Source organism: Gigantopelta aegis, chromosome 6 (genome assembly GCF_016097555.1).
Source record: "Gigantopelta aegis isolate Gae_Host chromosome 6, Gae_host_genome, whole genome shotgun sequence".
NCBI lineage: Eukaryota > Metazoa > Mollusca > Gastropoda > Neomphalida > Peltospiridae > Gigantopelta > Gigantopelta aegis.
The window spans coordinates 54034564-54283837 of NC_054704.1; the positions used below are offsets into that span (position 1 = coordinate 54034564).

Genomic DNA, 249274 nt, shown 5'->3' on the forward strand with positions numbered 1-249274 from the left:
TGTTTACAAAAATACGTTATATTAAGTTTGAGATTATATGATAAAGAGATTAAAAATAAATAAATAAAAATAAGATAAATAAAGAATTTCTTTAAAAGTTCGTAAATACCAGATATTTGAAATGAATTCTTTGTGTCTGATATAAATGATAGTGAAAAGTAAATAAAATACATAAATAAATAAATAAATAAATTGAAGATAAGACATGTAGCTTTGATTAGTAGTTATATGACTATTTTTTTAATGAAACAATAAGGTGAAAATATACATGTAGCTGTGATAAAGGTCTATTAGGTCTATTGTGATAAAGGTCTATATGTGAGGTAGGGATTTTGTTGGGTCTTTTAGGCGAAAGGGGAGGCATATGTTTATTAAATTTTAAATACTGATATGTGTGGATAATTAAACATCACTGTCTGTGTATGGGCGAGTATAATTTTGTGCAAAATTAGTAGAACCAATGGCGCACAATATAATATTGATATATATATATATATTTAGTTTTAATAATTTCGCAATTTATTGTCTAAGTCTTATTTTCGTTGTGGTTCTACGCGGGGTTTTTTTTTTTTCTTCTTACTTTCCTTCTTGAAATAAAGTATATTATGTCAGAAACAAATATGGTGGTGTCTGGATTTTGGCTCTGCTATCATTACAACTATGTCATAGACAAATGATTATACACAACGATAATAGTATGGATAAATATAGTATATTAAACAGTAATAATCAGAATGCATAAAAACAGTTATAATATAATATGGGGATAACAGGAAAGCTGGAAGTAAAAACAGAAACAAGTTAGGGAAGGAAAGAAAGAAAGAATGAATTTAATATAAGATATCCAAATGAAAAAAAAAGAAGTAACTTTTGAATTTAATAAATAGAACAACATATTGACTTATCTTGTTTCTACGAATCTTGACCAAGCTGACCAACATTCATCATATTCTTTGAATCTTTCAGAATATTTAAAAGAACATTTTAGTTTTTTGAAGCACAATTCGTGTGGTCCCCATTTCACATTAAACCAATATTTTTGGCTGTGTATTGAAAATCTCAGATATTTTATTTTTAAAAAAAGAAATATTTTTCTATGTAGGATTCTATACTGAAATCAGTCGAGTGTTTTAAAACAGAAATCTTCAGTTATTGGCATATCTCCACCCAAGTAACACAATAAGTAAATTAAATGTGAATATTTTCATTGGGTAGTTGGCACTATTGTTGACTTGTTAAAATAAGACTGGTAGTCAAATAAGCTTTAATTGTTGCGAGGTCCAAATGGCTCGAGGTAGTTGAGGTGTAGAGGGACCCTACTTGACCCCAGAAACTGATTCTTGAGGGAATCAAGGAAGTATGTGACGTTAATTGATTGAACTCATATTTTATTGTATATAAGGATTGGGCATACGATGTCCAACTTACGAGGCCCTCCCCCAATTAAAAATATATTAAAACTGACAATAACGGCGACTGCAAGTTTATAATATATAAATAAAGTAAACGTTTGTCAGAAACGATTGATTAAACGGAAAGAACAGATAAGGAAAAGAAAAACATAATGAATGTTTTAATAGTATTAATTATTAACATTTTATCTTCTCAGTCTAACTGGAAAATAAAAATAATAATAGTAACAACAAATAATTGATTCCGCACCACGAGATAAAGTTGTCTTAGTGAAATCGATGTGTCCGTTTGATGTATTTGTGAACATGATCAAATAGGTGTTCATTGGTATCGTCATTTAACATGTGTCTACCGCTTAATATCAGCTGCAGATTAATTGGTTCAAAACTGTTTAGAGTTGTGAGAACAATTTGTCTTTGCTGGTTTATATAATTGACATTCGAAGAAATAATGATGTGATCCATAGTAAGTCTACAACGATACAAGTCTGCATTTAAAGCACGTCTTATTCCAGTATGTAAAACATTTTCTTATCGAGTTTCGCAAGTGTTACGAGGGCACACTGTAAACATCCAATGCTACTTTTATAAAAGATCAAATTCGCTTACAATGTTGTATTTCCGCTTTGTAAAGATCAAATGTCGGATGTATAACCGACAGTTTTAACAAATTTGTTCTTTCAAAATGTATAGATATAGGTTTTAGTTCCTCAGACTACAGTGGACACGTTACGCTGTTGAACACTAGAAGTCAGGTGCTATTCCATTCATTATTTTAAACATAGTTGGATAAGGAGGAACCATCAATAAACCTTTTTGGGTTCAATTTGATATATAATTTCTTATTCATTCAAGTAGTTGTCAGGTAATACCGTAACGTGCTACTTTATAAACCAGGCATTTGTGTCATACTCAAGTTTTAAGAACTAAATTAAATTTAAACGTAGACAAGGATTGATGGCTATTACATATTGATCGTTGATAAACGTTTGGAGTCTTTAAAGGATGCAAATTCTAAAAATATCGTATGCTTTCATGATGTACGTTTTTGGTTAATGGTTATTTTACCGTTATACCAAATATTGATTTTGACTACTAGTATTTCATTTTTAAACTCAATAATTTGTTTTTGTTGAATTAGTCATAAACTATGTAAAACTCTTTCAAGAAACTTGTTTGTTTGATATTATTATTATTATTATTATTATTATTATTATAAAATAATCTCATGTAATGGATTTTTGCAGTTAATTTTATTAACTTTAAAAAATAAAAATAAATTCATGTTTAGTTTATTTTGGAGACAATTAAATTTAAAACCAACGATTTTACCTAAGAGAAAAGCTCATTTCAGTCCAGATCTTTATTAAACATTTTACTGAATTATTTCAAAATTGACTTTATGATGCTTATCCAAAATAGCTTGCAACGTTCAGTTATTAACAGGAATTGTTATGTATATTAATGTTCACTCTCCTATAAACCAGGATCAAAACAATCTCTGCCCATCATGGTCATACATGAAAATTAAACAGTTCTCTTAACACAACAGTGTTATTCACATTTATTAAAATGTAATTGCAAACCAAATACAAAAAAACACACCAAACTTCTAACAAACTGGGTTATTTTCCGTTCTAGCCAGTGCATGACAACTGGTATATTAAAGGCTGTGGTATGTATTATCCTGTCTGTGAGATGGTGCAATTAAAAGATCATTTGCTACTAATGGAACAAAAAAATGTAATGGGTTTCCTCTTTATGGCGGGATGTAGTCCAGTGGTTTCCTCTCCGACTACATTTCAAAATTATCAAATGTTTGACATCCAATTATACCCGATGATTTAATAAATCAATGTGCTCTAGTGGTGTCGTAAACAAAACAAACTTTAACTGTCAAAAAAGGAAATGAATATTAACAGTACATTTTAAATTGATTATTTGGCTCAAAACCACAAGGATATTTCAACACATGGTATAGAGAATGCACAAAAACTTGCTGGCGCTGCTCCCACTAAATAACACCAAGGGATTTTTTCAATTTTTTTCATAAACAGGACATAACACACCCTTTGATGTATTAGTTGTGCAGCACTGCCTGGGATAAAAAAAAAAAAAAAAAACTCACAGGTTCAACGAAACTTGTTGATGAACGGTGTATCAAGGTCAGAGATGTAGACAAAATTTAAGAATGTTGAATTTCTGCATTCAGAAAATGCCTAGATAAGCCCAGTATGCCTATCTATTTACAATTGTAATCTCAAAGAACAGAAATTCAGGAAGAATACTAAAGTCAACCATTTGGTAATTCTGACATATGTAGTCTTAGAGAGGAAACCCGCTACATTTTCCCCATTGGTAGCAAGGGATCTTTTATGTGCACCATCCCACAGAAAGGACAACACATACCACGGCCTTTGATATACCAGTTGTGGTGCACTGGCTGGAACGAGAAATCACCCAATGGACCCACCAACGTGGTTTGATCCAAGACATACTGAGCATCAAGTGAGTGCTTTATCACTAGGCTACATCCCACCCCAGAAGAATACTAGAAACATTTTTTTTAAATCTCGAGTGATTAACAAAACTGTGGTATGGTAGATAATGCATAATGAGAAACAATGGTTGCTAAGACGGAGATAAACACAAAATCAAAATAGAAAATTTTACATCTTTATTTTTTCCAGTGTTATCAATATTGACTAACAAAAGACAGCACGGAGTAGAAACCTTTGTGTTTATATTACTCAATAAATATTTATTTACATTAAAATACAGGAAACCATTCATAATGAAACAAATGGATCTAAGTAGTCCAACAAATGGGAGGGAAATAACTCTCAACCAGTGTATGGATCCAAGTAACAAACGATGTAAGGGAAGTAACTCTCTTATACGCTAAATGGATCGAAGTTGTCCAATAATGGAAGGAATGTAACTCATCCAGTCAAATATTTTCTGCCAAAAAACTGAGCTTTCTTCTCAAACGCTTGTGACTTGATTGGTGTGTTAATTTCGTAAAATGGATTCATGGCAAACTGAAAGAAAAAAAATATATATATATATAATAAGATACTGTAGCCACATTTTTTTTTAGTTATAACAAGAAATGATTGCTATTGTTTTTTCATAAAAATATTTTTTTTTTTTTTTTTTTTTTTTTTTTTACCAGGAATGATAAAAAGAAGATTTGACATTCAGATCATGTTTGTTTTTATGCACAACTACCTGTACATGTATAGTGTTTGAACAAAATATAAATATTTGTTAAAAAGGAAACAAATATTTGTTTAATGATACAAAAGATTGGTTATTTCGTGTCTAACATACCATGATGCTTAGTTCAACATTTGGTTAAGAGAGGAATTCTGCTTCCATCACACAGGCTACTCTTGTCCCAAAAAAAAACCCAGGAAGGCATCTTCAGGATGCATTTTCCCATAGTCAGGACAGTACATACTGTGACCTTTGATGTACCAGTTGTGGGGCACTGGTTGGGATGGGGAAGAAAATCCTACCAGAAAGTCCATTCAAGGGTGAACTATTCTACAACCCACTGAACCTCAATTGACCCTCCACCGGGTTACAGTCTTCCTCTATTTACAACATGTTATATGGCAATCAACATCAGAGAAAGGTTATCCTGGCTATTTGGAGCTCTTAAATAGTTTTTGACAAAATATTTTGAATTCCAAACTCCCCTGGAGTGGTCTACCACAGAATTACAACCTGGGAGACAGAGGCAACTATTTGTTGTTGCCCACTCCTGTATTATCAAGCCATACCTTGACATACGTGTCGTACATCTCCGTGAAGAAATTCTTTATTCCATCCTCGTTCTTTACATCGTGAAGCATCAGAAATCTCATCCCTTGTCGGTGTTAAGGAACAAGCAAGTTAATGTTACTGCAAAGTCAGGTCAGATCATAGGGTTTTACGTGTACATTCAGGACAAGCTGTTGTAGTGCAGGTGCCGGTACTCTGCCTGCTCCTCCATCCAGGACAGGAAAAGGGTTGGGGTGGGTACTAGAGGGGACCACCTGCGCTGGCAAGTGCAAGAGAGAATCAGCAGCCCGACCGAGATCGGTAGCGGGCAATTTTGGTGCTATTGAATTCTGAATGTCCCGTAGGATTAAGACAAAAAGGAAAGTATTGTGTAAATTCTTGTAGGAATTTTGGCGCATTTTGGAACGGTTCATCTGAAGATAAAAGGGTAGCTACATGTACATGTTATTTTTTAAAACTTAAGTTTGCCGAAAGCAGCTCCTATTGAAACCATTACTGCAAGGGGAAGGAAGGAAGGAAATGATTTATTTAACGACACACTCAGCACATTTACAGTTATATGGCGTTGGACCACAGAGATATTGAGGGAGGAAACCTGCTGTCGCCACTTCATGGGCTACTCTTTTCGATTAGCAGCAAGGGATCTTTTATATGCATCATCTCATAGACACGATAGCACATACCACGGCCTTTGATGTACCAGTCGTAGTGCACTGGCTGGAGCGAGAAATAGCCTAATGGGCCCACTGACGGCGATCGATCCCAAACCGACAGCACATCAAGCGAGCGCTTTACCACTGGGCTACGTCTCGCCCTACTGCAAAGGGATTTTCTTTTTTAACTGACTCTATAACAAATAACACACAATGATTACATCACAGTTTCATATGTATGACCAATTAAGGTTCAAGCACGCTCTCCTGGACATACAGCTCTACCTCGCATACATGTATACTCAGGGCTCGAACTTAAGAATTTGTCACACACGGCTATTCATTTTTTAAATTGCCTGGGGTGAAACAACCCACTGACAACAATTTAGCACCTGCCTACAGTAAAAAAAAGTTAAAAGTTACTTTTGCAGCAAATAAACATGCTGCATGTAGACAAATTTCAAATGTACTAATGTTAAATACTGGCAGATAATGTACACACGGTGTATACATTTTGCTGTCACTGAGGAGCTTTACAGACGGCAGTCATTTCTATCAAGCAGCACAAAAGTCATGGCTTCTAGAATTTTTATAAAATCCACTAGCCCTGGGATCAGTGATTAATTTTTTTTTACTATCGATGATTAAAAATTCACTAGCCCTACTTTACTTCAAGTTAATACAATTTTACTAAATAATAGTAATTATCGGATATGTCACCTAAAGAGTGAGATAGACCTTAAAAACACAAACACTGGGGGGTTGGGGTTGGGGCAGGATGTTCATATTTACAAAATAGACCAAACTGCAACATTTGACCCAAAACATTTCAATAGCCGTCGGGCATGGCAATAGTAATTATTTACTAGCCCAACATGGAATATCACTAGCCATGGGAGTGGGGCTACCATAATCTAGAAACCCTGCAAAACTGCATCGGTGATGCTCTCGACATACAGCAATTTATACCTCAACGATGGCAATTGCCACTGGTGTTATTATTAAGTTTGAGATCTGTATACTACTACATTTTTTAAAAGTGTTTTACATAAATTAGCAAAAAGATTCCAAATTTCTTAATGTTAATAAATTTTTAATACATGTACATCACTTATTCAAGGCTCACCCTGTTCATTGCCAAATTAGCAAATTGCTAATTTTTATTAAAAGTGGCCACAACATTTAGTTTTGGGCTAATAAAATATTCCTTAAATTAACCACATTTTAATGATTTTGAAGGAAATACTCTACATACATGTACGTATCTGAAAATTGGCTAAACCAAAATTTGTTCCAACGTGAGCCCTGCTTATTGGTTGGAGCAAATCCATTGATTCCTAACACTGTGTTCTATACCCTGAAGGATACGTCCTGCAGTGATGAATGCCGACACAAACCACTCGTTGAACTTGTCGACAACCTTGAGGTACATGTTGCTTGTTGTCCATGCCTGTTCGTCAACCAGGTCGAGCGCTGCGTGAGCAATGAACTGGTTCAGATGTCGGTGATCGTCAATCTGAAGCACAAAACTCACTCGTAATGATACAACAACATTATCAATATACAGGGTACATACAAGCATCACAAAAGTTGAAAACAATTGTTCAGGTAACCAAGAGGTTATCATGACAATGAAAGTCGAGAAGTGTACTTTCTTCTTGATAACTAATTATAAACAAAACACACCACCACATACAAATTGTTCAATTGTGTGCTGTTAAAACAGTCTTCTCCTATACCGAAATATAAATTTATACACAAATATTAAAAGTATGAATACATTGAATGATTGAGAACAGCAATATGACAAAGTATTAGTGTGCATGAATCTGTGATGATTTTAACTGTAAACTAATAGCAACTGTGAATTAGGTAAATGTGACAGCATGTACATTGGTTAGCAGAAAACCAGACACTATTGTTATTTTGATGCCTGATATGCAGTATTTGGATTAAGCACTTGTCTATTTGTCCTGCTTGGGAACATGTAATTCAGTGATGACCTACTGGTAAAGTAATTTACAAAATTGTCTCATAATTTGAGTGGTGAAGGAAGGAAGGAAGGAAATGTTTTATTTAACGACGCACTCAACACATTTTATGTATGGTTATATGGATTCGGACATATGGTTAAGGATCACACAGATATTGGGAGAGGAAACCCACTTCATGGGCTACTCTTTTTCGAGCAAGCAGGCATCGAAATAAGTCGAGCACGGTCGTTCAGGTTACCGAGAGGTTACCACATGTAAGAAAAGTTCAACGAACTGTAGTTTCGTTTCCGAACGTAAGCCAGGCAATTCATTCCAGACTTCGGCGTTTCATTTTCTCGTAAGGAATTGCATGATATTCTCGCGTACTTGTGCAATTGCAAGCAAATATAGTCATTCATCATTTAAGCAGCGTCCACTAGATGAATTTACTTCCGCATTTTGTTTTCTCGTACAAAATTGTACCGATTTTCGTGCACACTTGTGCAATTGCAAAGCAATTCCGGCAATCCGCGTTTTCATTTACTTCCGGATTTCGTTTCTCGTACCGATGTTCGCGTGCACCGATACAATTTCAGAACGTCCGCGTTAAAAGTAGTAGTAACAGGAATTAAATTCTAACTTTCATATAGTTGTGGTAACCTATAGGTTACCAGGCTATATTTTGTGGTAACCTGTAAATGGGTTACCAGACACAATGCTTATTTCAATGCCTGGCAAGGGATCTTTTATATGCACCATTCCACAGATAGGTTAGCACATACCACGGCCTTTGATATACCAGTCATGGTGCACTGGATGGAACGAGAAACAGCCCAATGGGCCCATTGACGGGGATCGATCAGACCGACCGTGCATCAAGTGAGCGCTTTACCACTGGGCTATGTCCCGCCCTCGAGTGGTGAAAACATCACAACTGCCAGTTGGGTACATAAAACTTTGATGACAAAAACCTGTCCATTTTAAACAGTTTGGTATGCATCAATCTCTATGCAATTCCAACTGTTCATCCTTACATCCTACAGCTACAAGAGCTGAACACCTGAACTGACACCAAATCATGTAACATGCCACTGTAAGTACAATTAGGATAAAATTAAATCACAAGATAAAATTTTAACACATTAAAAAAAACAATAATAATAATCACAAGATTTGAAATTGTTGATAACAGGTTCATCTGGCTTGATGATCATGAATTACACAACAAAGAAAACAAATCAGTGAAAATCAGTTAACTTTACACAATACCAATTTAACAAGATCCAAATAAAATGTGACTGAAAAAAAAGAAACCAGTGGACTATTGAATAAGCAGTTTGGTATGAATAACAACATGAATAAACTTGAAATAGAAACCAATAGCAACAAACCAACCAGATGCAAAGAACGCTAGCACCAAACAGTATCAACTAATAAGTTAACTTAATGGAACATCAAAATATCAACTGACAACATACATAATACTTACAATTACTAAATCATGAGTTGTTATTTTAAAGCTTCTCGGTGTTCAAAAATGTATATTTTAAGATCTACAAAACTTCCTATATGAAATTGATTTTTTTTTTTAAATGTAGACTTGAATAATGACATACACCATGCACCATGGTTGTTCAATGCCTGAGCAAATTTAACCACTAGTCAGTGATGTCATCAAGACTAAAAATAGGAGGTGAAAATAAAATAATAGCTGGCTATTATTAAGTCTGCACAGTGGAAATAAAAATTAAATAATAGCTGGCTATTATTAAGTCTGCAACGTGGAAATAATGTCATGCTGCATAATCAGGTTCATATCTGAGCCTAAAAAAGACAACCAGTTACTATTAACCCACCAGGGGCAAGCTTTCAAATGCATGTGACAGAGTTATCAACATGCATACATTAAGGGGCGTACTTATTATGCAATTAATCACACCGACTTGTTGCATGCAATCGAATCATACTGTCAGAACACCTCAATCAGAACGACTTTAGTCTTATAACAAGTTATATGTTCCGATATGTGCCAACAAATCGTATTGAGAACACTGCTTTAGATTGTAAAAATATCAACATTTAGTCAGGAAACATTTATTTTTATTTCTGTTTCTGGCGAACATCAATTAACAGGCAGCCAAAAATTTATGAGTACCTTCCATTAATGACATCACTGCTAGTTAGCAATATTTGGTGCGTTGACTTCGTTAACCATAGATTTGGTAACCAGTGGTCAAACTGTAACACAAAGAGTCGGCAAACCCAGGTTTAAACAATCAGTGAGAAGCAAACAACATCCCATGATCCTCTAGTTTATTTACTTCATAGAATGTGAATTGATTTTCCAAGGTCCATTTCTGCAAGATTATTGAGAGGTTTATATATTTTGACATAATATATGTATCATTTTCAAATAGAGAACACTGCGTCAAAATGTTTCAACATAAAACATGGCACATGTTAACATTATCAGGTAGCTTTTTATTTAATTGTATTTTTGTAGTGGGGTGTCGTTAAACATTGATTCATTTTATTTGCTGACTACTACAATCTTTCCTTTCTCTCTCAAACATGTGTCAATATAAATTACAAAAACACCAAATGGCCTTTGTTTCAAAATTAATGCACTGTAGGGACATTAAGTGACATGATGGAAATATTATTCTTACATAACAGCAAGCACATAAGCAATAAAAAAGTATTTAAAAACAAAAAACCTAAAACAAATACAATGTACATATTTTGTACATGTATCAAATGGACATCCCTAAAATAAAACCAAATTGGACACTAAAAAATTCTCAATTCCCCACCCAGTCTCATATGTACATGTATGTACATGTGTATGTACTTACAGGTTCAAATATATATTATAATAAAATATAAAAAAATCTGCATTTTAGTGTAGGCACCTGTGTGATCATCTGCTTTGATTACAAATTATTGCTAATGTTACATACATTTTCCAAAATGCATAGCATAATAAAACAACCCAAAACAGTTTGTGTCCCACAAATGTCACTAACTAAAATATTGATAGCAAATTATTCTGCAAGACTTTATTCAACCAGAATTTCTCGATCCTGCTATCTTATTATACATTGTACATATAGTTACCTTTGGCTCGTTGATCTTGTTTGGAGGATTAAACTCTGCCTCAAAGATCGGATTGTCATAATGGCCGACAATTATGAAATAATACATTCCCGACATGTCTGTGAAAAGAAAGAAACTACATATGTAGCATTAAATCAAAATAACATGATGAAAAACTGGAAAAAAGTACATGTACCTGTATATTTCTCTAAGACTCCGTCACTGATTATATTACTGATGTTCCATAAAGAAATTCACTCTCTCAACACTAGTAGTACATGTACGTTTACTTGTAGTTCACCAAGGTAAAGGTCTACAGTTGATTGTTTTTAGGTGTGGGGGGGGAAGGGGGGTTTGGGGGGGAGAGTTTACATCTATTGGGACTCGCATCACAATAATAAATAACAGGTAAAACATTTATTTTGATGGACTAAATGTACATGCAGGGGTGCAGAAAGTGCTCGCCTGCTCCCCAAATGAGAGTAAAAATTCTGACGAATGAGTTACAAAATGCAAATTCTACAAGTCTGACGGGCGATCTGTCTTTTTTTGTTTCTTTTCAATCTTTTTTTTTTTTTTTTTTGCATTGAATCCATGACTTTGCATCAGCCATGCCAGAACCAAACCATTCAAACAAACAGTTCAGAATTATGACAAAATACACAACAATATTGGTTGCCAATAGACAACTTTGGAGTTCCGAACTGTGTTCATGCAACATCCCAAAAACGGGTTAAATAGAGAAAACAGAACTGTTCCAAAATGGTCCCAAACAAAAACGGAACCAAACTGGACAAAATGGAACCTAGTATTGGCTGAAAGTGCACCACAATCTATATTTGGCTAAAACGGAAACAAAATTTTTAAAATGTATAGCTAAAACGATACCAAAACCATTACAAGTTGTTAACGGTGATATCTTCAATAAAACAATTGTTGAACAACTACATGTATAGTAATCATTTATTACTTTGTTTTATTTTTATGTCTATACAGGGAAGATAGAAGTATTAGCAGCTAGCTGGAAGTCGGTGAAAATCAGACAATCGTAACCAAGCTGCCACTGCAACAAACATTTGTTTTGTTATCTTCGAAATGCAGTCCACAGGTGTTTATAGAAAACCTGCATTGTTGACATTATTCAACATTTAATAGTGGATGTTCTGACCAGCATTTTCACCCCAAGACCATTTTTGCAAATATACTGCAATGCTGTTATAGCTAAAAAAAGAAAGAAAAAAGAGAGAGGTACATGATAGATTATGTGGATTTTTTGCAATGCGATGGATGAACAGTTTGTTTTGGACCAACCACCATCCCAAGTTGTTCCTACATGTGGTTTGATGGTCCTGTATGCATCTGTATGCAAGATATGATCTGGACAAGGATTTACTGTTATGTGCAGCAGACCATGAAAAATAGATCACAGTGACCTAGTAATAGTATGCGACACATAGCCATCCCAAGTTGTTCCTACATGTAAGGGTTGATGGTCCTGTATGCATCTGCAGGGTTGAAAATTAGTAGTAGCCCGGTCGCCCATAGCGTCCTTTATTGGCTAAGGGCGACTACGAATTTTTAAAAAGGTAGTACGTTGGGCGACCATAGATTTTAGAGACTGGCAAATTAATCCTATTTAATTAGCTTACTAGTATTTTATTCTGGGACAAAATCAAAATTTATCTTGTAGTTTTAATTAACACTAACAATGAAATTTTCCATGACTACAGGGATTATTCCAAAATTCAGTTAATTGGCATGTAAAGATAAAATTCATATAAAAACATATTAATTTATTAAATTGTAAACCCATACCATCTGAAATAACTTCTTTTTTTGGGAAGTTCAGTGTTAATAATAAAAATATATATAAAACTGCATAGGTTAAATATTTTCTGTTACAGGTTTTTAGGTAATTGATGGAAAATCCAAGGTAATCTGAACGACAAAACCATAATACAAGATCAGGGCCGTATCTATGCACAATGCAGTCGAATGGGTACTTGGCAAAATAGTGGATGATTCCATCTATCTTTATCTAGTGTCTTGTCTATAGGAAGACAGTCACTCCTTTACTTGAGAGTTCATCCCTCTTGATTTGCCATAAAGAGGACTGCCACCCCCACTTAATTTACTAAAACACGCAGTTCTACCTTTAGTCTCTTTGTACTGCATTATCGATTACTTCAGAGACAATGCAAGTAAAGCTGAATACCTTGGCTGTTGTAGTATTTTTCTTTACCCCTGTATTAAAAATTATATTTAATCTGTATTATTTAATAACTTGCAAAATTAACCTTTTTATTTATACTGGATTATTTTGTTCTTTAAATTGGGTTGGTATGAGTTTAAAACTTAATAATATGTATTTTTAATATGAATTTTAACTTTATTTGTTATGAAGATACATGCCAATTCATCGGACTATATACATGGTTATTATTATACATGATTATTACTCAACAAAGAAAATTCTAGCTGTGCAGTTCATTTGGTGGGCTAGTTAACTTTGAGGAGGGCCAGTAAGATTTTTCGTCAACTGGCCCTGCTGACGACCATGGTTTTCATGTTAATTTTCAACCCTGCATCTGTATACAAGATATGGTCCGGACAAGGATTTACTGTTATGTGCAGTAGACCGTGAAAAGCAGGTCACAGTGACCTAGTAATAGAATATGACACACCGCCATCCCAAGTTGTTTCTACATGTGACGTTTGATGGTCTTGTATGCAAGATATGGTCTGGACAAGGATTTACAGTTATGTGCAGTAGACCATGAAAAGTAGGTCACAGTGACCTAGTAATAGTACATGAAACACTGCCATCCCAGGTTGTTCCTACATGTGAGGTTTGATGGTCCTGTATGCATCTGTATGCAAGATATGGTCAGGACCAGGATTTACTGTTATAACCATGAAAAATAAGTCACAGTGACCTAGTAATAGTACGCAACCACCACCATCCCATGTTGTTCCTACATGTCAGGTTTGATGGTCCTGTATGCAAGATATGGTCCGGACAAGAAAAAGTTAACAGACTGAAGAAAGGAAATATTTTATTTAACGATGCACTCAACATATTTTTTTATTTACGGTTATATGGTGTCAGACGTATGGTTAAGGACCACACAAATATTGAGAGGAAACCCGCTGTCACTTCATGGGCTACTCTTTTCGATTAGCAGCAAGGGATCTTTTATATGCACCATCCCACAGACAGGATAGTACATACCACAGCCTTTGTTACACCAGTTGTGGAGCACTGGCTGGAACGAGAAATAGCCCAATGGTCCACTGACGAGGATCGATCCCAGATCGACCGCGCATCAAGCGAACATTTTACCAGTGGGATACGTCCCGCCCCCTAAAAGGGAGAATGCCATCTGTGAACAAAAATTATCGGAAACATAAGGACCACGATAACACAATACGCAAAACTATAATTTGAATCTCTTTCGAAGAGTCTTCGGTCGTGACGATGTTTTGAATTTATTATACAATACCTGTTTGTGGTGGAATGTCTTCTAAATTATTGCACAATTCCACATCACTACTGTTATCAAAGAAATGAAGCTAATATTTTTCATGCAAAAACACCCAAAACCTATACCGGTGTTATTTCATTAATGTCCCGTTATATTTGTACCGGAAGTACTGGCCTCAATAGGTTAGTGGGTAAGCTATCGCACCCAACAGTGATAGGTGCTGGGGTTACACTCCCACCCAGTGCGAGTTTAACGACTCAGTGAGTAGATGTAAAGGCCGTCCCACATTACCACAGCGCGTCGACAGCAAAAAATAACTTCCAATGAATTACCATATACATACCCCCACTAGCGTCGGTTTTTTTTCGATCGTTCCAAAAGCGATTTTTGCTGCTTGCTGCTCTGACGCGCACTGAAACCCCCAATTTATGATGTCATAATGTTGTAATATTTTAGGTCTTCCACCAAAAAAAACAAAAACACACACCATTGACGAATATCTTTATTTTACTGAAAAACAATGCCAAAACTAAATATTAACGAAGAAAGGTTGATCATAGAGGTGCAGAAACACCCATGCGTATACGACATCCTATCGGTTAGTTACAAAAACACGGAAATGGCAGCCAATGATGTCGTGTACCCAAAACTTCCTCTTGCGTTTTTATCAAGTAATCTTCTATATAAATACATTAAAACCAATTTACTTGAAATTATCTTCCTGGGAGCCATGTTTTAAAATCAAATCCGTTTTTCTTTTCCTCTTTTCAGCTTTTTTCCTCTCTTTTATTTCTGTTTGACACGCTGCGTATATTATGTGGGCATTATTGACGCTTCACTGCTGACGCGCTGCGCTAGTGTGGGACGGCTGGCCACTACATCGACTTCTCTCTCACTAACCATAAACAACTAACAGCTGACTGTCTGTCCAGAACAGACAGCCCATAACAGGCCCGAAGGGGCCGGGAGGGGGGGGGGGATAGCACGTGCACCCCCACTTGTGAGTTTGGTTTTTTTTACACATTAATATTTGCCATTGTAACCAAAATCTGATATAGAGTATGTACCCGATCCGTCAGTACCCCCCCCCCCCCCCCCCCCCCCCCACCCCACACACACACCCAAAGTCGTTCCTACGGGCATGCATAATGCCATATAGCTGGTGTGGGCCCAGGACAGCGTGCCTGAAAAGCATGTTTCTATTAATTTTTTGTTTGTTATATTTTAAACATAATTTATTGATTTAGAAAAGGAATCTGTGTATATGAACAGGTCATGAATTTAAAATATTTATGTCTCTGTTTTATTTTATTTTATTTATTTTGTATTACTATTAATTGTCTATTTTATAGCATGCCCCCCGCCCCCGCCCCTATAAAATCCTGGCTACGCCAATGCTAATCAGGGCAATGACCCAGCTCATTTCTCGTAGGCCTTAAGTTGCAGTTGGCGTTGCATCTTCTACACTGCTTTCTTCCTGATGCAAGATCTGGTACCTGTTGAACATGTAGCATGGTTACCTGGGATTAACACTGCTGGAGAAACGCAGGACAAAAAGGGAGATTAGGGCCTATGTAATTTTGAAAATAAAAAGTCCTGGCATAAAACAGGCTTTTAATGGCGCGCACTGGCTTTGAAAATCAGGCCGAAAACCCTGTAGACGCACCTCGATCGTTCGATCGAACGAACGTCAGTAATAGTTTATGATCTATCAGTAACAGTTCCTGACCTGTTTCACACCCGTATGAGTGTTGGCCTATATATCTTTAAATATAAATAAATATTACATACTTTCGGGGTCATTTTCACTTCTAGAAAGAACAAGGGACCTCAACCTCCGCTGTGACGTCATGGTTGTCATCTAAGGCCCAAAACACACCGAAGCGCTGGGTTTGGGTCTGGCAAGTATGGTACCAGTCAAAAATGAAACGCACTGAATCGAATGTGACAAAACACTCGGAGTCTGTGCTGGCGCGAACTACAAAACTGGCACCAGACGACATTGAACATGCGTTATATTTTCACACTGTCAGACTGGCAACCGGAGCCTGTGCAAGCAGTATTTTAACTTTGTGTCTTAATAAACAACAGGAAAGATATATATATATATTAATCCAAGTAAGATTCTCATAATTATTGTTGGTGTTTACAGAAGAAAATATATCTAAAAATATGAACGCACTTAACATACATGTATATTGAAAAGTTGAAAACTAGTAACAGTTACAGACCCAGACGTCAAAATACACCTCGCCAGACCCAACTTTGGTATGTTTGGGGTCTTACGCTCACGTGCAAATGTGTTTTTAAGGTCGACGACAGGACATTGTGGTATCGTCGTTTTGGCTTCGTACACAACAACTAAAACATATTCAACTATAACATTAATTTTAAGACATTATTTTTGTAGCTGTAATTTAATGAGGCTAATTGGTATTATTCACCGAGTTTCTTTGTAACAAACATGGAGCGCGATCAATTTGTGTAATTTTCAAACAAGTTGATTTTGTGAAAATTTATTCAAATGAGGATGTTTGTACCAGGCACGACGGAGCAGGGGAGACTGAGGGGTTCTGAGTAAACAATATTATTGGTAGTAAATCTTAAGGCAGAGATGAATTTTACTTGTAGAATGCAGGAAATTGCATTTCAGAACATCCAGTTTTCAAAATTTTACGGGGAACATACCCTCGAACCCCCTAGAAACTTTGTTTTGCGCCCTCGATCTCAGTCAGGCCCCCCCCCCTCCCCCCAATGTCTACTTGCTTTCGCCGTGCATGTGTAGGCCTAATGTTTGATGAGCAGTTTCCATAAATACATGCCTCATATCCGCAAATTCCCGCTTGGGTGTGGTTTATATGGGTGTGAACATTGTCAAAATTTATGTTTAGTTTTTTGGGTGTTTTTTTGTTTTTGTTTAACGACACCACTAGAGCACATTGATTTATTAATCATCGGCTATTGGACGTCAAACATATGGTCATTTTGACAGTCATAGACAGGAAACCCGCTACATTTCTTTTAGTAGTAGCAAGGGATCTATTATATGCACCATCCCACAAACAGGATAGTACATACCATGGCCTTTGATATACCAGTCGTGGTGCACTGGCTGAACGAGAAATAACCCAATGATCCCACCGCCGGGTATCGATCCCAAACCGACCGCGCCAAGCGAGCGTTTCACCACTGGGCTACGTCCCGCCCCTATTGTCAAAAATGCGACACATTTTGGAATTTTGTGTATATTATGATGGAAGTAACACAAAGATTTAACTCAAAATATTTATAATTATGACCCTATTTATAATTTCCCGATATATTTAATTTCCTGTAGGGCCTATATATGCTGATCTGAAACGGTTTGGGGAGCACTGACATTTTATTATAATGTATATGTTCTATATATAATTTGCTGCACTGTTTATCACTGAGTAAAATTAATTTTAATATGTATATATTTCTCATGGACCTATAAAACACAAATTAAATTTAGACTTGATTGATATCAGCATTTATCTACATGTAATTACATGTATGCTCCTTTGATTATTTTGAATAGTATTGCTGTTTAACCAATTTCGATTTCTATCACTGTCATATTATTTAGTTTGTTCAAGTATTAATAGACCACAATACGTGGCACAACTCACTTATACTGTTCATGTATTTATGAATAAACATTTGATTTGATTTGATTTGTAATATCCTTGAGTCTAAAATACTTTATGATTTTATTGTATTTTTAAACCATAGGTGGGCATTTAGGCTGTCAGGAACTGGCATGCATAAATTTCGACTAAAGATTCATAAATAATTGTTATGTGGTCTTCTACCTATAAAATAGAGGGTGTCCACCCTCGTGGTGTGATACATACATATTATATATGTAGTCAGGGATGCTGTGACGTCATCACAAAGATTAAAGCTTGCTTCAATTTTGTCACAAAGATCGATCTTGCTGCTCCTGCTCTTTTAAAAGAAGACAGAAAGTATTGCCACTACAGGGCTGTACTTGGAAGATGGGGGTAGCTGTACCACCACTCTCGGGAAAAAAATATTGTTTATTTAATTTGACAGTGCCCTTTTTGTCTACTTAAAGCAGACCCTGTATTACTGATCTTTCGGGCGCATGTGCAAGGGTGGGTTTTGGGGTTCGAACCTCCCTCCCTCGCTCAAGCAAATTTTCTTTCAGTTTTCAATACATTTCCCTGGGGAGCATGTCTCGACACCCCCTATAAATTTTTATCTCCATAGGGTAGACTACACACATATACACACACACACACACACACACACACCACCACCACCACCACCACCACCACCACCAATGCTTTAATTCCTGCTAACGCGCAGGCCTGTCTTTTTACCCAGCGACCCTGTTATATTTAGGCTAGACATGGTCCTGCATTGTGGCAGTAATGTTTGCGGATTTGTGACGAGTATACAGTAGCGGATCCAGGGGGTACAGGGGTCCGCCCCCCACCCCTCCCTTTTTGAAAACTGACCATAACCTTTAAGGGGAAATGTGATTATATTAACTGTTCTGTATAAAAGAAGAGATCAGTCATCATATTTGGACCCCTCTCTCGCCCCCCCCCCCCCCCTTCAGAAATCCTGCATCCGCGCCTGAGTATATGAAAAGGCAGATCTAGAATTGTAAGAAGCTGGGAAGGGGGAATCGTTCGTCAATATGACGTTTTCATTTCAAATTTTTTCGACAGTCGATAATTGATTTCATAAATGCAACAATCACATTACAAATAAAGGCTTTAAAATTGTTTTCAGTAGGCCTACGACGGAGCACTATATTATACATGCAGGTTACATGCTACCAAAATGATAGGCTTGCGAGAAATGGTTTTACCTGCAGAATTGTCCATTATTAGTCCTATTCGTGGACAAAAGCAAATTCAACAGCTCTAGTGAACCGAACAGTCGTATTGTCACCAACGTGAAATTGGTATGAAGTACGTCACGTTGGCAACGAAAGTACAGTTGAAGCTGCAATCTCTTTTATATATTATATTGTTTATTTGACCATTTAGAATACACCATCTAAATTAAAGAAGTATGTTTTGTTTAACATCATCAGCTATTGGATGTCAACCAAATTAAAGCTGCCAAAGTTGATTGTGTTTATGCGTACATTTGTTAAAACTGGATTTTACCCCACAACCCCAAGAATTTTGTAGCCTACATACGAAAAAATTTTGCCGTTACAATAACGTTCGACCCCAAAACACTCCCTCTACTCGACTAAATATTCTTTTTTTTAAATATATTTTCTGGGGTCGCATGAATCAAAAGAAAAGGCTGGCTTTTGCCCAAATTGGAAAAAAAAAAGCCCGAATCTGGATAATAAAATTTATTCATATTAGTATTACTATCAGCTATATATAGGTTGCGCATTTTTACATGGATTATAACTAACTTTGAGGGTAGAATGATGGAAATACATGGTAAAAAGGTCTCAGGTTAGTACAGTTTGCCAGAATATTTGCTTCACCACTAAGGGGACAGTCCCCTTCCCCCCGCCCCCTGTAGCGTACGCTTATGTGTATATATGTATTTATTTTTATAAAGTCTCGGGGGGGGGGGGGGGGGATGGGGCGTAGCCCAGTGGTAATGCGCTCACCTGATGCGCAGTCGGTCTAGGATCAAAAGCCGAAGTATGTGTCATTCTGTCTAGGGGATGGTGCATACAAAAGATCCCTAGCTACTAAAGGAAAAATGTAACGGGCTCCCTCTCAAAGACTATATGTTAAAATTACCAACTGTTTGACACCCAATATCCGATGATTAATCAATCAACGTGCTCTAGTAGTGTTGTTAAACAAAACAAACTTTAACAAACTCTTAATAAAGCTCGAAAACATACTAAAAATGGAAGAAAACTCAGGACAGTCCTTCTAAAACGTGCACCCATCTTGACGTAGCTCGTTTTCAGCTTTTTCAGAATTGATCAAATATGGGGTTTGTGGTGGAGGTGAGGGTGGGGTCGGGTGGAGTGGGGTGAGGTGGGGGTATGGTTAATTAATAGTGTATGTCTGGTAAGTCTGTGGTGAATAAAATGTGTTCAATAATACATATTAACATTGTCTTTCGCTTCACACACGCACGCACGCACGCGTGCGTACGGCCTCCCAGTTTTGTAGGGGGGTAGGCTGATTTTTGCCTGAATTAAACGAAAATGCCCAAATCTGGATAACATTTATTTATATTAGCATTACTACCAAACAACTAAATAGGGTTACAAACGAATCACTACGCATTTTTACATGGATTACAATTAATTTTGAGGGTAGAATGATAGAAATATATGTACATCCATGGCCGTACCCTAGGATTTCTATATAATTTTTGCCCGAATTTCAGGTTTTACTCCAGCACCAGCGATTAATTTGTAAACCTATATAGCTTATTTGTAGAGCTGGGCGGTATTGAAATTTGAGGTTCGGTATCGATATCGGTATTTTTGAGTATCGGTATTGGTACGGTCTTCGGTATTGACACGATACCGATATTGAGCGCTATTTTCGGTATACTCGGCTTTAAATGCATGCCTGTGTTATGGCTCACCCGCTAATTTCTTCTAAATACAATTAAATTAAATACACAAGGCTCTTGTCTGATTTATACCAACTCATTTTGCGTTCGTCAGATATATTATTAGTGCTTTCCGGGAAATATATTTTAATACCGAAATTTCGGTATTTTGAAATTTGCTCGGTACGGTAAATCGGTATTGACATAATACCGATACTGAACGGTATATACGGTATACCGCCCAGCTCTACTTGTTTGGTAGTAATGCTAATATGAATACATGTTGTTATCGGACATTTTCGTTTAATTCGTGCAAAAGCCAGCCTTCCCTCCTCTCCTCTCCAAAAAAAATTGGGAGCCCGTACGCCTATGTCGGTACGCAGACACACACACGCACGCGCGTACGCGTACACGCACACACGCGCACGCACACACACACACACACACACACACGGTCTAAATGTCAATGGTCAAAATGTCAACGGTCAAAATGTAAGTGGAAAAAAATTTCAACAGTCAAAATGTCAGCTATCAAAGTGGTACCCAGGTCAAAATGTCAACTTTCAGATTATACATAATTTGTAACCCCCCCCCCCAAAAAAAAACCCACAAAAAAAATAACAACACAAAAACTCCCCACAAAAAACTTACTATTATATAACCTTTCATTTGACCAATCAAAACACTGTTTGCATACATATGACAGCACTAAACGTGTGTATGATTTTCACAACAGACCATGGGTAATGGAATTTTCTTTTTAAACTCATTATTTTATCAAAATGGCTGATCAGCAATACAACCTACAATGAAACATTCTCTAATTATTCCAAATTCTCTCTCTCTCTCTCTCTCTCTCTCTCTCTCTCTCTCTCTCTCTCTCTCTCTCTCTCTCTCTCTCTCTCTCTCTCTCTCTCTCTCTGTCTGTTGACATTTTGACCTAGATACCACATTAATGGTTGACATTTTGACCATTGACATTTTTACCGCTGACATTTTGTTCGTTGACATTCTGTCTGCACACCCTACAGAACATAACCTATCTAAATTGGAGAAATTTTACTTGGTCCCGTGGGTCTCTAGTTTAGAGGGATTTCACTGCTTCGCACCGTCGGTAAAACTCAACATTTTAGACTCATATAGACTGCGGCGCGTGCGTGCGGTCCGACTGTTGTGTCTGATTCATATATATGTGGCTTGCAATTATTTCATTGCTGCTGGCCGCATGCGTTTTCAGACGCACGCATCGCACACATTTAGTTTAAACGCTCTCGCTAAAACATGTATATCGAAGCCGAACCGCACGCACGCGCCGCATCCAGTCGATATGAGCCTTAAAACTAGCACCGAGGACCACAGATGGTCAAATACTTGACTTGACTTGAAGATCTTTACATGCTTATATACCACGAAGGTTTCGAGCATGTCTGGGTGCTTCTGGGATAAAACACCCAATTAGCAATTGGAAATGGTAAAAAAATAACAGTGATATTTTGGAAAGATTTTATTATTTTCTGACTCGGTTATTACTCTTCTTACATACTCTTGTGTCAGCAGTGCACGTTTTTGCGCAGTCCACGACATATGCAGTCATTTTTATATGGGTCCTGATTCCTATTTACCTAGCATGTCACCGCCGTAACGCATAGTTTCAGGCATGAATAATCATCAAAGCTGCAGTACATCTAGACGTGGTGCGGACCATATTCGAAATTGGTGAATTTTCTAACATATTAGAGATATGTTTTCTTATTTATTACCAAGAAATCAAAATAATTTCCTAAAAACCACAATCTGTGACTATAATTTGTACAGGTTGATCCATAGCTAAGGCAGCATTTATGAATTTTGGAATACTGGCAACATTTATACAGGATACACAATCTTTTGCGATTAGATTGCATGACAAAGAATGGCATATCGGAGAAATCGGACACTTAAATATAGGATTTCAGCCGAAATAAAATGTAAATTCGTGCTGACTACTAAACGTTACGACAGTGACATGCGTTACGGTATTGACCACATTGATCCTGTCCTTGGAGACTGAATATCATGGCTGAATTTCCATTGATTCAAAGGACTATCGAATGCCGACACCTCGGACAATTAATAATATTCTAGACTCCGGGACTCAGCTGAGTTGCGCACGATCTGGAGGCATAGCTTCAAAACAGTGGCCTTTTAGAGGAAAGACAGTTCTAAGGAATAACAACTTAAATACATGTATACAAAAATAACATTTATTACGCAAAATGCAAGACTAGCATTGTAGCCTACATAGTCTAGTATATGATAATGGATTTTACTATTTTATGACCTTTTATTCGGCCTACTGAAGATTCTGTTTTTGACGCAAGTTCCATGTTTCTATCAGAGATCTTTGACAGACGGTCTTACCAGTATCTAAGAGCTATGGTTATCATGGTTAGGCATAGAACGTGGAAATCAGTGTGCGGCATGAAGCCGAATCCTCAGTAGGTAATGCAGAATAAAGACTTTGAATGTATAAAACTCGAACATGAAAAAAAAATCATTTAACACTAAATCGATGAACTGGAACAATAACGAACATCAACCAGAATAAAATTTCTGCCACGATCAAAGGAAACCATATCATAACCCACCGGCGGCAAAAAAGCTATCCGCGAAGTCAACCCATGTGAACACTGGGTCAACTATACACTTAGTAGGCTATACTTATACCACTTTCGCATTCGAAACTACACTGAAGTTATGCCTCATAAGATGTCGCACGCGTGCATGCATGTCAGTCCAGATTAGCCTATCTGACCCATTCATCTAATGCCTTGGTCACTGCTTCCCATACGACCCCGTCAACCTTGAAATGTTCTTCCGATCCTTCAATTCGTGTTGGTTCAGGAATTACAGTTACTATGTCAGACTCCTCGTACCACACATAGTCATCTTTTATTTTCGGCCAAAAAAATCGATTTGTTCCGTGCCTTCCAACGTGGCTCATGGCATCTATCCTCAGAGAATCGTCATCAACGTCTTCTATGACGCCTGGATAGGGTTTTCCATCATACTGTATGACGCAGAATTTACCAACTAAGTCATTGGAAAATTCATGAATTGCTTGTAAGGAGGAAACAACTTTTGCATCAGCTGCATGTTTCGAGTGTAGGGGACCAACCTGAGCTGGTGTGGGCTCCTGGTTGATTCGTTCAGTCGACGGAATGGACTCACCACCAGTAGTAGGCCTAGTTTGCAGATTTCTGTTTTCACCTTGCAAAAATACATGCTTCACTAGCTTAAAACACCCACAGTGTAGCCCCTGACAAAAACAACTCAATCGACGGGAAAGAAGCTGCCCTCTCTGCAAAGAAATCAGCTGATGAAAGGTCATTGTTCCAGGCAGTGTGCGGAGCGGCAGTGCGGCATTAAGGAAGTCATCCACTTTGATGACGTCGTCGTCAGTTTATGTGATGTATGTAAATACTTGTATTCTCAGACATCAGCACTTCCACGAGGGTGATAACGTCGGGAATGTCCTTCCCCTGTGCTACTATGCGATCGGCCTTTCGTTTAATGGCACCCCCAATCCCGTCCGCGGCCCCCTTCCCGTGTCCCGCCTCCAAGAAAGACCAATTGACACCCCTAGTCATCCCCCAGTCGTGTGGTAATGTACTCAACAGGTAGAAATTTGCTTTGCAACGGTATTGGGTTGTGGGGCCATCTGAGAGGAAGTATGCAGTATCAACATGTGGGTGTTCCTGCAACACTTTGTTCAGTATTGGTTTCAAATGAGCCCATATGGCGGCTGGGTCGTGCCTCCTACAACCCGATACCGTTGCAAAGCCGAATTCTTCACCCTTGAGATAGCACATTCCAGTGTGTAAGGTGGCTTGTTGATTCGAACCCCCAAAATGGCAACTCTGTATCTCTTCTGCGTATTTAAGGGTGTAGTTTTCGCTGAAATCACAGTGCACCAATATTTCATTTTCGGCCAGACAGAGTTTTTTCATCCGGATTTCGCGGTACTGGTGTCGTATATTATAAGTGTGCCTGGCCAATTTTCGCGTTAGCGCTGTCTCAAACCTGTCCGTCAGTTCACCAATATTGCCGTCAATTTTGACCTTACCCGTCCTCCGCGTTGTTTCAACATCCCCAGTGGTTTTGTTTTTAAACTCATGCTCAATGACCCTCCACTCTTCCCACTGAACAGATTGGGTTTGTTCAAACGGTTGGAAGATTACCCGCTTCTCATTGCACTCGTTGCATTCCCGATACATGCATTCATTGTTTCGAGTCGAGCAACAAAGAGATTCCAGAATCAACTCTGGGTCTCTGACTGTGATGACATTGTTACGGAATAGGACGTCGCTCATTAGCTGCAGATTTTGGTGTGTTTTGCATAAGCAAGATTCGCGATCGCGTATTTGGGGCGGACATACCCATCCAGGCCTCTGGCGGCAAAAGAATCATAACCGACTTTTTTTGTTGGATTTTCGCACAAGTATTTCAAGTGCAGATTTGTCATGCTATCGTTTAGTATGCGCTTCTGATGATCCACATGTCGCACTGTCACAGAATCTTTTTTGCCGGGGCGCATAGTGCTGACATCATCGCGAAGGTAAAACGCTCTAACGCTTTCAATGATTTCATCATTGTGACGATCGCGTCTCCGTTTTCTCACTAACATAGTCGACTTTAGAACGCTACGTTCGATGCGCAAAGCAGTCGCTGCGTGTTTCAAGAGGCGATATTTAATGAGAAAATTAGTACCGGCAATGCGCTTCACGACGCGTTTTTCTTTTTGCGAGTTTAAAGCATGATATTTTTGTTTCAGTGCATCAGAAATGGTAAAATAGAATGTCAAATGTTTTCTTAATGTCTTTTCGTCCCTCAGTTTTAATAGTCTGTTTGCCTTGCTTCTTGGGGAACCTGTAAACTTCTCTAGTTGTACGGTTTCCCTCGCTCTCTCAAGCCGTTTCTGTACCATTGTTACTCGTTTGTTAGCATGGTGCAGCTTCACCTTAAGTTTCGTTATTGTCTTGTAGGCTTTGGCCCTATCACGGCGCACCTTTTCCCGACCCTGATTCGCCGACCCCTGCTGCTGGTTTCCTATTTGAACCGGTGGGGGCTGCTCTACTGCGACAGTGGGACTCGTGGGAGGGGTTAAACGCTCCAATTCAGCATCAGCGTCGGCGCTCCTGTGTTTTTTCTGGCTTCCCCGCCATTTCTTTCTCTGCGCCTCCTTTTCTTTTCTGGTCATATCTTTTATAGTTTTTATCTTTCCTAGAGCTTTTCTTTCCGCGTGGTGTTCCCTCTCTGCTTCTAGATAGCTCGCATGGGTCTGCACGGTTGCCCTTTTGCGAGCCCGCCATAGCCTCTGCCTCTCTTTGTTACTGAGGGGCTCTTTCTTCTTAGATGGCATTGCCTGCAAATAAAATGCATAGCACTATATAGGACTAACGCATCCACAATAGACCGATGGGGTCTGAACATCAGAAAATAGGTAAATAAAATCAAAGTTGCTGTTTGAAATGAGCATAGGCCCACTCTAAATGCATGTCACTGCCGTAACACATCCTCAGTACACGGCATACGTTACGGTATTGACGTTACGGCATTGACAACATGTACAAGAAGTGTTCATTGTATTACATATATTGGCGTAATGCATATTTTGGTGACACCTCGACCACTTGTTCAACGCTCTGAATCTGTTGATAAAACAAATATTTGAAAAACAACGTGTGTCTTAGGATAATGTACGTTACGTTATTGACTATGAATAAGCATAACCTTCTATCAAATCAAAGAAATCGGTCAAAAACCGTAGAAACTTACCTCTGCGAGTCTCAGCAAACATTCACAAATGGCGCCAGTATGAAGAGGCTTGATGACGTCACTGACTTTCTTCATTTACCCTGCTACTCCGGGAGATGTTGGATCGATATGTATTCGTTACGGCATTGACATAAACTTGGCGACACTAAAAATTTTGACCCTTCCCGACACGTTTTTTTCGTGAGTTTTACATTTATTGACTTTTTGTCACTTGCATATTAAATTCCGAACTGAATATAAACTACTTAATCAAAGAAACCTTAGATTATTACAATATTTATTCGAAAAATATTAAGAAACATTTCGCAATAGGCCTTTGGCGACATGCTGATTTGGAGGGGTACCGCATATTCAAGATCCCTGTTAGTGAGCTTTTCTTTTCCAAAACGTGGAATATAGCATTGACCCATAAAGTGGTAACATGTCCTTCATAAATAATTTTTGTCCCAACTGAAAACCGCCGTTATTGTGGCACATATCGGTGTTTAAATGTTGGCGAATTGGGTTTGCGTCTTTTATCACAGAAGCACCCGTCTATGTCGAGTCCCGTCTCTGGATGCCAGTGACCTGACGACTCGGGCCAGAAAACTTTAAGGGACAATTTTGATTTTCTAAAATTAAGAAACATGGGACTTTAAAATAATTAATTAACAGGGGTTTTTTTTAAAGATTTTCCAAAAAGTGTCACTATTAAATACAGATCTCAAAATTTTATTTTAATTTAAATTTTGTCGCATTTGATTATATATATATTTTTTTATTATGGTCAAATACAACATAGCTGGAAATACAACAACCTAATAATAGAGTCAGTTACCTGTAAGTTTATTTTATTGTATTTTACAGTAAAAAAAATGAAGTAAAGTTTGTTTTATTTAACGACGCCACTAGAGCACATTGATTTTTTTATCTTATCATCAGCTATTGGACGTCAAATATATGGTCATTCTGACACTGGTTATTTTTCAGAGGAAACCCGCTGTCGCCACATATGCTACTCTTTTACGACAGGCAGCAAGGGATCTTTTATTTGCGCTTCCCACAGGCAGGATAGCACAAACCATGGCCTTTGTTGAACCAGTTATGGATCACTGGTCGGTACAAGTGGTTTACACCTACCCATTGAGCCTTGCAGAGCAGTATTTTACAGAGGCGGGTCCAAGGGTGAACCAGGGGACAAATCACCCTAAACAATTTCAAGTGCCCCCCCCCCCCCCTTTTTTCCCCCTTCATTAGGATATGCCCTTTTGACGACGTGGTCAATATGCCCTTTTCCAGTTAGTTCCCCTCACCTCCCTCGCAAAATATTCCCAGGTTCCTGAACTGTTTTAATGTGTATTATTGAAAAAAAGAAAAAAAGAAAGAAAGAAAGAAGACTGCGCTTTCTGTGTGCCAACTCCATTTTCGTGTACTATACCTCACTCATTGGGCGGTGAATTGAAATTGACGTGTTGCTACCCATTGGTTGTCTAAGTCAGTTTATTCAACTTTGTTTTATGTAAATTACTGGTGTCGCCAGAATATATAATGATTCTTGCATATTTCTAAAATTCACACACTGGTAACAAGGGCACTGAAGTTGCAATTGCGGTTTATTTGAGATGGGTAAATTTGTTATTCATTTATAAATTAGAGTTTTAAATAATTACAGTATACGTGTATATATATATTATTACATTCTTTGCTTTCTTTTGTCACGTTTCACTTTGTATAACAAACCAATAGCCTTTTCCTAACGATCTACAATGTATATCTTTTGAACATTTTGTTTTCTGGTTAACTTTATAGTTAACAATGTTTAACACCACGCTCAGCGCCATTTTGTTTCCATTTGAAAGCACCTGTAGATACATTGTGTCATCTATGTTCTATATTGAATTAATGAAACGTATTAAATTGTTTATTTGCAATTTCTAAACTATGATTGTCGTTTTGAGATGTAGATTGTTTTTACCAAATTAATTTAAAGGTTATATTTGGGTGCTTTTGTTTGTACGTAGGACTATCCAAAAGCAACGTGGGGGTAGGGTGGGGGTTTATAGTCCTTCTCACGTGAAATGTTCACTTATTTGCAACCCCCACCCCCCGAATTGTTACCTATAATATTTTTTTGTATTATTATTATTATTATCCATATGTGCTATCCTGTCTGTGGAATAGTGCATATATAGGCCTAAAAGAGGTTTCAGAATTACAAAATATTTCACATTCGATAGTCGATGATTAACTCATCAATGTGCTCTAGTGGTGTCGTTAAACAAAACAAAGAAGCAAAAATTTCACCTTTGGCATTTTGGTGAAATGTGTCCCGTGTTCAGCGACAGCGAGCGACGCTAACGTTCGCTAAGTTTGACTGGTCTCAGAGACGCTAACGTTCGCGAACAGTTTGACTGGTCTAAGACATACATGGTCATTTGGTTTAACAAGAAACGCATACACTAGTCTAGTGAACGTTTTTCTTCCCAATCTTTCAGCTAGCTTAGTGTTCTCTAGATATGTTTAGATATAAATAGACCAACACTAAACATTAGGGTCTCCTGTCTTGGACAGAGAGGCCGGCACCTGTGCCCACGACAGGCGTGCGCTACAACAGCTTGCTCTGAACGTGCACGTAAAACCCTTTGACCTTGACCTTGACCATTAGGGTCCTACCAGAATCGGTATTGTAGTGGTTATACTTCGGACATACGGCTAATAGGTATTGGGTTCACCTCCGGGTACCGGCTTCCACTCAGAGCGAGTTTTAACGACTCAGTAAGTAGGTGTAAGACCACTACACCCTCTTCTCTCTCACTAACCACGTTGTCACTAACAACTAACCCACTGTCCTGGTCAGACAGCCCAAATAGCTGAGGTGTGTGCCCAGGACAGCGTGCTTGGACCTAATGGGATATAAGCACGAAAATAACAGGAAATGAAATGGAAGAGGACACTCGAGATAGCTGTTTTATATCGAAAATATCTATAGTCCGTCCAACAGGGATCGCTTTTTTCCCATACTATGAAATTTACTAAGCTTAGGCCTACTAGTTGTTTATATCTAAGCAGATTGTTTTCCAAATTACACACAAAATAATAATAATTTGTTATTATTTCCAAAACACTTTTACTTTTCTTCTTACGTCAAACCAAATTGAAATTATTTACAAAAAACAACAAAACATCAACAACATTTTTGTAGAAGGGTGAGACAGTCCGACTACAAAATTTAAACAGACCAGTTGGAGGAGCCTTTAGCTAGCTTTCAACATGTTTTTCTTTCTGGTTTTTTGTTTTCTTTCTTCTTCTTTTGTTTTTCCTTTCTTTTTCAGTCAGTATAGTAGTCTAGATTTCTATTTCAGCTATGAACCTTTGATGAACTCTAGCTGGCGTTAAGCATGCACACGCGTTGTCGATTGCTTGGCTCGTGGTTTTGTGTTGATTTCAGTTGGACGTTTTCAATGATTTTTTTTTAAATTTAATACAATATTTAGTAAGCATGTATATTTTATCGGAACTGTACAATTATTATACCTTTTCACTTGTATTTGTATAATGTGTGTGATTGGGGTCGTTAAACAAAACACACTTTTAACTTTAGTGATAGGCCTATTCTCTTGACAGTGTTGTGCACTAAATACATTTTGAGCTACTACCAAATCAGACTTTGTATTTTAAGGTGCGCGAGTGCGATCGCGCTTGTACAGCGCACGTAATTTCAATCTGGCGAGTGTGAAAAAGAACGCACCTCACACTTAATAAACAGCACATGTAAAATAATTTTGAAGAAAACATTATTGGTTTATGGGTTCATTTTTGCAACATATGTCTCTACATTTACATGTATTAATTACTTCATCAATTAATAATGCTTGGTTTTCACTCGCCTTAGCATTTTGATGAGTGCAATTTTTCACTCGCCTAAGCATTTTGAGGTGTGCGATTTTTCACTTGCCATGGTTTTTCAAAAACCAAGGACTGCCAAATTGAACCACCCCCACCCCAAAAAAAAACCAGTTCTGTTTAACGACACCACTAGAGCACATTGATTTATTAATTAGTATTGGATGTCAAACATTTGGTATTTTTTATATTGTCTTAGAGAGGAAACTTCATCTTTCGATTAGTAGTAATTAAGGAATCTTTTACTGGTATATATCCACCAACAAGATGAAGTAGAAGCACCAAAACAACTGGAAACACACTGGACATTCTAAATTGCAAAGGTCATGGCATGTGCTGTCCTGTCTGTGGCAAAGTGCATTAAAAAAAAAATCATTTATGGCTAATGGAAAAATGCAGTGGGTCTTGTCTATGACCAATCTAATTAAAATTAGCTCCACTATTACATGTGGATCTAAAGACAGCCAGTTGGAGCTCATGTCCACCAATCAAAACCTTACTTGCCGAATCCTGCCAGTGATTCTTTAGATCCACATGTAATAGTGGAGCTAATTTTAATTAGATTGGTCTATGACTACAAGTAAACGGAATTACCAAATGTTTGACATCCAACAGCCAATGATTATCTTGGAACAGCTGTAATAGCTGGATATATTTTACACTTCCTAATAACTACTATCCAGCCAATGCACCATGACTGGCATATCAAAGGTCGTCGTATGTACTGTCTGTGGGATGGTGCATATAAAAGATCCCTTGCTGCTAGTCAAAAAGATTAGCCCATGAAGTGGCGACAACGGGATTTCTTTCTCACTATCTGTGGTCCTTAACCATATGTCTGATGCCATATAACCATAAATAAAATGTTTTGAGTGCGTTGTCAAATAAAACATTTCTTTCTATCTTTTCCTAATAACTAGGGCCATTGCATTTTTGTTTGTACATGTATTATCATATTTGTAAGATTTAATTATTTTTTTTTGTAGCAACTGATGTTAAAGTGATAAAAACATCTCGAAAACCTCCAACGTGTGCCGTTTGTCGCAACCATGGGCTGAAAATTCCAGTGAGAGGCCACAAGGCTTATTGCCAGTATATCAACTGCCATTGCAAAAACTGCAGTATTATTATCGACTCACGGCGGGCAAGTTGCCAGAAAATAAAATTAAGACGACGACAAGCTCTAGAGGAAGAGAGAAAAAGTAAAACGTTATATTTTCATCTGAATTTATCACCCTGTTCACACACACACACACACACTCTATGAGCTACTTTCGGCAAACTAAGTTAAAAAATGACATGTAGCTCCCCGTTATCTTTCGATGAACCATTCCAAAATGTGCCAAAATATCTTCAAGAAATTGCGTAATACTTTCGTTTTTGACTTAGTCCTACTGGACATTCAAAATTCATTTGTACCATAATTGCCCCTGCTCATTACTATCTCGGTCGGGTTGCTGGTGATCTCTTGAACTTGCCAGCGCGGGCGGTCCGAGTCTAACAAGACTGGAGTCCGTTCACAGAACTCGAGTACCCATGCAATGAAGAGCACTCTCATTTAATTAATTTTTACGTCATTTTTCCATATGCTTACATTATAGGGCTATGAGACATGGAGAAAAAACAAAAGCCATCCATGTTCAGCGCTGGAATTAAGATGCATAATGCTATTTTACTTTATTACTTAGTCTCGTTATCATTTAGTATCAGATAAGTGTCGGGTACTCTGGTCTGGGTCGAATTTGACCCTCGAGTACCCAGGTCCAATATTTTAGACTCGTGGAGGTCCTACATGTGAACGGGGCTTTAGGATTTGTCTAGGTGATCTGTGGTTAAGAACATATGCCCTGTCCTAAAAGCATGTGGCACTGACAGAGTGTTAAGTTAGTATTCTGATAGCCACCAAACACGGCAATTCCGTTGACTTTTTCAATTATTGGACATACAACCCATTTTCAAAGTGCTGCCATTTCTTTTCAATCACGTTATAAGCAGATGAGAAGCAGATGGCTGTTACTCCGAAGAAGGACACACCCGAGATGAAACCCGTACCTGAGAACCAGACCATACAGCAGTACCATCCAAACCATCCCACCATGTTCACGGTAAACAGTTACACACATCTTTCAATAAATCTCTTGTAAACCCTTGTCACAGAAGTTGCTCTAAAGTCCGAACCAAAATGTTAACAACTACAATAAATTACTCTCTTACCTTTAATCACCATCAGCAGTAGATTTTCTCCAAATGTTGTCCAGACAGAAATCGTGAAAAAACCATCACAGTGACACACATTACACATACATGTCAGGGCTAGTTCAGGGTAAGAAAATGTGTTCGCCAAATTATCAATTAAATAGCAGAAATGCTGATATATTCTGTAACCAAATGTCAATTATTACATGTAATTTTTGCGTCAAATTAAAATAGCTAGCCAAGCATGTACATGTACAAGACTAATGATGTCACCGATATTGACTTTGCTGAGATTGCATAGGGAAAAAAATACATGTAGTTTTCTTGCCGTCTGCCATTTTGCTTGTTTATGGAATTTGGTTTAGACTTTAGTGTGTGGAAAAAAGTACAGTACTTTAAATTAACATGTATTGTCAGGTTCGGATCGAGGAAATATTATTGATGGGGGGGGGGGGGGGGTGTGTGTCAGGGCAGGGTTTCTGCCGGAGGGTAAAATGGGTATGGTGCCATACCCAAATGTTTCTGCAGATTTTATTTTTAAGTTAATCTTTTGACAAAATTAATTACTTTATCATTACTGTACGATTTTCTTAACCTTAACGTAACCAATTTTCTTTCTGGGGGAGGCCCCCCCCCATACCCCCCGTTGACTGTGGTTGCATTCAATTCCATAGTGCTATCCCTCCAAAGTTCTTTCTGGCAGAAACACTGCAAGGGAAGAAGGGAACATGAACAGACTCGTAAAACGGGTATCCCAATAAAAGTTTGGTTTTCATAAACTCATATTATCTACAAGTATTGCTGATATAGTATAGTATTTGTAAAATTAAAACAGTTTTTTTGTAAATAATTTCAGTTTGGTTTCACGTAAGAAGAAAAGTAAAAGTGTTTTGGAAATAATAAAAAAAAACCCTGTTTTTGTTTGCAATTTACAAATCAATCTGCTCAGAAATAAATAATTGTAGTAAATTTCATAGTATGAGTTCCCTGTGGGACGGACTATATATTAATTCAATAATTTTTTTTTTTTTTAGTCCTGTACCGATCCAACTGCAATGCCTGTTCGTTTTGTCTATCTGTCTACATGTCCGTCCATCTATCTGTCCATCTGTCCTACATATAGTTTTCCAGATTAAAAAAAAAAAATTTGCAATGCATCGAGATGTTGAGCTATTTGTTGGGCCCAGTATTGGACTTGTATTACGTTACTTATTTCAATGTTATTTTAAAAAATCACAAGCATATCAAAGATGTTAAATAGTTTATAAATGAATGCATGTTAAAATATTGTTATTACGAAGGACAGAAATGTTTTATTTAATGATGCACTCAACACATTTTATTTATGGTTATATGGCATCAGACATATGGTAAAGAACCATACAGATATTGAGGGAGGAAACCCGCCATCGCCACTTCATGGGCTACTCTTTTCGATTAACAGCGAGGGATCTTTTATATGCACCATCCCATAGACAGGATAGCACTTACCATGGCTTTTGATGTACCAGTCGTGGTGCACTGACTGGAGCGAGAAATAGCCCAATGGGGCCACTGACGGGGATTGATCCCAAACTGACCACGCATCAAGCTAGCGCTTTACCACTGGGCTACATCTCGCCCCTTTCTGTTGTTAAGTGCCCGACTGTGCCCCATTATTTGAAAACACCAGTAGGTTTGTGAGTCTGCTTCTCAACATTGGATTGAAGTGTTTTCAAATACTACAGCATTCCTTGAAATAAGTTTAACATAAAGATAATGGGGATTTTTTGGGGGGTTGGGGGAGGAAGAGGTGTTTTGATTTTTTCAACTAATTGTTTTAAAATATTGCTTATAAGCTTTTATTAGTCCTCTACCGGTCCAACCAGAGGGGACTATAGGTTTCATCACTGTTCTGTCTGTCTGTCTATCTGTCCGTCTGTTCCACTTAAGTTTTCCGGACTAATTTTTGGCTTTGCCTCAAGATATTGCTCAGCTGAATTTATGTGCATAGTGTTTATCACATTCTATTACAGAATAAGTTTGAGTTGTTTCGTGGCGATTCACCCATTTGTGACAAGAGTTATGGCCCTTGAGCTTAGGACATATGAAAATGTGTTTTCCAAACTTGTTGTTTTTTGTAATGTCTCAAGATACGGAACTAAAATTTTGTGGAATGAGGAGTGGGACATAGACCAGTGGTAAGGTACTCGCTCGATGCCCATCGGTATGGGATTGATCCCCCGTCTATCGGCCAATTGGGCTATTTTTTGTTCCAGTCAGTGCACCACGACTTGTATATCAAAGGCTGTGGTATGTGCCATCCTGTCTGTTGGAGGGTGCATATAAAAGATCCCTTGCTGCATTAAAAAAAATGTTGTGGGTTTCCTCTGATGACTGTGTCATGTCAGAATTACCAAATGTTTGACATCCAATGAATTAATCAATGTGTTCTAGTGGTATCGTTAAAAAAACCCCAGACTTTTTGGAATGATAGTTTATCTTTTATTGTAGCCTGCTCCCACGTACTACCAGCCGCCATTTCAGAGTTTTGACTACCTCGGCTACAATCCACAACTTCAGAATTATGTGCAGAACAGTCAGCGATTCCTCTACAAACGGACAATGGATGATCAGGTTTTGATATTTGTTCAGTGATTTCTGTGATTGAGACATTTTTAAGAGTCTCAACCTGAAGACACAGGTTCAAATCCCATCAAAGGATGGTTGAATCATACACTACTCATCTTTCATGTCTCAAAGATTGCATTCTACATATTGTTTATAGCAATTTTCATCATATTAATATTCGTTTTAATGTGTCTTGATTTTTATTTTTCTTCTGTAATTTTAATCTATTTCGACTTTTAGCTAGAATATTTTCATTTCCATTTCAGTTTATTTATATCCAATTAAGGTTCAAGCATGCTGTCCTGGGCACATGTCAGCTATCTGGACTGTCTGTCTAGTACAGTGGGTTAGTTGTTAGTGGTTAATGAGAAAGAAGAGGGTGTAGTGATCTTACACCTACCCATTGAGTCATTAAAACTCGCTCTGGTTGGGAGCTGGTACCGGGCTGAGAACCCTGTACCTACCAGCCTTATGTCTGATGGTTTAACCATGACACCACCGAGGCCATAGTTTAGCTAGTCATCATTTGTGACTCGGTGGTAAAGTGTTCATCTTAGGCGTGGTGGGTCGCAGGAGCAGTCAACCTTAATGGACTTGGTGTTGGTTTAATTTCTGCAAAAGGTGGAACAAAGTAGTAATAAAGGTGGAGGGTCGGGCTTCTGTTTTTTAATATTTAATATACATGTATTAGATATTTGATTGATCGATTCATTTATAACAGTAATAATTAACAGGGTTGAGGTGATACATCTGGGCCCATATTTTCAAAGCTATGTTTAGCACTGATATTGTAAAACTGTCGGAGACTATCGCATGTGTCATAGTCACGTCATAGTTTAGGATGGTTTTACAATATTGTAACACTGAGATAGCTTTGAAAATCTTAGCCCAGTTTTTAATATTTATTAAGATATTTCATTAAGATATTTCATTCATTCATTCATTCGTTCATTCATTCATTGTGTTTCCAGACATTCATCCCACCACTGATTGACTTCAGCTATAACAATCCATTGGTCGATCACAATGAAGCAACAGCAAAAATGGATGACTAGTTGCAAGAATTGCCGACTGTTTTCTTCATGGTTGAAATATTTTATGCCAGTATTACTTTGTTTATCATACTATGTTCAGTTTTAAAAACATTTTACTTTTATTGTTATATTTTATATTTTTGTTTTCTAGTCCTAGGAATGTAGTTTGTTTGATACTATTTTGAATATATTATATTGCCAGTTCATTTGTATTATCGGGAATGATATTTTTGACATTCACTATAGAATAGATTATATTAAAAAAAATTTTTTTAGACAAATAAAATCATGTTTATTATTATTAATTAGCATCCGTTGTACTTGCTCATTTTCAGTTTTAGTGAAATAATGTTTTACTTTTACCGATTCTGAATAGGATTCATTTTGTTCTTGGGATTTTTAAAAGTTGTTTTCTTCTTTGTTTTTAGTTGGGGGGTTTTCAGATATATTTACAAACATCTTGGATGAAGGCCAATTTGTAAAATAGTTTAATTGCTTATTTGGTATAGATTTTATTAAAGTGTTTTCTTTTATTTTACTAGTTCAAGGAATGAACATATTAAGTTTTTAACAGTTGCATAATTAATTATTAGTAGCCTAGATTCATGTAGTGTTCTTCATAATGAAAAAACCCTTCAATTCTTTGCCTGAAGAAATCAGTCTTCATTTTTCTTCTGGCAAAACATCTTAATGACAATTGCTCATTCTTTGTAAACAGTAATCTCCCTTCGTCAATCATGTTAAAAACTGTTTGTGCAATTTGTTTGCAACTTCACATGAATCAAAATTCTGAAAGCATCGTCTCCTTTCGACATATTTGTAAGTTAAAAAAACTTGCCAGCAGTTAAAATAATTTGTTATGTGATTTTTCATCATTGTTGGGTTTTTAAAAAACATTTTAATGAACATGAATGAAATTACTTTATTTTCATGTTTAAAATATGATTTGTATTGTTTTGTTTGGAAAATTGTTATTTGGTTTTAAGAAATAAAAGTACATTTGATAAATCTGTATTTGTTTAATGTATTCATATATTCATACTGTGTAATAAACCAAGCCTCAGAATGTTTTAGTTTTGTTAGGGGCAGGATGTAGTCCACTGGTTTCCTCTCTGTTCACTGGTTTCCTCTCTGTCCACTGGTTTCCTCTCTGTTCACTGGTTTCCTTTCCGACTATATATAATAATTACCAAATGTTTGACATCTAATGGCCAATGATTAATAAATCAATGTGCTCTAGTGGTGTCATTAAACAAAACTAAAGTTTAAACTTTTTGGTTTTGTTGTTGACATCTGTAGTAATGTCCATGAGTAGCCTGGAGGGGTGTGATTTAATTCCGTTGGTAGAGCACCTACCTGAGATGCTCGAGTCGTGGGATCAAACCTCAGCAGACCCATTGGGTTTTTCCCCCATCCCAATCAGTGCCCCGTGACATGTATCAAAAGTCATGGTATTTGCTATCTGGTCTATAAAAGTACATATAAAAGAGCTCTTGCTGATAATGGAAAAATGTAGCAGCTTTCCTGTGAATTAAGACCGTTAAAATTACCAAATGTTTGACATCCAGTGTGGAGATCAATTGTACATGAGATGAATGCTCTACCACTGGGCTATGTTGTGCCACACCTAGTAGCAGGAGGCACCACAATTAATGTTTTATTCCTGGACACCACTGAGGCCTTCTTTCCCTTTCCTCAAATTGGTTAATTCTGGAACGGTCGTTTCCATTAAAAAAAACACCATGATTTGCAAAATACTTACAGCATTGTTGTCAACTGTGAATATCGGTTTGATCGACACCACATTACTTTGTGGTAGTAATGTCGTTATGTGAGTATACTTTTTGAGCATGTTTAGTCAGTTATAACTTGGTATCCTTGGTAACATTATAACTGGAATGTGACTTTGTATGTATTAGGGCCGTTTGTTTTCCATGTGTGCATTTTTTTATGCTGTGCACATGAAACCGCTGCTATTAATAACCAAAGATTTTTTTTTTTTTATGCATCCATTTTGCACATTCCATACCTAAAAAAGCCCACAAGGAAAATGGCCCTTACTGAGCTAGTACTCTGGTTATGCACTAGCCACAGACAGGACAGCACATACCACGGCCTTTGATATACCAGTTACAGATTCTAACTACATGTAGGTTATAACAAAATTGTATTCTTGTACTCTGAACATGCCCAGGCCCTACAGTGAATCCAAATATAACCGATACATCTACCTCCACTGAAGGGATTTGAACCTGGGATTCTTAATGTAAGATTCCAGTGGTCTACTGAGTTAATAGGGAAATTTCCACAAGCTACTGTCAGAGATGTTTACCAGTGTAAACATGGAAAATAATCTGTCTGTACCTCGTACCAGCTGCCTCTATATTCAAGTCAGGTTATTTCAATTTGGATTGACTTGAAAAGAAATGGAAAAGTGCTTTGGAAATAACAAAAATGTTCTATTTTCATGTGCAATGTGTAAAAATATTAATCAGTATTTAAATAAAATAATGTCTTCTGCTCATGAAGTTTGAAATTCTATTTTCTTGATTAGTTTTTATCTTAATAAACAATATTTGATTATTTTTCCATTTTTCATATATGTACAATTAATTTTTTGGGGGAAAATATAATTTTAAACCCTGTAAGCAGACGACATTCTTCACTGTGGGTGATATATTGATATTTTATGTATATCTTAACATCTTTCAAATTGTGCCCCAAAAATAGAACATTTCTATTATTTCCAAAATAGTTCCTTTTTTTCTTTTTTCTTTTACATTATGTCAAACTAGAATAATTGACAAAAACACACTGAAAATGGATGCATATAGAAAACCCCCACAAAAGCCCCAACAACACCAAATAAATGTCACCTATTTAATATACACTATTAACAAATAATTACATATGCATGATTAAATAAAAGAATAAATTAAAACATAATTGATATATTTGTAAAAATAGTGGACACATGTATAACAAACGAGACAAGTTGTAACAATTTTCACCATGATCACAAATGAATAAATTAGCACTTAAATGTAAAACGGGTGAGAGTTTTCACTATCAAAAATAATATATTAAAAAAAACGTATTATATCCGAAAGACAAAGTAAAAAACGGAATGCTTCATCAGTAGGATTCATCTTGAGAATGGATCAACTAATAGCAAAATTTAATTGCCATTTTATCTGTTGTGCTTTTGATTAAAGGATATGGCAATCTGTCTGAACAGTTCACCACATGGTTGTATAATATCACAGGTCCATCACATTAAGATCAAAAAATAAAAAGATCTCGGTCTCTGGTCAGACCAAAATTCCAGAATTAGGTCAGGTCAGGTCATAGGGTTTTATGTGCACATTCAGAACAAGCTGTTGTAGCACACACCTGTCATGGTCACAAGAGCCGGCCAAGGCCGGCTCTTCCATCCATGATAGGAAAGGTGGGGGGAGAGGAGAGGAGGGACCACCTGCACTGGCGGGTGCAAGGGAGCACCAGCAGCCCGATCGAATCGGTAGCAGGCGGGTGTCCAGAATTGATGTGGGTTTTTTTTATAAGTATGGAATGCAAAGAAAAGGCGAGTATATTTAGCTTTTTTTATATCCTCCTCATCTGCCTTGGTCCATCCTCAGTGGCCATGGTGCCCCTTCAGGACACTGACTTGGTACTCTAAATATTTTCCTTTACATTTTCCATATAGCCAAGGTAATTTTTATTACTTCGACTTTGGCCGCAAATGTTTTTAAAACAAGCCATGCTACTCATTCAGAACAATAGGACCCCTGTTTTAGAGAGAAAATAAAGACAGCTAATGGTCCAAGCATGTCCTAGTTCATACACGATGACATTTTGGCTCCAGATATGGTTTGACGTCCTAGTAAGAAAAGTCCGGCAAAAATCCACGTCATACCGCAGGAAATAATAAAAAAATGTATTTAAAAATTGACGTGCGAGGGTCAAAATCGACGCGTGTGCTGACCAGAGACCAGAAATTTATTTTGTTTGGCCTTATACTGAAATGGAATTGAAGTTCTATTTGAACAATAGATTTTAGTTAAAAAGGATAACAACACCCAGTTATCTACAAATAAAAGTAGTGGCTAGCCCTATATAAAAAGCTATGGCTACAGCACTGCCATATACGGACAACATAAATATTCCTTGTACACAGGGCAACTGCTCTCCCTACCTACCCACCCAGTGGACAATAACTCACAACCGTGGTATAACAAAAAACTCATGTGTATTGTTGTTAACAGAACATGTTTGAGTAATAAGGCAGATTTTGTTTGATATTCTATGATATTCAACACTGGATGATTTTTGTTTAATGATTGAAGGCTATGCAGGAATATTTTTGTGAGACTGTAAGTACCACTATCCAGCCACCCCAAACAACCCTGCTATGGCATTGATACAAGAAACCTGCTATATGTAACACAGCACATTTTAACCTATGGCCGTTTGTCTCTAACTGAGCTACCTTTCGATCAACTACTAGTAAGTCAAATCAACCAATTGGCTCCATTTTCAATTTTTATGAACCATTCTAAATTATGCATCAAAATTACCGTCAAGAAATTATGCAACATTTTCTACTTGGCTTTAATCCTACGTGACATTTAAAATTCAATAGCACTGAAACCAACCCTGACCCGCTACCGACTCTGGTCGGGCTGCTTGTGCTCCGTTGCACATGCCAGTGTGGGAGCCCTCCCCTCCCACCCACCCCAAACCTTTTCCTGTCCTGGACAGCGAAGCCAGTGAAAATCGACACCTGGGCCAATGACAGGAGTGTGCTACAACGGCTTGTTCTGAATGTGCATGTTAAAACTTTTGACCTGACGTACCTGACCTGACCTGACCTGACCTGACCTGATCTGTCTCTAACTTACAGCTATATCTAGGGAATGAGAAAAAACTAGCTTATTCCACATGGCTACTGCTACCAAAAAGCAGCAAGGGTTTGTTTCATATGCACTTTCCCACAGACAGGACAGCATATACCACAGCCAGTTGTGGAACACTGAATGGGACAGAAAAGAAAAAATGTCATGGATCTTATTTACATCAACTGCACATCAGAAATATACATGTATATCAAACACACAATCGCTTTCCTTCCACTCTAAGATTACATAATGTTTGTTTTGGTCATATAATATGGAATGTAAAGATTACTCAATTCCATCATTATTACCAGTATAAGGAAATGTATTGACGTACTTTTTCTTTTGTTTATTACAGAGGGAATATAAAAAAAAAAACAATTGTGCCCAAAACAATACCCACACCTGACTACAACTGCTTCTTCAATATCGGTACATAGTTTGTGAACATTCATAATTCCATGACTAATGCCCAATTTTAAAACCCATTTGTGAATGCTCAGTGGTTTGTAAAGATTCATACCTCCATTACATCAATCCTCCTAGATTTCACCTATTATCAATTTACAAAACTTACAAGAATCGCAGTACACTTCGGTCATTTGCTGAAGAAGATTACAAGTATTTTAAAGTAAGGTATTTCATAATTTCTATGGAATGCAACTGTTACAAATGATTCATGTCAATGACTGTATAAATAAAAAACACACCAAACTCTCACTCATCCATTGGTTTGGAATCCTCTCATACAAAACACCTACTTTGTCTTCTGATTTCCCAATATAGATTGGTGCTTTAACTGTCGCAAATTTAGTTTTATAAAACAAATTTTTAACGGTAAATTCACATTAGGGCTATCCATATTCTAATACACCTGTTAGTGATTTTTCAGTAGAAAATTGCCTGACTTTTAGTAATAATAACCATTTTAAATGTCATCAGCTGATGTCATTAGGTAACCCAGTGACTTGAGATGTTCAATCAATGTTAATTAAAAAACATGTTCATTGCTGACTTTACAATGATTCAGTATTTAACAATTAAGTAATATGTAAGATAGTAAAATGGTCTTCATGTCGTCCTTACAACACACCCTTGTTCTTTGGTCAAGTTATAAGTTATATAACATAGTTTAATTTTAAAAATGCGAGGTCTGTAAAACGCAGGTTTTACCACCCTAAAATTTTGGGAGAGATCCAGTAAGATTTGTTCTCCCAACTGAGTGGAATTAGAATAATAATTTAAGTTGAAGTTTGTGCAGGGCTCAAATGACTGCCCATCAGGTGTATGAATTGCTGTAGGTATGGGGTTTTACTCAGGGTTTCTAGATTATGGTATCCCCACTCCCATGGCTAGTGATATTCAATATTAGGCTAGTAAGTAACTAATATTACCAAGCCCAATGGCTAGTGAAAACAAAAGTTGTCAAATGCTGAATTTTAGTCTATTTTTTAAATATGAATATCCTGTAACCGACTCTCACCCCCACCCCCCAATCTTAGTATTTTTAAGCTCCATCTCCCTCTTTAGGTGACGTATCCAATTATTACTATTAATTAGTAAAATTGTATTTACTTAAAGTAAAGTAGAGCTAGTGGATTTTTAATCATGGCTAGTAAATTTCTTAAATTACTGATCCCATGGCTAGTGAATTTTATAAAAATTCTAGAAGGCCTATTTTACTGCTGTCGGCTAAAGGGTTAATTCTGTGGGATTTAATTTTGTGTGTATTTGTTGCAAATGTTAACAATTAAATTTCTGTTACATTCATTACAACATAACATCATCTCATTGGTCCAGATATAACAAAATAGGAGTTTGTTCGTTTCTCGATGAACGTCGTATCTGATGACGTCATTCTATATGGGTAAGTTGTCTTATTGAGCATTATTGTTTATGGACTAAAAATAAATCAAAATAAAGTATGAAGTTTTAGTGTTATTATTAGCAAGTATGATTCACATTTAATTATAAGTACCGGTATAGTCTATTATTTCTTTTACGTTCATATGGGTATGAAAAAAACAAAAAACATCCGCAAACTTATGTGAGAACAGCTTCATCGATTAACACATTTTGTGGATGATTTTTTTTTATTCATACCCCGATGAACATAAAAGAAATAACAGACAATCCTTATTTGATAAAAAAATTGCCTTATAGACAGGCTCAAAATCTGCACAGGTGAGCATTTTGAGTATGGCAAAAACATTTCAAAACCCTTTAGAAATATATGTCTGGTGGAAATAACAAGCTATTTAATTTTTTCAGAAAGTGTGAAATTCATGTATATATGTATGTATGTATGTGTGTATGTATGTATATACAACAACACCTTCAGTGGCAACTTTAGTTTCAGAACTAAAGTTTTGAATGGGTCCGATCGGCACCGACCACATTAGCAGAACTCTGCATAAACACAGAATGCAACTGGAATACAACCGTTCACACGTTTATCTTGGAATGTTGACAGAACTTTTTCGCATACAGAATGGAGCTGGAATACAACAACCATTCACTCATTTATTTTGGCATTGGTTTGATTAGCACACCCATCAGTTTGGACTCCTCGTTGGTTGGGAGGTTGACATTCATGCTCAGGTGGTTCCCACGGGAGCAGTAGAAGATTGGCGAGGATTCCACCTGAACCACCTTGTCCTCGTCGTCGTAGATTATCAGACTGGCCTGAATCCGAGCCTCACCGTTCACCATCGCAGACTCGTGACAGTAAATCTGAAGCGTCCAGCACTCATTTGTCTTTCGGTACGTGATTTTCCACTCTCCATCCTTAGACTCTGAAGGAACAGGACCCACATACGTCCGGACATCCACCTGAATCCCGAATCTCAGCGTGTTCTGCATGCGCACTGTGTCGACCGTGAGGTCAGTGTAATTGCGAGGAATGTAGAAGGGCTCGAGGAAGGAAACATCCAGCTCCACCTGTGATGGACATAGTGATCGGAACCTGTACGCTTGTCCGACGAGGTCCAGTATCTGATCCTTGATTTCTTCCCGCTGCGCGAAAGGGTCCGATTCAATTCGGTACAGCTGTGAGACAAGCATCTGCGGAAAGCGAATCATGGGAAGCAGGCGTTTTGCATTGTCAGTGAAACTGGCCACGTGGTTTTCGTCCAGCAGCCATTCCTTTAAGCATTCATAAATCATCCACTCACTGGTGACGACCAGGTCGGAGTTGCTGAGAATGTCACTTACGAAGTCAATGTCCATACTGACCCATTCAGTGAGGTGCAGGAGAGACTGTGCATTCCAGGCGATTGTCTTGGAACACGACTCAATGAGACCCTCCAGATTCAAAGCTTTCGCCCAGGAGTACCAGTTGAGAGCGTTCTTCACTTTGGGCGACTGCGTGTGCTCCACCATATACTGGGTGCAGAGATGCTTCAGAGATCCCACGCTATACTTGTCCGCCAGACACAGGATACCAACTGCAGCGTCCACACTGATGTTCACTTTGGCAGTGTACAGGAATTTCAAGAACCGGTCGAAATACAACTCACACTCTGTGCTCTCATTGAGCTGGACTTCAGTCATCCCAGCCTGGGTCCACTCCTTATTGTATAGCATGGTACGAAATACTTCGCTCGATTTGGCCAGAACAAACTTGTGGGCAAAGAAGGTGGTACTGCCCACCTTGAGTTTGACATCACTTATCTCCTCCTGGTTGAAAAACTGCGAAACATTGTCAATGAAGTCCGACTCGTCGCGTAGAATGTGGTCTTGGTCCTGCATGGGTGCAGGGGAAGCTGGATCTGTTTCCATTTTCTGAAATAACAAAAACATATTTTAGTTATTCAATCTTGATTTCAGTACATGCAAGACTTATTGCCATGATAACGCAGGCAAGAAATCAAAATCTTATTAGCATAATTACTGTTACAGTCAATGCAGTCCATTAGCCAACTTTATTAAGAAACTTGCTGTCTTAAAAATCCACTATATTATTCTTTAAATCATCCAATAAACTAAACTGTATTAAGGCAGTCATTTGTCGGAAGAGGTCAGTTCATGATATCCTCAGGTGGCTGCTTAAGGCAGGTTTGACTATAGATGTAAACAAACATGACTGTAGATAATAAATACTTTTACATTTACCTGTATACAAGCTAAAACCCTGAACCAGCAAATGCAGCTGAGAAAGGGAAGGAAAATAAATTTGCCCGACACCACAGCTGAATATCCATTACCCACAAAGGGACAACACAAACCACAACATTTCATAGATGAGTCACAAATCAGAAATCCCAGCAGAGGCAAAAACAGATGGGTTCATTGAAATGGAACTGATCCCATGACCTTTCGCACCTCAGATTACCACTGAACTAAATCCTGCTCCATCCCAGCCCAAACAGAAAGAAGACTCCACCATGTAGAACTTAGTCCTGTCCTAGAATATATTGTAGATCATGTTAAGATGTTACTCCAAAAATGTCCACTCTGGCTGATTACCCATGTATCAACTTCTATTTTTCTCATGTGCCTGAAGCCAATACTGACTCACTTAACTTAGTCAGGTCAAAAATCAGACCAGCATTTCTGCTGGATCACCATTATAATTAATAACTGAAGATTAATATAATTATGGATATTCCTGACCCTACTAATATACATCTACTGGTATATGAAAGACCATGGTACTGGTATGTGCCGTCCTGCATGTGAAAAAAGGCCATACAAAAATAAGTAATGCTGCATCTCAGGAACTGCCTACATGTGGCAGAATCAGTTTCTTTATCTTATTTTCTAAATCTACATGTAATTCTGCTAATACATTTTAAAATCATAGAAACTAATTTCAACTGTTGGAAGTGAACACCAAGTTTGGTTGATCTACACACCTGTAACAAATTTGGATAAAGTTACAATAGAGTGAAACAAGAGCCTGTGACACTGAAATGGGGAAATATTCTTTAAAAGTAGACTAGATCAATAACAGTTACTTTTCTCAGGTACCTGCATTTTTAAACATTCCGTGGTATTAGAAACACCAGAATGACCAAAAACACATCAGATGTCTGGAAATGGATAATCTAGACAATAAAATCTAAGCCAACTGGCATTACAAAGGCTGTGGTATGTGCTATCCTGTCTATGGGATTGTGCATATAAAAGATCCCTTGCTGCTAATCGAAAAGAGTAGCCCATGAAGTGGTGACAGCGGGTTTCCTCTCTCAATATCTGTGTGGTCCTTAACCATATGTCTGACATTATATAACCGTAAATACAATGTGTTGAGTGTGTCGTTAAATACAACATTTCCTTTCTTTAATAGTTACTGATGAAATAATGTCTTGGGGTGTCATTAAAGATATATTCCTTTCTTTTGAACCTCTTTTACAACTTCTACTCCAAATGTGTTGGCCAGTAATAAAATAAGTCATATGTTATCTATAAAGTCTAAGCAGTAAACAGCAATATTTCATTTTTGTGATCAGAGCAAAATCTTCCATTGACCCCATATATCAATTGAAGCTTCTTTCAGCAGAATTAGCTGTTAATGACAAACACTACAGTATCTGTCAATTTTTAATCCTTAGGCTACATAAGATGTTTATTTAGGCATTTTCTAAGCACAAAAACAATCAGTCAAGTTATTAATAGTTCTGGCTGTCCTGAGTTTTTTTTAGTAATAGCTCACAATACAGAAACAGATACCTAGCTATAATCACTATCAGGATTATATGTTTTCAATAACCTTAAGAAGATGGCAATGCTGATGGTGAAGCCAGATTTCTGACACTCGGATCACTTTGTTTTCTATAAACCACTTAAGTCACTCACTTATTCCGAGATGGTCATTAGTGATGAACACAGCTTTATCACACTCTGACCGACATTTCCGTTTTCCTTGTCATTAAGTGTGTGTCCAAAACAGGAAATAGCTCTATACGATTACAAGTTGGTAGCTAGCTACTTGAAAATCTGGATTTACAATCTCTGAAGTCATTCATTTAACTTTAGCTTGGGTATAAAAGATTTACAAATTGTTACCTTCTATTCTTGAAAGTGGAACACTGTTTTGTCATGGCCCATACAATAACAATCTAATCATCAAAACTCTGCTGTGATCAGTTAATAAAATCCTTAAAAGTCACAGGGTTGTACTTACTTAGTTTCGCATAAAACACATTACCAAGAATTTATCATACTAGCAAGAAGTTCATGAGGCAGGGGCGTAGGCTGGGGGTGGGGGGTTCGAGGGGTGTGGATGAACCCCCCACTCCGCTGAAGCAAATGGTCCGCTTTCAGAACTAAAACATACCGGTTTATACATATGGACTTTCTGGTGGTGCAAAAACAAAATAGAAAAAGGGTCCACTTGGTTCATATTCGAACCCCCCAACATCTCAGGGCTAGATCTGGCACTCGCCATATTTGCCAATTGTGAATTTCTAAAACAACTGGCAAATTTTATTTTAATCTGGTGAAATAATTTCATGTACTAAGTGATATTTTGTTTAAAAAATAACCAACTTTCTGCAATTTTTGAAGTTTAATACATAATTTGGAGAAATTTTCTGATTACCCAGAGCTAGCCCTGACACTGGACCAATGAAGTAGCTCATTAGTAAAGAACTTGCCTAAGATATGATGAGTCACGAGTCATAAGATTGATACCCTTGTGTGAGCCCATTAAATTTCCCCACCCATTGCTCCTTGAATGGTATGAGAAAGTGCATATGAAAGAAAGAAATGTTTTATTTAACGACGCACTCAACACATTTTAATTACGGTTATATGGCATCAGACATATGGTTAAGGACCACACAGATATTGAGAGAGGAAACTCGCTGTCGCCACTTCATGGGCTACTCTTTCCGATTAGCAGCAAGGGATCTTTTATATGCACCATCCCACAGACAGGATAGCACATACCACGGCCTTTGATATACCAGTCGTGGTGCACTGGCTGTGACGGCATATAAAAGATCCATTATTGTTAATAAGAGGGAGTATCCTATGAAATTTTCTCTTGAACTCTTTAAACCCATTGTGACAATCATTGATAGATTGATAGATATTAGTCAATAGGGGTCATGATTTAACCCAGTCATTAGAGTCCTCACTTGAGATGAGTGGGTCATAGGATATAACATTCTCAGCAGGCCCATTGGGTGTGTTTCCTGTACACAAGTATATCAAAGGCCTTGGTATGTGCTGTCCTGTATGTGTGAAAGTGTATATAACAGATCTCTTGCTGCTAATGGAAAAAATGTAGCAAGTTTCTTCTAAAGACTATTGTTTGTGTTAATTATTATTATTATTATTATAATTAGTATTATAAGGCCTCACGGAAAAATAGTATAGAATTAATTGAGCTACCTTCTATAAATAAAGATTTTATTATTATTATTATTATTGTGTCAGAATGATCAAATGTTTGACATCCAATAGCTGATGATTAATTAATCAATGTGCTCTGGTGGTGTCATTAAATAAAAACAAATTTTATAACAAGCTTGATACCTACCACCATTTTTGTTTGTCTGCTGCCCCATAACACAACTACCTATATGTTAGTAATTTTACTGGGGCTATTCACTGAATGGTTTTTTCCCCAATCCAGCCAGTGCACCGTGACTGGTATATCAAAGGTCACAGTATGCGCTGTCCTTTCTGTGGTAAAGTGCATTTAACAGATCCCTTTCAAAAACGGGAAAAGAATTTATGTTTGACATCCAATAGGTGATGATGAATAAATCAAAGTGCTCTAGTGGTGTCTTTAAACAAAACAAACTTTACAATGATGTGGAACAAGCTGAATGATCAATTGCCCTCGGTGGACCCATTGGGTCTTTTCTCATTTCAACCACTGCCCCACAACTGGTATATCAAAATCCTTGGTATGTGCTATCATGGGAATGATATGGATTGGGAATGTTCACCTCTAGACTGGTTATTAGTACTCCAGTACATGAATTACATTACATCTAGATATGGATAAACATCAGCAACTGGATACCTGTGTTTTAACTTCTAAGTACAACATGATTAAAAGACCGGTGTTAAAAGACCACCTTAGTATTGTCCAAAATCATCTAATACACCAGTGCTTGTTAACTGGTTTAGAAGACCACCTTAGTATTGTCTTAAATTCTCTAATACAGCTCAGAGCTCATCAATTAGTCCTATTTTTGGTCGCCAAACAATTTGCCAATCTTCAATTTCTTTTGCCAATTTAAATATGTATTTGCCAGATACACCTTATTAGTATTGTCTCAAAACATCTAATATAATATATACAGCAGTGTTTGCTATCTGGCATGTAACTACATTTTAAAGGTAACATTTGTTTTGTTTAACGGCACCACTAGAGTACATTGATTTATTAATCATCGGCTATTAGATGTCAAACATTTTGAAAACCTGCTACATTTTTCCATTAGTAGCAAGGGATGTTTTATAGGCACATTCCCACAGACAGGACAGCACATACCACAGCCTTTGATGTACCAGTTATGATGCACTAGATGTTCCCATTTTAAAACACATTGAGCTGTACTACAGTTGGTACTTGTGTAATTATTAATTCAAGAAGTGAAACCCTTAGTGTGTTTTAGTAATACAATATTTAAAGTACTGAATATTTTACAATATTCTCATCAGCGAAGAAAACGATTTGAATTCTTTTTTCCAGTGACTGAGAAATGACAACAGAAAACACACTGACATGGTAATTATGTCACTTGCATGTAACACACTGAGCACAGAATGAATGAATAAATATTTAATGCCACCCCAGCAATAAAATCACATCTGCTATAAGCCAATTGACATTCAAAACAGGTATATGTATACCAGGATCAACATCAATACAAGACTTTTGAAATTATCAATAAAACACAACATAAACAACTGAGAAAATGTTATGTTCATGAAAAACACAATGATGCAACATAGAGCAAAAATTGTGTATACTTTAAAAAGCAAAAAAAAACCCAACAAACCCATCCCAAAATTCTACAATGGATAATGGTCAAACCATAGAAACAGTGTATGGTGTTGTGGTAAACAAAACAATGCACCGAACTATAAACACACACATAAAAAACCAAAAAACCCCCAAAGCAAACATATTTGAAAACATTATCACAGATATTTACGGAACTCACTCACTGAAAAGAATTATAGGAGACACTGAAGATTGTGCTGACTATTTGCCACTCTAAGGAAAATTTTCTGAAACCTTTAAATGTTGCCACTCCTGCACCTAACTGATGAACAGCACAAACATTGAGCACAGTTAAAAAAAGAAGTAAAGTTTGTTTTATTTAACGACGCCACTAGAGCACAGATTTTTTATCTTATCATCGGCTATTGGACGTCAAACATATGGTCATTCTGACACTGTTTTTTAGAGGAAACCCGCTGTTGCCACATAGGCTACTCTTTTACGACAGGCAGCAAGGGATCTTTTATTTGCGCTTCCCACAGGCAGGATAACACAAACCATGGCCTTTGTTGAACCAGTTATGGATCACTGGTCGGTGCAAGTGGTTTACACCTACCCATTGAGCCTTGCAGAGCAATCACTCAGGGTTTGGAGTCGGTATCTGGATTAAAAATCCCATGCTTTGACTGGGATCCGAACCCAATACCTACCAGCCTGTAGACCGATGGCCCAACCACGAGGCCAGGTGCCGAGACTGGTAAACACAGTTAAGAAAGACTGGGATGCTCTCCCAGCCCCAAACTTCAGGGTTGTGTGAAATCACGTGATATAATGCATGTAAGTGTACATTTGAATACTGTAGATGCCTTTTTTTGACAATGCATGCACACCCTCCCTAGAACACTCCTACAGCTGCTCATGAAATCGACAAATGTTGAGTGGCCACTTTGTTAAAGGGATCTTCCTGACTTTGTAACCATAGTAGTACATGTATGTTTCCCATGGATTGAGATTTTTCAATAATTAAAATTATATATTAATTAAATTTTCTTAGAATATCAGTATTTATATATTCAGTGTGTTTCTTGTAAAATGTCTCCTAGTGTTTTGTATCGATCCTGTCGGTGGTCCCATTGGCCTATTTCTCGTTCCAGCCAGTGCTCCACAACTGGTGTAACAAAGGCTGTAGTATGTACTGTCCTGTCTGTAGGATGGTGCATATAAAAGATCCCTTGCTACTAATCGAAAAGAGTAGCCCATGAAGTGGGGACAGCAGCTTTCCTCTTTATATCTGTGTGGTCTTTAACCATATGTCTAACGCAATATAACCGGAAATAAAAAGTGTTGAGTGCGTCACTAACTAAAACATTTCCTTGCTTCCTTCCTAGTGTTTTGTTCTAGCTCAAACTGAAATTTACCTCCCAATATATTTAAATTTAAAAATTGTTTTATAATTATGAGTTAAAATCCAGTTTGAACTTCTACAAACATTATGACAATCAGAAATACATTGAATAATACAGACATTTAATAAGATAAGCAAAACCTTTTAATAAATATGTAATTTTAATCATTAAAAATGCTTGAATAACCTGAAATATGTTACAGTTATGACCAGGAAGTCAAGAATGTCCCTTTAAAAGACCATATTATTGAAACATTATTACAATTTTCTAGAAAAGAAAAATGTCTGACCTCTATTAACCAGCCACCTGTTGTAAGAGGCCACCTTCAATTATAATCTCATGGATGTCCGTTTGAAACAGGTCTCACGGTAATCCAGTACTATTATATTGATCGTTGGCACATAGATGCTGATCAATGACAGTTATCTCCACACAAACACTACAGCCTGTGACGTAATCAACATCATGTATCTATGGTAACAGGACAAAAGTACTGTTCAGAGATGTGCACTGAGAATAATTCTCTGTGCCATGATTTTGATGCACATGCCACAGCGATTACGGTGATTCTTGTGTAACAACTTGACAACAAGGTGTACTTTCACCCAAACAGTAAACGGCTATATGACTCATGGTGTACACAGTGAATGCTGCACAAAAAGACCCCCAATTCAAAGGAACATATCATTTATTCTGCTGGATGTGGATTTAATAATAAAATGCACCTGAATGACACACCTTCAGTAAATCTGTTGACAATGAAGTGGAGTTGGTGTCGGCCAATATGGTTATTGGGCCTGACACGTAGCACCATGCGACCGAGCTGGTACCTTTATCATGTATATTAATAGTACCTTTATCATGTGTGTTAATATCCAGTGTTCAAAATCCTTTTAAGTGTTATTTGTAAAAAAATAAATAAACATACCTGCCTAAGTTGGTGAAATTATACCGACAGCCAGAAAGATGTCAATTAAATTATAATAAACTTGCAGTTTCTCCTCCCCACTTAAAATCTACAACATTAATTTCCCAATGCAAAATACAAACACAACACTTACAGTCTGTTTTCACTGTTAGCATATGATCAGCTGACTTAAACTGACACAACAAACACGTTTTCTGACATGTTTTGTTATATATTGTTAAACAGGTTTTTTAAAAGTTTGATGATACATCTAGAGCATATTGACTCACTAATCATTGGGTGTAAACCATTTGACATTTTTTTTCATTAGCAGAAAGGGATCTTTTACATGCACTTTCCTAAACAGGATAGCACATATCAAACCTTTAACGTACCAGACAGAAGGCGGGTGTGTGTGTGTGTGTGTGTGTGTGTGTGTGTGAGAAACCCAGTGGGTCCATCTACATATCTACATGTATGTGGTTCGGTCCTGTGACCCAAGCACCTCAGGTGAATGCTCTTCCCATTGAGCCAGATCCTGTCCTTAAAAGCACAGAGAAGTCTGTTTTGTTTAACAACACCACTGGAGCACATTGATTAATTAATCATCGGCTATTGGATGTCAAATTTGGACTCGTAGTCATCAGAGGAAACCCGCTACATTTTTCCAAATGCAGAAAGGGATCTTTTATATGCACTTTCCCACAGACAGAAAAGCACATACCACAGCCTTTGTCCAGTTGTGGTGCACTGGTTGGAACGAGAAAAGCCTTGTCCGACTTTTTTAAGACTCCTAGCCACAATTATAAAATTTAGCAGTCTCTAAATTTGAGCTTGAGGCCCAGGCCAATTGATCCTGCCACACTTTGAGACTGGCAAATTGCTATTTCATTTTATTTTGGCTTAACTTTTACCCCTGCCTGTAAATCCGATTAAGGTTCTAGTACGGCGTTAATGGAGATAGTTATCAGTGTGAAAGTAACCTTTTACACATGTATATCCTAAAAGGGTAATTAAAACTATAGGTAGCAACTGGTACTGCATATTTGAGTAATTTTTGGCATGCTTCCATCAGAAATCTGTTAAAGCACACCTGTCATGGACACACGGTCTTGCTTCATCAGAGAGTTTTTGTCTAACACAGATACTGGTACTGGTGTGCAAATTTATTTCATTTTAATTTTTGACTAATTTACATGCTTACATGTACATGTAAATCCAATTAAGTCAGTGTAATGACCATATCCCTACCCAAAGTGTTGTTAAAAATCCACTCTGGTTGGGAAAAAAAGAGTAAAGTTTGTTTTATTTAATGACGCCACTAGAGCACATTGATTTTTTTATCTTATCATCGGCTTTTATTTGTGCTTCCCACAGGCAGGATAGCACAAACCATGGCCTTTGTTGAACCAGTTATGGATCACTGGTCGGTGCAAGTGGTTTACACCAACCCAATGAGTCTTGTGGAGCACTCACTCAGGGTTTGGAGTTGGTATCTGGATTAAAAATCCCATGCCTTGACTGGGATCCGAACCTAGTACCTACCAGCCTGTAGACTGATGGCCTAACTACGACGCCACCGAGGCCGGTACTCTGGTTGGGAGGCAGTATGCCAGGGTAAGAACCCAATAACCTAGCAGCCTTTAGTCTGATAGATTAACCACACCACTGAGGCCGGTAAGTGCAAATCTTTCATTCATTCATTTATATTTATTTATATCTGTTTCAAGCATGCTGTCCTAGGCACATACCTCATCTATGTGGGCTGTCTGTCCAGGGCATGGTGTTAGTGGTTAGTTGTTAGTCGCTAGTGAGAGATAAGTAGGTGTAGGGGCCTTACACTTACCCATTGAGTTGGGTGGGAGCCAATACTGGGATACAAACCTGGTTCCTACCAGTCGTACGTCTGATGGCTTATATATAGCCACTACACCACTGAGTTGGATGGGAGCCAGTACTGGGATACAAACCAGGTTCCTACCAGTCGTACGTCTGATGGCTTATATATAGCCACTACACCACTGAGTTGGATGGGAGCCAGTACTGGGATACAAACCAGGTTCCTACCAGTCGTACGTCTGATGGCTTATATATAGCCACTACACCACTGAGTTGGATGGGAGCCAGTACTGGGATACAAACCCGGTTCCTACCAGTCGTACGTCTGATGGCTTATATATAGCCACTACACCACTGAGTTGGATGGGAGCCAGTACTGGGATACAAACCCGGTTCCTACCAGTCGTACGTCTGATGGCTTATATATAGCCACTACACCACTGAGTTGGATGGGAGCCAGTACTGTGATACAAACCAGGTTCCTACCAGTCGTACGTCTGATGGCTTATATATAGCCACTACACCACTGAGTTGGATGGGAGCCAGTACTGGGATACAAACCAGGTTCCTACCAGTCGTACGTCTGATGGCTTATATATAGCCACTACACCACTGAGTTGGATGGGAGCCAGTACTGGGATACAAACCCGGTTCCTACCAGTCGTACGTCTGATGGCTTATATATAGCCACTACACCACTGAGTTGGATGGGAGCCAGTACTGTGATACAAACCAGGTTCCTACCAGTCGTACGTCTGATGGCTTATATATAGCCACTACACCACTGAGTTGGATGGGAGCCAGTACTGGGATACAAACCAGGTTCCTACCAGTCGTACGTCTGATGGCTTATATATAGCCACTACACCACTGAGTTGGATGGGAGCCAGTACTGGGATACAAACCCGGTTCCTACCAGTCGTACGTCTGATGGCTTATATATAGCCACTACACCACTGAGTTGGATGGGAGCCAGTACTGTGATACAAACCAGGTTCCTACCAGTCGTACGTCTGATGGCTTATATATAGCCACTACACCACTGAGTTGGATGGGAGCCAGTACTGGGATACAAACCCGGTTCCTACCAGTCGTACGTCTGTTGGCTTATATATAGCCACTACACCACTGAGTTGGATGGGAGCCAGTACTGGGATACAAACCAGGTTCCTACCAGTCGTACGTCTGATGGCTTATATATAGCCACTACACCACTGAGTTAGGTGGGAGCCAGTACTGGGATACAAACCAGGTTCCTACCAGTCGTACGTCTGATGGCTTATATATAGCCACTACACCACTGAGACTGGTAATAGCAAATCCTGAACCTAGTAGCCTTATAAGGCTAATGGCTTAAATTCCATGACCCCAAAAAGCCAGTACTAAATCGCTAGTACAAATAAAGCATTTAATATAAGTATTACAAGACTCGGTCTTGCTTTAATGTTAAAAGTTAAAACAAAAATTTCAATGACACCACTGGAGCACATTGATTAATTCGGCTATTAGATGTCAAACATTTGGTAATTCTGCAACGTAGTCATCAGAGGAAACCCGCTACATTTTTCTTAATGCAGCAAGGGATCTTTTATGTGCACTTTGCCACAGACAGCAAAGCACTAACAACGGCTTTTGACCAGTTGCGGTGCACTGGTTGGAAGAAGGAAAATCAGCTGAATCGGTGGATCACCGAAGTTGTCCGATCCTGTGACGCAAGCACCTCAACCAACTGAGCTAAATCCAGCCCTTACTTTAATGAGCCAAGGGATATTATGCATGGTATTCTCATGTGCTCTAATGGAAATAATCTGATAAAATATCTACTGACATAGAGTCACATTAAGTTGGATGACCCACGCCTGCTTTGCATTTGTAAACAACTGATAAGACGCAGGCTACCAAAATGCATGTAACTCACGCACACTTGCCTCAACCCTATGGAAGTATTGCTCTGGAAGTAATGCAATAAAATATTTACACTAACTGTGTTTGATAGCCTGTTAAGAGTTTTAAATGAGCGAAGTACAGTGAAACCAGTTCAAGCACAGTCTCTATTATGTATACTAGTACACATTACAGCTAGTAACCACAATTCTGCAGAACTAAATTAAATATCTCGCCTACCATAAATCTGAGTGGTGAAAATAAAACAAATAAATAAACAAATTGAGGAGATTTCATGTTTTTTGTCAAATATGATTTATATCTCATCTCGTGAAGTTTGCAATCATATCTCACGAGTCGCGCTTGCACGACAAGTGCAATATGATTGCAAACTTCACGAGATGAGATATAAATCATATTGGACAAAAAGCATAACATTTTCTATTTATTATATAACTTTTGGCAATTTACCTTTATTTTTAAAATGCCACCAGCAAAATAGTTTCGGCTTTCTCACAGTGAAGATAACACTTTCTACAGTGAAGATAACACATTTTTAGAGTGAAATTTTCACTCTAAAATGTGTTATTATCACTGAATGACTGATAACACTTTTATTTCATTGATATTTTAAGATATTGCACTAAATATTATATAATAAATAATAAAATAAACAAAACAAAACTAAAAGCAACAATCTATTCATGTCGTAAAGCCAAGTTCTGTTTTTAAAAATAAAAAATAAAAAAAATAAAAATAAAAAATTTATTTTATCCTGCTACCACCATTTCTATATACGATGACGAATAAAGCAAAGTCATATCCTGCTACTAGCAGGTTATGACTTTAGACATCACTTATGTGACGTCACACGCACAGCTACATAATAAAATCACTCATTTGACCTCTATAGGTCATCGTACAATGTGGCTGAAATAACAGAAATAATAGCTTTTCCCATTAATTTTTATGGTTTGCAGGCTAAAGATAATAACTAGTTAATGATGTCAGATATCTGCTTTATCCTGTGAAAGTAAGAATGGGAAATTTCACGAGGCCATCATGATCAGCCGAGCAAAATTTCTCATTCGGCCTGAACAGGATAAAGCAGATATCCAACGTCATTAACTAGTTATTCTCTACATAAACAAACAAAACTTTAAAAAAATATTTTTAACATGCCACAAAGACTTATGTTTGTGAAAAAATTAATCAAATACATGTATATATGCAAAATTATAATGATTGTAGAGCTAAATGCAAAAGTTGCCAAAAGTGCCAGAAAAGTAACACCTCTATCTAGCCTTGTGAGTTACCAATGAGATGAGATAAAAACCTAACCTAGTACAGTACATGTTAACAGATCTCTTAATTACAGGGGCCTAATTCACCAAGCTCTCTTGGGCTCTGCTAGACAACAAAGCATCGTCTTTGCAAGTCGTTTAGCATTGCATTGCGAGATCGCAAAGTTGTGAGAGTTTAGTGAATTAGGCACCAGGTCCACTTTGTATCTTCTACAGGGTGGCTGCTTCACACAGGTTTAACTGTATTGATAATTTGTTACCTACATAGTTCAGGCATCCATTAATGAACATTGATTATTTAACATGGCTTATTTAAAGTTGACAAGCAAATAAATAACAACATATCTCTATCTTTATTTTTTTGTTTCAGAACACCACTATAGAGCACATTGAGTTATTAATCATCAGGCTATTGAATGTCAAACACATGGTCATTTTGACACAGTTATAGAGATGAAATCCGCTACATTTATCCCTTGGCAACAAGGGATCTTTTATATGCACTATCCCACAGACATACCACGGCCTTTGATATACCAGTCATTGTGCACTGGCTGGACTACCACAGTTGGAAATGAACCTATACACACACATAGTATGCAAGGCTAAAAAAATTGCTTTAAAAATTTTTCTTTTTAACAACCATTCAACAGACTGTATAATCAATGTCATAGGAATGTATAGCATGGTGATTATGTCACGTCGTCTAGAATGTTAAAATTTAAAGCAAATATCTGTATTCTTCTGGAAATAATCTCATAGAATACCAACCTGTGTTATGTTTGATGAGCTGTGTGTGGCTTATATTTGTAAACAATATGGCTGTAGGGCGAGGTGATCACAAACAAACAAATGACCAAAATCATGTTAATGTATCCCATTTTAAGGTCAAAGGTATGCAATCTCCATCTTCAAACTGCACCCAAGTGTGAAATAAACCCTAATCCTACAAACATATAGAACTTACATAAGGGGCCAAAGATGACCTTACATAGTGGGGGGAAAAGGAAATGTTTTATTTAACGACGCACTCAACATTTTTATTTACAGTTATATGGCGTTGGACGTATGGTCAAGGACCACACAGATATTGAGAGTGGAAACTGCTGTCGACACTTCATGGGCTACTCGTTTCGATTAGCAGCTAGGGATCTTTTATATGCACCATTCCACAGACAGGATAATATATATCATAGCGTTTGTTACACCAGTTGTGGAGCACTGGCTGGAGCGAGAAATAGCCCAATGGGCCCAGTGACAGGGATCGATCCCAGACCGACCACGCATCAAGTGAACACTTTACCACTATGTCCTGCCCCCAAACAAGAGAGTGAATAAGACCATCAGGAACAGAGGGTGTGTCTACCCTATGCTCTTCAGATATGTCATTGTCAAATAAATTGCATATTAATAACTGAAAACCAGTCTGATTATACATTACATAACATCAAATGAACTGGCCACTTAGACAGGCCTGGCTGGAGTACATAACACAGACACACAACAAAATATTATGTTATTACACACACACACACAGTATTAAACTTAATATTTATACACAAATCTACCTAACATTGATACACGTAAGCTGTGACAATTAATCAGTAATACATTAAATAATGATAACACCTTTAATCTGAACCCTTTGATCAAGACATAACACATACACACACATACACAGACACATAAAAATCAACCAGCGACATGAAAATCAATAATACGTGTGTATTATGCACTACATGGTCATTATGCAAACCTGCATAGCAGCCGAAGCCTTCTTTGATTCTGTTCTGGCCGCAATGCGACTGAAAACCCCTACACCATGCCGACCCACAGCACCGGACGACGGTGCAGTTGCTGCATTTGTTGGTGTATCACCACTGTCAGCTGAGCGATCAGCCACTGTTCGCTCTTCCCTCTGGTAATCGGCCAAAGCAGCAGGCTCTTCTATTGGTCTTTCGGGCTGGGCCGCCATTTTGACTAAGTCTAATTGCTCAGATCACGATTTGACCTGAATAGCTCAATTCTTTAGCTTGCCTTGTTGTGGCTGACCTAGAATAACCCAGTTTGTCTGTAAAGCCAAGCAGGTACAGAGGGCCAAGTACAGCTAGATGTAAACACCAATGGGGTTGTCACCAAGCGGTGTTCAGGTGAAAGTAAATGGATCAACGGAGAAGACAAAGTGTCACCCCGAAATGATTCATTGTTAACTGGTGCATAGAACAAGGAATTGGTTTACATGCTTGACTACATATAATGATATAATGTAGTGATAGGGGAAGTTTCCCGGGTATTTTTCTTTTGTAGAAGGTGGAGGGTTATGTGTGTAGTTTTCTTGTTGTTACTGTGGGGTTTTTATGTTTTGTTGTTGTTTCTCTTCTCTTTTTTTACAAATACATTGTGTATTAGTAATACTATTAGGTGCATGTACAGACATTTCTGCAGGGGGTGTCTAGAATGGTGAGTGAAAGTTCTAGGGTGAGGGGTTGAATCCTGCTCCCCCGGAAAATATATTAAAAAAATTTAAATATGCTTTTGGCAGTGGGGTGATCCCGGAAACCCACCCACCCACCCTGCACACGCACATTTGTTTATCTTGTTGTTGTTGTTTTTTTTTGGGGGGGGGGGCGGGTTGGGGGGGGGGGCTGATTAACAAGACATCTCTTTCAAAAAAATTAAATGTTTTGTTTAACACCACCACTAGAACCACACTGATTTATTAATGGCTATCGGATGTCAAACATTTGGTCATTTTGACATATAGTCTTAAAGAGGAAACCTGCTATATTTTTCCATTAGTAGCACCATCCGACAGACAGAATAGCACATACCATGGGCTTAGATAGGGCAGTTGTGATGCACTGGCTGGAACAAGAAATTGACCAACAGACTGACCATGCATCAGGCGAGTGCTTTACCACTGGGCTACATCCTGCCTCTCTGACCTCTACAAAGGGAAAATAATGACTTGACCAAAAATAGGTGTGATATGGGCTCCTTGGGGCCCTGCCTACCGGTAAATCTGTGCCGGCAGAAAACCCCAAAATAGGTGTGATATGGGCTCCTTGGGGCCCTGCCTACCGGTAAATCTGTACCGGCAGAAAACCCCAAAAATAGGTGTGATATGGGCTCCTTGGGGCCCTGCCTACCGGTAAATCTGTGCCGGCAGAAAACCCCAAAAATAGGTGTGATATGGGCTCCTTGGGGCCCTGCCTACCGGTAAATCTGTGCCGGCAGAAAACCCCAAAAATAGGTGTGATATGGGCTCCTTGGGGCCCTGCCTACCGGTAAATCTGTACCGGCAGAAAACCCCAAAAATAGGTGTGATATGGGCTCCTTGGGGCCCTGCCTACCGGTAAATCTGTGCCGGCAGAAAACCCCAAAAATAGGTGTGATATGGGCTCCTTGGGGCCCTGCCTACCGGTAAATCTGTGCCGGCAGAAAACCCCAAAAATAGGTGTGATATGGGCTCCTTTGGGCCCTGCCTACCGGTAAATCTGTGCCGGCAGAAAACCCCAAAATAGGTGTGATATGGGCTCCTTGGGGGCCCTGCCTACCGGTAAATCTGTGATGGCAGAAAACCCCAAAAATAGGTGTGATATGGGCTCCTTGGGGCCCTGCCTACCGGTAAATCTGTGCCGGCAGAAAACCCAAACAAAGGCTATTATGTGTCTATGGTGATAACTGTGATACTTGGTTGAGAGAAGAAACTCACTACTGCCAGTGGTGACTATACTCCAAAATTAGCAGCAAGGGATTCTTTTAGATGCACTTCTCCACTAGCAGGATGGCACTTCTCCACTAGCAGGATGGCACATATCATATACACAGTGGTTTATATCATGGGGTTTTTTTTCCCCCTCATGTCAACCAGTGCCATTTCCCATCTCAATATTTAATTAATATTTGATTTGTACGGTATATTGTATAGGAATTGTATGTGCGCGGATGTTGTTTTTAGCACTATATATCTTCACGCTGGTTTAAACAAAAGCAATAAAGATGCATACACCTCAGATTTTTTTATATTATATTTTATAGTACATGTTTAGCAGCAGGGTATCTGTTAACTGCATTACATTCATGTAGAAAAGCAGGTGAAGAGACACATAACATTTTACTGTCTTTGTTGGCTATTTGTGTTAATAACTTTTACATTTACTTTTACAACTTTAACTGTTACATTATCAAACTGTCAGAAGATGAAACAAAAACCACCTGATGCTATTTTTTTTAACAGAGTCACAGTCACACCACAAGAAAGAATGAATAATGTAAGCAAATGGGGTGGGGGTGGGAGGACCTAAAATAATAATAAAATGGACAAATCTGATGACAATAAATATTCACACATTTTCATCATTCTCAGTAGGCTCGCTTGATTTGTGATTGATCTAGGTTTGATCCATGTTGGTTGGCCAACTGGTGTAACAAAGGCCATGGTATGTACTATCCTGTCTGGGATGCTGCACATAAAAGATCCCTTACTGGTCATCCGAAAGTGTAGCCTACTGAGTGGCGGCAACGGGTTTCCTCTCTCATTATTTGTGTGGTCCTTAACAGTGACAGAAATAAGCATAAAATGTTACTAGTCCACCAGACAAATACATGTAGAAATCTATTTGTCTGCCAATATTTTCACATGTCCAAATAAACAGATCGTTTTATTTAAGTACCAAGGTGTTTACTGGCCTCGGTGGCATCATGGTTAGGCCATCGGTCTACAGGCTGGTAGGTACTGGGTTCGGATCCCAGTCGAGGCATGGGATTTTTAATCCAGATACCGACTCCAAACCCTGAGTGAGTGCTCCGCAAGGCTCAATGGGTAGGTGTAAACCACTTGCACCGACCAGTGATCCATAAATGGTTCAACAAAGGCCATGGTTTGTGCTATCCTGCCTGTGGGAACCACAAATAAAAGATCCCTTGCTGCTAATCGGAAAGAGTAGCCCATGTAGTGGTGACAGCGGGTTTCCTCTCAAATCTGTGTGGTCCGTAACCATATGTCTGACGCCATATAACCGTAAATAAAATGTGTTGAGTGCGTCGTTAAATAAAACATTTCTTTCTTTGTTTGTTAAGTACCAAGATGATGTATGTGATTGCTCAAAATGAAATTGTCAAACTGCACTGAAATTTTTTACTTGTCCACTGGACAACCGCCGAGGCACATTTTGCTTGAATAGATTTTTCACTTGTCGGAACAAACGGACAAGTGCTTATTTCGAACACTGCTTAACCATAATTAAAATGTGTTAAACTTGTCACTGAATAGAACATTCCTTCCATTTTTCATTCTCAGTGCTTGTACAGATTGCAGCCCTATGTTTTATTATTATAACCAGGCATATGTACAGGAAATTGTGCAGGGTGGGGGGGATGTTATAGAGACTGGCAAGCAAACTTTTATAGGCGGTTCGTGTCATGCTCCTATGGAAAATCCATTGAAAGAAACATAATTTTCGTGAAGCAGGAGGGGTTTTGACCACCCCCAACGCCTACCCCCCTTTCATCTGCCCATGCTACTATGAACATTATGTTCACAAAGGTCAGTGGTTCTGGAAACCATACATATGAAATGAATGAATACTAACCCGGTGTTTACACCGACACAGGCACTGGGTATCAAACACAGGTGTATATGTATAAAATAACAGAAGTACCAGTATAAGGAAGGAAATGGTTTTATTTAACAATGCACTCAACACATTTTATTTACGGTTATATGGCGTCAGACATATGGTTAAGGACCACACAGATATTGAGGGAGGAAACCCACTGTTGCCATTTTATGGGCTACTCTTTTTGATTAGCAGCAAGGGATCTTTTATATGCACCCTCCCATAGACAGGATAGCACATACCACAGCCTTTGGTGTACCAGTCGTGTTGCACTGGCAGGGAGCAAGAAATAGCCCAATGGGCCCACTAACGGGGATCGATCCCAAACTAACTGCACATCAAATGAGTGCTTTAACAATGGGCTGCGTCTCACCTCTACCAGTATAAAGAATCTTTACCAGGTAGAGGTGCGATCAAGCTGTGTCAAGTTTCATAGTGCTTGCAGAACTGTTAGGGTTTGTAGAACTGAACCCCCTTGGTGGACACATTTCCCCCCCACCAGCCTCGGTGGCATCGTGGTAGGCCATCGGTCTACAGGCTGGTAGGTACTGGGTTCGGATCCCAGTCGAGGCATGGGATTTTTAATCCAGATACCGACTTCAAACCCTGAGTGAGTGCTCCGCAAGGCGCAATGGGTGGGCGTAAACCACTTGCACCGACCAGTGATCCATAACTGGTTCAACAAAGGCCATGGTTTGTGCTATCCTGCCTGTGGGAAGCGCAAATAAAAGATCCCTTGCTGCTAATCGGAAGAGTAGCCCATGTAGTGGCGACAGCGGGTTTCCTCTCAAAATCTGTGTGGTCCTTAACCATATGTCTGACACCATATAACCGTGAATAAAATGTGTTGAGTGCGTCGTTAAATAAAACATTTCTTTCTTTCTTTTTCCATTCCCCCCCCCCCCCCCATCCCAACCAGTGTTCCATAACTGGTATATCAAAGCCTGTGATAAAAGATCACTTGCAGCTAATGGAAAAAATGTAGGTTTCCTCTGAAAACTATATATCAGAATTACTAAATATTTGACCTCCAAAAGCCAATGATTTATTTAACCAATGTGCTCTTGTGGTGTCAATAAACAAAGCAAACTTTTAACAGTACCAGTTGTATCAGTCAGTCACATGTCTTAAAAGGTCACCTTGATTTTAAGGTTCTTCCATACACTATATATACTGACCGCCTTTAAGTAGCATACAGTTCGATACTCCATCAAGTGGATGATTAAAAAATAATAATTTCCCAAGAAACACCCACAAAACAGGATCATTACCAGCAGGTGTCCATTATACTGAGGTTAAATATATGCACAATTATTCACTTATATTGATGTTTATAATATATGAGTTGCCCTCTGTATAAACAGATGCTCATTATATATAAAGGTCAACGACAGGACATGGCCAACCTATGCTGGATGGAAGAGTTGGCAGTCAACACTTGTGTCCATGACAGGCATACACTACAACGGCTAGTTCAGAATGTGCACGTTAAATCTCTTGACCGTGACATGGCTATTACTGGGTTTAAAGCTGGATAATACTAGGTTCCTATTCAGAATAAGCTTTACAGACTCAATGGAGAGGCTCCAAAATCACTTTGCTGACCCCACACTCACTCTCTCTCTCTCTCACACTCTCTCTCTCTCTCTCTCTCTCTCTCTCTCTCTCTCTCTCTCTCTCTCTCTCTCTCTCTCTCTCTCTCACTCTCTCTCTATGTCTCTGTCACACTCTTTCTCTTTCAGACTATCTCTCTCTGATTCTCTCTCTCTCCTTCTGACACTCACACTCTCACTATCTCTCTCTCTCTCTCTCTCCTTCTGACACTCACACTCTCACTCTCTCTCTCTCTCTCTCTCTCTCTCTCTCTCTCTCTCTCTCTCTCTCTCTCTCTCTCTGCTTGGATACAAAAAATTATTTAAAATGAATTAAAAAGAAACATGTCCATTATCTGCAGGCGGTTGTTATATAGAGGCAAAATAAATGCAGTTACAACTCATTCCACATTACGTGTGTTACATTTGAGATTAATTTTGGGTGAACATTAGTGTAAATTAGAAATTTATGAAAGGGCTCCTGTTATAACCTACTGATTAGTAATAATCCTACTTTAGTACTTCACAAAATAAAACAAGATTCACTGGCTAAATTTCAAACATATTTGTAATGGCTTATAGATTTGATTGCGTTACGTGTGTTACATTCGCATGACAGATATTTTTCTATCAGATTTGAAAGTTGCCAAAGTTCTGTGAGTTTACAAGTGATAATAAAAAAAATTATGTTGCTTTTAATCACCAAACTGTAAGTTAACATTTATCAGAAAAGAATAGTCTCACTACTCAGACATTTGTTTTTCAAATCATAAAAATGTAGTGTTACGTGTGTTACATAAATTTGTTACGTGTGTTACACGTCTAATTTGAGAAACTGAACATCACAAACAAATTGTATTTGTTTTACTTCATTTTGCTTTTAGTGACTGTTGATATGTTTTTAGCAGAAAAGTTAAGTATTCTGTTCTCAGGGGTGGATTTAGAGGGGGTTAACACCACCCACCTTTTTTCAGTGACAAATATCACTCAAATAATACTGCCTGTTTATGCTCACTCATACTTTTAGTACTAATATTCCAGTCAATGCGTTCTGAACCTCCTTTAACAAAATCTTACATCAGACTTGTCAAAATAAGAAGAAAACTGGTAAATTTCATTGGCTATTGCAGCCTTTGCACAAAATGTTATGTTTTACATTTTTAATAGTAATCTGATCATTATATTAGAGATAAATTACATTGTTTAGGAAGACACTAAAGAAGATATATTTATAGAGCTGCTACTTACATGCATATTGAAAAATTAGTTGCTGGTAGGATAGGGGCAGTGTTTCTGCCAGAAATAAATGTTTGGGTATGGCACTATGAAGTTGAATGCAACCACTGTCAATGGGGTATGGGGGCCTCACCCAGAAAGAAAATGGGTTATGTTTAGGGTCAGGGTTAAGAAAAGCATACAGTAATGATAAAAGTAATTAATTTTGTCAAAAAGTTGCCAAAACATTTGGGTATGCATGGCATCATACCCGTTTTACCCTCTGGTAGAAACCCTGAGGATGGAGGGGGGTTACGGAAAAGACACTTGTAAGAATTTAAAGGAAGAGATCAATATATCATATATGGATGTTGAACTGCCACATTATAGAATATCTTGATGAATCTGTGTTCCTTTTGATAAAACACTATTTCTCTGTAGTGATTGGTAATTAAATATAGATGTTGCAGGGCTCACACTGGAAGAAGTTTAGTTTTAGCCAATTTTCAGATATATATGTTGAGAGTTTATTTGAAAATTATTCAAAAGTGACAAATTTAAAGAGCATTTGATTTGCCAAAGACTAAATGTTGTAGCAACTTTGCATGAAAATTAGCAAGTGTGAGTCCTGGTGCTTTGTTCCATACAAAAGGCCAGATTCCTAGAGGGGGTTGGGGGGTTCTCACGTTAGTCAATGCATCAATTACAAAAGGGTAAATGGAAGTGGCCAATACCAGTAGTTACATGTGCCATTAATTCCTGCCCATGTATGCTCTTTGCAAAATTGATCCTCCAGTTCCTGTTGGCATGCTTGGAAGCTAAGACAAGTCAAGATATTATTTTTAATTCCATAACCAAATTCCCAACTCTAAATATTCTAATGTTAAGTGTAAAACCAGTACATCAATATATAAATAAATACTTCAGTACATTTTATACAGACAGTAGCAGAGTTCACATTGACTGTATTTAGATGGTCTTGTACAATTTATTACTTAAAGACATGTTTGTTGGGTAAAACATTCATCCCCTACCCCATGTAACACACATAATGTTACGTGTGTTACACTCAATAAAGGCTGCATTGTATAATAACTTGCAGCTTTTGCAAACCTAAAATGGTCAAATTTGTTTCATATTCGTATTCTAACTTTTAACCTGAAAACAAATTTTAAATGATTCAATATTTTACTAATTATGAAAACCTCTTGGTGCTGTGTTACGTGTGTTACATGCAAAATGGTGTTACTTCTGTGTTGTTTTTCAAATGAACCTTTTATATGAAGAGAAAAGAAAGAGGTGGTAAATCTTAAGACACCCAGCTGCCTTTCAAATGACTATATACTGATTCATTTTGGTATTATAAAACAACTTTTTAAGCAAAGAACAAACTTACCTATTTTTTGGTGTTTTGTTTTGTTTGCAGATGTTGTATTTTCAAATAGCGACACACACAAAATTATCTCACTGTTTATGATTTGTTTGTTATTTAACATAAATATACATATACAAAATATTAAAAAAGCACTGTTTGAATTTATAAGATGAATTTTAATTTTTGCATCCCAGGATGAGTTTTCTTGGAATGAGCCTACAGGTGCACAAAACAAATGTATATATATTTGACTTTATAAACAGATGGTCACCATACATAGCTACAAAGTACAAAGTCCTCAAACATTGAATGCATGTACGCCTAAAGCTGTTAATAGTAATGTCAGAATTATATTGCATTAGTCAGCAGACTGCATGAGTTACAAAGGTTAACCAGACTACTTAAAACATTAAAGGCTCATTATCATAGCAGGCAATGCCAAATTAAACTGCTTATTTGCAATATATGCCCTAAATTATTACAAATTAATCAATTCTATAAATACTATTTGCATAATTAACTCATGAATATTAAAATGCTTGACTCAAAACAGAAATTACACAGGAAAAATTCCTCTTTTTTTTCATGGCAGAGAATATATGGTGTTTTCAGTGTTCTTCTCATATATGTACTTTCAAATCGGTGGGACAGTGCAAGAATGTCATAAATGTATACATGTATGTTCATTTAAAAAAAAATAAAAAATTGCCATCATTTAATCATAATATGGCATTACATAATTACAGAATATAAATTCTGATTTGTTTGGTTTCTACACATGGAAATTCTGAAGATACAACAGGGCAGACTGATTCCAGTCGGTGGGTCCATTGGGCTATTTTCATTCCAGCAAGTGCTCCACAACTGGTATAATAAAGGTCATGGTATGTAGTATTCTGTCAGTAGGATAATGCATATAAAAGATCCCTTGCTGCTAATTAATTGAAAAGAGTAGCCCATGGAGTGGCTGTAGTGGGTTTTCTCTCAAATTATCTTTAACCATATGTCTAATACCATATAATCATAGATTTGTCATAGATTTGGTAATTTTGACATATAGTCTTATAGAGAGGAAACCTACCAAATGTTTCCATTAGTAGCAAGGGATCTTTTATATGCACTATCCCACAGACAGGAAAGCCTCGCCCCACCCTCCAAAACACTTTTTCTTCTTGCACTGTCCCAGGAATGAATGAATGAATGAAATATTTTATTTAACGATGCACTCAACACATTTTATTTAAGGTTATATGGTGTCGGACATATGATTAAGGACCACACAGATATTGAGACAGGAAACCCGCTGTCGCCACTTCATGAGCTACTTTTGATTAGCAACAAGGGATCTTTTACATGCACCATCCCACAGACAGGATAGTACATACCACAGACTTTGTTACACCAGTTGTGGAGCACTGGCTGTAACAAGAAATAGCCCAATGGGCCCACCGATAGGAATCGATCCTAGATCGATCGTGCATCAGGCGAGCGCTGTATCACAGAGCTATGTCTCGCCCCTGTCCCAGAAATGACTGCAAAGATGTAGGAGTAGACTTTGTGTGCCAAATAAGAATACATGCAAGACTGTGACATCATACATCTAACATCTTCGTCAGCCTCTAGATTTTTTTAATGGAAATAACAAATACAGTGAAATCTGCCTAAACTGAATCATGCTTGGGACCTAAAATTTATCCGATTTAGACAGAATCCAGTGTTTAGAGGATCGCGTTGTAGAAGCTAGAAAATTCGAAACCATGAAACTTGGCCAGTCTTGACAGGATTCCAGTTTGATCAGTGTCCAGTTTAGACAGGTTTTACTGTATAGTAAATGAAATTATTTGGTTGTCATTTTTTAAGGCAATATAGTTGAAAGTATAATCTTTATATTTCAGAATAAAAAAATAACAAATACTTTTGGCAGGAAGCCATCATTATGCTACTTTGACAGAACCCCTTTGATGACCTGTCACATGAAGTGAGTAACAGGTGCATTTTTCGCACTTTATTCTCAACCCACATGACACATACACCATACAACAGGCCATAAAAACGTCTTGTTCTGTGGTTACTTTAAATGTACATACATGTACATGTATACATTACAGACACCTTGACAACAATATCACTTTCACATTGAACATGATAATCAATACAGGTACCAGATTCTTGTAATGCTTCACAGTCACACAATGTTTTAACAATATTAACATGTATAAATATATAAAAAAAACATTGCTGCTCCCACAACCTGGTGGGGGCACATGCGCCTTGCCCCTTGCCCCCCCCCCCCACCCCCCCCTCACCTTCATACCCCCCCCCCCCCCCCCCCCCCCCCCCCCCCCCCCCCTCCCCCCCCCCCCCCCCCCCCCCCCCCCCCCCCGGGCACCCCCCCCCCCCCCCCCCCCCCCCCCCCCCCCCCTACCCCCCCCCCCCCCCCCCCCCCCCCCCCACCCCCACCCCCCCCCCCCCCCCCCCCCCCCCCCACCCCCCCCCCCCCCCCCCCCCCCCCCCCCCCCCCCAAAAAGACCCACCCCCTCCCCCCCCCCCCCCCACCCCCCCCCCCCCCCCCCCCCCCCCCCCCCCCTCCCCCCCCCCCCCCCCCGCCCCCCCACCCCCCCCCCCCCCCCCCCCCCCCCCACCCCCCCCCCCCCCCCCCCCCCCCCCCCCCCCCCCCCCCCCCCCCCCCCCCCCACCCCCACCCCCCCCCCCCCCCCCCCCCCCCCCCCCCCCCCCCCCCCCCCCACCCCCCCCCCACTTCCTACACCAGTGATTAATAATGAAAATAGCTCGATTTTTGGTATAAAATAGTTAAATATCTCAGAAAATATCTAATCAAATACGATACAATAAAACAAATATCAATAGAATGGCCAAGTTTGTTTGTGTCTGAACTTCTTGGAATGCAGAACAGACATGCTTTTTTAACAACAACAACAAAACACCCAAGTTTTTTTCAGGGTAAAGACTTAATTGTGTGGTTGAAGTATCCACAAAAAGACATAGGTACACCTGAAATAACAAAATACAGTGACTGAAAAGGCAAGCAGTATTTGTTTAGTGTCATCTCTTGCACATTTTCAAACGACTATTTCGTGTCTAACATATTATAGTTATACATCTGTTTGAATACTCTTTTGAGAGGAAGAGAGAGAGAGAGAGGCCGAAACCCACAGCTGAATGTAGTCTATTCATCTGGATAATTGGAAGTAATTTAATATGCACATTCATTGCAAGCTATTATAACACATGCCTGTCTTGGGTGTAAATCCTGTCATGGGCCACTTCTATCATAAAAGTCATCTTGATAAAGCAGCAAGTGATCTTTTATATGAACGTTTTTCATGGATAGCATATTACATACCACAGCTGTTGATGTATTAGTCATGCGACACTGGTTGGTATGGTAAAAAGCCCAAGTCCACAGAGGACAAAAAAAGTTGGTTTTGTTTAATGACACCACAAGAGCACATTGATTAATTAATCATCGATTATTGGATGTCTGACATTTGGTAATTTTGACTCTTAGTCATCGGAGGAATCCCGCTACATTTCTCCATTAGCAGTCGTGGTGCACTGGTTGAAACAAGCGCTTAATTGACTGAACTAAATTCCTCCCTGTGGAAGACAAATGAACGACGTATCACAACACAGGCGAGCACTCTACCACTCAACCACATCCCACTCCACAGTGATAGGAATGTACATGTAAACTCAAACCATTCAAAACCAAGAGATTTCCATTGTGTCTATACACCCAAAATCTTTGTTAGTATTATTGGTAACAGCTTTTCAGTTGGTATATTCCACAAACAAGTCTATTCAACCACAGGTAAGCAAGTATGTTCATGTCATAGACAATAGTACTTTAATATTGTTAAGGTTCAAAATATAAAGTACTGTACATACATGTATTCTATAATACCGGTTTGTTATAATAATCTCAAACAGCTGTTTGATATTGTAGCTCTACAGAGTGTTCCTACAGGTTGAGAATTGTTTTAAAGCATATACAGCCAAAAGACAGGCCAACAAGGCAAACTTCAACAAGTGTATTACGGTAATAAAACACAACAGCACCCATTCAAAACAAATAAGTGTGAAGTTTCATGTTTTTTTAATAAAACTTTCAAGAATCACATTTGTGTCTGATGACCAGATATTAACATGCAAAATAAGGCAAGACCAGTTTGGCCATAAGATCTGTTTAATTTTCAGGGCATTGCAGCATATGACTATAGGGCACTGCAGCAATTTGCTGCAAGGCCAGCATTAAATTCGAGCCCTGATAATAGCCCATTTAATAAGCTTATTCTCAATTAGTTCATTGAAAAGTACATGTATATTGTGAAATAGATTTGTAAAATTTAACTTCCATAACAAGTTTCTTTTAGAATTTGTCAAAAAACACAGCTTAAACCCTTTTATACTCAAAATTAGTTTATAATACCAATTTTTGTAAGACAATATGATTTAGACATCTTATATATATATATACAAAAAAAAAAATATATATATATATCTATATATATATACTCACCTTTTTATCAAAATCTGAATTTGTATAACAAGGTGTGTATAAGATTTCATAGGTAACAGCTGAACGTGTTGAGCAAGGTAACAGCATGTGATGGCTTACTGATGGCAAATAAAGCTGAAAATACATGCTCTTAATGTGTCCATTAACTCACAGCTCAAACTTTCAAATGCAACGAACAGGCATATAACATATTCTATACACAGCCCATGATAACTAACAGTATTCAAATGGCATCACTTGCCAGTTATCATGGCACTAAATCACAAAGATTATTAAACCACAGTAAATAACCATTATTTGCTCATCTAATAATGTGGCTTAGGCAACAGACACAGGACCAATAGACTGGTGCTAGTCACTTGTAATAGTAATGGAATGGAAATCATTTCAAAAAGCACATACCGTACATACAAAAATATACATTTCAATATAAATACAATTTCATTTTTCCCCCCAAATATTTCCAAATGTTCTTATCATTAATACAGTAAAACCTCTCAAAACCGGACCATCTGTAAACCGGAATTCCCCACATAACCGGACATTTTTCATGGTCTGTTTTTTTGTTAATCAGTACAGAACTTAACCTCTCTAAAGCGAATACCTCTTTAAACTGGACATTTTACTTATTCTAGAGGGTGTCCAGTTTAGAGGGGTTTCACTGTATTTCCTTTTTGTTTTTAGTGACCTCACCATTTAAGGGGAGCTATCATTCCTGCTCCCCATCACTCCCCTAAGACTAATTCAAGGAGAGTAGTGTTCAGCTGTTTAGATGTGAATTTATAATGGTATCAAAATGGTAATATCTTAAATGGATACCCATAATCTTAAGTTAAAACAACAAATGATCACTCAATCCCTCAGTTGTTTTCACATCAAGGTCTGTTTTTAATGAACATAGATTTCTGCTATTTTTAAAAAATTCAAGAAAGAAATGTATAGTTAAAAAGGGTATATCACTCTTTGAAAGTTCACAAACCTACCTATATCAGTCTAGAATTAAATATTTTGGAGCAGCTATGTATTCCATGGTTACTGTTTAAAAACAATGTATAAATATGTAGATAATAAGCGTCAAGCTGTACACAATTAGCTTAAAGAATTAGTCTAATATGGCTGATATTGATATTTCAAAAATGAAAGCATTAAGCAAATAGATATGTTTGCTCACTAGATTATAAACTGTTATAAATTCATGTATACAGTAATCCATAAAAGGAATTTGTCATGGGTTCCTAAACAGATCACATATCTATGTAATAGCAATTGGAACAAAATACCTGCACATTTATCAAACACAATGTATTATAGCTAAGTCTTTATGGAAGGAAGGAAATGTTTTATTTAACAACACACTTAACACATTTTATTTATGGTTATATGGCGTCAGACATATGGTTAAGAACCAAACATATATTGAGAGAGGAAACTTGCTGTCGCCACTTCATAGGCTACTCTTTTCAATTAGCAACTTTTTTTATATGCACCATCCCACAGACAGGAAATAGCCCAATGGGCCCACTGACGGGAATCGATCCTAGATCGGTATCGCATCAGACGAGCATTGTACCACTGAGCTACGTCCTGCCCCAAGTCTTTATGATTAATCTCTATTTTTTAAGTTACATATCTTAGTACTGGCTCCATTTTAATCACTCCCTTGGGAGGTATAAGATCAGCTTCTCTCTCTCACTAATCTCTGATTATTAACCCCTGTCCTGAGCAGAATGCCCAGATAACTAAGGTGTGTGCCCAGGAGAACATGCTTGAACGTTAACTGGATATAACATATAAGCATGAAAATAAATCTTAAGTAAATAAAAAAACAAGTTGAAGACTGGAAAAAGTCCAAGTACTTTTACGAGAAAGAGACAGAGAGAGAAAGAGAGAGAGAGAGTTAGAGTTAGAGTTAGAGTTAGAGTTAGAGTTAGAGTTAGAGTTAGAGTTAGAGAGAGAGAGAGTGAGAGTGAGAGAGAGAGAGAGAGATCAAAAGAGGGAGGAGGTAGAGAGAATGGATTTAAAACATTTAATTGCTATATTTTAAAGTCCAAATGAAAAAAACAAAGAAAGGGAACAAATTGAACAAATTGCTTTCAATAATTAAAAAAAACCCACCCCAAATTTCTCCAATTAACTAAAGTAAAATCATTCCCAGTTCAGTTTTGGTTACTCTGCTACCTCTAGTGTGTGTGTGTCCAAGATACATGTATTATGACTTTTCAAATAAAAGATACATACCTATACTAATGATTACAGTTTTATGGTCATTAAAAAGAATGATGTAAAAGAAGTCATAAATATATACACATAGACAGATAGACAGATAGACAGACAAGCTAAAGAAATGTTATAAATATAAGAAATAAATTTTTTAAACCTAAACTAACAAAATACATACACCATCCATTGTGTATCCTTTTGAAGTGAAGGAAAAACTGCTAAAAATAGCGCCCAACAATTTGTGGCTTGACGGAAGGATATTGATGTCTTATTATATTTCACAGTGGGGTAGTAATTAATCACAAGGCGTTCACAGGGACATGGACCACTAACCACGCATGTCAACCGTATTTTATCATTCACCTTAAACAACTGTCTTTGTTCGCAAAATATCAGTAGTCCATGAACATTTTCATAATGAATAACCCAATTTATTTTGATATCAATAACAGAGCTGGTTTACTTAATAGGCTTTGGGTACAGCTAATATGAAATTTCTTAACAAAATAATGTTTCATTAGATATTGATTAGGCCTACCAGCAGCAGCTTGCATTCAAACACTTTTTTAACAGAAAGAAAGAAAGAAATGTTTTATTTAATGACACACTCAACACATTTTATTTACGGTTATATTGCGTCAGACCACACAGATATTGAGAGAGGAAACCCACTGTCGCCACTTCATGGGATACTCTTTTCGATTAGCAGCAAGGGATCTTTTATATGCACCATCCCACAGACAGGGTGGTACATACCACAGCCTTTGATATACCAGTCATGGTGTACAGGCTTGAACAAGAAATAGCCCAATGGGCCCAATGACGGGGATCGATCCCACACTGACCACGTATCGAGCGAGCACTGTACCACTGGGCTACGTCCCGTCCTTTTTTTTTAACAGATTATAACTGAATAAAAAGAAAGAAATGATTCTTTAATGTATGACAGCTACTAGGTTATAAGTACGGTAACATCTTCCCAAAAAGAACTCAGCGTCTACATTTAACCACCATCATTAATTGCTTTTAGAAAATTCCAGTAATTACATCACCAAAACCCGAACCAAAAACCTCACTCACATTACTGAAATAATAACCCAACTTACATTTTCCAGACATAAAATAAATTCAACCATTATATCATTGAAACCTCTCACGACTGGACCTTCTGTAAACCGGAATTTCCTCAAAACCGGATGTTTTACAGTCCCTTTTTAAAAACTAGTACAGAATGTAACCTCTCTAAACTGGATCCCTCTTAAAACCAGAAATATTTTTTTGGTCCCTATGGTGTCCAGTTTAGAGGGGTTTCACTGTATTAAGAAATGTTTTTGGGGTTTTTTCTTTATTTTTTTATTAAAAACATATTTAGGGAAAAAAACCCACCCCAACACTTGTCCTCATTTTTTTTTTGTCATGATTTTCTTTTCAACATGATAGTCAATCGGATGTTAATTTTGAAAACGAAATACCAGCATCAATGATATATCAGAAACAGAAGCCAGACATGTCCCTGACCCCCACCCCACCAACAGCCCTACTGCAAGATTCTCGTTTTAAAGGCCCCAAAACACTTCATCCTGAAGGTACAGCAAGTTAACAGGATGGAATGTAAGGGATATTTATCTAACGACACCTTAACAGTTTTAAATGATGGCTATGTTTTGTTTTGGACGTGATTATTTCAATGTTTGATCAACAGTGTTTGAAATTGAAAGAAAACAAACTTCCATCACATAAGCATATCCTAAGTAATTACAGCAAGGCTTTTATTTGCACTTTCTCTTATATACATGCAAAACAGCGTATGTCATGGCCTTTGATATATACCAGTCATGGGACACTGGTTTGAGTGGGAAAAATTTAAATAGGTCCACATAAAATGATCAGTCCCATGGCTGATCGTACCTCTGATGAGTTAGTCATCTACTACTGAGCTCCACATTGTTGAATTGGAAAATGGAAGAAAGGAATTTGATCCACAACCCATTGCATGTCATGTAAAATATAAATAGCTGCATGTGGCAGAAATCATTTGAAAGAAGTGAACACTAAGAGGGGGAAAGACATAGACAAAGACATACACAAACAAAAAGAAACAGTGAGAGAGAGAGGGAGAGACAAAGAGGGAGAGAGAGCGAGAGAAAGAGAGAGAGAAAGAGAGAGTGAAAGAGAGAGAATGAGAGAATTAGAGAGGGACAGAGAGGAGAGAGAGAGAAAGACAGACAGAAAGAAAAAGCGAGAGAGAGAGAGTGAGAGTGAGAGAGAAAGACAGAAAAGAGAGAGGGAGGGAGGGAAAGAGAGGGAGAGAGAGAGAGAGAGAGAGAGAGAGAGAGAGAGAGAGAGAGAGAGAGAGAGAGAGAGAGAGAGAGAGAGAGAGAGAGAGAGAGAGAGAGAGAGAGAGAGGGAGGGAGGGAGAGAGAGAGAGAGAGAGAGAGAGAGAGAGAGAGAGAGAGAGCAGAGACAGACAGAAAAAGAGAGAGAGAAGACGGGGGGGGGGGGGGGGGGGGGGGAGAGAACCTGCTGCCACCACAAAGGCTACTCCTACCAAGAAAGCAGGACGGTATCATATACATGTATTTGTACAATACAGACTGATGATCAAAGGATTAAAAAAATGATCAAAAGATTGTATACCAAAAAGATTTAATTTAAATTTTGAAATATTCACAATATACATTCATGGAAGGTTAGATAGGTCCAAGTATGATCATTTGACATATTTGACCAATTAGAAATAATCGCACATTGCTGCATTTGGGTGATGTTACACAAAGACATGTAAATTGAGCTCATGAATCATATTTACTCATGTAAAAATTTAAATCCTTGTTATGTTCATAAACTTCTAACCATTTGTGTAATCAAAAGTTGATCAACTGATGCAAACCGATTATAACCAATGATCAGTGATGGAATTCCAGCTGATTCCCAACACTGTATCAGTGAACAGAAAATTAGCCAAGAACAAGGCAGGGCTAACAGCCAAAGAAAAAGAGAGCAATTGGTATGGTGCAGTTGGGAGCAGGTTATGCCCATGTCGCAAGAATTATGAATTGTACAAAAAAACACTATCACCAGATTGATCCAGCATTACAGGAAGAATGGCAGAACTACAGACAGACCATGCTGTGAAAGGTCCTGCATCACAACAGTCAATGGGGACTGCCATCTCCATATCTTAATAGATTTTTCACAGTGACGTCATCTACAGTGACTGTGCTTGGACAACCGCCATCAGTCATCACACAGTATGTGACCGACTATAAACAGCATGGTATTAGGGCCTATCAACCTTTCACCATAATGATGTGGATGAGGCAACATCAACGTCTGCTTCTAAACTGGACACACCAAGTTCAATACTGGCAATGATGGAACTTCCAACCTGAGTTCTTTTCTGATGAAAGAAGGTTCATGGTGTTCAGAGCCACAGGAAAAACGTATCTACCAACGTGCAGGAATTGGAATGCCTCCGTGTTGTGTTCAGGAGACAGTACCGTTTGGTGGTGGCACTTTTATGGATTGGAGTGGGATCAGTGGCCAACAGAGGACAGATCTAGTTGTCACTGAAAGAAATCTTATCACATAGTGTTATATCAACCAGGTTTTACACCCTGTTCTGTTATCGTTCTTGCAGCACCACCCAGGGATCTTGTTTCAGCAGGATAATGCAAGACCTCATCCAGCACATGTTGTGTAACAGTTATTTGTCCCAAACAATATTCAATGTTTTGCCATGGCCAGCCCATTCACCTGATATGTCACGCATAGAACATCTATGGGATCTATGGGATAATCTGATGCTGTCCAACTCCTTAAATAAAAAGAAATCAAATGGCACTGAATCATACAATCACTGAGAGAGGAATGAAGAGCTATATCGGATGCCATCATTTGATGTTTAATGAGGGGATGGGATGTAAACCAGTGGTAAAGCACTTGCTTGATGCGTGGTTGGTTCGGGATCATCCCCGTCGGTGGGCCCATTGGGCTATTTCTTGTTCCAGCCAGTACACCATGACTGGTATATCAAAGGCTGTGGTATGTGCTATTCTGTCTGTGGGATGGTGCATATAAAAGATCCCTTGCTACTAATGGAAAAATGTAGCAGGTTTCCTCTGTAAGACTATATGTCAAAAATTAACAAGTGTTTGACATCCAAAAGCCGATGATTAATAAACCAATGTGCTCTTGTGGTGTTGTTAAACAAAACAAACTTCTTGATGTTTAATGAACTCTGTTCGACATTGTGCGCAAGCTTGCAGAGGACAGATCTTGCACATGGTGAACTGAAACAATAACATTAATTTTGTTACAGTTATGGTCATGTTTATTCACACATCATCTTGAGTGATATTATCTGAAATCATGCATTATACCCCTAGTGCTGTTTTTCGACTGTGAATTTCACATTTGATGGTAATTAGTGTGTATACCAGTGTTCATATCTCGCCAACTTGTGTTTTTGTGTTGTTTTTACCATTTTGACAATCTGATTGGTATATTGATCATCAGTTTTACATGCCACAGCCATTGATGTACCCTTCATGGAGCAGGGCGGGACGTAGCCCAGTGGTGAAGCACGGTCGATTTAGGATCGATCCCTGTCGGTGGCCCCATTGGGCTATTTCTCGTTTCAGCCAGTGCTCCACAACTGGAGTAACAAAGGTTGTGGTATGTACTATCCTGCCTGTGGGATGGTGCATATAAAAGATTCTTTGCTGCTAATCAGAAAAGAGTAGCCCATGAAGTGGCGACAGTGGGTTTTCTCTCCATACATGTCTGACGCCATATTATAACTGTAAACAAAATATATTGAGTGCATTGTTAAATAAAACATTTTTTTCCTTCCTTCATGGACCACTGAGTGGGATGGGAACAAGTATGATGATGGTGATCAGAAATAAGGTGAATAAAACCTAACTCAGAGATTGTAATAATTACTCTTAACCAGCTAATAAAAATAACACGCCTCAGTGGTGTCGTGGTTAAGGTATCTGACATTAGGCTGGTAAGTACAGGGTTCGCAGCCCGGTACCGGCTCCCACCCAGAGTGAGTTTTAATGACTTTATGGGTCGTTGTAAGACCACTACACCATCTTCTCTCTCACTAACCACTAATCATAACAACTGACCCACTGTCCTGGACAGACAACCCAGATAGCTGAGGTATGTGCCTAGGACAAATAAGCATGAAAATAAGTTGAAATAAAATGTTAACCAGTGAATAAAAATAAAAAGAATCCAGTACTATTGTATGACAAATAGCTTTACAACATTGCTCATTGGAATCAAATTACAAAATTTAATCTGAGCTATGAACAAAAAGGCGTACATCAAAAGACAAAGTTAAGTACAGGGATGTTAACAAGCTGTGTATAGATGTAAACACAGAAGTTAACATGTTATGAAAGGTAATAAAACATTTAGGTTGGTTTAGCCTAGTTTAATGTGAGTTATGGTACAGCATACAAATTGTAGGCCAACATGTATCATGACATGATTTGCTCGATATTGACTAAAATGTATGAGTTGTAGACCTATCAACACAGTTCTAACCTGTTAATTTATGTCTAACTAACTAAGAAAGTATATTGCCATTTTAAAATTATATGGTTTCACATAAACAATACCAGTAGAATAAGAATTACATTTAAAAAATTAAAATTTGGGTATGACATTTTTCTAGTATTGGGAAGCATTTCGAATTTCATCACAGATCTTCAGTAAATAATTCTGAGTTTTATTTCTCAAATTTGACTTGACACCCATGACTTTGACTGGGAATTTTAGCATCGTTTTTATAAATAAAAAAATTTATTTTCAGTTTCATTTAAAAAAAACATCCCATTTTAAGCTAAGTTAAAATTTAAAAGAGTAATTCTATACATGTACTTTTATTTATTCATATTAATATATCTTTAATATATATTTTTAATGAAATACAAGTGCCCCAAAAATGGTGAAAATGCTCCAAAAGTGTTTGGTCTACCATGCTAAATGCCTAATTTCTAGGGAAGTCACTATATATAATAATAAGAAATGGGAATTATTTACATCCAGATTGGAAAATATTTATTCCAAAACTGTTAATAAAAAGCGACATAGGCTTTAGGGAATGGTGGGCAATGGTGGGGATAATCGGAGTCTAGAAACATAGCTAATAAAACCCTGTAACTGGTTAACACAAACTGTTCAACTTTCAACCATACAATCAGTTAGATGTACCGGTATATGATTATAATCTGAGCGTTTGAAGAAGAAGAAGTATATTATGAACTTAAGAAGGATTTCAATTATAAGTATCAATCCACCGACTGTCATGTTTACTGGGATCTCAACCTTACAAATGGCTAATTTTACCTTCATTAACTTTAATATATTTTTCCTTTGTGTATACATGAAAACAAACACTGACCCAACAATTATTTATATCAATTCCATCATCTAAAATGGAGAAACAATTTCTGTTAACAGTTTCCCACACAATGAATTGTGGATTTTTACAATTGATCATGATACTGGTATAGCCAAACTGATTAATTGTTTATTATCATTGATCACTGGATCATAACTATATATTTTTCTCAGTTCATCAGATATTATAATTATGTTAAAGGAGCAGACCCATTACTGCATATTGACAAAAAAAAATTTTTTTTAAATAATGAAATGTAAATATATCTTACATTGTAAATTGCATGCTCACAAAAAATTACATCCAAATAATTTCATAATTTGCTATTTTTTAAATTTACATTATTGCAGAATCCATAAGTGCTGTCATAGTTTAAGTTTTAACTGCATCTTCACATTGACAATGGATGGAGCATTGTCATATTGACAACATCTTAACTACCTGTAGCTACTATTTTCATGGATACACATTGATTATCTTTTATGTACTGTGTGTTATCTAGCCATGGAATTTTCAGTAAACTATAGTTTACATCACGTGACAACATATTACATTTTTTAGTTAATTATAAGATTATATATGGGATCAATTAATTTGCAGTTAATGCATGTAAAATTTGTGAAATATGGAAATTTCAATTTGAGAATGCACTTTTAAACAGAATACCTTTCAGCTTTCATGGACTGTTAAAAAATTACATATTGCAAAACGCGGCATTTTTAATACCACTCCCCATGTAATGTTTTGTACCACACGGATGAGCAAAACATTTTGCCAAATTATTTTTTAAAAAATGCAAAAGCCAGAGTTATTTTCAACCAAATCACCAATTATTCACCAATTGTTCCTAAAATTTGCAATTGGTGAATTTGGCGAGTGACAGAGCTAGCCATTCCCCCATTCCAAAATTACATAATGCTTAAATCAGTACCTTCCGTCCCCAACTTTTCCTGTTTGGGATTCTGCATTTGATCACCATTAAAGTTGGTTTATGTAACACTTATTGTGACATTATGAAATATGGCCCCTTAGCGAAAATCGTCGTTTGCATAATATAAACTAGGAGTGTGTGCTTCTCCAGAAAGAGCAGTAGATTATAACCTGTATTACCCATTTTTAAATCTTTGTATATCAGCAGTGAAATTTACATCATTCAGCATCACAGTAACTGATCTCACTGAATGTTATTAACATCAGTTGTGAAGGATTATAATCACATTTAATATTTATTATAAATCACAGTTTATGGATAATAAATATAATATGTAAATTATAGCATTTGCCACACAAAATTTATGGAAGTCATTTAAGAACTGTTTTCTCTTGTTCCCAAACTCATTTCATAAATGATACCAGCGGAAATTGGTGACGGGGCCTAGCCATCTTGACACCCTTGTTCTGCGGCTTCTACAAGTTGCTTTTTGAGTGGCAGAAGCATATTGAAATCACATTCACAATCTTTTTTTCTTTTCTTCCCCCCCCCCCCCCCCCCCCCCCCCCCCCGTTTTTATTGTCATTGTAGGTAAGAATGAAGAATCAATAATGAATAGGCATCTATACAGATCTCACCTCTAGGTAGCACCTTAAATTCACATTTATCAGGATGATATTAAAGAACTTGCATAATAAATTTAAAAAAGCAAAATTATTTGAAAATTGTTTGTTCAAATATAAATATTACGTAAGTACCTTTAACAAAATCATTAAACGATAATTAAACAAATAAATAATAAATAATAACAAACAAACAAAAACAGAAAGAAATATGGCACTTGCAGTTCATCAAGATAAACCTGAGGTTCATCTTGAACTATGGCACATGCAACTGATAATGCACCTTTAACAAAACATGATCATGTGACTTAGCAGACTACAATTTAATAGTTGGACTATCAATACTTACTATTTTAAATTCTGTCTGGCAAAATAGTAGATACATGAAAGCGTTGTTCCGAAATGTCTCTTTGACAAAGACCAAATTTAACAAATGACGTCTCCGTCTGCGTCATTACTAAATACAACAATGTAAAAACGACAAAAAACGCCACAAGCACCTGTCATATCACGTGATGGTTTGTTTACATATTTTAACAACTTCCGTTTGGCAAAACTCGCGAGATCATGGTCTCAAACGACATCCTTTGTAGAATAATCGCGTTTTAGAAGCGCCCTTTTATGAATATAAAAACAAAGATGTCTGCGCCCATGAGAACGTAGTGGGTAACGCAAAAAGCAAAACTTGTCAAAAGTTAATTATAAATGGCTGATTCTTATTCTTACGTAAAAGGAGGGAAACTTAACTTAAAAGGGCATAAAATTAAGTATGTAAAGAAGAACTGTTTAACTTTAAATTGGTTTTATACTGCATATTAGACTAAGTATCGTCAGTGGACATGTTTTGGTTAGGAACCTATTTGTGGGTGTTTTTTTGGATGCCTCTAATTTGCATATTTATAACCTTGTTCACAGTTGTCGATCTGACCTAACACTCGGGTCGTTTCGCCCATAAAATCGAACTAAAGGTCTGTGACATAAAATTTAGGAAAAATGTGTATTTCAAACACAGTAGACTGAGTATTTCACTATTTGGCAACCACTTGGTTCTCGTTGATTTCTGAAGTATTACATCCAATTTCATACCGAAAATACTTGCATATTAGCAATTATAAATAATGTTTTGTTATTGTTCAGACCATATAAGGCAAGGTCCTGGTATCGAGAATACGTAAATGTAAAAGACAATACGGCAGTCGTAATTATTTTGATTCTATTTGTATTACTTTATATACTTATTTTTGTACTTATATCATGACTGGTATATCAAATGCTGTGGTATGTGCTATCCTGTCTGGGATGGTGCATATAAAAGATTTCTTGCTAGTAATGGAAAAATGTAGCAGGTTTCCTCTCTGACTATGTCAAAATCACCAAATGTTTGACATCCAATATACAATATACTGATTGATGTACATGTATATCCATTTCAGTTGAATAAAAAGCCTCTGCAATGAATTTTATCATCACTGACATTGACAAATGAATACTAAATTGAAGATTAAACAACTCTTTCCATACACCAGTCCATATGTTTTATAATAGTATTTTTTAATATATTGTAAAAGGTATGGTGTTAAGTATAGGCCTATATAACAATCAGAGCAAAATTTTCTAGAATCTGGGCAAAATGACTCGGGGTGAACAGTATTAATGGCTAAACTACTCTTGGTGCCAACTTGTTTTAGCATGAAACAAACTGGATTCTTTTCGTGTCAGTAAAGTGAAAAACCGTCCATACCATCCACATGTCCCTTGAAATTGGAGTATTGAATTTATGTGGTGATATAGGATTATGATATATGATCATTATGTTGGTAAATTATATTCTAGAAAGAAACTTTACCCTAACCTAGTCCTAATGTAACATAAAATATATATATATTTTTTATATAAAAATAAATATTTGTTACGGGGGAATGCCTAGATTCTCCTACTTTACAGAGTTATGGTCCTTGAGATGAAATTTTGCACATAGCATTATCACGTACTGTTAAGATCAAGGGCTCGGTAGAGAACATGTATTTGCTTTAGCAGTACTCTCAGAATGCTTGTTAATACTAATTGATAAAATATCAAAGATACATGTGTATATTGTGTATGTTTTGTTGTTGCAGACATAAGAAAAGCAAGAAAAGAAAGCATGAAGGTGATGTGCCACAGAAGGAAAAAACAACAGACAATGAAGATGTTAAGAGACATGGTCTGTGTATATATATTTTTTATTTGAACTACCAGAATACAAATACCATTTATTACAAGTACTAGTTTATACAAGGAAGGAAGGAAAGGTTTTACTTAACAATGCATTCATCACATTTTATTTACGGTTATATGACGTCAGACATGCATATATGGTTAAGGACCACACAGATATTGAGAGAGGAAACCGGCTGTCGCCACTTCATGGGGTGCTCTTTTCGATTAGCAGCAAGGGATCTTTTGTATGCATCATCCCACAGACAGGATAGCACATACCACAGCCTTTGTTACACCAGTTGTGGAGAACTGGCTGGAACGAGAAATAGCCCAATGGAGCTACCGGCAGGGATCGATCCTAAACCGATTGCACATCAAGTGAGCGCTTTACTACTGGGCTACATCCCTCCCCTAGTTTATACAATGTTTTGTCCCAAAGTTAAATATTCTCGAAACAAAATGTTTAGTTGTTTAAGGATAGGCTACTCAATTACTGATGCTTATATACATTGATATATTATGTATTCAAACCTACAATTTTATGGTTTCAGGTGGATGGTGGATAATTGAAAAAATAGATGACTTCTGTGGTAATGTTGCCATAGAGATTGGTGTTATGACATATATCAATGCCCTTGATAATGGCTTGCTCCAACTTGGCCAGATGCATGACACAGGTATTTATAAGCATATTAAAAGACATGCTATCAAGTAACATCTTTTTACTGTTTACATTGCTATGTGTGTGTAAAGAACCAAAGTCTGGATTTACAGAACATATTGTTTATACAGATTTAATTTAAAAATCCTATTTGCAGGGATAGAATTTTACGGTATTCCGCAAATAGTAAATTTCGAAACGGAATAGTAAAACAATTCTTCCAATATTCCGTCATGAAAGTGAAAATAAAGCACGGAATACCGAACATCGTCTGCGACTATTCTGCTTACGTTTTTCTTCAGCTATATTTTTCTGCAGAACAAATCCTCGCACTACTAAAACCTTTCTCATGCACTTACCGGTACAAAATAAACGTCTTTTTGATCGACGCTAATGTTTGGAGTGAGTTCGTTTGTAATTCCAGCTAGTACGCAGTAATGCATAAACTGGTATATAAATTGTTCGTTACGCAATGTTGTACAGGGCGATGTAGCACAGTCAGGAAAACTAGTGGTACATTAATAATTGAAGGGATAGTACATTTTTAGACGGAATAGTGTTTTTTGAAATTCACTATTCCTTTGGGATAGTGGTAAAAAAAAAATTCATTTCAACCCCTGATTTGATTTAGACATTTCAGAATTGAATCTTTTAACTGTATGGATCATAACAAGTTGTGTAGCACTGTTTTACTGTTAGGCCCAGTTTTTGTTAAATTAATAAAAAGACTGAAATAATTAAATTGAAACTGAAAAGGAATGGTCACAGACAATATATTTCATTTTATGCTATCTTTTAATATTGACTATTAATTGCCCTATGCATTTAACATTTGCTTGTGATGATAATGTACCTGCTTGTTACACAGCCTTGGTTTGCATACTGCTCTGTCATGTCAGGTCAGGTCAGGTCAGGTCATTGGGCTTAATGTGCACATTCAGAGCAAGCTGTTGTAGCGCACATCTGTCATTGGTGGAGGTGTCGGCCCTTATAAGGGATTGTATATAATGGCCCTATCGGGCCAGGAGGTAAAGACCAGTAAGCTTGTGCCATTACTGCTCTTTCTTCATGAATTATAATTTATGGGTATTAAATTATATTAAGAGACAACTATATCATGTGAACTGAGGCTGAGTAAAGCTTTCCAGAGCTGTAATTATCTCCCTTTATTTACCGTTTCATGACTATTCTCCATCCTTGATAGTGTTTCATTAATCAGTTTGACTTTTCTTGTTTCTTTCTGAAATCAGTTTCAAAATTTACATTTAGTTTAATATTTACCTTTGAAAATTCAGACTTTGCGAAAAATTATTGAATTTTGTAACCAAGTTGAAACTACAAAATTACATGAATTCAGACAATTTGTGTTTTCTGTTTACGTAGGAGAGGGGCCCGAGCCGACCGAGATCTTCACAGTGATAAAAATCAATGATACGAAGCTGGCATTTAAATCTGGGTACGGCAAATATCTGAGTGTGAAATCCGATGGACTTGTCGTTGGACGGTCAGATGCTGTGGGAAGTCAAGAACAGTTTGAACCAGTCTTTCAAGATGTAAGACGACAACATAGAGTTGCTATGATGTTTAAACAAATATCGAAGGAAAAAATTATATTTAAACACACCTCGGCACATAATCAGCAGATGTTAGGAGTCCTACCTGTGGTAATTGTTACGTTTGTATCTAGAAAATGTGAGAAGAAATTAGTTGCTGCTTTTGGCTGTTTTATTCAGTCTTTTATATATCACTTTCCCAACAGACTGGATAGCAAATAACATGGCCATTAAAATACGTTTAGAATTTAGCTAGAATATGAAAAAAACCTTCATTGGGGAGATCACATATTTGACCATACCACCTATAATCTGTCCCACAGGGAACGCCGTTTTTCATACTATGAAATTGACTACAAGTTATTTATTTGTGAGCTGATTGATTTGTAAATTGCACACAAAAATAGTAATAAAAAAAAAGTTATTTCCAAAACACTTTTACTTTTTTTTTTACGTTAAACCGAACTGAAATTATTTACAAAAATTTTTTTTTGTAGAATGATGGGACGGACTATAGTGTAAAAGCTTCACTGCTGAACTACATCCTTTTTCCTAAAACCGAAACAGTGGAAACCTTATGCTACATTTGTCATTACTAGTAAGAATTATTCAGTGGTAGAATAATGACCATGGGTATAATGGGTCACAAGATCATTTCCCTTCAGTGGAGGGTGAGACGTAGCCATTGGTAGTGCTCACTTGATGTGTAGTCGGTCTAGGATCGAACCCCATCAGTGGACACATTGGGCTGGTTCTCATTCCAGCTGGTGCTCTGAAACTGGTTAACAAAGATCAGGGTTTCTATCTGTAGGATGATGTGTAGTCTGTCTATGTGATGGCAGTGCTATTCTTCTATAAATCTCTAGGCCATATATCATAACTACTGACTATTCAATGTGCTGAGGTGTCACTAAATACACATTCCCCCCATATTAACATGTTTTTGCATTTTTAGGTCACTAATTGCAGGATTTTATTTTATTCTTATTATATCGGTGGAAAAAAAATCTTTTTGGATTGAAAAAAAACGTTTTGGATTGACATAGTGAAGAAGTTTATAGGTTACTGTTGGGTCATTTATGTTGAACTTTGTCTCATCTTTAAAGGGGAAAATGGCATTAAATGGATGCAATGGGGCTTTTGTATCAGCTGAAGAGGATGGTCAAATCATATGTAGAAATCGCACAGCAGGTGTAGAAGAAATGATCAAGGTATGTTACAAGATCTGACCAAACCAGCCCTAGCAAGACATCTGTTTGTTACCCTAACAAGATAAATTCACATCAGCTTTTTAAAATACTATTCTACCATAACATGTTTCAAATATAAAGCATTATATGAATAAATACATTTCAAAATACATTGGAAGAAACAATAACTTTGTACTTACATAATTATTTTTTGACAAAAATCAGCATTGAGATACTACAAAACATTACGATGTCCAGAAATGCATTGGTTTTAGAGATAATCATATTCTAAGCAAAACATGTAAATAAATTGTAATTTTAATAATTGTGTAAAAAATATTGTTAATTTGCCATGTAAGCTATACATCTAAATCAGACATACAGAAATTACAGATGTTATTTGAACATAATTATGCAAACAATAGGTTTAGGTTTTATTTTATTTTTTAATTACTATTTTTTAAAATCTATTTCTTGTTTTAGAATAGTCTGACGTCTTATTCAGACAGCAAATGAAGCTCCAACTGAACAATATGTTTTCTGATAATCCTTTTCACAAGCAGGTTTTGATTTCCAACTTATTTTTGACAGTATGTCAAATGCATCCAGGATTCCTCATTTTCAGATGCAAAAATATACCTGCAAAATCATAAGCTTTTATCAGTGTTTGTCTTCTGCATTGCTGTTACACTATAAGTTTAATGAGACTAATTTCTAGAACTGTTTCTTGATTTTCTAGAATTTGCTTCCAAATAAAATTTTTAAAAACCATAGATTATTTCCCACTCCTAAAAATAAATTTGAAGCCTTTGGAAATGATACAAATTTTAAAAATTCACTTTGCTCGTCAATCCAGTAGGAGTTACTTCCCCTTACATATATATATATATATATAATCTTTGCATTATATATATTATACTATAGACTTACTGAAAAGGATATTATGCATTTCTAAATCTTTGCATTTATTATTTACTTAATTTAATTATCAGTGTCTTGTGGTGTTTAAACTAGTGCACTATATATGTAGAACACTGTCAATTCTGTAACTTGGCAGTTCAGGTTTGAATTTGTAACAATATGTTGAATATCACATTATTAAAGACTGGAATGTCTCAATACTTTTCATTTATCGCCAATACAGATTAGATCTTGTGCCAATACAGAAGAAGACCCATTAGCCAAAATTCCAACTGAGGAGAGAGGTTCTCTGAAGCAAGCTGAAATAAACTATGTGTAGGTTATGTTGGTACTTAGTACCATGTTTTCGTTACACACACACACACACACACACACACACACGGTAAAGCAAGTTTTTTCTCCTCTTTTTCTCTCTCTGTCAAATTGAATATTTTTTTTATATAATGATTAATTTATCTGAATCTAAAATTTGTAAAAACATTAAAGTAATATAACTAAATACTCTGTACTTTTTCACAGAAGAATTAATTGAAATTTTAAAATTAAAACAGCAAAAAGTTCCAGAGTTTTGAGGACCGGAGGTTGAAAATCTCCAAGGAAGACAAGACCGTTTTGAAGACAGCGAAGATGGATGGATCCCTACACGAGACGTTACTCGACAGGTAGTTTCTGTTTTACTTACGTCACTTTTTTTACAAAGGGTTAGCCAAGTAATATTGATATTAAATGTTTATTACCGAATAAAGAGGAATGTTACAAAATAATTGTAATCTTAAGATGCTTTTCCAAAATGTGGCATACAAATTGTCACAAAAGCAATAAAGTGTTTAGGATGTTTGTATATTGTGTAAAAATTTAGATACAAAATTGTTTTTCTTACAAAGGCTGGACTAATAGAATCTGAAAATTGTGAGGTGTAGATAATGCAATTCCATTTCAAGGGACAAATTGGTTGTTTGTTTTGTGAGAGCCTTTACAAAAACATTTTGTTGGAATGGCTTTCTCCCTCATCCACAGGTATGTGGGATAGAGCTATCCCATAAAAGAAAGTTGGGGAAGAAACTTCTACTTTACATGGGATATTACATGCTTGTGGTTAATATGATGTCATATGGTGATGCGTGGTCATCAGACAACAATTTTAAATCAATATTTTGCTAATTAAAACCTTCATTATAAAATCTATCTTGTTAATTTGTAGTATTAAATTATATTTAACACATGAAACAAACAAGGCAAATATGATAATGTAGTTTATTTATGATAAAATGGTTAAATAAAATGTTTACTTTTTCAGCCATCTTTGTCTGTTCATGTAAAATAATAGTTTATTTACTGAATGGGTAAGAGAAAAAGACTCCTTCGTATACAGTCATGTGGGATAGAACAAGTACACGCTCAGTAGTGAAAATTTCAAGGTCTTCAGGTGTACTATTTCTATCCTCACACCTCACACCTCACAATGGCGATCATTTCTTTTTCTTGCCCATTTAATTACAAAAACAAAACATTAATTTTGCAAGCCAAGGTAGCCTATTCTGGAATGATTCATAAATACTTCACCTACAAACTCATTTAATCATACATGGCAAGAAAACAGTCCACATTATGCAAAGATATAAAATTAACAACTTAAAAGCCATAACTACAAACCTGTATTGGAGCAGTGTGTGGTCAAATTATCAAATACCGGTAGATTGTTTTTAAAATGTCATTATGTTATGTTATTAATTATACTTTTTAGACATTCTAGTGCTGTGTAATCTTTAAATGTAAAATTACATATTCTTTATTGCAAGTTTTTAAATGTTAAAAACTCAAAACAATATTGGCATTTTATCTATCTTATCTTGTTTCACATATTTCAGGAGACAAAAGATGAAAGCCGATAGGTACTGCAAATGAAACTTTAAAGACAACTATACTCCAGCAAAAAACATTTAGCATTACTGCACCTGCACTCAGAAAAGAAGGATTTATTAATTTACATAAAATAAATTTGAACTATCATTTAGATACATAAAATCCAGTGATACAGTTCACAGTTCAAGGTGTGAATGGTACAGAATGCATTCTTTTAGTGGATTCTAAAGTGTAGACGTTAGAAATGATATTCCAAAATGGTTTTGCTGGAGTATAATGAAAGTAGCACAATTTCTGTGGGCAGTGCACTGAATACAGAACCTGCACGTGGTTGAAGATCCATAAAGAAATTACATGGTTGTTATCCTTCACATTGTGATTACAGACCTATGGAAGACGTGCAAAGGTGGTGGTGAAAAATGTCTACATGTACGTAGTATATTTCTTAAAGCACAAAGGTGCAAGAAGTTTTCATGTTGTGAATGAACTAGCTGAGAACTGTGTTCATGTTTGATTTATGTATTGAAAAGATTTTAGTTTGGTAATACAGACCCATTGGCTTACCCAGTATGATCTTTAAAACAAAACCAGTTCCTTGGCTTTCAAGTTTTGCAAGGGTGGATATTCAGACTTGGGCATTAGGTGGGAGGGGGATCTATAGAGCCACATAGAAAAAACCCTGTTTGCATTGGACTAGTTTGTCATGTAAATAAACCTTGATAAATGACATGTGCTCTGTTAGATTCAGATCAAAGAAAGGATTGCATAAATTGACCTTGTAACACTGCCTTCCTTCCAATAAATGAATATTTACACAAACTTTTTTTAATGGGATGAGATTCGTTGAATTAGAATAGGGATAACTATTTTCAGACATTAATGCTTGTTTTATAGTTGCAAACATCTGTTTTACCATCTTCCCTTTGTGTCACCGGTAAAACTGTGCATCAGTAAAACCAACATCAATGTCCGTAAATGGTCAAATACACCAGCCTCGGTGGTGCAGTGGTTAAGCCATCGGACTACAAGCTGGTAGGTACTGGGTTCGCAGTACCAGTACCAGCTCCAACCCAGGGGCCATGTTCCCGAAGCTGTCAGTCGTTATGCCTTAGCGACGTCGTAAAAGTACAATAACGACACCATAACGATACATTGAGCGACAGTTAGTCGAACGTGCAGTTATAGTATCGTTATACTGTCGTAACATGGGAAATCCCTGTGTCGTTTGGTACAGAGGTGTGAAATAGATACCAATCGCATCTCAGAAATTAAATTTTATATGACCTATTATATTATATTCCGTTTTTATCGTACTTCTAGGCTGCTTTTAGTGGCTAGGTTAAGCATGATAAAAGTCATATTGCGTACTATATTATGTAAATGTACATGTTTACAGAACATAACATATATATTTACTTCAGTAGATACTTCGTTAAAACTGCACATAAACTGTATGTCGCAGTGTAGTGTGTACCATAACGTGCATGTACGCCACCGTCCCTTAAATCTAACTGAAGCATAGGTCTACATATTTAGCAAACGACAGAAATGTGTGACAAAAGTGTGATTCCTGTACAAGGCGTGCTTTCTAATAGGCCTAGGTGTTGTTCGTATTTGTGTATTCACATTATCTGTACAAGGCTGACACATTAAGCATGGAAAGTGATGGTGATCGTAAAAGAAGACCAAAATTCACCTCAAATGAATTAGAGGCCTTGGCTGGGAGTGATTCTTAAACAGCTTTGTCTATTGTAATCTTGATTCGTTATCACAATGTACATGCTACTTGTATTTATGATAACTAATTAGCGGACACTATGCACTGAACGTTGATAGCATGGTATCCTTTGTGGCTGAAATACAAATGTTCGTCGCGTGAAGGGCCTTGCATTGGGATGAGAGTTCCATCTAAGGCCCCAAGAACGTTGGGAAAATTTGCCAATTTAAAGAAATCTTCTTTTGTGTTTCCATTTCAGCATCCGTGTAAGGGAATTTTACATGTACGTTCTACAATTTGTTGACAATAGACTTTGAAACTGCGTGTATGCACCTAGAAACTGAGTACCGGTTAATACCATGTATATCATCTGTTACTGCCTGAAAACCTCATAATAATAATAACGCAGGGCTGCTATAATATGTATCGATACCAGTAGCATACCACTTCTGCGTGTCCGTCTCTCGAGATCCACTTGCATTGTATTGCATAGATAAAATATTCCTCTCCTATCCATTCTATATCTGTCTTGTAATTCAATGTCTTCTTCTATTAGGGCCATTCCGTAGAATTACAACCATCATAGTTGTTATTTTGTAGGATGTCGAATGTTGACACCGAATCAACAATATTCTGTGGGTTTTTCATGCTCATCCACGACAAACATTTTACTTTACGACACTCTAACAGCAGGGTAGGAGCTGTTGTTAATATAACGATATCACTAGTAACTGACACCCTCCACGACACTTTCTGGCACGTCAACGGTTCCTCCACGACGTCGTTATGTACAACGATAGCTTCGAGAACATGGCCCCAGAGCGAGTTCTTAAAGGCTCAATTGGTAGATGTAAGGCCACTAAACACCAACCAACCAACAACTCACTGTCCTGGACAGACATCCAGGTGATGAAATGAAATACAACACAGTTATCCTCTAATTAGTGACGAACATTATGATGTAAAATGCAGTTTGAACTACATCATTAGGATGACCAGAGACATGTTGGATATATAGATACTAAATTGTTTTGAGGTTTTTGTTTCACACCACTAGTATACTGATTAATCATCGGCTATTTGATGTCGGTCATTTGGTAATTCTGACAACTATTTTCTATTCTGTAAAATAAATAAATATAACAACACCTCATTATAAATTGTTTATTTGTGTGAACATGTACAATAAAATTATGTAAATAATATAGTTAAAACATGGTTTCATTTATTTTTGCAAACAAACAAAAATTACTCGTAACAAAAAGAAAAGGATTCGTGCCACTGATTGGAGCAAAATCTGGTCGACAGTTCTAATTCGACCTTGGCGTATCCCTATACATTATGTTAGCAAATACAATAAAAACAAAATTAAAGTCTCCAAGGAAGCACACTAAAAACAGACCATAGGCAACTAGAGAAAGAGAGAGGGTGAGGAAACTTTAATAAAAAAAAAAACGCACACAAAAAACAACAACCTAACAACTTATGCGTGCTTCAGGCATACAACCAAGTAGTCCGCATCAACATTTTCACCATCATCATCTGTAATACATTCACACCAGTACTGGCACTTGTGAAATATTGCTCCATCACCGAAACCCAGAGACCACATTATTGGGTTTGCAAAAATGTCCATGTATACAATTTAAAGCACTATACATTATATATTGTCCACACTGGAGAAGCCAGTTGAAGTCTCCACTTTCTGACTGAACACCACAAATGGATAAGGTAGATGATGTTGAATGCAAAACAACCATAAAAATAAAAACACATTGGTGATGCGATGCAATATGATATGATTTGTTTTGTTTTTTAAAAAAACAAAAAAATCATAGCAACCCAACTCTTTTTTTTTTTCCCGCGAGGCTTCCTGAAAATGCAACACCTCAAAATGTGTGTGAACACTGACAAAACTAGACTGCATTCCTAGTAAATTGTGAACTGAAAGACATATTAAGTCTCAAAAACACATTCTAGGAGTCCAGAAATAACAGTGTTTTGTTTTTTCTCCAGCAAAATACATATTTCCGGACTTCCTGTAATAGTTTGTCTTTAAAACGAAGCTAGTATATTGATCCGTTTTCTTGGAAGATCAGTAGTTACAGCACAGTTACTTGAAAGAACAAATCTGAGCATAAATCTCCTCTCTCTAACATTTGTGCTATAGATTCAGCTCATTTTGTTCTGTTCCTTCAACCACTCGACAAATTCATCGAGAAGAACCGGCCCTGAAATTGTAAAGTGTTAAATATTAATGTTCATCATATCATATCACAACTTTACAATTACAGATTAATATCACAAATATTACTGATTTTATGCATAGCTTTACATTTCAAATGAAAAGGTTAAGAATATAACGGTAAATGTGACCAACTTAGGTGATTACCACTCAAACCGGCCTCGGTGGCATCGTGGTTAGGCCATTGGTCTACAGGCTGGTAGGTAATGGGTTCGGATCCCAGTCGAGGCAAGGCTCAATGGGTAGGTGTAAACCACTTGCACCGACCAGTGATCCATAACGGGTTCAACAACGGGCCATGGTTTGTGCTATCCTGCCTGTGGGAAGCGCAAATAAAAGATCCCTTGCTGCTAATCGGAAAGAGTAGCCCATGTAGTGGCGACAGCAGGTTTCCTCTCAAAATCTGTGTGGTCCGTAACCATATGTCTGACGCCATATAACCGTAAATAAAATGTGTTGAGTGCGTCATTAAATAAAATGTGTTGAGTGCGTCGTTAAATAAAATATCTCTTTCTTTCTTTCTTTCTTACCACTCAAAATCGGTGGATCAGTGCAAGAATAATGTATGTTCAGAATTTCCAACTTTTGAAAAAATAAGCATTAAAGTGCTGTGCCAGACCATACACTAAAATTTCAAATTCCATAATTAAATGCTTTCTTAATTCATTGCAATAATATTTTACACCGATAGGTAAAATCAATAATTACGAAAATGCCCCATAAAAGTATTAAAACATCACTCCCGTAGAACACTGCCGGAAACGACCGAGTAAAATTCTCTGTAAAAACATTTGCCTGTAAATAGCCGTGACGTCACGAAGGGAACGCGCTTCACTGAAACCTACCACGAGATGACTTCCAGCGCAAGCGAAAGTGGGACCGACAGCGACTGCCAAGCTCATTGATCATGCGATTCTTCTTTCGATGATGAATAGTGTAGTAATGACGACTGGACTAATATTTGTGCAACACAACAAATAATGCCTTATCAGTTTGAACCTGGAACATCTTACGACGAACCACCGGCCTGACAGATGATGATGAAAAAGGTCGTGGAGACAACTTACCACTAATTTACAACTTTTATTCTTGTTTTGTTCTTTAGCTTTTCGTGCGAATTATTTTGCTACACTGTATATTCTAATACTTGTGATGTAGTAGAAAAGACAATAAATAACTCTTGAATTCTACGAGTCAAGTGGACCCGATATCGGTAATTTCAAGAAATATACAAAAATGACTTTTAGTCCGTCCTATCCCTCTATGAAGATGGGTTTTTTTTGTGAATAATTTCAGTTTAGTTTGACGTAAAAAAAAAGAGTAAAAGTGTTTTGGAAATAACAAAACAATACTATTTTTTGTGTGCAGTTGTGAAAACAGTCTGCTCAGAAATAAATAACTTATTTTAATTTAAAAAAATAAACAAAAACGACTTTTAGTCCGTCCCATCCATCAATGAAGATGTTTTTTTGTGTGAATAATTTCAGTTTAGTTTGACGTAAAAAAAAAAAGTAAGTGTTTTGGAAATAACAAAACAATACAATTTTTTTGTGTGCAGTTGTGAAAACAGTCTGCTCAGAAATAAATAACTTATAGCACATTCCATAGTATGAAAAAAGGTTTTCTCTGTGGGAAGGTATAGTAAAATTAATTTAATGTATTTTCTTCTTTTTTTTTTTACAAAAAACCCCCTACATTTTTGTAGGATGGGACGGACTAGGCTATAGATACTTACTTGTCTGTACTTTATTGTTTTAATGTTCACGAACTGTAAAGAAAAATCTCACAAATGAACGAGATGCAAACGACAACAAATCGGATCTCGATGATTGCACGAACTGTGCATGAGAAAACAAACTGACCGGAGTTGAAAGCATAACGCAATTTGGGACATTGACGATATGCACCCAAGGTCGTTTCGGTGTGGATGGCGTCGGCTTGTTTGTCATTTGTTTTGTGTCGCAGAAAAATTGTTGGTACGGTATCTTTTTTTAAAAGCCATAACACATGGTATTCCCATATCTCGCTTAAGCCGACAAGCCAGTTAGGATGAATCGCAACAACGGTCTCCGGCATTTTCTTCCTGTCCAGTATTTCCACGTTGTTTTAATCAAATTCACACACAGCTTTCTCACAGCAACATTACTAGGAAATGTGTGAAGACTAAATTTATCGGTTTTTGTATCGCTACAGCCGCCACCAACACGCCGTTTAACCATAATAAACACAAAAGAAGCAATGAACAATGGCGCGGACTATCGAAAGGAGTTCCCTTCATGACGTCACGGATCAAATCTTACGGAAATTCCCGAAACGAATTCAGCTGGTTCTGTTTTTCAGGGGACTATTTTTAAATGGAAAATATACCGGTATATAATTTTTTTACATTTTTTTTTATAATTTTCTAATCATATTAAATAATATCTTGATTGATATAGCTCAATACATCATACATCTGGAACAGCACTTTAAATGAGTATCATTAAAACATATATCAGAATTTATATTCTGTATATATAATGACATGAGTAAATGATAGGACATTTCAGGAAAAAATATTTAGTTAGTGATTTGTAATAACCTTCTTGCACTGACCCAGCAAAACATAATTACCAGATATGATATTTAAAGTAGATCAAAGTACTATGCAGAATGCAATGATGGTAGTAGCTCTGCCAATAGGCACATCTACAATTTGTTTGAGTAAATTTGATTATTTAGGCACTAAGGCATGTATGATGAGGTCAGGGGCACTGCCACACCCTAGCAGCTACAGAATTGGTTCTGGGGGCAAAGACCAGATTTTTTTTTTAAAAGGTGATCCTTCTCATATGTTTTATTCTTTGGGGTTTTTTTTTTCCAAATGCTCACGTGGCTTAAGTTCTTGCTACTGTGAATATGATGGAGTTCTCTACCTTTGTATACTTTCATGATGCACACTGCTCAGACAATAATAAAATCTCTTAGATTTTTATCCCTGCCAACCCTGTTAATAAAAAGGCCTGTCCACACTGTTTTCTTACTGACATAAAAATCCCTTTTATTGAACTTTAAACATATATGATGCTAGATGTGCAGCATTTCCAATGTCCTGAAAATACAAAATAAAAATTCACCCATAACATTAAATAAAAAGGGCCGATTAATCAAAGAAATGGGATAAATATTTAAGGTATTAAATATTAATGGCCTTCTGCAGAAAGCAAAGCACATTAAACGTTACTAGGCAACTTTCTTCTTACACCCCTCACCCCTTAATAATGTCACCCCAGGCATAGGATGTTTCGAGGAGAATACTCACAAGCACCGTCTTCATCATAATTGGAAAGGTCTGGAGCAATACCTCGACTGAACTCCAGAATATTACACCACTGGTCCTTGTTTAACACTTTATACTTCGACTGCTGCAATGGTATAACATCAACATTATTAGAATGCGGAAAAAACTTCCTAGACATTTTAACAGTACTACAACCAACATCACTGAAAGCTGAATAAAACAAAGTTGGCAGTCTGGGCCCATGCTTTTAAGCTTACACACATCATTAAACCGAGTTAGTAAATTTAGTTTTCACTATGACTAATCTTAGTCCTGATTGATTTGTATAACCTGGTGTAAGATACACAGAGTAGATAAGGTGAAAGACGGTAAAATAGGATTACAGGTATATTAACCAAAGCTACGTCTGGCTTGCATTTACAATATTACACTGCTGTTATATTACTGATAACAATGAAGGGTAACACTTGTGCAATATTGGTCTGAACTGAATATGCTAAAAAAGTGAAATGCTTTTATAAACATTAACCTGACCCATAAATAATAAAATCGTTTTGATTCATAATATTTTTTAAATTATATAATTGCCATGGAAACAAAATTGGGAGTAAGGAAATTAACTAACAGAATACCTCTGCAGTTTGTTTGTATTATTCGATAATTGTGCTCTATTATAATTATTTGTAGCACTATATAAATTTGATCACTTTTCATGTCTTTAAAATGTAATGTTTTTTCTAACCTCCAAGAACTGGTGAAAAGATCCATATAATGGCCAGTGTTTTCCTAGAAGCAGTGACAGCATTGCTTTAGCAGTCTCAATGTCCATACTTCTCTGGTCTTTTTCCTGCAAGACAAATAATTAAAGAATTAAAAAAAAAAAGACCCAACAGAAACCAACAACAACTAAAAGATCCAAACTAAACTAGCAAACAGCAAGCAAAAAGCTACCCTAACAGGTTGATGAGGTAATCATAAATTCTAGTGACAAATTTTCTTTCATTTTTAAACAAGCAATACACGTCTCCTACCAGGCCCAACAAATGTTCTTGTCTCCTAAGTTCAAGGGCCATAACCATAAGGTTAAACGATCTGTAACAGAACACGATAAAGCTATACATAAAATATCAGCTCAATATCTCAAGGCTTTACAAAAAAAAGAAGTCTGGAAAACAAATTTTCGTATCTTCCAAGTTCAAGGGCCATAACTCTTGTCAAAAATGGTTCAAATGTTATTTTTCTTGTACATGCAATGGTAACATGGCTTATTTCCAGGGTTAGGAATTTCCAAGTTTGTTTGTTTTGTTTAACACCACCACTAGGGCACATTGATTTATTAATCATCAACTATTGGATGTCAAACATTTGGTCATTTTGACATACATATACATGTACAGTCTTAGAAAGGAAACCCACTACATTTTTCCATTAGTAGCACCATCCCACAGACAGAATAGCACATACCACGGCCTCTGATATACCAGTCATGGTGTACTGACTGGAATGAGAAATAGCCCAATGGGCCCACCGATGGGGTTCAATCCTAGACAGACCACACATCAGGCAAGCACTTTACCACTGGGCTACGTCCCGCCCCAGGAATTTCAGAGTGATCGACTTTTGGAATAACAGAGTACAGACATGTCACCAGTGTGTTTATTTATCTCCATATCCAATTTTTTGGACAAAAATTGTAACAGCTTGTATTGCCCATTAAGATTTATGTGACAAAGTCACTGGCAAAACCGACATTATTAACTGAATTATTTGTTATCAGGCTCTTTTTATTTATCAAACCTTTCAACAATATACAGGCTCTTTTTATTTATCAAGCCTTTTAACAATATACAGGCTCTTTTTATTTATCAAGCCTTTCAACAATATACAGGCTCTTTTATTTATTGAGCTTTTCAACAATATACAGGCTCTTTTATTTATTGAGCCTTTCAACAATATACACAGAATATCCAAAAGTGATTCCGATTACCTTTGTCTAATTTGTAAACCTATTTCTTTAAAAATCTGCAGTTATGTCTCTGTGACAGATATATGCCATGCTCTTGTTAGTAGTTACATGATAAATGTTCACTCAACCAGCCATCTATATGACGTGCTTACATACACCGAAGGTTCAAGCATGCCTGTATTGGACATACTTTCAGAGTTCCCTGGGAAATCTGTCATGGCAGGGGGTAAGATAACTAATCTAGAAGTAAGATATGTATTAATTTCTAAACCCTTAATACTCAAGTAACATATTTTTTTAATTCTATGATTATTAGTTTTGTTAAGAGATTTTAAAAGTGGCTTACCCTTGCAAAATCAAATGCAAATCGATAAATATTTTTAAAATAAGTGCCATCATCAAGAATTGATCTGAGGTAGTCGAGTTTCATTTGGAGTTTAGGTATGTTATCACATCTGAAAGAGAAAAACGTGGTGAAGTTCATCAGAATAACTACAATGTATAATGACATTCTCAGTCTAGTCAATCACTACATTAACTTAAAGCTGTGGTCTCGGGTATAGCTTTATTACTGAACCATCAGAATAGACCATTCACATTATTTTTTATATTTATCCGTATCATTTGGGAATTTTGCCCATGAACAAATGGGGCCAATGAAGCCTGTTTTACTTAAATGTAGGTGTTTAAACATTGTAAATACAAGTAGTTACATGCCCAGAGAATAATAGTTTCAGAACTATCCGATCAAGATCAAATCTCTAGAAGAACATTTAATAAAAATTCCAAAAGTTCCCTAACATTTGTTAGTTTGTGGATGGTGCCCCAAAGTATCATTGTATCAAGTTTCAGAACACTTCATTCAAAACTGTAAAAGAAGATAGACTTCAAAGGAAAAGTTGACAGACGGACGGACAGCAGATGACGAACAAATTGTTATTATAAAATCTCTGCTGATGAAGGTCATAGTGGAGCTAAAAACAATTAGTGGGAACATACTCGAGTTCAGTCATGCCTTTCATCCACTCCTCTAGTGAGAAGAAACCCATATTCTTGGCTGTAAGTTTCCAGGCTAACGACAACATGACTATCTGAAATGAGAGGAAATTTTTTTCATCTTTAGTCAATACCTGTATTCATTTTAATATGCACATTTGGAAAATATGTTACTAATCTACAAGACAAGTACAAATCTAATATATTAGTCCACCACAATTTTTACTAAGAAGTGAACACAAAATAAATTGAGATATTTTTTTGGTTAATCCTAAGTTGTCTCAAATTTGGTATACAGCAACCTAATGCCTAGATAATCACAACTCCCGCTATATATTGTAGGGACGGGTTATGCTGTATATGTTTTACTCCTGTTCCAAGCAGTACATGGAAATACTGTTTGGAATCAAGTACAATTTGAAATTATATACAGACAAGTTTAAAAAAGACCAAAGCTCTCTAAAATGAAAAAAAAACCCAGGGTGTAGCTTTTAAATTCCATAAAAATTAAATGGATCTTTTATGTTTGTTTAAAATATGGGATATATATATATGAAGAGTTCAGGCGGAAAAAGCGATATCAACCATTTTCTTTCTAGTTTTTAGTTAAAGCCATTATTGTATGTCAGTAAGGGCTAATCGTAGGCCCGCTGATTTGCTGCAAAACGCGATTGATCCTGATGAAATTGTATTGGGTAAATCCCGTTTAAAAAAAAAATCAAAACGCGATATACGCCAATTAAAAAACCCATTTTTACTGAAAATTAAAAATGGATATATCGCGTTTTGCGCCTGAACTCTTCATATATATCTATATCTATATCTATATCTCAACTGGCCTCAACTGCGTCTCACCTCTACCAGTATAAAGAATCTTTACCAGGTAGAGGTGCGATCAAGCTGTGTCAAGTTTCATAGTGCTTGCCTGAGGTGTTAGGTTTGTAGAACTGAACCCCCTTGGTGGACACATTTCCCCCCCACCAGCCTCGGTGGCATCGTGGCAGGCCATCGGTCTACAGGCTGGTAGGTACTGGGTTCGGATCCCAGTCGAGGCATGGGATTTTAATCCAGATACAGACTCCAAACCCTGAGTGAGTGCTCCGCAAGGCTCAATGGGTAGGTGTAAACCACTTGCACCGACCAGTGATCCATAACTGGTTCAACAAAGGCCATGGTTTGTGCTATCCTGCCTGTGGGAAGCGCAAATAAAAGATCCCTTGCTGCTAATCGGAAGAGTAGCCCATGTAGTGGCGACAGCGGGTTTCCTCTCAAAATCTGTGTGGTCCTTAACCATATGTCTGATGCCATATAACCGTAAATAAAATGTGTTGAGTGTGTCGTTAAATAAAACATCTCTCTCTCTCTCTCTCTCTCTCTCTCTCTCTCTCTCTCTCTCTCTCTCTCTCTCTCTCTCTCTCTCTCTCTCTCTCTCTCTCTCTCTCTCTCTCTCTCTCTCTCTCTCTCTCTCTCTCTCTCTCTCTCTCTCTCTCTCAGTGCATGAATGAGAGAAAAATTAAACAATTTGCACGTACATTTTCCGGTTCAACTCCAATATCTTCACAAAACTTTTCCATTCCTTCTGGTCCAATACAATCATCGTCTGGGCCTAGAAAATAAAAACATTGTTAAAATGAGATGTCCTCCCAAAAATCAAACAATATATAACCCAGATGCACATCACTATGGTTGATGACAGTCACTTTTCAGACCCTTATTTTGGCTTCGTACACAATAAATAAAACATATCCAACAGTAATTTTTTGATATGAAAAATCATATATTTAACAAAAGGTATGCCTACTTTTTATTTATTTCATCTTTTAAAACTTAAAATTAATATTTTGTCCAGAATTATGAAAAATAAAAACATAACGACCGGTAAACAGCGTTGTTTGCTTGTTATAGAATTGTGACAGGGGTCAAGGTTAGTAGACCAGTTTTTATTTTAATGTGGCAAAGCATTGTAATAATAGAACTAATTTTGAATTTGAATGGTGTCAGTATTCCAATGACGTCACTTTTCATCTCCTTACAATAACCATAAACATGACATTTCCGTTTTAAGAATGCTGGAAAAATTCCAGTGCAAAATTGCTATTGAAATGTTTTTATTTGAACATTACTAATGCACCTGAATGTGTTTGAAGAAAATCTTGTGATTAAAAAATTGTACCTTTTACAAAATATGGATTTCAACTGAAATTACGATATGCTATATTTATTGTGTACGAAGCCAAAACAAGGGTGCGAAAAATGACTGTCGTTAATCTTAATAACTTGGCTTTTACCTTAGATAACATATACACCTGTAATTAATTAAGCACCACCTGAATCATACAAGTAGAAGTAGTTGTCCATGCTGACAAACTTTAAATCTCGTATTGAGTTTTAGACACTCATGAACTTTGACATGCCAGGGAATAGAACTGTAGACCGAAAGGGAACAAATACAGTTCAGGTGAAGACCTGAGGCGCCGAAAACAGCACTTTACGGTGGTCTGGCTTGCATGGCTGACGGCACTAAACTAAAGCCAATGGTAATATTTAAAAGAAAGACGATGCCGAAAGATAAATTCCCAAAGGATGTTGTGGTTGCAGTCCATGAGAAAGGATGGATGAACGAGTCTCTCGTTCTCCAGTGGTTGAAAGAGGTGTGGATGATGAGACCTGGTGGCCCAAGTCGTTGCAGATCACTTCTTGTTTGGGATATGTTCCGCGCCCATCTGACAGATGTCGTCAAACTGAAGTTAAAGGACATGCAGATTCGACAGGCTGTCATTCCGGGTGGATGCACATCAGTATTGCAGCCATTAGATGTCAGTTTGAACAAGCCGTTCAAATCAAACGTAAGAAATGCCTGGAACGAGTGGATGGTGGACGGAAACCACAGCTATACCAAAACTGGCAGTCGTCGCAGAGCACCCCTTCCTTACTGTCGTTCAGTGGATAAAGGACGCATGGGACCAGATCCCTACAGCAATGGTTGTACGCAGCTTCCTCAAGACTGGAATTTCAAACGCCATGGACGGGTCAGAAGACGATGCACTGTTTGCAGAGCACTGTTACCAATACACGCCGACAAGACAAACGGCGAACCAGCAACTGCACGAGAAACCGCGGAAGCCGATGTTGAAGAAAACACGGAAATTGACGATTATTATGAAGACAACATTGATGAAACGATTTGGAAAATTATTTCATCACAGGATTCGGATTCCGAATTTGAAGGCTACAGGACAACCGACATACCAACCAAGGACAGTGAATTATCAGACATTACTGACATTTTAAATACATCATTTGTGTATTTCTTTCTGTGATAAATGTATGACAAATATTTATAAATGTGTCTGTTTATTCATGAATAATTATTTTAAAACCACATCTGGCGTTTGTTATTTTTTTCAAAATGCACATATACATATACAGTATATATATTATGGGTAGTAAATTGCATTGACACCGCCGGTGTCTCCGATGGTATAATCAAAATGAGGGATGGGTTACACTCTTACGTGCTAAAACAGCTGAAGATACCAACAAGAATGAGACAATCCCGGGATACCGGTATATTTTTACAGGTTTACATAGTAAAATAAGTGGTCAGCTACCGTATTTACTTTTGTCATTTTGCAAAAATTTGGTATCGGCTTATACACGGGACCGATCGTTTTATAGCAGTTATTGTGGGTCAAACTAAGGGGTCGGCTTATACACGAAATCGGCTTATACACGGCAATATACGGTACATTCAGTATTTACCAAGATAAATTACTTAAATGACAAGCACATTAGTGTGATTCCAGCTACATTTTCATGCTCAGTCTTTTTCACTAGAATACATTAAAGATTGATAGAACATTGTCACTTGCTGTCAATCGTTTTCAATATCCGCTGTATTTACAGAACATTAATTTCAGTGTTTCCTATCCACCAAGTGGTCACAATTACAAGTACCGGCCGGTAATTCTTATTGATCAATACTAGGTGGTGCCAAACATTAAAGACTAAAAGAATCCTTCATGTGTGTCCATGTGGGACAGGGCTATTCCACCCGAGGGTATAATTTGTTGTCAGGGATGAGGCTTGCCAAGTCCCTGACATCATATTATGTACCCGAGGGTGGAATAGCCCTGTCCTACATAGATACATAATGGAGGATTATTTTTCTCTCATCCAGCATTTTGGGAAAAATTGAAAAACCTACATTTTTATTTTATTTTATCTTACAATAAAATAATTGAAAAGATCGTACCCCAAAAATGGTTTATACCAAAAGTATAAACCGAAAATGATAGTATAATTTCATTTGACAGCAGGTTTCCTTGTTTTTATGAAATATAAAAAGCATTTTTTGCATTATTTTATTTGTGACGCCACCCAATGTTAAAGGTCCACAATCATCGCACATTATTAATACACACTATATAAAATACATACATAAAGATTACATTATTAACTATAAAAAACAAAAATACCACCCCAATTATTAATAAAGCGACTTTTTGTAAAACGCTCGGGTAAAAAACATTGATCCAGTCGATTTGACCCGCATCTGACCTGTGACGTAGCATCAGGTGAATTCCACTCATTCATTAGTAGGTTAGCATGGCGACAGCATGTAATGATTCTTCAGAAAATAGCTCATTCTTATCGGACGTTAGTTTGGACATTTCGGACTTGTCGCACTTGTCTATTTATTCTAATGCTACCTCGATTGGTGAGTGTCACGGTACATGCTCTTAATTTGTTTCGCCTGTGGCGTTTTTAATTGTGTTAGGGTGCCGTGTGCAGTTTATTGCCCGTAGCCCAGGTGGACAACTTGTTACGTAATACTTCTCGCGCGATTCTTGCGTTCCAATATGCACTTAGCGAGGTGTGGAGGCCATGTGGCGAGTAGTTACGTAATACCTCTGCGAATGCGGTTTCGACGACCGTGATTTTGGCGACGATGGCGTCAGTAGTCTGACGATCAGAGAGAAATAATACCGACTCTAAGAGAGTCAGACTATGAGATGATACGTGAGGTGCCGCCTTGTTCCCCCCAGGCCAATTCTGATTTTGGAATAAATAGCTAGGATTTAGAGATATCTAGGAGAACGATTAGGAAGGCTCCGGAGGAACGTTAGTCCGTTTGGACTTTGGTAAATATCATTTCTGCTCTGTGTATAACCTTGATGTGATTGATGTGACTTAAATATTTTAATACTGTATTATACCAATATTCCTTAGACAGTGTCTTCGGTCATCTGACGAAGTAAATCGTAGACTTATTGTTCTAACATTATATGAGTATTTGGTAATATAAAGCTTAGCCAGTCATCCTAGAAGACCCTGGGTACACTGTAGGTTATTGTCTTTATTGTGATAAGTATTAATTCTGTGTCACAAGATTACTGAAAGAGTAGTTAGGGTTAATTAAAAATTAACCCGTTAGGAATAGAGCTGTAATTCCTTTATTAATTAAGTTCCCCAAGAAGCGTTCTAAATTATCACACGTTACTGAACGAGTAGTAAGGGTTAATTATAAATTAACCAGTTAGGAATGGTGTTGTAATTCCTTTATTAATTAACTTCTCCTGTAAGCGTTTCTCAATTATCACACGTGCGGGTGTGGTGTAACGGTGAAGTGATTCGCATATTGTGTAACTAGACACCTAGAGATTAACTAATTAAGTGATCAGTTCTGGGTTGTTATTATTGCTGTTATTATTTTGCTACTACGGCTGTACATTTGTCAGCGTAGATTAATACAGATTCCAAAGTGTATTGTGTTTTTGTTGTGTTTTCTAGAGAACTAACGTGCTATATTATATATACTTTATATAAGATCGTATCTCTGATCATACCTAGAGACGAGCCATACTAGGTTTAACAGCCTGTTACAGAGAGATCTAATAGATATACAGTTAGGAGAGATATTTTGATAATCGTGTTTTACTCAGTTACGGGAATTATAGAATCCCCGTGACAGTGAGGAAGAAGGAGAAAATCTGTTAGGGGTACTTCCTTATCAGTTTGAACCGTAGTACACCGACGATGATCCGTCGAGCCAAATGCGGTCAGCCTATTTGCAGCACGGAGCCCGGACGTCGCCTGGAGATGTTAATCATTTAATTGGTTAACTAAAGGCTTATTTGCAAAAACAATACATGTCTACAGATTTTGCAGACATCGGTAGCTCAGACAGCATGTGACACAGTCGGCTCACTACGAGATCAAGGAATCTAAGTGGTTGTGTGTGTACTGCCAATATCTGTGATAATCTGTGATTATGTAATGTCGTTGTAAAAAGGTGTTTTCAGACGTCGGATGCACGTTTGTTCCTAATTACGGAAGGTGTGAATTCCGTTGTAATGAACAGAATAACACTGATGTACGTTTGTTCCTGACAATTTGTGGTCAGATGGTGTAAATGTCGCAGTAACGACGGTCGTTGTAACGAGATCTGACTGTCACTGTATATATGTTAAAACAATAAATGTAGGAAAAATATTTTTTATAAAAAAATCACATTAACATTCGGTAGGCCTCTCTGTTTTTGTCTTCGGGCGATGTTTGGCATATTGTTATGTACAGCCCGAACATGAAAACCGCAATTTTTTTTCTAAAAAATATTTTTCCTACATTTATTTTTTTAACATACATTTGTGTATATAAATGCATCGTGTTGAGTTGTATCTTTGTGCCAAATATGAACAATGTACACCTCAGCATTAACATTCGGGCTTTGTTTTTGTCTCCAGGCGACGTTCGGGCTCCGGGCTGCAAATAGGCTGAACAGGGGATACAGGTTTGGAACAGACAAGTTCAAAAGTTTTGGTGCCTTTTCCATCGACTAGGCCAAGTAAAAAAAATTGTTTGGTTCCTGTTACATGCCAAAAACAAATAGGGTAGGTAGGTAGGGAAAACTCCCCCCCCCCCCCCATTTTCGAGCTAATATTTCCTGAATAGTATAGCAGATTAATATATTAAAAGCTCTTTCTTTGTGTTACAGTGCAACTGACAATACATACTCTAATGAGAATCATTAATTATTTTCTATAAAAAAAAACCATGTCGTAACCTAGTCAAACCACAATCGGTATTAATGTAAACACCACCCAAGTCTAATACTACACGGTAAGGTTATAAACTACGATAACACTAAAATAACACTATAATTTGTTCATTGGAAAAAAGTTTTAATATCAAAGGTCTGATCCACAACATGGTTACACCCCCTCACAACTACAGCAACAACACTGATCTTCCCGGCCTATTTCATTGCCAGTATTGCAGTAACAAAATGTACATCATGAACACAACGAAGATGTCAATAAAAATTAACAAAATAAGTTAACAAAAAGATCTCCATACTAACTATCCTCATAGCAGAGATATCAAAAGAAAACTATTTTCAGGAAAACAGTTTCCCTTTTGGTCGTCCATAAGGACACTGCACAGTATCTTTGCACTGTTGACAAAGAGGTAAAACAGGTTTGTATTTTTGCTTTTAAAGGTCTGATCCACAACATGGTTACACCCCCTCACAACTACAGCACTGCAGACGCTATTAAATGTGAAAAGAGTTGTCATTTCTTAAGGTTTTGGGTACTACCAGTTCATTTCAAATGCCATGGATATCATATTTAATAATAAATACAGGGGTTATTTGTCAAACAAATGCAAAATATTGATAGAGATGATGTCTAAATATTTAATTTAAATAATCTTTTCAGCATAATCGGCTATTTTCATGTTTACTCTTTATGTTTAACATTGAATCGTAACTCGGTATTTCTAGAAGTTCGATTACGTTTTAGGGAATTCCCCTACCAAAATAGACTGGACATTTGTATCATTCTGCTTTTTAACAGTAAACTAGCGTAACATTTTGAAGATTGGATTCACAAGTTCCGAGTAGTTCCGAATGAGTACGAGAACACGTCCGAGAGCATGTGGTGTCAATGGCGTCTTCCATTTACAGAGTAGAATGTCAAAAATGTGCTCATTCAAATCAAATAATATTACACATGTATTTAAATCAATTTCAAATGAAACGACATTCAAGGAATCGGAACACCTCGTCACATTCCGCTACGCTTATATTTCGTGGAAATGTACGAGGAGTTCCGAATGGCTCTCGGAAGCTTTTCATTTGGAACTCTTCGGAAGTAAAATTGCGCGAAGTGTTCCGGGTCTTCTGGTAACGAGATCTTGGACTGACAGATCTCGTGGCATCTCTCTGCAGTTGTTGTTTTTAGAGTCGACGAAAATTAGGATTGATATTAATGGATTATTAAATAAAACAGGTGGAAAAAAAAGGGTGGGGAAAAGGTTAAAAAAAAGTTTAGGGTCGGCACCAAAAATTTAGGGACGGTCGGGTAACCGGAACCAAACAATTTTTTTTACTACGCCCTATCTTAGATAATTATCGTAATCCCCAGGTGTGAAGTGGTCACTGCAAATCGAATCCCATCTTGACGGTCCTTTCCAATACACACGTTCGGTTTAAGAACTGCTTCCGTGCAAACAATGTCGGTTTGTCTTTCGGAAAAATATGCAAACTTCTTTTGCCTTTAACTGCAGCTTTTGTACACCGAACAATGGTTCACCATGTTTCACATTTGAAAGACATCTTCAAAATAATATTCCAAACATACAATTCAATTCAGTAGAATAACATTTTAGTGTTTTAAAAATACACATGTTCCACTTCCATGTAAAATGTCTGAAAGGCTGCGAATCGCCTTTCATGTTATGCCTTTTGTCGCGTCACGGGTCACGTGACTGAACTTTCGGAGTTCAGAGGCTTTTTGGCAAGTGATGGGAAAAATGCGACTTTTTATTGCGAATATATTAAAAATGGGTACATTTTGTAAAATTTATTTTATTGATACTTCATATATATTGTAAAAGGTATACGTAGATGCCAAACAAAAGTGAATTACGTTTTTGATAAAAGTAGACCTTTAATATCAGCTCAAACAACAGAAGTCACGTGGTCATGCAAGACCCGATTTATTCCGTATGGGCTGACATCATGGAATACGCCTGTCTTGCATGGCTTGGGATGGGAGAAATAATAATCCCTGATATAAAACAATGTCTTATGAAATAAATTAAATGAGGATGTTGCAGTAGAAAAGCTACTGAGATCATTTCTCTTACAAAATGTAACTCAAAAAGCATTGACATTTATTACTTCTATTTAGTAGATTACAATTATGTTCTCTAAGTTGCTTACAAGTGTGGATTGATATTCAGTGAAAACCCCTAAAGACCGGATCCTTTCTAAACCGGAATTGTCTCAAAACAGGATGTTTTTCATGGTCCCATGATTTACGCATCGTTTAGCACTAAAGTTGACCTCTCTAAACCGAAAACCTCTCTAAACCAAACACTGGATATAAATAATTCAGTCCAGAACTCTTTATTTAATCTAAAAATGTACCTCTGAAAACCAGACGATTAGAGCATTATCAATCATTATGGCGCCATTGAAAGTTTGTTTTGTTTAACGATACCATTAGAGCACATTGATTTATTAATTGTCGGCTACTGGATATCAAACATTTAGTCATTTTGATAGTCATAGAGGAAACCCACTACATTTCTCCATTAGTAGCAAAGGATCTTTTATATGCACCATCCCAGACAGGATAGCACATACCACGGTCTTTGATATACCAGTCGTGGTGCACTGGCTGGAATGAGAAATAGCCCAATGGGCCCACTGACAGGGATCGATCCTACAGAGACTAATTGATTTGTTTTATATTCACTCTGCCGTCTTCAGTCGGATTACCTGACTGCAAACACAACTAGTGCAATATGCACATGGTAAGTTACATATAACTGGGTATGGTTGGCAAATAACAATTAAGCAATTAAAGATAATTTGATTTTGTTTCAAAACCATTTATTTAGCAAAATATAGGCGGTGTCAAAAAGATGTCAGTAGCATTTCATTGCCATGTTGATTTTCAACATGGAATGTCTAGCTAACATTGCTGTACTGAACTATAACTCGATGATAAACTTGCAGGCCCCTGAAAACTGGACACCTCAGAAAACTGGACAAAACACTTGGTCCAATGGATGTCCAATTTAGATGGGTTTCACTGTATGTAAAAAAAATAGGTACTGTGCAATAAAAACAGTACTATGGTAAAGTCATTCAGCTAATTGATTATCACTGCAAACCCACTGCAGGAGTAGGTTGCCTGATAGACTGGAGCAGTGCCACTACAGCATGCAGAGGTGTATACATGTAGGATACAATTACATAGCTTAATAAACAATTGTGTCTATCAAATGGGATGTCTGCATTGTGGGACATCTGTGGGAAGGAAGAAATGCTGTATTTAATGACACACTCAACACATTTTATTTACGGTTATATGGCATCAGACATATGGTTAAGGACCACAAAGATATTGAGAGAGGAAACTCGCTGTCGCCACTTCATGAGCTACTCTTTTCGATTAGAAGCAAGGGATCTTTTATATAAACTATCCCCCAGTAAGGGTAGTACATACCACGGCCTTTGATATGCCAATCTTGGTGCACTGGCTGGAATGAGAAATAGCCCAATGGGCCCACCGACGGGGATCGATCCCAGACCGACTGCGCATCAAGCGAGCGCTTTACCACTGGGCTATGTCCCGCCCTTACAACTGTGGGAGGGAACCGGAAATTATTACTGTTTGTTCACACCTCTGGTAGCCTACATGTGTATTAAAATATTTGACTACTATTATACACATGCATAATTTTAGTATCAAAATCAAATATGTGGTCTGTCAATGTGATCAATGTGATCAATGTGATAAAGTTGTACCCTCATTTATGTAAATTTAAACTAATTATATTTGTTTGGGATTTTCCCTTTTATTACAATATCTAATCTAATGCTGGTCATCCTAATGTCAACATAGATGGCACTAATTTCTCAATCTGAAAAGTTGTATAATGCTTTAAGATGGAAAGTAAATGCTACTTGTGGAACTGATTATCAAAAAGCAAATATTGTGTATCTGGAGTAGCAGCTGCCCTATGTTCCCTGTCAATTTCGAGCCCTGCTTTACAAACCAGTCAAGATGACCTGACTGGAACATGGGAAATCTAATGAGACTATTTGCATGCAGGGCAATTGATTATAATGTAAATTCTGTTTTGCAATGGGATACTAGATTATTGTGTTCTTTCCCTGAATTTCAGCCACTTATTGCAAGATGCACTAAATGACATCATGCATCTATAAGAGGCTTGCTGTGTGAAGTAGCACTAATTGCATTTCAATAATTTTATTACAATTTTTCAAATTTTTTTGGATTTTTTATTTCTTATTTAAAGTAATCCATCACCAGTATCAGCTGAAGACAGAGAAATCCCAACGCTTGAGATACGACTCTTTTTATCAACTTGTCAAGGCTCGTTTCAGACAATCAGTCATATTTCTCATGTTAAGATTTCCCCATCTCCATCAGCCACTTATGATGGATTATCTTTTCTAACCTTATAGAGATGCACTAATATACTGATCTCAATCGGGCTCCTAGGTATACAATTACAACTGCCCTATCAGATTGATAGACAGCTTGTGGTTTTGGGTTATTAGTGACCATTCAATATTCATGAGCATACAAACTACTTATTTTTCAGTAACACTTTTCACATCCTAAAAGTGAAATGAAAAAATATTGATTTTTGTCAGAAATATTTTTTATTTTTATAATTTGTTTAAAGTGTACACTGACATTAAACCCTCCTCCGTAATGTACAATTTGTAGGCTTGTGAAACTAAGTGTGAATGATCTGTTAGTTTTGTAAAAATTCAATGAAATTTTAGCCAATTCTTCATTATTTTTCTTTTTAAATAATAAAACAAAAATTAAATTAAATCATTTTTTGCATTAAATTTTAGAATTAGTGCAGAATGGAATAAATTGGAGAATAAACTAGAGAGTATAAATTCGATAAAAACATTTTTTTACCAGATAACTTGACTACGGTGCTTGTGAATTATTTTTTACAAATCTACTCATATTCTTCACTACATAAATATATACCAAAAGAAGAAGAAATATTTTATTTAATAATGCACTCAACACGTACATTTTTATTTACATTTATCTGGCATCTGGGTTAAGGACCACACCAATAATGAGAGGAAACCCACTGCTGCCACTTTTTTATGGACTACTCTTTTCAATTAGCAGAAAGAGATAATTTATATGCTCTATTCCTACAAACATGTACGTCAAATGATGTCGTCTATGCAAATACACTAAAAAGAGTAAGCATCTCACCAGTGTATTCATGGAACCAAGCTGTACATCTCTTGGTGCTAAACCCTTCATCGGGGTCTTTTCTTGCCCTGAAAAGAAATAAAAATGCTTAAAATACACATTTGTAATACCATACACACAACATGCAAATAACATAGTATTTTATACACTGTATATAATGTACAAATGTCTGCATTCAATTTCAGCTAGCACTGAAAGATGATATATATAATAGCAGATGCTATCAGAAAGAGGCATGTATGCAGAATCTCGTTGCTGATTTTACAAACCATAAATTTAGTTTTTGGAGAATTAGAAAAAAGTAAAATGATGGGGGTTTTGTAAACAATTTTTTCCCATATCAGTGGGTGTTTTCAATCCATCACTTCCCATTCCAAACTTACAAATTGATATAACTAGAAATCCACCAATACCAACATGCTGAAAATACATGCCCACACCTTATAACAATATTGGCAAAAAACAGTAACTTCAAGTGCAGTTGAGAGTAATTTTTAGCTCCTCTAGTCTAAGCATGTGAATAATAATTTTAAAAAGTACCACAAAAGGATTAAATATCAGTGCTGAATATGGTAATATTTTAAATGGCTCCCCATAATCTAAGGGAAGCAATTAATCATTTTATTTTTATTTTTTTATTTTGCAATGAGGTCTGTATATATATACATACATGCAATAAATATGGTATGTCAAAATATGACTTAATTTACAACTTACTTCAAAACACTGTCCATCTGTTTTGTAAGCCATGATTTTCCCATTTCATTTAGTCCATTAGTTTAAAATGTATTAATAATCAGATGTTCTACCTTATGATAGTGTCTTCTATTTTAGGATGGTGATCAATTTCTGATGAGTATAAATTACCCATCAGCCAAATATAACATTCATACATGATTATGTGATAGCAAACATAATGAAAATTCTGATCTTGTGATGTCAACAATTAGAGGTCAAAGGTCATTTCCATAGAAAACACAGAGAAGACAATGAAAGTGATGTCACTGATGTCTCATATACAAATATGTAATCTTTTTCAATATGTCATGCATTGTAGTGAATATTTGTGTGACAACACATATTAGTCACTTTTTAGTAAACATATTATGCAATACAAATATGTACATAAATGTATTAAATTACCAAAATTTACCTAGACACAAAAGTTACTTACATTAATTACACACTAAGCAACTTCCCTAGCAACAATGTTGCTGCATGAAGGCCTAGCAACAATATTCATAAATGACAAAACCATATACATTTAATTTTCAATTAATAAGTTAATTTATTTATAGAATATCATTAATCAAACTATCATTTATTCATAACAAATAACTTCAAAAGACTGGGTAATTTAATTACAAAAGGACAACTAACTTGTACTTATAACTAAAGTTAAAGTGGGTTTTTTTTACTGACACCACTAGAGCACATTAATTTATTAATCATCAGCTACTGGATGTCAAACGTTTGATTTCCGTGACATAGTCCAAGGAATGCCCTACATTTTTCCATTGGTAGCAAGGAATCTTTTATATGCATTTTTCTGGACAGGACAGTATATACCACAGCCTTTGATATACCTGTCATGGAACACTGGATCCACTGAGGGCATTCAATCCTTTGAATGAAACACCTCAGGCAAGTGCTCTCTACCAACTGAGCCAGATCCAGCCCCTGTAATTTGGAAAAAAATTGGAAACACAAATCTTAATCTTAAATATTGATTAAAAAAAAATAACAACCTATTTCCAAAACAGGACTACGGTATAATAAGCTTCTGCAAGTAGTAACAACATAGGGAATGGTGGTGCCATTACCATTCATATTACTGGTATTTTTCTGTCAACATTATTTAAACCTACATCAACATCCATATGTATGGTTCTGGCCTTGATAGTCATCACTAGTCAGGTCAGAATCAGACTGGCATATTTACAACAATGACCAGCACTGTTGCTGCCTATCATGTCACTGACCATCATTTATTATACTATGTCAGCAAAATATTTTAGTCATATGCATTTCGCACTTTTAAAAGAAAACATTTAATTATTTCCCTATACATGTTGTAATTTATTTTAGCGACAAGCAGTAAATGCAATTTTTGGACAATTTCTAAAAATACTATATTCATGTGCATGTACCAGCAACATGTAAATTTGTATGCAAATAAGCAGCAATACTATCCGTCTATAAAATGCAATACTTCTGAATATAGGGAAATATATTTGAGAATATTCATGCAATGACACGTAAATCATGCATAATTATGCATTTTTCATTTTTATTGTTGGATATCCTACCTGACTCGCATTTATCATATTTATTACTTATATTTTATTTTACAATCAGTAAGTGTCATGTGACACACATGCATGAACTGAATAACAAGAAATGACAGCAGTAGGCTCTCCTGTAATTTTCACATTTTACAGTTGGTATGTATTAACGTCCACTGAGAAGGGAAATCAGGATGGGACAAAGTTCCAATAAAACATTCCTTGCTGCTATCAGTTGGCAGTACCATTTCATTTAAATCTAGTGTTACTGGACCAATTGCCCTCTATCCCTACCAATGTCCTACAAGTGGTACTTCAAAGTCTGTGGTAAGTACTATCCTATCTATGGGAAAGTGCATATAAAAGATCCCTTGCTGCTTTATCGGTTGAACAGCATATGTAGTGGAAGCAGGTTTCCTCTCTCTTTCAAACACGTGTTAAAATGAACCAAAAATAAGGTACCAAATAACTGCAGTTAAAAAATGTGCTGAGGTGTCATCAAACAAATATTCCTTTCTTTTTATTTCAACTTGATTTTAGTTACCAATTAAGGTTCAAGCACGCTGTCCTAGGCACCCACCTCAGCTATCTGTCCAGGGCAGAAGTTATAGGAGAAAACTGGTGTAGTTGCTTTATGCTAGGTTCAGAGTGTCAACTGTTACGATGAAGTTGGCCAACCTGATGGCTGCATTGTAATTTCCCCCAACTCGTGACTTACGATGGGTGTGCTCAGATTAGCAACTAATGTGTTATACGACGAGAATAAGAGTTGTAAGAGTGCTCAGACTAGCAACTGGAAGTTAGTAGTCTGAACCTAGCATTACACTTCATTGAGCTATCGAATTTCACTCTAGGTTGGAGTCGGTACGAGGATGTGAACCCAATGCCTACCAGACTTAATTAAGGCTGATTGCTTAACAACTATGCCACTGAGATTGGTAATATTGTGCATTGACAAATATCAGGACAGTGTTCTGAAACTTTGTCTCATGTTAAGTGTGAAAATATGTATCATCGAATGTTATAACCCTGTCTCTATTCCAGTGATTTTCTTTTTCCTTGCCTTAGAAAGACACAGAAAAATCTTCCATTATTTGAATGTGTCCATAGATTTCTATAGCAAGCCTTAATTATTTAAAAATCAATATCACAGGCAACAGTAAAATCTTTGAAATCATTTAACTACAGAAAACCATTCCAAATGGAATGGTGTGTTCCTGGCTAAAAGGAAATATGATGGAATAACATCATTTGCTAACTGCATACATGTAAGATTCAATTGTGATGCTGATCACTTGAGATATTAGATGCTGTGTAAATATTGCAAATAAAATAAAACCACAGATATACTGAATGTATGCAATTGGCAGATTAAGAACATACTCCAGACAAAGGTAATTTATTCATTGAGAAAGCTTGATGGACCCAGTGTCTGACACATTGATTTTGTAGGAGTGAAAGGAAAGAAATATTTATTAACACACGGTTTGTCACTATCAGTTATAAAACATGCAGGTTTTTATCTCTGACATTTCACTCGATGCCCATGGCTCTGACTTAGGGAAATTTTATGTCTTTCATTTATATATAACTGGGAATTTTCAATTCTACTTCAGCTGTATTAAAATATGTAATAAAACCTTGACATGCTAAATGTAACGTGAGTCTTACGTTAGAGAAGAAACCTGCTATAATCACAATTGCAATTCCTTCAAAATAGCACAACAGAATCTTTTACACACACATTCCGAAAGAAAGAACAAAACAGCATACACTGTACCTTGGCCTAGCTTTAATACACTGGGTTATATAGAATGGATTTTGAAATATTTTTGTGGGGGTGGGACCATACGTATAATTAATAATAATGTCAGGGATTGAAAATAACAAGTGGGGTTCAATAAAGGTGAATAATCCTACATCACACTTTGCTTGTCAGTGCACCACGACTGGTATATCAAAGGCCGTGGTATGTGCTATCCTGTCTGTGGGATGGTGCATATAAAAAGATCCCTTGCTGTTAATCGGAAAGAGTAGCCCATGAAGTGGCGACAGTGGGTTTCCTCTCTATATCTGTGTGGTCCTTAACCATATTATGTCTGATGCCATATAACCGTAATTAAAATGTATTGAGTGTGTTGTTAAATAAAACATTTCTTTCTTTCTTTCACACTTTGCTCTTCTGGGTACAGAGGTCAATGCTGCTTCTTTGTTGATTCTCATTTATTAATTCAGTTACAAATTTGTTAAGAAATAAACATGGTACATGTACATGACACTATACTGATGAAAAGTTACACTTATCTCCAAGATCAATATTTATTCACGAGATTTCAAGGATGAGCAATGAACCCTAGTGGTCATTCAGACCAACAACTTAAGTAAAGAGATAACAATGTTAACAGATTAGTAAACCTGACAAAACGTTTGAGTCACCCCAGACAACAATGCAGTCACACCTGTGTTTAGCCTGTTAAACAGCTATTTATGAGTTCTTGGTCCTCTTACAGCAACTGGCTAAAATTTAGTTTCTTGGTTGACATTACTTTCTTTACACACATGTACATCTGGTCACGGGGAAAAAACCTCACTTCTGAGTGCATATAAAAACCTATATATTAAATTATCTGACATTCCCAATGCATTTTTTTCAGTAAAATTTGACCCATGAAATACACAAAAATGTTGCACACTGGTTTTTTTGTTCACTTACAAAAATTACCCAAAGGCACATTCAACACATCAGTTTGTAATGATACTGTACTTGTCATTTGTTTGCTGTTTAAGTCATTCAGTTTATTAACATGCTACAACACTGATATCTTACAATGGTAGATCAAAGCTGGGTTGTTTTTTAAAACATTATTATTATTATTATTATTTTATTTAAAGAAAATATCTGCTGGCCATTAATTAATTTTGTTGAGTATATTTTAAGAGCAATATGGACCTCTAAAGAATTGTAAAAAGGTGGAATCTTTAAACAGGTGGCTGCTTAATAGAGTGACGACATAACACAGGTTTAACAACATGTATGTGTTATGGGGTCACTGGAAGTACAGCTATAAGATAGCAATACACACAGGTAACAATACACACACAAATATATAACAATACACACACACAGATATATAACAATACACACACACACAGATATATATATATATATATATATATATATATATATATATATATATATATATATATATACAGTATATATATATATATATATACAGTATATATACTGTCAATATGTGTAACAGCTGCTAACAAAGCCTCTGTCTAAAATTAGACCATGATGTGCTGGAAATTACTTCTCAATCACTTTTACTTGATTATTTGTTAATAACATTATTGAAGTGTGAGGCATGACATTCTTTTACAAGTGACAGCAACTTAGGTCAACATCAAGACATTGTGGCTCCATCATTTTGGCTTTGTATGTAACAATTTTTTTTCTTCTTACATATCCAGTATACATGTATTAGTTGTTACAATTTTTTAAAGTACAATATTTTTCTAAACAGTCACAAACATGAGTAATCGTAAAAATTTGTAACAGCTGTCAAGCTATGCCATTCCACTATTGACACCATTCAGCTTAAAAAAACAGTTTTATGAGCTAATCAACATAAGCATAGTATCTAGTAACATATACAACTATTAACTCATATTAGTTTTTATTAATACAATATTTGTATGTGAATCTTACATTGGAATAAACTACTAATGATCAAAGAATATGTGGTGTTGTTTTCATTTAATCAGATGTTGTTCAGAGTGAAGTACTGTATACTTCTCAACTTCAGTGTCATGTGATAACCTCTTAATGACCTGAACAACTGATGTCAACTTATTTTGTTGCCTCAGGTGGCATCTCCAGACAATTTACTGTTTAATAAATAAATTAATACATGCCAATTTCTACTACATCAGATGGTTAGAGGAAATGGCTTTAGGTAACCTCTTAAAACAGGTCACTGCTTAATAAAGGTGTTCACATACACAACTGTGACTGTACTACTATCTTGATTTCAGAAACAAACGTACAATCAAATCTGCTTTAGAAGCGAACCATGTCTATTAAAATGCCACATATTTCAAGAGGCCACCTTAGACATAACGTTTGTTTTGTTTAACGACACTCACTAGAAGAGCACATAAGATTTTTCTGACACCTGCTATGGATCTTTTATATGCACCATCCCACAGACAGTATAACACATACCAACGCCTTTGATATACCAGTCGTGGTGCACTGGCTGGAGCAAGAAATAGCCACTGACGGAGATCGATCCTAGACTGACCATGTATCTGGCGAGCACTTTAGCACTTGGCTACATCCCACCCCACCTCAGACATTGTTATCCAATAATTACAAACTGGCCTGTATGAGAACGTATAAGTCCACATATAAGTGGTGAAGCCCTAGCTGGAATGAAAAATAACCCACGAGGTCTGGAATCAATCCTACAACATACATGTGTATTGTGAGGACTTCACTTATTGAGCCAGATTCAGCTCTCCAGAAGAACAGATTTATACATCTTGTATTAACAGCCACCCATCTTGACAAACCTATTCTGTACCGACTATAAACATACCCTTGGCAGACATACATCGGTTCTCCAGAGTCGGAAATAACATCCCCTATTGGATATCAATTTGAAAACTGATTTATGTCCCTTACATAACAACAATGCTGATGAATCAGAGCATTTAACAAAACACCAATATATATACTCACATGTTTTGTTCAAACACAGCCGGAAGCATTCATAATCATTAAACAAAAATGTCCAATTTAGTAATTTTCATTTTTACTTTAAAAGTTTGCAATCTGTGTTAAAGTATAGATCTAAATGTATGCAATGTGACATCATTATAAGTAAAAAAAAAAAAGGTTTTGGTCAACACATCATGGCAAATGTGAAAAGTTGGCTATTATTGTTTACCACAGCAACCAACATATAACAAGCGATATGAGTCTTATTGCATCCAATAACACTGAAGAATTGCCAACATCGAACACCAGGCTATATAAGACAAAGGTAGTAATGTCATAGAATAGACCCATAAGCTTACAAAAATATAGCTAACCATACGCGTTCATGCATATAAAAGTATAATATACATGTACATTATATTTTTTTAAACATGACTGTCTCAATAGTAACACTAATAACCTAGAAATGTTATCTGAATTATAAGACATGTGATTCCAGCTTCCTGTCTGGCCATTAATTAATAAAATCACTCTCTATGATGTATACTGTACACTGTATAGTTGGCAATTTGGATTTAGGATTCATAAATAATGAAACACATGCAGGTACATGTACATGTACATGTACATGTACAGTGTATAATGAGAGCTGGGGACTAATTCACAAAACACTATAACAAAAACACTGACTTCTACATCTGACTTTCAACCCCTAAAAGGTCAACCTTTTAGTTCTCATAACACAAAAAGACCCCTTGCTGCTTATCAAAAAATAAAAGTAGTCACATGCCATGTGGCAGCAAAAGGTTTTTACTTTTCTCATATTGTTTAGAAATTATTCAGGGAACATTATTTCAGAATCATGTCGTGATTCGCTACGCAAGTTTCAGAGATTGCTATGCAAGTTTGAAACATTTAAACAGTAACTGCTAATCAATTTTCTTCTAATCAAAATTTTGAAAACAAAATCTTCCCTTGTATTGTAGGCTGGAAACAAACAGCCATTAATTAATTGGGGTGCTGCCAAACAATATTATTTTTCTATTTAAGTACCAGTTCATTTCTACAGATTTTGTGTCAGTGTCCTACGTTAATGTGTGTGTGTGTGTGTGTGTGTGTGTGTGTGTGTGTGTGTGTGTGTGTGTGTGTGTGTGTGTGTGTGTGTGTGTGTGTGTGTGTGTGTAAATATCACCATATCCAAAATACAATTTTGCAAGAAAATAAATTATATATTTTCAACACAATTATTCCACAACACTATAATATTCAATCAATAACTTTAAAAAAAATAATTGGTACCTGGATCTAAATACCAAACTGCAAGGCAAAAGAATTAAAATGTCATTATTCTGCAATTTTTCATCAGTTGTAAGATAATCATTCAGCTTTGTGTCACATATTCCAAACAACAATGGTCTTCAAGATATTGGTATTACTACAAAGACTGCCTCCTGAAATGGCACGAAGACAGTTGTTCTGTAAATAATTACTTATTCATCAGTTACAAGAACCTATATCCAAAAGGTATTTGATGTATCATTTATAAAGATTATTCCCTCAGCAACATACATGTAACCTTGGCCCTACTTATTACACTATGGTTTTAGACAGTAGATAATGACATGTACATTGTATCTGTATGGGCAAAAGGACACTTGGACTACAGTGTAAAGGGTCAGTGTAAAATTGTGGCATGTATTGTAATAATGTACATATATGTAGGGCTTACTGTACAAAAAGGAGGTAAATGGGGAACTGGATCAGAGATCAACTTATTGGGTGGGATGTGGTGTGTCAGCATGGCAAGTAGTTTAAAAACCAATGGCCAATTTTAACATGTAACAAATTTTCAATGAAACTTTTTGCAACAGTTACTGAGCAATAGCAATGGAATGTACTGGTAAATGTTTTAAAAAACCCCAACCCAAATCAACTATGTACAAATTAAGATTACATGAACATGTATGCCAGAATGTTTGGTCCCCCCCCCCCCCCCAACCCCTCAACCTAAAAACACATACACAAAAATAGACTTAACTAGCCAGTTGTTCGAAGACAAGGAAAAACAAATGTAGAAATGTATATTCCAGTTGTTAATATCTTGCACACTGGTGCCATGTGTTACACATATATGTAAACAGCACTGTCCAAATTGGATACATGACCCAAAAGTAATTTTAATAGTATATGTAGTATTTAGTCATCCATACAAGTTGGGATTTTTTAATTATGGTCTTCAAAGGTGGTTACAAAATAATTATAAACGTCCATGGTGTCTAAAAAACATTTAGTTGAATTTGAGTAGACAATAAGCATGGTTAAATACATCAGATTACTGAAATTTACACCAAAAAGTACTACATAAAAGAAAAGACTAAAATTTATGAGTGCTTTCAATGAAATTAATTTAAATGTTGATAGGGTTGGGGGGTTTTTCCTTTATAAAAAGGTGCAACATATTTCACAAGTCTGTTACATTACATCAAGAAAAACTATATTTATTTATGTCTGATCTTAAAAGAGTATTCATTATATAATTAGAATATGAGATCTACACACACTTACATGTACATGTACATGTACATGTATGTAGTGTTGGGAATTGATTGGAATTTTATCATCGATCAACTGTATAATCAGTTGGAATTAAATAAACAAAAGATGGATTTTAATTATAAGGATCATGTACCTATTGTCGTGTTCACTGCAATAGACTCCCAACAACTGATAATTTTATTTTTAATAACTAATTAATATATAGGATACTTTTTCTTTATGTTCATATGAAAACAAAGCTTAACCGCAACATATCCATCAACTAAAATGGAGGAACAATTACAGTTAATATTTTTACCACACAATCGATTATGGATTTTCATGATCAATCATCTCTCACATCGGTAGAGGAAAACTGATCAATTTTCAATTATAATCTATCACTAAAACATCACTACATGTACCTTACACACAGAACATTCAAGAAATTACAACCCAGGAAGCACAGAGTGTACAATATTAACCTGGTTTTAAAATATACAGAGAGATGTGTGTACAAGTTATATTTTTAATGATATAAAATATTTAGATGGTTTTAAAATGTACAGAGATATGTGCATTTTATACATACATGTACTAATACAAGGCCTTCAGCCTTTGTCACATACATGTAGGTTGGTCTAATGCATGGGAACAGTATACAGTTGTACTGAATATTTAGTTATTTTATGTACCAATACAAGGCCTTCAGCCTTTGTCACATATTTGTAGGTTGGTCTAATGCATGGAACAGTATATAGTTGTGCTGAATATTTAGTTATTTTGTTGTTATTCAATAAAATATTAAGTGCATTAAAAACACCATACTATTAGGTTTATTAGGTTTTTGTGCGTGTTAAAACGTTGTCATTAAATGTCAAATTATTTTTAAACACTTCAATTGTGCGTATATCATATTCTTACAATAATTCCAAAATACCAGATCGAAGTGTTTATAAACATACATGTTTTTGTACATGTAATAGCCTCAGGGTATACCTTGAAATGATTTTAACACACATGTAAAGGTAATGATACTGTGTATTTTATGCTCTTTTTCTTCACTAATTAATGAAATTAGCTAAAATGCACACCAAATGTTACATCGAAGCAAAAACTTAATCTGTGCATCAAGTCATCTGCTAAGATGTAGGTTGAAGACCTTGCAATATACTAGTATTAAAAGGGAAGGGGGGGGGGGAAGAGGGGGAGGAAGAAGGAAAAAGAGCTTTGGCTACAAAACACTATAATTCTTGTAGCATTACTGGCACTAATGTTTACACATTCCTGTTTCTGACATACACATGTGCATGTATGCACAATGTAGTGTTGTGGCGGAATTTACCAGTACAGACTATACAGTTATTTATATATCAGGCTTGGGTTTCGGTTGTGTTTTTTAACAATACTAATAGAAAAGCATGTTTGATATACTATACACATAGAGGATTCGTTAAGAGTATTTTTTAATATGGAAAATATTAACCGAGTATATGTTAATCAGTATTTGTCTGCCGAGACAAATACCGATTAACTAGACGAGGTTGATATTTTACATATTAAAAAAAATGAGTAGCAAATTCTATTTATCCTATAACACTTCTAAAATAACATATTAATTAAATTTTTAGTAAATCACAGTACTAAAGTCACCGCCATCGGTAATATGATGTCATCACGATTAGCACAAATTAGTTTGACGTCACGCATTTTAACTAAATCTTTGAAAACGTTATGCTCAGGTATACAGGTCTTGTTGGCTGGTAAACAAATGACCCATCCACAGCAAAACATTATGTAGAGACCGTGTAAATTTGCATACCATTATTAACCGGGTTAATAAACTAAATTATCACATGGGTTTATGACATGGATATCATGGGCACGTTACAGGATAAATGTATTTATCTACCAGTAAATAACTGAAAACACCAGATTTTGCTACAACAGTAAAGGCACCTCCAATATAAGTATTAGTATACAGGTACACATCCCTTTTCCCTTTACATACATGTGCATGTATCTGCAATACTCGAATTCACACACTATATTTATACCATTTACTGATGTACATCTTTACCAACTTTTATTTGTGTTAGAATATACATGAAAAGAACTGAACAAATCTCTTATCTAATAGCACTTCATTAAAAAAAAAACTTATCAGCTTTGACTAAATGGAATTTGCACTGCAAACATTTTATTTGTAAGCATTGGTACACACACAAGTACTTACAAATACAATGTTCAAAATTACATTATAGTAATTAAGATTCAAATACTGTATAATTACACTCACTAAAACTGGGTGGGTCTTTGTTTTCATCAACAAACTAGACAGAAAAAGCTGTATCTTATACAGACATCTACCTGTATTTTATGAAGAACACCTGTTTTGACTACAGGCCATCTGCACTGGCAAACACTTCCTTTGTGTACAGGTACTTATAAACAAACCTGTATATATGTAGCATAGTAGAATTCAAATAAGGTGTAAATATTTATATATGGCTGAAACAATGTGGGTATGTTTTAATGTTCAAAATACAAAAACAAAAACACAAAAATAATACAAGTACAATGTACATTATGAGGAACACCAGTGTTGGATAGAGGGTATTTGCACTAGTATGTACACCACCTCCTGTACATACTTACTGTGTACAAACTAGTAGTAGTAGGATTAAAACACTGAGATATTACTCAAATATACATGTAGCACTGACAATGTATGTTATACCCACCAGTACATTATTAGAAACACCAGCTTTGGCTACAGGGCACTTGCACTGGTCCACACATCCCTGTATCCCACATTACAGCGAAGTCTGTAGTGTTATTGCATGTACCTATAGCAGATGGTTTTATTCCTGCACACATCACACAGTGGAGAAGTGAACTCTCAACACACGGAGATCAGCTGTAGTGTGTACATGTTCTGTTCGTATGCTATGTTCATGTCCGCCACACAGACAGATCCTGATGAATTTATCTGCACTGCTACTCCCAACAGATGACAGTATAAAAGTCTATAACAACAGGCCCAAGGCCAGCTGATGCTTCTATGACACATACGGGGCCCCAGAGCCTGGGTTTAACAGACCAGGCCAGTAAGTCAGGACAAGTGAATGTTATAGGCTCGCAAATGCTTGCAAACAAGACACATCAGTCAGTCATTTAGTCAGTGAGATTAATCGCATGTGCTCTTTACCAGTGAACTGATCAGCTGGAGTGGGCATGCATCCAGACTATTTTCGTATCACAACATTTGGCAGAAAACCAGCGCTGCTGTGTGCCACAAATAATCGGTGCAGGCACATGCAGCTGAAATGGTTAAAGATATTGGATTACCTTATTTCCTTAAATAAATGGTTACTCACACTACAAATGCATATGAATGTAAATGTAAAGAACCTGACACAACTGCCCAACTTATTAACGAGAGATTTGTTTTAATGGTTACACTCGGTGACAGTAACAATAACAACACAATGCTATTTTAATGCATACTGATTATACAACTTTGTGGAATCCATGTTTCTGTTTGTAATCACATGGGATGACTATAAGACAATTTTGTAAATTGAAAAAGAAACAAAATTTTAAAAAACCCTTCATTTAGACAAATTAGACGAAAGGCTTCCAATATTTAACTAATTGCCAAGGAATATATAAATGGATATATATGTGGGTTATTGCAGACAGTTACATTGGTTTGGTTTTGCTTTTAAAATGGCAATTTTACCATCATTATCAAACTTTGGCAGGGGTGTATCAGGAGCAGAGGGGTACATAATTACCATTTAAGAGTACACAAATATTTTGATTAAAAATTCCATATTTATTGTGTATAATCAATTATCATTGTGAGGTAAAAATAAGGCAATTTAAACACAGGGAACAAAATGTTGGGTGGTGGGGTATAAGGTCCAAGGTTTACCGAGGCTGTTACAAATAACTTTTTGTCCCGTAAATTGAAATGACCATATTTATACCTGATGGCAGTTACTGATTCTTTATCGTGCTGACTTACTGACAGCAAAACATTTGTAAACTATGATTTGTTTATTCTGGACTCATACATGCCAAAATATAGCTCCCATTCTCCAGTGACATAAAAATGTAACAGCTTCAACAAATATAAAGTTGAAAATGTTCATTTTAACAAATGGCAACCTGGCATTCTGAAACAAATGTGAGTTATGACATCAGTCATCATAAAACATGAGTTAGCTACTTCAATCAAGTGGGTAAGAAAATCATACATTAGATGTGCAACATGACACCTGTATTAAACAAGTACAAGGTCATTCAAAAGGTCATTTTGTGTTGTTTTCATTCAATTTTTACTTAAAAGGATTATCCCAAGTTTTCGGCAGTTGTTAAGATGATGACTTTTTAATGACTGTATTATTTTTTTATTTTCTAAATAAAATATAACTGTTTGTATATTAAACATGTTTCTGATTGTTCTAGGTTAAACTTAATTTTATTTCCAAATATATATTTTTTCATACATATGAAATTATTGGGATAACGTACCAAATTCAGTTTGGGCTACTTACAAATATTAGGACCATCATACACACCTTAAATATACAGACACTAGTATTCTAAACAAGAAAATATATTTAATATGTAATACTAGTTACAAAATTTTACAAGTCGAAAACATCTTACAATGCAGCAAACTCCAATAGGTTCCTATAACATAAACATTAAATTAAGCTCTTGTCCGATATAACTTTTAAGTGTCCCCATACCATGCATTATAAAAAATAAAGGAAAATAATTACTTAAATTAGTATATTTACCTATCTTGAATGCTAATGTTTAACACTTTACTGGTATAATATCCGCCTGGTTCCCCCCCACCCCCCACCCCCACCCTTTTAAAAATTATTTTTAGTTAGGGTTAGGGTTGGGGGGGGGGGGGGGGAACCAGGCGGATATTATACCAGTAAAGTGTTAAACATTAGCATTCAAGATAGGTAAATATACTAATGGCCTACAATACATTTACATGTTATGATGTGGTATCACTCGAAAGAACATAAGTATTGTAAACCTATTGCTTGCATTTAATTTTCTTGTCTTACTTTTAACATGTCTTTCAAACAAAGTCGATGAACATGAGATAAACATGAGATAAACAGACTCAGCAATGCTAACAATGAGCTATGCCAATCATTTACAGTGTGTAAAGTTGTTCTGTGCTTTATACTTGCATTAACGTCACAAATTATCACGTTCAATTTATAAGTGAAATGTGGTAACAATTAGCACTACCAGTGTTTGTTAGAAAGAAATTTTTGGGTATGGTGCTATGGAATTGAATGCAACCACTGTCAACAGTGTGAGAGGGGGGGGGGGGGGGGGGGGGGGGGGGGGGGGGGGGGGTGGGGGGGGGGGGGGGGGGGGGGGGGGGGGGGGGGGCCTCCTCCAGCAAGAAAATTAGTTAAGTTTAGGGTTATAATTAACAAAATCATACAGTAATGATAAAGAGTAATTCATTTTGTCAAAAGGTGAACTTAAAAACAAAAAATTTGCAAATATTTTGGGTATGGCGCCATACCCGTTTTACCCTCTGGCAGAAACCCCGACTACTGTGGAAACAGTTCAGTCTTGTTTTGTTTTAAATACTCTTTCACTAATATTATTAATAACCCATTATTGATACTCAGCTTAGTTTTATATTCTATAAAATAGTACTCTACAAGCCTAATTTGTCATCAGATTCTAACAGAATACTTTATTCGGATTCCCACAATCTTTCATATGATATCGCATGAATATTATAAGAATTACATTTTTGATGGATTTTTTAACAACATACTCAGAGTAAGTCAGAGTTCAACAAATCCACTAGCCCTCGGTCCTGGCTAGTGAATTGTTTGTCTGGGCTAGTGGAAATTATTAAGAAACTAGTCGAACACTAACTAAGCAACTAATTAATTCCTTATTTGATGCCAAAAATTAAAATTAAAATAATTATTTGGATTTTTTTTATATAATACTGGATGATGGACTACATTGAAAACTGGATTGTGGACTGGATTGAAAACTGGATGGTGGACTAGATTGAAAACTGGATGGTGGACTGGATTGAAAATTGGTAGGTGGACTGGATTCATATGACTTTCATTTAAATGGGAACCAGACTGCCATTCAAAATATAAGTCCAGCTTTGAAGTTGAATTTTAACCTCTCATTTGAACAATGACAAAATAAACTTTGCATTTACCTGCACAATACATACATGTACAAATATACATCAAGATATAATTAATGACATGGATGCAATTTCATTTTTATCACTGAGCTTCACCCTCTTACACTAAAGAGATGGCTACAAAGGGTGAGAATAAATTTAGGACATTCCCAGTTTATGATTTGAAATGTAGTATGTACATATACAAGTCAGGCATTTACATATCGGGCAGGAAACATGTACATATATGCAAAGGGTCTACGTGTACATCATGTACATGCATGTATACAGTGACAGTTTCACCACACTCCCTGGTTGACAAGCATGGTAAGATGCAAAATGGAAAACTAACCCTCATAAAAGCTTGTAGTAAACCTCACCCTGAGTCGAAATAACTGGTCTTGATGACCCAATTATGTCCAAGCACTGGCTTTAAAGTAAAGTTTGTTTTGTTTAAAGACACAACTAGAGCACACTGATTATTTAATCACCGGCTATTGAGTGTCAAACATTTAATAATTCTGACATATAATCTTTCCTACTACATTTTTCTATGAATATCAAGGAATCTTTTACATGCACTTGCCCACAGATAGGACGTATACACCATACAGGTAGGTATCCCCAAACAATAACGTCAGATGTTATAGTAACATTATATAATAACTATAGTATTTGTATTAGGGGTTTCTGTTTGGGGATACCTGTGGTATACACCAGTCATGGGGCACTGGTTGGGATTGGGAAAAACTCACTAAGAGAATGGCTCCAATCAGTGGGTTTGATCCTAGGATCAAAGTACACCAGGTGAGCACTCTGTCAACCGAGGTAGATCCCACCCCTCATTGGGTTTAAGGCCGTTAGGTATCATGATTGTGTTATCAAAACTGGATTCCAAATACTGAACATTGTCAAGAAGAAGTTTGTGTTATTAAAACTGGATTCCATATACTGAACATTGTCAACAAGAAGTTTATTTTGTTTAACGACACCACTAGAGTACATTGATTTAGTAATCATTGGCTATTGGATTTCAAACATATGGTCATTTTGACAGTCATAGAAAGGAAGCCTGCTACATTTTTCCATTAGTAGCAAGGGATCTTTGATATACCAGCTGTGGTGCACTGGCTGGAACGAGAAATGGCCCAATGAGCCCACCGATAGGGATCGATCCTAGACCGACCGCACATCAAGCAAGCGCTTTACCACTGGGCTACGTCCCGCCCCTGAACATTTTTTAAATACCTGGCAATGTTCAGTCATTTCTACTGGCTCATAAAGCTAATTAATCAAACATATCAAGATCTGACAACCACAACTGGTCATGTCCACTCTGTGAAAATGAGAGTAGTTCACTACGTGTACTTCATATTTTTCTTTATTACACACCCTTCAAAAAAATTAATAATGCATGTTGGCAAATTATGGTAAATGAACCACAAGCAAGATTTTAATGTGGAATACAAATATTAATAGTGGCTCATATGTTATAGCTCTTTAGAAGATAATATTATTTGGGTGACTAACACCATTATTTTTTAAATATTTAAGTTGCCCAAATAGGACATTGGTCACATTTAGCGATCTGGCCACAGGCTGTTTCGAACCCTGCACTCATGTCTTATTATATTTTTATCCAAAATAATTTCTTCAGACATTTTTAACCATTAAAACTTGTTTTTCTACAAAGTATGACTCTGGACATAATCAGTTCAAGTTGTCAGCCATTGATATTATATTACAAATATAGAGAATAACTACTTAATGATGTAGGATATCGGCTTTGTCCTGTGAAGGTAAGAAAATGGGTCCAGTTTAGACAAGTTTAATAAATACAAGTACAGTGCACAACTGTGGTAGTGAAAAATTAAAAGTGCCATAAGGACACCACAGATAAAGTGAACCTAATACCAATCCAGCATGACCAACTTAAAGTAGCAACTCAATTTCAGCTTGCATAATATTCTTCTATTATTTCACTACTACTTCAGAGAAAAATAAATGTTGCTACCTATATGATCATATGATGAATAATTTTTACTTGACATTCAATACCAGGGTCACATTGTTAATGGAAGACTGAAAACTTTACAAAAATACACTCAAAAACAAAATTTAGAATTCGGTGGAATTAAATGTCTCGCCTACCATGTAAACTTATACAGATGCATCCATATGTTCATTTGAATGCATGTTAAAAAAATTTAAAAAATTCAATTCAATTTTAAATATTTGTTTTACTTTTTGAAATGCATTGTGATGAGCATCCACAGGTCCAACTATAAACCAAGTTTCATTGATTAAGAATTTACAGTTTGAAAAATGGAGCTAAATGCGCAAAATCTTAGGTACGGTAACCAGAAATCAGTTCACCTGAATTTTACTTCTAAAGGTAACCGATTGTTCGGTTACGTGAATATAGTTCTCGTAACCAATAAGTTAGGCCTACCTAATCCTAAAGCACTTAAACTATGGTTCTGTGCTACATTGGTGGTTCAATTGTATTTAAAAACAAACTGATTTTCACTTTCATTACTGATATATGGTACTTTTAATTTTAGAATGTTATTGTTCACCGATTGGCGGTTCTCGTGATTTTAAAGTTGTATAACAGATACGCGAACAGAACAACGGTTCTCATGAAATATTGTGCCCTGCAACTGTAACCAGAAAAGAAATACCTATATTTCACCTTTTTACTTTACAAAGGTAAGACAAAAACAGGGAGTAAATGGGCCATGTATGTAATTACTAAAATATGGGGCAAATGTTAACGACAAACCCTGCCATCTGGAGATGAACACAGTGACTTAAAGGGACACACCCTAGTTACGTTTATTTGTTAACCATTACGGCGTTGTTTTTCGCTATTAAACCCCATTTTTCACAAATAAAATTGCACTTTACTTACATTTTATTATTTAGAATACACATTTCCATTCACCTGAAGTGCTTTTTGGTAATCCTGATGTTTGTAAAACCACAAAATTTATTTTTTGCATTTTTTCACAAGACGTGCTATCGAGAAAAAAACGTTAAGCAAGCGAGGTCCAATCTATTTTTAGAGGGGATATTTCCATTTCAATGTCACAGACGTGGTATATCACGTGACCGTTATCATTTTGGTTCGGTTTGTTTTCTCGTGCATGGTTCGCGCAATCAACATCCGATTTGTTGTTGTTCATTTGTGAGATTTTTCTTCACAGTTCGTAAACATTTTCAGTAACAATAAAGTTCAGACAAGTAAGTGTCTAATACAAAACGTTACAAACCCTTAAAACCAATAATTTTGCTGTTTTACGATATCTGGAGAGGGGATACAACCAGGACAGAACAGTTGAAACATGTACAGGAGAGGTGAAACGAACGCACCCCAAGTCTGTGAAATTTGTCGTGACGTAGGCATTGTTGTGCTTCGAGCGACATCTACCGGTGACATCAGAATACTAACTTTCAAAATTATTTCAAGCAATTGGGACATGGGGTTTCCCATGGTATTTATCGATATAAAACCTGCTTTTTCATTCCATTTCATAAAAACGTGATCTAAGTGTGTTACAGGTTTGTAGATTAACCAAATTATAATTTATTTTCGCTGGATGGAACTAGGGTGTGCGGCTTTAATGCTTGTTCTTAAAACTACTCTATAAAAATGAAAGTTTGTTTTGTTTAACACCACCACTAGAGTACACTGATTTATTAATCATTATCTATTGCATGTCAAACATTTGATAATTCTGACATGGATATTTGATGTGCATTTTCCCATAATGAATAGTACATACCACAACCTTTGAGAAACCAGTCATGGAACAATGGTTAGGAAGGACAAAAAACCAAAAACAAGAAGAGAATTGGTCCATCGAGGTGCTTCAATCCTACAATAATAGGCCATAACATTTCGAATTTCATGGGACACACTTTTTAGGTTCTGTGCGATGTGATTACGGGAAGACATTGGAAACTGTTTTTAAAACATATTATTTTCATTCATACTCAATATATAATAATCATAGGAAACAATTTCGGTTCCATGATTTTACCGCCATGGTACCGTAAGCCATCGTTTCTGTGATATCCGAGGGCCTACAATAAAAGTACCTCAGTGAAACACTTTAGTGACTGAACTAGATCCCACTCCTAATCACCCCATAATCTAGTAAAGTGCATCTCTGAACAACAGGAATCAAAACGCACCCCCACCCCCAATCATAAAATTTGGCATTAACCCGTCCCTCTTCAAAATAAAGATGTCAAAAAACCTGCTTTGTTGCAACATGTACTTAATATGCAGACCTGTCATGAAATACAAGTAAAAATGTCAAGTCGGTCTCACAGAAGATTAACCATGCACCAAAGTGTATTTTTGTAACAGCACACTTGCAGAATATTTTAACATGTATTTAGGTGCTAATGTCATCTAGTGAAATCTGCCAAACAAGACAGGTCTGTACCATTGATTGACTTTATTCCACTGAAGTCTGCTTTCTTCATAGGAATTTTCATCCAGTATCATATTATAAAACCAGATGGAATCATACCAGTAACAAGCAGACTTGCCAGGGCTCATTTTCAGTATACCCTGTCACCAGTGTATTGGTTGTGTATGGATCCTGTTAAAATGTTATTTGTGGATTATAGTCTAGTCAGTGTTGCTCGACTGGTATATCAAAGGCTGTGACATGTGTCATCCTATCTGTGGGATAGTGTATATAAAAGATCAATTAATCATCAGCTATTGGATGTCAAACATTTGTTAATTCTGATAAGTAGTCATCAGAGGAAACCCGCTACATTTTTTCTAATGCAGCCAGGGCTCTTTTATATGCACCATCCCACAGACAGGACAGCACATACTATTTATATACTAGTTGTGGCACACTGGCTGGAACGAGAAATAGCACAATGGGTCCACTGACGGGGATCAATCCCAAACCAACCACGCATCAAGCGAGCGCCATACCACTGGGCTACGTCCCACCCCCTGATCTGTAACAATACATAATAAAGCTATACACAAAATTTCAGCTCAATATCTTGAGGCTGTGCAGAAAAAAATTGTGGAAATCAAATTTTCTTATATCCTAAGTTCAAGGGCCATAACTCTGTGGCAAATTGGTAAACTGATCTGCAACAGTACCTGATAAACATATACACAAAATTTCAGCTCAGTATCTTGAGGCATTGCGGAAAAAAGTTGGGTATGGTTTGTGTCAATATGAACATTGTCTAAAACATACTAAAATCATAAAATCATAGGTTAATTCAGACATTTTTGGCATTTTGTTATGGAACTAACAAAAACTCAACTTATCTATAAATATTTTAAATGAGTCTCATTTATAAATATTAGACCAATTTTAATTATTTACATTAACACCTGTATGTTTCGTTATTCTGAAAACATAGGTGTGGCTTTTATCTTTTATGATGTCCTATATTGGTATTTGTAAATCCTTGCTTTGGATTCACAATTAACTGTTTTCTTCTACCTGCAAAGACGAGTTAATGGCTAAAGATACATGCTTGAACTATTGTTCCGGCAAGAAGAAATTACCAAGTACAAAAAAAAAAAACCCCACCTACAGACATAAGCTTGTTCCAATGGTGAAAAGTGAAAACGTAAGTGTATAAGAAGGGGGAGTGTTGAAGAAAACCTTCATATTGGGGCAAAATTACCTAGCCTGAAAAATTTTCACCATGTATTTTCATCATTCTACGCACAATACTAATTGTAATCCAAAAAACAAATGCAGTAATTTGTTTAGAACAGGCCCTAATTTAACCAGAAAAATGGCACTTTCAGAGGCCAAACATCACTGAATGTCATTCCGTTTGCACAGGGCTTCTAGATTATGGTAGCCCCACTCCCATGGCTAGTGATATTCAATGTTGAGCTAGTAAATAACTACTATTGCCATACCCGACGCCTAGTGAATTTTTTTGGGTCAAATGCTGCAATCAAGTCTATTTTGTAAATATGAATATCCTGCCCTCACCCCAAGCCCCCAATGTTAGTGTTTTTAAGCTCTATTACTTTTAAAGTAAAGTAGGGCTAGTGAATTTTTAACCATAGCTAGTAAATTAAAAAAAATGACCGACCCCATGGTTACTTGATTTTATAAAAATTCTAGAAGCTCTGGTTCTCAGCCACATTCATTTGCAGTGCCCAGGCAAGCATTAACTGTTTGGTTCTCGGCCACATTCATTTCAGTAATGCCCAGGCAAGCATTAACTGTTTGGTTCTCGGCCACATTCATTTCAGTAATGCCCAGGCAAGCATTAACTGTTTGGTTCTCGGCCACATTCATTTGCAGTGCCCAGGCAAGCATTAACTGTTTGGTTCTCGGCCACATTCATTTCAGTAATGCCCAGGCAAGCATTAACTGTTTGGTTCTCGGCCACATTCATTTCAGTAATGCCCAGGCAAGCATTAACTGTTTGGTTCTCGGCCACATTCATTTCAGTAATGCCCAGGCAAGCATTAACTGTTTGGTTCTCGGCCACATTCATTTCAGTAATGCCCAGGCAAGCATTAACTGTTTGGTTCTCGGCCACATTCATTTCAGTAATGCCCAGGCAAGCATTAACTGTTTGGTTCTCGGCCACATTCATTTCAGTAATACCCAGGCAAGCATTAACTGTTTGGTTCTCGGCCACATTCATTTGCAGTGCCCAGGCAAGCATTAACTGTTTGGTTCTCGGCCACATTCATTTCAGTAATGCCCAGGCAAGCATTAACTATTTGGTTCTCGGCCACATTCATTTCAGTAATGCCCAGGCAAGCATTAACTGTTTGGTTCTCGGCCACATTCATTTCAGTAATGCCCAGGCAAGCATTAACTGTTTGGTTCTCGGCCACATTCATTTCAGTAATGCCCAGGCAAGCATTAACTGTTTGGTTCTCGGCCACATTCATTTCAGTAATGCCCAGGCAAGCATTAACTGTTTGGTTCTCGGCCACATTCATTTGTAATGCCCAGGCAAGCATTAACTGTTTGGTTCTCGGCCACATTCATTTCAGTAATGCCCAGGCAAGCATTAACTGTTTGGTTCTCGGCCACATTCATTTCAGTAATGCCCAGGCAAGCATTAACTGTTTGGTTCTCGGCCACATTCATTTCAGTAATGCCCAGGCAAGCATTAACTGTTTGGTTCTCGGCCACATTCATTTCAGTAATGCCCAGGCAAGCATTAACTGTTTGGTTCTCGGCCACATTCATTTCATTTGCAGCCCAGGCAAGCATTAACTGTTTGGTTCTCGGCCACATTCATTTCAGTAATGCCCAGGCAAGCATTAACTGTTTGGTTCTCGGCCACATTCATTTCAGTAATGCCCAGGCAAGCATTAACTGTTTGGTTCTCGGCCACATTCATTTCAGTAATGCCCAGGCAAGCATTAACTGTTTGGTTCTCGGCCACATTCATTTCAGTAATACCCAGGCAAGCATTAACTGTTTGGTTCTCGGCCACATTCATTTCAGCAATGCCCAGGCAAGCATTAACTGTTTGGTTCTCGGCCACATTCATTTCAGTAATGCCCAGGCAAGCATTAACTGTTTGGTTCTCGGCCACATTCATTTCAGCCCAGGCAAGCATGTTTGGTTCCGGCCACATTCATTTCAGTAATGCCCAGGCAAGCATTAACTGTTTGGTTCTCGGCCACATTCATTTCAGTAATGCAGGCAAGCATTAACTCTCGTATTTCAGTATGCCCAGGCAAGCATTAACTGTTTGGTTCTCGGCCACATTCATTTGCAGTTTAACTGTTTGGTTCTCGGCCACATTCATTTCAGTAATGCCCAGGCAAGCATTAACTGTTTGGTTCTCGGCCACATTCATTTCAGTAATGCCCAGGCAAGCATTAACTGTTTGGTTCTCGGCCACATTCATTTCAGTAATGCCCAGGCAAGCATTAACTGTTTGGTTCTCGGCCACATTCATTTCAGTAATGCCCAGGCAAGCATTAACTGTTTGGTTCTCGGCCACATTCATTTCAGTAATGCCCAGGCAAGCATTAACTGTTTGGTTCTCGGCCACATTCATTTCAGTAATGCCCAGGCAAGCATTAACTGTTTGGTTCTCGGCCACATTCATTTCAGTAATGCCCAGGCAAGCATTAACTGTTTGGTTCTCGGCCACATTCATTTCAGTAATGCCCAGGCAAGCATTAACTGTTTGGTTCTCGGCCACATTCATTTCAGTAATGCCCAGGCAAGCATTAACTGTTTGGTTCTCGGCCACATTCATTTCAGTAATGCCCAGGCAAGCATTAACTGTTTGGTTCTCGGCCACATTCATTTCAGTAATGCCCAGGCAAGCATTAACTGTTTGGTTCTCGGCCACATTCATTTCAGTAATGCCCAGGCAAGCATTAACTGTTTGGTTCTCGGCCACATTCATTTCAGTAATGCCCAGGCAAGCATTAACTGTTTGGTTCTCGGCCACATTCATTTCAGTAATGCCCAGGCAAGCATTAACTGTTTGGTTCTCGGCCACATTCATTTCAGTAATGCCCAGGCAAGCATTAACTGTTTGGTTCTCGGCCACATTCATTTCAGTAATGCCCAGGCAAGCATTAACTGTTTGGTTCTCGGCCACATTCATTTCAGTAATGCCCAGGCAAGCATTAACTGTTTGGTTCTCGGCCACATTCATTTCAGTAATGCCCAGGCAAGCATTAACTGTTTGGTTCTCGGCCACATTCATTTCAGTAATGCCCAGGCAAGCATTAACTGTTTGGTTCTCGGCCACATTCATTTGCAATGCCCAGGCAAGCATTAACTGTTTGGTTCTCGGCCACATTCATTTCAGTAATGCCCAGGCAAGCATTAACTGTTTGGTTCTCGGCCACATTCATTTCAGTAATGCCCAGGCAAGCATTAACTGTTTGGTTCTCGGCCACATTCATTTGCAGTGCCCAGGCAAGCATTAACTGTTTGGTTCTCGGCCACATTCATTTCAGTAATGCCCAGGCAAGCATTAACTGTTTGGTTCTCGGCCACATTCATTTGCAGTAATGCCCAGGCAAGCATTAACTGTTTGGTTCTCGGCCACATTCATTTCAGTAATGCCCAGGCAAGCATTAACTGTTTGGTTCTCGGCCACATTCATTTGCAGTAATGCCCAGGCAAGCATTAACTGTTTGGTTCTCGGCCACATTCATTTGCAATGCCCAGGCAAGCATTAACTGTTTGGTTCTCGGCCACATTCATTTCAGTAATGCCCAGGCAAGCATTAACTGTTTGGTTCTCGGCCACATTCATTTCAGTAATGCCCAGGCAAGCATTAACTGTTTGGTTCTCGGCCACATTCATTTGCAATGCCCAGGCAAGCATTAACTGTTTGGTTCTCGGCCACATTCATTTGCAGTGCCCAGGCAAGCATTAACTGTTTGGTTCTCGGCCACATTCATTTCAGTAATGCCCAGGCAAGCATTAACTGTTTGGTTCTCGGCCACATTCATTTCAGTAATGCCCAGGCAAGCATTAACTGTTTGGTTCTCGGCCACATTCATTTGCAGTGCCCAGGCAAGCATTAACTGTTTGGTTCTCGGCCACATTCATTTCAGTAATGCCCAGGCAAGCATTAACTGTTTGGTTCTCGGCCACATTCATTTCAGTAATGCCCAGGCAAGCATTAACTGTTTGGTTCTCGGCCACATTCATTTCAGTAATGCCCAGGCAAGCATTAACTGTTTGGTTCTCGGCCACATTCATTTCAGTGCCCAGGCAAGCATTAACTGTTTGGTTCTCGGCCACATTCATTTCAGTAATGCCCAGGCAAGCATTAACTGTTTGGTTCTCGGCCACATTCATTTCAGTAATGCCCAGGCAAGCATTAACTGTTTGGTTCTCGGCCACATTCATTTCAGTAATGCCCAGGCAAGCATTAACTGTTTGGTTCTCGGCCACATTCATTTCAGTAATGCCCAGGCAAGCATTAACTGTTTGGTTCTCGGCCACATTCATTTCAGTAATGCCCAGGCAAGCATTAACTGTTTGGTTCTCGGCCACATTCATTTCAGTAATGCCCAGGCAAGCATTAACTGTTTGGTTCTCGGCCACATTCATTTGCAGTGCCCAGGCAAGCATTAACTGTTTGGTTCTCGGCCACATTCATTTCAGTAATGCCCAGGCAAGCATTAACTGTTTGGTTCTCGGCCACATTCATTTCAGTAATGCCCAGGCAAGCATTAACTGTTTGGTTCTCGGCCACATTCATTTCAGTAATGCCCAGGCAAGCATTAACTGTTTGGTTCTCGGCCACATTCATTTCAGTAATGCCCAGGCAAGCATTAACTGTTTGGTTCTCGGCCACATTCATTTCAGTAATGCCCAGGCAAGCATTAACTGTTTGGTTCTCGGCCACATTCATTTCAGTAATGCCCAGGCAAGCATTAACTGTTTGGTTCTCGGCCACATTCATTTCAGTAATGCCCAGGCAAGCATTAACTGTTTGGTTCTCGGCCACATTCATTTCAGTAATGCCCAGGCAAGCATTAACTGTTTGGTTCTCGGCCACATTCATTTGCAGTGCCCAGGCAAGCATTAACTGTTTGGTTCTCGGCCACATTCATTTCAGTAATGCCCAGGCAAGCATTAACTGTTTGGTTCTCGGCCACATTCATTTCAGTAATGCCCAGGCAAGCATTAACTGTTTGGTTCTCGGCCACATTCATTTCAGTAGGCAAGCATGCCCAGGCAAGCATTAACTGTTTGGTTCTCGGCCACATTCATTTGCAGTGCCCAGGCAAGCATTAACTGTTTGGTTCTCGGCCACATTCATTTCAGTAATGCCCAGGCAAGCATTAACTGTTTGGTTCTCGGCCACATTCATTTGCAGTGCCCAGGCAAGCATTAACTGTTTGGTTCTCGGCCACATTCATTTGCAGTGCCCAGGCAAGCATTAACTGTTTGGTTCTCGGCCACATTCATTTCAGTAATGCCCAGGCAAGCATTAACTGTTTGGTTCTCGGCCACATTCATTTGCAATGCCCAGGCAAGCATTAACTGTTTGGTTCTCGGCCACATTCATTTGCAGTGCCCAGGCAAGCATTAACTGTTTGGTTCTCGGCCACATTCATTTCAGTAATGCCCAGGCAAGCATTAACTGTTTGGTTCTCGGCCACATTCATTTCAGTAATGCCCAGGCAAGCATTAACTGTTTGGTTCTCGGCCACATTCATTTCAGTAATGCCCAGGCAAGCATTAACTGTTTGGTTCTCGGCCACATTCATTTCAGTAATGCCCAGGCAAGCATTAACTGTTTGGTTCTCGGCCACATTCATTTGCAGTGCCCAGGCAAGCATTAACTGTTTGGTTCTCGGCCACATTCATTTCAGTAATGCCCAGGCAAGCATTAACTGTTTGGTTCTCGGCCACATTCATTTCAGTAATGCCCAGGCAAGCATTAACTGTTTGGTTCTCGGCCACATTCATTTCAGTAATGCCCAGGCAAGCATTAACTGTTTGGTTCTCGGCCACATTCATTTCAGCAATGCCCAGGCAAGCATTAACTGTTTGGTTCTCGGCCACATTCATTTCAGTAATGCCCAGGCAAGCATTAACTGTTTGGTTCTCGGCCACATTCATTTCAGTAATGCCCAGGCAAGCATTAACTGTTTGGTTCTCGGCCACATTCATTTCAGTAATGCCCAGGCAAGCATTAACTGTTTGGTTCTCGGCCACATTCATTTCAGTAATGCCCAGGCAAGCATTAACTGTTTGGTTCTCGGCCACATTCATTTCAGTAATGCCCAGGCAAGCATTAACTGTTTGGTTCTCGGCCACATTCATTTCAGTAATGCCCAGGCAAGCATTAACTGTTTGGTTCTCGGCCACATTCATTTCAGTAATGCCCAGGCAAGCATTAACTGTTTGGTTCTCGGCCACATTTGCAGTTTAACTGTTTGGTTCTCGGCCACATTCATTTCAGCCCCAGGCAAGCATTAACTGTTTGGTTCTCGGCCACATTCATTTCAGTAATGCCCAGGCAAGCATTAACTGTTTGGTTCTCGGCCACATTCATTTGCAGTGCCCAGGCAAGCATTAACTGTTTGGTTCTCGGCCACATTCATTTCAGTAATGCCCAGGCAAGCATTAACTGTTTGGTTCTCGGCCACATTCATTTGCAGTGCCCAGGCAAGCATTAACTGTTTGGTTCTCGGCCACATTCATTTAATGCCCAGGCAAGCATTAACTGTTTGGTTCTCGGCCAGTAATGCAGGCAAGCATTAACTGTTTGGTTTAACTGTTTGGTTCTCGGCCACATTCATTTCAGTAATGCCCAGGCAAGCATTAACTGTTTGGTTCTCGGCCACATTCATTTCAGTAATGCCCAGGCAAGCATTAACTGTTTGGTTCTCGGCCACATTCATTTCAGTAATGCCCAGGCAAGCATTAACTGTTTGGTTCTCGGCCACATTCATTTCAGTAATGCCCAGGCAAGCATTAACTGTTTGGTTCTCGGCCACATTCATTTGCAGTGCCCAGGCAAGCATTAACTGTTTGGTTCTCGGCCACATTCATTAATCAGTCAGTTAACTGCCCAGGCAAGCATTAACTGTTTGGTTCTCGGCCACATTCATTTCAGTAATGCCCAGGCAAGCATTAACTGTTTGGTTCTCGGCCACATTCATTTCAGTAATGCCCAGGCAAGCATTAACTGTTTGGTTCTCGGCCACATTCATTTCGGTAATGCCAAGCATTAACTGTTTGGTTCTCGGCCACATTTTTCAGTAATGCCCAGGCAAGCATTAACTGTTTGGTTCTCGGCCACATTCATTTCAGCAATGCCCAGGCAAGCATTAACTGTTTGGTTCTCGGCCACATTCATTTCAGTAATGCCCAGGCAAGCATTAACTGTTTGGTTCTCGGCCACATTCATTTCAGTAATGCCCAGGCAAGCATTAACTGTTTGGTTCTCGGCCACATTCATTTGCAGTGCCCAGGCAAGCATTAACTGTTTGGTTCTCGGCCACATTCATTTCAGTAATGCCCAGGCAAGCATTAACTGTTTGGTTCTCGGCCACATTCATTTCAGTAATGCCCAGGCAAGCATTAACTGTTTGGTTCTCGGCCACATTCATTTCAGTAATGCCCAGGCAAGCATTAACTGTTTGGTTCTCGGCCACATTCATTTCAGTAATGCCCAGGCAAGCATTAACTGTTTGGTTCTCGGCCACATTCATTTCAGTAATGCCCAGGCAAGCATTAACTGTTTGGTTCTCGGCCACATTCATTTCAGTAATGCCCAGGCAAGCATTAACTGTTTGGTTCTCGGCCACATTCATTTGCAGTAGGCAAGCATTAACTGCCCAGGCAAGCATTAACTGTTTGGTTCTCGGCCACATTCATTTCAGTAATGCCCAGGCAAGCATTAACTGTTTGGTTCTCGGCCACATTCATTTGCAGTGCCCAGGCAAGCATTAACTGTTTGGTTCTCGGCCACATTCATTTCAGTAATGCCCAGGCAAGCATTAACTGTTTGGTTCTCGGCCACATTCATTTCAGTAATGCCCAGGCAAGCATTAACTGTTTGGTTCTCGGCCACATTCATTTCAGTAATGCCCAGGCAAGCATTAACTGTTTGGTTCTCGGCCACATTCATTTGCAGTGCCCAGGCAAGCATTAACTGTTTGGTTCTCGGCCACATTCATTTCAGTAATGCCCAGGCAAGCATTAACTGTTTGGTTCTCGGCCACATTCATTTGCAGTGCCCAGGCAAGCATTAACTGTTTGGTTCTCGGCCACATTCATTTCAGTAATGCCCAGGCAAGCATTAACTGTTTGGTTCTCGGCCACATTCATTTGCAGTAATGCCCAGGCAAGCATTAACTGTTTGGTTCTCGGCCACATTCATTTGCAGTGCCCAGGCAAGCATTAACTGTTTGGTTCTCGGCCACATTCATTTGCAGTTTAACTGCCCAGGCAAGCATTAACTGTTTGGTTCTCGGCCACATTCATTTCAGTAATGCCCAGGCAAGCATTAACTGTTTGGTTCTCGGCCACATTCATTTGCAGTGCCCAGGCAAGCATTAACTGTTTGGTTCTCGGCCACATTCATTTCAGTAATGCCCAGGCAAGCATTAACTGTTTGGTTCTCGGCCACATTCATTTGCAGTCCCAGGCAAGCATTAACTGTTTGGTTCTCGGCCACATTCATTTGCAGTGCCCAGGCAAGCATTAACTGTTTGGTTCTCGGCCACATTCATTTCAGTAATGCCCAGGCAAGCATTAACTGTTTGGTTCTCGGCCACATTCATTTGCAGTGCCCAGGCAAGCATTAACTGTTTGGTTCTCGGCCACATTCATTTCAGTAATGCCCAGGCAAGCATTAACTGTTTGGTTCTTGGCCACATTCATTTCAGTAATGCCCAGGCAAGCATTAACTGTTTGGGTCTCGGCCATATTCATTTGCAGTGCCCAGGCAAGCATTAACTGTTTGGTTCTCGGCCACATTCATTTCAGTAATGCCCAGGCAAGCATTAACTGTTTGGTTCTCGGCCACATTCATTTCAGTAATGCCCAGGCAAGCATTAACTGTTTGGTTCTCGGCCACATTCATTTGCAGTGCCCAGGCAAGCATTAACTGTTTGGTTCTCGGCCACATTCATTTCAGTAATGCCCAGGCAAGCATTAACTGTTTGGTTCTCGGCCACATTCATTTGCAGTGCCCAGGCAAGCATTAACTGTTTGGTTCTCGGCCACATTCATTTCAGTAATGCCCAGGCAAGCATTAACTGTTTGGTTCTCGGCCACATTCATTTCAGTAATGCCCAGGCAAGCATTAACTGTTTGGTTCTCGGCCACATTCATTTCAGTAATGCCAGGAAATACTAATTATTACTTTCATTATATCATTAACACAATACATTAATAATCAGTTACTTAATATTATCACGTTTTTCATGAAAATATGCAATAGTTTTGCTTAAATTTTATTACCAGTAGTAGTAGTATTTAAAGGTGCAGACCCTAGTCTTAACCCGTAAAAAATGGACACTAAGTTTCGTTAATTTACAAACCTATAACTCATTTCAATTTGGATAAAGTTACAATAGAGTGAAAGAAGAATCTGTGATGCTAAAACAGGAAATATCCTTTAAAATAGACTAGAACTCGAATCAATAAACCGCTACTTCTCAGATGCACTTGCATTTAAAAAAATACATGTATGAAAAATGCAATTTTTGGTACTAAGGATGACCAGACACACTTCAGTTCTACGGAAATGGATAATCTAAATAATAAAATATAAGTAATGTTTGATTTCAGTGATCATAAACGGCTCTAATAGTGAAAAATATGCTTAGTGTTTAAAAACTAGGGTCTGTCCCTTTAATAGCAAACAATTACAATTTGAACCAAGTGTATAATTCGGAATCTTGCAGAAATATTTCAAAATAATTAAATTTCCGTTACATTCATTACAATATAACATCATCCCATTGGCAATGAGAGTTTGTTCATAGCTCGATGTATGTAAAAATTAAGTCGTCAGTGAACGTCATACCTGATGACATTATTTTATATTGGTAATTTGTCTTATTGAGCATTATTGTTTTAACCAAAAAAATAATTCAAAATAAAATATGAACTTTTAATCTTATTAAATAGTAAGTTATGTTTCAAATTTAATTACAAGTATTGTCTGTTATTTCTTTTACATTCATCTGGGTATGAACAAAAACAAATCATCCACAAATTTATGTGAGAATGGCTTCGACGATTTGGAATCCTATACAACTGTTTTGATAGTAATGAAGATATGAATAAATGTCATCCAGATTTGGGCACTTTTGTTTAATTCAGGCAAAAAAAAACCTGCAACACCCCCCCCCCCATCTCACAAAAATGGCAGCCTGAGTGAGAAGAAAATGCAACTTAAAAATGTAAAGGATTATAAAACTGAACTTACCATGTGCTGATTCTTGGTCTTTTCCCAAAGGTTTCATCAACTGGGGGTGATCGTCTTTTTTTCCTCGTCGGCATCACATAAAAGCTATTTCTACCAGGAGATAATGCAGGTGGGGGAAAACCAGGATGGTTAAAATCACCTTCACCCAAGGTCTGTGAAACAAAAAAATAATTTGTTGTAAACTTAGCAATGTTTCTCTTTTTTTTAAATTACCACACCCTCACATAATAATGGTTTCAACAAAACAAAACAATTTGCAAAAGAATTTTTTTTTTTAATTATTACATTATTTAGTATAATTTACATAATAATGATTTCCTGTAATATGTGGAAGGACATTTTGGGAACATTTTGCTCAATATCATGTCACAATTCGCTTCACAAATGTTTGAGATTTTTTTACACAATTCTAAAATGTAATTGCTAAGGTCGACAACAATTCACAATTTTGTTTATAAACCGTATATAACAATAGTAAACTTTACCCCCTTCCTGAGGTTCTGACATAAATGACATTCACAAATTAAATAAACTAATCTACTGATCTTTAAATATTTGAAGACCACTTAGTTGTAGCATTTGTGGAAGTGAACATGATTTTTAAAAAACTGGCTTAATTTTGCCATTTTGGGCCCCACCCATCAGGCCTGGGATGGGGGAGTAGGGGGGTCAAAATAAAAAATTCATTAATTTGTTTCTTCATATGCCAAGGAAGCTTGCAACAAAATTTGGTTCAAATTGGTCAAATAGTTTGAGAATATATACCTGTATATATATGTGTGTGTGTGTGTGTGTGTGTATATATATAATATATATATATGAAGAGTTTAGGCACAAAACGCGATGTATCCATTTTTTTTTCATTTTCAGTAAAAGTGATTTTTTTAATTGGCGTATATCGCATTTTAATAAAAAAAACCAGGATTTACCCAATACAATTTCATATGGATCAATCGCGTTTTGCGGCAAATCAGCGGGCCTATGATTAACCCTTACTGACATACAATAATGACTAACTAAAAAAAAAAAAAAGGTTTATATCGCGTTTTGCGCCTGAACTCTTCACACATATACACATATATATGTATTGTTTTTTTGCTTAATTAACCAAATTAACAAATGTGTTTATCCATATCCCAAGGAAGCTTCACACAAAAAATCTGATTGGAATTTACTGGTTATATATAATAAGTGGTTTTGGAGAAGAATTAACAGTGTAAGTGCATGTAACTGGATATATACATGTATAAAGGAAAAACTTAACCCCTTCCATCTACAGACATTTATATGAAGACTATTTGCTTATAGTCAATTTGGAATTAAAGAAGTTTTACATTTTTTAAAATTGGCTTAATCTTCCTCTTTTGGGCTCCACCCCAAGGCACTGGAAAGTGTGTGTGTGTGTGGGGGGGGGGGGGGGTCAGAATGACCACATTTATAGGAAGCTGAAAACAAAATTTGCTTCAATTAGGTCAAGTAGTTCAGGAAACAAAGTTGAAGAAATTACTGTTTAAATGCATTCTCTTTACAAGTTACTATAGTAAACTTCACCCCTACCTTGGAGACAAATGGGAGACCCAACATTAATGACATTTAAAAATTAGATAAACCATCTGTTCACTTTTACTTATATGAAGACTATTCGATTATAACATACAGCATTTCTGAAAAATTAGAAGTTATGGTTTTTTAATTGGCTTAATTTCCCCCATTTTGGGCCCCACCTTCCTGCCACTGGGGGATCAGTAGGACTAAATTCACAAATCCATTTCTCCATGTGCCTAAAAACCGTACCACAAAATGTGGTTGGAATTAGTCAAGTAGTTTTGGAGAAAAAGTTGAAGAAATTACAGTTTAAATGCAATTACTGTATACGCAAATATTTTTGCGGCTAAAATAATTCACGATCGGCCTTTCATTTTACATTTTCGCGACTGTGTCCCCCGATAATAAACTCAAAATTACCCATATTTCATTTGCCAAACTCTTTTCAGTGACGATTTCACACACATACTTGGACATGTTACCATGCTGTCAGCGAGACGTCAATGTTGTATGTACTTGTATGTCTGATAAGACATGTTATCGATGGAACATACAAAAAATTGAAAAACGCAAATATCACAAGAAATAACTTTTTATTACTGATGGTACCCACAAACTTCCATTCAAGGTTACAAAGAAAACAAACAAAACTGAGATTACGTAACAACAGACTTACACCCAACTGTGTGTCACTTCGACCAAATCCATGTGACCATGCAGATTTACAGAACCACGTGACCTTGTGGATAATTTGGTGTTAAAGACAAAGTGCATACGAAACTTGGTATAAATTTAACAGGTACCTCTAACTGCTTGTCTTTTGTATCCATAAAAATTATACCAAATCGGAAATAACTTCGCGCGTAATTAAATTTGCGGTGCTGTTAACATGTTCGCGATTTTCGCGGTATATTTTATTCGCAAACATTTTTGAGTATATGGTAAAGTACATGTAGACTAGAAGATTTTTTAAAATTGGTATAATGTTCCTTTTTAGTATTCCATCATCTTCATAAATCAAGGCTAATATTCGTTCCTCGTATTCAGCCTTGATACATGTAGTCAAGATTACTGATATCCACTACTAGCGCCTTCTATTGGAAGAAAATTTGTTACACTGATTATGTCCCTTACACGATGACATCGCTGACCAATCACAGCATCGGTAACATGTGACAATCTTGAAAGCAATATCAAAAATTAACCACCGGACACTGACGCTGCCATCTTTGTTTACAATAACAAGGGAATCTATAAGGAGCGTTGCGATTCATTGCAATCAGATCTCATCGCATCCAATGACATTTAAGCATTTTGTGGCACGATTTCTTGACGACATGTATCAAGGCTGAATACGAGGAACGAATATTAGCCTTGATTTATGAAGATGGGTATTCCATCTACCATGAAAGCTTACCACAAAATTTGGTTGGAATTGGTTAAGCAGTTTTGGAAAAGAAGTAAAAATCATGAAAAGTTAAAGCATGATGGATGATGCATGTAAACAGATCACAATAGATCACTTGAGCCTTTGGCTCAGTTGACTTAAAATTTGTCTATTCACCTTCATCCCTGTCAAAATAGTTCTGAGCTTCATATTGAGCAGACAATAAAGTTTATCAGTCAGTATATTTTTATCTTTTATAAATGTAGACAATATATTAAGTTCAAGTTTAAAAAGATGAAAGAAAAAATATATATAATATTACCACTAGATATAATATTGTGTATGAAGCCAAAATGAGGGTGCACGAATTGTCTGTCGTCAACCTCAGTTCTAAATTGATATGTTCTATGTATGTCTATGGTTTGATCAGTATGAGATACAACTGAAATTTTGAAGTATCTCCATATGTGTATGGGATCTGTAAGTTCTATAATGTATTTCTTAGATAATAAATTTAAAATTTTGAAAAGCAAATTACTTATTTAGAGAATAACTAACGAGCTACAAGGAATTATGAATCGGTCCCAAGTGAATAAATGTTGTAAACCCAACCCTTTGGCAAGGATTTTACAACATTAAGGCTTAAAGCTGATTGGTACTAGGTTCAAATTCCACACATTGGAAATGGGATTTTTAATCGCTGTTCATACTCTAAAGCTAGTGAGTGTTTTGCAAACCTTAATGGTTAGGTGTAGGTTTTTCAAAGGCTGCACAGTATGTACTGTCCTATCTGTGGGAGAGTGCAAATAAAAGATCCCTTGCTGTTTAGAAATAAGCAACAGGTTTCCTCTCATACTAACTAACTTCTGTCCTGGGCAGCTGGACTGTCTGTCCAAGACAGATGTGCTTGAACCATAATTGGATAGAAGCATGTAAATAAGTTATAACAAACACATTTTTAAATGAAAACTGAAAAAGAAGGGTTCTATATTTATCTGTCCAACAATAACATTTTAAAACATGTTATGAATATGCTCTTTCCTAGTGTATCTAAGAAATGGTAGACTTATGGAAACTTATTTAGCGGAAACCAGCGAAGTTCCCAGTGACCACTTACAAAAAAGAATGAAATGAATCAAGATTTTACTGACATATTTAGTCATTTGATTTAGCAGTAAACTTCATCAGTATTATCAGAAAGTCAGTTTGTCGCTGGAGTAAATCGGAAAACATTGCATATTTTCGTGAAGACAATTTTCTGACAATCGGAACTCTTCGCCCAATATCTCACGAAAGTTACCGAATTTGCCTTTCAGTTTAATGGAAAGTAACGCCATCAATCAATTGTTAGAAGAAAACGATTCTGTGGCTCGTAAACAAAATTAATATAGAATAAATTGATTTATAATGACACCAAATTAGTGCTTGTGATAGTTTTGGAATGTTTTCATGGAAATCGTTATATTAAAAAACTATTTTCAACATACAAAAAACTATTTAGGGTCGGCAGGTTCAAATTAGGGTCGGTTGGGTAACCGAAAACTAACAATATTTTATGATGCACCTTATTACCAATTATTAATTTTAAAAGATTTTTAATGTAAAAAATTCCTCTGCAGTCTACAACAAAGCCATTAGCCATTATGTCATATAATTTTACACACAGTGCATGACGTAATGTAAGTGACATCATGACATAACAGCTTTCTGTTTGTAGCCAAATGTTTACAGTACACAATAATACAATTATAGTTGCATTAGAAAATAGTACATTTTCTATGCTACTACCGTATACGCAAATATGTTCGCGAATAAAATATACCGCAAAAATCGCGAACACATTGATAGCACCGCGAATTTAATTATGCATAAACTTATTTCCGATTTGGTATAATATTATTTGGTATATTATTATTTACCTAGTCAGAGGTCTGCAAGGTCACGTGATTCTGTAAACCTGCCTGGTCACGTGGATTTGATCGAAGTGACACACAGTTGGGTGCATGTATGTTGTTACGTAATCTCAGTTTTGTTTGTTTTCTTTGTAACCTTGAATGGAAGTTTGTAGGTACCACCAATAATGAAAAGTTATTTCTTATGATATTTGCATTTTTTAATGTTCTGTATCGTGTGCGTGTTCCATCGATAACATGACAATAGTCTTATCAGACATACATACAACATTGACGTCTCGCCAACAGGATGGTGAACATGTCCAAGTATGTGCGTAAAATCGTCATTGAAAAGAATTTGGCAAATGAAATATGGGTAATTTTGATTTTATTATCGCAGGACACAGTCGCGAACATAATTCCTCGCGAAAATGTAAAATGAAAGCCCTATCGCGAATTATTTTATCTGCGAAAATATTTGCATATACGGTATGCTATTTATGAAAATATACCATTTCATGTTTATGAAACAAATGAGTTAAAACTGTTCTAAAAATCTATGTACATCATATAACATACATTGCGACTCATGAATGAACACATGAATGAAAGTGAAGTTCCGGCTGTGGCAAGCAACCAACCAAATGCCGTGATTTGTAGAAGCAATCTATACACTGTGCAGAGATCGAAAAAATATTACCCCATATATTTGAACCCATATGGGTAATAACCTGGCTGATATATACATTGATATGTATATAGTTATATACATGATACATGTATGTCTATAATGTAGACTGGGCGGATCCAGATTTATTCTGGAAGGGACATGTCCCTTATGTCCCCAAGATGCAATTTTCTGAATTATAAATTGCAGTAAAACAATCTTTTTTAAATTTAATGCATTTTAAAATGTTTAAAGGGTCTTAAAGTTGCAATTTTGCCTTCCTACTCTGTAATCTCTTTTACTAATTCAAAATACAAACATCACTACAGTTTTAATAAATTTGTATGTTTTGACTGTCTCAGTGTACACAAATGTAAGTGGACAAGTTAACTGCCTAGGCAACTCAAGTATTAATTGCTGCCATTTTTAGACTCAAAATTTCACTAATGGTATTATTAGTTGCTTTTGTTTTTTTGACCGGCCTCAGTGGCGTCGTGGTTAGGCCATCGGTCTACAGGCTGGTAGGTACTGGGTTCGGATCCCAGTCAAGGCATGGGATTTTAAATCCAGATACCGACTCCAAACTCTGAGTGCTCCGCAAGGCTCAATGGGTAGGTGCAAACCACTTGCACCGACCAGTGATCCATAACTAGTTCAACAAAGGCCATGGTTTGTGCTATCCTGCCTGTGGGAAGCGCAAATAAAAGATCCCTTGCTGCCTGTCATAAAAAAGTAGCCTATGTGGCGACAGTGGGTTTCCTCTAAAAGACAGTGTCAGAATGACCATATGTTTGACGTCCAATAGCCGATGATAAGATAAAAAAAATCAATGTGCTCTAGTGGTGTCGTTAAATAAAACAAACTTTTTTATTTGTATTTTAGTGTGTAGATTTACATATTATATATTAATGATTAATGGTACTTCACAACAGTTTTGTGAAAAGATGCAGAAGTCAGGTTTAGAAATACCAGACCTGCCAATTCCTAGTCAGAAGTGAGAGTAGCATACAAGACAAACTGAGAATAGCATATAAACAGAAAAACAGACATGACCAAATAACGTTAACAAAAAGACATATTATTCATCCTTGTACGGTAATTATTACAATGATCTCCGCTATCAGACCACCTTTTCTGCATAATGGTGTGCAGCAAACTTTGATTGGGTCATGCTATTTTTAGCACAAAATAATGCATCTTGAAAGTAAAGTAGAAAACTGGCCGCCTTGTTCAGTAACAGTGATTTATGCAAGCATTCATGAGTAGTTTGGTTGATTCCTGATGAGAGGGTTTTTTTTAAAAACAAAGTATGAAAAACATTTAACAAGCATTTTCTTCTGCTGAACTAGCTTGTCTCCCCCAAAACCAATCTCTCTTGCTATCACTCTCAACTGTTCAAAAACATATTTTGCATATCATACCATGTCATGTACTTGATTTTTTTTACATCGAGCATAGCAATTTTGGCGTAAGATCGTAGCAAATTACGCTCAAAACGTAGCAATTGGTATGTCTGAAATGCATTCTTCAACATTTCTGCATGCAATCCGTGTACATTGAATCTCTTAATAAGTCTTAATAGATTTTCTGAAGAAATGTTCATCAGAGAAAAAGTTTGGGTGTGCCTTAAAGAATGATTAAATATAGAAGACTCCACCCTACTTTAGTGGGGTCAATGATCTGGAGACATACTGCCAAATTATAAATAAGTTTTTGAAGATTTCATAGATTCTCGTAAGTTCATTCTAGGATGTTTTACATTTTCATCTTTTCTTTCATTTTATTTATAATTATGAGGTGAATGAATGAGTGAATGAATGTATGTATGTTTAACAGCACCCCAGCACAAAAATACATCGGTTATTGGGTGTCAAATAATTGCCCACCCACTCCCAAGTATCACCTGTCCTGATGGGCCAGCTAATACATTATTTAAACAGTGGGTTTTTTAGTTTTTAATGTAAGGCGAATCAATTTTAACACTCTAGAAAATGAGAAAAAACCCTGTTTTTGTCACACCCAATTATTACGTAAATGTTCTTTTATCCATAGACTTTAATACCAGAGAGCAGTTTTCTTTCTGTCAAAATTTATAAAACCAAAACATTGTGATGTGTCCAGGAGTGCCAGTACTTGTATTGTAAACAATTTAACTGGTTTCCATCTATTATAATAATTAGAACTGGTGAGCGATTCACCTACTGAACACACCACTGGAAACTTGTAACCATACAATATATCCTAATTATTTTCATGAGTAAATCCTGAAATAGGAATATATTAGTTAGGCTCTAGCTGCATGAATGCCTACCAATGTGTCAAACTTTGCATACAGAGCTCTGCTCGAGCGGTCTCCGTTATCCAGGATGAAAACACTTGACAGCTGTCGTCATTAGATCATCGGTCCTGAAAACAGACAAAGGCAGGTGCAATTTTAAAATAACCATATAGATGTCATATGATTTAATATTTGTCCTCTGTTCAAAATGTTGTACAATCAATACATGTGCAATGCATTTCAACTATTAAACATTATATAATAATTTTATTTTATTTTATTTTGCTAAACATGCATGTGACAAGATTATTTAAAGCAATGAATGAATGAATGTTTAACAAAACGCTAGCACATATAACATATCAGCTACTGGGTGTTAAAGAAAATGCACAATTATTTTCTTATTCCAAAAGACAAAAAAAAGTTTGTTTTGTTTAATGACATCACTAGAACACATTGATTTATTAATCATTGGCTATTGGATGTCAATAATTTTGTAATTTTGACAGTCTTTGAAAAGAAACCCGCTACATTTTTTCATTAGTAGCAAAGGATCTTTTATATGCACCATCCAACAGACAGGATAGCACATACCATGAACTTTGATATTCCAGTCATGGTGTACTGGCTGGAACAAGAAATAACTCAATGGGCCCACCGACGGGGATTGACACTAGAACGACGGCACATCAAGCTAGTGCTTTACCACTGGGTTATGTCTCACCCCTCCAAAAGACAAATGTATATACTTACATGTATATATATATATATATATACAATGTATATATATAATATCATTATTATTAGTGTACTCCAAGCATGTCCGACATGCCGAGTACGTTTCCCACCAGGTAGGTAGTTTGTAGCCCGCCTGTCAGCACTTTACATGGGCAACTGTGAGCCTTAAAACCAAAGGCCTGATTAAAGTTTAAACTTTTCTCAGTCTCACATACAAATGTACATTGCTACCAATTTGTGTCCAAGATGTGGGTATATTTCAATTAGTTAACATCAGACACAAAAATTCAAATTGCCACTTCAAAACTAGATTTTGCCTTCAATAGTTTGGTACATATAAAAAAAAAATGAAGAAAGCACTTTAAAGTTTAAAATATATATAAGTGTGACATTCCTTAAAATTATATCAATTGATGAAATGTATCAAATTTTACTTCCATCTGACACCCAAATATAATTTCCATCCAACACCAAAACTAAAGTGCTTATAACAGACAAAGGGTTAATCAGAGAAGTTAGTCAATCTAAATTTTAAACATGTTTCTTAATTATGAAAAATATTGATTAGTTAAAGTTCCCTCATATACTTTTGATGGAATGTTGCATTGATTCTGTTAAGTTGGCATCTTTGATTTCTCTCAATGTCCAATACCAAAACTATTTAAAACTTCACTAGGTAAAAATGGGTTAAAGGATGGGACAATTAAGGCATTTGGTCTGGTATGCACATTCAACGATATATAATGCACATCATTGCTTAATATCAACAAGTATAATCGTATAGTTAATTAATAAAACGGTTAAATGTGACGGCTATTATATATAACGGGCGCAGCCATTTTGTACCATCCCAGTGAATACGCCCTCTAGCGAGCTGGTGATTACGTAATACCTAACATGTCACGTCAGGAATTAGTCTTCGAACTGAAGAAACAAAACATACCTGAGTTTTGCAGATGCATCACAATGTTCTGTAATTATATCCATCCTAGTAAGCCAGCACCAATTATATATATTATTTTTCAATACAAAATAAACCACCATTGTCAAAGTGTTGAAATAACTGTATTATGTTTCGTACATAAATTAATCCACGTACTGAAACAATAATCGGAGTGTTTTCTTGGTTAATTGGTCTTTTCTTTCCGTGGCCTTTCTGTGGTTCCTGATTGGCAGGTGTATATTCAGACGGTACCCAGACACTGTATCTAGACACACTAAAAAGACGTGCCTCTTTTATGAAGATCACAGGGTATGTGATAACAGCACGGATACACCTCAAATCGTAATGGACATTACCAACCGCCCTGCTTTATTACTGTAAGTAATTCTGTAAAACCCTTGATTAAAGGGACACACCCTAGTTACGTTTATTTGTTAACCATTACGGCGTTGTTTTTCGCTATTAAACCCCATTTTTCACAAATAAAATTGCACTTTACTTACATTTTATTATTTAGAATACACATTTCCATTCACTTGAAGTGCTTTTTGGTAATCCTGATGTTTGTAAAACCACGAAATGCATTTTTTCACAAGACGTGTTGTCGAGAAAAAAACGTTAAGCAAGCGAGGTCCAATCTATTTTTAGAGGGGATATTTCAATTTCTATGTCACAGACGTTGGTATATCACATGACCGTTATCATTTTGGTTTGGTTTGTTTTCTCGTGCACGGTTCGCGCAATCAACATCCGATTTGTTGTTGTTCATTTGTGAGATTTTTCTTCACAGTTCGTGAACATTTTCAGTAACAATAAAGTTCAGACAAGTAAGTATCTCAATACAAAACGTTACAAACCCTTAAAACCAATAATTTTGCTAAGTCTTACGATATCTGGAGAGGGGATACAACCAGGACAGAACAGTTGGAACATGTCCAGGAGAGGTGAAACGAACGCACCCAAAGTCTGTGAAATTTGTTGTGACGTAGGCATTGTTGTGCTAGAGCGACATCTACCGGTGACATCAGAATACTAACTTTCAAAATTATTTCAAGCAATTGATATAAAACCTGCTTTTTCACTCCATTTGATAAAAACGTGATCTAAGTGTGTTACAGGTTTGTAGATTAACCAAATTATAATTTATTTTCGCTGGATGGAACTAGGGTGTGCGGCTTTAAGTAGACTTTCCCATCTAAAATCACAAAACTGACCAATTACGTCGTCCACAAGATAGAAACAAAAGTATCACTTGGGTATCGTGAGTGGTAGCTTTTGCTCGAACATGCCCTACCAATAGGCCTAATAGTATGCATTTTTTCTTTGGATTTTTAAAAAAGAAAAATACTATAACTCTTATTTCTTTCTATTGATGTAACCTGAAATATATTTAGTTACATAGTTTATTATACTATCAAGTCATTTATGTTGTTTTACAAGTCAGGTTGATGAAAGCGAAGCGCCTTATCGTAAATTAGAGTGTTTGTTTACACTTTGCACAGAGAAGATGGACGGAGCCGACGTCACTTCGCCCCAAGCTATACCACCGGTCGTCACAAAAACGAAACAAAATGGCTGCCCCCAGTTAGCAGGAATAATCATGTTTTTTTATTAACTCTAAAATTACGCGTTTTTCATTTGTTAAAGTGTCAGTATGTGTTGGTGGTCCGGGTATGCATCTTTACAACACAAAAGGCTCTTGTTTGAGTTGATCCTACCTTTAATTAAGGAATTTGTTATGCATGGTATTAATGCAGCAGCCTCTTACAACTCTTATTACTTTACTTCCTAATGTGAATGACTTAAAATTAATACGAAGGCAGTATTCAAATTCCATCAGACATCAAAACAAGTATTTTGAAATACCAGTTTTCTCGATGGGTGAAAATTAAAGGAGGGCAGCCGCACGGCACCACACCCTTAAAAAAATATATATATGAAAAGCAAAGCAAAAAAAAGGTGTGGGGGGGGGGGAGCTTGGTTACCATATATCGTGTGTTGGTCAACATTGTGGAAAGACATACTCCTTATTTAGCCTCTCAGTATTTGGTACAAAAAAGTTGATACGAAATACAAGCCGACTCATCTTTTAATTGAACTGAAAATGATGTCGATCTGACATTCACAGGCAGTTCCAGTTTTGCTGAACCGATCAAAGTTTTAATATTATTACTTTAATCAAGATTTCAAGATATATGAAAAACAATAAAGCTGTTTGTAAAGTGATTCCCTAATGTGGGATAAAAAAAAAATTATTTCCATCTTCATCAAATGAATCGATCGCTTTGATATCACCAGCTGATAACAAGTAGTTTCGTTTTGGTAAAGGCGGTGTATATATTATTTGGCACCCCAAGATAAATATTTTATGATAAACACTACCACTTCCGTTGTTTTTATAAGCAGTGATATGCCCCCCAATGAAAAGTTTATAATATTTTATAAAGAATTGCTGAATAAACAGAATGACAGAAAAGACACAAAGTAAAAATCATCAGTTCCAACTAATTATATCTGCAATTGAGGACAAAATCCGAGACGATAGTTAGTGGAAACAAAAGACATAATGACCGTTCTGATCATGTGACAAATTTGGTGCCCAATAAGTGCATGGTTTTTCAGTCGTAGAATGCCGAATCCATGAAAAATAAAATGTTTCATTGCTCAAATAAAATATACCTTTTATTGTGTATACCAAACAATGAAACATACAAATGGATACAGGTATGGGACAAAATAGAGGCTGTTAAAATATTGTTAAATTATGTTACGGTAACTATCATAAGTTTTTCGTCAGTTGTTTTTTCATACACACAACTCGACTGATCGTTGTTGGTTTTTTATGTGTGGAAAAAAGTGTGCATTTGGAAATAGCGGAGATCGGTGCTGTAAAATATAGTAGGGTGCAGAAAAATAAAGACGTGTGCAGAAAAATAAAGGAGGGTGGCAGAACGTGAAAGGAAAGAAATTTTTTATTTAACGACGCACTCAACACATTTTATTTACGGTTATATGGCGTCAGACATATGGTTACGGACCACACAGATATTGAGAGAGGAAAGCCGATGTCGCCACTTCATGGGCTACTCTTCTCGATTAGCAGCAAGGGATCTTTTATATGCACCATCCCACAGACAGGGTAGTACATACCACGGCCTTTGTTACACCAGTTGTGGAGCACTGGCTGGAACGATAAATAGCCCAATGGGTCCATCGACGGGGATCGATCCTGGACCGACCACGCATCAAGCGAATGCTTTACCACTGGGCTACATCCCGCCCCCAACGTGAAAGGAAGGTGGCCTAAATGGAGCAACAAGAACACTGAATATGCCCATATTTGCACAAACTTTTTTCGGAAAAATTTAATAACACTGGTAAAGGCATGTTAAAAAATTCAACATTTATTTGGCAGCCGCATTAACCAGAACCTGTAAACAAACCCCAGTATCATCGTAAATAAAGAAATAAAAATAAAGTAGTTTAGATTGGATGAAAATAGAAAGCTCTGTCACATGACATCACACGAGTGGCTGTTTAAAGCCACAATAATTAAATGGGAGCTAACATAGATGGGGGTCTTACACGATAAACATGAAATAAATCACTGAACAATGATTTGTGGTAACCTTCAATTTCCAAAAACATTGCCTTTCAAGATATTAAACTACTATCTATTGTTCTAAGAATAATAGCAGGGTTCATACACTTCAAATCTTTTAATTTTCCAAGATATTAAGCACTATTCTGGTTAATTTTCCAGGACGTTTCTAAAAGCTTTTCCCAGGACTCTGAATACATAGCAAAAATACAATTTCTAAAGTTAGAAAAATAAATCATTAAAGTGATTCCTCTAAGATATATTTAAATAAACAGATAAACCAACACTGAAACACAATGACAATAATCAAAGAAGCCAAGTGCTACAGCTAACATGATAATAACTACAAAATGTGTTCATATTTCCATACACTTAAACACGTATTCGTATTACGTGCTCAAACAGGACCATACCCAGAAAGCAGTTTGTTTCGCGACACCCCAGTACATTGTTTATTCAGTGGTTGTCATGTCTGAAACATAAGCTACACCTAATTTAGATATATCACTTGGATGCTACATTGTAAAAATACATAAATACAAAATATTGTACTTGTTGCCCAATGGCAGTCAACCTCATTATAATTACTGTTGCATGAAGGATATAGTTTAGAACCAGACGTCAAACACGATTATTTATAAATATATTTTCCAAATAATAATAATTATTAATAAAGGAAGAAATAAAACAAAACAAAATTTCTTTTAAATAATAAAATTCCCGGACTTTCCAAGAGGTTAATACAGTTTTAAATACTTTCAAAGGAGAAAACAATTATTAAAGGAAACATGACACGAGACCATATTATAGCTCATTTTAAAAGGAAAATGATATAAAAATAATATACAAATAACTTTATAACAATAAAATACGTGTAGTTAACTTAAAATGAAAAAATTACGCTAATCAGTATCAAAGTACGATTTATGCATATTTCTTCGTGAGCGTTCGGAAAAAAAGGGAAGTGACGTCAGAGCCGCTGTACTCTTCCATTGTTTTTAACTGTTTATATATGGAGTAAGGGGCTTACGATCTTTTCAGTTCAACAGTGCCGTACTGCGCGGCCTTTGGGTGTAAAAATAAACAGTTTAAACGATCGGGATTGTCTTTTTTATGGTTTTCCAAAGGATTGTATCCGAAGAAAGACGCGTGTATTTTATCGCAAAAGAAAAGATTGGACACCAACACCGCATAGTACTTTGGTGTCAGCCTAATTACAGCCCGGAGCCCGAACGTTACCCGGAGACAAAAACAGTACTCGGTTGCGAATGCCGAGGTGTACATTGTACATATTTGGCACAAAGATACACCTCAGCATGATGTATTTATATATGTTAAAACAAAAATGTAGAATTTTTTATTTAAACAATAATAATTTTAAATAATGTTTTTAATCTTCGGGCGGAATACGTCACAAAAATGTTCCTCATCGCCCGAAGCCCCAAAGCAACACGAAGTTCAATACAAAAAACCCTACTACTGTCGGTGTCGAAATAACTATTATGTTTCATCCACGGGCTGACTTGAGAATCGGAGTGTTGTTTTAGTTAATTGGTCCTTTCTTTCCGTGGCCTGCACATGTGATTCCTGATTGGCAGGTGTATATTGCAGGGTATCGACCAGTTAAGTGATTACCACGGTCTAGACATACGTACAAAATACGTGCCAGTTTTTTTAAGATCACAGGGTATTGTGGCGTAACCTGTCGCGACTATAGTACAATGTTAATAGACATTATCAGCCACCCTGCTTCATTACTGTAAATAATGCTGTAAAACCCTTGATTAAGTAGACTTTCCCATCTAAAATTACAAAACTGACCAATTACGTAGTACCAAAGAAAAGAAAATTATCACTTGGGTATCGTGAGTGGTCGTTTTTACTCTAACGCACCCTACCAATAGGCCTAATAATATGCTACTTTTTTATGAGAGAAAAATACTATAACCCCATTTCGTTCTATTGATGCAAATAGAAATATATTTAGTTTAAAAGTTGATTATACTCTCAAGTCATTTATGTTGTTTTACAAGCCAGGTTAATGAAAGTGAAGCGCCTTGTCGTAAATTAGAGCGTTTGTTTACACTGTGCATACAGATTTCATTATGTACAGCCCGAACATAAAAAATGCAATATTTTCTTTAAAAAAAACCCCAAAAATGTTTGTCCTACATTTATATTTTTTTACATATTTAAATACATCATATCGAGGTGTATCTTTATGCTAAATATGAACAGTATACACCTCGGCATTAGCATCCGAGTTTTGGTTTTGTCTCCGGGTTGCTTTCGGGCTCCGGGCTGTAAATTGGTCGACCGGTCTGGTCTGGCACCATCAGTTTCTCCACCCTCCGACTCGCTATCCTTTTTTTCTTCAGTATCACTGTTGTAAGTAAATGTGTGTCTTTCTTCATTTACTAACAGCTCATATTGATACGGCAAAACGTTTTGCGAACGAACACTCATTGTTTTGGTAAGCTGTGCAAGTCTTAGATTCTTTATGAGTGGTACGGACTAATGCTTTTAAGTGTAAGGCTTCAGATCAAGCGACGCGTCTCTGACGTCACGGACCTCGTGATTGCCCTGCTCATTAAAGATCGGCAATTTCCGCTAAGAGCTCGTATCTGGGGTTCTTTTATGGAGATATTTTAAGTAATTAATTTTTTATAATTATTTTTTTTAGGTGATTCAATTTATAATTAATTGTACATGGTTGGTGCCAAATATGGTTTACGTGACATGTTTCCTTTAAGCATCTTCCATGATTTTCTAGGATGCATGCGAACCCTGAATAGCATACTAAAGAAATTAACAGTAATCTTGTTCAATGCCGATTGTTTAGCTTTCCTCCAGTTCATACATTTTAAAAGTTTACGTTTCATAATTCATTGTTTGACTGTCTTTAATGTTATCTTTTTAATTTTCATCTAGTGACTAAAATTCCCTCTGAATCCATTTTCAATACAAGAAAATTATAATTAATATGCACCAGGTAAAAACAGTGCTCCTATGAACTCTGTATTTTACAGTACAATAAACATAAATATGTCCAGACAGGCGACATTTGTATTGCAAATTTCGACATTTGGTCCTTCTGATCAAGTCAAACCTTATGGTCTCGAAATTACAATAATTAAAGGTACAACAACAGATATTTAACCTTTTTTTCTTTTCTCTTTTTCCCCCCCCCCTTATTTTGTTACTAAATCAAAAATTATGCTTTCAATAACATTGTATGTGAATGCAAAATCACATTGCTTAGTATAAATAATCTACCAGTGGTCTTTTTAGAGACAGATTTTCAAGTTTTATTGATTATATTCAATAATTTACTGCTGATAAGCAGTTTGGTTTTATTCTGAGGGAGGAGTGGTGGCTTACAATTAGTGCTGTTCAGCATAAATAAAATGTGTGTAAAATGTTTATTTAAAAAAATGTTTCTTATGGCATGACTTCATACAACAAAAATGTATCCTTTTAGAAACCATTTACGACAGTGAACCGTAAATTTAAATTAAAAATGGCTTGCCACTGACAATTTTAGTTTAGGACAAAATAACAATCATGCACTAATTTAATTACATCTTCAGATAAAATAAACATCGCATTTTAAAGTAATACACTTCATATGATTATTTTGTATAATGCACATATGAATTTTACCCGTTGAGGTTGATGAACTGTCTAATTAGAGCTCAAATATTAAAATCGACGTTTGGAAACATGCCCACATTGGAAATGAAAGTGTTGTACGCAGACACAAAACGGAAGCTAAGTTCTTTTACTACGGACATTACGATTGGTTAACAATAGGTCATTGATTGGTTGTAAATAATAAGCCAATCAAAATGATCATTGTAAAGTTGTTGTAGTAGCGGCATTCCAACTTACATCAAAGAATATTTGCAAATCTTCTTCTTTTATTTTAGTACTGTTTATGATGAAAAACTAACAGTATCAAACCAGATGTAAGCTGAATGGTATGAATTAAATTTCTGTAGTTTTAGATTACGTTCGTTGCTAATGATGTTCCGTGTGCATTATAGAGCCGCATATTTATTTGGTGATGTATTCATGTTTATCTATTATCGGTATTTGTCTTTTGTCGTATACTTGCTTGCAATTTATTCATAGGTGTACTTGTATTAATAAAAAATACATACTTAAATTGCACTTTAAAAACATGTTATCATATCATACAAACAATAATAACAACACAAAAGAAGGAAACAGAACTATAATTATTATGTTGTCACGGGACACACATAATTGAACGAAAGATGTTATCAGTCTGACATTCACGGGCAGTTCTGGTTTTGCTAAACCGATCAAAGTTTTAATATAATTTTAATAAAGGTTTCAAGATATACGAAAACAATAAAGATGTTTGTAAAGTGATCCCCTAATGTTGGATACATTTTTTGTTATTTCCATCTTCATCAAATGAATCGATCGCTGAGGTAAAATATTACTGCCAGCTGATAAAAAATAGTTTCGTTTTTATAAAGGCGGTGTATATATTATTTGGCACCCAAGATAAATTATTTTAATGATGAACACTACCACTTCCGTTGTTTTTATAAGCGGTGATATCCCTCCCCCCAAATGAAAAGTTTACAATATTTTATAAAGAACTGCTGAGTAAACAATGATAGAAATGACATAAAGTAAAAATCATCAGTTACAAACCATTTATATCTGCAATTGAGGACAAAATATCAGACGATAGTGGAAACAAAAGACAGAATGACAGTTCTGATCACATGATAAATTTGGCACCAAATAAGTGGGGGGGTTTCAATCGGAGATAGTCGAATCTATAAAAAAAAATTTCATTGCTGAAATAAAATATAACTTTTATTGTGTGTATTAAACAGACAAATTGATACAGGTATGAGAAAAAATAGAGGTTGTTAAATTATGTTACGGTAACTCGTAAATGTTTCATCAATTGCTTTTTCGTACACAACGCGGCTTGTTTCCTTTGATGTTCAGTGTGCAGACTGATCGTTGGGTTTTTTAATGTGTGGAAAAAAGTGTGCATTTGCAGGGCTAGCTCTAGGTGAGCAAAACATTTCGCAAAATTGTCTACTAAACTTCAAAAATTGCAGAAATCTACAGATATTTTCTTTAAAGTGCCAGAGCTAGCCCTGATTTGGAAATAGCGGAGATAGGTGCTGTAAAATATAGTAGGGTGCTGGAAAATAAAAAGGGGCGCAGAAAAATAAAGCAGGGCATAGAACGTGAAAGCAGGGCATCAAAATGCAATAGCGGGGCGGCCCGCCCCGCTTAAATGGAGCATCGAGAACACTGGCAATCTCATACAAACAATAATCACATCCATTAGAGAAATGGAAATAAACATACAACACAAGTTAAAGGCATAATCACTATTTAATTATGAAACGGATAACACCACATGTTTCTAAAATTATGTTTGTAACCAATATATGTAATCATAATGGATAACATGTTTACCATAACGGTATTACATGTACACAACACATGTTCATTGGATGTAGGCATGTGCAAAAAGATTGAACAAACAACCACTCGTTTGTTGACAGATCACTCACAACAACATCGCCTGTGGAAAAGTAACTGCTGCAGGGACCTAATGCACTAAACTCTTCCAACTTTGCGATCTTAGTCATGATAGTGCAATGCATTCTCGATGATGTGATGTAGCCTAAAAAATCCTTAAGAGAACTTTGTGAATCAGGCCTCTGAACTTCATAATTTTCAGTCAGATACACAAATGAGGATTACATTACTAAGGCCTAAACAAAATGTGTTTCAGGTTTCATCCTTGGAAAAAAAAATAGGGTAGGTAGGAACTTTTTTCTTTTTTTAAAATCGAATCAAACTGAGAAACCATAATCAGCCGAGGTGTTCTGAATCTGGTTTGCAAAAAATCAGGAACCATGTTTTGGGGGTTTTTGGAGGGTTTTTTTGCAATTTAAATTTTAGTTTTTTGCTTCAGAAAGTTTCAGGTTTGCTACATAAAATTAGGGTAGGTTGGGAAACCGGAAACTCGCATATTTTTTCTTTACGCCTAAAAGCTTGTTGATCCGGAACTGACATGAATCATGGTTTTTATTTTTTCAGATGGTACCTTAGTACAGATGGAATATATTTTAAAATAAGGAAACAAGACAATAATGGCAGGTGATTCTAGGAAAAACTTTCTGTTGGCAACAACTGCCAACTACTTTTCTCTTCCCGTTAATGATGGTGGTATCCAAGCATTGGACAAATCGCCTGCATTAAACAGCTTTCTTGATGATGGGAATGTGCCATTGCTTGCAGCCAGGAATGATCCGAGAGGAAAGAGGATCGAGTTTGTAAATAAGGTTTGTACAGATATTGACTTGAAGGATTGTTGTCTCGTAATTGTTGGTACCTCATATCAGGTATCAACATCACAACAAAGTCATGTTGGAGGTTTTTATTTAGAATATAAGCCATGGCTAGCTCTGGGTGAGCAAATAATTTTGTCAAATTGTCTTATAAACTTTTAAAATTGTAGAAATCGACAGTTACTTTCTAAAAAGTGTCAATTATTACATAAAATGTTTTCACCAAATTTAAATAACATTTGGCAACTGCTTTTAAAATTCACAGTTTGACGAGAGCCAGAGTTAACAGTAAAATAAAATGGTATTTTATTTGAAAATAAATGTTAAATAATTTTTCAGCCACAGATGAGAAATCACAAACAGTTTAAAAGATCTGCATTAAACAACTGGAAACGGCCTGCTTTATTGCATGTTTACCTATTATATATGTTTATTTTCTACAGATATTGCCCAATGACAACAAAGAACAGGCTATTGTGTTTTTCAAGATCAGGCCTGATGTTATAACTCCCGACAACATGCACAGCAACATCATCATCTCCTCCATGGTGGACTCGCCACTCAGCACGCTGTACCACTCCGTTCAGAAGATGTATGCACCACTGTTGTTAGAAGATGGCAAGTGGGGCCGTAACATTGACCCCAGAATCCAGAGTCTTCTCAGCGAACTGGAGGCAGGTCTTGGCAGTGCCATGAGGAAACAAGATCCGTCTTTCCGTGGGAACGCTGGTGATGGCGGGGATGAAAATCTTGGAAGTATGAATGATAGTTTTTAATATTGGGGGAAAAAAAGAAGTAAACTAATTATGTGATGTCAGTATTCTTTTCATACTATATAATTATAATATCCATGATGTAATATATATATATATATTTTTGTATTCTGCAATTGTATTGAATGATCATAGTGACTGTTTAAAGCAAAGTAATAAACTGCTGCTAGTAGGTGGTCGCTTGTCACTCGACCTGTCTAACTCCGACTCATTTGTTTTGACTAGGCATTCTTCATTGTATGTTCATTACATCATTAATACATTGAAAATATGTAGATGCTTTTCTCTGATATTTACATACATTAAAATGGGATCACTGTGGCTATAAATGTTCAATCAGTCCTCATGATTGATTTTTATTAAACTTTTAAATTAAGAAATAGTAGCTTGTAGCTAATAAAATTGTGGCATGATCTTTTTACAGCCATTGTATGTCTAATTACAAAAGTATCAAAAACAGAATCGTGGCAATGTTTATAATATTTAGCTAAGCTTGTAACTCCAAATTTCATATTGTAAAGCATATTAAATATTTTTATTATGAAATATTTTTCTCCTGTTAACTACTTCAAAAATGGCATTGCAACATAAATGTTGAGCTTTATTACCTTTTCTGACAGCCAATATAGCCTATGTGTATTTTTGTGCTGGGGTGTTGTTAAACATTCATTTATTCATTTGTTTTCAGGTATTCTAACGCCAGTGGATGAATTTCAGTACTGGTATGAAGTTTCTAAGTCGGGAGTGAGTATGGATAAGAAAGAGAGAGCTGAGCACATTCACGAGTTGTTCAAGCCCATCTCGAAGGACTACGGTGGCCTGGAGTCTATGGCCCTGGAGGACGCCATGGAGCTGATCGACATCACACAGGACACGCTGGATGACGTGTGGAAACAGACCGAGCACAACCCAACGTACCCTGAACAACGCATGAAACACCTCATGGAAATCATCGGTGTGTCTCTGTAACATCTGCATCTTTTAGCTCTCTTTCATTCCAGCCAGTGCACCACAACTGGTATATCAAAGGTTGTGGTATGTGCTATCCTGTGTGGTATGGTGCATATAAAAGATCCATTGCTGCATCAGGAAAAATGTAGCAGGTTTCCTCTGACTACGGGGGCGGGATGTAGCCCAGTGGTAAAGCCCTCGATTGATCCTCGTCGGTGGGCCCATTGGGCTATTTCTCGTTCCAGCCAGTGCACCACGACCGGTATAACAAAGGCCGTGGTAGGTGCTATCTTGTCTGTGGGATGGTGCATATAACAGATCCCTTGCTACTAATGGAAAAGTGTAGCGGGTTTTCTCTCTAAGACTATATGTCTAAATGTTTGACATCCAATAGCCGATGATTAATAGATCAATGTGCCCTGGTGGTGTCATTAAATAAAACAAACTTTATTATTTCCTCTGATTACATGTCAGATTTGCCAAGTGTTTGATATCCAATAGCTGATGGTTAATTAATCGGTATGCTCGAGTGGTGTCGTTAAACAAAACAAACTTTATTATTTCCTCTGAATCAGAATTGCCAAATGTTTGATATCCAATAGCTGATGGTTAATTAATCAGTATGCTCGAGTGGTGTCGTTAAACAAAATAAACAAACTTTTAGCTCTCTTGTTCTTTATCACATCTTTGAGTCTTTTAAAAAATTGGATAAAGTTTGGTGTTTATTTAAAAGTTTTGGTTTTTACTTTCGTAGTTTGATATAACTGTAACTCTAGTAATACATTAAGTGAAATGTAAAAAAAAAAGAAAAAGACTTTTAAGAAACTCTGTAAGCCAATAATAATCTGTTCATTTTTAATGATGCTATTTGGGTACAGGTTTTTTTTGTGGGGTTTTTTCAAATCGCAAATCTGTTTAAAATTGGTTGCTGTGTGGATTTATTGTTGTAAATTGCTACGCTTAGTTGAAAAAAATCCAGTATGATATGCTAATGAAAACCAGTAATAACTTTTGCAACAGATAAACATAACTGGATGATTAGTGTATTTGGCCAAAGTTTCTACTAACGAATTATGTTTTATTTGGCAAGCGTATATGTTTCACCTTTATCACAAATTATAGGTCTACAGAGTACAGTTGAAAAGCGGGTGTTAGTAAGGTGTATTCAATAAGAGACATGTAGTTTTACTGTAGGCCGACCCCAGTGTCGCATACTATAAAACCTTCAAAGAACTGTTCTTTAGTTAGGAATAGAGTAATTTTAATTTTAACTTGAAATAAGAATATAAGCATTCAAATTTAGTATTGATCACATCATTGCACAACAGTTAATTTTGGGTTTATTGCATTTCGATGCTGTTTTACAAACAAAATTCTGGTCATTCATAATCCTGTTCAAATCGCCTGACTTATTTGACAACATTCATTACATTTCGGGTATGTCCGTATCCCTAAACCGACGACAAGCGTTATCTATGCTAAAAATAGCATGACCCAGTCTTTTGCGGTTACTATGACATAGTTATTTGGTGTTTTCTTTTGCTGTTGTTTCTGCCATTTGGCCATGCTATGCTCAGATATCATTTGCTACGCTCAGCTTGTCTTGAATGCTACTCTCACTTGTGGCTAAGGGTTGGCAGCTCTGAGTATAAGTAAATATAATTTTTAAAAAAACACACGTCTTATGTTAAAACTACAGCAGTGAATTGCTGCAAGCAGTGCACAAGAATCCTTGTATATTCCGATCGTATCTGATTTCATATTGTACAGTACACTTACAGTTTTTATCCCATCTGTATTTTGCAGCTGGTTCTCTGGGTCGATATATTCAACGGAAACTATCGGAGGAAGACGTGTGGACCGGCCCGTTCAGCTCTGTGCGAGAAGCCCTGCGGTCTGGGATAGCGATATGTGAGAGATGGATCAACGCTTGTCAGACACTGACTGCACAGTTCTGGAAGCGATATGGACCAAATCCATGGAAGGGAGACAAAGTCACTCCAGATAATTTGAAGAAACTGGCTGGAAGGCTAGAAGAGGTATATACAAGTTGTTGAGATTTCTTTTGCCGTCACAACTATTATGCTAACCAATTACATATTATATTATTTGCTGGAAAACAGTCTTAAAGACATGGTTGTGCAGCAGCTTATCTAGTAAATAGCCCAGCCTAACTCTCTTTGAAATTTATACTTTTAATTTGTACCAACAAGCTACATAATCATATCCCATGTATTATTATTATGGTATGTAACTGAATTATTGCTTCATAGCCTTATATTAGCTATTCTTAGACTAGTAGTTTAAACACGTTGGTAAGAAGCATTAGTTGAAGAACATACATAGACACATTGTATAGTTCAAGTTGTGTAATCTGAATGATGCTTTTTTTAGTAGGTCAAATGGTATGCAACGTTACCTTCAAATCAGTTTCAAATTTGCAATCCATATTTCTACATGTTATTAAACTATCTGAAACATTAAATGAGACACATAGCAGTATATTTTATTAAAAATATTTTTTGTCAGTGTCCCTGGCATTTTCATATGAATCGCTCTAATTGTTAAAAAACATGCAATGTTTTGACCAGTAATAGTACTTTTAAATTTTCATTCCATTTTTCATGTAGAGTTACTTTTTGACCAGTAATAATACTTTTAAATTTCCTATTCTATTTTTAATGTAGTGTGATTCGTAAAAAAAAAAAAAAAGGAAAAAAAAAAAAGTCCCCGAAACCTCTTTTGTTCTTTTTCAGATTTTGTCAATAAGGACCGTTCATGAACAGTTACTGCGACTGTTAGGTTCTCAAGAACAGCACGAACTGAGAGTGAACGAAGCCTTCACTCCGTTTCTGGGTCTCAACCCGCTGCAGTACAACCCCTACACTCAGCCTGTGTGGGCTGCTGCCGTATCACAGTACGAACGGGCCATGGCACCAGCCGAGCAGAAGATCGCTGCCAAACTGAGAACACAGTTCCGAGGACTCGATGGAAACCCACAGCAGGTACGCTTGTCAAATTAACATGTTATTACACTCAGAGCTAGCTTTGAGTATGCAGAAAAGTTTGCCAAATTATGTGTTAAACTTGAAACATTGTAGAAACCCAGTTCTTTTTCCACAAAATAGTAAAGGGACAGATCCTAGTGTTTAAACACTAAGGCATATTTCTCACTATTAGAGCCGTTTATGATCACTGAAATCAAACATTATTTATATTTTATTCTTTAGATTATTCGTTTCCGTACAACCAAAGTGTTTATCCTGGTGTTTCTGATACCACAAAATGCATTTTTCATATTTTTAAAAACGCACGTGGGCCTGAGAAGTAATGATTATGGAGTCGCGTTTTAGTCTATTTTTAAGGGTATTTCAACGTCACAGACTCTTGTTTCACTCAGTTGTATCAAATTTGTTACAGGTTTGTAAATTAACCAAACTTAGTGTCCATTTTTGCGAGTTGAAACTAGGGTCTGGGTGAAAAATATGCTTTAGTGTTTAAAAACTAGGGTCTGTCCCTTTAATCGTATTAAAAAATGTTATGCCCATTTTTCAAAATTCACCACTGGCGAATTTGATGAGTGGCAGAGCTAGTGCTTACATTTTCAACCCATTTAATCCACATTTAATACTATTCTTTTTATTTGTGTGTCATCGAACAAAAATGTTTATTGATCAGTTAAATATAAATATAATACCACTTATGATGTCATATTTTACAAACTTTATACTGTTAATGTTTATTGAGAAATGTATTAGATAGTCATTATATTTGTGATAGGTTTTTTTACAGTGTCCATGGAGAGAGATCTTATTTAGACATCATATTTCAGCAGCCATTGTTTATAGAAAGGGATTACTATCTAATCACTATATTTGCTCCTTTGTTTAAAATGTATGTTTATCTTGTCCAAGTCATTTATCTCAACATCTGCAAGATACTGATATTACTGATGCTTAGTAGAGTACAAATACATTGTTTTTGATGAATTATGTTTTTTAGCTTCTCCGAGAATTTCAAAGATACAAGGAACTAATAAAGAGACCAAGTATTAGCAAGGAGATGCACTCTGAAAGGTAGGAAGGAATATCTTTGTAATTGTATTGTAATATGTTTTGTAATACTGTCTGCAGTAAAAGTCTGGCATTAGATTATGTCAACAATGTAAATATACTTGCAGAAAATTATTTTGGTGATAGTCCCATCACTGCAAATAATACGGAGTAAATTGGATTTCCAGTATACCAGGCTTGTCAAAATAAGCATGCAACCAGCTTAATTAATCCATTATTTCCCTTTGATGTTGGGTACATTATAATGATTACATTATAAATTAATTACATGGGAACATACCATCAAAACACTCTTGGATATGAGCTTCATTATCTAAATGCTTTTGTCATTCAGATGAAAAAGTTCCACCTGTTTTGAATAAGCAGCCTACTACATTATTAAATACAAGGACATACTGTACATATAGCAGTGGAATACCACACCCAATTTCACTGTCCTAGCACCTTAATAGAGACAATTTAGGACCTGTGCTTTAGAGTCCGGACTCAAGTCTCTAATGACGTCTCATGCAAGCAGTTTGTATGGCCTGGCCGTAACATTATCATCACAGACTCTGTAGAGTCTTCAGTCTAGACTCTAAAGGTTCTATAAGCGTGGGGCCGGAATTCACTTTAGTGTCCTGATTGAACAACCTACCAATCAAAGTAATTAAAAAGTATTAACACAGCATGTTTATTTCCAGTAATTGTCATAAGGAATGTTGTTGTGTTTTAGAGAAACATTGCTTGGCCAGCTAACAGTCCACATCCGACAGATCGCTGAAGATTTCGGTGCCAGAACTGGAGGAAGAAAGCCTATTCCAAAGGGAAAGAATTTACCTGAGATTGTCAACCAAATCATTTATGTGAGGCAACTTGAAGCCAAGGTTAGTTTTATTAACATGTTGTGATTAATATAATTTGTGCCATGAATTTAAATCCTATCCTAAAGATTAGAAACTGATAAATTATGCAAATTAACTTTTATCCTATTATGAAAATGGATACTGATTACACAATCAAATGTCCTTTTTGACCAGATCACCTTATATTGATGCTTGTTATTGTCTTATAACAGATCAATTTCGTGCACAATGTTGCCTGTTTGTCTTTATTCAATATGAGATGGTCTTGTTATAAAAAGATGATAAATTGCTATAGCGAAATCTACTGTAACATCTTAGGAGACTTCCTTGCCAGTCACCTAAATCTAATGAAGTATATTCTGACCTGTATTAAGCAGTCAGCTATCTTAACTCTTTCCCGCCAATCCTCGACTGCAGTCAAGATGCGCACAACTAACGTAAAAACTCATTCTTAACTGTAGTCGAGACATGACCAGTCTTTGTAAACACAGCTGTCAACATTCACAGGAGTTATCTATCTTGAGTCTGTGAATGCTAAAACATAGTTGAATGACAATTGAACACATTGAGTGTATTTTGTTGACTGGTATTCGTATTTAAGTTGTTACCGTAATATCGAAAAGAAAACAAAAACCAGTCTAAATTTCTGTAAATGCGCATATGAGTTCGATTTCTCGCTATTTGTATAATTATTTCTTTTAAAACATGTTGGATATTATTATTTAATGAAAACAGAAAATTTGTAAAGGATGTATTCACCGAAAATAACTGATAATACAGACTTTGAAGTAGATGATGGATGGATTACTCGTCGTTGATTGAAAGTGAAAATAAATTGTCATAAACAACGACGTCATGGATCATGATCGTAGGGTTTTAAAAATTATATTTTAAAAATATTAATTTAGTTCTGTAAATTGTATTTAGGTAATTAGATTCACTAATATGTCCTCTAAACTATGACACACATCAAAATAGTGTTACATTAGTTGGGTTTTTTTTACAATTTGAGGTTGAAAAATGTAGGTTCAAAATTACATATTTCACATTGGAAACTTGGGTCAGTGATGACATTTTCTGGTTGTAAAGCTGGGTGGATCAGAGTTAAAAGTTGAAAAGTTATGTGCCTTTTTATCATAAATCTGAATGCATTTCATACAGAAGTATTGTTTTAGTGGATATATGCTAATACTGAACACTTCCAATTATCTGTTATCTAAAAAATAATTATGAACTGGTTTAAGTAACTATTCCAAAAAAAATACATGAAAAACTATAAATTTGTAATTAACCAATTCTGTTACTTTTCTGGCAAGTTGCCAATACATATTAGGATGGGTGAGTGTGTTTTTTGTTATAATATTTGTTTAGTTTTTTGGTTGGTGGGGAGGGGTGGGTTAGGACTGACCCTGTACTTAGTTAATCTGTTTGTGTTACCAGGTAGAAGAAACAACTCGTGTGGCCGAAGCACTGCTTGGTGATTTAACTGGTTTCAAAAAGTTCCACCAGGAGGCGCTGGATCTTCTGGAGGAGCTGCAGAACTGGCGCAGGGATCAGTTTGACGAGTGGGCGAGAGAAATCCAGTCGCTCATTGAGGATACTCGGCAGCCACTCAGGTCAGTGTTAAAGTATTTCACTGAAAGTAAACTTTGACATCCAGTATAATTATATAGTAATAGTTTTATTAATCATGATTAAAAAAAAATATTATTACTATTAAAGTCGCAGATTCTAGCTTCAACCCATGAAAATGAACACTAATTTCTTTATATGCTATCCTGACCTCTGACTTTTGGCATTTCCCCCCTTATCTACCTTACGGTCCTAACATTCAACAGCCGAATGGCTATGAAATCTTCCGATGTACACCTTCCTAGTTCCGGTCACATGACCTCAACTTCCTTCTTTCTCCTTCGCTCTCACGATTCGGACGTTCTTGTGTTTCAACCCATGAAAATTAACACTAAATTTGGTTAATCTACAAACCTGTTTGCTTTTTCTACTTCATCTGGTCTCTAACAAATGCATATTCACCTAAGGATATTGGTCTGGTGCGAACATCCCAACAGCTAATGGGATGGCTTAAAAAAAATCTTCCAATGAGTCCTCCTTCCTTTCCCTGAGTAACTCATTTGGATAAAATTACAATAGAGTGAAAGAAGAGTCTGTGATGTTGAAACAGGGAAATACCCTTAGTTTTCTGGAGCTCGTCTCTATAACTGTTACTTATCACAGGTATGTGCATTTTTAAAATGATGAAAAATGCATTTTGTGGTTAAAAACACCAGGATGACCAGAAACACTTCGGATGTATGGAAATGGATAATCTAAACAATAAACTCAAAGTAATGTCTGACTTCAATTGTTAAAAAAATCATTCTAATAGAAAATAATATGTTGTAGTGTTTAAAAACTAGGGTCTGTCACTTTAAGCTGCACCATTTATAAAATCATATATATTTTTTCATCACTAGTGAGCTGTTAGTAACCTGCAGTTTGGTGGTAACTGGTGTAAAACATGAATAACAGAATTAAACTATAATATCTATTGTAAGTGAGATTTGAATCAGCACCTCAAAACTGTGCTTTGAACTTAATAATGAATTACTTTTTTTTATTAATATAAAAAACCAAATAATATAATACAGTGACAAATTTTAAAAAATCTTAAAAATGTACCAAAAAATGTTTTGAATGACCAAATAAATAATATACAGAATATTTTCTCTGAAATATGTTTAAAGCTTTATGCATTTATTATATTTGTCCATTTATTTCATGATCGTATGTACCACATATTGTTTTTACTTTCTTTTTTAAATGACTACAAATATGTTTTAGTCTTGAAACCAATGGTCGACTGATGGACTTAAATCACAAGGACGGAAAGCTGCGCGTCAACTACAGTGACCGCCTGGTGACCCTTCTCCGAGAGGTCAGACAGTTGTCCAGCATTGGATTTGCTGTTCCGGCCAAAATACAACAAGTTGCCAACACAGCTCAGAGATTTTACAGACACGGAGTCATTCTTAAGCAGGTGGGTTTTGTTATAATGCATTTCGGGGATGTTTTTAAAAAAAAAACTTTTTGCTATAACTTACTTTCAGCACATTGCACTTGTACATTTAACATATGTCACAGAGCAATCAGTTTTATGTTGTTGATATAATTGAAAACGTAAAGTGACATAACCAATGAAATGAACTTTAATAAAAGTGATTTCAAAATGTATTCAACTCGCTTGTCCTTGCTGTGGTATGCATAGGTACATTTTAATGTATTTCTGTTTTCAATCAGGTTGCTCACTTCTACAACACCATAGACCAGCAGATGTTAGCCAGTCAGCAAGCCATGATGCTTGATTCTGCTCTTGCTTTTGAAAGACTTGTGAAGAATCCAAAAGCTGGTACATTCATTTTGAAATTATACGTACACAAGTACACACACTTTTGATGAGTGAGCAGGGAACATTTTGTTTTCAAAATCTTGATTAGTAATATTTCTAGTCAGTTGAAAATTGATTAGCAACTACTGTTTAATGTTTTGAAATTGTGTAGCAATCTCTGAAACTTGTGTAGCGAATCGCAGTGCAATAATAAACAAAATGTTCCATGGGAGACATCAAATATAACTACTCTTGGCTAAATATTAGTAATTTCAGTCAACATAAAAAATAATAATCACAATAGAGCAATATCAGGTTTTCTTCAGTTGAATAAAAATAGAACTTATAAACTTAAAAACAGCTTCTTTTTTAAGATATATTTTTCTAGGATAGTCTGCTGCTTCCTCTACCAATAGTAATGCCCTTGAATAGAATGCTTTATTTGTCCATGCATATAATCATATTGTTCAGTAAAATGTATTTCATAATTTATACCATTACAAATTATGTTATGTTCCAGGTTCCAAGACTTCAGGCGACAATATTCAAGTGACGTGGGACAACCCCGAGGAACTGGAGTCGTACATTCAGAAACTACAGAAGGCTGCAGACCGTCTCACCACAGAAAATAGAAAACTAAGAAAGTCGCACAATGTCATTTGTGAAAAGGTAACATGTTTATTTACATACCTTCCACAGTGTCATAATCATTTAATCAGTCTTTTCATTATTTGCATCATAGCACGATAATGAAAATATTAATCTGGTTTACATTGATGGTTTAAGAATTTTCTCAATTGTGTGGCTTGAGGCACTTTTCAAAACCTGCTTAATGCTGGAATCGGTTAGTACATCAAAGGCCACTGTATGTACCGTTCTGTTTGTGGGAAAGATCCCTTGCTGATTTTTGGTAGGAGAAGCCTATGTGTCGGCAATTGCTTTTTGCTCTCTCTCTCTCTCTCTCTCTCTCTCTCTCTCTCTCTCTCTCTCTCTCTCTCTCTCTCTCTCTCTCTCTCTCTCTCTCTCTCTCTCTCTCTCATTACTTAAGTATCATTAACCATTCCTATTCATTTCCATTGTTGTAGGTTCAGCAGCTGATGTCTATTGACCTGTTGAGACACCAGCAGAAGTGGAAGGATGGACTCATGGACATACGGCATCTGATGGCAAACCTTGTTCAGCAGGTATGGGTTGAAAAAAATATCCTTGCAACAGTAACTAACTCGTGCACACTTCTAATGATTGCATACATCACAGTTTGAATTTGAATCTAGTCATCAAATTGACAAAACGATGGATAAATGACAATAATTTTCCAAGAACTTCATATTGTTAGCAAATGAAAGTTAGGGAAGTTTATGGTAAGTGACAGCATATTACTATAATTTTAATTTTGTTGATTTAATTATAAAGGAATTATATGTGAGGTTGATTAATTTGTAATAATTTATTGCAAATAAAAGTTTAAAAAGCCAAATAATGCACCTTTAAGTAAAAGACAATTACAGACCTTGGTTTTTAAGGTGCGCGGGTGCGATCGCAATCATACAGCGCACGTAATTTAAATCTGACGAGAGTGAAAACCAGCGCATGTTACACTCGACAAACTGTGCATGTAAAATAAATTTGTATGTTTATTTCCACTATTTACAAAAACCAACACTCATTTAGGTGATTAGAAGGTCCTTTTATTAAAACATTAAACATTAAAAACATGGGAGTGGCTTCCATGCAGTCATTAAACTGGTATTTCTCTTTGTTGAACAAATCAGGAAATACTGATTTAATAGACAATTTTGTAGACGTACCAGTCAAAATCCAATCTGAGCTATTTGATTTATTTTGGAGAGTGCAATTTTTCACTCGCCATAGCATATTGAGGTGTGTGATTTTCCACTCACCTGGATTTAAAAAAAAAACAAGGACTGCAATTATAATGTGAATGTATTGGTGACTGTGTAGGGTTTCTCTCCTGACAACATGGTGCCGTGGAAGACGCACTGGGATCGGCAGCTATACAAGGCCCTGGAGCATCAGTACATGATGGGGCTTGAGGCACTCAATGAGAACCTGCCCGAGATCTGTGTGGAGCTCACATACAGGTACACACGTGTTAATACTGCAGCTGGTTTTGTAATTGAAGCCTGTGCTTTATACCTTGGGTGAAATTTACACTAAGGTGACATTAACAAATTAATCACAATTTTAGGAGCTTACTAATTGGGAGGAGGTAGGGTAATTAGTGTCAGTGAAAGTATTCATTGCAAAATCAACGTTTGATGTACACTTTTTTCAGAAATAGTACTCTGCAAAAAATAGTACTCTGGGTACATTTGTTATGGCTTCTAAATTAAAAGAAAAGGAAACCTTTTTTAAAAAAAATGGTTTGTCTGTCTTATTGTAATAAGTTAGTCCTGACATAAAATGATTCCAGAAAATGGTTTTGTATTTGTAAGTAAAAATGGTACCAGCATTTCAGAAAATATTTTTGTATTTGTAAGTAAAAATGGTACCAGCATTTCCTTTAATACCTTAATATCTCTCAGAAGGTGGATGAAGCCCCTTTTTGCAATTATTTTTCTTTTAGAAGTTCTCTTTCCTAGAAAATATTTTTAGACATTAGCCCAATTATTGTACCAGTTCATGATGACATTGGAATCTTTAAAAAAAAAATCTCAGGTGATGCCCATTTGCATTACACTCCTGATAAGTATTCTGATATTTAATGTTCCGACTTCTGTTTTAATCAGACACAGACCCAATTATTGTACCAGTTCATGATGAAAATGGAATCTTTAAAAAAAAATCTTAGGTGACGCCCATTTGTATTACACTCCTAACAAGTATCTGATATTTAATGTTCCTACTTCTGTTTTAATCAGACACAGACCAGTTACATTAATAATTCTGATACTTAAGTGATTTTTTTTATACAGGCAACAACGTCTACAGTTCCGTCCACCTTTTGAAGAAATCAAGGCCAAGTACTTCCGTGAGATGAAGAAATTTATCAGTATTCCAAAACATTTCCGTGGTACCAGTGAATCAACAGAGAACCTGGTGTTTCCCGCCATGATCGAGAGGAATGCAGAGGGTTTTGTCACGTGTTACAGAAAAGCTGATATCCTGTTCCATCAGCTTGCTGCCGTTCTTGATAAGTTTAAAGTAAGAAAAAGGCTTTTGTGAACATTTACAAAACATATATTTAATAAGTCTTTACAGAAGTTGAAAAAGAAATGCAAGTTGTTGCTTTTTATGTGTTTTTTTGCTGAAAATAATTTTCACAATGTAGACTGAATTTGATTTGGAATGCTCAGAAATTAACTTTATTTAACTATGGTACAATATTTTTGGCTTTTTAAAGATCATTAAGTTTTTTTTTATGTTTAAATGAGTTTCACATCCCCAGGAATCAAGTAGGTAAATAATATCTTAAGTTGGGTTGAATTGTTTTGTGTCAAAAGGTTCTGTTATTGTTTTGTGTTACAGATGATTGAACTTCGTGACATTTTAAAAAATTTCTTAAAGTGATAAAAAGCTTGAGTCTGTGTTTTAAGTCATGCATATCATTTTGTATCATTACAGGATTGGGTTGTGCTAGGAGCTCTGGATCTTGACCAGTTTGTCCAGGATAATCTGGTTCAACTCTCTGACTGGGAGAAAAACTTCAAGGCTCTGAAAGGCAGGGGAAGAGATGCTGAGAAACTGCCAAGGTACGTTCGTAAAACACTCATTATAATCATTCTTAGTTAGTCTCTTCTTTCTCATCTCCTTAATTCTCACCCCTTTCCCCACTCCTCCCCTTCCTCCCTCTGACTCTTCCTCTTTGTAATAACACTGTTATGCTGTGTGCATTATATACTCCTTAGCCCAGTGGCAAAGCATTCACTTGATGCGCGGTCGGTCTGGGATCGATCCCCATCAGTGGTCCTATTGGGCTATTTCTCGTTCCAGCCAGTGCACCACGGCGGGACATAGCCCAGTGGTAAAGTGCTCACTCGATGTACGGTCGGTCTGGGATCGATCCCCGTTGGTGGGCCCATAGGGCTATTTCTCGTTCCAGCCAGTGTACCACTACTGCTATATCAAAGGCCATGGTATGTACTACCCTGTCTGTGAGATGGTGCATTTAAAAGATCCCTTGCTGCTAATTGAAAAGAGTAGCCCATGAAGTGGTGACAGTGGGTTTCCTTTCAGTATCTGTGTGGTCTTTAACCATATGTCTGATGCCATATAACTGTAAATAAAATGTGTTGAGCGCGTCGTTAAATAAAACATTTCTTTCTCTTTCCTCCCTCAATATCTGTGTGGTCCTTAACCATATGTCCGACGCCATATCACCGAAAATAAAATGTGTTGAGTGCATCGTTAAATAAAACATTTCCTTCCTTTGATATACTCATTATTTTATACAGGATGAATTCCCATAGAATTTGATCTCGTGGTTACTGTAACATGGGGGAAAATTCCTTGTGTATGAATTTGACGTTTCTGCCCAACCTCGTATACATTGCAGATACCATTGGTTGTTTAATAAATTTATACATCATGAACATAAGCTAAGGTCAAACAAAATAAATTTCTTGTCTCTGGTCAGTGCGCACGTCGATTTTGACCCTCGCATGTCAGCTTCTTTTTCTTTTTTTTTGATTCCCTGCGATATGACGTTGATTTTTGCTGGGCTTTTCTTGCTATTACGTAAAACCGTATTTGGAGCCAAAATGCCAATGCGCTTGAACTAGAATGTGCATTCTGATTTCAATGTAATATACCCCGTATTTTGGTATCAAACATACACACCTTTTCTGTGCAATCCATGCTTTCAAAAAATAATAAAAAAAATGGGGGGGAAAAGAAGGGGAAAAAAGTGCATTGTGGCATCAATTCTGGAACTTTGATCTGACCAGAGATAGACTTTTTTAAATTTTGCCTAAAGTATATATTCATGTCACAGTATTAATGCGGTTTACAGTATATTACAATACAGTAGTGTTCGATTGATGTTTTCAGTCAGATCAAGGTGAACTGCATCACTGTGAACACGACCCCAGTGAAGGCTGTGATTGATGATCACATACAGAGACTGTTTGACGCTCTGCTCAACTCACTCCGTAAAGCCATCGCGGCCGACGTGAACACCATCGACACCTTCCTCAACACCGCCATGGAGACACTGTCCAAGCGACCACAGACCGTGGAGGAGATCGGGGAGGCTAATGCCAAACACGTCGAGTTCTCAAAACAGAAGAAAGAGGTAGGAGAGCATTTATGGAGCCGTACTTGTGTATGAATCGGTAGAACGTAAGCATGCATTCAAGTGCTGACAACCAGGGGCCTAATTCACTAAACTCTCGCAACGTTGCGATCTTGCAGTGCAATGGTAAAAGACTTACAAAGAGGATGCTTTGTTGTCTAGCAGAGCCTAAGAGACTTTTGTGAATTAGGCCCCAGAACGTTTAATATGTCAGTTTTTAGCAGGTTTTAATGTTTAAAACTCTCGGACAAATGTGAAAAGGAAGCAGATCTGTTTTTTAAAATTGTATACACAATATAGCTTTACATCACTATATGTGTGCTCCCCAATCCTCTTCCCCCGCCTGCCACACACACACACACACACACACACACAACCCAAAAAAGACTCAATTAGTGGACTGTGGTTAGTAGACATAACCATTTCTGGAATGTTAGGTTTGACAAAGTGAATGTTTTCTACTGGATTGAAAGAGTATACATATAGCAGACCAATAAGCAAAAAGCTAATCAAAAATACAAATAAATACAATTCTTTAAAGAGCCTTAATTTTGTGATATATTTGTTTGGCTGACCGAAGCCTGCATTTACTGTTACTTTTTGGGACCATCTTAAAGCCATCAAATCATGATTAATGCTCATTAAATACAGTTACCTTTGAGCACGACAGCAGATTCATAGTTCTAATAATTACATTCCTTCCTTGTGTAATATTCTAACTGATTGTAGAATCAAAACATGTAATCAATTATGACTGATGATCTAATGATGAGATTCCAGCCCATCCAAACATTATTGTATATTCATCTCTTACGACAGATCCTTCCCCTGTTTGAGAAAACTGATGCGAAGAACAAGTTGCTGCGCTCGGTGGCTGGTGGTGGAGTGGAGTCCATCAACCAGCTGCAGGGACGCTGGGACAAGTTCGAACTCATGATGGAGAGTCACCAGCTGATGGTCAAAGAACAGGTTACAGACTATTCTTTTCTGCTTATCGTAAGGTGTTAGCTTCTGTAGAGGAGAGGATTTTCAAGTGTAGATTTAGGCCAATTCCTTTTTCTTTTCCTTGCTTTAAAAAAAGTGTTTCTAATTAATGATATGTTGTAGTTTTACAACTACACAATAATATGAAATTCTCCCATACTACTTAATATGTTTACTCAAAGTTTACGACTGGTCTGTAAATTGTGAAACAAATGCATTGTTTTGGGCAATATTTAATTTCTTTGAGGTTTTTTTTTTTTAAGTTTCCTATTACTGACATGTGATAGTCTTATTATAATAATGTGAAATTATTATTACTGATTAATATATGAACCCAAAGTTTCGACTGTCATCTGTAAATTACATTGTTAAACCAATGCATCGTGTTATTCAGATGACCCAAAACAGTATAAAAACGGACTCTGCAATAATAGAAAATGACACAGTTGACCATTAATTTTTTTTAAAAATCTTTCAATGACTTGCTTCAAAAACTTGCACACACAGGTTGAAGTGATGAGAAGCAATGTGGATTCGCGTGTGAAAGCTTTCAAACAGGAGGTGGAGAAGTTCACAGCCAGGTGGCACCAGCTGAAACCCGGTGACGACGCGCTGGAAGGAGACCACAAGAAGTGTCTGCAGGCCGTGCAGACCATCAAGGAGAAGAAGCAGGAGTTCCAGGAGCTCATCGACACCAAGCAGAAACTTTTGTGAGGAAGTTATGCTTTGTGTTACCACCTAGAATGGGTCAAATGTGTTCATCATTTTCATTGTAGTAGTGTTGGTATAAAGTGCTCCTACTGGCAGTAGCTAGTGGGAATTTCCATATTAGCTCAGTTGGTAGAGCACTGGACTCTCGTACTGAGAGTCTGTGGTTTGAATCCCCTCAGTGGAGGTTGATTTTCCTGTTACATTGTCCCCACCCCTATATGATCAATTTTGAAACAGCTCTAATATAATCTACAGTGCAACATATATTGAACGTTTATTATGGTAAATAATTTCATAAAATATTTTTCTTCTTAAAACATGTTTGTGAATATCTTCGTGTCACCGGCTTTTTCTTATGTATCTGTTAACAACCAATAACCTTAATTTTCTAAGCACATACATTTTTTTGTGTTGCTTAGAATGTATTTTGAACTGTGAAAAACAGCACAACCAGAAACATGTTGGATTCATTAAAACAGATAATTTAAACAAACAAATTGTAAGTAATGTGTAGGTTCATGGGGAAGATGCTTTAACGGCATTTTAACTACATGTAAGGTCAGTGGGTTTAATAGTGATTGAATTTAGGAGTTCATTAATTTTGGTAACATTTCAGATCTGACTGTATGCACTTTGACATGGAGGAACCGGATCTGTCTGCTGTGGACGAACTCTCCGCAGACCTGACTTCGTACGAAGCCATGTGGTCACAGTACGAAGAGTTCAACAGCGGCTTGCAGACTCTGGCTAAAGAGGACTGGATATCTTTCAGGTGGGCTTGCCAGTTGCTAGCAGTTCTAAAACTGTTCTTTTATAATAGTTAATCAAATTCTTTTTTTTCTTCTTTTTTTTTTAGCCCCCAAAAAGGTGGACAAATTACCAGTCACTTGACTTGTACTTGATGAATTCTCTCTTGGGTGAATTCATTAGGAAATACGCATACCAGTTCAACATGAGTTTGATGAATTGGTAAACAGTAGATTACACCTCGTAAATAAAATGTTAAAATCTGTTATATGACATTGTGTATATTGATTTGACAAATGTGTTATTTAACAGGTATTTCAGAATTTTAAATTGTCTGTACTTGAGTATCCTTTTGTCTTTAGCCGTGCTTCATTACTGGTACAGGGCTAGTTCAGAGTGGTCAGAAATTTCCTCAGAGTATTTCAGAAATGCAAAACAGGTATCTTCAAACAAAATATCAGTCATTACATAAATAGTTTTTCGCCAAATTAAAATTAAATTAGCCAATTGTTTTTAAAATTTTGCAATTGGTGAATTTGGCGAGTGGCTTGCTGGTATATCATGGACTACTGAAGATGCTGTCTTATTTTGCTACTTTTTAAAAAGAAAATTCAGACAAATTTGTTTCTTTTAAAAAACAGATGAACAGGCTGCAGTTTTTTGGCCAGGATGCTCCCCTCTTTACAGTCATACTTGTTGAAGAGTAATGTAAACCATTTTCAGTGGTTTAGATAGATGAAACAAAGGTATTGGTTTCATTTTGTTCCATTTTATTTTATAGTTTTATATTTGGAATAATTGCCGTTACCTCTTCAGTGGTATTATATTTGTTTTCCTGCAGGAGCAAAGCATACATGTTTGAAGAGTTTTTGGGTAGCTGGTATGAGAAGCTGAAGACATCGGAACCAACGACAATGACTGTCAGACTTCAGAAAGACATCGAGAAGTATAAGGTAATTCTTTTACTGCAAATTATAATATTTATTATATAGATGAGTTGGATTTTGATTCAATTTGATTGTGTGTAAAGTATTTTCAGGGTAATATCAGTTCTCTGGTCCAGTGTTGGTCACAGTGAGAATTCCATGTCGCACCAGCATTGGTTAATGAATGTCCGCCTGCCATTAGCCAACACAAGTGACCAGCCACCAGGGAGCTAACAAAGGGCCACTGACTGAAATGACAATGATATTCTTGTGTTGATAGCTGAATCCATTTGATTTCTTTGGTATTGTTATTCACAAAAAAGAACATAATTAAACAACAATGATTTGTTAAAATTCTTTGTCTTAGAGTTTTTACGATTATATCCATGACTAATGGCATCATCACCCCATGTTTATTTATTTATTCCACATCATTAGCTACAGTTGAATCCCGTTGGCTCGAACCGAGTTGGTGCTCGAGAAAGTGTTCAACCCATCGGGTAGTTTGACCAAACTGTTCGGTCAGTAACGTGTAAGTGTAACTCGGGACTTTGTTTTTGATTCGAGCTTTGTGGTGTATTCGACCCTTTCGAGTTCGACCCAACGAGATTCTTGTACTTAAAAGTATTGTTTTCCTTGCAGAACGTTTTGCCTGTGTTGAAGTGGGTGCGAGGTGAACCTCTCTCACAAGACCACTGGCTGGAGCTGTTCCGAATCCTACACATGCCGAAGGGAACCACTCTGGAGAAGCTCACCTTCGGCCATATCCTTGAAGCCAGTGATTACATCATCGACAATGCAGATGCTGTCAAGGTTAGTAATGGGTTTGCTCTTTTATAGCGAAAAATAGTGTTAGGCTTGTCTGCCAAAGATATGTCCATCCAAAGATCTGCTAAAAAAAAAAAGTGTCAAATGGAACTTGTTTTTAAAGGTGATTATCTAATTAATTATTATGATAATTCCACTAGAAAGTCCAGGTTACCTTGGTAAGCAATACTAAAAATCTGAAATATTGAAGATCTGAAGCAATTCATAACTCTTTAAAAAGAAAATTCTACCGGTCTAACAGGAGGGGAGTGTAGGTTTTTGTATCCGTCCATCCGTCTGTCCTACATGTAATTTTCTGGACTTTTTTCACAATATGTCAGAATATTGAGCTGAAATTGTTTGTATAGCTTTATCATGTAGAGTTACAGACCAAGTTTGACTTTCATGGAGATTTTCATAATGTTGACAGTTGTAGGCCTTGGATTTAGGAGATATGAAAATGTGTTGGGTCCATGTGGAACATGTATTGCTTCAGCAGTACTCTCAGAATGTTACATTATTACTAGGAATTGAACCAGAGAGCTCAAGGGGAGGTAACTATCCGTGAAGCAATTCGGGAACTGGAGCTGTGGGGAGCAGGAGCTGTGTTTTCGATGACAGATTACGAAGACAGCAACAAGAACACCATGCACATCATCAAAGACTGGAAGGATCTTGTCAACCAGGTACGCTTTACTTACCACAGTTTAATCTCTCCATGTTGAGTTCTTCATTGTTTTACTTACTGGTTCAATCACTCCTTGTTGAACTGATTTGGTATGTTTAACTTTTATGTTTGACTTAATGTGTGTTTTCCCAAGGACATATATTAGCTGGAATGTCACATTTGTGTTTTTGTCAAATAAATTATTATTAAAGTAACTCCCCTTTATTGCTGTCCCAAGTAGTTGATCCACTATACTAAATATTGCCTGAAATTATAAACATTTAATTGTCTCTTAAAGTACTTTATTCAGCCAGTTACATAGTCATCATGTCCAACTTTTTAGTATATAATTAAATTATGCCTACATAGTAAAAAATCATAAACATCACTTTGTTCATTTTTAGTGAATACTAGTTATTTACAATGTTTGCAAAATAGCTTATGGAAAGGAATGTAGACAGAGTATGTTTCAAATTTCATGAAATCTGTGTTTCTCTAGGTTAGGTAAGTCATTTGTCATGCAACCCTGCCATTAATATCCAGCATTTACTAGCAAGGAGCCATTTTCACAAAACATTATAACTTTATATTTATGGTTATCATTTAAATTCAACATGTTTTGTGTCTTATTTCACCTTAAAAATTATGTCATTATAATAAATTGATCACAGTAAGGATAAACAAAAATTATTTATATGTATTTTCAACTATATTATTTGTCCTGTTTTTAATTACACAAATCGATTAACATTTATGTACAAAACTAAATCTGCAGTATTTTGTGAAATTGGCTGAGCTGCAACCCCTACAATTAAGAAAATGTCCACGGCACAAAACAATCTGTGGAAAAAAATTCCAATATAGTCCATAGCAAAAAAAGTGTCGTGAAGAATAAAAGGGGTTGAGCTATGTTGACTTCTGTGTTACTTTTGTCGCTGAATTGGTAGTAAGTTTGAGGTAGTCAGGTTGTTAATAGTTACCGTGGTTATCTGCTGTAGGTTGGTGACAACCAGTGCCTGCTGCAGTCGCTGAAAGACTCACCGTACTACAAGAGTTTCGAAGACAAGGCGTCAGTGTGGGAGCAGCGACTGGCCGATCTCGACGAGTACCTTCACAATCTCAACCAGATACAGAGGAAGTGGGTTTACCTAGAGCCAATATTCGGACGTGGGGCTCTACCCAAAGAACAAGGCCGGTTCAAGAGAGTCGACGATGACTTCAGGTGAGAAAATAGAAAGAACAACTTTACCATTTACTAGGTAGTGAAACACATTGGTTTGCATACTGCAAACATTATTATGACCATCTATTTATAGTCTGTCCCATCCTCCTCCAAAAATTTGTTTTGTAAGTAACTTCAGTTTGGTTTGAAGTAAGAAGATGTAAATAACAACAAAAAAACCTATTTTTATGTGCAATTTAGAAAACAATCGGTTCAGAAATAAATAATTGTAGTAAATTTCACAGTATGAAAAAAGACATTCCCCGTGGGATGGACTATAAGTAGTAAAACACATAATGTGGTATAAAGCTAATCTTATGACCATTTATTATTTTTATTGTTTCTTGTTCTGTAATGAGGATGAAATAAAATTACTTCAACATCTTTTTCTTTTTTTAATTTTCAGTAGTAATAAATTTTGGAAAATATTAATCGGCTGTATGCTGAATACAGCATCTCCATTTGAAAATAGCAGAAGGGCTATCCATAGCTCTTCTGATAATTCCAGGCAAGAACTTTCAAATTAGGAGAGGAATTCCACACATTAAAAACCTCAACCCCATCATAAAAACTAATAATGAAGGAAAATTATAAAGTGAGTGCAGAAACACTGACCACTTCCCATCTTTGGGCGAGCATCAGAAGAGCTCAAGCCATTCTTGCTGGTTATGGAGAGTCTGGACAAGACACCGGTTGTTTTCTGTGTTCAGAGTAACAAGAAAACAAGGTATTACATTAACCAGTATATTAGATAAATACAGGTTTGTTTTCTCTGTCGGGATGAAGAATCAGAGATTCAAGTAATAATTGTTTCAGGTCAATCATGATGGACGTGCATCGAGACAATCGTGTACTGTCGCTCGTCAGTCGGCCAGGACTACGTAATCTGCTCACAACCAGTTTGGACCAGTTGCAGAGATGCCAGAAATCCCTAAATGAGTTCCTTGAGGTAAGACAAAAAAACACACCAAAAAAAACATGGATATTTTAAGTGAATTAATTTAATAATATTTACCTATTTCTCTTTTCATAGACAGAAATCTATTTTTAAAAACATCTGTAAAAATCTCTCAACTTAAAAAAAAAAATTCATTAAATTAAAATTGGTCTCAAAATGTTTGTTGCTAGAAAAGGTTTTAAATTTTAATCCTTTGGTACTGGTTTAGCATGTAATGGATAGAAAGGACACAGTGGAACTTTAAAACGACATCATGTTTATTAACAAAATGTTTATAATACTTGAGATATGATTCATCATCATACACAGAGCAATGAAAAGGCAGATTTTGCTGCCAAGTCTGCTTTGAATTTGCCCCATGTCGGTGTTGGTATACCCTACAGTGATTTTAAATATATTAACCAATATATCTTTTCGAAATGACAAGATGATTGGGATGGTGCGGTCATGAACAAGCTTTATTTTGTCAAGCCAGTCATGGGATAGTGCAGGCGGTGCAGGAAGAATGAAGTAGTCTTGTGCTGTGCTTGTATCGGCCATACGTATTTGACACATTCGTTTATTTTTAAAAAAGACCCTCCTCCTCAGTGGAACATTGTCAGTGTACACAAATGTTTTAGAATCTTTTAAATTCCACCCAGAATTAATTTTAAAGTTTTTAAAACACTTTGATTTCTAAACAAAATTTTAAAATATTCTTCACCTTGATTTGTGTATTGTATTATACTTTCCCCCACAGCTCCTTATACTGTGGTTTTACATAGTTCTATAAATATTTTTTTCATATACTTACCTTTTGTGACGCCCAATAACCATATTTTTGTACTGGGGTGTTGTTAAACATTCATTCATTCATTCGTTCATTCATTCATTCATCATCAGATACAATCTTTTCAAGATAAGACTTACATGAACTTGTTTACACATTAAAAAGTCTTATTCTTGTTTTCCATTGTATAGGAAAAGCGGTCCTTGTTCCCAAGATTTTACTTCATTGGTGATGATGACTTGCTGGAAATTCTGGGCCAGGCTACAAACCCCAATGTCATTCAGTCACACCTGAAGAAACTCTTCGCTGGGATACACAGTGTGGAATTCGACGAAGCGTGCAGTCACATTCTCGCCATGAAATCCCTCGAAGGTGAAGTTGTACCTTTAAAGAGAAAAGTCAAGATCACACCTGATGTCGAGGTGGGTGAAAAATTATTACATCCAGTACTTGTGTGCTTTGTTGTTGTTGGGGAGGGGTTTCTGCTCAGAAAATATTATAAAAAAACAAACATTAAATTGATATAGGAAATACTACATGTGGAGTATCCAGTAGATACTATTTATCTTCTTGTGATTTTTGTTTTTTAAAGTATATAACGAGCGACAGCAACAAGTGGTAAGATAAATGAACGATATCTCATGGATGTGAGTATATAACGAGCGACAGCAACAAGTGGTAAGATAAATGAACGATATCTCATGGATGTGAGTATATAACGAGCGACAGCAACAAGTGGTAAGATAAATGAACGATATCTCATGGATGTGAGTATATAACGAGCGACAGCAACAAGTGGTAAGATAAATGAAGGATATCTCATGGATGTCAGTATATAACGAGCGACAGCAACAAGTGGTAAGATAAATGAAGGATATCTCATGGATGTAAGTATATAACGAGCGACAGCAACAAGTGGTAAGATAAATGAAGGATATCTCATGGATGTGAGTATATAACGAGCGACAGCAACAAGTGGTAAGATAAATGAAGGATATCTCATGGATGTGAGTATATAACGAGCGACAGCAACAAGTGGTAAGATAAATGAACGATATCTCATGGATGTAAGAGTGGTATTCTTTTTTCTTACACACCCGTTGGTGAGAATATCATTCGTTACTTTTGATAACACACCCTCGTTAACACATGTATGTTTGTTAACAATTTCAAGATATATGACTGGCTGCTCCTAGATGATGATCAGGTCACCACTGCCATACATTCAATGAAAAAACAGCACGATAGAAATCGATTACACTGTAATGTATAGTTAACCTAACAATCATGTGTCTGTGATGCATAAGTTAGCTACAAGGGCAAGATGTTAAAATTTGCTTAAAACCTGTTTTTTGAGGATATGTAAGAAATAAAATACCGCATTTGTGTCTGTTAAATACCATTTATCTTACAATTCGTTGTTTAAAAATGTATCCAACTCGCTTTCACTTGTTAGATAATTTTAAAACAACTTGTATCTAAAGACCACTCATGTAGTATTCTCTATGTAACACATCCTGTAAAACCAGGTATAAAAGAAATTTATGTTGTCTTTTTCCCCAGCTGAAACTTATTAACAATACTTTGTTTTGCACAGGTAGCATACAGTTAATGTTAATTTCAGAGAAATGTTTGGCTTTGATATCTAGGTTATCATTATGGAATGGTCAATTAGGTAATACTATGTCTTTAAATTGGTCTGCAACATTATGTGGTATTTTGCTGTGTAACATTAAAAATACCTCGCCAAGTTCTCGCCTAATGGATGTGTAAGTAATTATCTTAATTCATTATAATTCCATTCCATTCATTCATTCATTCATTCATTCATTTGATAATTTTAAAAAAGCAGGTCTCACTCATAGTTTTGCAACTCTTGTTTTGTACCTGAGTTTGAGACTTAGTTCTTACTTACTAATTATTCCAGGTGTGGCTGGGCAAGCTGTCTGATGAGATGAAGGACACACTGCGAGAGTTGCTCCGTGAATGTCTCCAAGCAAGTCGATCCAGTCAAGGTGGACTCGACCCCAACAAGTTTCCTGCACAGGTCAGTTTCGTATTACAGCAGTCTTTATCTGGATTCTTTATCAGTCCGGGGCGGGAAGAAACCCAGTGGTAAGGCGCTTGTTTGATGCACAGTCTGTCTGGGGTCAATTCCTGTCAGTCGGCCCATTTGGCTACTTCTCACTCCAGCCAGTATACGACTGGTATATCAAAGGCCATGGTATGTGCTATCCTGTCTGTGGGATGCTGCATATAAAAGATCCCTTGCTACTAGTGGAAAAATTTAGTGGGTTTCCTCTCTAAGACAATATGTCAAAATGTCAAAATGTTTGACATCCAATAGCCGATGATTAATAAATTGGTGTGCTCTAGTGATGTCATTAAACAAAACAAACTTTAACTTTTTAACTTTATTAGTCCACAGGAGCTTATTCAAGTTAATATTAGACACTTGAATAAATTATCCATGTCAAAAGTCTTAATAAATTTTGAATCCCTTTTTAAAAAAAATGTATTTTCTTGTCCATCAGAAAATAATTGCTATCCATGCCTGGAAAATTGCAGTAATTGAATGTTAGTATAAAGGCTACATACAATACAGGCTAATGTCATTTCAGATGGAATATTTTGTTTGTTTTGAAAATTTTCATAATGAATATCAATTAATAAAATTATGTTAAGGTTTGTGAGAAGCAGTAAGGATAAGAAAAAGTAAATTAATTAAATTGTAAATTACATGGTTTTGCAGATTTTATGCCTGGCTGAACAAATTCGATTCACGGAGAATTGTGAAGAAGCTCTGAAGCGAAATGGTTTGCGTTCATTTTGCTCAGAAATGGAAAACCAGCTTGAGTCATATACATCAGTTGACCTTGGGGCCAGTTCCTCAGAAGGTGAAGGACATGTCCTTGACCTTAAACTTAAGTCCCTCATCCTTGATACAATTCATGCCATCGATATGGTTCACAAGTTGATGAACACTCAAGTGCACAGTGTTACAGAATGGGAATGGCAAAAGCAGCTCAGGTGGGCACATTTTGTAGTCACATTTCCCTTTGTTGTTTGTTAAACATGAAAATCACGGGAGTCGGCAGAATCGGTTAAAACAATTATTGTATTAGGAATTTTATTATCTACTATATTACTCTATGTGGTAAAGCACTCGCTTGATGAGCAGTTGGTTTGGGATCAATCCCCGTCGGTGGGCCCATTGGCCTATTTCTCACTCCAACCAGTGCACCACGACTGGTACATCAAAGGCCGTGGTATGTGCTACCCTGTCTATGGAGTGATGCATATAAAAGATCCCTTGCTGCTAATCGAAAAGAGTAGCTCATGAAGTGGCGACAGCGGGTTTCCTCCCTCAATATCTGTGTGTTTCTTCACCATATGTCCAACGCCATATAACGTCAAAAACATGTGTTGAGTGCGTCGTTAAATAAAACATTTCCTTCCTTCATGTTGAAAACATACACATTTTTCTAACATTGATGGCTTTCCAATGGGTTGTTTTTATAAAATTTGTAGTTGCCTTAACTGATAAAGGTCTCCTCAGACAATTGTTAGTTTTCAATCCTGCAATATGAGGGGTTTTTTTTAATTATGAGGACTAAAATCATTATTAACCACTAATTTTGCTTTTCTCAAACATGTTTGTTTGGTGCTTTTGGTTCAACAAATCTGCAGCTGTTAAAGCCAGACGGGTGGAGAGTCACTCATTTTCTTTTCGGGGAGGGGTTTGTTTTGTTTTTGTCGTTTGTTTTTGTTTTTTTCACTCCTCAAAGTTTCTGGAGTTTTTATTATTGTTATTTATTAGCAAACATGTCTATATTCAGTATATATAAAATAATTTTAATTTTGCATTAAGATTTTATCTGTGTTATAAATTGCATGTAAAATGCTTAATAAGATAGTTGATGTGCTTCTTACAGTAAGAAACTTACAAAGTGACATATATTGAAACTAGGTTGTAAATATTGTAGATACTACCTGCGGAAGGATGGTTTGTGCTGCATGAGAATGGTGGATGCCGAGTTTGAGTACACATACGAATACCAAGGCAACGCTCAGAAGTTGGTGCACACACCACTCACAGACAAGTGTTACCTCACTTTAACACAAGGTAAGTTGGATAGCATCTCTCTGGCATTGCACACATCTTCCTATTAAAAACATTGACCCTAGTTCGTAAGCAGTGTAAAATATTTTCCGCTAGTAGTTTTTTTCACCAATATGTATTATACACCAATTTAAACTTCTTGCTTAACTTTTCACAAATATAGTATGTTTCTAGTCATTCTAGTGTAGTAACTCAAAATGCATTTTGTATGAAATATATATGGTACAAATCTTGAGGAACTAGTGTCAGTGACTTTGAAGCTAAGTATTATTCATATGAGCAGTTTTATTGAAAATGATGACCAGATTCTAAGTTGATGGTTCTAACGTTTGAAAAGTTTGTTGAAAATCTGTTTCGTTATTAATAGTTTGTCAGGGTTTGTGTGTGTGTGTTGGGGGTGGTGGAGGGGTGTGTTCGGTTAATTTTAACCAAGCGAATATTGTTTTTTTCTCAGGCATGCACATGGGTTTGGGAGGAAATCCGTATGGACCTGCAGGCACAGGAAAGACGGAGTCTGTGAAAGCTTTGGGTGGACTGTTTGGTCGACAAGTGCTTGTCTTCAACTGTGATGAGGTAGGATCATCTTCATTAATGCATGTCGATAAAAAAAAACCTGGATAATTTGGAATGACATTTTGAGTTTTAAGTTGCCAGAAGACAAAAATCTTCAGACTAACCTACTCAAGTGGACACCTCTTATAGCTACTAATCTTCCAAATAATCGAGTGCATTAAGCTCACTTGGACTTTTTGACTTATCAAGTACAAGTTTCATGATAAGTCCAGTACAGAGAGATTTTTCTTCCATGCTCGTGGTCCTTGATGCAGTAATGAATAAGTTTACAATCATGTTCAGTTTACGTTCACACTTTAACAGAAGGCTAGTAATGATATATTCACATAGTACAGATATGGGTGCTATTTAATTAATATCTCCATAAGGAAATGCACTACTGTTAGAAATATATGATTACCCCCCCTCCCCCATATTATTTGAACTTTTAGGTCATCTCTTATATCTTTATTATTTATTGGCTTTAATATAGATATATATTTTTTTTAAACCTCTAAAATTACACTGTAAAATTGTTTAACAGCTTTGGCATTATTTACACCAGTAACTTCCCAGAATATGTATTTGTAATCGGAAATCAACGTAATGTAACTTACATTATAAGGACAATGTGGTTTTACATAATTGTATAAATAATATTTCCATATACTTACTTTTATGACACCCAATAGCCAAATGTGTATTTTTGTGCTGGGGTGTCGTTAAATATTCATTCATTCATTCATTCATTCATTCATTGAAGGGTGGGATGTAGCCCAGTGGTAAAGCATTCGCTTGATGCGCGGTCGTTGTGGGATCTATCCCCATCGGTGGGCCCATTGGGCTATTTCTCGTTCCATTCAGTGCACCACAACTGGTATATCAAATGCTGTGGTATGTGCTGTCCTGTCTGGGATGGTGCATATAAAAGATCCCTTGCTGCTAATCAAAAAGAGTAGCCCATGAAATGGCGACAGCGGGTATCCTTTCTTAATATCTGTGTGGTCCTTAACCATATGTCCGATGCCATATAACAGTAAATAAAATGTGTTGAGTGCGTCATTAAATAAAACATTTCTTTCCTTCATTCATTCATTCATTCATTCATTCATACATTATACAGTGTTGATGTATAACTAATTTACTTGTACGTTGACTGTGGTTGTGTGCAGGGTATAGACGTGAAGTCGATGGGGCGTATCTTCATTGGGCTGGTCAAGTGTGGTGCGTGGGGCTGTTTCGACGAGTTCAACCGACTGGAGGAGGCCGTGCTGTCTGCCGTCTCCATGCAGATTCAGGTTATCCAGGACGCCATCAAGAACAAGTCGCCCAATGTCGAACTCCTCTCCAAAAACGTAAGTCAGACCGTAGCAGGCAGGCTTTTAATTTTCTCCCATCTCTAGCTATGAAAGACAGACCCACTCCATGATGTTGGCCCATACGGAATAAATCGGTCTTGTATAGCTATGACGTCATTAAATTTAACATGGGGAGTATTGCGTCATTGGTACTATATGATGTCATATTAATTAATGCTAGTTTGGTGATCCAAGGTCATCAAACAACAGTTTGAGATCGATATTTTGTTATTAAAAACTTAATTATAAAAGCTATCGTGTTAATTTATTGTGTTAAATAATATTTAACACATGAAAGAAATGTGGCAAATATGATAGTGTAGTTTATTTTTGATAAAATGGTCAAATAAAGAAATTACTTTTTCAGCCATCTTTGTTTGTTCGTGTAAAATAATGGTTTATGTATCAAATGAATGAAAGAAAAAAGACTCCCATCATATGTGGTCATGTGGGATAGAAAAAGTACACACGTGGTGGTGAAAATTTCAATCCGTAACGAGGCTTGCACTGTCCCAGGGTCGAAATTTCCACTACCGAGTCTTTCAGTCTTTGAAAGTAGGATGCTGTTTGAGAAAAGATGGCCACTTTATCTAATGAATGTAGTGAGGTGTATAATCATAATTATATGCATGAAACGTCGGTGCAGCGCTCGAAATAGTAGCCTGCAAATAGAAGGCCATTTTTTAGACCTAGCATGTGAAATAAAAAGTTACCCACTAAAATCACTAAAAAAATTCATTTGTTATAGTTCAAGAGACAGATTTAGGAACGATTATCTCATCTGCTATTTAGCTCATGGTTCTGTTATAATTTAATTCCTATAATGCTCTAAAATACATATCAGAGGTCCGAAGTTTTCCACACACTATCCCAAACCACATGCTGTCTTATTTCCAGAAGGCCGTATTTTTCATAGGACATATTTCTGATGGTCTGTTCAGAGAACATTTTGTTTTCAAAATCTTGATTAGCCATATTTCTTGTCAAATAGAAAATTGATTAGCAACTGCTGTTTAATGTTTTAAAATTATGTAGTGATCTCTGAAACCTGTGTAGTGAATCGCGACACGATCCTGAACAAAATGTTCCCTGCTGCTATTTTGAAAACATAACAACAGGCTATATTTTACTTCCTATTTTGAGCTTGCAATGGTGGTGACAGCAGCATTAGAAGTCAACAATCACCATCTGCTGCCTAGTAACAAACACATGGTATTTTCCACCTACATTTAGAAACATTCCTGTAGAGTTTTTGTGTGTATGTTTGCGTTTTCTGGAATCTACTATAATTTTAAAGCTAAAATGTGTAGCAAAACATTTTGCTATCCTTGAGAACAAAAGCCTAGTTGATTTGCAATTATATATTACTATAAACATTGTTTGGATACAATGGAATGAGCTTCAGATTTCTGTTCAGAGTTCTTTTACTTATTACAATTTTTATCTTGTGATACAAGATTTCTTAATATACAAAAACCATGGCGTGTTCCGTCATGTCATGGAAGATGTTTATTGCTAATTGAAAAGTGCCTACTGATTTGTTGCAGTATGTTTATTCACTGGACCACGTGTTACCATGTGTTTGACATTTTTAAACTTATTAAATGTTAAATGTCTCGTAATTTTGCTGCATATTGCATTTCTTTCAACTGATGTCTGGCATTTCATGCATTGACTGACAAAGAACACTGTTAGAAAGTGATATTATATATACACTTGTTTAACAAGCAGTACCATGTCATCTGCAATGCAATTTGAGATAGGTGATATCACAACCTTAACAGTCAGCTGTTCAGTGAGATCTTGTAGTGTAGTTATATTTTTAAAAATAACATGTTTGAGTTTAAACAATCTTTTTGTCATTTGTATAATTATACCTGTGTTGTTCCTGAACAAAACCTTTACACTGTTTTGCCAATATTCCTCTACACAGATCAGCATAGACCACAACTCGGGCATATTCATCACCATGAACCCAGCCGGGAAAGGGTATGGAGGTCGACAGAAGCTGCCTGACAACTTGAAGCAGCTGTTCCGACCGGTGGCCATGTCGAAACCCGACAACGACCAAATTGCAGAGGTCATCCTCTTCTCCGAGGGCTTCAAAGATGCCAAGAATCTGGGCAGGAAGCTGGTGGCCATCTTTAACCTGTCTCGGTGAGTTGTGTTTCAATAGACCTTCTCATAGCAAGGCAGGTCTGTCAGTCCCACTGTTGGTTTTCATTATGGTTACTGTGGTTAGGCCTGTGTGTTATTATTACAAGAATGTCTTATCTGAAGATAGAAATACTTTGAGCAAACGTTTTAACCACTTGCAAATTTTGTGAGCCACTTTTATGAAAATTAGCCAATGGCTAATTTAGCAATGACAACCAATGCCAGATATTTATGGATGTGTACATGGGTTTATTTGATAAGCTAAGACATTTTTATTGCAATATTTAACATGGAGGTTGGATGTAAACACAGAACATTCAGGGCCAAGTTTAGGAAAAATATATATCCTTCACTCATTTGTAACTTTCTTAAACCCCCATGTATATGTTAATAATTTAAGATAAACATGTTTGGCCATATATAAATGCATCTTACTTTCTTCATGTTTAAGACCTGTGAATCTAAAACAAAACATGATGATCATCTTTTGTAAATTTGGATTTTTGTGTTCATTGTAAAAGTTTTGTTTAATAGGGAATGTGATTTGTCAGCTTTGTATCTGATTTCAGCTTTTTTGGTGTAAAACACAAAGTAGGTTGGATTTCATGTGGAATGCTGGAAAATTACCTTTATTTGACTATATTATTGCATTTTCAGCTTGTATTTTTAAATGTAATGATTCAGTTTGTCATTATGCATTTATTCATTCATTCATTCATTCATTCATTCATTGATTCCTTGAACTTGTGTTCACAGAGAGTTGCTGACCCCACAGCAGCACTATGACTGGGGACTGCGAGCTCTGAAAACAGTTCTCCGGGGTTGTGAAAACCTGCTGCAGCAGAAGAAACAGAATGATAAAGGTCAGCCAACAACAGTTGCTATTTATCAATACCTACAGGCACAAATAGTGATAGTACTTCATTTTACATTCATCCTGTTAATAATAAGAAAAATACATATGGGAAATAAAAGCAGTGTCTCTTAGATGTCAGTGCATTTAAATGACCTTGTTCAGTTTGTGCATACTGTGAAATTGTTTATTTTTGTGGGATTAAATTTATGTGGTCTGATTGTTATGAAACACATTATGTTGGGTTCTTAAACTTGTGGATTGAAAAGTGAGTATCATAAATTTGTATGCATACATGTATTTTATTTTCATTGTGTTCTTAAATGTATTGACAGCAGTAGTCAGTGAAGACCACTATAACAAACTGATTTCACAGTAGATAAAGCTCCAAGCATAAATAATAATACTTCTTTAGGGTATAATCTGACTTATTTATTTACATCAACCATTGAATTAATAATATAAAGAGAAAAACCCCCAGAAAATCATAGAGGTGTGTCTTAGATATCATTACAGCCAAATAGTGAGGTTCTTTTTATGTGTAAACCAGCTAGATGCCCTAAATAGGACAGAATACAAACACTTTTGTGTTTAATTTAAATTACCTTTTTCCCCCTGTAAAAAAAACATGAGTAGTAAAATTTTAATGATCTTAGATATTTCTGTGGATTAAATCTCTTTCAGGCAAACTCGATGCCAGTACAGAAGCCAAGTTGGTTGTGCAGGCATTGCGAATAAACACCTTGTCGAAGCTGACATTTTCAGACTGTGCCCGCTTTGATGCACTGGTCAAAGACATTTTCCCAGGAATTGAGTTCAAAGACATTGAATATGAATTGTTGGCCAATGCAGTTCGAGAAGTGTGCAAGGAAACCAATCTTGTTGTGAATGAAAACCAGGTAGGAGGTGTAAACCTTACAAAGCCAATCTAAACTAAAATAATCTGAAATTGTTAATTCTGTGTTTTATTCATCAATAATATGTGATTAATATTTTTCATAAAACTAGCAGTTTAGAATACTTCTTACCTACATATGCTACTATACTTATCGTCCCACCTCTGGCATGGGCCGTCACCAACAGCTTTCCAGAGTCCACTGTACTGAGCCCTTTTTTCAAGGTGGATCCTGTCTTGTCCGTCTGGAAGTTCCTTCGCCATGTATTCTCTCTTTTTTTTTTCTCTCTTTTTTTTTACATATTTATTATCCCACAAACAAATATAATAGTGTCGGGGATTCACCATGAATTCTTTGGATGGCTGTTTTGTTGGTTTCACGTCAGAGCCTGTCTAGTGACACTTTATGCTAGGGTCTGGAGAGTGTGACCAATCCATCTTCATCTTCTTAGTATGGCTGCTCACAATCACCACAACTCAACATTTAAAATAGTTTGTCATAAAACAAACATATTAATTCACTTTTTATCTACATATGACTAGTAAAAATCACCCAACCAAAAATTAAATTAAAAAAAAATAAACTTTTTGTATCAGGTGAAAAAGTCACTGGAGTTGTACGAGCAGCTCCGACAGAGAATGGGTGTTGTGATTGTGGGCCCAAGCGGGTCGGGCAAGACGACGCTGTGGCGGATCCTGCGGCAGGCGATGATCAAGATGAAGAAGGAGGTGAAGCAGTACGTGATGAACCCCAAGGCCATGCCGCGCACACAGCTGCTGGGTCACATCGACATGGACACGCGCGAGTGGACCGACGGTGTGCTCACCTACAGTGCCAGGCAGGTCGTCAAGGAACCACAAGGTAGGAAACATCATCTTAATCATCAAGTGGGGCACGACGTAGCCCAGTGGTAAAGTGGTCGGTCTAGGATCGATCCCCATCGGTGGGCCCCATTGGGCTATTTCTTATTCCAGCCAGTGCAGCAAGACTGGTATATTAAAGGCTGTGGTATGTGTTATCCTGTCTGTTGTGGTGCTTACTAATGGAAAACTGTTGCGGGTTTCCATGTTTGACATCCAATAGCCGATGATTTATAAATCAATATGCTTTTGTGTTGTCGTTAAGCAAAACAAACTTTAACTGATCATCAATCTTTAATTTTTTAAATATTTATAAAAATATTAATTAGCTGAAATATGCTTGAACAAGCTACCAAATTATTATTTCAAAAATAAAGTTGGAACAGTTGTTTTTCATTTAACGCAGATATGGGATGTTATTGCACTGTTACAGAGTATTGAAAAATATATAAGGTCAAAACATTTATAAACAACGAATTAACTAAAACATGCTTAAACAAGTTACCAAATTTTGAAATGACTATTTCATGAATAAGGTTGGGACTGTTACGCATTTAACCCAGCAATGGGATGTTATTTGTGTTACAAAGTATTTTTAAAATATGGCGACAGACTTCTGTTTTGTACGATAACTGTTGATGAAGAGGAAACATAGCCTTAATAACCAATATGCTTTTAGTCAAATGTTAGTGTAAAAATTCTGGAGGTGCTAAGTTTCTTAAACATTAAGCATCTTGCTTTAGAACACCTGTATGGTAATGAATTAGGGCTCTAGAATCTTAACATTATAATCAAATGATTTTCTGACAAAATAAAGATTTTTAAAAATTAAAAATTAAAACATTTCAGAGAAGATTGTAACATTAGTATTAGTATGGAGTGAGTTAAAACCTACAGATGTTTTAGAACACATGTAAGACAAAATAAGGAGACAGTTTTATCAATTAAAAATAATTATCCAACCTTGTTATGTATTTGTAGTTTTATTCTTCCAGATAAAATAGTTTTGTAGGCATAATTCTTTAAAAGTGAAGACACCCATGCCTTTGAATCATTAATGTCATCTCAAAATAAACTTTTAAAAATTATCATTTTGCAGAAGTTCAGTCATGGATCATCTGTGATGGTGACATTGACCCAGAATGGATTGAATCTCTCAACTCTGTGCTGGACGACAATCGACTTCTCACTATGCCGTCAGGGGAGAGAATCCAGTTCAGTCCCAATGTGAATTTCCTGTTTGAAACCCATGATTTAAGTTGTGCATCACCAGCTACAATTTCCAGAATGGGCATGATATTTCTCAGGTACAAATTCTCTTCTTTCTTGTTTGTTTTTTTGTTTTTTTTGTTTTTCTTTTTAAGGTGGATGGCTTGGTTGGAGGGGGGGTAGTTATTATCCTGGAAATAATATGTTGACTTGGCACATGATATAGCTTAGTGGACTCTACTTTTAGGTCCAAGGATAGACCATGTTTTTAATCTGGTCTCAACTAGTGATCTGCAACTCTATGAAAGATTGTTGTATGTGCTCTTTGTTTGAAAAAGTGATTATCATAAAACATTTGCTGGTATTTGGTAGGAGAAGCGTTTATGGTGGCAGTGGTTGTATTCTACCTTAGAATATGTGTTGCATTTATCATGTGTAAAAAAAACTAGTCTAAAATATGTTGAGGTGTCATTAAGCAAATGGGGCCGAATTTACAAAGCCTGTTTTAAGCATTGTAAATATATGTAGTAACACGCGTGTAAGACATGAACAGGTGTTTAAGCATTGTGAATATATGTAGTAACACGCGTGTAAGACATGAACAGGTGTTTAAGCATTGTGAATATATGTAGTAACACGCGTGTAAGACATGAACAGGTGTTTAAGCATTGTAAATATATGTAGTAACACGCGTGTAAGACATGAACAGGTGTTTAAGCATTGTAAATATATGTAGTAACACGCGTGTAAGACATGAACAGGTGTTTAAGCATTGTAAATATATGTAGTAACACGCGTGTAAGACATGAACAGGTGTTTAAGCATTGTAAATATATGTAGTAACACGCGTGTAAGACATGAACAGGTGTTTAAGCATTGTAAATATATGTAGTAACACGCGTGTAAGACATGAACAGGTGTTTAAGCATTGTAAATATATGTAGTAACACATGTGTAAGACATAAGGCTTTGTAAATTTGGGCCATAATCTTTTTCCTTTCTGTTTCTACTTTTATTTTCTATTAATTCACACTCAACATTTTTGTCCCACAGTGATGAGGATGTTGACGTGAAGGCCTTGATTCACTCGTGGCTTGGACAGCAGCCAGAAGAAACCCAACACCTCATATCGTGCTGGATTGGAGACCACTTCTACCGAGCTCTAGACTGGGTGCTCAAGCAGGTGACACACAAATAACACACAATTGTTTAAGCCCAGCACACTAGTTATAAGGCAGTGTAAAATAGTTCTACCGAGCTCTAGACTGGGTGCTCAAGCAGGTGACACACAAATAACACACAATTGTTTAAGCCCAGCACACTAGTTATAAGGCAGTGTAAAATAGTTCTACCGAGCTCTAGACTGGGTGCTCAAGCAGGTGACACACAAATAACACACAATTGTTTAAGCCCAGCACACTAGTTATAAGGCAGTGTAAAATAGTTCTACCGAGCTCTAGACTGGGTGCTCAAGCAGGTGACACACAAATAACACACAATTGTTTAAGCCCAGCACACTAGTTATAAGGCAGTGTAAAATAGTTCTACCGAGCTCTAGACTGGGTGCTCAAGCAGGTGACCCGCAAATAACACACAATTGTTTAAGCCCAGCACACTAGTTATAAGGCAGTGTAAAATAGTTCTACCGAGCTCTAGACTGGGTGCTCAAGCAGGTGACATACAAATAACACACAATTGTTTAAGCCAAGCACACTAGTTATAAGGCAGTGTAAAATAGTTCTACCGAGCTCTAGACTGGGTGCTCAAGCAGGTGACCCGCAAATAACACACAATTGTTTAAGCCCAGCACACTAGTTATAAGGCAGTGTAAAATAGTTCTACCGAGCTCTAGACTGGGTGCTCAAGCAGGTGACCCGCAAATAACACACAATTGTTTAAGCCCAGCACACTAGTTATAAGGCAGTGTAAAATAGTTCTACCGAGCTCTAGACTGGGTGCTCAAGCAGGTGACCCGCAAATAACACACAATTGTTTAAGCCCAGCACACTAGTTATAAGGCAGTGTAAAATAGTTGTTTGACTATTGCAGATTTTTATGTAACATTTTACTTAAATTGTCAGTGTTAGCATATCCAGTGTTGTTTTCGGTCGGTCTGGTGTTTGTGCAGTTAAATTTATTTTATTTATGATGAAAAAATTATGTACCCCCAGAAACTAGAGTCAGTAGTGTTTAAATCACTGACCTTAATTTACAACATTTGTACGTTTTCTATTTGACATAAAGTGCAAATTTGAGCTCATACAAATACCAGGATGACTAGAAACATACTAGATATGCCAAAATAACTTAAATGTCTTTTTTTTCGGGTTTTTTTGTTTTGTTTTTCTGTCTGTCTGATTGGTTTTAATTAATATTGAGGTGATCAAACTGTGGATTGGTGCTTCCTGTGCTATATTTCTGAAACTTATTTTACTTAAAATACTAATTTTTTTCTGACCAGAATGACTTTGTAGTTGAGACGAGCCTGGTTGGAGTGGTACTGAATGGCTTGTCACATCTCCACAACATCAAGAACAGAGCTCACTTCGCCATCAGTCTCATACACGGGCTGGGTGCCAATCTCAGCGAGGGAACACGAGAAGTATTCGCCAAGGAGGTATGTATATAAGTTTGATTTGTTTTTCAGATATGAGATAGTAGTATTATAGTAAAACAGTAGTAACATAAAATATTAATGGATTGTACAGCATTATCAATATCTTCAGAAAAATATATTAGGGGGAGGTGAGAGATGTTAATGTCAGTGTCAACTTTTAAAGCAAACAAAAGTGCTTATTTAATATCCCATATGAAATTAACATATGTGATATATTCTTTTAGGAGTTGGTACTGAGACTCATAATAACCGTGAAAATTTAGAATGTTTTTGTGTATAATTGAACACCCATTATTTTCCTTTATTTGACATAATTTTCAGGTAACATGGATAGTTACTCATTGCATGTTTATTTTCATATATAATGTCTAAAGTAATTGTTTTGTTTGAACATTTCATTGGACATAAATTGTCTTGAGTACAGAATTAGTCTTGAGTGAGGGTGGGATTTAGCCCAGTCGGTTGAGTGCTCGCTTGAGGTGCTTACATCGCAGGATCGAACCACTTCAGTGGATTCATTCAGCTGATTGGGATTGGTATGTGCTTTTCTGTCTATGGGAAAGTGCATATAAAAGATTCCTTGCTGCATTAAGAAAAATGTAGCGGGTTTCTTCTAATGACTATGAGTCAGAATCACCAAATGCTTGACATCCAGCAACTGATGATTAATTAATCGATGTGCTCCAGTGATGTCGTTAAACAAAACAGACTTAATCTTGACTGTGTGTCATGTTTCAGGTGTTTGCGTGGACCAGTGAAGTACCACCGGACAGTCGGCGACCACTGGATACATACTATGACCAGGAGTTGGACCGTCTGCAGACCTACAGCATGGAGGTGAGAAGTCCACATTGATTACATTGATCAGATTAGTCAAACCGAACTCAGTGGTGCAGTGGTCAAGTCATCAGACTTAAGGCTGGGAACTACTGGGATCACATCCCGGTACTGGCTCACACCCAGAGTAAGATTTAATGGCTCATTGGGGAGGTGTTAGGCCACTACACCAACTTCTACTTAGCTAATGACAACTAATCATTAATGTACGGGACTAGACAGAAACCCTGGATAACTGGGGGGGTGTGCCCAGGTCAGTGTGCAAGTTAAAATAATAAATATTCTGCCAGTTGTCTCATTGTTGTGAAAAATCCAAGATTTGAAAAATTCTCAGCAAGTTTTAATTACTGTGATTGATTGTTGTTTTGTCCTTTTCATTGAAAAGTAAGTTATATGATGCCTTCTGTTTCTTTAAACAAGGACAATATCTAATGTTTTTCTGGGGGGGGTTTTCTTTATTAATTTACAAAGTGTCAAAATCTCCTTTGACAATTCAGAAATGTACCATCTTGCACGTTTGTGTTTTTAGACTCCAGAAATTTCGTCAGTGGATCAGTTTGTCTCCTCGTCCTCCCTCCCCGTTATTAAGACTCACGATGTTCAGCGCAATCTCGACTACTTCACGCCATGGTTACAGGCAGACAACAAACAACCATTTATCGTAGTCGGGCCAGAGGGCTGCGGTAAAGGGTAAGTCTGATTCTTTGTGGAACAACATTCTAGCATGGTGTTCACTCTGGGCTTCATTCGGTCATTGTTTGTGCTCAGACCATGCTGAATATTCATTCATTCATTCATTCTTTGTGCTAGATAGATATTAAACATTCATTATTCCTTCATTGCACATTCTGGTATGATATTAACCATTCATTCATTCATTGTTTATGCCAGGTTGATGTTAAACATTTATTCATTGTTCATTCTTGGGTGATGTTAAACATTTGTTTATTCATTTATTCATTCATTTGTTGATTCTATCATTCATTCATTCATTCACTTATTAATTCACTCATTCATTCATTCCTTATTGATGTGTGTGCTGTTAAACATTCATTCATTGTTCATACTGGTGTGATGTTGAACGTCTATTCATTGTTCATGCTGGGCTAATGTTACACATTCATTCTTTTGTGCATTATTCATGCTGGGGTGATGTTAAATATTCATGTATTCATTGTTCATGCTGGTGTGATGTTAAACATTCATTCATTGTTCATGCTGGGATAATGTTACACATTCATTCTTTTGTGCATTGTTCATGCTGGGGTGATGTTAAACATGCATGTATTCATTGTTCATGCTGATGTAATGTTAAACATTCATTCATTGTTCATACTGGAGTAACATTTATTCACAAACCGTTTCCCTGTATTCTAGGTTGCTCCTGCACCACAGCCTGGAGAACCTGCGTTCGACCAACGTGGCCATCGTCCACTGCAGCGCGCAGACCAACCCGAGCCACCTGCTGCAGAAGCTGACCCAGTCATGCATGGTGATCAGCACCAACACAGGCCGCGTATACCGCCCCAAGGACTGCGAGCGGCTCATCCTCTACCTGAAGGACATCAACCTGCCCAAGCCAGACAAGTGGGGCACCTGTCAGATGATCGCCTTCTTACAGCAGGTCTGTCATATGACCTGTCATATGACCATGGACAGTGAAACTCCTCTAAACCGGACACCCTCGGTACCAAGTAGAATATCTGGTTTTAAGAGGTATCCAGTTTAGAGAGATTCTCTTCTGTGCAGCTATTTAAAAGGGGGCCGCACAAAATGTCCGGTTTTGAAGGAATTCCGGTTTACAGAGGTTCCGGGTTTGAGAAGTTTTACTGTACATAGAAATATTCACAAATATTAATTGTATTTTATGTTAAAATGTTTGGTACGGTTGTAAGTCACTGAGCGTAGATTAATTAATATTCATGTGAAAGGATAAGAAATGCAGGTTTTGTGTTTTGAAATTTGCAGGCGAGTGAAAAACAGTTTAAATAAAAAATAAAAAAATCATCTTTAATGAAAATGAAATTTTTCATGAGGAATGGGAACATCAAATACTAAGCCTTTTTGTTCTGTAAAATAAATAAGTTGTTTTTGTCCTGATCAAAGAATGCACCACATGCAGTTTGAGGAAATGGACATCATCGTTTTTAGGGTCTTGACTTGACAGATCAAAGAATTACAACATAAAAGGAAAATGGTTTTACTCCGTTTTGCTATGAGGGAACCATGGCAAATCTCATTGGTGTTAATTTCATGTTACTAAATTTAGTGTTTCAGTAATCAGAGATACGGTTGCATTTTCAGATTATGTTTCATGTTACCAGGTTATTTATATTTTCAGGTTGTGACGTACAATGGTTTTTATGACAGTAACCTGGAGTGGGTAGGACTGGAGAATGTCCAGATCGTTGCTAGTATGAACAGTGGAACGACCCTCGGCCGACACAAACTGACCCCACGCTTTACATCCGTCGTCAGGATCTGTGTAGTGGGGTTAGTACTTGCTATATATTTTCAGACATATTTCAGCTAAGAATGGAAAGATCCTTAAAATATTTATTTTAATAAAAGTAAATGTTTTATTGAATAAGTGCAATAAACACTTGCCTTGTTAGAGATGGTGTGCTAGAGCAATAAAGATGGCCAAATATTAATAACATCAGGGGCCTAATTCACTGAACACTCGCAACTTTGCGATCTCGCAGTGCAATGCTAAAAAGACTTGCAAAGAGGATGCTTTATTGTCTAACAGAGCCTAAGAGACCTTTGTGAATTAGGCCCCTGATGTTTAAGCAGACCTATTCAGAGTACCATAATCCATGCAGTGGCTGTATAACAAATTAGCGCAACAAAATTGTAAAACCGCCATAGGGTGTGACGTCACTACAGCACACGTCATAGTGGCATCATAGCTTACGATGATTTTACAATTTCGTAGGCTAAGATTGCTTCGAAAATATGGGCCCAGGACATCATCAATGTTCCTATCTGCTCACAGCATTAACTAACAATTGCTAGTGGTAGGGAAGTATAGTATGTGGTTACAGGATCCCCTTAACAGTGCCAGAAGTAATCACTGAATAATCTCCTAAGCACACAACACAAGCTGATGGGAAATAGCAGTTGTGTGTGATATAGTCACATGAGATAAACATGTTACATTTGGAGAGCTAAGGACTGGGATGTGGAGATGAACAGCATAAAACATTTTGAAAGGCGTGAAGAGCTGCCAGATTAGGAAGAAATGAGATGGAAATCGAAGGAGATAAAAGGAAAAGGGAAAGTGGGATTAAAGAAAAAGTAATAATAATTAAAAAAAAGAGATAGGATTGAATTTTGTTTAATGTTATGACATTGTCTTTCAGATACCCTGACCGAGAGCAGCTGCAGACAGTGTATAGTGCCTACCTGAAGCCCATTCTCCACCGCCAGCTGTCACACCACCCCGTGTGGGGAAATGCGGCCAAGGTGCACGCGCTGGCAGGCTCCATGGTCGACTTCTATGAACAGGTGAGTGAAATGGTATACAATTAAGACACGTGTTGTTTTCTAGTGTAAGGCTAGGTTAAATCTTACAGTTCACTGTTTACCATCATCTGTTGACAGATTTAAGGGTGTTTAAAACCTTTGACAATAGGAGGCTGTTGGTGGTGTTAGCACCAGCAATATTCATTAAACATCACCAGTGGCTAATAAACACTCTGTACAATACTTGGCAGGCATAAACTGTTTAGTCAACCATCCAAAACTTTATTTACATGCTGGTATCTACTCCTAGTCATTACCTCTAACATGAATTGTAACAATCATAATGTTTATGATCAAATTTGTTGGGTTACACAAGAAGGAGTAATGGGTCCCTTTTTTAGTGGCCCTTTTTTAGCTGGAGTTGACCCTTTATTACTGTGCCTTGAATCTTGTTTTGCTTCCCTCCTCCCCTCATCAAGTTATTTTAACCTGTGTGTTGCCCAGGCTGCTAACTGTAAACCCAGGAAATATATGCAGATATTTGGCAGTAGGAAGCTGTATGGAAAACGACACTGCACATCTTAGTTTATGTTTTGTTTCAGATGCGCCAACGATTCACTATTGATGACTACAGCCACTACCTGTTTACACCGCGGGATCTCACCAAGTGGGTGATGAGTCTGTTGCGTTATGACTTGAATGCTGGTCAGAGCGAGAACACCAGCGACCATCTGCTGGAAATCTGGGCTTACGAAGCTCGCCGGCTTTTCCGCGATCGCATTGTCGGAAGTGAGGCCCAGAACAGATTCGATAACCTGCTTATGTCTGTCATTCGAGCTGACTGGTCTTGCAATATTTTTGAGAACATTGATTGTGAGTTTAATTTTATTTAATAATTCTGCACTGGAAAGGTGGTTTTTGAAAATTAAATATTTGCTCAGTATCTATATCTCTGGTTCTCCTATCTTTTTCTCTTTTTTGCTCGTTCTTTGTCTCAGTCTCTCTCTGTCTCTCTGTTTCTGTCTCTGTCTGTCTGTCTCTCTCTGTCTCTCTCGCTCTCTCTCTCTCTCTCTCTCTCTCTCTCTCTCTCTCTCTCTCTTTATCATCAAAATGTTGCATTACAACTACCAATGTGAGACACTCGATAGCCATAGTTAAAATATGTGTTGAGGGTCACATTAAACAAATAATTAATTTCCTTTTCCAGGTGTCTATTAGATTTTCTGGTATATTGAGGCTTTCCAGAATCACAGAAAATTTTTTATTTCTGTATTTTAGGCACTTTACTTAATTATTACTTGGGTATACTGTACAAAATGTATGTAATCAGTTTATTTTGAGATAATTGTACTTTTAACTTTAGCTTTTCATTTCAAATATTTTTACATGATTTAAAAAAATTTTTTTAAAAATTCACCCTTATTTTTCTTTTGTCTTCTCTTGATAGTAGTATTTTACTAAAATGTCGAGAATATATTCTTGTTTTAGACAGTTTATTTTTATCAAAATATATGAAATTCATCAGATTTGTAATAACCAGTAAAACAGTTTGCACTCATTTTGTTAAATTCTAAACACAACTCAAACTTAAGAATAATCACTGAATTTAGCCTTTAGATTAGTAACATAGAATGTAGTTCTAAACACAACTCAAACTTAAGAATAATCACTTAATTTAGCCTTTAGATTAGTAACATAGAATGCAAGCATCTCACAACATTCAGATGTGCTGTTTTTATAACAGTGTGTGCGTGACGTTGTTGTGTTCTATGTTTAAGCGACCTACTACGTGACGTGGGGTGCGAGATCGGAATCTGGAGCTCCCTCAGCTGCGGCAGGAGCCCCACTGCCACTGTTTGGAAAACCGCTTGGAAAACTGGCTGTTGATGACCTCAAGGCAGTCATTGAGAGAGGACTCAAAATTTACAGTAAGTTGTTGCACAGTTTGGTAAACAATTCACGTGTTGTCGATCTGTCGTAATGCCGGCCTATGGAATAAGTAGATTCTGTTTTGTCTCACTATATATTCTGAACTCCAAATTGTGAAATATTTAGTCCAAATTTCTATAAATTTTTACAGAGGCCGCCACACAAAGTATACAATATGCTTTCTGATAATCGGTTTCACAAGCAGCTATTCCATCGTATTTTTAAGTTTCCAAAATATATCCTGAAGTCCTAATTCTCAGGATAATATAAATGATAAGCTTTTTATCTGTTTTTGTTGCTAGTTTTTTCCATTGATGTTGAATGAGGTCTAATAAGAACTCTGCTTCATAGAATTACTTCTTAGTTTTAATCACTTGCTTTCAAATTCCAGATATAGATTGCTAACCCAATCCACAAAATGAATTCCGAAGCTTAATTTTGCAGGTCGTGAGAACCGAGACATGGACATCCTGATATTCAAGGAGGTTCTGGATCACATGGCTCGCGTCGACCGAGTCCTCACCAGGCCTGGCGGGTCGCTGTTACTGGCCGGGCGCAGCGGCGTGGGCAGACGGACGGCCGCTACGATTGTCGCTCACATGCACCAGATGCACACAGTCTCGCCCAAAGTGTCCAGGGGCTACGGCTTGAAGCAGTTTAAGAACGACTTGAAAACTGTGAGTACACCGGTTCCCACCACCACAAAACAGTAACATTTCATTTCATTCATGTTTGCCTTATAAGTGGTGGATCCAGAAAATCCATTTAGGGGGGCCCGAGAGACATGAGGCAGAATGCCAAAGGAATTTTTGGGGAGGTTTGGAGGGGGGTCGTAAAAAAATTAATATATAATAAAATTATAACTATAGCAAAATTTGGGGGGGGGAGGGGGGGTGCCTGGGCCCCTGGGACCCCCCTAGATCCACCTCTACTTATCATGTACTGTTAATGATCAGGTTTGTCTTTCATGGTGATTTATCAGTTTTTCACAGTTAATGCCTTTGAACCTAGTTGGACCTGGTAGGAGCATTTTTATTGTGCGATTAGTCACACAGATTTGTCACATGCGATCGATTCGTACTGTGAGAGCACCTAAATCGGAACAATTTTAGTATTGTACATTTCCAATTTTTGTAAGTCGGTGCTACTAATTGCATAATGAGAACGCCGCATTAGCAGTACTCTCAAAATACTTGTTCTGTTAAAAAGTGCCTATAATGGATCCAAATAAGGAGCATAGTAGATAGAGATGTTACAGTAGGCAGGTGTGCATGGTAAGCAGGTTGTTCTCTTGGTGGAGGATTCCAGTTCCATTAATTCATCATGTTAGATGATGTATCTACAGAGTTCTTTTGTTACAGGTAATGCAGTTAGTGAGCGTGGATCCCAGTTCTGTAAATTCATTTTGTTAGATGTTGTATCTACAGAGCTCTTCTGTTACAGGTAATGCAGTTCGTGAGCGTGGATCCCAGTTCCATAAATTCATCTTGTTAGGTGTTGTATTTAATGTGTTCTTCTGTTATAGGTAATGCAGTTAACGAGCGTGGATCCCAGTTCCATAAATTCATCTTGTTAGGTGTTGTACTTAATGTGTTCTTCTGTTATAGGTTATGCAGTTAGCTAGCGTGGATCCCAGTTCAATAAATTAATCATGTTAGATGTTATATTTATTGTGTTCTTCTGTTATAGGCAATGCAGTTGGCCTGTGTGGATCTCAGCTGAGTTCAATAACTTCATCATGTTAGATGATTTATGTACTATGTTCTTCTGTTACAGGCCATGCAGTTGGCGGGTATCGATGGAGAGCAGGTTGTGTTGTTGTTGGAGGATCACCAGTTCATCGAGCCTCAGTTCCTGGAGTTAATCAACAGTCTGCTGTCCGCAGGGGAGGTTGCAGGGCTGTACACCCCAGAAGAGATCGAACCCCTCCTCACCCCTCTCAGAGATACCATGTCAGAGGCTGGCTTCAGGGGAACACTCATCAGCTACTTCGCCTCTAGTAAGTTATCTGCAGTCGAATAAAAATTTGAAAAGAAAAATCATTATTCTTGTATGCCACTATCTATCTATCTATCTATCTATATCTATATATATATTTTGTGTTTTGTTCAGTAGAGGCACTGATTTTCTGTTTCATATAAGAATTTTACAAATTCTGGGGGGGGGTTTCTGTTTCAGTATTAAACAAATTCTGTTTTTGTTCCATTGACACACATACATACACAAACAAACACACACACATGCACACACTGCAATTAATTGCTGGTATAATATAAATAAATATGCAATGCGGCAAAACATGTGAGTACTTTGTATTTATTTTTGGGAATTTAACTTATGAATATGCCATGATACAGACTTCGAACATTCTCGGCTTTCTTTACAAAACTATCCAAAAAATAATTGCAACCTATCGCACTATAAACTACTTCACTTGTAACATTTATTTTGAACAAAGCCTGGCATACAATATGCAAATAATGCATTCCTTTGTGAGATCGGAAATATGGCAAATATTATAAATTAATATGCTCACACTATATAATAAATCTTTCACTTGAGTAAATATCGGAGAATTTTAGCTCACATTGTTCGGTTTCCCCTGTTAAATCGACAGGAACAAGCAAAGAAAACATGACTGATAAAACGTCTAGATGCGCAACATTAAATATTTGGCGTAATGTACAAAGAAGGTACTAGTGTTGTAGCGTAGCACAGGCCGATCTCAGTGTCCATAATTTCTAGTTCAGAAAATAAATTTTAATTAATCAAATGCACTATTTAAAGGTAAATAATGTTTTGGGAAAACATTTTCTGGAATTCCATTTTAGATAGGTATTTCTGTGATTCCGTCCACGATTCCATGATTGTGGACAATCAATGCCTCTAGGTCAGATATTGGTTTGAAATTTTATTTGATTCTGATGATAAAATGTTAACTTTCAAAATAGTATTATTTATATTGTTTTATACAGCTTGAGTTTATTTTTATTTCACTTAGTTACTAAAATGCATTTCTCACCACCTTTAATAAATTCACTCATTGGGATTTTTCTTTCCATCCAGTGTCCCATGACTAATATTGTCAATGTCTTAATTAAACCAACATTTCTTCTTCTTTTTCTTTAAGGAGTTCAGTGCAATCTGCATATTGTTCTGATCATGGACTCGACTAATACAAATTTCACTCTGAACTGTGAGAGTAATCCAGCATTCTACAAGCAGTGTGCATTCCAGTGGTTGGAAAGCTGGAGTCGAGAGAGCATGGTTCGGGTAGGTTGATGTACATTCTGTTGAACTCTTGATTTCCAGTGTTGTAGCACGGCATACTGTGGTGAAACTTATGTCACTCATAGCATCTTAACAGTGCACTGGTAATATTTATCGGGAAAAAAACCTGCATGTTTGATTTCCGTCCAATGTGACCAACCTGTTCAAAATTATAGTGTAACTCGTCGGTAACAAAAAATAGTAAAACTGCAAAATATAAAGCACATTTGTAACAATTTAAGGTATCTAAATAATTAATTCTAAATTCTTTTTCGACTTTCTTTTCTTAAGTTGAACCAGAAGTATTCCATTTTTTTTTTATTTATTTTTTTTATTTTTCTCATTCCAACCAGTGCACCACAACTGGTCAAAGGCTGTGGTATGTCTTTCGTGTCTGTGGGATAGTGCATATAAAAGATCCCTTGCTACATTAGGAAAAAGGTAGCGGATTTGTACTGATGACTACGTATCAGAATCACCACATTTGACATCCAACAGCCGATGATTAATTAATCAATGTGCTCTAGTAGTGTTGTTAAACAAAACAAACTTTAAACTTTATTCCATTTATTTAGGATTAAGCTGAACATATTTTTTGTGCCAGCCGAGTTTTTCTTTTAAACCACATATACACTTTCTAGTTATACTGTAAGTTTAACTTTCTTTGTGCCACATTGTTCTCTAGTTACTCCACTGTTAAATCTATCCAAAAATTTCAAATCGTTTTAATAATGCAGTCCTTGAATATTTGTTGTCCTGCAATCAACCTACTTTATAAGGTGGATTTTTCCAGAATTCAGAATTTTAACGCCACTTGAAAACTTTTGGTCCTTTTTTTTTGATGAAAAGCTCATGGTAACCCCCTTAACATTTCATGATTTAGCAACATTCTCGACATTTCTTTACCCATGTCCTTGTTCTTGCAGGTTCCCCACATGCTGTTGACGAGAGCGCCACGGATTGAAGGCGGATCAATCGGTGACCGGCAGCACAAGAAGAAGCTGTCTGGCGGTGAGGAGTTGCTCAAGTGTTTCCTGCGAGTCCACGAGTCGTGTTCTGCGCACGACGCGACGCCACGGCGGTACATGGTCTTCCTGCACACCTACCAGCAGGTGTACAACCTCAAGAAGGAGAAGATTGAGAAGAGGCAGCACCATCTCCAGGTTCGTCCGGCTGTCCGTTCAGACATCTGTACATCTGTTTGTTTATATATTTAATTGCACATAAGTGGCAGCTTCATGGCACAAGCTGGAACCAATTTTTCAGTCTGTTTATACATCTGGTTTTTTATATGTTTGATTACACAAAAGTAATTTATCCGTAGAAAGAGTTGGGACCAGTCTCTTTCAGCCTAGTTTTGTTCCATCAGCTGGGTCAGGACATTGTTAGCTTGCTGCGCGGTCTGTTTAGTATCGATCCTCATCGGTGGGCCTATTTTGGGTAGTTTTCATTCCACCCAGTGCTCCATGACTGGTATATCAAAGGCTGTGGTATGTGCTGTTCTGTCTGGGATGGTGCATATAAGAGATCCCTTGCTACTGATGGAAAAATGTAGCGGGTTTCCTCTCTGAGACTATATGTCAAAAATGACGAATTATTTGACATCCAATAGCCGATGATTAATAAATCAATGTGCTCTAGTGATGCTGTTAAACAAAACAAACTAACTGTCCATCAGTCTTTTGTCATCTGTTTGTTGATCTGTTTGATTGCACAAAAGTAATACTCCATGATAAGAGCTGGGACCAATTTCTTAAAGCCTAGTTTTGCATATTAACATGTATCATTAACTGCAAAACAATTCTTACAATTAGACACTATACAATTAAAATGGTACAAAATAGACATAAATCATTTTCTTTCATCCTCATTGTAACCCATCTTTCATAATGACATCATTTTGTGTGTGAAATAATTGTCTATAGGTTTAAACAATAACTGTAAAGGTAAACTTAATATTTTGTGAAATTGGTTTCTGGATGTCAACAAAGTTACCTTAATGGTGCCCCTGTTACTAGCATGACAGCTTCTTTGTTTCAGTTCACAGGGTTTTGAGCTGTCATTTACTAAATATATTCACTAAATGCAAGACTAGCATGTTAACATTATATTTTATATTTTGATCAGCCAACAAAATGGTAATATTATATATATATATATATATATACTACTCAAAAGAATTTAAGGGTCAGACGATATTTTCGACATTATTTTCTGAATGTCAATTATATTAGCTAGACCATAATGTCACGCATGGTATTGTTCCATTTTGACGAAAGTGGGTCTAAGCAACCTATAAATGAATTAAAGTCCACTGTCATTGACACTGTCGACTAGTTCTAATGGCGAAAACATGCTTACATTTGCACGTAAATTAGGGCGAAAGTGAAAGGTCTGCTAAGTGCCCATAACTTGCCTTTTCACAAAGCGCTTCATTTGCACGCTTTGCACGTGTATTCCATGTTCCCAATGCTGAATTTCCGTATAATTGGAGCTTGCGTTCGTGTACGGTGCACACTCCAAATTCAACAATGGTACGACGTCAACTGACTATCGAAGATCGAGGAAGGGCTATTGCTTGGCTTCAGGATGGCAATACACAAAGAAATGTTGCTCTGAGACTTGGTGTCAGTCGGAGTGTCGTTGGCCGACTGTGGCAACGGTACCAAGCAACGAATTCTGTTCGAAATCGTCCACGTTCGGGAAGACCCCGAAGCACTACAAATAGAGAGGACCGCTACATCACCAATATGGCTCTAAGTCAACGCACAACCACTGCACGCCGATTACGTGACAATCTGCGGACTGCGACTGGAACTCGAGTGTCTGATCAAATCACTGGTGCACACTTCATCTGCGGTGGCAACGTGTTCAGTGGGGTCGAGTGATGTTCACTGATGAGTCCAGGTTTAGTCTCCAGTTCAACGACGGTCGGGTTCGTGTCTACAGACGTCCTGGGGAGCGCTTTGCTGACGTTAACGTTAGACAACGTCACCGGTTCGGTGGTGGCAGCGTCATGGTGTGGGACGGCATCTCTATCCACCACAGGACCCCCCTCTATGTGGTGGATGGCAATCTGAATGGAATCCGCTATCTGAATGAGATTATCCGGCCGTTGGTTCTCCCAGGCCTTCAGCAGATTGGCGGCGGGGCAGTTCTGCAGGATGACAATGCCAGACCCCACCGCGCCAGGGTGGTAACGGACTTTCTCAGACAACAAGATATCGCCAGGATGGATTGGCCAGCATATTCGCCTGACTTGGCCCCAAAAGAGCACGCCTGGGACGAATTAGGCAGGAGAGTTCGGGATAACCATGCCCCTCCGGCCAACCTTCATGATCTGGGTCAACTTCTTATGGCAGAGTGGCAGGCCATTCCCCAAGAGTTCTTCAGACGTCTGATCAACAGCATGAGGCAACGATGTGTCGAGTGTATTCGTGCCAGGGGTGGATTCACACACTATTAAACGAATGTTCTAATGTGTAAAATCCATGTTTGACAACCTTCAACTTTGACAGCATGTCATGTGACTTTCTTGTATACAGTGACGTTTATTTGTGGTTTTTTGTAAATATGGAACAATAAATTAAATTTTTGGTGTAGTTTACATCATCAATCTAATACACTCTGAAACTTATTTGGTTATAAATTTTTGACCCTTAAATTCTTTTGAGTAGTATATATATATACACATATATATATATATTTATATTTATATATATATATATATATTTATATTTATATATATATATATATATATTTATATTATATATATATATATATATATATATATATATGTGTGTTTTTGTTTTTGTTTTTTTAAACACTGCATACATATTTGAAATTATTTTATTTATCTTTATAAACGATTATGATTAAAATTAGAAAAAATACTAAAAAAATACAAAAAAAAGATGGAAAGAAAAACATACATACAAAACATGTATTTTATTGGGTGCTACATGTACATCTGCATCATGAATTGAATATTTTTGGTTTTGTTTCTAGGCTGGCGTGTCGAAACTGAATGACGCTAAACATTTGGTGGATGAGCTGAAGAGTAAAGCTGCCCAGCAGAGCCAGCTGTTGGCCGATAAACAATCAGAGGCTGACAGCGCTCTCCGGGAAATCACTGTCAGCATGCAGGTACGTGTTATATGAAATGGTGGAATTATTTAGAAGCTGTGTTTTTAATAACAAATTCCTGACTGTTGCACTGATTGGTTTCTGCCAGAGGGTACTAACGAAACATTTATGTATCCTAAAATGTTGGAAATTAATGGATGGATTCTTTTTCCGTTTTTTTAGATAGATTGGAGTAAAAGAACTGCTGTTTAAAATTTGTCAGAGTACATGAATATGTATGTGAAATAGCCCAATAATCACATGTTAAACACTATTTATTTCAACTTATTTTCATGTTTGTGTCCAATTAAGGTTCAAGCACGCTGTCCTGGGCACACACCTCAGCTATCCGGGCTGTCTGTCCAGAACAGTGGGTTAGTTGTTAGTGAGAGAGAAAAGGGTGTAGTGGTCCTACACCTATCAATTAATTAAGTCATTAAAACTCTCTCTGGGTGGGAGCCGGTACCGGGCTGGGAACCCAGTACTTACCAGTCTTATGTCCGATGGCTTAACCATGACACCACTGAGGCCAGTGTTAAACACTAAATAGCCGTAGTTTAAAATGCGCTGAGGTGTCGTCAAACAGACGGTCTTATTCCTGTGTTTCAGGATGCAACGGACCAGCGCAATGAGATGGAGATCCTAAAGCAGCAGGCGGCCGAGGAGAACCAGAAACTGGAGAAGAGGAAGAAGGCGATCGACCTCGAGATGGCCGACATAGAGCCGCTCGTACAGGAGGCGAGGCGCGCCGTCGGCAGCATCAAGACCGAGTCCCTGTCCGAGATCCGGGCACTCCGCGCACCCCCCGACATCATCCGCGACATCCTGGAGGGCGTGCTCAGACTCATGGGAATATTCGACACATCCTGGGTCAGCATGAAGAGGTTGGTGTCCAGCAATAACACATTAATATTTTACTTTCAAGTCCAAACTCCCAAACACACACACAATAAATGTATTGTTATGGATACATAGACTGAAATTTTTTGTAATCTCACTTGTTTTTTAATCTTTTTTTTTTTTTTTTTTTTTTTTTTTTATAAAATAAAAATTTTGGGCCGAATTTATGAAGTCTGTTTTTCTTAAACATAGGTGTTTAAGGATTGAAAATGTGTGTAGCTGCACATGTGGTTGACATAAACAGGCTTTGTAAATTTGGCGCGTTAAGTCTGTGTCTCTCATTTTAAATTTAATTTTTCTTTTAACATGTATTTTTCAACATAATATATTTTTAACTCAGTTTCTTAGCAAAGCGAGGTGTCAAGGAAGAGATTCAGACATTTGATGCAAGAAAAATATCTCCAGAAATCCGAAAAAGTGTGGAAGAATTGCTCAAGAAAAACAAAGCTTCATTTGAACCAAAGGTACATTAAATTGAGATATCATAGTCACTAAAAAAAACCTGTACTTAGCAGTAGGTAAAAGTGTGTAAAAAGCTATTCTTAAATTTGTTTTGTTAGCATTTATTGTTAATAAGCCTAATAGATCACAAATATTTATTGTTAAATATGAAAGGTTTTTTTCTTTCTTCTGTTAGTGATTACTCAATTCTGCCATTTTTGTATACTTTTATTATGTATTTTTGAATAATTACTTATCAGCCATAATGCACCATTAATTGAAATACTTTCTGTTTGTAGAATGCACGACGTGCCTCCGTGGTAGCAGAACCTTTGGCCATTTGGGTCAACGCCAACGTGAAGTACTCGTATGTTCTGGAGAAGATTGAACCACTGGAAAGTGAACAGGCAGAGTTGAGAAGGTAAGTTAACAGACATTGATTTTAGCTATGAGGAAATAAAATTAACTAGAGCCATTTATTTGAAATGTAAATATTTCCTATGGTCATGGAATATTTTACCTACTTTTATATGTTATACTTTTTGTCTTTCTTGAAGAAACATGGACATGGGTATCACCAGTTATTAAAACAGAGTTTCCATCCAAAATTACAGATTTGACCCCACACTTTATTAAGAATGGAGCCATTAATGCATGACATCATTTATGCACCATTTACATGCTTCTGTGATCCATAGTTTCAGGAATATCAAAAATCAAGTTCAGTTCTAAATTAATTATTTAGAATCTTAAATTTGGTAACTTCAATGTAAGTTTGCAAGATGATTTTTGGATAACATGTCCTGTCCAGTTGTTATAACATTATAAAATCAAGGCTTACACATACAAATCGCTTGCAGGTAAAGTCTGGAAACTGCTGAAGTCAAGAATGTGGACTTCCGAAGTTTTAAAGCCCAGGTTTACATTATTCTGCATTGATTGAATGCTTTATATTTTGTTTTGTTAAGAAATCTGGAGAAGGCTGAATCAAGGATGGCCAAACTGAGTCGAGCTCTAAGCGAAGTTGATACCAAGGTCGCTGACCTGCGGAACCGATTTGAAACACTGACAAAGGAAGCTGCTGTGTTGAAAATTAAACTGGACAAGGAGAAGGAAACCATCGAGGCAGCAGAACTGTTGGTTTTTAAACTGGACGGAGAATTTCAACGGTGGAACATTCAGGTCAGAACCCTTTACACAGACATCTTAATAAGTCTAGCATGATTTGCAGATTACAACAAAGTAAACTGCACGTCAATAAAGTTGAGATGGTATTCAATTCTCAATAAAATTGTCAGGTGAATGACATCACATTTAGGATTTGCTTCGTTTCCATTCAAATCTATAGCTGGTGGTTCCTAATGTCTGCCATTCATGTTAGTATTCATTTTGGTACCCTTAAATTCTCATGCACCAATAAGCCAACAGTTGCAAGGGTCGAGTCGGGTCCGTTTCTATTAAGATACAGGCACAACATACAAGTATCAATACCATGAATACAGTGATAGTAAAATAAATAAATGGGACATTGATACTCATCATCCTATATCACTGTGACTGTCATGGGATTTAAAAGCAGTCATAATTGAAAATGAAAACTCGATGAAGGTGTCATAGCCCTATAGATTACCTGCAGTTACCTGATATTACAGACTTTGACACCTAGCTGTTTGATTGCTCCTTCAGGTTGGTGAGTTATCCACAGAGCTAGGAGAGCTGCCCAAAAGAGCTTTGCTGGCTGCGGCCTTTGTGACCTACTTGTCGAGTGCCCCGGAAGATGTTCGTAAGAAGTTCCTCAACAACTGGATGGAGATGATGGGAGTGCAAGGCTTTGACCTGCGCCGATTCCTCAGTACAGAGAGTGAGCAGCTCATGTGGAAGGCTGAGGGCTTGCCCTCAGATGACCTGTCCATGGAGAATGCCCTCGTTATTCTACAGGTATGTGTCAATAGCTGCAGATTTCTTAGAATTATGTTACAATAGGCTAACAGTACGTTGATTTGATAAAATAATTGGGGAAAGGGTAAAGTTATAAATGTAATACAGACAAAGACAAAATCCATGATGAAGGGTAAGTGATCTCGGACAGTAAGTACAATTCATTTTATGGAATTCAGCAGATGTATAAATAAAGGGGACAGCCTTTGAACAACTGTAAATTAAAAAACTCAATAATATATATATTTATTATCCACATAGTTCAAGATATTCAGGGAAATATAATCAGTATGACCCACGAGTGTCATAATGATTTCAGGTGCACCACGAATGACGTAATTTTGTGAAGTTACGTCATAACTTAATGTGGTTTCCTCCGTGTAAATGCTTATAGAAAATGACGTCATTTAGTTACTTTTCAAACGTTTTGACATGGTCCTAGCTTTCATAAAAATAATATTTTGGATAATGTGAATAATAAAGAAATTATTACACTCGTTTCGTAAAATCAGTACGACACACAAGCTCGTATAATAATCTCTCTGTATGTGATTAAGATTAAGGGCCCCTTATACTTTCAAATTATTTTAAGGTGATTTTCATCCTTTTTAAGTTGAAGCATGCTTTTCTGGGCACACACCTCAGTTATCTGAGCTGCCTGTTCTTGACAGTGGTTAATGCTTAGTGACCGAGAAATTATTGTTGTGCATCTGTTAAAAGGCACTCTGGCTAAGAGTTGATACCAGGTAATGAACCCGGGACCCACTAGCCTTAGAGCTGATGGCTTATCAATTGTGCCTCCAAGACTTAAGTTCATGCAGTTGTTAAGGACTGAATGCTTCCCCATATGCTGATAAATGAGAATGGCATGTTATGTTTAAGTCTTGCATTTGTTCATGTATTTAGTTGGTTAAATTTGATTTACAGGGATATCCTTATGCAAAGGTAACATGGGCAAACACTTATGGTGTTGTTTTTCTATGTGAATTGACTGTTTAACTACGTCCTATTAGTATTAATATGTCTTCACTGTATGAAGTCCTAGTAAATTAACAAACATTTGAATGAATAGCACGTATTATTATATGTATCAAGACAAATATGAACTGGGTGTCTTTTTGTTTTGCACTTTTGAATAGTGTAAATTAACAAACATAGTTTGAGATGTATCCTCACCTTGTTTTTTTTAACACCTGTATAATGTCGTAGACAGATCTGTGTTTCTTAACGATGCCAGTTTTATTCATCCATCTTCATCATCAACAGCACCAAAAACAAGGCAATGTCATTTTTAAGTGAAAATGTCGGAAATTGAAATTCTAAATATCTAACCATCTACACAATACTATTAATGTGCCAGTGAAAGGGCATTTAAACCCGATCCTGTGTAATAAATAGGATTTAGAATTTGCTGCAATTTCATGTTACCTGAAGCACATCCCACATGAATTTACTGTAATTATTTTTGAATCAGGATATGAACATGATATGGAATAGAAGCTTGTTTATTGTCATGCATGTGATTAACGTAGCTGTACTATTATAATATTGTTTACTTGTTGAATGTGTGTCATAATTAGGTAATACATGTATAACGTGTGTCTTAATTCTGTGTATGTTGACGTGATCTTTTATTTTTTATTATTTTTATTATGTGTGCCTCCTAGATAAATAACATACCAGTTGGGGTAAGATATAATATTACTTGAAAATGGAATCAGATGTTGCTTGGTAATGGTGAATTTATGTTGCTGCATAAACTCCTTAACTTGTTGTTTTCAGCTTACACTCTTACATTGTCTTTGAAAGCACCTTATGATTTGCATTTTCAAAACATTAATACTTTGTGCAGCACAATGTTTGAACCACAAGCACTTATTTTGATTGAAACCTTGCAGTGTGTAGACCCTTAATACGTTCCTAGAATATGATAGAGAACAGTGTCGATGAATATTCATGACTATAGTGGAAGGGGTGGAGCAGGGAGAAGAATCTATTTGCTAATTAATACTTGTTTTATGTGAATTGAAATCAACACTTAACTATCAGGAACCTACACTATACGACATGTTTCTGCTGCTATTTAAAAAATAAAAAGCTATAATTGAGCATATCTAAGTGGAGTTTGTTTACTGATAAATTTAAATTTGATATGAATCTTATGCATTTTTTGTTTTACAGAGTGATTGTGTCACAAATATTGGCAAAAATATGGGACACCATTAAGCGAACAATAACCCAAGATTTCAGAAATGTTTCTAGCATTTTTAATATGTCTTCTGGATATATATAAAGTGAGAAAAATTAATTGATGAAGATATAAACTTTTTCAGAGACTGTTTTACTCTGACATTTATACATGGGATAAATACTGAAATGTTAATATTATTAAATACAATGTTCCATATGCATTCAGTCTGATGCTCTACAGTGACACCAACAGTAATGTATAAAATTAAAAATTAATAAATACGTAATATATCAACTACATTGCACTTGCACTATATTCTTTTCCTGTGTGTATTTGGTTGTTTTCGGTGTTGAAATGTTTTAAAGATATTTTAAAAATTAAATAATTAAATGGACAGAATATAATTTGAAAATACAATTAAGAATTCTATGCCTGCAGCTGTATTATTTATAAAGTTCTTGTGCTTACATGTATATTAAGGAGCACAGTGTATCATGTCCTTCCTACAGGCAAATGTTCGATTATTACATTTTAATTTATTTGTGTCTTATATCTAAACATTTGCAAGGACACAGTTCTGGATGCACACCTCAGCTATTAGGACAATTTAGTGGATAGAACATGATTCATGTACTGGTCTTTTGGAGTCAGTACCAAGATTGGAACCATGTACCTGCAAATCAAATGTTCTTAATGTGACATTTGTTACTTAGTACAATGTTTTGAGAATTGAAAGTTGCGTAAACCTTTTATGGGTCACACCCAAAACATTATAAGTACCGGTATCACATTTCATTTTGCATTTATAGCACATAACAGCCATATCTGTGATGTTCTAAATTTAATATGTGAATTTAAAAATGGATTATGCAAAACTAAGCACCAGGTAAACAAAACTATCGTTGTTGCAATTCTTGGAGGGTGCACAAATTACATTCTGATTAACATTTTTGTTTTGCTTAGAAATTGATGCCTGTATATCCAGTGTGTTTTTGGTCATCTTAAAATTTGTAGAAACTCGTGCTGGGTTTTACAGTTTGGACTGCTACAGGTAAAAACTCTGGTTAACTAGAAACACATTGATTATTCAGGCTTTGATATATTCTAAACAAAAGTAATTTTAATCGTTAAAAAAGCTGTTAGTTGAAAATTCACAGTGTCTGCAAAGTCAGAAATATCTGCTCTTGAGTGTACTGTGTGGCCTTTTAAAACTGATTTTACTGTTTATGCCATGTTTGTGACATTTTATATATAGTCTCACTAAGTGCAGTCTTTTGCTAAGATGTTAAGTATATTAATATTTTGATGATAAAACTTAATACTTTGTGGATGTTAATTTAGTTATCATGTTCACAAAGGACAAATGAATGTAACATCTGCAGACAGTTTATGCAGCTTACTCAAACAAATATTTGCTGTGTGGTTATTGGAGAAATCATTTACTTGATATATACATGTACATGTATGTGCATGTTTTATTGTTTGCTCACCAAAAAACTAATGTTGTGAACACTGTTGTTAATATGCAATCATGTATGTTTTGCCTTTTTCACAGTGACTCATCTTCTTTATAACTGCTTTCAACAATGTGTTTCTCATCATAAAGAGCACACACACACACACACACACACACACACACACACACAGATATATATATACTTGTTTAAAAAATAAATACATGTATATATTTTACTAGTTTTTATATATCTGTCTTTGACTGGTCATATTATGGTATGACATTTTCCATCCATCAATCTGTTCGTTCCTTCCATAAACTTCCTTTTCAGAGCATATTTTCCTTATCAGTTCATATAGGATCATCAAACCTTGCATGCAAGTACTACTTGGGATGGCGGTATGTCGCGTGCCATAAGTAGGTCACTGTGACCTAATTTTCACGCATTAACTGCACATTAAAGGAAATCCTTGTCCAAGCCATATCTTCCTTATCAATTCATATAGGATCATCAAACCTTGCATGCAAGTACAAATTATATTGAATTAAGACAATCAATGCATTCTTTGTTTATTGTTTTAATAAATCAAATTTTGTTTGGAGGTCAAAGAAAAGCAAGACAACTATATTTTTGCCATTTATTCTCAATATGAATCATACGTCCATCCATTGAGCCACCCACTTTCCATCAGAGTTTTTTTTTCTAGTTAGTTTTATAGTTTTCTGTTATGCTAAGTAGCTAATTACTGAATAGTAACCTTTATGTGGTTATAGTTTACAAATTACATTTTACCAATTTTCTTAGTAAGTCATTGTTGAAGAAAGATTTGTCTTTTGTATGTAGGTCATATATATGCTTGAGTAATACAGCATTAACAGGTTCAAATTGCATGTTGAACCATTTCAGTACCGTGCATTTACTGTAGGTTTTAGCCATTTGAGACAACATAATGCATGACGTTCTACTCAGTTCGTTTCAGTATGTTAATTAGTGTTTTTAATTAATACAATAAAGATATTTTATTATATTTTAATGTCTATAAATATTATTATTAATTTCGTTTTGTTTTATGTAGAGCTCGCTAAGACCATTCTTGATAGACCCGTCGTCAAGGGCAACGGACTGGCTGAAGACTCACCTGAAGGAGAGTCGTCTGGAGATTGTAAACCAGCAGGTAATCTCTCATGATTATTTCAGTTTTTAATTGTATGCTTATACCCAATTAAAGGTTAACTCTTAAGAAAAACTACAAGCTAAACACTTTAAATCGATTTTATTATTTACTTTGTATTCCCAATTATAATGAGTAAAAAGGGTTATTGCTATTTTTACTTTCATGTAAGCACTGCTAAACGTTCAAAACTTTATCCGTAAACATATGTGACATAATTTTAGATTATTTTCAGTACACAGCTGCAGATAGGGTAATTACGTAGGATTACATTGTACTTCATTATTCAAGGGAGTTAATTCATGGTAATTTTTTCCCCTTTCAGCCAAAAAGCAATTTTAATGCAGAAGTTTCAATCATTTTTATAAAATTGAAATAGCCTTTACTGGAAATGGAAACTTACATAATGCCATCTCCTAATATTTGACTGCAACATGGCAAAACATTTTTCTTTTCTCTGCTTTTAACATTACTTTATTATAAAGTTAACTTTAGGGTTGAACACTCTGTCCTGGGCCCCATTTTCCGAAGCGATCTTAGCACTAATGATACCTTAAGTGCATAACTACCAGGTACTTAAGGTGATCTTGGTGTTAAGATCATTTTGTGAAATGGGGCCCTGGGCTAACAGCTCTGTACTGTGTGTCCAGCATAGAACCACAATATGTAGTGCTTTAAAGAAAAAAAAAACAAGGATTTTTACACTACGGTATATAAGAACAAACAATACAATGTATCTCTTGTTTTTTACAATTGCAGGACGCCAATTTCACAACTGCTGTAGAGCTAGCTGTCCGGTTTGGCAAGACACTCATCATTCAAGAGCTGGATGGAATAGAGCCCATTTTGTATCCCCTGTTGAGGGGCGACCTCACGGCACAAGGTGGGTCACATATAGATAGTCAAATATTAATTAAAGATCATTTTAATTTGTGTGTGATAGAACCCATTCTATATCCTCTGTTATTCATATTGAATTTCATAGCATAACAATATTTGTGAACTAAAATTGTTGGCATACAGCCTTATAAAGGATTTGTAACACATAAAGGTTTATGTCAGTAATTTAGCTGCTTCTATTTTGTTTTGTTTCAGGACTGTTATGTTGTTTAGATTGGTGAAAAGATCATTGACTATAATGACAGTTTTCTTGTTTTAGGACCACATTATGTTGTTCAGATTGCTGAAAAGATTATTGATTGTAATGAAGGTTTTTTCTTGTTTCAGGACCACGTTATGTTGTTCAGATTGGTGAAAAGACCATTGACTACAATGAGGAGTTCCGAATGTTCCTTACGACTCGGAATCCCAATCCGGAGATCCCGCCTGATGCTGCGTCTGTGATCACGGAGGTTAACTTCACGACCACCAGGGCTGGTCTTACAGGACAGGTCAGTTGTATTACATTAGAGTAAAATGTACATGTTCCTTTGAAATGAAATTACACTGACATCACATACAATTAAATGTGATAAAAGTGATGGATGTAAAATAGCATACACTGATTTAGTGTATAAAATATTTCATGTGTAGAAATTAATATGGTGATGGTAATGAAAATATATACCTTCAACACTAATGTGTTGTGATGCACTGAGGGAAAAATGCTAATAAAATCTGCAACATGAGAAATGATGCATACATTAAATAACAGTAATTTCTCTTTACAAATGACAACACTAACAGTTTTCAAAATAAAATGAATGACATTTGCTTGCATGTTGGCCATAAATCTACCTGCTTTTTGGAAATTCTTCATGTATTTCTGCAGGTAAGCATGTGATATTAGTTTGATCTAATTTACTCCAGTTTAACTGTAAAGATCTGTTGTTTATGATGACAGTTGCTGGCAAACACGATTCAGCATGAGAAGCCGGAGCTGGAAGTGAGGAAAACAGAACTGCTCAGACAGGAGGAGGATCTCAAGATACAGTTGGCCAAGCTCGAGGATTCACTGCTAGAGGTGAGCCAGTCATTCTGACAGTATGTCTCTATCAATAGTCTGTGCTATTTTTATATTGTTAGAGGTGAGCCAGTCATTCTGACAGTATTTCTCTATCAATAGAGTCTGACAGTATGTCTCTATCAATAGTCTGTGCTATTGTTATATTGTTAGAGGTGAGCCAGTCGTTCTGACAGTATTTCTCTATCAATAGTCTGTGATATTTTTATATGGTTAGAGGTGAGCCAGTTGTTCTGACAGTATTTCTCTATCAATAGACTGTGCTATTTTTATATTGTTAGAGGTGAGCCAGTCGTTCTGACAGTATTTCTCTATCAATAGTCTGTGCTGTTTTTATATTGTTAGAGGTGAGCCAGTCGTTCTGACAGTATTTCTCTATCAATAGTCTGTGCTATTTTTATATTGTTAGAGGTGAGCCAGTCGTTCTGACAGTATTTCTCTATCAATAGTCAGTGCTATTTTTATATTGTTAGAGGTGAGCCAGTTGTTCTTATAGTATTTCTCTATCAATAGTCTGTGCTATTTTTATATTGTTAGAGGTGAGCCAGTTGTTCTGACAGTATGTCTCTATCAATAGTCTGTGCTATTTTTATATTGATAGAGGTGAGCCAGTCGTTCTGCTCTGTCAATAGTCTGTGCTATTTTTATATTGTTAGAGGTGAGCCAGTCGTTCTGACAGTATTTCTATCAATAGTCAGTGCTATTTTTATATTGTTAGAGGTGAGCCAGTTGTTCTGACAGTATTTCTCTATCAATAGTCAGTGCTATTTTTATATTGTTAGAGGTGAGCCAGTTGTTCTTACAGTATGTCACTATCAATAGTCTGTGCTATTTTTATATTGATAGAGGTGAGCCAGTCGTTCTGCTCTGTCAATAGTCTGTGCTATTTTTATATTGTTAGAGGTGAGCCAGTTGTTCTGACAGTATGTCTCTATCAATAGTCTGTGCTATTTTTATATTGATAGAGGTGAGCCAGTCGTTCTGCTCTGTCAATAGTCTGTGCTATTTTTATATTGTTAGAGGTGAGCCAGTCGTTCTGACAGTATTTCTATCAATAGTCAGTGCTATTTTTATATTGTTAGAGGTGAGCCAGTTGTTCTTACAGTATTTCTCTATCAATAGTCTGTGCTATTTTTATATTGTTAGAGGTGAGCCAGTCGTTCTGACAGTGTTTCTCTATCAATAGTCTGTGCTATTTTTATATTGTTAGAGGTGAGCCAGTCATTCTGACAGTGTTTCTCTATCAATAGTCTGTGCTATTTTAATATTGTTAGAGGTGAGCCAGTCATTCTGACAGTGTTTCTCTATCAATAGTCTGTGCTATTTTAATATTGTTAGAGGTGAGCCAGTCATTCTGCTCTATCAATTGTCTGTGCTATTTTAATATTGTTAGAGGTGAGCCAGTCATTCTGACAGTGTTTCTCTATCAATAGTCTGTGCTATTTTAATATTGTTAGAGGTGAGCCAGTCATTCTGACAGTGTTTCTCTATCAATAGTCTGTGCTATTTTAATATTGTTAGAGGTGAGCCAGTCATTCTGCTCTATCAATTGTCTGTGCTATTTTAATATTGTTAGAGGTGAGCCAGTCATTCTGACAGTGTTTCTCTATCAATAGTCTGTGCTATTTTTATATTGTTAGAGGTGAGCCAGTTGTCCTAGGTCCTGTGATGGCAGTAATGTTTTTATGGTGGCATTAACTAACTTTCAGAACATTCATGGTGAGCAGTCTGCTGCTTAAAAATAATGATTAAATGTTTTGCGAATGTCTGTGTCGTCTAACATCTGACAGGTGTTAAACGTTTAAATGCAATAAGCTAGGGCTCTAATTTACAAACCTCTCTTAGGCAATATCACATTGTGTTTGCAAGTTGTTTTTTAATTGCACTGCAAGATCGCAAAGTTGCAAGAGGTTAGTGAATTAGGCACCAGATATCTATAATGGATTATTCTTTTCTGACTTTTCTATGTTTATTTAAACCTGGAATATATATTTATTCTTTCATTATCCTATATCCAACAGTTCTTACCATTTTACCATCATGTATATATTAGATGCAGTAAACTGTCAATAATCTTGTGTTTAACATGAAAACCACTGAAAGTTATCTTTAATTTCAAGTGTTAATATAATGATAGTTGTTATTTTTCCCTTTTTAATTTGAATATAATCTTGTTACGTGATTCACATGTTTTATGTAAAACGTTAGGACTGAAGTTACATAGTAATGTTTTAAAATTTTTGCGAAATTCCAACTGTTTTAAACTGAAGGCTGTGTTTGTTGTTGTTGCAGGAACTTGCCAATGCGAAGGGCAGCATACTGGAGAACAAGGAACTGCTGGACTCTCTGAACAAGACCAAGGCCAGCAGCATTACAATCAGTGACTCGCTCACAGAGTCCGTACGGCTACAGGCTTCCCTCGATCAGGTTGGTCCCACATTCTCTACCATGGACCTCACTATGTATGCATTTAAAAGACCCCTTCCTGCTTACTCGGTAAACAAACCTGTAGTCCTTCCCAGCCTCCAAGAATAATGGGGGGTTTTTTTGTAAATAATTTCAGTTCAATTTGACGTAAGGGCGGGATGTAGCCCAGTAGTAAAGCATTCACTTGATGCGCGGTCGGTCTAGGATTGATCCCCGTCAGTGGACCCATTGGGCTATTCCTCATTCCAGCCAGTGCTCTACAAATGGTGTAACAAAGGTCGTGGTATGTACTATCCTGTCTGTGGGATGGTGCCTATAAAAGATCCCTTGCTGCTAATTGAAAATAGTAGTCCATGAAGTGGCGACAGCGGGTTTCCTCTCTCAATATCTGTGTGGTCTTTACCCATATGTCTAACGCCATATAACTTTAAATAAAATGTGTTGAGCGAGTTGTATAAAACTTTTTTTTTTTTTTTTTTTTTTTCCCATATAACCATAAATAAAATGTGTTGAATGTGTCGTTAAATTTAAAAAAACAAATAATAATAAAAAATACTGTGTTTAAAAAATATAAATACCATCGTAACAAAATAGCGTTACCCGTGGGAAGGACTAAAGATCATCAGTAGATGCTGGATTCACATCCTGCTGGCAACTCAAACTCTTGATTTAGTGTTCAGTGGAGAAGTTTAAAGCCACTACACCAACTTTTCTCATATTAAAGACTTTATACATAATCTCTGTTCCTGACAGAATGCTGACGCAGATGATTTATGTTCCCAAGACAGTGTTTTTGAACTTTAATTGGATATAAGCACAAAACTTGTCATTTTAATTTCTACAGCATTATCTTCCAAGTTCAAAATATAAACTTTCAGTGAAAATTTCAACATTTTATAAGTACAGGTATTTTTTATTTATGCTATTTGGAGTGTATGTTTTTCATACGTTTTCTTTTTTCACCACATAAATAGACATATATTGTGAAATATCTGATTGGCTCCATATATGATGAATATGACACTTAATTACTTACGATCGTGTTTTTGCCTGATTTCAGGAGCGGAACACTTACCTGCCGCTAGCAGAGAGTGGAAGCTGTTTGTATTTTGTGATCCGAGACCTGGCCAAGATCAACAACATGTACCGCTTCAGTCTGGCTGCCTTCCTCAGACTCTTTCAGCGAGCGCTCATCAGTAAACATGTACGTACTTCCGTTACATGTGTAACAGTGGTCTCGGATCATTCGATACTTGTTGTAGAGGCTTAGTATTGGTTGGGTCATCCTTACAAACTAAATTTGCTTTGCATCATTAAATTGGGGGTGTTTTGGTGATTGGGGTGGTGAGGGGTTGGGGGGTGAATTCAATAAGAAGTAAAACCAATAGCAGAGAGAGAAAAAGGACTAATTTTTGTGAGGTAAAGAAAACAAGACAAGAATATTATGTCAGTTATTAAAGGCCATATGACTAAGATATATCTATTATTAAATTAGATGCGAAAAGAAGGAAAACTATACCTTGGAAAAAAATATAATTCAGGGCAATTTTTTATTAGTTTGGTTATAGTAAATATTTTTGGGTTTTTTTTTTAATTAAGGTTTGGCAAAATATAATATAATCTTAATAGGCATACTATAGAATTAATGGGACAGTGGATGGGAAGCTATGGTCAATGCTATCAAAAACAATTATACAAAATAAAATTATTTGTAGAGAAAGAAAATTTGCAGTAGATCCAACAGCAACAATAAAACATGACAAAACAAGACATTCTGGCCAACTGGATCAGAACAAAGTGATAGTTACTAAAGGAAAAAAAAATTCAAATTTATTTTCCTTTGAAATTTAGTTGTACTCTAATTTTTTTTTTCTTTTTTTTTTTTCAAATTATTATTCTAGGATGGCAGTGGTACTGAAATGAGGATACAGACTTTGACAAACCGCCTGCAGTATTTTATGTACGAGTATGTGTGTCGTTCTCTATTCAAGGCTGACCGTCTTATGTTTGCCATGCACATGGTGTATGGTACAAAACCTGACCTGTTCCAAGAAAATGTAAGTGGATATATATTAATCTCAAAACTGGGACCGGCCTCGGTGGCGTCGTGGCAGGCCATCGGTCTACAGGTTGGTAGGTACTGGGTTCAGATCCCGGTCGAGGCATGGGATTTTTAATCCAGATACCGACTTCAAACCCTGAGTGAGTGCTCCGCAAGGCTCAATGGGTAGGTGTAAACCACTTGCACCGACCAGTGATCCATAACTGGTTCAACAAAGGCCATGGTTTGTGCTATCCTGCCTGTGGGAAGCGCAAATAAAAGATCTCTTGCTGCCAATCGGAAGAGTAGCCCATGTAGTGGCGACAGCGGGTTTCCTCTCAAAATCTGTGTGGTCCTTAACCATATGCCTGACGCCATATAACCGTAAATAAAATGTGTTGAGTGTGTCGTTAAATAAAACATTTCTTTCTCAAAACTGGTGTCTCACCTATATCAAACGTCATTGTAGTTGAAATATAGTTGTTACTTCTCATAAGGCAATTGTGTTAACCTTTTGCGCTGAGATATATTTACATTAAATGGTTAAATTTAGCTTCAGATATTCACCATGGTTGTGTGATAGTAAAAATACTGGACCAAGGTGCTCTGATTGTTTTCTGGACTCTCTATCTTTGTTTTTTTATTGGCCAGTCTGGTTAAAACTTCAAAATATTTTGAGCCAAATTTGAAATGTTTTAGACCAGAATGATTACAATACTGAATATAATATTATTTAAATATTGTTCATAAAATGTTATGGAATTTTTTTATGATTGATACCATAATGTTCACAATGGAAAAGATTCACAGAATGCAGGTGAATATTCAGCAGGAATAGACAGGAACTTTGTTATAATCACCCAAGCTAATTTTTGATCACTTGCTATTACATATCTTTGATGGTAATTGTATCACTTGGTAATATTTGACAGTCTTGCAACTCATCCTGTAGTATGTTTTCAATTATTATTTTATTATTGTTGTTGTTTCAATTCATTATGTTCTCTTTCTGTCAGTAAATTTCTGATTCAAAATATTTACGTATTTGTTACAGGAGTGGGATGCATTCAGTGGCATACTGGTGGCTGATATCAAGGGAGACCACCAATGTCCAGCGTGGGTGGACCAGGAAAGAGCTCAGGCTGTCAGTGCTATGAAGGTATGTGATGTATAAGTTCATGTGTTGCTCTTTTTAACTCTGTGATAGACATCCAAAGGCACACCTATGACAAGAGTTCCACTGATCTAAGATTTACTCTTGTTAGTAAAGTCTTAATGTAGAGCAAAATGTTGCTGTTGATATATATGGCTGTTACAAAGGTAATATCTCACCGTCCAAATATGTCGAGGCAAGACATAAAGGTGAATTTTTTTATTTTATTTTTAATGTTTGTTAGGTATTAGAACATATCGGTAGTTTTAGGAAGTTGTAAATAATTCTGACAATTAATGACCTTAAAAACCCCATGAAAACTAGTCATTCTGAAATATAATACGATCATCATTAGACAACTGACGTAAAACATTTTTAAAAGTAGCTTCCTTTTGAGGAGCAAACTGTAAATTTAGATCGGTCAAAAATCACTGATAATGTTATGTTACACAACAATACTGATATTAAAAAGTAAATAATTTGCAATATAAATTTATGATTAATTTAGTTTTGTTAAAATAAAAGAATTAGTTTGAATTAACTTTAATAATTTTGGGGTTTTTTTGTCAATGGTAGTTGTATTTTGGGGCAGATTATAGCATCTAGAATTAAGAACAATAATCAAAGTCTGGTTTATTTGTGAATATTTTCTATTTTGAAAAAAAAAAAAAACTTCTTTTCAGGCTAACTTCCCTTCTTTGTACCAACAACTAAACATGGATGACACCAACTTGTGGTCCAATTTTGCCCGCAGCAGCCAGTGTGAACAAGAATTCCCGTCAGTTATCCAGAAGAAAACCACAGCCTTCCAGCAAGTGCTTGTGGTACAGGCTGCTAGACCTGACCGACTGCAGAGTGCCATGAGCCAGTTCGCTTGCAGAGCATTGTGTAAGTTAACAGCAGGCTTAGACAACATTCTAAAGGCAGTCATGCAGATTATTGACTTGAAATACATACGGCATTTTCTTTCATCTTCAGCTAAGACTCATCAGTATAACTCTTTTTCTTTCTTTTAATTATATATATATATATATCGGTAAAATCTCGTCGAGTCGAACTTGAAAGCGTCGAACACACCACAACGCTTGAACCAAAAACGAAGTCCCGAGTTACACTTACACGATATTGACCGAATGGTTGGGTCGAACTACCCGATGGGTCGAACACTTTCTCGAGCACCAACAGGATTCAACTGTATATGCATGATAATATATATATATAAATATATGGCAGGATTTAGAGTACTTGCCTGAGGCGCTTGGGTCATAGGATCCAACCTTGGCAGACGCCGTGGGTTTTATTTTCTGTCTCAACCAATGTCCCATAACTGGTATATCAAAGGCAGTGGTAATTGCTGTCCTGTCTGTGGGAAAGTGTATATAAAAGATCCCTCAGTGCTGATGAAAAACCGAAGCAGGTTTCCTCTGACAAGTGTTACAATGATTAAATGTTTGACATCCAATAGCTAATGATAAATTGAAGTCAATTAATATGCCCTAGTGGTGGCAGACTCTGTGGGTTTTATTTTCTGTCTCAACCAATGTCCCATAACTGGTATATCAAAGGCAGTGGTAATTGCTGTCCTGTCTGTGGGAAAGTGTATATAAAAGATCCCTCAGTGCTGATGAAAAACCGAAGCAGGTTTCCTCTGACAAGTGTTACAATTATTAAATGTTTGACATCCAATAGCTAATGATAAATTGAAGTAAATTAATATGCCCTAGTGGTGTCCTTAAATAAAATAAACATTAACTTTAAAATATTACGTTTATTTAAAACAACTGGACATTTAAAAAGGGTTTTTATCTAGTTTAAACATGAATGGATGTGTTTTGTAGCTATGAAGGAGCTGTCGCCATCCAGTGTGAGTGTCAAGAAGCTGTACAAGGAAACCTTGGCAACAGAACCTATTCTCATAGTTATTTCCCCCGGTGCTGATCCATCACAAGAGCTGCAGGAGATGGCACAGGAAATAATTGGCCTCGATAAATATCACCAGGTTATTATTTCTTTTTTCTGTTATTATTTCTTTTTTCTGTGGTTTATTTTGTAAAACTTGATAGGTCTTGATAAAATATCATTATGTTTTTATTCTTTATTTAATTTATTTTATAAACAAAATATTATTTCTTTTATTTAACATTTAATTGACTTGAATAAATAATAAAGGAATATTTATCAAATGCTGAAAATAAAATGTGCCTGCATATCCCACTTCTGACACTATTTCAACTTTTGAATTTTTAATATTGATTTGGTAATTACTTCATTTATCTATTTACTGTTGTTTGACACTCAATAGCCAATGTATATTTCGTGTTGTGGTATTATTAAACCTTAATCGATTCGTTCATTCTTTCCATTGTAGTTAATTATTTGTTCAAGTTAAAAATATATAAATGGATGTTCTGTTTTTAACATGGATTAAAATATATAAATTAAACTGAAACATGTCAAGTTACACTAAAATATGTAGGTTTGATCATTTTACTAAAGAAATTGATTTGTCAATGTGTTTCAGGTTGCGATGGGTCAAGGTCAGGCAGACCTGGCAATGCAGTTGCTTCACGAGTCTTCACAAAATGGCGAGTGGCTCTGTCTGAAGAATCTCCATCTTGTCACAGCATGGTTGCCATTGCTGGAAAAAGTACATTATTTTATTTTATTACAATTATAATTTTAGGTATCTGTGGATAAACCTGTATCAAAGAAATTATTAATCTGGCGCCGTGCTTATAAACCTTAAAGTCTAGACTTTAATAAAGTCCAGACTTTGAATGTCATGGCAATGCCATTCAAATAGCATTAGGTTAAAGTCTGGACTTTATTAAAGTCTAGACTTTAAGTTTTATAAACACGGGCCCAGAAGTAAAACAGAATAATTTTTTTTATTCCCCTACCATTTGTCTGTCTGTCTGTCCACATGTGCCAAAAATAGTTTTCTGGACGTTTTTTTTCACAATGCCTCTAAACATTGAGCTGACATTTTGTGTGTAGATTTACCACTTACTGCTACAGATCATGTTTGACTTTAAAGGTGATAACCCCATTTTTGACAAAGTTATGGTCCTTTAACTTAGGAGGTTTTTCGTAGTGTCTCAAGATATTGAGCTAAAATTTTGTGTATAGCTTTGTTGCAGATGAAGTTTGACTTTCATGACAATTTACTAATTTTTCACAGAATTTGTTGGGCTTGGTAGGGGTATGTATTGCTTCTAGCAATATTCTTAGAATGCTTGTTAATATACGAAGTTTCAGTTAGCCTTCCTCAGCTTATCATTATGTTTATTTACTGACAGTGTGATTTGTTCATGTTGTTAGGAAATTAACATGATGAAGCCTCATGAAGACTTCAGACTATGGCTGACAGCAGAGGTACACCAAAAATTCCCAACCATCCTGCTACAATCGAGTCTGAAAATCACTTACGAAGTGAGTATACTGTGTTGCAGTTGTACAGGAGAATATGTGAAAGAAAGCTTGGTTTAGTCCATAATTTAGCTTAATATTTTTGCTTTCCGAGTTGAACTGACAACATTTATAGCCTTTTTAATCAAAATCTGAAGCGTGTATTTACATACTCATTTTATCTACCATAAAACTGCAGCTAGGCTCTATTTATTTTACTTTAATTTATATTTTAAAAAACCTTTTGTAATTACTGGTAAATACATTCACTAATCTTGTAAAGTTTTAAAAATAATCTACATCTTTTTAAAGTGTAAAACAATTAACTCATTTTGTTGTTTGATTTTAGGCACCTCCAGGAGTAAAGAGAAATTTGATGCGCACATTTGAGTCGTGGAGTCCTGAGTACATAAGTCGTGGTGGCAGCGTCATTAGGAGTCAGGCACTATTCGCTCTGGCCTGGTTCCATGCTGTTGTACAGGAACGACGCACATACATTCCACAGGTAAATCTCAGTTTAATTTAACAAATGAGCTGTTTTAGGGGTGGATTTTTTTAGAAATTGTGGGGTGTTTTTCACTCGTAATATACATGTACCAGTAAATAATTTGCTTTTCCATTTTCTTTTTTCCTTATTTTCGTATCATTTGAAATTAAACTTATTAAAATATGTCAATATAATCTGAAAAAGCTCTCTAAACAATAGTATGTTTAACAGAACTGGCATTGCTATATTTTATATTAATAACCTGGTTTGATGCCAAATACATTCATTACATACAATTTATTCAGGATGCTGTTTACCATATGGATTATTTGTAAGTTCGATAATAACAACATATACAAAAGAATAAAACAAAAGATATATCTTTTCTTTTGTTCTTTTGTATATACTGTTTTATTCCTCTATTCACCTGTAGCTGTTTAAATGTAATGTAAATATACTGTTATGTAATGAATATCGTTGCCATCCATATTGTATGTATATAGGAGAGGGCCTTGTAAGTTGGTAAACTAGTGCCCAATCCTTTTGTTCTTTGTGTAGTAAAATATCTTATCAATCAGTCAATCAATCCAATTTAATAGTTCCCTACCGGTTCAACTGGAGGGGACTATAGGTTTCATCTCCATCTGTCTGTCTGTTCATTCATGTGTCCCACATATAGTTTTCTGGATGTTTTTTCACAATGCCTTGAGATATTGAGCTGACATTTTGTGTATAGTTAATCATGTACTGTTGCAGATCAAGTTTGACTTCTATGGTGATTTATCCATTTTTGACATAAGTTATGGCCCTTGAACGTAGGTGATACAAACATTTTTTCCCCCAACTTTTAATTTTGCAGTGGCTTGAAATATTGAACTGAAAGTTTGTGTATAGCTTTATCATGTTTGACATTCAGATGTAGTTTACCCATTTTTGACAGTGTTATGGCCTTTGATACAAAAATTTGTTGGGCCCTGTAAGGGAAATGTATTGCTTTAGTAGTATTCTCAGAATGCTTGTTTAAATATCGTATTGAGTGAGTGAGTGAGTGAGTGAGTGAGTGAGTGAGTTAGTGAGTTAGTTTCACTTGTACCATGCTAATGTTCCCATTGTTCCAGGGTTGGACAAAGTTTTATGAGTTTTCACTTGGTGATCTCCGTGCTGGAGCCAGTATTATTGACAGACTCTGCCAAGGATCAGGTATGTTCATCTTTAGTTATTTTGTTGAGAAAACAAATCTTGTCAACATTATTATTGGTCCCTTTTTAATCTCTTTGTAATGAATGTAACCATTTCGAAGCTGGACACTATATCACAGAACACAACAACAGGCCTCTGACAAATGAACGTTTGCATAAACAAACACTATATGACACTTCAGGACAGTGCCGAAATTTATAAGGGGGAAAAGGGGGCAATTGCCCCGGGCCCCCGTCAGAGGGGCCCCCCAGATTAAGGACTTTCTTCATAAAAAAATGTAATAATTATAAAATTAGTTTATTTTTTTTATTTGTCATGTAATTTAATTTCTATGTTGAGGGGCCCTCGAACCTGAAGTGCCCCGGCCCCCCAATGTCTAAATTCCATGGTCCAATGTCTTGTTTCATTTTTTTGCGTCTTACACTTGAAATGTTATAGACATGCTGTTTACCTTCATTTATTTAAAATAAAATAAAATTCCTGGCTGCTATAGGTCAGGATGTACAGTGGCTGTTCATTCACGGACTCTTTGAGAATGCCATCTACGGTGGCCGGGTGGACAACCCCTTTGATGTGCGTGTGTTGGTGACATACTTGAAACAGTTCTTTGATGCCAGTGTGCTGTCGCCACAGGGCAAGAACAAGAGACTGGGACCCCTCCACCTGCCCACAAGCACCAACTATAGGGTAAGTGGTTGTTCTTTTCTTCCCCTTTTGTCTTCCAAAGCCATGGTAGTAAAATTATAACATGATACTAATAGGAAACTTTTGAACAATAAGACAATAATAAAGTTGGGTAAAATCGGGAACAAAAATTGGTCAAACTCTGAAATGGAAAATCGTCCCATCTAAATGTGTATCACAGATCATGGAGCTGTACAGCAATAAGCTTTAAAGACATTACTTACATATTACTATTAAGCTTTCCAAATCCAGTTTTGGGATCTTACCCATACTTGTGGACACCAATCCTAAAGATTTGAGGACCTCTGCATCATCACCTTCCACATACTGTTTGTACATAGAGTGGATGAATTTAATCAGACAATTAAAACTAAAGTCATTAGTGTGTATACTTAACAGCTATATTCCCCCACCCCCACCCCTAATTGCAACAAAAATGTTAGAAGATATAGGTTTTAGTTTTCCACTGAGAACCATAATATTTTGTGCTTGGATCTATTTTAAGATTTTATGTTTATCTTGTTTCTGTAGGGCTTACGTCACTAGTCAATCATAAAGAAAGAAAGAAATGTTTTATTTAACGACGCACTGAACACATTTTATTTACAGGTTATATGGCATCAGACGGTTACGGACCACACAGATTTGGAGAGAAAACCCGCTGTCGCCACTACATGGGCTACTCTTCCGATTAGCAGCAAGGGATATTTTATTTGCACTTCCCACAGGCAGGATAGCACAAACCATGGCCTTTGTTGAACCAGTTATGGATCACTGGTCGGTTCAAGTGGTTTACACCTACCCATTGAGCCTTGCTGACCACTCGCTCAGGATTTGGAGTCGGTATCTGGATTAAAAATCCCATGCCTCGACTGGGATCCGAACCCAGTACCTACCAGCCTGTAGACCGATGGCCTGCCATGACGCCACTGAGGCCAGTAGAAGTCAATCATAGATACACATATGTCAAAATATGTTCCAAGATGAAGTGCATATGGCAGGCATTGAAATAAGTCGAGAACGGTCGTTCAGGTTACTGGGAGGTTGCCACATGTAAGAAAAGTCGAGAACGGTGTTTCGTTCTGGACAAAAATTTCAACAAGCGGTAGTTTTGTTTCCGAACATAAACCAGGCAGTGCATTCCGGAATTCCATGTAAGGAATTGCATCGATGTTTGCAAGCAATTGTAGTCATTCTGCATCCAGTAGATGAATTGACTTCCTTGTTTCGTTTTCTCCTTCGAAATTGCACTAATGTTTGTGTGCACTTTGTGCAATTGCAAGCAATTTCGGCAATCCGCGTTTAAGCATCACCCACTAGATAAAGTTACTTCCAGATTTCATTTATCGTACCAATGTTCTAACTTTCATACCAGACACAATGCTTATTTCGATGCTTGATATGGTAAATATGTGAAAGATAACATGTTATACTGCTGTGCATTTGTTTTCAATGGTGAATTGCTTTTTTTTTCACAGGACTTCACAGAAGTAATAGAATCTCTACCAGAATTTGACAAGCCGTCGTTTTTCGGGCTACCAGAAAACATTGAGCGATCGACACAGAGGATCATCAGCAGCCAGGTGATATTACAGCTCAGAATTCTACAGCGCTCGGACATCAAGGCCAGCAAGTTCGACAAGGAAGTCTGGGCCAACCAGCTCAGCCCCATTCTCAACTTGTGGAAGAAACTCAACCAGGTAAATCAGCTTTCCCAAGCATATAAACAAATATTCCTTTCCTAGTTCAGTAAATTAGCAAAATATGGCAGGTCTTTATTGGTAATGCAGAGTTTTGTTTTAGACAGTTATAACTTCATGTACAGTTGAATCCACTTTATTGCATATCGGTTATTTGGATATTATATTGCTGCGCAGGACTGATTAGCATTAAATCAGTTCAAAAAATATTGCATGATCAATTAGCCTTTAACTCTTTCCCTCCCATTCTCGACTGCAGTCGAGATCAACTGATCTTCGTAAACACAGCTGTCAACATTCACAGGAGTTCTCTATCTTGATTTTAAAAAAATAGTGTAAATTTGTGTAAATGTTATTGATAACGTAACGTGCACATGGGTTCGATTTTTCGCTATTTGTTTCATTATTTCTTTTAAAACATGTTGGACATTATTATTTAATGAAAACTGAAGATTTGTAAAAGATGTATTTGCCGAAAATAACTGATAATGCAGACTTTGAAGTAGATGATGGATGGATTACTCGTCGTCAATTGAAAGTAAAAATAAACTCATAAACAATGACGTCATGGATCGTGATCGTAGGGTTTTAAAAAAATATTTCAAAAAAATATTAATAAGTTCTTCTGTAAATTTTATTTTGGTAGACTGACTGATATGTCCTCTAAACTATGACACACATCAAAATAGTGTTAAATTAGTTGTTTTTTACAGTTTGATGTTGAATAATGTAGGTTAAAAATTACATATTTCACATTGGAAAGCTGGGTGGATAGGAGTTAAACATACATATCAGATATTTGAATAAGAAAACCAAAAACAAATCATGAATTTTTACCGCTGATTTTGATTATTTTACCAGAAGCATGAAGAGTAAAGCTGAATGTTCAGACAAATACATGTGGTTATTTTTCTCAATTTGTGACTTGGCTTACCCATAATATTCATGTCTTAAAACTAATTGATATTTTGCTTTATTAAAACAGTTGATGATGTTTTATTGTCAATGGGTCATTTGTTGACAAGCCAACAAGACCTGTATATCTGAGCATAAAGTATTGATAAGAATTAGTCACTGTGTGTGATGTCAGATGATATTTGTTCTAATTATAATGATGTTATATTACCAATTGAAGGTGACTTTAGAAGTGTGATTTACTAAATATTGAATTAAAGTGTTATTTTAGAAGTGTTATAGGATAAATAGAACTCGCTACTCGTGTTTTTTAATATGTAAAATGTCAACTTCATCTAGTTAATCAGTATTTATTTCAACAGGACCTCGACAAATACCAATTAACATAAACAATAAAAGTTGATATTTGATATTTTCCACATTAAAAAATACTTTTGGTCAAAGCTCTATTCATTCATTCATTCATTTCAACTTATTTTCGTCCTTATATCCAATTAAGGTTGAAGCACAATGTCCTGGGCACACACTTCAACTATCTGGGCTGTCTGTCCAGGACAGTGGGTTAGTTGTTAGTGGTTAGTGAGAGAAAAAGAGGGTGTAGTGGTCTTACACCTACCCATTGAGTCGTAAAACTCGCTCTGGGTGGGAGCCGGTACTGGGCTGCAAACCCTGTATCTACTAGCCTAATGTCTGATGGCTTAACCATGACACCACTGAGGCCGGTTAGCTCTATTTATTGCATTTTTTTGCTTATGTTAGTTAATCTTTGTTGGCAGGGCTCACAGCTGATTCAGATGAAAGTTGCTCCACCAAGCGAAAAGACCGGCAAGTCATCTCCGATCGTTTCATTCATTCTTCTCGAGCGCTACAACGCTGTGAAGCTTGTACAGAGCGTCCACCAATCACTGGCAGCGCTGAGCAAGGTCATCAGGGGCACACAACTCCTCACTAATGAGGTGCAGAACTTGGCAGCAGCTCTTCTCAACCAAGAGGTAAAATATTTTTCGAATTTATGAGGCATAAAACCCACATTATTTTCTAAGATTTTAAAGTCATCTGTGTAATAAATAAATTGTGAAAAGCATATTATGCTGTGCAAAAGTGTGAAGCTCATAAAGAAATTTAATTAAATGTAATCATTAAGTTTATACATTTTTTAACATGGATATGGAAAGGTTATCTTTTTATCTCATAAAATATTTGTTTACAAAATATAATAGATTTGATCTGAAATGCTAAAAAATTGCTTTCATTTAAGTACGGTGTAGAGCTTTCAGATTTGTCTTTTCAGCTTTTATTTTTGTATCTGTATCACATTTTTGATATAAGTTTCATGTATTTCTTATCAGAGGTAGGGGTTACAGATATTTATCCAATTTCAGTTTTAAAAATAAAATAGTGTTCATAAAGTAGACTGTTTTGGGTCATAATAATTTAATTGTCAAAAGTCATATAGATACATGTATATCCATTCAAGTTTTTGTCCATTCTATCGTAGACGTTTATTTTTAAAACATCTTTCACTGTTTACATCGAACAGACCCCGATAATCTGGCAGAACCGGTGGGATGGGCCCGAGGATCCTCTGCACTACCTGCGCGGTCTGGTCACCCGGGCGATTGCCATCCAGTCATGGGTGGAGCGCGCCGAGACAGAAAGCCTCCTGACTCAGACCCTCGATCTGTCGGAACTCTTTCATCCAGACACCTTCCTCAACGCCTTCCGACAGCAGACAGCCAGGTAATTCCTTTATCCAGACATGTTTTCGTAATACACTGTGAGGTGCAGTGGATTCGGGTGTCGGGTGACCTCTATTGAGCCTGGGGTTGGATCCAGCTCAGTCCGTAGAGCTCCTGGCTAAGTTGCAGGGTCATATGATTGAATCCCCTCTTTGGACTCAGTTGGGATTTTTCCCCCTGTCCCAACAACAGTGCCCTACAACTGGTATATCAAGGCCATGGTATGTGCTGTCCTGTTTGTGGGGAAAGTACATATAAAAGATCTTTTGCTGAGAAAATGTTACAGGTTTTCTTTGAATACTGTCAAAATTATCAAATGTTTGAAATAAAATAAAATAATGAGAGAGAGAGAGAGACAGAGAGAGACAGAGACAGACAGAGACAGAGACACACAGAGACACACAGAGACAGAGAGAGATTGGCTGATGTAGCCATACATTTTATTCTTATTATGTAGACTGTGTGTTTGAATTACCTTATGATTGATATCTAATTAAATAAAGGTTCCAAACTGCTATTAAATAATAATTATTTTTAACCAGCAGTTAATAAAGTGAATGTGGTATTTCAAAGTTGTATGACATAAAAGAAGAAAAAGTAAACTTTTGAAAAATCTGATGGCAAAGATATTTAATAGGTTTGCTAAATAATTTCATGTTTCATTTGTCTTCAATGTGTGTTTTAATTATAACTCTGGTACTGTTCAGGGAGATACAATGTTCCATGGACAGTCTTAAGTTTGCCTGCACGTGGCAAGGGTCGATCCAGGGGGCACGCACGACCATCAGGATTGGGGGGCTACAGCTGGAGGGATGTAGTTTCGATGGGTCAAGATTGTCTGAAAACCAGCGAGACTCACCCAGCATCTCGGCTATTCCTCCATGCAGCGTTGCCTGGATACCAAAGGTAAATATGTTTATATAATATGTGATGAAGGCATTGTTGGATGTGTTTTGCAGGTATTAGACAAGTGTCATTTTTATGGCATGTCATATATGTGTAGATTATTAGACATATAATATATGTGCTGTACAGAATATTATTGTTTAACTTCCTGCCTAGGAAGAAGACAATAGTCCCTCTGATGTCATCCTTTTAAAAGAAATAACATGTTCACAACCTTAGTCCTAGATATTAAAATATTTTAGTTCAAAAGGTTCAAGTAAGGGAAGCAACTCCCATTAAACATCAGTAGACAGGTAACATGCTACATGATTTGGCATTAAGTTCTAGGTGCAGGAATCAATTGTTTTTACACCATAATTATGAGAATTGAACCCCCTTTCAGTTTTGTATATCCAAACTGTCAAGTAGTGTTTTCCCTAGCTTGTTTTAGCATGGTGCAGCACCATGCCTCAATAGTCTAGCACCATCTTGCCTTAATCACCACTATGCTGCCTTGAGATTAACAAGCCTTTTTCAGTAATTCATTCTAAAATTGCCTTTATAAAACACCCAAAAAGGTATTATTAATTAATCAAATATGCCTTTTATATCTTTTGCCATTCATTTATTAATGCAAGCACATAAATTACATTAATGTTTATTTCAATTAATTCTTGTGTATTTTTAATGAAAAACAAGTGCCCCGAAAATGGTGAAAATGCCCCAAAAGTGTTTGGTCTACCATGCCTTGCCTACTTTCTAGGGAAATCACTATCAAGTCAGTTCTGACTCCCAAGAAAATATAATACAGTAAAGGAAGCAGTTGTTTCAGTGGCAGTAAAATCGTGACGTACATGCTTCTGTCTTATTTTCACCTACAGGAGGCACCAGAGCCCTATGGGTTGGATAAAGTCATCTCTATGCCCATCTACTACAGCAGTGCTCGGGATCACATCATTGCACGCATGAACGTTCCATGTGGGGGAAACCAGAACGTTTGGCTTCTGAGTGGTGCGGCCTTGTTCCTCAAGAACGTGTAACATCGCGTACACCGAGTGACTGATTTAAACATAGATTTAAACACAGACTTAATACATTTATAGTCCATCACACAGGGAAAGGCTTTTTTTTTTTTTCATGCTATGGAATTTACTACAAGTTATTTATTTCTGAGACAATTGGTGTTGCATTTACCATAGTTTGACACCCTGATGTATTTTTCGTGCTGGGATGTCATTAAACATCTATTCTATTCTATTCTCAGAAGATTGTTTTCTAAATTGTACCCAAAAATACAATTTTTTTTGTTATTTCTAAAATACTTTTACTTTTCTTCTTACGTCATACAAAACAGGGATTATTTACAAAAAAACTAAAACATTTTTGTAGGAGGATTGAACGGAGTATAAGTACTTTGATGTTGACTTGGTGATTTATGTATAGATTTTCCGTTTTTTCACTTGTATTCAAGAATTTATATATTTATGGACCTTTTGACAGATGCAATGTTTTCAGTGCTATAACTTAATTAAAAACAAAGCGTAAACAAAATGCAGTGAGTGTGGACTATTATAATTGATGTAATCAATGGTGACTGACAAAATGTTTTCAGTACTGTAGTTTATTGAAAACAGTACATTGTTTCTTTCTCTTTTATGTATGGGTAATTAAAATATGTGATTATTATACTTGGTATAAAATAATGCTGTCTTTCTTGTAAGTTTAATGTTAAAATCAAATGTGAAGAAGAAGAAAAACAAAATTGTAAGGTACTAAATCATAACTTACAGACTATTCATGTTATTTATTCTTTGTTGTACATATTTATTAAAGAAAGATGTTATAAAACAAATATATATGATCGTCACCGTTACATGTAAGGTTGATTGTTCAGAGTTTGCGTACACATTGTTAGGTTCTTGTTAGTTTTAGAACACATTACTTGAAAATAATAAATATATTTATTGCTAAATTGATGTTACTAAAGATCTGTCTGTATGTTCGTTTTATAATCTATTTTGTTATGAGCTTATGGTTGTACACTCTTAATATCCGTCCGTAAAAGTGAACTTATTTTAAAAACAACTCCGTCCATCACATGTATTTTTTGTGCGTGTGTTATAATAAATATTTATATTCGAGAAATCAGATGTGTTTCTATTAATCAAACATATGCTTTTACAAGACATGTATTTAGAGCTAAAGTTTATTTATATTTTTGATTGTCAGTATAGTAACAATAATTACAAATCTTTCACTCAAATGTTAGTCTTTAAATTTATTGCATTTCTAACAAGTAGATTGATTTTTTAAGTGAAATGTTCAAATTTTTCGCTTTGTAATTACTCGATCCAGTTCTGTAATAATAATATATTTTAAATTTTCATTTTTTGCAATATTGTGTTCTTTATGCTTGGTGACACTTGACTCATCCAAAATATTGTCTGTGATAATTGCACGATTAAAGAATGTGTTGTTCAGTTTGTTATTGTTTGGTTTTATATTATTTTACTGGTTGGATTTGCATTAAAGGGGCATTCCTGAGTTTGCTTCAATTGTTAAGATGTTATCGACTAACAGAGACTTTTTAACGATTGTAATTACATAAAATATTAGTGGCTGTATAGTAAACGTGTTTCTGATCGTTCTGATATTTGTACTAGGTTAAATTTCATTTTGATTTCCTAAAATTATATAAAAAAATTCATACGTACGAAATTATTTAAAGACAAAATCCAGTTTGGGCTTCTTGCAAATATTAAGACGACCAAAAACACATTGAATATACAGACACTGATATTCTAAACAAGAAACTTTATTTAATATGTAAGTTTAATCGTAAAAATATTTTATTACTAGTCGAAAACATCTTACAATGCAGCAAACGTAGGAATGTCCCTTTAATGTGCTCCTATAAGCATTTGAAGTGTAAAGTAATGGATTTGCCCAGGGGAGATCATCCTGGTGGCATTGATCATATTTAAATGTACAGCTTGTAACATTTAACCTTAGCATTATATTGCAACTGTTTTAAATATGAACACAGGTATTTGTACCGGTTTTTGAAAACACTGTTGATGTAATATGGAAGCTTGCACAGGTTCCTTCGGATGATTTTAAATGTGTAATCAGTTCTCAGTGTACAAGAAATGCAGGGGTAAATAAAAGTTTGTTTTGTTTAATGACACCACTAGAGCACATTGATTTATTAATCATCAGCTATTGGATGCCAAACATTTGGTAATTTGGACTTATAGTCTTAGCTATTAGTAGAAAATGATTTTTTATATGTATCATCCCACAACAAGATAGCACATACCACGGCCTTTGATATACAACTGGCTGGAATGAGAATCACCAATGGTGATCTATCCCAAACCAATCTCACATCAAGTGAGCATTTTACCACTGGGCTACATCCTTCCCCTTGCAGGAAACGATTGCCTTCATCTCATGACTTGTGTTAATATGTCTTAACAAGACAAAGGCATATTTTAACATTTTTTATTTATTGCAATATAAAATATACATTTAATTCAGCATCTCTAGACTGCTATGTATTTACAGGATTAGACAGATTTCCATTAGATATGTGATGAAATTTGATCCAATGCAGAAAAAAATGAGTACATCACATATTTTTGAGAAAGTCTGTAAAAACTAAATAATTTTAGTTTTGTACCACGATGTGTTGTAAATGATACAGTCAAACTGAATATTGTGACAGTCTGTTGTAAAAACAAAATTTATATCCGTTTTGTTCCATTAAGTGCCGTAAATGATACATTTGTTAAATAAACTGAATCAGGGGTGGGAATTCTCCTCGGATCCGCGGTTTTCCTCTCATGGAACATTGCATTTCCTCGCATTTTAATCGTCCTTGCCCCCAGACCCTTCTAGATTTCCTCATTTTTTTTACAGTTCACCACCCCGGACCCCTCTCGATTTCCTCTTTTTTTCTTTTTTTTTACAGTTCACCAATTCCCACCCCTGGTGAATGATTTAATGATGACATGGTTCAACTGAGGTAGTGCACTTGATTTTGGAATCTAGCCTTGACGTCGGGACTGTACTTTATAAATGGTTTCAACTCCTCCGTCAGTGTCACTTTCCTCCCATAGGGAGGAGCACACTTGTACGAACTGTCGCTCAGACTGTCCATGTGTCGCAGACTCGCCCGCACCTGCTCAAGCGGGGGCAGGTGTTCGAACCCCGTGTGGTAAGGGTCTGGACTGTTCATCGTCAGCCGCTGGTTGCTGTACGAGTACTGGGTCGTGGTGCGTAACAGCGGCGACATCGACGGGGCCGGACTGAACTTGTCGCCGCTCACCTTGAACAGCGGCTTGTTTCTCTTCTCACGTTCGCGCTCCGTCTTCAGCCTGTGGACGACCGACCCTCTGCAGATCTTCTCCTTGTTGTACTTTGGCCGATTGCTCACAGGCTCGCACTGATCCACTCGGACGTTCAGACTGCCCGTGTCCTGCAGTCCCGGCATCGGACTCGCGTCGTCGCCGTTGTCATTGTTACCTGGCTCTGTGGAATGACTCAGCATGTGCTTATCCAACATCACCGACTGTCTGGTGGGGGGTCGGCTCCTAGTCGGGGGGCGACTCCTGGCCGAGTTGCGGCTGCTGAGTACTGTGTTGGGGCGTGTGGTAGGGGTGGTAGCCGGTCGGCCGGAAGACCGTGTTTTCCGCGTTGACATCATCTGCTGGTACTGGGTGTTCGTGTTGGAGTCCTTCCAATCCTGGGGTGGAAATTTGGTGTCTTTATCCTCCTGAATGCCCTTGATGGCGATTGGCTCAAAATATACATTGCCATGGTAACCTCTCCAGGCCTGAAAATATATAAAATACATATATTTATTACCCCAGCGGTCACTCGTAACAGGGAAAATATTTTCCATATTTTCTCAGTGAGAAATATTCTGCATTGGTCTAACGAACAATACTATTGGACAATTTGACGCTCACAAACCAATGATCTTGTCATCACAATTTGGCAAACACACAAAATAACGTCATGTAGTTTAAAGAGTTTGCGTTTACAGCTCTCTATTTTTGGTGTTAAATTTATAACAAAATGTAATTTTAATGCAATTCCTTATAGATTTTGTAGCAGAATAAAGAACACTTTTGGTTTTTTATAATTATTTATGAACGTGTTTAAATTACAAAGTTATAGCAATTCTCAGAAAAGTGCGCAAAGTGGTTTACATCATTTCTATACAGGTTGGCCTTTCATGCATGTGCCTCGAAAATAAAGGCTTCTAGAGAAAAAGTAGCTGAGGTAATAAATAGAATAACAAACTCGGTACCAGTTATTATCAAATTTATGTCCCTCATGAAATAATTTTCATTTGTCACTCGCTAAAGCTCGTGACAACTGAAAATTATTTCACTCGGGACATAAATTTGATAATAACTGGTAACTTGTTTATTATCCTCTATATATAGTATGCATTAATATATAGAAGATTCGTCACAAGTGTCTTTTAATATGGAAAATATCAACCGAGTCTATGTTAATCAGTATTTGTTGACGCTCTGCCTCGACAAATACCGATTAACTAGGCAAGGTTTATATTTTACATATTAAAAAAACACCAGTAACGAATTCTATTTATCCTATAAACACTTCTAAAATAATATTTTAATTCAATTTTCAATCACAGAACTAAAGTCGCAGCCATCGGTAATATGACGTCATCACGATAAGCACAAATTAGTTTGACATCACGCATTTTAACTAAAGCTTTGTAAACGTTATGCTCAGGTACACAGGTCTTGTTGGCTTGTAAGCAAATGACCCACCCACAGTAACACATTACCTAGAGACCTTGCAAATTTGTATACCATTATAAACCGGGTTAATGCACTAAAATTATCACATGGGCTTACGACATGAATATCATGGGTAAGTTATAGCATAAATATATATATTATATACATTAATCAATAGTAAATTTTGTTCCCAAAAACATTCTTGACTTGAGCATAATATTTATATCATGGACTACAAACAAACAAAAAAAAGTTTATGAACATCCCAGCACCCTGTTTAATTAGTGGCTGTTGGGTAACAATCTAATAAACTGACATCAGCCCTACATTCAGCGAGTGAACAGTTCACTAACAGTGTGAACTATTTAACTAGTTCCCAATGTGGCCATTTGGTTTAATGTGACACATAAACCAGTCTAGCGAATGTTTTTCTGCTTGATGTGGCTGAACACTGCCAAGTAGTGGAACGTATCACTGAGTGTACCACCGGCCTCGGTGGCGTCGTGGCAGGCCATCGGTCTACAGGCTGGTAGGTGCTGGGTTCGGATCCCAGTCGAGGCATGGGATTTTTAATCCAGATACCGACTCCAAACCCTGAGTGAGTGCTCCGCAAGGCTCAATGGGTAGGTGTAAACCACTTGCACCGACCAGTGATCCATAACTGGTTCAACAAAGGCCATGGTTTGTGCTATCCTGCCTGTGGGAAGCACAAATAAAAGATCCCTTGCTGCCTGTCGTAAAAAGAGTAGCCTATGTGGCGACAGCGGGTTTCCTCTAAAAACAGTGTCAGAATGACCATATGTTTGACGTCCAATAGCCGATGATAAGATAAAAAAATCGTTAAATAAAACAAACTTTACACTGAGTGTACCAAGATATTTTTAAGATCTTGTAATGTTGCTGATAGTTTTACATCAGGTACTCTGGTGTCATAGATGCTATGTTTATAATATCACAGTAGTTGTGGGGTAATGTGATATATATATATATATATATATATATAGCATATATATATATATATATATATACTATATGTAATGTAGCAAATACTATGTATGTACGATGTCAACATTTTCGGATATAATGAGAACCACAACTTGGTAGATTTGAAATTAAGATTATATTTCAATACTTGGTCAAGATAAAGGTGAATAAAAAGGATGACATACACTGATGGATAGAAATTAAGGATCACACCAATATGAACAGCAAAACGTTACAACCACCCTCATCCTAAGTGTAAGGAAAAATAGGAAAAGTTTGTTTTGTTTAACAACACTACTAGAGCACACTGATTTATTAATCAT

The 249274-nt window shown here is 36.6% G+C and overlaps 7 protein-coding genes across 24 annotated transcripts in view; 3 read left to right on the top strand and 4 right to left on the bottom strand.

The window, feature by feature from the left end:
• Positions 1 to 4074: 4074 nt before the first annotated feature.
• On the bottom strand, positions 4075 to 19390 carry LOC121374999 (trafficking protein particle complex subunit 2-like). 6 transcript variants are annotated; one of them, XM_041502186.1, is made up of 6 exons: positions 19276 to 19390; positions 10945 to 11042; positions 10149 to 10184; positions 7223 to 7370; positions 5201 to 5286; positions 4075 to 4453 (listed from the first exon to the last, which is right to left on the bottom strand). In XM_041502186.1, exons 1-6 carry the CDS (start codon positions 19289 to 19291, stop codon positions 4355 to 4357), a joined length of 483 nt encoding a protein of 160 aa, XP_041358120.1. In that variant the 5' UTR covers positions 19292 to 19390; the 3' UTR covers positions 4075 to 4354. The 6 variants fall into 6 exon arrangements, with proteins under 6 accessions (XP_041358120.1, XP_041358117.1, XP_041358121.1 ...); XM_041502183.1 differs by lacking the exon at positions 19276 to 19390 and adding an exon at positions 16200 to 16311; XM_041502187.1 differs by lacking the exon at positions 19276 to 19390 and adding an exon at positions 14427 to 14576.
• Positions 19391 to 28222: 8832 nt separating this feature from the next.
• On the top strand, positions 28223 to 37448 carry LOC121374998 (doublesex- and mab-3-related transcription factor 1-like). Of its 2 annotated transcripts, none has more exons than XM_041502182.1 (5): positions 28223 to 28379; positions 31643 to 31858; positions 32652 to 32761; positions 35346 to 35468; positions 36434 to 37448. In XM_041502182.1, exons 1-5 carry the CDS (start codon positions 28376 to 28378, stop codon positions 36515 to 36517), a joined length of 537 nt encoding a protein of 178 aa, XP_041358116.1. In that variant the 5' UTR covers positions 28223 to 28375; the 3' UTR covers positions 36518 to 37448. The 2 variants fall into 2 exon arrangements, with proteins under 2 accessions (XP_041358116.1, XP_041358115.1); XM_041502181.1 differs by having other exon boundaries at positions 28224 to 28379; positions 32649 to 32761.
• Positions 37449 to 42939: 5491 nt separating this feature from the next.
• On the bottom strand, positions 42940 to 82679 carry LOC121374078 (BTB/POZ domain-containing protein 17-like). 5 transcript variants are annotated; one of them, XM_041500989.1, is made up of 2 exons: positions 82530 to 82679; positions 42940 to 45174 (listed from the first exon to the last, which is right to left on the bottom strand). In XM_041500989.1, the coding sequence occupies exons 1-2, from the start codon at positions 82563 to 82565 to the stop codon at positions 43915 to 43917; spliced, it is 1296 nt and encodes a 431-aa protein (XP_041356923.1). In that variant the 5' UTR covers positions 82566 to 82679; the 3' UTR covers positions 42940 to 43914. The 5 variants fall into 5 exon arrangements, with proteins under 5 accessions (XP_041356923.1, XP_041356926.1, XP_041356922.1 ...); XM_041500992.1 differs by lacking the exon at positions 82530 to 82679 and adding an exon at positions 67467 to 68293; XM_041500988.1 differs by lacking the exon at positions 82530 to 82679 and adding an exon at positions 59399 to 60006.
• Positions 82680 to 82797: 118 nt separating this feature from the next.
• Positions 82798 to 93432, top strand: LOC121376481 (protein FRG1-like). The gene is made up of 8 exons (XM_041504362.1): positions 82798 to 82947; positions 84298 to 84383; positions 84931 to 85056; positions 86424 to 86593; positions 87700 to 87804; positions 88928 to 89019; positions 89256 to 89366; positions 90573 to 93432. The coding sequence occupies exons 1-8, from the start codon at positions 82886 to 82888 to the stop codon at positions 90607 to 90609; spliced, it is 789 nt and encodes a 262-aa protein (XP_041360296.1). The 5' UTR covers positions 82798 to 82885; the 3' UTR covers positions 90610 to 93432.
• A 2-nt stretch (positions 93433 to 93434) lies between these two features.
• LOC121376479 (DCN1-like protein 4) lies at positions 93435 to 161574 on the bottom strand. Of its 5 annotated transcripts, XM_041504357.1 has the most exons (11): positions 161463 to 161574; positions 152551 to 152645; positions 146714 to 146817; positions 144749 to 144900; positions 113068 to 113135; positions 102304 to 102377; positions 100775 to 100866; positions 100122 to 100230; positions 98552 to 98656; positions 97831 to 97933; positions 93435 to 94515 (listed from the first exon to the last, which is right to left on the bottom strand). In XM_041504357.1, exons 3-11 carry the CDS (start codon positions 146768 to 146770, stop codon positions 94457 to 94459), a joined length of 819 nt encoding a protein of 272 aa, XP_041360291.1. In that variant the 5' UTR covers positions 146771 to 146817; positions 152551 to 152645; positions 161463 to 161574; the 3' UTR covers positions 93435 to 94456. The 5 variants fall into 5 exon arrangements, with proteins under 5 accessions (XP_041360291.1, XP_041360293.1, XP_041360295.1 ...); XM_041504359.1 differs by lacking the exon at positions 146714 to 146817; XM_041504361.1 differs by lacking the exons at positions 144749 to 144900; positions 146714 to 146817; positions 152551 to 152645; positions 161463 to 161574 and adding an exon at positions 125358 to 125849.
• A 95-nt stretch (positions 161575 to 161669) lies between these two features.
• On the top strand, positions 161670 to 243426 carry LOC121374143 (cytoplasmic dynein 2 heavy chain 1-like). 3 transcript variants are annotated; one of them, XM_041501104.1, is made up of 76 exons: positions 161670 to 161779; positions 163908 to 164152; positions 164602 to 164914; positions 165620 to 165886; positions 167689 to 167921; positions 168639 to 168887; positions 169885 to 169958; positions 170671 to 170821; positions 172241 to 172416; positions 173642 to 173837; positions 174098 to 174206; positions 174706 to 174854; positions 175271 to 175369; positions 176148 to 176287; positions 177122 to 177350; positions 177771 to 177898; positions 179196 to 179439; positions 180259 to 180408; positions 180931 to 181133; positions 181751 to 181906; positions 182723 to 182834; positions 183450 to 183620; positions 184142 to 184300; positions 185280 to 185503; positions 186320 to 186452; positions 187422 to 187652; positions 189158 to 189277; positions 189983 to 190260; positions 191217 to 191356; positions 191808 to 191926; positions 193078 to 193260; positions 195197 to 195420; positions 196177 to 196283; positions 196958 to 197172; positions 197766 to 198030; positions 199129 to 199336; positions 200292 to 200421; positions 201700 to 201855; positions 202594 to 202692; positions 203222 to 203382; positions 204070 to 204316; positions 205034 to 205185; positions 206058 to 206202; positions 206763 to 207033; positions 207939 to 208088; positions 208534 to 208766; positions 209866 to 210088; positions 211220 to 211362; positions 212286 to 212522; positions 215368 to 215505; positions 216094 to 216368; positions 216725 to 216848; positions 217125 to 217246; positions 217794 to 218007; positions 218512 to 218763; positions 220431 to 220451; positions 223487 to 223585; positions 224342 to 224465; positions 224810 to 224973; positions 225426 to 225545; positions 227838 to 227972; positions 229033 to 229176; positions 229874 to 230029; positions 231068 to 231172; positions 231850 to 232054; positions 233005 to 233165; positions 233688 to 233813; positions 234488 to 234598; positions 234924 to 235079; positions 236180 to 236261; positions 236755 to 236948; positions 238424 to 238645; positions 240337 to 240552; positions 241101 to 241300; positions 242007 to 242205; positions 243066 to 243426. In XM_041501104.1, the coding sequence occupies exons 2-76, from the start codon at positions 163961 to 163963 to the stop codon at positions 243222 to 243224; spliced, it is 12918 nt and encodes a 4305-aa protein (XP_041357038.1). In that variant the 5' UTR covers positions 161670 to 161779; positions 163908 to 163960; the 3' UTR covers positions 243225 to 243426. The 3 variants fall into 3 exon arrangements, with proteins under 3 accessions (XP_041357038.1, XP_041357041.1, XP_041357039.1); XM_041501105.1 differs by having other exon boundaries at positions 161675 to 161767; XM_041501107.1 differs by lacking the exon at positions 220431 to 220451.
• Positions 243427 to 245680: 2254 nt separating this feature from the next.
• Positions 245681 to 249274, bottom strand: part of LOC121375668 — a 40397-nt gene continuing 36803 nt past the window's right edge. For both annotated transcript variants that reach the window (XM_041503234.1, XM_041503232.1), the window contains one exon: positions 245681 to 247021. In XM_041503234.1, the coding sequence (XP_041359168.1) occupies positions 246203 to 247021 (819 nt within the window). In that variant the 3' untranslated portion in view covers positions 245681 to 246202. The remainder of the gene's footprint in view (positions 247022 to 249274) is intronic.

Excerpts from the sequence above, each read along its gene's own strand:
- LOC121376481 (XM_041504362.1), top strand. The coding sequence starts at position 82,886 with ATGGCTGATTCTTATTCTTACGTAAAAGGAGGGAAACTTAACTTAAAA. Across the intron at positions 87,805-88,927 it reads GTGTAGAAGAAATGATCAAG|ATTAGATCTTGTGCCAATAC; the intron begins GTATGTTACAAG and ends TCGCCAATACAG. Across the intron at positions 89,367-90,572 it reads CACGAGACGTTACTCGACAG|GAGACAAAAGATGAAAGCCG; the intron begins GTAGTTTCTGTT and ends CACATATTTCAG.
- LOC121376479 (XM_041504357.1), bottom strand. The coding sequence starts at position 146,770 with ATGTCCAAGTATGTGTGTGAAATCGTCACTGAAAAGAGTTTGGCAAAT. Across the intron at positions 113,136-144,748 it reads AGACCAAGAATCAGCACATG|GGCAAGAAAAGACCCCGATG; the intron begins GTAAGTTCAGTT and ends ATTTCTTTTCAG. Across the intron at positions 100,867-102,303 it reads TTGGAGTTGAACCGGAAAAT|ATAGTCATGTTGTCGTTAGC; the intron begins GTACGTGCAAAT and ends CTCTCATTTCAG.
- LOC121374078 (XM_041500988.1), bottom strand. The coding sequence starts at position 59,617 with ATGGCGGCCCAGCCCGAAAGACCAATAGAAGAGCCTGCTGCTTTGGCC. Across the intron at positions 45,175-59,398 it reads AGGCTTCGGCTGCTATGCAG|AAAATGGAAACAGATCCAGC; the intron begins GTTTGCATAATG and ends TTGTTATTTCAG.
- LOC121374999 (XM_041502183.1), bottom strand. The coding sequence starts at position 16,269 with ATGACAACCATGACGTCACAGCGGAGGTTGAGGTCCCTTGTTCTTTCT. Across the intron at positions 10,185-10,944 it reads ACAAGATCAACGAGCCAAAG|AAATGGACCTTGGAAAATCA; the intron begins GTAACTATATGT and ends ATAATCTTGCAG. Across the intron at positions 4,454-5,200 it reads TGTACGACACGTATGTCAAG|TTTGCCATGAATCCATTTTA; the intron begins GTATGGCTTGAT and ends TTTTTCTTTCAG.
- LOC121374998 (XM_041502181.1), top strand. Across the intron at positions 31,859-32,648 it reads TCTAGAGGAAGAGAGAAAAA|CAGATGAGAAGCAGATGGCT; the intron begins GTAAAACGTTAT and ends TCACGTTATAAG. Across the intron at positions 32,762-35,345 it reads ACCATCCCACCATGTTCACG|CCTGCTCCCACGTACTACCA; the intron begins GTAAACAGTTAC and ends CTTTTATTGTAG.
- LOC121374143 (XM_041501104.1), top strand. The coding sequence starts at position 163,961 with ATGGCAGGTGATTCTAGGAAAAACTTTCTGTTGGCAACAACTGCCAAC. Across the intron at positions 164,915-165,619 it reads CGGGGATGAAAATCTTGGAA|GTATTCTAACGCCAGTGGAT; the intron begins GTATGAATGATA and ends ATTTGTTTTCAG. Across the intron at positions 233,814-234,487 it reads GGTTGCCATTGCTGGAAAAA|GAAATTAACATGATGAAGCC; the intron begins GTACATTATTTT and ends TCATGTTGTTAG.